The following is a 288,358-nucleotide window of genomic DNA, read 5'->3' on the forward strand; positions in this document are numbered from 1 at the left end:
GGCGTTAGAGGGGGCGTGGCGCTGAAATAAACTTGCCCTGCGTAGGAAACCCAAAAATATGTGTGGGAAGCTTATGTAGTTTCCGAGATCTCAGCGTTCATACAGACAGACGGACATGTCTATATCGAATCGGCTAGTGACCATGATCAAGAATATATATACTTTATGGGGTCGGAAACGCTCCCTTCTCCCTGTTACATACTTCTGTACAAATACAATATACCCTTTTACTCTACGAGTAACGGGTATAACTAAATCATAACATAGCAAACAAAAAATAATTTACAAAGGCTGGGGATTGTACCGAGAACCTATTCAGTGTGTTTGGTTTTGTGTTAAATTTCCCAAGACATTTACACCCTAGGCTATAATTTTGGATCATATGTATTTCAATTGCAACTAGTTAACTTCCAGTTGTCTTTTAACTAGACTTTAACATGTATTTGTTCTACCAATTAAATATTTTTATACCCGTTACTCGTAGAGTAAAAGGGTATATTGTATTTGTACAGAAGTATGTATATATTCTTGTATATATTCTTGATCACAGTCACTAGCCGAGTCGATCTAGCCATGTCCGTCTGTCCGTCTGTATGAACGCTGAGATCTCGGAAACTACAAAAGCTAGAAGGTTGAGGGCAAGTTTAATTCAGCGCCACGCCCCCTCTAACGACCACAATCGCCCACTAATGATTTTAAAATATGTCTGGCGCCCACACCTTTAAGCATTTCCGAGAAGTATTAATGCAATTTTGTTGTGTATATTTATATATATCGAAATGTAGAAGACTTTCAAGTCGGACCATTCATTAAAATGTTATATATCCATCTTCCTCGAACTCCTTTAGCTGAGTGACGGGTATTAGATAGCCGGGACACCAGCCCGACTATAGCGTTCTCTCTTGTTAAGGTTTATTTTGTCAGAAAGCTACCATTCGTTTTGTCGACTTACACAAATTATTTAAACTCGTTTAGTCTAAATCAGCGGTCGTATAGTATAAATGCAATTTTGTTGTGTATATTTATACCTATCGAAATGTAGAAGACATTTTTCAAATCGGACCATTCATTAAAAAGTTATACGCAATCAAAAATTATATATCTATCTCCCTCGCACTCCCTTTAGCTGAGTTACGATTATTAGTCGGGACACCAACCCGACACAGCGTTCGCACTCCCTTTAGCTGAGTGACGGGTATTAGATAGCCGGGACACCAGCCCGACTATAGCGTTCTCTCTTGTTAAGGTTTATTTTGTCAGAAAGCTACCATTCGTTTTGTCGACTTACACAAATTATTTAAACTCGTTTAGTCTAAATCAGCGGTCGGCATACACATACGTTGACATTTTGTATTATATTGTTACGTACGCCCTCTTCTTCAATTTATTTGACGGAGAAAGAAGCACTTAGAAAACAACAACGAATCTCAAGGCAAAGGGAGGGGACAATCGAGCAGTTGACTCACCTTAAACAAGCAAAGGAATGTGCAATTTGACGATCTTTTGTGTGGCATACGGTCAGAACAACGACCGCGATCGACCTATTGGTAACCCTACACCAGCAGCTGGCAAAGTGCATCAGTCGGGCATTGACACTACCGATAGGGGAAATCATAGGTGAGAAAACCTAAATAAGCCAATCTATCACGGGGACTAAGAAAAAGCTCTATACTGGTATAAAATACCGTAGCCGGATAGAGAAGGTAGACAGAATTTATTCTGATTGCACTATAGTGTAGGCGCTATATTCCCCAAAGCCTTGAAGACAGAAGCCAAAACCGAAACGATAAAAGGAAGTCCTTAAGCATTCCACAGGACCGCTATTTTTCCTGAAGGAAGTTTTTCCGTGCTGCCCACGATGAGGGAAGTCCTGTTAAATCCTAGCTCCGAGAAGGACGAGAGCCCAGGATCCAGTGCGTCGAGATCTCATTGCCCAGGACCAGCAACGGGGTAAGTTTGTCGGAACACAGTTCCTTTACCAAATACATATATAATATATATATATATCTGCGCACCATGATTAACCATCAGGCCCTAGCGATCACTCCTAGCAACGAACCGCATTTCTACATTAAAGTAAAGTATCCAAATTGAATTCGCCTATCACTATAAATTGTCTAGAACTTTTATACATTGAAACCTTCCGTCTGGATTTTTCCCCACTTTTACATTGTACTAAAGTAGAAAAAGCCATTGTTTGTGCCACGGTACCCAAGACTACCGTTTATTCTGAAAACTTCTCTAATGAATTTCTTGGTGAGGTTAGTACCTTTGTCATCCGTCTGATAAACTAATTAGAAAAATAATACAATAATTGAAAAACACATGAATAATGTATTCATCTAGCTATTTTTATACCCTTGTAGAGGGTATTATAATTGCAGTCAGATGTTTGCAACGCAGTGAAGGTGACGTTTCCGACCACATAAAGTATATATATTCTGGATCAGCACCAATAGCCGAGTCTAGCCATGTCCGTCTGTCCGTCTGTCTGTTTCTATGCGAACTAGTCTCTCAGTTTTAAAGCCATAGCGATGAAACTTTCCCGAAAGTCTTTCTATTGCAGGTAGTACATATGTCAAAGCGAGCCGGATAGGACCACTATATCTTAAGGCTCCCATAGGAATATTCAAACAAATATAAGAAAATTCATTGTAACTTTGTAGGAAGTAGGCGTTTTGATTCTTGGCTACTTATGTATAAACAAAATTAAAAAAATAGAAACGCTGAATCTTGAATCCCTGGAACTGCACCGAGTGAGCATTACTTTATCTACAAGGGTATATAAGCTTCGGCTGGCCGAAGGTAGCTTCCTTTCTTGTTAATTATATCTTTGTATAAGTTAACCTTTTATAATATAATAAACATTGACTTTTCAGCGGCGAGTATCAGCTTTGTGTTTGTATGAGTAATCACAAGAGCCCTCAGAGCGACGTTTGTAGTCGTGAATAGTCAGCAATTTGCTGACGTGTGCACCTTGTACGGGTGCAGTATGGGTAAAAATCCCAATTTTGGTGCATAAACCTATTTATTTTCATAATTTATTTTAATGAATGGACCATACTAATCGATTTTTGACATCTTCATTTGAAGAAAACCGCCTTCTAAAAATTTTTGGTGGCAAATCTGTAGTTTTGCCACTGCAACAAAGTTGCCTGATAGAGAGACCTAGCAATGTCGGAAAATTGAGAGAAAAACAAGAGAGAACGCTATAGTCGGGTTGTTGTCCCGACTATCTAATACCCGTCACTCAGCTAAAGGGAGTGCGAACGCTGTGTCGGGTTGGTGTCCCGACTAATAATCGTAACTCAGCTAAAGGGAGTGCGAGGGAGATAGATATATAATTTTTGATTGCGTATAACTTTTTAATGAATGGTCCGATTTGAAAAATGTCTTCTACATTTCGATAGGTATAAATATACACAACAAAATTGCATTTATACTTCTCGGAAATCTTTAAAGATGTGGGCGCAGGACCCATTTTAAAATCGTTAGTGGTCGATTGTGGGCGTTAGAGGGGGCGTGGCGCTCGGCTAAAATATACTTGCGCTGCGTAGGAAGCCAAAGAATATGTGTGGGAAATCTCAACCGTCTAGCTTTTGTAGTTTCTGAGATCTCAGCGTTCATACAGACGGACAGACGGACAGACGGACAGACAGACAGACAGACAGACAGACAGACAGACAGACAGACAGACAGACAGACAGACAGACAGACAGACAGACAGACAGACAGACAGACAGACAGACAGACAGACAGACAGACGGACAGACGGACATGGCTAGATCGACTCGGCTAGTGACCCTGATCAAGAATATATATACTTTATGGGGTCGGAAACGCTTCCTTCTAATTTAATTTAATTTATTTGTTTATTGTATCCTAGCGTTACAAGTTTTTGAAACTTATGAATTAGTACGCTAGTCACTCCGTGTTGATAATTATAGTAAATTTATAGCTGACAATATTTCTTAAAAATACTACATAGTTGTTTACAAAGGACTTAACTAAACTTATCTTTAATTGTTAGAGTTATTTATTTTTAGAAATTCTTTTAATTTAATTTTAAACTGATTAGCACTTCTTATTGATTTGAGAACATGAGGCAGTTCGTTCCACAGGCGCACAGCATTGATGTAGAACTGTCTCTGAGAACACAGTAATCTTGTTCTCGGATGTATTAAATTATTAGTTCGATTTGATTGGGCATGCACAAGTTTGTCAGCGAGGTAGGTTGGTTCATTTGTCATTATAATCTTATGAACGAAAATTAGAGTTCTAGAATCTATCCATTGCTCTAACTTCATATCGTAAATAGACTCTGCCAGGGTGGATATGTGTTCTGCTCTTCTTTTATTAAATACGTATCTGGCTATGGAGTTGAACCCTACTTTTAATTTTTGAAAGTCCCGAGTATCGCAATGGCCAAAGATTTCAACACAATAAAATAATGAGGGTAGTAGGTACATTTTTGCTATTAGGATCTTAAGGTTTACTGGCAGAAAGTGTTGGGATACTGACAGCTGCCTTAACATTCCATATATTTTTCCTGTTGCTTTAGTAATATGTGTACTCCATTGCAAGGTATTGTTGAAAGTTACACCCAAGTTAACAGCATTTTGTACATATTTAATGGGAATATTATTAATTACTATACGGGGCAAGTTATTAGTTTCAAGTGCTTTTTTATAAATTATCAGACATTTTGATTTACTAGGATTTAGTCCCAGACCATTTCTTTGCGCCCATTTATGTATTTTGTTTAATTCAGTATTACATATAGATATACAATGACACATCTCACATAAAGGTCGACTTACATATATTTGTACATCATCTGCGTACATATGAACATTACAGTTTGACAGATTATTAGGCAGGTCATTAATATACACACAAAACATTAAAGGACCGAGCACAGATCCTTGAGGGACACCGCGCTCAATAGTTTTAAACGCGGAAATGTCCGAACCTGACACTACTGCTTGTGCCCTCCCAGAGAGATACGACTTAAGTAGTGCGACTGCTGTGGTATTAAAGTTGAAAATATTACTGAGCTTGGTACAGAGAATCTGGTGGTTGACAGTGTCGAAAGCTTTGCTATGGTCTAAGAGCGTTAAGAAGGTTACATATCCTTTGTCAAGTTGCGTTCGGATATCCTCAACTATACCTGCTACTGCCGTGGTACAGCTTCTGTTCTTAGTGAACCCCGATTGTATCTTACTTAGCAGATTATTTTCATCAAAAAAGACTTGCATCTGGGATGCAATTAGTTTTTCAAAGACTTTGGCAAGGAAGGGTAAAATAGATATTGGTCTGTAATCATTGTTACTTTTAGCTATAGGTAAGATTTTAGCCATTTTCCATGTACATGGAAATGTTGACGTCATTATTGCAGTATTCATTACGTGAGTTATGTACTTAAGAACGCTAGGTAGTAAAATTCTAATAAATTTGGGACTAATATTGTCCAGACCTTCAGCATTAGATTTAATATTAAGAATACATTTTAATACATCACAGCTATTAACACACACAAAGTTAAAGCTATTATCACAGGATGGTTGCAGGTTCAGGTACTCATTGCACGAAGCTTCAGGTACATCTGATTGCACAAACTTTGAATTTAACTCGTCAAGATCACCATTAACAGTACTGTGTTGCTTTGACTTTCCCATGCCTAAGTTGCGCAGTTCAGCCCAAGTTTTTTTTGTGGAAGAAAAATTGGCGAATTTAATGCTGTAGTATTCTCTTTTAGCTGCTAAAATTCTGGATGACACCATTGCACGTAGTTTTTTAAAATTATTTTGCGTACTCGAAGTTTTATATCGCTTCCATCTTAAGTATGCTTTGTCCCGTAGCTGAATGACTTTTCTAATATCTGCGTTAAACCATGGCTGTTGCTTAGGTCGAGTGATTTTACGTTTCAGTGGAACATGCTTATCATAGAGATGTTTAATGTTAGTATTAAGAACGCATAATTGGTCCTCAACATTTGTAAGTAAATAAATAGAATTCCAATCACACGCTACAAAATCAGTTTCAAGTTCATGATAGTTGATATTCTTGAAGTCCCTATACTCAATATTAATGTCATTATATTCAAAGGTCAGATTATATGTCAGGACAATAAGGTCATGCTTGGAAAAAACTGGTACAGAGACCTGGTCATATATCACAGATTTACTTAAGTCATTAAGAAAGAATACGTCAAGTAATGTATCACAGCTGTTGGAAAAATGGGTAGGTATATTACTGTTTACTATATCTAATCCGAGTGCTTTAAAGCTATTTAGCAGATTAGCCTCTTTTAACATGTTGCTGTTCAGGTCTCCTGTGAGTATGACATCTGTATAAGACAAAGAGACGTCCGAAATTACATCTAACAGGTGGCTATAGTCTGTGCTACGGTTTGGTCTGTAGATGCATCCTATAAGAGCTTTTAAAGACTTATGTTTGTTAGATACTTCGACAAAAAGATATTCTATGAGGCTTTCCGTTGGATGTTTACAAATAATTTTGGCATTCAACCTATTTTGAACATAAATAATAACACCACCCCCGTGACTAGCACGATCAGAACGATACAACACATAGCCATCACAAGAAACAGACATATCACTAGTTTCAGCTGTTAACCAGGATTCTGACACACATATAATATCAACCTCAGAACTAGCAAAAATATACCTGAACTCATCCATTTTGTTTACCAGACTTTGTGCATTAAGATGTATAATTGTTAAGCCTTGGGCTTGTCTTTTTAATAGTCTAACCAAGCTGTGCGCAATGGAACTACTTATTTCGACTTCCATCAGTAGTCAATAGATAAATCAATAAAGTGCTATTATCAGTTTGGAAAATGTAAAAAACCCTACAATTTGATAAGTTAAAGAAGAATATAGTTATACAAATTATTATTATAATATAAAAATACTTAGTAACTAGATATATGGTTATGATACTTTGTGAAGACATCAAGATTACAGACATACAATTTACCAGAGACATATAATTGTTATTGTTGTTGTTGTTCACGAAATGACAGTTCAGTTGATGGAAAGGCATCCGTAAACTGCTGCATTCCTTCGAAGAAGTGAAATGTTTCATCTCCAGCATGTTTAACATGCACCAGGCCGCGTCTCGTAAATACTGCAGTCACCTTTTTCATCCTTTTAAGGTGCATAGCTTTTTTAAATATTGTATATTGCTCCTTGGATAGCTGTTCATTAATATAGAACGGCACCTGAGAGTCAAATCCCATCAGATTCAACTGAAGAGGCTGCTTCCTTTCGCGGCGATGCATTCCCAGGGTCCTGAGTAGCAATATTTTGTCCCGTAGATTTTCCATTTTTAGGATTATTACAGGATCCACATTACTGCGCTGTGTTTTACGAGCTCGGAAGATCTCTGTGATCCTAGGTGGTGGCGTTAGGCCTAAGGCATAGCAGAGGGTGTTGTAGAGCGTTCTAACATTCTCGCCTTCAGCATAAGGAACTCCATGAATGCGTAGGTCAAGAGCAGTTTTGGCCACGTCCTGCACAGCCTGCTTCTTGTCAACGTTTACGACCAGCTCACGCAGCCGAGCCATTTCGTGATCCATGCGCTCCAAGTTACTTTGCAGCTCATCTCGTTGTGAACGCAGGTCCTCCACATCCTTCTCCAGGGTGTCAATTCTACCAACCAACTGTTTAACATCACCCATGAAAGCATCAAGGCGTTCAGCAACACCGTCTACAATGCGTTTTTCGGCTTCGCGCATATTGGATACCATAGCTTCTGCCTGCTCCTGGAGTCGTTGGTTCAGTACAGCAAGCATTTTATCCATAGGGACATCCGAAGTGCGACTAAGATCAGTGCTTGTGTTTTCCCGCAAGCGTTTTGACTTGGGCTGCGACGCTGACATTTTTTAAAACTTAACGTTGATAGTTTAGATGCACAGTTTTAGATGCACTGTGCAAAGATTCAGAAGTGTGAATGGCAGTATCGATGGGTGTCCCAATCAGCTGACGTGTGTCACCACTGATGTTGTTTGTAGTTTCCACACGTTTCTCACTCAGAAAGGAATGAAGAAAACGATTTCGCGCTTGTTTACCTCCCCTTCTCACGCTTCTCCGAAATTGAGTGTTTTTGATTATTCCGGTGACAAAAACTAAGTTTTTCCAGAAATAACAGCCTGGGCGGTGTACTGGCTATGTGTAAAAGCGGGTAGACGATAGCCTGGCCAAGTTGTACAGGTCTGAGACTTTGTTGTCTTTGCAAGTGTGTCAAAATATTCAAAACAACGCGGAGCTCAAAAGAAACGCGTCCGTACTCTTTGTTCTTTCTTTTATATTCCTTTTTTACATACTTTTGCACGAATCTAGTATACCCTTTTACTCTACGAGTAACGGGTATAATTAGCTTACTTTGCTTGTTAATTGTGTGGTGTGAAAGAAGACTTTCATAAATCTGAAAATGGAAATTCCTTGCAAAGGTATTTGTTAATGTAAATTAGCTTAAATGTTTGCTTTTATGTGTCTTGTTGTCCAACTGTGAACTGTTTCATATGTGTATCTTTATAGATTTGAGCTAGCGATTTTGTTTGTGTTTGTGGAGTATAACTTCTTAATGGCACAGAGTTGCAAAGAAGTAAAAACGAGGAATTAACCACAAAAGTGTCCTTGTTGCCATACAATTAACCAATTTTGCTCATTTTGGCTCCTTTTTGGTAAACGTGCGTTTATCTAGCCACATATGCGTTCACCATGTATAGGACTAATTACTTTTGGTTCCCTATAAAGCCACATCATAATTGGAAAATACATTGTTCCTGTTGACTCCTTAGCAGAAAGTGCATCAGAACCTAGACACAAACTATGTTTGTAGCCAGGCGCAGTTTTCTGAATCGTCACTAATAAGGAAGTAAGAAAATTAATTTTAAAAAATCCAAAACAATTCACAAAAACTTGGTGAGTGGCTTATAAATTAAGGACATAAGGTATCTTTGTATCGCTGTTCACAAATTAAGATTTTTTAATTTTGCTGTGACTTTTAAACTTTGAATGCTCTCACCTTCTCTTGTCGCTACGTTAGATTACATTTTCAAAAAGGATCATACAGAAGAGACGTGTAACTATTTAATTCCGAAAAGAGTAACAGAATTGGTTGACCACTCTTGAAGATATATCCCAAAGAACGTAGAAAAATGAAGATTTTCTTAAATTAAAGATACCGGAAATACCAGAGCTGATGGAGTATAGGCGTAGTGGCAAATTATGCTTAGAAAAGCCGTATTCATCGAAATAAAATGGTGGCAAGCATGTTGGCATGTGTAATTTTTAACAATTAACAATTTTAGCAATGAAAAAAAAAAACAATTCAAAATTTTGTTTAGTTTCAAATAATGGACAAAAAAATTTCAATATAATATGTTTTAAACTTGAGTTTTTGCACCAAAAACGGGTTTTTTACCCATAGTGGGGTGGTAAATTCGATACTCTCCGCTAACAAACTTTGTTGGTCACTTACAACTAACTTCTTATGTATTCTCAAAAATAATATTACTCATAAATGGCACTAGCCAATATTTTATTCAATAATATTATAATGTTAAAACGAACTTAAAACCATGAAGTTTTCAACAAGGGGGTGCTGATGCGATAAGTGGAGTAGGTGAAGAAGGGTGCATGTCATAACGCCCGGTGTCTAAGAAGTGCCATAAGGCCCATGGGCCTTATTTATTTCGTAATACGAAATAAACTTTAAAGACGTTGCGCACCGCCTAAAACTAATTATTTTTTGTTTTTTCTTTCTTTTATGGATTAAGGATACAAAAAAGCTTTATATGAAGGGGTGAGAGCATGGCCTTAGAAATTTCATACAAAAGAAGTCCACCCTTATGCCCACGTAACAATATTTGTGTGAGTAATTTGCACTGCACTATGGGGCATTTGACCTGTTTTTTTGGCATTAATTAATAATTCGAAAACAAAGCAACTTTTTTGAGTTTGGTTTTTTGAAATATGTTTATTATAATTAAATACATTTTTTTGAGCAAAAATTAAACACTATAAGAGTCAAAATCTGCCAAGTGGGCCACCCCTGTTCCGAAGGTCCGATTTTCATCGAACTTTTTTACTTTTCCGGTTCACAACGAAAATATAAGAATTTCATTTGAACGGTTTTGCGAAATTTTGAGTTTTACAGGAGTTATAGGGGTCAAAACATGGCATTTTTGACACTTTTTCGAAAAAGTTACACTCAGTCATTAATTCATAACTTCGGAACGGTAAGAGATATCTTTATGATGTTTTCACTAATCGCTCAAGAATTATTATGGCTTTCCATAAAAAAATGTAAAAAAAAATTAAAATTTATTTTTCTTAAAAATAAATCAACATTTTTTTTAGTTTTTATTTTTTTCAGTGTTCTTCACCAGCTATAGAGTTTAAAAGAATTTGAAAATAAAGTTTGATTCATTACGAAAAAGATCCAAAAAAAAAAAAGAGTGGCCCGGCTAAAGGTTTTTCGCAATATCGATTTGAAGAAGGGCGCACAGCGGTTTTCCATACAAAAACGGCTTGCTCGTGAAAATTGGCTGGTCAACACATGCCGTTGCGCGCGTAGCGTCAGCCGACTGCAGCTGTCAATAAGGCACTTCTTGTCGTTTTGTATGAGAATCCGCTGTGCGCCCTTCTTCAAATCGATATTGCGAAAAACCTTTGGCCGGGCCACTCTTTTTTTTTTTTTGATCTTTTTCGTAATGAATCAAACTTCATTTTCAAATGGTTTTAAACTCTATAGCTGGTAAAGAACACTAAAAAAAATAAAAACTAAAAAAAATGTTGATTTATTTTTAAGAAAAATAAATTTTAATTTTTTTTTTACATTTTTTTATGGAAAGCCATTATAATTCTTGAGCGATTAGTGAAAACATCACAAAGATATCTCTTACCGTTCCGAAGTTATGAATTAATGACTGAGTGCAACTTTTTCGAAAAAGTGTCAAAAATGCCATGTTTTGACCCCTATAACTCCGGTAAAACTCAAAATTTCGCAAAACCGTTCAAATGAAGTTCTTATATTTTCGTTGTGAACCGGAAAAGTAAAAAAGTTCGATGAAAATCGGACCTTCGGAACAGGGGTGGCCCACTTCGCAGATTTTGACTCATAATAAATTTATTAAAAAAAAAATTTTTTGTTTCCCAAGCCTACAAAAAAAATTTTTTTTTTTTATGGTTTCTAATAATGAAGAAACATATTAAAACAAATGAAAAAACATTTTTTTGAAAACTTTCTTCTTTGAAGAGATATTGACTTTTTCCTGTAAAATCCGACATTTTTGTATGCCAAATACTGGATATGCCGTATAAAAAAATATTTTCCATGAAAATAAGACGCGGAATGTTTTTAAATCAAATGTAATGTTATGGGGAAGACTTTTGCATTAAATTTATTTAACATTTCATCTTACAAGACAAGAAGAAGACAAATAAAGTGTTAATTTGACCATTTTTGGCAGTGCCGTAAAAACTGAATTTCTCTTAAAGTCGCAAAAAGTGCACGTTAAGACTGGATGTCCCGAATCGAGAATTGACCCCCCTTTAAAATGATTCAACCCACACGCTCAACAAATTTCAACATTTCTTCTAATCTCTATTCAAAGTTAAACTTTCTTTTTCCAAACCTTTAAGAGAGACTACTTGGTATATGAAGCCATTGCTACAAATACACTCACGAAATAAGCATCACAGTAGTATTAACATAAAGTAAAGACAATTTTAATGAATATCCATTTCAAATTTTATGGTTCTACGTCTTGTCGTTGAAGAGATATTAATTTATATATGCCCTGCAAAATCAAGCAAAGTATGAACACGTTGTGCTCGCTTGCTGCGCCTGAGTTTAACAGCTGTTATTTTAACATTAGACTGTTAACTTAACATTTGCGGTATTCTTAATACGTTTTCAATAATGTTTCAAAAATTTGAATACTTGTAAAAAACACATTTATGCCAAAAAAAAACCGGTTAAATGCCCCATAGTGCACTGGGCAGCTCATCGATGTGTGTGTGCAGACCGCTGTTCTACAGTGTACGTAAGCGAGCAGCGGCTGGGCAGAACAAAACACTATGCTCACTTAATAGGATGCTGCCGACCGCTGGTCTAAATGCATCCAGACAAATTCCGGTTGCTTTATATTAGTTGTTTAACTAGACTAGTTCGCATTTTTCCTGCAGGGAGGGGAAGCTGTAGAACAAAGTTAGTAAGAAACTGAAGAATTGAGAATTTGACCACTTTTTTTTTGGCCAAAACCCATTTATCAAAAGTCGTTAGAAATTGGTTTTGTCAATCACGATGTATTAGGATAACATCAATGTCAAATGTTATTAACAGAAAAGTTTAACAGTGTGCATCACTGTTAACTTATCAGCTGTAAAAGCCTGTTAATGCTTCAACGAGACGGCAGCACTGGTAAATCGCTTATTTTGATTAAAATTTAAATTATCAAAAAGAGCATTGTTTAAAGTTTCTTTTTGTAGACTTGTATTTTTGGTTGAATTTGGGAGCGACTCAGCGGTACGCTCCCCAAGCTTTATTATTTTCAATCTGAATTCTAATTCTATTACATGTTTGCATAAAGCTAAGATCGGCCGGCTATGTCGGCAGAGACGCCGGCAGAGCTGCGGTCGACGCTTATGTATAATTGTTCTTATATATGAGAGAGAGAGAGAGGGAGATACTATGTTCACTCCCTGTAGTTCGCCGGGACTGGTCCCGAACTAGCGAAATCGCCATACACCGGGGGCTTGGGACTAACTCCCGTTCATACCACCCGCAATGTAAATTTCTATCCACTTTTACCACGGCATGTCCTAGGCGGTGGTCATATGGCGAAGTTCTGCATTACCTTTCGCCACAAAAGGGACCGATAGGTGGTCCCATATTATACCCCTTTTCGCCACAAAAGGGGCCACCTATCGGACCATCTATCGGACCACCTATCGGTCCCTTTTGTGGCGAAAAGGGGTATTAAATGGGACCACCTATCGGTCCCTTTTGTGGCGAAAAGGGGTATGAAATGGGGTTGGTGTTTTCAATACCAAAAAAGCTGAATGCTATGAAACTTCCCTAGAAAAAATACTTTTTGTTAAATTAATTTATTGTATTATAAGTAGACAATTTTTCTATTTTTTTAATTTATATTTATTGAACAAATTCCTCTGCTGACACGTTTTTGTTGAGTGCCTCATTGTTGTTATTATTTGATTTGGATTTATTTTTAAAAAATCGTTTCTTTTGCAATTGAATTGCCTTGGGAATCAATATTTCTGCATTACCAGATTCTGAAACAATATCTAAAAAAAAATAAGATTTTAGTGTTTTAAAATAAAATGAGAACAGAAACTAACTTCGGCAAGCCAAAGTTTTAATACCCTTGCAGCTTTCAGGAATAAAATTGTGACTAGAAAAGCATAAATATAAAATAAGAATAACCAACAGTTAAATGTAGACTTATTTCACGCTTTTGAAACTTGAACCGACAGACAGACGGACATGGTTAAATGGATTTACTTTATAGGTTTGAAAAGGTCTCCTTTACTGCGTAAAAAACTTCTGGACTAAATTATAATTCCCTCTGCATGGGTTTAAATATATATTTTAAGATTTTGTTATACAAGCCTGTTTACATCAAACCATGTTTTAAAAGTGAAAAGCAGAAAAAGACAGAAAGAAATAGGATTAAAGACAGATGGCATTCTAAGTAAATAGATTGAAATTGAATCAAGAAACTAAGTGTATTATAAAAAATACAGTTATAAAAATAACCTACCGTGAAGTGCACCATAGAAATGTGTAAAGGAGTTTACGGCTTTTTTTTCCAGAAAGGCCTTTAACATTAAATCCTACAACAAACTCATCCGTGAGAACCCTCCGCAAGTTTTTTAAACCCCCTTCTGGCAGCAACAACGATCTCATGGCTTTAATCTAAAAAGGAAGAAAATTTCACTAAAATATTTATATCAAAGAAAAAAGACTTACGTAGGAGTCCTTTGCACCACTATTTCTCCTTCTCCTCTTTAACAAATCGACGAATGTGCCTGTTGCTGTTCATGGCTAAATATCACACATTATTAGGTATTTCACTTGCACAACTCATGGTGTTACTCACCTGTTGACGACACTTCAGATCACAACAAAATATAACACTTTAAATGCACAATAAGACAAATTAAATACATGTTTACAAAATTTGGCGCAAACGTTGGGCTAGTGATGGTAGCGGGGTTGGGTAGTTATGGCAATCCGTTACGATTAATATTGCGACTACCGATATCGTATAATCGATGGCAATAAAAACATTCGCTAATATTATTTTTGTTTAGTTCTATGTATATAAAATTAGGTACTTATATATTTATTTTATATATCTAAGCACCAATAAAATCCGCTTGTTATGGAAGAAAAGAAAACGTTTTGCTACTGAACCACCGCTACTGTTAAAAATATTGCTGCAGCTAAATTGCTCATTATTAAATATAAATAATATAAAAAGAAATAAAATTCTATCATTTATTATTTTATTTTATCTCATTATCAAGTTTTTATTTTATTATTTTAACTTTTTTTAAATTTGTTTTTTATATAAACAAAATAAAGTTGTATTCGTTATTAAAATCATTATATACTTGTCAAAAATTTCATTTTACAATTTTTTTAACTCATATAGAAGTGTTCACATAGAAGTGTTCACTCTCCGATAACTCTTTTGCTCTTGTAAAAAATACACACGCCACCTATTGACCCTTAAGGGACCACTGGGTGGTCGATCCCTTTTCTACCCCGAAAGTGCCACCGGCCCCCTTGAGAACTACAGGGCTTGGCCGTCGGAGCGGTCGCACATATCAAATATGCTGACACTGCAGTTTCCACGCCGGGCACTCGGGAACTGCTAGGATTATAAATGTATTTGTGTTTTGTTATTGTGGCCAAATGCAAAATGCCAAATAAGGTGTCTGTACTTAAATCGATGCGTAACACTGAGTACAGAGTACATTCGATATGTGAACATACTACATCTCCCTCCTTTTGAAAAATAACGTAATTATATGGAGTTATTTTCTAGGTGTATATTTAATGAAAATATTTTTATTAAATTGTTTCTTTTTTTTTTTTTTATGTAGTTTAACTTATTAAAAATGGTTTTGAATCAGAAAGTATTGTTTTGAATCAAAATTAATATTTATATATAATTTATTCATTTTATTATTGTTTTTTTTTCAATTTAAATCTGTTTTTTTTTTTTTGTTTACGTGATATATATATAAGAGAATTAAAGTGATTATGAAATAAAAATTTTTAACCTATCCTTATGAACTGTTTGCTTCTTATTTTTGTTATTTGAAATTACTATATTTTCTCTTTCTTGTATACTTTCTACCTTATATGGTCCAGTGTATTTAAAGTCTAGCTTGTGCCCTGTTTAATTTTTTGCAAAACTTGGTCTCCGATTTTTAAATCAAAGTTCAAAATATTTCTGTCATAGTTGAGTTTTTGTTTGTGTTTATGGCATTCTAGCATTAATCTAGCTCTCTTAAATGCTTGTTCTAGTCTAAACTTAGATTCTTTAGCGTAATCATCTGTGTTATATAATGGTTTTATATTATCTATACTATTAAAGTGTTTGGCTAAATTAGATGTGTTACCAAAAACTAACTCGTATGGACAGTAGTCATGTGCCATAGAGGGTGTTGTGTTGAAACAGTATACGAAGTATTGAAACCATACATCCCAATCTGTTTTATCAACTGAGATGTATGAGCGGATGAACTCATTAAATGTTCTGTGCAGGGACCGTAACAGTTATAAGTTTTATTGATAAAACTCGCACTGAAAAACTTATTTCTGATTTTTATTTGTATTCCTCAAAAATAACAGTTATTGTTTGAGTTTTATTATAAAACTCATGATCATGATGAGTAAAAAAAAATAAAAATCATCAATAACGATCATGTTTGAGTTTTATTTTATAAAACTCAAAATAAAACTCAATTCGCTTTTGCGGCCATTGTATTGGGAATTTAAATATGGTTTAAATTGGTTCTTGTTCGTTTGGCCATGTCGTTTTAGCACATTTAATAAAAAAAAATTTATTTTTACATTAAACTATTTTAAAAATTGATTTAAGGTGAAAAATGGGCCTTTTTGTACGACTTTTTTGTGAAGGCAGGATAAATATTGGTTTTTATGGATCTGATAACTTTCGATCTTTTGCAAGATCTTTTAAGTTTTTCGTAATACAAAGTAAAGCCGGAAGAATTCACGAATTGTATTTGATCCGTTCTTTCATAAAATTATGACGGGAAAATATCATGGTCCTAATTGAGAATGCAGCAATATTTCAGTTATGTGACTGTTTTCACTATTCGCGATTCATTTGACCTAATGAATTCGTTTTTTTTTTTTACCTTAAGAATTCGCGGATTCTCTTAACTTGAAGAATTCGATATGATTCATATGATTCTGATATTGTTAAAGTCGAATAATCCGCTTTACTTGAAGAATTCGCGAATCATTTGACTGAAGAATTCAAATCTTTTCCCAAAACGCCATGGGACTTGCTAATGCTTTAATTTTTCTTTCACAATTATTTGATAAAAAAATGTATTATATGTAATATGAAATATTAAAAAAGTTTGTAAATATAAATTATTATTCTAAGTTGAGCTATCACGCTCTAGTACTCATTGCAAAATATTCCCAATCCGTTTTATTGGATTTGATTTAATATACGTATCAAAGTCAAATAATAGAAAAGGCGAGATGGGTCGAAAATCGGATGGAATTCCCCGAAGTTTTTTTTACCACTGATGCTGAGAAAAAGGTATCAACATGTAAAATATGTAACGCGACGTTTTCGGGTAATTATGTTAGCAATTTAAAACGCCATTTGGAAAGTCGTCATCCAAGTGAGTATGGCTTGGAAATATCTGAAGATAGCCACGGATGCCCGCAAAAGAAGATTAAGTTTTCTTCCTCGTTGAGCAAGGGCGAAGTTAAAGATGCGTGTGTGGAGCTAGTGACGACTGAAAAGTTGCCATTCTCGGTATTGGACTCAAACGGTTTTAGAGTCTTAACGGGGCACATATTTAAAGGACTGGATATGCCCGTTGTAAATTCTCGAAACATAATGACTTTGGTGGAGGACAAATATGAGAACCTCAAATTAAAAATTATTTCATCGCTCCAAAAAAAAATAATAAGTTTAAAGATGGATACAGCGACTAGGTGCGGCCGTGGAATATTGGGGTTAAATGTTCAATTTTACCATGACAGAAAACTGTGCATACGGACTCTGAGCCTTATTGAGCTAGATAAGTCTCATACCTCGCAAAATTTGTGCTCAGAAATAAACTTAGTATTGTCCGAATTTGGTATAGAAAGCAACCAATTATATTCCGTTACCACCGACAACGGTCGAAACATGATAAAAGCTGTTCATTTAATGAATGACGACTGTACAGATTATGATAACGACTGCGATTATGCTTCTGACTTGACGAACCAGGATGATGATGAGCTTCTGACAGACATTGATATCAAGTCTATTAAATCAATCAAATGCGCAGCGCACACCTTGCAGCTAGCCGTAAAGGATTTCTATCAAATGTTAGGTTCAATGGATGGTATTGACAAAGCTCGAAAGCTTGTCAAGCACCTTAGAACTCCTACGTTTAGGTAAGTTTTTGGCCTTTTTTTTTGCGAAATTAATATTATTCCCATTAAGATATTTGATAAAAACAAATTCCCTACCGCAACCTGAGCTTGATGTAGCCACTCGATGGAATTCGACGTATTCAATGCTAAAGAAACTTATAAAGTTCAAGAGCTTTTGTAAGGATGCTGTGAAGCCTGAAATAAATCTTCAAAACTTTGAATGGACTGAGATAGAATGCCTTGTAAGTTCGTTGGAGCCACTGTACAGTGCAACTTTGAAATTACAAAGTGCCCAGCTGTTTATGGGAGATTTTTATAAGGCCTGGCTAGAACTAAAACTGTTGGTGAAAGCATCGAAGTCATCCCATAGCGCCCAATTGCTACAATGTATTGAAAAACGGGAGCAATCGCTGATGGATAATTACGTCGTCGTGAGCAGCATTTACTTGGATCCAAGAATCAGAAGAGTTTTGATCAAAAGGCCATCTAGCATCATGCTAGCAAAAGTCGCTCTGAAGAAACTTATGGGTAAAATTTTATCAATAAATCGAAGCGTAAGTTAATTTACATGCATATTCTATTACAGTACTTTTACTAGTTTATTTTTTATTTAAAATAGGTCTCTGAAGCTATATTGACTGAACAGCCAACAACATCTTGTCATGCTGCAAACAATGTCCAGGACCCACCTGAATCTTGCATGCTCACTGAATATTTAAATTCAATCGAAAACGAAAATGGAACAGATGAATATGACGATATAGATACCAATTTAAAATCCGCGTTCCGTGAAATTGAGGAATGCAACCCTAGGCCAGTACCAATAGATGTACAAATTATGGAGTATTGGGAGCAGAAAAAATTCCAGTTACCAAATCTTTACCAGTTGGCTAAGGTGGTACACGCCGTGCCCGCCACGCAAGTGAGCGTGGAAAGAAGCTTTTCGGCCCTCAAAATGGTGTTAACTGATCTTCGCTGCAATTTATCGCCAATAGCTTTAAAAAAACTTTTATTTGTAAAACTAAACAATATATAAAATTTTTACAGGAATTTCTTTAAAGAAGTGCTATTATTAATAAATTTTTATGGATTATTGCGACCTGATTTTTTTTATTTCTATTTTTCTCTTAATGGGGGCTTCAGTATTGATAAAACCGGAACTATGGGGTACATGTCAATGATGTGCACTAATGCATTCTGTATATGTCACATATAAGCATTCCTATAGGATAAATTAACAACAGAAGACTGGTCCAAAAAAAATCATAAATAGTCATAAAAATAATCAAAGTATAGTTTGTAGTTTAGCTCAGGATCGAACTAATTAGAAACTAATATGGCGGCAAAATCATGTGGAAATATGTTTTATTCAAGTTTAAAGGTTTTTGGCTTGGTGGACTTTTTGGTGGAAGTGCCCATATGGTAAATGATTGGATTGGAATTTTATTCACTTTCAATAAAAATTTGCAATATTTCCCGCTTAGACCAACGTTTGTTTTGGCGGATTGAAATTTATTTGGTTTATTTTCTTCAGTCAAATGTTTCGCGAATTTTTAAGGTAAAAAAAAATGCGAATTCATTAGGTCAAATGAATCGCGAATAGTGAAAACAGTCACATAACTGAAATATTGCTGCATTCTCAATTAGGACCATGATATTTTCCCGTCATAATTTTATGAAAGAACGGATCAAATACAATTCGTGAATTCTTCCGGCTTTACTTTGTATTGCGAAAAACTTAAAAGATCTTGCAAAAGATCGAAAGTTATCAGATCCATAAAAACCAATATTTATCCTGCCTTCACAAAAAAGTCGTACAAAAAGGCCCATTTTTCACCTTAAATCAATTTTTAAAATAGTTTAATGTAAAAATAAAATTTTTTTTATTAAATGTACTAAAACGACATGGCCAAACGAACAAGAACCAATTTAAACCATATTTAAATTCCCAATACAATGGCCGCAAAAGCGAATTGAGTTTTATTTTGAGTTTTATAAAATAAAACTCAAAACATGATCGTTATTGATGATTTTTATTTTTTTTACTCATCATGATCATGAGTTTTATAATAAAACTCAAAAAATAATTATTACCATTGATTTTTAAAAATAAAACTCACAAAATAAAAATCATTGCAGATTTGCATAACTTGACCAATTTGGAACTCATTGGTGTTCTTGATTTTTTGGTAGCACTTTTCTAAGTGGATGATTTTTATAGCCAGGAAAATTTGAAATAACTGTTATTTTCGGTCCCTGGTTCTGTGGCTTCGCTCCACGGTTCCTACAGTCTGGTGATGATGTGCTGTTGAAGTTATGTTTTTGATATTTAAGTTTTTACATAGATCTTCAATTATCGAATTTTTGTATTCTGTTCCCTTATCCATGATGAACGTCTTCATTGGACCGTACTTCAGAATAAAATCTTCGAATATAGCTTTTGCTACTGTTTTTGCACTTTTGTTCTGGATTGGAATTGCTACAAGGTACTTAGTTAAATCGCAAATTAGCGTTACTATGTATTCATTTCCTTGTTCAGATTTAGGTAGTGGACCGATCGTATCCACAATTACCCTGTCGAAAGCCGTTTGTGGCGTTTCGGTGATAGTTAATGGGGTCTTCGTATGTTTTGTTGTCTTTGCTTTTTGGCATTTAGGACATTTTCTTATATATTTTGTTATATCTTTGGTCATGTTTTTCCAATAATAATGCCTTTTTATTTTTGCTAATGTTCTAGCTATGCCTATATGACCTCCTTGTATTGGATCATCATGGAATGTAAACAGTAATGCTTCTTTCTCTTTATCATTATTTGATAATTTGGTCACCGGCTTGAGTAGCGCTACTCTTAATGTTTGTAATTTTTTATTGCCCATAATTTTAAAAGATTCAATTGAAATGGTTTCAAAGATCTTTTCGCTCGGTGCCACTTTGAGTTGGCTGATATTAAGTATACCGGCTTCTTTTTCAAGCCTTTGAAAGAACTGACCTAAGTCGAGAATTTCATTGGTATACAAATCGCTAACATCAATTCTTGCTATAACCTTTTTTCCATTCTTTAGTAAGCAAAGTGAATCAGTTATTCGCAAGGTCACTACTTTTCGTACCTCGTCATTAACAATGACTTCGTATACGTTGGGCTGAAAAGCTTTATTTAGAATATGCCTAGGCAAATCTATTTTTTCTTTTTCTGTTCCTGCGCAGGAATTTTTCTGTTTACTTTGATTTCTGGTAGTGACTTTCAGAATTTTATTATTTGTCTGGATATTTTTCAAATCCGTTATTGTTATTCTTGATAGCGCGTCGGCTATATGGTTGTCTTTTCCCTTAAGATATTCCACAGTAAAATCATATTCTTCCAAGTCTAATCTCATTCGTGTTAATTTCGAACTTGGATTTGTCATTGAAAATAGATAGGTTAAAGGCCTATGGTCTGTTTTGACTGTGAAATGTTTTCCATAAATATATGGCCGAAAATGGTTTATTGCCCAGTGGATAGCTGCTAACTCTTGTTCTGTTGTATTTTTATTACTTTCTCCTTTCGTAAAAGATCTTGATGCATAGGCTACTGGTAGCTGAGTGTTATCGTAATCTTGAGTAAGAACAGCTCCACATGCTTGTTTGCTTGCATCTGTTGTTATGCAAAATTCTTTATTAAAATCGGGATATTGCAATAAAGTGGGTTTCATCAATTGGGTTTTTAGGTATTCAAATGCGTATTGACATTTATCTGTCCAGTCAAATTTAACATTCTTTTTACATAATCTAGTTATGTGACGTGAATAATCGGAACAATTTTTAATAAAACGTCTGTAGTAATTGCAAAATGCAACGAAGCTTCTAGCGCTGTCTGCGTCCGTTGGGACTGGGTATTTTTCTATTACTTCGTATTTTTTACTATCTGGTAAAATACCTTTGTCAGTACACTTGTGTCCAAGAAAGGTCACTTCGTGTCTGAAAAATGTGCACTTCTCTGGGTGCAGTTTAAGGTTGTTTTTTCTACATAGATCAAAGACGTTTGTAAGATTTTTAATCATGTGATTTTCTGAACAACCGATGACAATTAGGTCACCCATATACAAGAATGCCTGAGATGGCTCGATACCTGAAAATGCAATTGTCATCATTCTTTGGAAAGAATTTGGCGCTATTTTTAAACCATAAGGTAATCGTGTAAAACGATAGGAGCCATTGCTCGTGGAAAAGGACGTTATATTTCTAGATGTATTTTCGAGTTCTATTAGATGAAATCCTGACATTAGATCTAGACATGAAAAGTATTTAGCTCTACCTAATTGGTCAAGAATATCGTCTATTCTTGGTAGTGGAAATTTATCTGATAAAATTTTTTTTGTTAATTTGGCGGTAATCAATTACTAAACGCCACCTTTTTGTATTGCAATTTGGTAATGATTTTTTCGGGACTATTAATAATGGACTGTTGTATTCTGAAACTGATGATTCTACTATTTTATCTTTAATTAGTATTTCTACTTGTTTTTCTACTTCTTTTTTTTGACTGTGGGGGATTCTGTAATTCTTTATATATTCTTTATATGTTCATCATCTTTCATTCTTATTTTTTGTTTATAGAAATTGTTGGTTGATATCGGTTCGGTTTCTATCCCGAATATATCTGTGCATTTGGTGCATAATTCTTTAAGTATTTCTTTAAATTGAGGCGGGAAATTTTTGTTAAGTTTTTCTAAAATTTCTTCGTTATTTGTATTTTTATTAGATTTAATTATATCGTAATTATCCAATGGTTCGACTTTAAGTGTATTTAATTGAAGAATTGCTGTTTTATTTGTTGTATTTAGAATTCGGACAAAGGTGTTTTTAGAATCTGCAATGGAATTTCCAATGAATATTCCATTTTGGATCTCTTGGTTTGGTATAAGTATATACCTGCTGATAAAATGGTCGAATTATTTTCTAGTGTATGATTTATTGGAATATTAATCGGATTACGGAGATTATCTGGTCTCAGTATAAGCCAATAATTTTCTGGTTTTAAATCTATTTGACAATTGTATTTTTTCATAAAATCTATTCCTATAATTCCATCACATGGAATAGGAAAAATGGACGTTACTATATGGAAATTATGTGGTATAGCATAGTTGCCCGGTAAAAGTTCTATTGCTGCTAAACCTTTTGAATTTGTTGTTCCTTCGCCAACGCCTGATATTTGCGTAATATTTTTACATTGTTAAATGAGTCTAAGGATTCTTTGATTAAAGAGATGTCTTCACCTGTATCAACTAGTAATGTATATAATTTATTTGTGTTTTCATTTTTAAGTGAAATAAAAAGATTGAAGTTAAGATTGATAGTGTGAACCGTATTCTTTACTGGGTTTTTTATCTTAAGGGTCTTTATTGGTTTTCCGAAGTTGTTTGTACTTGTCGAACGTTATTGTTGTTATTTTGTCTGTTTGAGTTTGTATTGGTTATTACCGTTGATGTTGTTATTGGAGTTATATCCATTATTGTTTCCACCACGGTTGTTTCCTCTATAGTTACCACGACCTCTGTAGTTATTGTTGGTCTGGTTATTATAGTTTCGGTTATAACCGTTATTTTGGTTATAACCATTGTTTTGGTAAAGTCCATTATTTTGATAATTACCTCTGTTGTTACCCCTACCGCGATAATTATTTCTGAAGTTATTACCACGATAGTTGTTTCCTTTTTGTGTGTATAGGATCGAGTTGGCGTTGCCTGTCATCTCAGTACAACACTGTATGGATTCGTGACGGCTTTGTTCATTGTTGAAAAGTTGCCAGCTTCTAGGATAGTCTTAAGTCGGCCATGCTCACAATTTTTGATCATTGTGGTTATAGCTTCCTTTGTGCTGAACTTGTCGGCATGTTCAGCCCGTAGTCCTTCGTCAATGTATGAAGCTTCAAGGAGCTTTCGTAGGTTATCTATTTCATTTGTAAATTTTTCAGCAGTTTTGCCTTTTTGGCTTGTTTTAGCCATTTTTGCTTTGACAACGTCAGATGTTTCTCCGACAATAGTGTCTTGCAGTTTTTGGATTATTGCGTTTATCGTTAGTTCATTTTGAACCTTATATAGTGTAGATCCTACAATTTTTGATTTGACGACTTCTACTGCCAAATCTTTAAACGTTCCCTTTGTCAGGTCAACCAGCTTCAAAGCTGTTACAAATCTATGCAAGTGTAGTTTTTGTCCGTTAAATTCCGGAATGGCACTTGATATTTCCTTAATATATGCCCGTTGGGCTGCTGAATCTGCCATTATGTTTTCTTTTGTTTCTACTATATTTGTATCTGAATCTATATTTTCCGCTTCTTCTGTTTCTGACTCTACTGCTTTAATAAATGCAGGGATTGAGAGGTCGTGTAGATCTTTTTTATTTATTTCGATATCTTTGCTTATATCTGAATCTTCTTCTTCTGCTAGGGCTTTTTGTTGGTCTAATGTTAAAGGCGTATTTAAAATTGTCGGGATATATATTTATACCCTTGTAGAGGGTATTATAATTTCAGTCAGATGTTTGCAACGCAGTGAAGGAGACGTTTCCGACCACATAAAGTATATATATTCTTGATCAGCACCAATAGCCGAGTCCATCTAGCCATGTCCGTCTGTCCGTCTGTCCGTTTCTATGCGAACTAGTCTCTCAGTTTTAAAGCTATCGCGATGAAACTTTCCCGAAAGTCTTCTTTCTATTGCAGGTAGTACATATGTCGGACCGAGCCGGATCGGACCACTATATCTTAAGGCTCCCATAGGAATATTCAAACAAATATAAGAAAATTCATTGTAACTTTGTAGGAAGTAGGCGTTTTGATTCTTGACTACTTAAAAACAAAATTTAAATAAATAGAAACGCTGAATCTGGAATCCCTGGAACTGCACCGAGTAAGCATTCTTTAATCTACAAGGGAATATAAGCTTCGGCTGGCCGAAGGTAGCTTCCCTTCTTGTTTATTATATAAAAAGTAAAGGTGATGAAATTGAACTCTTTGCAGACGCACTTTAATGGAGCATAAGCAGACAATTCCCACTCTGGATGTCACCACTAGGTGGAACTCAACTTATTTAATGTTGGAAAAACTAATGGACTTGAAGAGCTTTATTGCTTCGGAAAGTACCATTTTTATAGACGCAGACTGGGAGTGGGTTGAACTCTATCTTAATGCGTTTAGAGATGCGTATGATACAACTCTCAGACTGCAACAGGAGCAACTAGCTTACAGCGATTTTTTTATAGCATGGATGGAGCTAAAGCTGAAGTGCCAAAACAGCCAAAACGTGATAGCTAAGGCTTTGTTAGCTCAACTCCAATTGCGAGAACCGAAATTGCTCGAAAACGAAGCGTTGCTTTCAGCAATTTACTTAGATCCTAGGTTTAATTTAATTTTAACCGATCACCAAAAAAAGTCAGCAAAACAAAACTTAAAAACAATAGCTAAGCGCTATTTTAATTTATATCAAGTAAGACAGTAGACAGTAGGACAAGTACAATGTAAAAAAGAATTGAAAACGTAGAAGTCTCGTGTTGTAGAAGTAAATATGTGTTTGTATATTTATGTTTTTAGCTAGTGATATCGTCCTCGTTAAATATGTCATTAGTTTATATTTATATTTACATATTATATAATTTCCCCATATCTATTAAGATTGATGCTAACTGTGAATCGGATGCAGCTTCCCTGGCTCCTTCCTCGTTGAGCAGCCTTGATGACTCTCAGGGGTCATCCCTTTTTTCCAGCCTTCTGGACGGAATTCAGTCAGTGAAAGAGGAGAGGGGAGAAGAAGTTTCCGATAAACTGTCAAACATCTATTTGGAAATTGAGAACTTAAATTCTGTTCATGACCAATTACCATTAACGACCAACATAATGGACTTTTACGGCGACCTCAAATTCAAGTCACCGCATTTGACAGAAGTTTCCAAAGTGGTGCTAGCCACACCTGCTTCCCAAGTATCGGTGGAAAGGTCGTTCTCGGCACTCAATTTCATACTTACCGAAAGACGCTCCTCGTTAAGTGCGGATAATATAAATTCTCTGTTAATTGTAAAACTAAATTTGTAATTTAAAATATAATATCAGTAATTTTAGTTGTAATAATTTATTTATAATAAAAACATTACTACATTTCAAAATATTAGTTTTTTTGGCGCATAGATATTTCTATTTTATTGATTCACAGGAGTATGCGTATAACGCAGAAAAAGCGCGCTATAATTTTTGTTCTACCTATCTCTCCTTCTTTCGCTCTCTCCCAAATGCTTTCCCTGTCACAAAATATCTGGGACAACAACACAAGCAATCCCAGCAACAAAAATAAAGACCTTTTGTAGGAGACCCTTTGTTGTTTTGCTCACCTACTGACTGTCAATATATGAGCGACGAACGATTTTGTTCGTATCGAGCGGTCAGTTGGCGACCGATCCGATTGTTCCGGTCAACCGAAAACCCGAGACCGAGACCGATACGAAAAAAGGGTTGTTGCTCAGTCCCTGAGCTAGACATTCTCAATTTTTGGGTCTCAACTGAGAAGCCCGATTAGAAAAATTCGGTTGACCGATTTTTACGTGCTCTGTTAAAAAGATTAAGGGAACTTAAAGACCAAGTAGGCGAGCTCGGATAAAAGAGCGATGAAAGAGACTTCAAGAAATATTAGGCAGGAGAGCCGTTGATTATCCGGGCAACCGGTGAGTTTCAGCAGCACGCACAAATCAGACAGCGAAGGAAGTACCGTTAGAGAGGTAATGACCGCTTAGAGAGCAATACGCGTTCGAAAGATTAGAGAAGCTCGATTCGGAGAGCAACGGAGAGTGTAAGCAGCAACAGAACACAAGCGGCAGAAACGCGGAGTTATGCAAAGCTTTGTTTTTGTTTTGGTTTGTGTTGATATTAATTCGTATTTAAATACGTTTTTAAATCACAGTCTATGTTTGAAATGTTATCAAAACGACGATAATATGGAACTATCTTGTTTCTTTATACATATTTTGATAAGCGGATAGATTTTATTAGTGAAATCGAAAAGAGTTTAGGAGCGAATGAAAAACACGACCGACATTTTATGAACACCTCACACCATTTACCACTGGTGAAGATTAGAAACATTTCAAGTGTCATTGAAATGCAGAATTTGTGTTGAAGATAGCATCCGGAGGCTTATATTTAATAATGGCGAAAATATCTGTGGTACTAGCCTCGGTAACGCTGAAATAAAGATTTTTAAAAGACATCATTTATTTTATCAGTCACATTTTTATTATTTTTTGGATTAAAATTAACTATTTTAATTTTTTTCACTTTTTCCACCAAAAATTAGATTGATGTGACCCTGCATCATACATTTGATAATACCAATATTCCGAAGAAAAAATAATAATTGGTCAAAATTTCGTTGTAAGTTAAGGTCATGCTTTGCCCGCAAATAACTATTTCGTTTAAATAATATATTTCAGGGACCGTATTTATTAAAGGTTACGTAAATTACACAGGCCGACAAAATTTAATTTAAGAAAATCACAATTTTTCTTCGTCTGTTGGGATATATCTTCAAGAGTGGTCAATCAATGTTGGTAACCTTTTCGGAAATATATAGTTACATGTCTCCTTTATGCGGTCATTTTAAAAACATAAGAGAAGGTGGGCGCATTCAAAATTTTAAAGTCACAGCTTAGTTTAAAAATATTCGTTTGTGAACACCGTTTAAAAATTAAATAAAAACTGTTTCTTCTACAATGCATTTTCGACCCAAAGATACCTTATGTCCTTAATTTTAAAAATACTCATCAAATTTTTGTGAATAGTTTTGGAATTTTTAAAATTGTTTTTCTTACTTCCTTCCCAGTGACGGTTAACAAACTTTGCCAAAACTTTAACAAAACGTTTGGGGTAAGCCAGGCCTAAGTAAAATTTAAGCTGTGACACTCGTGTACCATTTTTACCAAAAAAGTTTTTACCCACTTTTTTCAAAATTCCATAAAAAATTAATAACGGGCTTAATATATTTGATAAAATGCTAAAACATAGGTCATTAAACGTTTAACATATATTAAAAAAATCATATTAATTTGACAGTCAGTAAAAAGTTATTGTTTTTTTCGCGAAATAACCCATTTTGTGTAAGTTGGGACACTTTAAGGGCCGTTTTCTCATCTGTACTTTAATTTGCCTGCCGGGACATCGGAGCAATAAACAAAAAATGGTTTACTCGCCTTTTTTTTGCGCAGATAGCGACAAATTTTGTCGCGATACTTCATCCTCCGTTTCAAATTTGAGCGGGTGGATTTGAGCGCAAGTGCTACCAGACATTCGAGCGCTGTCAATCTGGTTCCACTCTTCATTCGAAAACAGCTAATTCAATTTACAGTTAAATATAAATAAATATTTCGAACATTACAGTGATGAAGAATTTGTTAAAAGGTTTCGCTTGTGTAAAAGCACGGCGCTATTTGTTTTGCAAAAAATTCTTTTGCGACTTGAATCTAAAGTAAAAAAAATTAGTTCATTTATTTGGCTTAACTAATTCAATATAATCAAAAACCATTAATACAGGGAAACGACAATGCAGCCATGGGTTAAGCTTCTAATAGCTCTTAGATTCTACGCAAGCGGCAGTTTTCTTATAACTGTTGGCGATTTTTGTGGTGTTTGAATCAGGGACCGTAAATAATCATTATTAATTTTTTATACCCTTGTAGAGGGTATTATAATTTCAGTCAGATGTTTGCAACGCAGTGAAGGAGACGTTTCCGACCACATAAAGTATATATATTCTTGATCAGCACCAATAGCCGAGTCTATCTAGCCATGTCCGTCTGTCCGTCTGTCCGTTTCTATGCGAACTAGTCTCTCAGTTTTAAAGCTATCGCGATGAAACTTTCCCGAAGGTCTTCTTTCTATTGCAGGTAGTACATATGTCGGAGCCAGCCGGATCGGACCTCTATATCTTAAGGCTCCCAAACAAATATAAGAAAATTCATTGTAACTTTGTAGGAAGTAGGCGTTTTGATTCTTGACTACTTAAAAACAAAATTGAAATAAATCGAAACGCTGAATCTGGAATCCCTGGAACTGCACCGAGTGAGTATTCTTTTATCTACAAGGGTATATAAGCTTCGGCTGGCAGAAGGTAGCTTCCTTTCTTGTTTTAAATCATACTTATCCTTGACAGCTATTAGGTTTGCCCGCTACCTTATCAATATTTTAGATAATTTTGATAAGTTTGTTTTGTTAATTATTTCCCTATTTTCATGCACTAGGGTTCTTGCCTGATTGTAAGAGTCTACAAGAATTTTTGCATGTTTATCTACTGTTTCTTTTTGTGTTTGCCTTTTTTGGCTTACACATTTGTAAGACTTTTCAAATGTTTCTTTTAATTCTCAGATATGGAGTATTAACTGCTCCCATTCCGTATTAATTATTAGTCGTTTCTGTTTTTTAATTTTGACTTGTGCATAATTTTTAGCACGTTAATATGTCCTAAGACTGGGTGTATGTCGATTTCGGAGAATACTTTACAGTTTCTCACGGTAGACAGTACTATGGCCTTTTGAATAATTGGAGAGAATTCAAGATCGTACTTATTCATGTATTCATACTCAAAATCTGCAATTAATAGAGGCTCTGCTCTGTTCCTAATTAAGGCTAATACCCTATTGTCAAAATTTGGCTCGTTAGGCAATATAACTCTAAGGAACTCTGTTGTATTCATTATATTAATTTTTCTTTTTTTGTTTTAATGATTTATATTTTTTTTTAAACGGGTTTTTTAATTCTCGAACATATACAATTATTGTTTAAAATTTAATTTTTTGTTTTAATTTAATTTCTTTTTTTTTTGTATTTTATTATTAATATTGTTTGGCGCTTGTTAAATTAGATTTTATCCAGATCATTAGCCTGGCTTCTGTTAATGGCTATCTTTGATACACATTTGTTGTGGAACTTATAGGCCTTATATAAAATATATGCGCTCATAAAGAAAACAATTATTGATAGTAAAATTCGTTAATTTAAAATCAATATTTTGTGATTCAATTTTATTTATTATGTTAGCAGTGGAATCCACTGACTTAACTTCTACTAATCCCATTTTGGTTATTTTTGCTGTCTCGTTTGTAAGATCTGTTTTGGATATTGAATTGCTTTTAAATGAGACTTTCATATATATTAAATTTTTCTGTATATTAGTATATCATTTTTTTAAACATGTATATTCACAATTAGGGTTTTCGAAAGGTCCTTTACAATCAGGAGGGCACTTAGGCTTCCTCGCTTCTTTCATGTCCTGCTTATTTTTATAAGCTTGTAATTCCCTATATGTGTTTTCTAATTCTTTTTTAATTTTTATGTTCTCTTCCCATGGTACTGGGGTTGATTTTGAAGCATAAAGTTGCCTATTTGATTCTTTAATCTTGAGATTTAGGAAATTTTTCTGTCCTCCTCTTTTTTTTTTTTTTTTTACTTATTTTTCTTGATTTAGGCATTTATGTATATATATTTTTTTTGTATTATGGAGGTATTTATTTATTTTACAGGTATCCCTACCTAGGTAAAAAAAATGAAGACCCGCAGCTAGAAACTGCCTAGTCTGTACAATATTATTAATATTATTTTTGCATCGCAGATGCTTAAATTTATATAAAAACAAAAAAGGAAGCTAGCTTCGGCCAGCCGAAGCTTATATACCCTTGCAAATAATTCCTATTAATTTACAAATTGCAAAAATGTTAATTTTCCTATTATTTCTCATTAATTTTGCGTTCGTTTCAATGGCAGCTATATGATATAGTAGTTCGATTTTGATAAAATTAAAATCGAAATTCGAAAATATAATATTTTAAATATTTGAAAAGAGTTTTATCCTAGAGTAGAAGAGAATACAATAAAAACCAACGAAGCAATAATTTATTTCCTATTATATTCCCATTAATTTTCCGATCGTTCCTATGGCAGCTATATGATATAGTCGTCCGATTTAAAAAAAATTTTATTCGAAATTCAGAATTAGATAAAAAATGACATTTCCAAAAGTAGAATGTTATAGGTTCAAAAACACCCAAAATATAATTTTTAAAAATTTTTTTTTCCCGATTGTTCCTATGAGAGCTATATGATATAGTTGTCCGATCCGGCTCGTTCCGACTTATATACTACCTGCAATAGAAAGAAGACTTTTGGGAAAGTTTTATCCCGATAGCTTGAAAACTGAGAGACTAGTTTGCGTAGAAACGGACGGACAGACGGACAGACGGACATGGCTAGATCGACTCGCCTAGTGATGCTGATCAAGAATATATATTCTTTATGGGGTCGGAACCGTCTCTTTCACTGCGTTGCAAACTTCTGACTGAAATCATAATACCCTCTGCAAGGGTATAAAAAGTAATGTTGGGCGCTCTTGGAAGCGCTGTCGGTTCACTTTTCCGTGGTCCGGCTTGGCGCGCCGAACGGGACCCGTGCTGGCTGCACAGGCTATTTCATCTATCGTTAGGATACACTTCCAGTCTTTGTGCATCCCTTTGCTCAATAGGAGCAAGTGTCGCCCACGAAGGTGAAGAAGGCGGATTGCCTTTCGCACTTATATATTTCCAGCGTTGGTGTAGAAGGATTTGCCATTCCTTCCACACTTGTTTACCTTTCGTTGTCCGGGGCCTCTGGGCTCAGGCGGTACCGGTGCAGGTCCTCGCACAGGCCAATTTTTTTTTGTGTTGATTAATAATTTTTTATTGCTTCATTAAGATTTTTTTTTTTTTTGTTTTCCCTTTCGGCTTTTTGGACTCAGGCGGCGCCGGTGCAGGCTTATTTTTCAGAGAATATATTTTTATTCATCAATTTGTTTTTTTTTTCGGGGGTTTTATGCATAGGTTAGGTTAGTTTTCACTGTGTAATCTTTGCTGGTTGTCGTGTCCGTGATCTTTGAATTTAATGGTTTTTTGTTTTGTTATACCATTGTTTTTTGTTTGGTTTTTTTTTTCACTTGTTTTATTTTATTATTTATAGTTGGATATATTCACTCACGATCACATTGTCACGGTCGCCATGTTTAAAATTTAATTTTTGTAGACTTGTACTCAGTGGTACGCTCCCCAAGCTTTATTAATTTCAATCTGAATTCTTAATTCTATTACATGTTTGCATAAAGCTAAGATCGGCCGGCTATGTCGTAATTGTCATAATTGTGCTTATATATGAGAGAGAGAGAGAGATACTATGTTCACTTGGCCGTCGGAGCGGTCGCACATATCAAATATGCTGACACTGCGGTCATATAACCGGGCACTCGGGAACTGCTAGGATTATAAATGTATTTGTGTTTTGTTATTGTGGCCAAATGCAAAATGCCAAATAAGGTGTCTGTACTTAAATCGATGCGTAACACTGAGTACAGTGTGCATTCGATATGTGAACATACTACAGCATAATGAAACAATGTACCGCCGTTTTTATACCCGTTACTCGTACAGTAAAAGGGTATATTGTATTCGTGCAGAAGTATGTAACAGGTAAAAGAAAGCGTTTCCGACCCCATAAAGTAAATATATTCTTGATCAGGATCACTAGCCGAGTCGATCTAGCCATGTCTGTTTGTGCACTGCTATCTTTATGCATATGACCCTCCGCATTTGCGAAAGAACAATACTGGTTACTAATAAACAAAGTAACAGCATTAACAAATTTTTCAATGAAAAATGTTTTAAAGAGAACAAAAGTAAAACGAAATGCAAATGCGGAGGGTCAAACGTGGTTTATGATTTTTTACTTTTTTCATGTCCATTCCAGTGTATAAAATATAGGGCTACTGTGATATTTTTAATAAAATACTGGGCTTTTTTCTTTTGCAAATGCGGAGGGTCAAACATGGTTTTTAAGATATAGCTTATTTTGCAATATTGCTTAGAATTCTTCCTAGATGGCGTTTCCCCCTTCGATTTATCACTTTTTTTCCCCATACAAATTGACTCAGTCAAGTGGGTATGATTGGGGATTAGAATCTAAGCACTTAGGCCGCACTGGGTCCCCGGTGATAGCATGTGATCTCAGAACAGGCCCATTTTCCATAGCTCATGGGTTAGTGGGTTTCTCGAACCAGTTGGTTCTTTTTAATATTGCTTGCTTATGCCTTGTATGGCCGCAAGGCTTGGAAGCGTGTATCTTCATAGTGTTAAAAACGTTTGAGGTTGTGCGCTGGGCAAAAACATATAAAAACACCTCCTGTTCTCCTCTTCTTCTATCTGTTTACAACTGCGACATTAGTCGTAGCTGCTGAGTCCTAGCCTGCGCTCGTGTGTCCCTGATAGACATTGGCCCGTGAGGGCATTAATTAGAGTAGAGAAGTCTAACCTGTTGCATTGTTTTTGGTTTTGTATTTTTCTGTTTTTAATTTCCCCAGGTGAGCCTGGAAGTGTCTGTCTGTCTGTCTTTTTGTTTGAGTTTAATAGAATTAAATGAATGAATGGCATGAATTTTGTGATTAAATCTGCCTGAATTTTATTTACTATGCAGTTAACATTGATTTGTTAAAAACTTTCCACTTTTTGTTCTCAAAATAAAGCACAAAAAAAATCAGGAAAATTCAAAAAATTCAATAAAATAATTCATTTGATTCATTCAAATGAATTCATTCGAAATGAATTACAACAACATTCAATTTATTTCACATAGAATTGAATTAAACAAATCAGAAATTTCATGGCATACTATTATAAAACATAAATTGAATGATTCATGCAGGGCTCTATTGAGCACCCTTTGAAAAGTGAGCAAATTAGAACATTTTTTTTGAAAGTCAAATTTTCAACTTTTTCCCTGGGGCTTAAAACAAAAATGTTTTGATGCAAAGTTGTTCCCGAATCAAAATTAATAACTAAAAAAAAAAAAAATTCAAAAGAAATTTCCTTGTATTTTTTATGATTTTTTGAAAATAGCTATTTTAGCCGATTTTTCTTTCTTTTCATACAAAATTTTACTGAGATGTCTCCATTTTTTTTCGACCCTTTCTAAGATATAGTTGTCCGATCTGGTCGGTTCTGACTTATATACTACCTGCAATAGAAAGAAGACTTTTGGGAAAGTTTCAAGCCGATAGCTTCAAAACTGACAGACTAGTTTGCATAGAAACGGACGGACAGACGGACATGGCTAGATCGACTCGTCTAGTGATGCTGATCAAGAATATATATACTTTATGGGGTCGGAAACGTCTCCTTAACTGCGTTGCAAACTTCTGACTGAAATCATAATACCCTCTGCAAGGGTATACAAATAAAAAAAAATTTTCACACAACTTCATCCCCACATTTTAGTGTGACCGTATATCCTTACGATTTTTAATTGGTTCCTAAATTCCAAATTGTTTATTTTTCCCACCTCTATAAATTAATTATTTGTCATGGCTTCTCAAGCAAAATCCGCTCTCAATAAATTTATAACTTCAGCTGACACTCTTAGCCATTTTGAGATTATCATAAATGTTCCAGTTGCATCCACACCGACCTTATCCGCCTGCAAAATCCGTAGGGAGCACGTCAGTTCCTTATGGCAAATGGTAAAGGAGGCATATTACACATGCTCCAAGTGAATTGTAGCTGCAGGTGACAGCGCCGCAGACACCAAATCTATTCTCAAAGCGAAGTATAACGAAACGTATACAATATACGAAAGATTTGCCGCTCAGATCCTCGATCTTGAAATCCAACTGGGCTCCTCCCAAATATCTCAAGCTCCAGTAACTCCGTCCCAGAGTTCCATATCTTATGGCTGTCGACTCCTATCGACACAGAGGTTTTCTCGGGCAATTATCTTCGCTGGCCGACTTTCCGGGACCTTTTTACGGCGATATATATAGACAATCCGCGTCTCACGCCCGTTGAAGAAATATTTCATTTAAATTCCAAAACTAGTGGCGAAGCTCATTCCATAGTTTCAAAATCCCCACTCACCAATGATGGCTTCCGCTCAGCTTGGACAAATCTAACTGAGCGTTTCGAAAATAAGCGATTGCAGGTGAACAGCCACCTTAAAACTCTTTTTAATGTGCAATCAATAGCAGAAGAGTCTGGAGCCGCCTTAAAAGAAATTCAAAGCACCATTCAAGGGTGCTTAACCTACTTAAAATTTTCCGGCATCAACATTGAGAATTGGGACCCTATCCTCGTTTACATGTGCTCTACGAAACTGCCAAAGCTGACGCTCTCATTATGGGAGGAATCCATCCAAAATAAAGCCGAAATTCCTACTTGGCTCAAGCTTGATTCCTTTTTAACCGAGCGCCATCGAACTCTACAGGCCGTCGATAGTATCCGGTCTGTTAATTCCCTCCAAGTTCATTCTAGAGACAGAAATCAAATGGCAGAATTACCAAGAATAAATTATTTTACCACGAGGGTACTTCCAATACCCAAAGGCTGCGACCTGTGCTTAAAGGAAAAACACCGCGTGGGTATACCCAAAAAAATGACGGTAAATGATCGTTTAGCCTACATCCAAGGTAAACAGTTATGCTCCAACTGCTTTGCAAGCAGCCATAAATTGCTGGATTGCAAAAGCGCTTGCAATTGTTTTACTTGCCAGAGTCGGCATCACACGCTGCTGCATCCAAGCAACACTTACCCAATTACTTCGGTTCCATCCAAACCTGCAGGACGAGTGCCCGCCTCAATCCCTCAGAGAATTCCTTTTCAGCGCACTTTTCCAAAGTCTTTCCAGACCCCTGTATAGAGAGTCCTTCCAATGCAAGTCCTTCCAGATATTGGGTTCCATATCCCGCCCTGGATGGCAGACGTTCCCGAGGTATTAAATCCTACCCATGCCGAGTCTGCCTCAAGATTCATCCTCTACGGAAATGCCACCCCTTTCTGACGCTAAGTGCCGAGAAACGCATCCAAGCAGTTCAATTCTATCAATACTGCAAATGCAATACTGCAATGTTTACGCCAAAAGGGCGTTAAATTTCGGGAGGCAGTGTCGAGCGGCAGTTTTCTCCAGATGTCCACATCTCGCTCGCTCGCACTGCCCTTCGCTCACCGCTCCGCTCTGGAGCTTCTAAGATAACCTAGGCTTAAGTAGTTCCTATTTACAAGTGTCCAAATAAACACACGCACGTCGCGTAATAACACGAAGTTTTTCCACCGTGCTTTAGATATAATTCTGCGCGGATCTCACCCGTTTTTTCCTGGGACTCATCATCTCCTACAATCAAGCCACCCCCGGCCCAACAGACACAATAATGCTATCGGTGGGCATGTTGATCTTGCTTGCCAAAAGTTGGTCTTATTTGCTTGTATTAAAAGTTGATGTATTGGAATATATTGATATTAACCAAATTTTGTATCTTGTCGCCATTTATGTGATGTATTAAACACGATGTTTTTATTCTGACTGTTTACATATTCTATAGTCCAGTTCCATGTTGTTCTTTCTCTTTCTCTCTAGACTTGTATAACGTATTCTTAAGTGCTGTGTAACATATTACTAGCGTTGCCAGATTGATCTTAAAATTAAAATTAGTCGTTATACAAATACCTAATACTTACTAAAGGATTTACCTATAATATCACAAAATTTCTTAAATTCTGTTTTAAATATTTGGGGTTTGAAGTTAAGGCAGGTGAAATAATAACTTTTTAACGAATCCGATTTGAACAATTTTTTTACCATTGATAAACACTATAAAACTACATATTTACTTTTCCGAAATCTTAAAAAGTTGTGGGCGCCAGACATCTTTTCAAATCGTTTAAGGCGATTATGGGCGGTAGGGGGGGCGTAGCCTTCGTCTAAAATAAACTTGCGCTGCTTAAGAAGCCCAAAAATATTTGTCGGTAATCCCAACTTCCCAGCTTTTGTAGTTTTCGAGATCTCAGACAGACAGACGGACATGGCTAGATCGACTCGGCTAGTGACCCTGATCTAGAAAATAAACACTTTATAGGGTCGGAAACGCTTCCATCTCTCTGTCACATACTTTTGCCCGAATACAATATACCCTTTTACTCTACGAGTAACGGGTATAAAAACAAATATACTATAACTAGCAGGGTCGGTAGCCTGCATACCTTTATATTTGATACTTATTTTAAATTTAAAAATTCCGTGTTTTTAGCTTATAAGCCGGAAAAAGATATTATCATAACTTGTTTTCTTAATTTCCGCAAAAACAACAGTATATTGTCGCCAAAAACGATTTTAAAATGTATCTAACGGCCACATATTTTAAGAAATTTTGAGCTGTTGGCGCCGGTGGGGATAAATGACCCCTCTCAATATTTTAGTTGTTTTCCTATTGAAAATACCCGTCGAATGAGGGGGATTGTAACTAACAAAATGGCGCGAGTATTAAAATAAAAAAAAAATTATTTTTTTTGTGGGGGCAATGGTTAAACAATTTTTTTTAAATCTTAATTTGTTTTTATTTTTAAGAAATTAAAAACTTTTTTTTTTAGAAATTTTATTTTGAAAGAAGAGGTTTTAGAGGAATTAATGCACAAGATATGAAGTCAATCGGATTCATATAACCGGAGATACAGATTTTCAATGAGAGGGTACTTTTTCAAATTTGAGATTTTTGGCAAACTTAAAAAAATTCTAACTAAAAAAACAATTTTTTATCGGTCAAATCCTGATACACGTGTTTACACGTGACCGCCGAAAACCAGAGAGCTAGTTCTTGCTCTCCCGCCCTGCTTCTCAACGCTCAAACGCCATGGAGTGAGCAATGCAAAACTCCAACCGAGCTTCAGCCACCTGCTGCAACAACAAGAGCAACTACTACGTCAACTACAACGGCCTCTGTCGCCAACATTGCAATAACGACTCCACTCTCTTCTTCTGCAGCGGGTAAAGCAACAACACTATTAAGTGCAAAAATCGGGTCAAACGGCAAAATCAAAGCTACGGTTGAAGAAATGACAAATCCGCAAGCGGGTTCGGCCATGCAGACAGGCATGGATCGCTACATAAATATTTCCAAGCGCAAGCTAACGCCCTCAAAAAATGCTGACGGCAATAAGCCCAAAGTAAACCGTACCAGCAAAGGCCCTAAAAATCTCGGGCCACTAAATGAAAATAGATTTTCCATTCTGGCGGAGCACGAAACAGAGTCTGAACAATTAGCCCCAAGGAAACTGAAGCCGCCACCTATCTTTATTCGGGAGAAGACCTCGAATGCCCTAGTCAACAATATAGTTGAGCTAGTCGGAAAAGATAGCTTTCATGTTATTCCGTTTATGAAAGGGAATATAAATTAAACTTAACTGCAAACCAGAACTGAAGACGATTTCCGAGCAGTGTCAAAGTACTTAAACGATGCCAAAAAGAATTACTAAACGTACCAGCTAAAAAGCTGCAAAGGCCTGCTTAAGGGAATAGAACCCGATGTGACCCCCTACGAAATTACAGAGGCTTTAAAAGAAAACGGTTTCTGTGCAAAAAATGTTATAAACATTATGAACAAAAACAAGAAGCCGCAACCACTATTCAAAGTCGAGCTGGAGCCAGACAGCAGAACTTTGAAAAAAAACACAGTGCACCCGATCTACAAGTTGCAGTACCTGCTGCATCTTAGGATCACAGTAGAAGAGCCGCACAAACGGAACGGGCCAGTGCAATGCACGAACTGCCAGGAATACGGACACACCAGGGGTTACTGCACCCTCAGGTCAGTATGTGTAGCTTGTGGAAACATCCACGACTCCGAGCCCTGCCCTGCCAACAAGGAAGACTCTCTCACTAAAAAGTGTGTAAACTGCCAAGGAAACCACACAGCAAACTACAGAGGCTGTCCAGTCTACAAGGAGATGAAAAGTCGGATGCAACGAACGACAACGGCACGCTACCAGAACACACAGAACAATTACATGAGATCACAAACGACACCGGAAGTTTTTTTTCGCAAAAGCAGCCAGGTCTTCATTTGGCCCTTCAATTACCACCAACGGCATTTCTTACGCCAGTGCTCTAAAATCAGGCACAGCTCACATAGAACCGAAAATGGATAACATCCCGCAGGCCATGGGACATCCCCAAAGTGACATGGAAACTATGATGATCACTCTGCAACATAATATGATGGAATTTATGTCCTTCATGAAAACCACCATGCAAACCCTTGTGCAAACCCTTGTGCAAACCCAAAACATTTTGTTAAAAATACTCGCAGCTCAGCAGTCCAAATAAACTATGCCTAGTCTTCAAATAACTTTGTGGAACGCCAACGGTGTTTTACGGCATAAACCTAAAATAAGTCAGTTTCTGAACGAAAACCACATCGACGTTCTGTTGCTGGCAGAAACGCAGCTCACCAGCAAATATAATTTTCAAATACGGGGATACACGTTCTACAGCACAGATCATCCAGATGGTAAAGCACATGGCGGAACCGGCATCTTAATAAGAGACCGCATCAAACACCACTTTCACCAAAGGTTTGCAAAATGTTATTTGCAAGCTACATCGATAAAATTACAGTTGGGCAACTGCAACCTTGCCATTGCCGCTGTTTACTGCCCCCCCCCGTTTTACAGTCTCCGAAGACCAATTCATGGACTTCTACAATTCACTTGGAGAGCGATTCATAGCAGCAGGAGATTACAACGCCAAGCACACACACTGGGGATCCCGCCTTGTGACCCCCAAAGGAAGGCAACTATATAATGCACTCATCAAGACATGCAACAAACTGGACTACGTTTCGCCAGGCAGCCCTACATACTGGCCTACAGATCCTAGAAAACTACCTGACTTAATTGATTTTGCTGTGACAACAAATTTTTCTCGCAATCTAATATCTGCAAAATCGCTTTTGGATCTATCATCGGACCACTCACCAGTGCTAATAACTCTTCTTGAAATCCCGGAATTAATCGAGCACCCTTGGAGGCTGACGTCGCATCGAACCAACTGGCTGAAGTTCAAAAAGTACGTAAGTTCCCACATTGATCTGACTCCACAGCTCAACATCAAGGAGGACATCGACTGCTATGCCGATGCACTGGAGTCTGTACTCGTCGCAGCAGCCAAAATCTCTACACCGCAAGGGAGGGATGGGCGCACACACCAACACAAAATTAACTTGGAAATCGAACAGCTTGTTTTGGAGAAAAGACGTTTGAGGCGTGCTTGGCAAACCAGCAGATCGCCATCCTCGAAACAAAGTCTTAAGGAAGCTGGTCGCAGACTTACCAGGGCCCTAAGGCACGAAGAAGTAGAAGCACAACGCCAGTACATTGAGAAACTTTCACCCACCAGCGCCAAGCATCCCTTGTGGAAGGCCCACCCAAATCTAAGTGCGCCGTCCGAAACAGTAATTCCCATAAGAGACTCGTCAGGCAGCTGGGCCAGAAGCGACAAAGACAGAGCTTGTAAATTTGCTCTACACCTTCGAAATGTCTTTCAGCCAAACCCTGCAACAAATTCATTCGCACTATCGTCGCCGCCAATTCGAATCGAAACTGAGACGGACCCAATTCAGTTTCAACCAAACAAAGTTGCAAAAGTCATCAGCGAGCAATTGAAACCAAAAAAGGCCCCAGGCGGTAATCTAATAACTGCGAAAATGCTAATTGAACTCCCAAACTGTGCAGTTGAGGTCATTTGTAAACTCTTTAACGGGATTACACGACTTGGCTACTTCCCAAAAAAATGGAAAAAATCTGTAATCATAATGATCCCAAAGCCAGAAAAGATCACACAATACCAGCTTCATACAGACCGATAAGTTTACTCTCGTGTCTGTCAAATCTGAAAGAGCGCAACGTTATTCCGGCACATCAATTTGGCTTTCGAGAAAGCCATGGAACAATAGAGCAAGTCAACACATTAACAACGGAAATACGGTCTGCATTCGAATATCGAGAATACTGCAGTGCGGTATTCCTTGATGTTGCACAGGCTTTCGATCGAGTCTGGCTTGATGGCCTTATGCACAAAATCAGAACTATTCTGCCGGAAAACACTCACATGATATTAGAATCGTACCTTTTCAACAGAGAATTCGCCGTGAGATGCAACACTACAACATCCGACGATTACACTATAGAGGCTGGAGTTCCCCAAGGTAGCGCCCTTGGTCCAACTCTATTTCTCCTTTACACCGCAGATATTCCCACGAACGTCCGGCTAACTACTTCCACATTCGCAGACGATACCGGGATCATAAGTCTGTCCAAATGCCCAATTCAGGCAACAGCACTACTAGCTGATCACCTCGTGGTAGTGGAGAGGTGGTTATCAGACTGGCGTATAAAAATAAATGCGCAAAAGTGTAAACACATAACGTTTACTCTTAACAGGCAAACGTGTCCCCCGCTAACTCTGAATAACACGCCACTTCCACAAGCTGACGATGTAACGTACCTCGGCGTTCACCTAGACAGGAGACTTACATGGAGGAAACATATCGAAGCTAAGAAAATTCATCTAAAACTAAAATCCATTGGCCTCCATTGGCTCTTAAATGCTCGCTCCCCCCTCTGCCTGGACTTCAAGGTCCTGCTCTACAATTAAACACTTAAGCCAGTCTGGACATACGGCTCCCAGTTGTGGGGAAACGCGAGCAGCAGCAACATCGAGATTATCCAGCGAGCACAATCAAAAATCTTGAGAACTATCACTGGGGCACCTGTTACGTGGGCATATTAGTGCCCCAGTCCTGAGAAGGACTTGGGCCGAGGGAAAGTCATCCGATGTTCAGGCACCAATTTTGCCGGCATAAGCTCGCCGGATGGGGTGGGTTCTTGGTAAGACTTTTTTCTCTCCAACATAACGAGAATAAATATTGAGATGCCTGAAAAATAGTAAGAGTCGTAAAGTCCGTCGGTCATCAGTCTACATTGCCCCACAAGCTTAGCTTTCGCTTGATCGTAACACGATCGGGCAATGTTTCGGCCACATTCCCTCCCCTTCACACGTTCGTGTGCCAAATGAATCGTCGCGGGCCGCGCAATACGATCCCCTATTGTCAAGGTTGTTCGTCAAAAGTTATGTCATTATTCTTCACCTACTCCACTTATCGCGTCAGCACCCCCTTTTTGAAAACTTAGCACTTCATGATTTTAAGTACGTTTTCACATTATAATTTTATTGAATGAAATATTGGCTAGTGCCATTTATGAGTAATATTATTATTAAGATTACATATGAATTTAATTCTAATTGACCAACAAAGTTTGTTAGCGGAGAGTATCGAATTTACCACCCGTACAAGGTGCACACGTCAGAAAATTGCTGACTATTCACGACTACAAACGCCGCTCTGAGGCTCTTGTTTTTGTTCATGCAAACACAAGGCTGATACTCGCCGCTGAAAAGTCAATTTTTTATTATATTATATAAATTACAACCAAAAGGGTATACTGATAGATGTAAACTTTTGTAATGCCTTGAGGAGGCCTAAAGTGGAATTTTTACTTTCAGATAGTCAAACAAAGGCACGAATATAGTGACATATCCATTGTTCCACATAACTTTATGCACATGTCCATACGCCCACACACTTACACACACATACACCATCCCCGAATTCACCCTTCAGATAACCTTAGTTCGCCACCAGCTAATATCTATTTGCAAATGCACCCAGGCTTTAGACTAAACATCCAGAACGAATTAAATTACGTTATCAGTTCGTTCCCACACTTTCGGACCCTCAATGGAAAATTACCATGAGAAAGAATCCCCAAAAGATTTAGACTAAACAATCGGATTGAGTCGCCGGTGCATTATCAATCAACAATCCAAAGGGCAATTTTAAAACTCACTCAATTAAAGCTAACTCCACTCATAGAAAGCTCTAAAGCTCAGAACCGAGGTATGATCATCAAAGAAGTTTAAGTTAAGAAGCGAGTTCAGTTTGAGACTTGTCTAAAGACAGTCGGTGTTCTTCCAAATAAAAAAATATTGTAACCAGTTTAAAATTAAAATGAAATAAAGTTTTTTTTTATATGAAACTTATGGTGCAAACATTTTATTGGCGCAGCCGGTAGGATCTTAAAGTCATTTTAAAAGTCATCGGTACTGATCAACTAAAGGATATTACTATACGACTAGTTTGTCCTGATCAGCGAAAAATCCGTGAATATACAAAACGACAAATATCGAGATCCGCCAAAGAATCTATGTGTAATTTTCGCACGCAGAAACTAAAATAAAAATCCAATTCGGTCAATACACGCTTGAAATCTAAAAAGTGTCAATATTGAAAACAAAATATAAAACATTAAACATGGCAAATCCACCAGTGCTACCGCAGTTGTCTGAGCTGCATCTGAATCAGCTTATCGGACAAATCAAAGAGCTACCTTATTTCGACGGCAACCCATCGGAATTAAGTCGCTATATTGCCAGAGTAGAGTACTTACTGCAACTTAACCCTACTCAAGATGTTCGCCAAAACCACATCATCTATGGAGCCATTGAGAGGACCATCGTCGATTCCGCGCAAGCAGTCATCGAAGAAGAAAAGTCAAATACATGGGGAACAGCAAAAGTGGCCCTAATTAAAGCTTTCAAAGATCACAGGCCATACGAGGACATCATACAGCACGTTCGTGACACCCCATACCAAGGAAGCATCAGTAAGTTCGTAAACGAACTTAAATCCAGATCATCAAACGTACACAATAAGTTAGAATTAGAATCAGATCCAACAGACAAGCTAATTTACACAAGTTCCTTGAAGAAAACAATTAGGGATTGTATCGAAAGAAAACTTCCTGATAGATTGTATACTTCCTTGTCCAAAAAAGATATAACAACAGTTGCCAATCTAAATGAAGCAGCAATGATTCTAGGTCACTGGGACGCAGACCCTTTTGATAATTATAAACCCAGGCGCAACGATAGTCGAAGGAATTCGGGAAATACACATCAAAATTATTATTATCAAAGGAACAATTCCCACTCCTATAGTTATCCAAGAAATAATAATAATAATTCAAATTCAACAACTTCTCAAAGTTCAACAAATAGAAATCAAATTCCCCCCCAAAATCAGGGAAATTATCAAGAGTGTAGGAGGAACTTAGATCAAGGTAGGGCCCAAAACCCCTTAAATTTCCAAGCATCAACTTCCAATAATTCTCCGAATACACCTGTTAAAAGACAAAGCGAGAGTGACAGTGCACAGAATAGAATGGACGTAAATTTTCAGCAAACTGCCTCGGATACAGAAAGTGTTGCCCATATGTCAGAGTAATGATTAAAGGAAAACTTCTTAGAGCTATGATAGATACAGGGTCATCTATCAATATAATGACGCAGAATTTTGGAAATAATGAGGAACAAGATGAAAAATTAAAAGTATTCACAATAAATGGGTCAATGGTCCTAAATAAAAGTATTACATTGGATCCATGTAAAATCTGTCCAGTTAAACAAAAATTTTATTTACATAAATTTTCTGAAAATTATGACATTTTAATAGGTAGAGATTATTTGAAAGAAAGTAAAGCAAAAATAAATTACGAAGAAGAAACAGTGAAGTTAGGAGATACATTACTTTATATAAAATATGGTGAGAACGATGTAGGAAAGGACAAGACCGCAGTAAAATGCCTTAGTCCACCATCGGTTAAAAATGAGATTGAAGAGGATAAGACCGCATTAGAATGCCTTAATCCGCCCTTATCAAAGGACCAATCATTTAATTTTGCCATTAATAATGAATTAAAAGAATGCAATGAATACAGATTAGAACATTTGAATGAGGAAGAAAAAGAAAATTTAAAGAAGGTTTTATTTGAATACAATGACATACAGTACAAGGAAGGTGAGAATTTGACTTTTACAAGTACTATTAAACATTGTGAGGAGTTGAGTAACTCCCCACAAAGGGCAGCAACAACAATAACGGATCGCCGGCCGCATACCAGTTACGGCGAATTAGCGTAGTAGCGGCGCGGCGAAGAGAGAGTGGAGACTTCAAGGTGAAGAGAGAGTGGAGACTTCAAGGTGAAGAGAGAGTTTGGAGAGTGAGAGTCGGGAGAACAAGGGTGCAGAGAGAGAGAGAAAGTGGAGACTTCTCCGGCAGAGCGAGAGCGCCGGGTGCAAAAGGGATTAACGGAACAGGCGCCGGACTTTGGACTCTGCCGTGGACTTCGGACTAGGAGGTCAAGTGCCACATCTCGGCAACCAGGCGGCACACAGGCGTGCCACATGCACCATTGAAAGCAGCGGGACGACGGCAACAGGCAGAATAACAGCTAAAGGCTGTGGGCGATGGGCAAAGGAGTCAATCAGGAACCTTGGACTTCGGACCTGCGTTGGAGAGTTGCCGCGGGCAGAGCGCAGAAGGAAATAACGGAACTACACCGGACTTTGGACTCTGCAGTGGACGATAGACAAAGGCCACATCTCCGCAACGGAGCAACACACAAGCGTGCCACATGCACCATTGAATGCAGCGGGACGGCAGCAACACGCAGAAATAAAAGCGGATGCCATGCGTGAAGGACAAGTGGGTCAAACGGGAACCACGGACTTTGGACCCAGAGTGGAGAGTTGCCGCGGACAGAGCGCAAAGGGGAAATAACGGTACCCGGAGGCTCTATATAAAGCCGCCGGGCGCTGGCAGCAGGATCAGTCGATCACGAAGAGTCAATCTATCAAGATCAGTCCAGATAATCCACGTGAACAAGTCAGCCAGTACAGTGAACAGTCAGTGAGCAGCGAAAGTCGAGTCGCCGGAAGCAACGCCGTGGGAACCTACAAGGATCGAGATCGCTACGTCGAGACGTTCGGGATTGGATCACCAGGAATCTCCGAATTGAGACACAGGTAGCTGAGGTCCAGAGGGCGTCACACGGCTAGGTCAAGGCGATCCGCTTTCATTCCTGTCTCAACGAAATCCTCGCAGCTAGCTTGGAGCGTCGAACAGGTCCTGAGTGGTGAAAGCCTGCGACAAGAAATCGTGAGCTTGGAAAGATCCTATCCTATCGGCCAGAAGGGAGATCGGTCAATCGTCTGTGGTCTCGAGTGGAGCACTCCAGAAGAGCCCTGCGGTTTGAGTTGTGTAGTCCCGGAGCGGCGTGTGTCGGAACCCCGAGTGAAACGAGCCAGAAGGGAGATCGGTCGAGCGTCTGTGGCCTCAAGTGGAGAACTCCATAACAGCCCTACGGTTGAGTCGTGTAGTCCCGGATCGGCGTACGACCAAGACCCCGAGTACCAGAAGCCACGCTACGTCAAGCCAAGCAGCCACACACCACGACAGACCAACCTACGCGGAAACGTCAAGGACGATAAGCCAAAGGGTGAAGCTAGGGCGGAACGTTCGTTTGCACTAGGCGTAGAAGCGAAGTAAAGGGCTCGGCAGCATCCTTGCGTAACTTGGACTGCCAGCGCGATCTGAGTGGAACTCTAGTGGGACCATCCGGGACAGAGCAAGGGACAGACGGTGGTGCATCGAGAGGAGACACTCCTGGAGATCGCGACCTCTGTTCACCATAGTCTGAGAACGGTGACGCTTCCCTAAACCCGCGCAGCTGAACTCTTGGCGAGTTTAAGACGCTACGCGTAGGGGTCGATTGTACACAGCCGAGACGAGCAACGCCAAGCATCTTCAGGGAGCCTCAGGGATCTTCAGGGAGCTGCAGAGATCGTCGAGGGAGCTACAGAACCGGAGCACTCCGTCAACGAGGAGAGCACCAAGTCATCGACGGCCACGAGTGTCCATATCAAGATCACTGTACTATCACCCCGCAATAAACCCACTAAGAACCCGTGAATTCTTTCTCACTGATCTACTGGGCGGTCACGTTTATATAAATTTGGTGGGACGAACACACAACTATACTGAGCTAGCCGCACGAATCTCGTAGCGAGCAGACTTAAATAATCAGTTCGTTACATCTGGCGCCCAAAACGTGATTGTCCCAGCAGTGAAAGCAACATAAAGCAGAATGGGAAAGAAGTGGATTTACCGCCTCAAGACAGAGGATTTTGCCTACGTCGCAGAAAGGCTAAACATCACTCTGGAAGGAAGAACAGACGACAAAAGAAAGGTATTGTCAGAATACTATTCTGAGACGGAGAACGACCCGGAACTTGTCGGGATCTGGGTCGAGCTGGAGGCAGCATACACCGAGAAAACAGCCCCAAGCATCACATTGACTCCCGCCGAAGGGGAATATCTATTGGCAAGCCTGAGCATCGACAACATGCAAAAGGAGGCACAAAAGAGGGAGCCAAGCCAGGAGAGGAAAAATACAGAGTTCGCACAGAAAACAGCAGCACCGGTACGGACTCCGACACCCAGCCAACCAGATTATGCAAAGGTTGCGAAACAAGTCCGCGAATGGTCGTTTAAGTTCGACGGAATTGAGAAACCGTTCGAGTTTCTGGAGCGAGTGGAGTGGTCCGTAAATACATACGGCCTGGATTTGGATATGATTAAAGCTCATCCAGAGCTTTAACACATACTTCCTGCCGAGAGACTTCTTCTCCACACTTTCGGACAAAGTCAAGCAGAGGAAGCAAGGCTACGGGGAGACGTTTAAGGACTACATGATCGACATACAGGCAATGATGAGGCCACTTAATTATTCGCCGACAGAGGCCCTCACCATCATCCGCCAGAACTGCACACCGAACCTAAAGATCGCCCTCAGAGCATACACAGTGGCAGACCTGGATACACTCATGGACCTAGCCGACGAGTTTGAAGAACTGGAGAAGGAACGGGAGACATTTGCCCAGGAGAACAAATTCGCCAGGGCAAAACCAGCAGCTCAGGCACAAACGATGTGCAGACGGTGCGAGGACACTGGCGACCAGGAACCCCGTGGGAACAGTCAATGGACACCGCCCCTACAAGACCACCGACAACAGGCAAACAACCCACCGTATGAACACCAGCGGCCGCCGATACAACACCAACAGAGGCAGCCAACAAACCCCTTGTGGAGGCCACCAATCACAACGCAGAGACCACGGGAGAGTACCCACATCACAGACCCCCAGGAGGCCTGCCGAAAGTGCGGCGGTCACGGGCACTGGGAACGCGGCTGTCGAAACCAGCGCCTGTTGTTCTGCTGGGTGTGCGGCAAAGTGGGTATCAGGAGCGTCGAATGCTGCCAAAGAGCGGGAAATGGTCAGCGATCTCAGCCGCAGAGAGGCGGGCGGGGATCGCAAAATGCTTCCTCTCCAAACTAACTGGCAAGCTGATCGAGGAGGACCAGCAGTTGTCCGCAGCAGTAACGATAGGTGGAGACACGTATAAAGCCACAATCGACACCGGGGCAACAGCGAGCTTCATAAGCGAGGAACTGGCGGACAATCTGGCTGCTCTCGGGCAGATCACAAGGACAAGACGGCAAGTTAGGTTGGCAGACGGGAGAAGCGGCGAAATCAGTGCACAGCTGGAGGTAGAAATCGCATTCGGAAACAAGCGATTGACCATGAGCCTGCTGATACTACCAGGGGTAGTGGATTCGTTGGTGTTAGGATGGAATTTCCTCACGCGAGTCGGAACCGTAATAAAGTGCGCCGGACACGAGATCACAATACCGGCCAGGAACCGACACAATGGGTGGCTCGAGGAAAAGCTATCGGTGGCAGTCGTTCAACACACAAGCGAGGATAACGACACAGCGAAATTCCTGGAGGAACAGCTAGCCGACTTCAACACCATGACGGGAACGTCGAACATGGCCGAGCATCTGATCACGATGAAAGATGACAAACCAATCAAGCAACGATACTACCCCAAGAATCCCAAAGTTCAAGGGGAGATCAATGCCAAGGTGGATGAGCTTCTCGAAATGGGGTATATAGAGCACTCAAAGAGCCCATACAGCTCCCCCATCGTAATGGTGAAGAAGAAGACGGGCAAATGGAGACTCTGTGTCGATTTCAGGCAGATCAACGCAAAGTCGATAAAGGATGCCTACCCAATGCCGCGCATAAATTATATCCTCGACCAACTGCGAGAAGCGAGATTCATCAGCAGTTTGGACTTGAAGGATGGGTACTGGCAAATCCCACTGGAGGAAAGCAGCAGGCAATACACGGCTTTCACGGTGCCCGGAAAAGGTTTGTTCCAGTGGAAGGTTATGCCTTTCGGTCTCCATTCAGCATCCGCGACTTTTCAACGAGTTTTGGACCAAGTAATTGGTCCGGAAATGTCACCCCACGCTTTCGCCTACCAGGACGACATAATAGTGATCGGACGCACGCTAGAAGAACACAAAGCGAACCTGAGAGAAGTGTTTCGGCGGCTGAAAGAAGCAAATCTGAGGCTAAACCCAGAAGTGCCAATTCTTCAAGAAGGAACTGTTGTATCTAGGCCATCGAGTGACCAGCGAAGGAATAGGCACGGATCCGGAAAAGGTAGCAGCCATCGCCGAACTAGAACCACCATCCACAGTAAGAGAACTCCGACAGTACCTGGGCGTAGCATCGTGGTACCGCCGATTCGTACCTGATTTCGCGAAAATAGTCAAACCACTCAACGATTTGCTACGCAAGGGCAACAAGTGGGTGTGGACACCGGAACATCAGAAGGCATTCGAAGAGGTCAAGGCAAGACTCGTTGCAGACCCCGTATTGGCGTGCCCGGACTTCGACAAACCGTTCACCCTGCAGACGGACGCGAGCGACTACGGCATCGGGGCAATACTGACCAAGGAAACGGAGAAAGGCGAAAAGGTAATCTCGTACTCAAGTCGAACGCTCAACGGCGCCGAGAAGAATTACTCGACGACCGAGAAGGAATGCTTGGCAATCGTCTGGGCGATCCGAAAGCTAAAACCATATCTGGAAGGTTACCACTTTAAAGTAGTAACCGACCATATGGCCCTGAAGTGGCTAAACAGCATTGAGAGCCCTTCAGGAAGGATCGCCAGATGGGCCCTGGAGCTACAGCAGTACGACTTCGAGATATCGTACCGGAAAGGACAGTTCAACGTGGTGGCGGATGCCCTGTCAAGACAGCCACTACCAGAAACGCTTCGAGGGATCAAGGAGACATCGGCGGCGGAAGCATCTGCAGCATGCAGCTGGACTCAAGGAATGCGCGAGAAGATTAAGACCCAACCGCAAAAGTACCCGGACTACGTGATGGAAGGTGACACACTATACAGAAACATACCACACCGAGCAGGCAGCGAGGATGTCGCAACGTGGAAGATGTGCGTCCCTAAAGCTCTAAGGGAAACGGTGCTAAAAGAGAACCACGACTCACCTTCAGCGGGCCACGTTGGAAGCCGAAGGACGATTGCACGGCTGGCAGCACGATATTACTGGCCAGGCATGCACAGAGATGCCCGAGCCCATGTGAGAAAATGCGAGATGTGCATGAGATTCAAGCCGAATCAAATGCAAGCGGCTGGCAAAATGCTAACGCAGGTGCCAGAGGAACCATGGGCAACGGTATGTGCGGACTTCGTCGGACCCCTGCCGCGTTCAAAGCACGGCAACCAAATGTTGCTAGTACTGATAGACCGATTCTCCAAGTGGACTGAGTTAGTACCACTGCGCAGCGCGACGGCCGAATCACTAAAGAAAGCTTTCAGAGAACGAATAATCGCAAGGTACGGGTCCCAAAGGTGGTCATTACGGACAACGGGGTACAATTTGCCAGCCGAATCTTCAAGGGTTTCCTAGCCGATATGGGTATCAAACAACAGTTCACAGCTCCATACACCCCGCAAGAGAACCCGACCGAGCGAGCGAATAGGACTGTGAAAACAATGATTGCGCAGTTCGCCGGGCAGGACCAGAGAAATTGGGACGAGAAATGGCCGGAACTCATGCTGGCAGTAAACACCAGCGTTTCGGAATCCACTGGCTACACCCCGGCGTTTCTTACTCAAGGCAGAGAGCCCAGACTACCGAGCGCCCTATACGATCGAGAAAACTTGGGAACCGGACGAGCTACCGAAACGCCGGACGAAAACGCCAATAAACTCAGGGAGATCTTTCAGATCGTACGGCGAAATCTGGAAAAAGCCTCCCAGGATCAAGCCAGGCATTATAATCTAAGGAGGAGGCAATGGACACCAGCAGTGGGCGACATCGTGTGGGCCAAAGAACACCACTTATCAAAAGCGGCCGAAGGATTTGCAGCAAAGTTGGGCCCTAGATACGACGGGCCATTCCAGGTCGTGGATTTTGTTTCGCCTGTAATATGTAAAATACGCCATGTAAACACTAAGAAAGAGCGGACCATACATGTAAGCGAGCTTAAACAACAAGAAACAAGCGAGCGAACGCAACAGGTAGAAACAACAAACGAACAACAACATTGAAACTTCTCCAAGGATACTACCAGACCTCCAAGGACACTACGAGAACTCCAAGGATACTACCAGACCTCCAAGGACACTACGAGAACTCCAAGGATACTACGAAATCCCTCCAAGGACACTACGAGAACTCCAAGGATACTACGAAATCCCTCCAAGGATACTACGAAATCCCTCCAAGGATACTACGAAATCCCTCCAAGGATACTACGAAATCCCTCCAAGGATACTACGAAATCCCTCCAAGGATACTACCAGAACTCCAAGGACACTATGAGAACTCCAAGGATACTACGAAATCACTCCGAGGATTCTACAAAATCTCTCCAAAGATACTACGAGGACTCCAAGGATTCTACGAAATCACTCCGAGGATTCTACAAAATCACTCCAAGGATGCTACAAGACTACAAGGATAATATGAAACTCAAAGGATAACTACAGGAAACTCGGCAGAAACAACAACCGAAGCATCCAAGAACTACTTTAGAACTGACCAAAGCAAGCGTGCGTTTGCATTTTCCCAAAGAAAGGGGGAAGACGGCACAAGAAACTGTACCGTAATGTCCGGACATGAATAAGGAAGGCGAAGGAAATAGCGGTATCTAACAAAAGGAAAGTCGCGAAACCGAGGCATCGTTAAAGAGAGCCCGGCTCCAGATAGTCAATCGAAAAAACACCAGCAACATGAGCACCCGCATCACCCGCAGCGAAGCCCGCAGGACCATGGAGAGCCAACAACCAGCCGAAGGATCCAGCCCGGGGCGAGGACGGTCGACATCCCGGCTCATCCGAGTCCCGCGGCGGATCCCGAAGAGAGGTGTTCCGGAGCCTGTCTTAAGCTCGGACAGCGACGTCCAGGTGGTAGATGACGAGCCGGGCAAACAAAGAAGATGGCGGATCCGGAGGGCGGTTGACCGCAGCAACGGCCAGATCCCGACAGGCAATGCCGAGGTGGAGTGGGCTAGCAAGGAGCCACCCCAGGACCAGCCGCCGGTCGGGGACCAGGCCGAGATGGCCAACGAAGAACCATCCGAGGCCCCAACAGCGCCGGACGAGCGAGGACCCACGCAGCCTCAGGATCGGCCGAAACCCAGCGACTATGCCGACATCATCATCGCGGCGACATGGGAGAACCGTCGACGGTGCGAGGAGTGGCGCAGGAGCGAGGAGCGGCGCAGGAGCGAGGAGCGGCGCAGGAGCGAGGAGCGGCGCAGGAGCGAGGAACAGCGGCGGAAACAGATGGAGGAGTCGCCAGAATGGCAGGCGCGACTGGAAGAGGCCGAGGAGGAGGAGCGGCAGCTATGGGAAAACCCGGGGTACCCGCCCACGCCGCGGTACATGCCCGAGCCCTGCGTCCAGCCGCCCGAAGTGGCAGTAGAATGGGCACCATCGCCGCCGCGGTGGATGTCCGAAGTGCCGCCGACGCCGCGGTACGAGGGGTCACCCAGGTGGAGGCCCGCACGGCCACCCACGCCGCGCTTCGAGCTGACGCAATAGCCCGAGATGCCGTCGACACAAGTCGAGGCGCCGAAGCCGCAACAGCCCGAGATGCCGCCGCCGCAAGTCGAGTCGCCAAAGCCGCAGCAGCCCGAGACGCTGCCGCCGCCACAACCCGAGCCGCCACGGTCGAATCCCGGGGAGCACCATGTCCGCACGGACATCCCGGCGGCGCACGTGAGCCACAGTGCGCGCGCGTTTGTGATCGACGGTGTGCGGTGGCGGCAGCAGACGATCACCTGGACATGGCCGGAGGGACCCGCGGAGGACGCGACTGCGGGGGAAGAACCACAGATCTGGGAGGAGGTGGAACCGCGGGTGAGCCCAAGGGATCCGAGGGTCCGAGGCAGACCCGAGGCAACGGCGACGCAGAACCCGGGATCGACGACGCCGGCACCCGCAACACCGGATTCCTGGAAGCCACCGACGCCGAGCACCGGGCCAGCGACACCCGCGCCACCGCACTCAGGAGCAGCCGCAGACAACGCGACGAGAAAGGACGAGCCGCTGGAGAGGGGCCCATGGGTGTGGCCGGAACCGCTGGCCGGTCAGCGGCCACCGTGGAAGCGGCAACATTCCGCGCCGGAGGTCGTCGGAGAGGCCGAAACTGATGCGGCAGACGTCGGCACCCGAGGGTCAGCGGTGGCGCGAGATCGAGAAGGACGAGTGGCCCGAAGGGATCGCAGACGTACAAGCGGTGAAGGAGGCCCGCATCCTGGGCGGAAGGCGCAGCGTGCGCGTAAGGTTGGACGGGCGCGGGTTCCGAGTGAGGATGGGGCTCGCGGGCCTGAGGGTGTTTGAAGAACAGCGGCCTTAAATAAATGATCCCAACGAAACACGAAACGGCGTAGATCGGGGGTGAAGCGGCTGAAAACAGGGGGGTGAAGAAAATGGGGCATACATGTCGACAACACATCTGAAAAAAAGGGAATGAAAATTTGCTGGTGGAACTTGAAAACAAACACCCCAATACTCACCTGTTGCCTCGTTTGAAATGCCAGTGTTGGGGCAATGTTGCCAGCACAAAACCCAGAGCCACTGGGGCACTAGCCAAGGGCAGATAGAGGGCGAAGGAGTGCTAGAAAGGAGATAGAAGGATGAGAGAGAAAGGAAACAAAAGAAGGTTAAAGAAACTTACCGAGAAAATGCCGAATCACCATGAACTAGGGACGGGGGCGCCTCGATAAGGCGGTCGATTAGCACTGGACGATAGTGCGATCGATGGGCACAAGCTAAATGGAAATATCATGGTGAATATCGCTGCGATCAGGTGGCAACGCTACACCTGCGATATCGATAGCGGATGATATCGATAGATCATGAATATCGGTTCCGAGCGGAACCAGATCGGAGATCGTCGCGGGAAATTCAAACTACGTGCCCGCTGGCATATCGATAGCCGATGGTTATCGATGCCCAGTGGGACCAGAGGGAGGATCGGCGCGGGAGTTTCAAAATTGCTGCAGAGATGCCGACTTGCGCCGTAGAAACTCTCGGAGTTGAAAGCGTCGAGGAAGCGTCGAGGGAGCAACGATGGAGCAACGATGGAGCAACGAGGGAGCGCCGAGGGAAGCAGCAGAAGCAGGGCAAGGACTCAATGGCTAGGATACACGAGGAAACGCCGGAGAGTAGGAACGAGGTTTCTTTAAAACTTCCCGAAGTAAGGGGGGAATGTGAGGAGTTGAATAACTCCCCACAAAGGGCAGCAACAACAATAACGGATCGCCGGCCGCATACCAGTTACGGCGAATTAGCGTAGTAGCGGCGCGGCGAAGAGAGAGTGGAGACTTCAAGGTGAAGAGAGAGTGGAGACTTCAAGGTGAAGAGAGAGTTTGGAGAGTGAGAGTCGGGAGAACAAGGGTGCAGAGAGAGAGAGAAAGTGGAGACTTCTCCGGCAGAGCGAGAGCGCCGGGTGCAAAAGGGATTAACGGAACAGGCGCCGGACTTTGGACTCTGCCGTGGACTTCGGACTAGGAGGTCAAGTGCCACATCTCGGCAACCAGGCGGCACACAGGCGTGCCACATGCACCATTGAAAGCAGCGGGACGACGGCAACAGGCAGAACAACAGCTAAAGGCTGTGGGCGATGGGCAAAGGAGTCAATCAGGAACCTTGGACTTCGGATCTGCGTTGGAGAGTTGCCGCGGGCAGAGCGCAGAAGGAAATAACGGAACTACACCGGACTTTGGACTCTGCAGTGGACGATGGACAAAGGCCACATCTCCGCAACGGAGCAACACACAAGCGTGCCACATGCACCATTGAATGCAGCGGGACGGCAGCAACACGCAGAAATAAAAGCGGAGGCCATGCGTGAAGGACAAGTGGGTCAAACGGGAACCACGGACTTTGGACCCAGAGTGGAGAGTTGCCGCGGACAGAGCGCAAAGGGGAAATAACGGTACCCGGAGGCCCTATATAAAGCCGCCGGGCGCTGGCAGCAGGATCAGTCGATCACGAAGAGTCAATCTATCAAGATCAGTCCAGATAATCCACGTGAACAAGTCAGCCAGTACAGTGAACAGTCAGTGAGCAGCGAAAGTCGAGTCGCCGGAAGCAACGCCGTGGGAACCTACAAGGATCGAGATCGCTACGTCGAGACGTTCGGGATTGGATCACCAGGAATCTCCGAATTGAGACACAGGTAGCTGAGGTCCGGAGGGCGTCACACGGCTAGGTCAAGGCGATCCGCTTTCATTCCTGTCTCAACGAAATCCTCGCAGCTAGCTTGGAGCGTCGAACAGGTCCTGAGTGGTGAAAGCCTGCGACAAGAAATCGTGAGCTTGGGAAGATCCTATCCTATCGGACAGAAGGGAGATCGGTCAATCGTCTGTGGTCTCGAGTGGAGCACTCCAGAAGAGCCCTGCGGTTTGAGTTGTGTAGTCCCGGAGCGGCGTGTGTCGGAACCCCGAGTGAAACGAGCCAGAAGGGAGATCGGTCGAGCGTCTGTGGCCTCAAGTGGAGAACTCCATAACAGCCCTACGGTTGAGTCGTGTAGTCCCGGATCGGCGTACGACCAAGACCCCGAGTACCAGAAGCCACGCTACGTCAAGCCAAGCAGCCACACACCACGACAGACCAACCTACGCGGAAACGTCAAGGACGATAAGCCAAAGGGTGAAGCTAGGGCGGAACGTTCGTTTGCACTAGGCGTAGAAGCGAAGTAAAGGGCTCGGCAGCATCCTTGCGTAACTTGGACTGCCAGCGCGATCTGAGTGGAACTCTAGTGGGACCATCCGGGACAGAGCAAGGGACAGACGGTGGTGCATCGAGAGGAGACACTCCTGGAGATCGCGACCTCTGTTCACCCTAGTCTGAGAACGGTGACGCTTCCCTAAACCCGCGCAGCTGAACTCTTGGCGAGTTTAAGACGCTACGCGTAGGGGTCGATTGTACACAGCCGAGACGAGCAACGCCAAGCATCTTCAGGGAGCCTCAGGGATCTTTAGGGAGCTGCAGAGATCGTCGAGGGAGCTACAGAACCGGAGCACTCCGTCAACGAGGAGAGCACCAAGTCATCAAGGCGACCAGGAATCATCGACGGCCACGAGTGTCCATATCAAGATCACTGTACTATCACCCCGCAATAAACCCACTAAGAACCCGTGAATTCTGTGCTTTCTCACTGATCTACTGGGCGGTCACGTTTATATAAATTTGGTGGGACGAACACACAACTATACTGAGCTAGCCGCACGAATCTTGTAGCGAGCAGACTTAAATAATCAGTTCGTTACAACATTCAATACAAACAAAACATGAAGACCCAGTATATAGGAAGCCATATAAATACCCTCAAACCTTTGATGAAGAAGTTAACAAACAAATAAATGAAATGATTGAACAGGGAATAATTCGTAAATCAAAATCTCCCTATTGTTCACCCATTTGGATAGTTCCAAAAAAGAGCGATGCATCAGGCAAAATGAAGTTTAGATTAGTAGTGGATTACAGAAATTTAAATGAGATCACTATCAATGATAAATTTCCGATACCCAGAATGGATGAAATATTAGACAAATTGGGAAGATGTCAATATTTCACTACCATTGATTTAGCTAAAGGATTCCATCAAATTCAAATGGAACCAGAAACAATAGCTAAAACAGCATTCTCAACAAAACACGGTCATTACGAATACACACGAATGCCATTTGGTCTTAAAAACGCCCCCGCCACTTTCCAAAGATGTATGAACAATTTATTAGAAGATTTAATCTATACAGATTGTTTGGTATATCTAGATGATATTATAATTTTTTCCACTTCATTGGAAGAACACATTTTATCATTGAAAAAGGTATTTCAAAAATTACGTGATGCAAATTTAAAATTACAACTAGACAAATGTGAATTCATGAAAAAGGAAACAGAATTTTTAGGTCACGTAGTAACTACTACAGGTATTAAACCAAATCCACAAAAGATAAGTGCCATTATAAATTTTCCAATACCAAAATCTCCAAGAGAAATTAAATCATTTCTAGGATTGTGTGGATTTTATCGAAAATTCATACCAGACTTTGCACATATCGTAAAGCCAATGACAGTGAAATTAAAGAAAGGCGCCACCATCAATACTAAAGACAAACCTTACATAGAAGCATTTGAAAAAATGAAAGTTTTAATTACTTCAGACCCAATTTTAATTTATCCTGACTTTAATAAACCAGTTTCTCTAACAACGGACGCAAGTAATATAGCTGTTATGCTAGCAGAACTCTTAACGAGCACGAAATAAATTACGCGACTATTGAAAAGGAACTTTTAGCAATCGTATGGGCTACCAAATATTTTAGATCATATTTATTCGGTAGGTCATTTGAAATATTAAGCGACCATAAACCCTTAGTTTGGCTAAATAATATAAAAGAACCAAATATGAAACTACAACGGTGGAAAATAAAATTAAACGAATTTGATTATCAGATTAAATATTTGCCAGGTAAAGAAAATTATGTTGCCGACGCTTTATCCAGGACCAAAATAGAAGAAAATATGTTTACAGATGATATTGAGGAAAATGTATTAGAAGAGACAGCCAGTAGTGTAAACGCAACAGTACACAGTGCGCAAGAAGATAGCCAGAATTATATTTCTATAACCGAGAGACCATTTAATTATTTTTCCCGACAAATTGAAGTAATTAAAGGAGATGAAGACAAAACAGAAGTAACGCATTATTTCCACAAATTAAAAATTCAAATTATTTATAAAGAAATGACGGAAACTTTAGCAAAAGAGATAATTAAAGAATACCTATGTACCAAGAAGAGCGCAATATATTTCCATAACGATTCAGATTTTCTTATATTCCAAAAAGCTTATGTGGAAATTATAAATGCAAGTCATTTGACGAAATTAGTAAGATGTACGGCAAGACTCGAAGACATACTAACATACGCAGACTTTAAAGAAAAAATATTGAAACGACACAAAGACCTCTTACATCCAGGAATCGAAAAAACTACTAAATGGTTTAGAGAAAAATATTACTTCCCTGATTATCAAAAATTAATCAGAATATAATAAATGAATGTGAAATTTGCAACATTGCTAAAACGGAACATAGAAATACCAAATTGACATTCGAACTTACACCAGAAATTCAAAATATAAGAGAGAAATTTGTCATGAATTTTTATATGGTGGGTAACCAACAATTTTTATCATGTATCGACGTTTATTCAAAATTTGCTACTTTAGTAGAAGTCACAAGTAGGGATTGGTTAGAAGCTAAAAGAGCTATCATGAAAGTATTTAACGAAATGGGAAAACCACAAGAAATCAAAGCAGATAAGGATTCAGCATTTATGTGTGTAGCTTTACACAATTGGTTAAACTCAGAAGGAGTACAAATTCAAGTAACAACAAGTAAAAACGGTATATCGGACGTAGAAAGATTTCATAAAATGGTAAATGAGAAGCTGAGAATCATAGGAAGTGAACCGGATATTGAAAACAGGTATACCAAATTTGAATTAATCCTGTATATTTATAATCATAAAACAAAACATAATGCTACAAATCAAATACCAGCCAACATATTTATGTATGCAGGAACCTTGAGAAAAATTGACGAAAAACACTTTGAGGAAACAAATAGGGGAAGAAAGATTATTCATTATAAATCGAAATTTAAAAAGAAAAAGAAAATTAATAAAAGTAAATACGATGATAATTCCAGGCAAGCAGAAGAAAATGAACAACAACTTAATGAAAACAATGACCTTCTCCATAATACTAACAACTTTAATTCAATTAACAATCGGGCAGAGCATTGAAATAAACCCCATTAAGGCTCAAAATGGATATCTTGTATTTAAAACAGGATCAATAGATATCCCGATTAATTATGAATATCATTATCTAAGTGTAAACATAACAAAAACTGAAAAAACTTTTGAAAGTCTTTGAAAGAAGCTGATGAATTTAATGACGTAATACAAATCCGATATCTAGTAGAAAAACTTAAAAGAGAAATCAACGGAATTACATTAGCAAAACGCAGTAAGAGAGGTTTATTCAATATTATAGGATCAGTATATAAATACCTATTCGGAACATTAGACCAAGATGATAAAGATGAGATGGAAGAAAAAATTAATAATTTAGTAGATACTAGTGTTCAGAACACAGATCTAAATATGGTTATCGATGTCATAAATAATGGAATTGAAGTAATTAATAAATTAAAGGCAGACGGAGAAAGGGAACAACAAGCCAGCGTTTTAATATTTAATTTACAACACTTTACAGAATACGTGGAAGATATCGAATTAGGGATGCAACTGACAAGATTAGGTTTATTCAATCCAAAATTATTAAAACATGATTATTTAAAAAATGTGAACCCTGAGAAATTGTTGAAAATCAAAACTTCCACTTGGCTTAAAACAGACACAAATGAAATTTTGATCATTTCCCATATTCCTTCAGAGGTAGTTAAATCGCCCGTTTTTGAAATTATTCCATATCCCGATGAAAACAATAATATTTTAACAGAAAATATATTCGACAAATATTTCTTATACGAAAATAAAGTATTTAACAAAGAAACAGGAAAAATTGTATTTGACGAATGTATAAATGGAATAATTAAACAAGAAAATACTGAATGCAAGTATACCAAAACATAAAAATTTCCAAATTAATTATGTTGAACCAAATATTTTATTGACATGGAATATTCCTAAAACATTATTAAATCAAAATTGCATTAATAAAGAAATTTCTATAGTTGGAAGTAACCTCGTTAAAATCCTTAATTGTTCAGTACAATTAGATGAATTCACCCTTTCAAATACAATGTTAGATTACACACAGAGCGTTTACGTAAATAACAATGTGACAAAATTAGAACCATTATCTTATATTCAAACGAAAGAAATAATAGAATCACACACAAAATATTATAATGTATTCCAAATAATCACTTTAACAACATTTGTAATCATTATTATAAGCATTTTATTGTACTTATTGTATAAATTTAAGAGCATACCAAGAAAACTTATTGTAAAATATGTAAAACCAAAGGTAGATACACAAAAGAGTACAGAAATTGTAAATGATCTACCAAGGCAAATTAACATAGAAGAAAATGTAATGTTATACCCAACACTATCCACCTGAGGACAGGCCAAATTCAAAGAATGGGGGAGTGACATATCCATAGTTCCACATAACTTTATGCACATGTCCATACGCCCACACACTTACACACACATACACCATCCCAGAATTCACCCTTCAGATAACCTTAGTTCGCCACCAGCTAATATCTAATTGCAAATGCACCCAGGCTTTAGACTAAACATCCAGAACGAATCAAATTACGTTATCAGTTCGTTCCCACACTTTCGGACCCTCAATGGAAAATTACCATGAGAAAGAATCCCCAAAAGATTTAGACTAAACAATTGGATTGAGTCGCCGGTGCATTATCAATCAACAATCCAAAGGGCAATTTTAAAACTCACTCAATTAAAGCTAACTCCACTCATAGAAAGCTCTAAAGCTCAGAACCGAGGTATGATCATCAAAGAAGTTTAAGTTAAGAAGCGAGTTCAGTTTGAGACTTGTCTAAAGACAGTCGGTGTTCTTCCAAATAAAAAAATATTGTAACCAGTTTAAAATTAAAATTAAATAAAGTTTTTTTTTATATTAAACTTATGGTGCAAACATTTTATTATATATATATATATATATATATGGTTGATAAAGGAACCGTGTTCCGACAAACTTACCCCTTTACTGGTCCTGGGCGATGAGATCTCGACGCGTTGGATCCTGGGCTTTTTGAAAAAATTAGAAACATATATATAGTGACATATCCATAGTTCCACATAACTTTATGCACATGTCCATACGCCCACACACTTACACACACATACACCATCCCAGAATTCACCCTTCAGATAACCTTAGTTCGCCACCAGCTAATATCTAATTGCAAATGCACCCAGGCTTTAGACTAAACATCCAGAACGAATCAAATTACGTTATCAGTTCGTTCCCACACTTTCGGACCCTCAATGGAAAATTACCATGAGAAAGAATCCCCAAAAGATTTAGACTAAACAATCGGATTGAGTCGCCGGTGCATTATCAATCAACAATCCAAAGGGCAATTTTAAAACTCACTCAATTAAAGCTAACTCCACTCATAGAAAGCTCTAAAGCTCAGAACCGAGGTATGATCATCAAAGAAGTTTAAGTTAAGAAGCGAGTTCAGTTTGAGACTTGTCTAAAGACAGTCGGTGTTCTTCCAAATAAAAAAATATTGTAACCAGTTTAAAATTAAATTAAATAAAGTTTTTTTTTTTTATATTAAACTTATGGTGCAAACATTTTATTGGCGCAGTCGGTAGGATCTTGAAGTCATTTTAAAAGTCATCGGTACTGATCAACTAAAGGATATTACTATACGACTAGTTTGTCCTGATCAGCGAAAAATCCGTGAATATACAAAACGACAAATATCGAGATCCGCTAAAGAATCTATGTGTAATTTTCGCACGCAGAAACTAAAATAAAAATCCAATTCGGTCAATACGCGCTTGAAATTTAAAAAGTGTCAATATTGAAAACAAAATATAAAAAATTAAACATGGCAAATCCACCAGTGCTACCGCAGTTGTCTGAGCTGCATCTGAATCAGCTTATCGGACAAATCAAAGAGCTACCTTATTTCGACGGCAACCCATCGGAATTAAGTCGCTATATTGCCAGAGTAGAGTACTTACTGCAACTTTACCCTACTCAAGATGTTCGCCAAAACCACATCATCTATGGAGCCATTGAGAGGACCATCGTCGATTCCGCGCAAGCAGTCATCGAGGAAGAAAAGTCAAACACATGGGGAACAGCAAAAGTGGCCCTAATTAAAGCTTTCAAGGATCACAGGCCATACGAGGACATCATACAGCACGTTCGTGACACCCCATACCAAGGAAGCATCAGTAAGTTCGTAAACGAACTAAAATCCAGATCATCAAACGTACACAATAAGTTAGAATTAGAATCAGATCCAACAGACAAGCTAATTTACACAAGTTCCTTGAAAAAAACAATTAGGGATTGTATCGAAAGAAAACTTCCTGATAGATTGTATACTTCCTTGTCCAAAAAAGATATAACAACAGTTGCCAATCTAAAAGAAGCAGCAATGATTCTAGGTCACTGGGACGCAGACCCTTTTGATAATTATAAACCCAGGCGCAACGATAGTCGAAGGAATTCGGGAAATACACATCAAAATTATTATTATCAAAGGAACAATTCCCACTCCTATAGTTATCCAAGAAATAATAATAATAATTCAAATTCAACAACTTCTCAAAGTTCAACAAATAGAAATCAAATTCCCCCCCAAAATCAGGGAAATTATCAAGAGTGTAGGAGGAACTTAGATCAAGGTAGGGCCCAAAACCCCTTAAATTTCCAAGCATCAACTTCCAATAATTCTCCGAATACACCTGTTAAAAGACAAAGAGAGAGTGACAGTGCACAGAATAGAATGGACGTAAATTTTCAGCAAACTGCCTCGGATACAGAAAGTGTTGCCCATATGTCAGAGTAATGATTAAAGGAAAACTTCTTAGAGCTATGATAGATACAGGGTCATCTATCAATATAATGACGCAGAATTTTGGAAATAATGAGGAACAAGATGAAAAATTAAAAGTATTCACAATAAATGGGTCAATGGAACTAAATAAAAGTATTACATTGGATCCATGTAAAATCTGTCCAGTTAAACAAAAATTTTATTTACATAAATTTTCTGAAAATTATGACATTTTAATAGGTAGAGATTATTTGAAAGAAAGTAAAGCAAAAATAAATTACGAAGAAGAAACAGTGAAGTTAGGAGATACATTACTTTATATAAAATATGGTGAGAATGATGTAGGAAAGGACAAGACCGCAGTAAAATGCCTTAGTCCACCATCGGTTAAAAAGGAGATTGAAGAGGATAAGACCGCATTAGAATGCCTTAATCCGCCCTTATCAAAGGACCAATCATTTAATTTTGCCATTAATAATGAATTAAAAGAATGCAATGAATACAGATTAGAACATTTGAATGAGGAAGAAAAAGAAAATTTAAAGAAGGTTTTATTTGAATACAATGACATACAGTACAAGGAAGGTGAGAATTTGACTTTTACAAGTACTATTAAACATTCAATACAAACAAAACATGAAGACCCAGTATATAGGAAGCCATATAAATACCCTCAAACCTTTGATGAAGAAGTTAACAAACAAATAAATGAAATGATTGAACAGGGAATAATTCGTAAATCAAAATCTCCCTATTGTTCACCCATTTGGATAGTTCCAAAAAAGAGCGATGCATCAGGCAAAATGAAGTTTAGATTAGTAGTGGATTACAGAAATTTAAATGAGATCACTATCAATGATAAATTTCCGATACCCAGAATGGATGAAATATTAGACAAATTGGGAATATTTCAATATTTCACTACCATTGATTTAGCTAAAGGATTCCATCAAATTCAAATGGAACCAGAATCAATAGCTAAAACAGCATTCTCAACAAAACACGGTCATTACGAATACACACGAATGCCATTTGGTCTTAAAAACGCCCCCGCCACTTTCCAAAGATGTATGAACAATTTATTAGAAGATTTAATCTATACAGATTGTTTGGTATATCTAGATGATATTATAATTTTTTCCACTTCATTGGAAGAACACATTTTATCATTGAAAAAGGTATTTCAAAAATTACGTGATGCAAATTTAAAATTACAACTAGACAAATGTGAATTCATGAAAAAGGAAACAGAATTTTTAGGTCACGTAGTAACTACTACAGGTATTAAACCAAATCCACAAAAGATAAGTGCCATTATAAATTTTCCAATACCAAAATCTCCAAAAGAAATTAAATCATTTCTAGGATTGTGTGGATTTTATCGAAAATTCATACCAGACTTTGCACATATCGTAAAGCCAATGACAGTGAAATTAAAGAAAGGCGCCACCATCAATACTAAAGACAAACCTTACATAGAAGCATTTGAAAAAATGAAAGTTTTAATTACTTCAGACCCAATTTTAATTTATCCTGACTTTAATAAACCATTTTCTCTAACAACAGACGCAAGTAATATTGCTATAGGAGCAGTACTGTCACAAAATCACAAACCAATCTGTTATGCTAGCAGAACTCTTAACGAGCACGAAATAAATTACGCGACTATTGAAAAGGAACTTTTAGCAATCGTATGGGCTACCAAATATTTTAGATCATATTTATTCGGTAGGTCATTTGAAATATTAAGCGACCATAAACCCTTAGTTTGGCTAAATAATATAAAAGAACCAAATATGAAACTACAACGGTGGAAAATAAAATTAAACGAATTTGATTATCAGATTAAATATTTGCCAGGTAAAGAAAATTATGTTGCCGACGCTTTATCCAGGACCAAAATAGAAGAAAATATGTTTACAGATGATATTGAGGAAAATGTATTAGAAGAGACAGCCAGTAGTGTAAACGCAACAGCACACAGTGCGCAAGAAGATAACCAGAATTATATTTCTATAACCGAGAGACCATTTAATTATTTTTCCCGACAAATTGAAGTAATTAAAGGAGATGAAGACAAAACAGAAGTAACGCATTATTTCCACAAATTAAAAATTCAAATTATTTATAAAGAAATGACGGAAACTTTAGCAAAAGAGATAATTAAAGAATACCTATGTACCAAGAAGAGCGCAATATATTTCCATAACGATTCAGATTTTCTTATATTCCAAAAAGCTTATGTGGAAATTATAAATGCAAGTCATTTGACGAAATTAGTAAGATGTACGGCAAGACTCGAAGACATACTGACATACGCAGACTTTAAAGAAAAAATATTGAAACGACACAAAGACCTCTTACATCCAGGAATCGAAAAAACTACTAAATGGTTTAGAGAAAAATATTACTTCCCTGATTATCAAAAATTAATTCAGAATATAATAAATGAATGTGAAATTTGCAACATTGCTAAAACGGAACATAGAAATACCAAATTGACATTCGAACTTACACCAGAAATTCAAAATATAAGAGAGAAATTTGTCATGGATTTTTATATGGTGGGTAACCAACAATTTTTATCATGTATCGACGTTTATTCAAAATTTGCTACTTTAGTAGAAGTCACAAGTAGGGATTGGTTAGAAGCTAAAAGAGCTATCATGAAAGTATTTAACGAAATGGGAAAACCACAAGAAATCAAAGCAGATAAGGATTCAGCATTTATGTGTGTAGCTTTACACAATTGGTTAAACTCAGAAGGAGTACAAATTCAAGTAACAACAAGTAAAAACGGTATATCGGACGTAGAAAGATTTCATAAAATGGTAAATGAGAAGCTGAGAATCATAGGAAGTGAACCGGATATTGAAAACAGGTATACCAAATTTGAATTAATTCTGTATATTTATAATCATAAAACAAAACATAATGCTACAAATCAAATACCAGCCAACATATTTATGTATGCAGGAACCCCTGATTACGATACACAAGAAAAGAAAATAAATAGAATTGAAAAGCTTAATGAAAAACGTCATGATTACGAAATAGACACAAAATATAGACAAGCACCTTTAGTAAAGTCCAAAACTACAAATCCATTTAAAAAGACAGGAACCTTGAGAAAAATTGACGAAAAACACTTTGAGGAAACAAATAGGGGAAGAAAGATTATTCATTATAAATCGAAATTTAAAAAGAAAAAGAAAATTAATAAAAGTAAATACGATGATAATTCCAGGCAAGCAGAAGAAAATGAACGGACCCAACAACAACAACTTAATGAAAACAATGACCTTCTCCATAATACTAACAACTTTAATTCAACTAACAATCGGGCAGAGCATTGAAATAAATCCCATTAAGTCCCAAAATGGATATCTTGTATTTAAAACAGGATCAATAGATATCCCGATTAATTATGAATACCATTACCTAAGTGTAAACATAACAAAAACTGAACAAACTTTTGAAAGTCTTTTGAAAGAAGCTGCTGAATTTAATGACGTAATACAAATCCGATATCTAGTAGAAAAACTTAAAAGAGAAATTAACGGAATTACATTAGCAAAACGCAGTAAGAGAGGTTTATTCAACATTGTAGGATCAGTATATAAATACCTATTCGGAACATTAGACCAAGATGATATTATAATGTATTCCAAATAATCACTTTAACAACTTTTGTAATCATTATTATAAGCATTTTATTGTACTTATTGTATAAATTTAAGAGCATACCAAGAAAACTTATTGTAAAATATGTAAAACCAAAGGAAGATACACAAAAGAGTACAGAAATTGTAAATGATCTACCAAGGCAAATTAACATAGAAGAAAATGTAATGTTATACCCAACACTATCCACCTGAGGACAGGCCAAATTCAAAGAATGGGGGAGTGACATATCCATAGTTCCACATAACTTTATGCACATGTCCATACGCCCACACACTTACACACACATACACCATCCCAGAATTCACCCTTCAGATAACCTTAGTTCGCCACCAGCTAATATCTAATTGCAAATGCACCCAGGCTTTAGACTAAACATCCAGAACGAATCAAATTACGTTATCAGTTCGTTCCCACACTTTCGGACCCTCAATGGAAAATTACCATGAGAAAGAATCCCCAAAAGATTTAGACTAAACAATCGGATTGACTCGCCGGTGCATTATCAATCAACAATCCAAAGGGCAATTTTAAAACTCACTCAATTAAAGCTAACTCCACTCATAGAAAGCTCTAAAGCTCAGAACCGAGGTATGATCATCAAAGAAGTTTAAGTTAAGAAGCGAGTTCAGTTTGAGACTTGTCTAAAGACAGTCGGTGTTCTTCCAAATAAAAAAATATTGTAACCAGTTTAAAATTAAATTAAATAAAGTTTTTTTTTTTTATATTAAACTTATGGTGCAAACATTTTATTATATATATACGTGCAAACACTATCGTTGAAACACACAACAAAAAAAAAGTCTCGTTCTTAAACACAATCACTTATTGTATATATATATATATATATAAATGTAGGTATGTATGTTTATGTAGATATGTCGGTATATCCCACGGCGGCACACGTCTCTTCCGATGAGTTGGGTTGCGGGCAGCGGCGTCTCCGATGTCTTGCTCACTTCACTTTGTATCGCTGTTGTTGCACTTGCATTCATAAATGCCTGAGTTCACAATTTGTTTTTTTTTTATTTTTGTTTCGGTGCACTATTGTTTGCAATTAATGCATTTATTGTTTTGGCTTCTTTGCACTGTTTATTGTTTTATTGTTTGCTTTAATTAGACTCGGCATATCGCCTGTTCGAGGGCGTGCTTCTGGTCCCGGCGACCGTGTACAGATCGCTTGTACATCTTGACTACCTTCAGGATGGCCACGAAAACAAATATACCGATGACGATTTTTAGATTATGGTTCACATCCTGAATGTCGTCCTTGTGATCGATTATTTTGACGGTGTTGATCACATTGGCCGTACTGTGGTCCGCTCTGGAATTGGTTCCACCCATGGTGAATTCTTTGCTGGTTGATGGATCGCAAATAGATGCTGGTCCTTAGAAGCTATGCTGTAGCAAGACTTCACTTATTGAAATCGTGGGCAGAAAGATTTCTCCCAGGATATGTCTGCGGGGATCAAAAACAAAACTCCCTTCAAATGATGGTTGTGGTTCATAAATGGCGAGCAGGACTTCCTTCGAGGACGCTGATTTATTCAGTCACTGACAGGACTTCCTTCGGGATATGTTTTGCTGGCTTTTATTGACTTCTTCCAAGGAGAGTTGTGGTGCATCGACGGGCACAGGAGTATCTTCAGGATTCCTGGTCTGGGCTGTCGTCATTGGCGACTTCTGGAATATAGTGTAGTGAACTCTGTCTACCTTCTCTATCCGGCTACGGTCTTTTATACCAGTATAGAGCTTTTTCTCGGCTCCCGTGATATTTGGGTTATTTAGGTGTTCCCACCTATGATTTCCCCTACATGCAGCGTCAACGCCCGACTGATGCACTTTGCCTGCTGCCGGTGTATGGTTACCAGTAGGTCGATCGCGGTCGTTGTTCTGACCGTATGCCATGCAAAAGATCGTCAAGTTGCACATTCCTTTGCTTGTTTTCGGTGAGTCAATCTGTCGATTGCCCCTCTCCCTTTGCCTTGAGATTAGTTGTGGTTTTTCTAAGTGCATTGTTCTCCATCAAATAAATTGAAGGAGAGGGCGTACGTAACAGGCTCGAAGTGATCGATACGGACACGCATGGAATGACTTCGCAAAAGGAATCTTCGTACGACCAGAGAATTGGTTTTTTTTTTTTCTCTGTATAAAACGCCCTTAAACGTGTGGCTTCGACCCACTCCTGCACCAAGAGTCTCATGTTCATCCGACTGCTCTAACCGGGCTATTATCAAACTATTAATTTGTATTTATTTGGTTGGTTTTTTTTTTATGGGGACTATTGTGCATAGAGGTTATCTGAAAAAACTTTCCGTCGCTGGACAGAAACATGCATACATACATATAAATTAAAGATACCGCAAATACCAGAGCTGATGGACTATAGGCGTAGTGGCAACTTATGCTTAGAAAAGCCTCATTTATCGAAATAAAATGGTGGCAGGCCTGGACACCGACCCATGTCACATTTTGTCGGCCTGTGTTATTATTTATTTTATCTATTATTTTTTCCGCAAGTGTAACTTTTAAAAAATATCATCAAACCCATTCAAACCTATTGTCCGAGTCCTGTCCAGACACTTGATACTTTACTCGTTTGCCATTCGCAGAAGAATGATTTCACCTCCACACCCAACAACACCTTTAACCGAAACAATCAGTCAAACAATAGCGGAGGGGGAAGTGGCCGACGGTCACCCTTTCGACGGGTTCGCACCGAGGATGTGCTGGTGGACTCCCGGGTCCAGGACATGTCCTTCGAGGCTAAGGTGAGTGCCGCAATGGATTTGAGTCGCGCATGTGGGTGTGTGTGTGTTTTGGGGGCGGGCTAGAGAACAGGCTAGGATGGGGGTGGGGTTTCCTGGGACGCCGAAAAGAGGCGGACACACAAATTAGCGAGATGCGCCGCGTAGAAAACTCAAATCAGTTGTGGCACTTTCCGGATCCATTTCGAACATGCATTTCAAATCTTTGCTAATTTGTGGTTCGCGCTCTTTGGCGTTTCTCTCTTTCAGGACAACGGCTTCAAGAAGCACAACAACGGACGCGGCGGCAGGGGAGGCTCTGGATTCTCTGGACGTCCGGATCGCAGCACTTGGGAGACCAACAAAAACGACGGCGAGGGCGGCGGTGATGGAGGCGGCTTCAAGAAGATTGGCGATCGCAAGAGCTTCGGAGGCTTTGACAACAACCAGCGAGGAGGCCGAGGCGGCGGTGGTCGTGGAGGTGGCGGCCGTGGAGGCGGTGGTGGCTTCGGCGGTCGTGGAGGTGGCGGCCGCGGAGGCGGTGGTGGCTTCGGCTCGAAGTGATCGATACGGACACGCATGGAATGACTTCGCAAAAGGAATCTTCGTACGACCAGAGAATTGGTTTTTTTTTTTTTTTTCTCTGTATAAAACGCCCTTAAACGTGTGGCTTCGACCCACTCCTGCACCAAGAGTCTCATGTTCATCCGACTGCTCTAACCGGGCTATTATCAAACTATTAATTTGTATTTATTTGGTTGGTTTTTTTTTTTATGGGGACTATTGTGCATAGAGGTTATCTGAAAAAACTTTCCGTCGCTGGACAGAAACATGCATACATATACATACATACCTGAAAAAAAAGCAAAAGTTACAACAAAAATTAATACCTGTAAAAAGAAAATATGCGCTGTAGTCAGCAAAGACAAGGAAAAGACAAAAATATATCGTATTGCCGTGTACGAGCATAAGGTGCTGTGGCCAAGCAAAATTTCCCACCTCTGCGATTGGATTACCATCGCAGTGTCGCTCGAGGTTTTGCCTACTATATTTCCCCCCCCCCCCCCCAGAGATCACAAATGCTTTTATTTATATTTTTATTATTTATTATTTCTCAATTTTTTTTTTTCCTTTTTTTTTTGTTTGTTATAATTTACAAAATTACCAGCAGGTCCCTTCTGGCCTGCAAAGCCCGCTCCGGACTGGTCCTCGCCAACTTCAGGATTGCCTTGTGCAACCAAACCAGCAGCTCCATCTCTTGGGTCTGTCGCTTAAGCAATGTTGACCGGGCTTGCTCAAGGTCCTGTTGTTGTCCCTGTAGTAATCCTTTGAGGCGCTCCTCATAGTTGAGCCGCTGACGGATCAAACTTTTACAGCGCCCAATTTTCTGCTTATTCCTTCGGGTCGGCTCCACCCATCAAGCGATATAGAGGTCTTTGGCATGGAATACGCCAACACTCTTCCCACCGACATTTCCCAGCTAGTATAACGCCTTGCCCTTACGCTGGAGTACAACACAGCGAATTCGATTCGGGCCAAGTTTGGCATTGTATCCCTCAGCTTTGTTACTCTGCCGGTAGTTTTTTTGATAGACAACTTGTCCAACGGAAAATTCCACCGGTTTGCTACGGGTGTTATAGGCCTTTTCTGCTCGTTCATGGGTCCTGTTTAGCCCCTGGCTCACTTTTTGTCGGATCAGATCCATTTTATCCGGTAGGCTTATCTCTGGATCTCCAGTCTGGATTCCACCCAGCTTCCTTAAGATTGGGTTTGCAGTGCCGTGTGTCACCATTTGTGTCCCAAACATGGCATAGTAGGGTTCCATGCCTATTGATTCGTGTCGGCCACTCCTAAGGGTACATTCTATTCGGCTTAACTGGGTATCCCAATTTCGCTGATCCGATGCAATCGTTGCTCGCAAAATTTGGAGCACCGATCGGTTTACCCTCACCGCTGCATTCGCTTGCGGGGAGTAGAGCCCTGTTCTCACGTGTCGAATACCGTAGCGAGTCATTAGCTCGGTAAACATTTGAGACACAAATTGTTTTCCATTGTCAGAGTGTATGTACTCGGGTACTCCGTATTGATGGAAAATTCGGGTTTCGAGGAATTTGACTACCTCTGACGCCACTGCATGTCTCATAGGCTGCAGCCAGACAAATTTGGAGAAATGGTCGAGGCATACAAAAATCACTGAGTTCCCAGTTTTGGTTCTTGGATACGGCCCCATAAAGTCGATAAACAACCTTTGACCGGCTCGTTCCGTGACCCTTTGTTCTCCCATGGGTGGTCGGGTATTTTTGTTGGTGGTCTTGCTGATCTTACAGACCTCGCACTCTTTCACTACCTTTTGCACATCTACCGCCATCCCTGGCCAGTAGTAAAACTGTCTTAACTTGGCTAAGGATTTGTGCAAACCCCCATGCCCTGCGGTCATGGCATGATGTGCTCTCCAGACTAAATCAGATCGCAGCTCGGCGGGTACCCAAAGCTTCCATGCTCGAGTTTCATCGACGGCATCGCCCGAGCTGAACCCTATCCGCTTGTATACAAAGCCGTCCGTTGTTTGTACGTCTGGGCCTTTTAACACACTTTGGTCCACTGCCTGCACTAATTTCACGTATTCCGGGGATTGGAAAGCCGTCGAGTCCAGGTTAATCTGTATGTCTTGTTCTTCCGCTTTTGCTTTCTGTAGCTCGTCCATATGCACTCGTGAGAGAGCATCTGGTACTACGTTAAGTGCTCCTTTCCGATGCTCGATGGTAAAGTCGAATGCTTGCAGCTTCAGACTCCATCGTGCTAATCTGCCGGATAGATCCTTTTGACCCATCAGCCATTTTAGACTAGCATGATCGGTGATCACTTTGAACGGCATTCCTTCTACGTAAGCGCGGAATTTGGTGATGCTGAGAAGGGCGGCATAGCCTTGTTCAGTTTGGCTGACATGTAGGCGATTGGATGTTCGCCGCCTGAGTCATCAGTCTGAAACAAAACTCCTCCTACTCCAGTCGTTGATGCATCGCACTGAATGGTGAAGGGTTTCTTAAAGTCAGGGGTGACAAGTACAGGTGCTGATGCCATGTTCGCTTTTAGCTCTTCAAATGCCTTAATTGCCTCTTCGGACAATTCAAATTTCTTAACGCGGTCTTTCTTCAAACAATCATGAAGAGGTGCCGCTGTTTGGGCATAGTTTTGAATAAACCTCCTGTACCAGCCAGTCATTCCCAAAAACCTCCGCATCTGTTTGGGAGAGCTTGGTTGAGGAAATTCCTGGATTGACTGGATTTTTGAATCGTCCGTTCGTATGCACCCCCCTCCTACTACATAGCCTAGATATCGAGCTTGGCTATAGCAAAACTTACTTTTGTCGACATTTATTGTCAGTTTTGCACGCTGCAAGCAGTCACTGACCTGTCTCAACATATCCAGGTGTTTTTCAAAAGTAGGTGAACAAACCAGTAGGTCGTCGAGGTACACGAATACATTCTCGCGAAGCGACGCCGGTATTACTTTATCCATTAGTCGGCACATTCTTTGCGCTGCATTGCACAGGCCGAAAGGCATGACTGTAAATTGATATAGTGGTCTGCCGGGTACTGTAAACGCGGTCTTCTCTCTACTTTTTGTTTCCAAGGGTATTTGCCAAAAAGCGTCTTTTAAATCGATTGCGGAAATATAGTATGTTTCCTGTAAACGACTTAACAGACCCTCGATGTGTGGCAATGGGTATGCATCTTTGATAGTCCGGGAATTGACTTTGCGAGCGTCGAGGCAAAGGCGATTTTTCTGGCCTTTCTGGACTAGAGTCACTGGTGAACTCCAGCTGCTGTTGCTCTCTTCGATCACACCTAGACCAAGCATGCGATCTAGCTCGGCATACACCAGCTTTTGCTTAGCTGGGGAAATCGGATAATGCCGCTGCTTGATCGGCAGGTCCTCGTCGGTTACTTCTATTACATGCTGCTCCAAGCTGGTCTTTCCTAAACCTTTATCCAGACATGATGGGTATGTCTCAATTACTCGCCTCAGCTTACTGTGTTGTTCTGGAGATAGCTGATGAGGCATGTAAGCGGTTTCAGCCTTAGGAGGGTCGTTCATATCCAAGTCTCCAGTCATTAAGTCGTATTCCGGTGGTGCTTCGATGGCTACAAACTCGGTTCCCCCCTTACCCAGAAATGTTAGGCCAAACGTATCCCAGAAGTTGATTCCGAAATAAAAACGTTGTGTCAGACCTGGTACTATCAGAAATTCCAGATCCTTAGTCTCGCCTTCCCGTTCCACGGGTAAGGTTATTGCTCCGACTACTCGAGTTTCGCCGCCACTAGCTGTGCGCACACATTCTTCGCTAAGCTTCCTTATGGGCCGCGTCCGGTTCCTTAAGAAGGCTTCCGCTCCTCTGCCAATGCAATTTGCACTAGCGCCTGTATCCAGTAGCGCTAGTATTTCTTCTCCGTCGACTTTAGTCTTGGCAAAGAAACGGTTATCGTTTCGTATGCTTACTACCGTGTCTACTACTTTTTGCTTAAGCTTGCGATATTCTGCTCTGGTGTCATATAGCTTGTGCATCTTTCGTATGTCCCGGGTGGTGTTGTCCGTATCTTCTGAGCCGTGGAAGATACACTGTCTCGCCAGATCATACTCCCTCTCTCGTTGTTCTAGGCTCTTGTGGGGAGAGATTTGTCTGGGCGTGGTTGTCTCTACGGGAAGGTGACTGCTTTGGTCCGCCCGGCTGTCCCGGTCTGGCCTGACGGACTCCGCGGAAAAGCCGCGGGACTGGTGTCTCCTACCTTCTCACACACTCTACAAGTGGCGTCATGGAATCTAGTAAGGCAGGGATCTTCTTTTGGATGCTTTCTATAAAAATCCGCAGATCTGCCGCATTTATAGCAGACCAATTCGTGGAGTGGTCCTTGGCATCCCTGTCCGTTTCCTAGTCCCGATCGGTTGTCTCTTCGCTTCCGGTTAAATTCTTCCACAGTCACCGCGTCTGGAAAATCCTGCGGCGTTTGGGAATCCTCGAGCTCACTAACCGGCCTGCTTCGCGCGGCCCTGCCGTTACTCCGTAACCAGCGGTCCACTCTAAGTCCTTCCTTCTTCAGATCCGCTAGAGACCTAATTGGGGATGTCAGCAACAAGCTTCCCATCTGGGCATTTAGATTATCCTTGATGAGCTCAACGAATTTGGATAGTCGCTAAAAGATTCGTTTTGTCCTTGTCGCCGTTCCATCAACTCCTTGATCTTCATGAGGTCACTCCCGGATGAAAAAAAAGCGCGTTTCATTTCCGTTGTTAGCGAATAGTAGTCAAAGTCTAAATCGTCCGCTCGATCCTCCATCAATTGCCAATACCATTTGCTGGCGGCTCCTACCAGTAGGCTATGGAATTCGCGGAAGACTTGGCTCGGCTCTATCCGATAAAGCACTTGTAGCCGTTCAACGCGGAACAAGAAACTTTCAACAGTCATACCGCGGCTGTTTCCGTCAAACTTCAAATTCCATTTGTCTAGCCGAACGCCTTTTGATGCCTGGTATCCGGGGCTCTGGTCGTATTCGGGGTGTCGTGGGTAACTTGTGTCCGGGCCGTAATTTCGGGATTGGTGGTGTTGGGAGTTGTCGGGGCGCCGGTGATCTCGAAGCCGATGTCTCTGGCTGTTGAGAGTGGCCTGGGATATCGGTTCGAGAGGCGGCGTCTCTTGGAAACACAAAAAGCTGTCAGATGGTTGTGCCGGAAACTGATTCGGTGGTGGTAATACCGGCTGCTCCACCCTCATGGATTGAGAGGAACGCAGTTCCACTACTTGCGCCTTTAATGCTTCTATCTGCGCTTGCATGGCGGCCTGTGTTTCATTGTTCTGTTTAATCACGGATCGCATTATCTGCTCTCTTCTCTCGGCAGCTTCTAAACTGCTTGTCGGGTTGAGCTCATATTGCGGGAGCATACTTGAGCGTCCCTTTAGCTGACCCAGGGGCAAATTTTCTCCCCCTACAGCTCCTTCGGTATCGTTGAGTTGATCCATGTTGTCTTCAATGGATCTACTTTCTTCTTGCTCTTCCCGCTCGCGGGCCATACTTATGTTGTCTCTGTCGAGAGAACTGTTCCTTCGCGGCGTGGCGTCGGCACTTGCACTCCTGGGTGCTAGATTTGCTCCTCTGGTTGTTGAACGGGTAATTCTTCCCGTTGTCGATTGGAAAAGCACTTTCTTCTTTGTCCCTTTCATTTGGGCCAAAGATTCGTTTTTCTTGTTTCACTTGTGAGTTCACTTGTGTCTTTCACACTTTACACTTGTCTATGTTCAACTAACTGTTCACACGCGCTATCAGCCTAGTACGGCTGACTAAGGGTTGCGAATAAAAATCAAAGATAAGGGGTGCGATGAGGGGTGCTGTTTTGCGTTTACTAAGTATCTCTTTGGTGAAGAATCCGTCCGATATTTAAGCCCCACAAAAAAACAAATATCCCTAACTAGAGGTATTAGCAGCTTCTACACAACTGGGTTTCACTGAACTAACAGCTCTTCTCCCCTTCTAGTCACCTTTAACGTTCACTATGGAAACTAGCTGTGCCTAGAAGAAAAGTCTGTCCGAAATCAGGTTATTTGACCGATCATTCTCGGGCTTTACAACCTGCTGCTATCTGACCGATCATTCTCGGGATCCACAGCAGTTTTCCTATTTCTCTGGACTCGAGCCTATCAAACGACCGGACCATCTAGCCCAGTACGTCGTGTAGCGTCGGCCAGAGAAACTAAAATACGTCCCCCGCCCAAATATGTCAAAGGATGCCGTAAAGACTCGAGCCTATCAAACGACCAAACTCTTGGCCTAGTACGTCGTGTAGCGTCGGCTTTACGTTTCCTGTCAGTTCCCCCACCCACCTTTTCTGTCCTGGATCGACAATCGCACAATAGATCCGCACCGCAATGGCTAAATGCGTTACCGTAACGTCTGCGCTCCTGCTCTTTCTGGACTCGAGCCTATCAAACGACCGGGCTTTGCCTAGTACGTCGTGTAGCGTCGGCCAGAAAGCACATCTAAATTGTATTTACGTTAATTTAAAAAAAAAGAAAGGTCAGTCGGCACATAGTTATATAGTATTATAAAAGGAAACCTCCTATTTACTTTAAAGAATTTTTCTTAGTAACTTTACCCATAATAAAACAAAGGATATCTATGATTTTAAAAAGGAAACCATGTATAAAGTCACCCCCTATTCTGAGACAAGTTCCTGACTGATCAAATCTGACTGTCGCAGAAGTTGTGGACTTTAACTTTACAATAAATAATAAAAATTGTAGCTAGGACATTGTAGGACATTGTTATTAAATTACTTAACTCCCTTGCTCTAGATATAGTCAAGTCATTTCTGGCATTTAAAAATGGAAGCTATGCCATCCCTAGGTTCGCCATTCCAAATACTAGATGTATCTAGGTGGTTGACCCTAATTCCTTAAAGAATATGAAATCCTTCCGTTGGGCGCCAATTCTGTTACGTGGGCATATTAGTGCCCCAGTCCTGAGAAGGACTTGGGCCGAGGGAAAGTCATCCGATGTTCAGGCACCAATTTTGCCGGCATAAGCTCGCCGGATGGGGTGGGTTCTTGGTAAGACTTTTTCCTCTCCAACATAACGAGAATAAATATTGAGATGCCTGAAAAATAGTAAGAGTCGTAAAGTCCGTCGGTCATCAGTCTACATTGCCCCACAAGCTTAGCTTTCGCTTGATCGTAACACGATCGGGCAATGTTTCGGCCATATTCCCTCCCCTTCACACGTTCGTGTGCCAAATGGATCGTCGCGGGCCGCGCAATACGATCCCCTATTGTCAAGGTTGTTCGTCAAAAGTTATGTCATTATTCTTCACCTACTCCACTTATCGCGTCAGCACCCCCTTTTTGAAAACTTAGCACTTCATGATTTTAAGTACTTTTTCACATTATAATTGTATTGAATGAAATATTGGCTAGTGCCATTTATGAGTAATATTATTATTAAGATTACATATGAATTTAATTCTAATTGACCAACAAAGTTTGTTAGCGGAGAGTATCGAATTTACCACCCGTACAAGGTGCACACGTCAGAAAATTGCTGACTATTCACGACTACAAACGCCGCTCTGAGGCTCTTGTTTTTGTTCATGCAAACACAAGGCTGATACTCGCCGCTGAAAAGTCAATTTTTTATTATATTATATAAATTACAACCAAAAGGGTATACTGATTGATGTAAACTATTGTAATGCCTTGAGGAGGCCTAAAGTGGAATTTTTACTTTCAGATAGTCAAACAAAGGCACGAATATATATATATATATGGTTGATAAAGGAACCGTGTTCCGACAAACTTACCCCTTTACTGGTCCTGGGCGATGAGATCTCGACGCGTTGGATCCTGGGCTTTTTGAAGAAATTAGAAACATATATACGTGCAAACACTATCGTTGAAACACACAACAAAAAAAAAGTCTCGTTCTTAAACACACACTTATTGTATATATATATATATATGTAGGTATGTATGTTTATGTAGATATGTCGGTATATCCCACGGCGGCACACGTCTTCTCCGATGAGTTGGGTTGCGGGCAGCGGCGTCTCCGATGTCTTGCTCACTTCACTTCGTATCGCTGTTGTTGCACTTGCATTCATAAATGCCTGAGTTCACAATTTGTTTTTTTTTATTTTTGTTTCGGTGCACTATTGTTTGCAATTAATGCATTTATTGTTTTGGCTTCTTTGAACTGTTTATTGTTTTATTGTTTGCTTTAATTAGACTCGGCATATCGCCTGTTCGAGGGCGTGCTTCTGGTCCCGGCGACCTTGTACAGATCGCTTGTACATCTTGACTACCTTCAGGATGGCCACGAAAACAAATATACCGATGACGATTTTTAGATTATGGTTCACATCCTGAATGTCGTCCTTGTGATCGATTATTTTGACGGTGTTGATCACATTGGCCGTACTGTGGTCCGCTCTGGAATTGGTTCCACCCATGGTGAATTCTTTGCTGGTTGATGGATCGCAAATAGATGCTGGTCCTTAGAAGCTATGCTGTAGCAAGACTTCACTTATTGAAATCGTGGGCAGAAAGATTTCTCCCAGGATATGTCTGCGGGCATCAAAAACAAAACTCCCTTCAAATGATGGTTGTGGTTCATAAATGGCGAGCAGGACTTCCTTCGAGGACGCTGATTTATTCAGTCACTGACAGGACTTCCTTCGGGATATGTTTTGCTGGCTTTTATTGACTTCTTCCAAGGAGAGTTGTGGTGCATCGACGGGCACAGGAGTATCTTCAGGATTCCTGGTCTGGGCTGTCGTCATTGGCGACTTCTGGAATATAGTGTAGTGTAAGCACTATATCAGAGATCAGAGTGAACTCTGTCTACCTTCTCTATCCGGCTACGGTCTTTTATACCAGTATAGAGCTTTTTCTCGGCTCCCGTGATATTTGGGTTATTTAGGTGTTCCCACCTATGATTTCCCCTACATGCAGCGTCAACGCCCGACTGATGCACTTTGCCTGCTGCCGGTGTATGGTTACCAGTAGGTCGATTGCGGTCGTTGTTCTGACCGTATGCCATGCAAAAGATCGTCAAGTTGCACATTCCTTTGCTTGTTTTCGGTGAGTCAATCTCTCGATTGCCCCTCTCCCTTTGCCTTGAGATTAGTTGTGGTTTTTCTAAGTGCATTATTCTCCATCAAATAAATTGAAGGAGAGGGCGTACGTAACACACCTTGGTATGTTCGGAACGACAACATTCACAGAGATCTTGGCATTCTGCCCGTAAAAGACGAAATATCAAAACAAAAAGCGACCTACCTCACCAAGCTAACTTCTCATCCAAACCAACTCGCCAGGGGGCTACTTAGGGTCTCATACCGGACCCGATTGCAACGAAATGACCTTCCAGCTCAGCAATAGTTATTAGAGCCCTTTAATCTCGCGTCAGTCATCATGACTGTTAGATAGTTTTTTTAATTTAAGATTTTATATACTTATTGTTTGTCTCAATTTAGAGAAGATCCAATAAATAAAATGCATACGTAAAAAAAAAAAAATAACAAAATGTTATTGTATGTGTGTGCCGACCGCTGGTTTAAAGTCCTGGAAATTTTATATGGTGTTAAACAGCTCGATATAAAAAACATTAGGTTTACCATTTTTGGGAAAATTCACTAGTTCAGCGGAAAAACAGCTATAAATGCCAAAATTTCGTAAGCCCATAACTTGCGAAATACTTAAGCTACATACTTGTGCTTTACCTTATAGAAAAGGTATTTTGAAGTACAACAAACGCCTTCCAAACACTTTGTATGTATGTGCCATAGTTAAAAGGTTATGCACAAAACAAAATTTGTTAAACTTTATTATACCCGTTACTCGTAGAGTTAGAGCTAAGATTTTCCACACATATTCTTGGGCCTCCTACTCAGCGCAAGTTTATTTCAGCCGAGCGCCACGCCCCCTCTAACGCCCACAATCGCCCACTAACGATTTTAAAAGGTGTCCTGCGCCCACATCTTTAAAGATTTACGAGAAGTATAAATGCAATTTTGTTGTGTATATTTATACCTATCGAAATGTAGAAGACATTTTTCAAATCGGACCATTCATTAAAAAGTTATACGCAATCCAAATATCTATATATATTTTTTTTTCCCTCGCACTCTCTTTAGCTGAGTTACGATTATAGTCGGAACACCAACCCGAGTACAGCGTACGCACTCCCTTTAGCTGAGTGCAGGTATTAAATAGTCGGGACACCAATCCGACTATAGCGTTCTCTCTTGTTTTTAGCTTTTTTTATGACGCTGAAATTGAAAGTGCTTATTAAGGGTGAAAAAAAGGCTGGAATAGTTTGCTATGGCGGGCCAATGAGAAAATTTTAGAAAGTGTATTTAATGACGAGTGTAATAATTTTTCGTCACAAATGTTGATATCAGAACATTTGTATGTTAAAGGTTCAATCGTCACTAGTTTTTTACCTCGTTAAGAAGTGTTTTATTTGATATTTTTCGATTTTTGGGGCATTTTGGTGTCTTTTTTTGTTATAATTTGTACCTCCTCGCGGCTCCTAATTATTTTAGTAATTTATGTGATTTTTTTTAGATTTTTTTGTTAATCCACTCTGGGTGAAATTTGCTACTGACCATTTTTTTGATAAAGGCAAATATTGATTTAGAAGACTAGCATGGTCGGTAGCCCGCAGCTTCGCCTGCGAAAATTAAAACTGAAAATGTAGCTTACCTTTATATTTGATACTAACAGGGTCGGTAGCCCGCAGCTTCGCCTGCGGAAATTAAAACTGAAAATTATGCATACCTTTATATTTGCTACTTATTTTAAATTTAAAAATTCGTTATTTTTAGCCTATAGGCAAGAAAAAATTTTATCATAACTTTTTTCTTATTTTCCGCAAAAACAACAGTATATTGTCCTATGCAGGCTACTTAAAATATATAAAAAAAACTTGCGAAAAATTTCTAATATTCTTATTGCTTGCGTAAGTTATCAGCAGCACAGAACAGAAACAAATTAATTTTTCGACACAAATCCTTACACGAATTTTCTTTACAACATTAGTACTTTGTCCAAAACATATTGTTTAAATATAGAATGTCATACTGGATTAAGCATGTAATTAAATTTCAAATCGATTAGCGTGTAAATCGAGAAAATAACATTGCTTAAACATACCTCGTTCTCTAAAAGATTTTTTTTGAAAATATGCTGTATTTCCTTGATTGATTCTATGACACCTATAAGATATCATTGACCAATTTAAAAAAAAGGTAAGCATTGAGTTAAAATAATAAATAATGACTAAATCCCGATTTATATGAACCAATATTGAAAAAGAACCGAGATATTCCCCTTTGTAATAAGCGTTTATATGGCAGCTATAAGATATAGTTAACCGATTTAAATAATTTTTTTTTTTCAAAAATCAAGTTAAATTAAAAAAAAATTTGGGAAACTTAGAATTCTGTAAGTAATTTTTTTGTATTTGTTTTCTTAGAAAAACAATTTTTTTTTCTTAAAAATTTCCTACAACAAAAAATTTTTTACTTCGATATTTTTTTATATACTTAATTGCCTATAACAATACCTCATCGAAAGATAATCGCTAGAGGGCTCCGCTGATTTAAGGCATACTTTTGGCTTTTTCGCCCCACTGTGCAACAGTATATTGTCATATGCAAACTACTTAAGAAATGTAAAAAAAATGAAAAAAAGTTCTGTCTGTCTGTCTGTCTGTCTGTCCGTATGAACGCTGAGATCTCGGAAACTATAAAAGCTAGAAGATTGACATTTTGCATGCAGATTCTAGGAGTTTCTACGCAGCGCAAGTTTGTTTCAAAAGGGTGCCACGCCCTCTCTAACGCCCACAATCGCTTATATACGATTTTAAAAATTTCAAAAAAAACGACCAGGGCTGGATGCATACAATAAATATCGAATATTCAAGAATTATCGAATTTTATTTGACTTATTTCGACAATTATCCAATAAGTTTTAAACTTAATTTATGTTTTTCTTGCAAAATTACAAAAAGAATATATTTCTCCCTGTTACATACTTTTGCACGAATACAATATACCCTTTTACTCTACGAGTAACGGGTATAAATACCGCAGGACTTTTTTGACAATAAATAGAATGTTTTTATACCCGTTACTCGTAGAGTAAAAGGGTATATTGTATTCGTTCAAAAGTATGTAACAGCTTGAAGGAAGCGTTTCCGACTTCCAAAAAGTATATATATTCTTGATCAGGCGCACTAGCCGAGTCGATCTAGCCATGTCCGTCTATCGGTCCGCCACGCCCCCTCTAACGCCCATAATCTTCCACTAACGATTTTAAAATGTGTCTGGCGTCCACACCTTTAAAGATTTCCGAGATGCAATTTTGTTGTGTATATTTATATCTATCGAAATGCAGAAGACATTTTTGAAATCGGACCATTCATTAAAAAGGTATGCGCAATCAAAACTTATTATATCCATCTCCCTCGCACTACATTTAGCTGATTGACTGGTATTAGATAGTCGGGACACCAACCCGACTATAGCTTTCTCTCTTGTTTCTATTATTTTTTTGATTATTCCTATGGGAACCTATAGATATCATGGTCCGATCTGGCTCGTTCCGACATATATACTACCTGCAATAAAGGGAAGACTTTTCGGAAAGTTTAATCGCAATAGCTTGAAAACTGAGAGACTAGTTCGCATAGAAACGGACAGACGGACATGGCTAGATGGACTTGGCTATTGATGCTGATCAGGAATATATATACTTTATGTTGTCAGAAACGTTTCCTTCACTGCGTTGCAAACTTTTGACTGAAATTATAATACCCTCTACAAGGGTAAAAAAATGTTTTACAATCAACAAAACATTTTTAACAAAGGGAAGAATTTAAAATTGATAAATATTTAACGGCTACTATGATATTTTTCTGAAAAGTAAATTGAAATACCAGTATTTTTCTCTTGCAATTGCGGAAGCTTAGAAATGCCCACAGATTGTTTTCCGCACAAACGATTTTTTACTTTTTTCGCATCCATTCCAGTCCATACAATTTAGGACTACTGTGATATTTTTCATCAAATACTAGGTTTTTTTCTTTTGCAAACGCGGAGGGTCAAACGTGGCTTTTAAGATATAGTTTCTTTTGCAATATTGTTTAGAATTATCCATAGAATACGCCCCCCTACAATTTGATGACCTCTGAATCTACCCACCCTAATATTTATAGATATATTAGATTGGTTAGATTTGTATGGGCCAAACAAAGTGATAAATCGTAGGAGGGGACGCAATCCAGGAAGAATTCTAAGCAATATTGCAAAATAAACTATATCTTAAAATCCACGTTTGACCCTCCGCATTTGCAAAAGAAAAAACCCCAGTATTTGATGAAAAATATCACAGTAGCCCTAAATTTTATCAAATAAAAACACCTCTTAACGAGGTAAAAAACTAGTGACGATCGCACCTTCAACGTACAAAAGATCTGATATCAACTTTTGTGACGAAAAATGATTTTAGATGCGACTAAATAAGTACGCTACCTAAAATTTACTCGTTCGGCCCGCTTTAGCAAATATTTAATATCTACACGAAAGTTTTCTGTTGTAGCGTGCCGAATGAATAAATTTTAGGTAGCGTACTTATTTAGTCGCATCTAAAATCATTTTTCGTCACAAAAGTTGATATCAGAACTTTTGTACGTTGAAGGTGCTATCGTCACTAGTTTTTTACCTCGTTAAGAGGTGTTTTTATTTGATATCAGAAGTTTTTGTTTGTTTACTTTTGCTCTCATAGGTGCTAATATAAACATTTAAATTTAAATTGGTCATAAATCATAATTTTTAAACTATTGTATTTTAACGAATTAATTTAAAAAGGCGTTGAAGTATTTCAAAATACCTTTTAAACGAGGTATAGCACATGTCTGTACCTTTAGTGGTGTAAAACTTACAAACAAACCAAATGTAGCTATTTTTAGCTTTTTCCCGCTAAAGGAGCGGCTTTTTCCAAAAGTCGTAGAACAAAAGATTCCTATATGGAACTCTTAAGTGCAAATTTACTGATTCCATGACCCTAAAATACAGTTCGGATACCCTCACACAAAATTCAATACTCAGGGAGCGTTAGTAGTTCGAGCTTGCAAAAGTTGCTATTTGCATATAAAAATAACTTTTAAACGTGACTTTTTACAGTAATGTGTTATATACCAAAGTTAAAGGAATCTCAAGGGCTATACAGTTTAAAGTTTTAAAAAAATTCGTTAGAGCCGTTTTTGAAAAAAATAAAAAAAAGCTAAAAAAAAGTTTTAAAAAATTGTCTTTTGTTTATATCTTTTTAACTATTACATTTACACAAATTGCATATAGAAGGCGTTTATAGCATTTAAAAATACCTTTCAAAGTTACGGTATATATTTATAGCTGTTTTCCCGCTAAACTAGCGAGTTTTTCCAAAAGTGGTAGAACAAAAATTTTTTATATCGATGTGATGAACGTCATATAAAATTTTTAAAACTTAAAAAACATGTTTTGGACTAACTGACAAACAGAATAAAATTTTCATTTTGGGAAGACGTAGAAAATCTTATTTTAGATTTTATCATATGACCCATCATTCGACGGGTATTTTCAATGGGAACACAACTAAAACATTGCGGGGGAGCATTTATCCCCACCGGCCCCAACAACTCCCAATTTCGAAATTTGCACGTGTTCACTTTCACCGCTCTCTCTCCCAAGCCAATTGATTTTCTTAAAGTCTTGGTATGCAATCCTTTAAGTTTTTGAAATACCTTTCGATTGATGTATTACTCATTACGATGGGACTATCACAGCAGATTTTCAATTTTGCGGCTATATAATAGTAGTCGCCTTCGCACACTCTCCTGGTGCGCTTCGTCACTACATGGACTGCCGTCCATAGTGATTAACTGGAATAGACCTGAAAAAAAGTAAAAAATTGTTGGGGCGGAAAACAATCTCTGGGCATTTCTTGCCAAGGCATAGTTTCTTTGGAAATGTTGCTTAGAATTGTCTATAGAATACGTTCCCCCCCCCTACGATTGGTTGACCTCCAAATCGACCCACCCTAATATACTTACTCTTTTGCCACACCGAAGATAAGAAACAAAATTAACGAAAGTGATAAGAAAAAAACACACTCGAAATGATAATGTGATAGGTAGATCTTTTATTGCTAAGTCAGGCAATTTGGCTTTGCTCTCGACTGTATTTATTTCCGCCTCCAATAAGTGTTTAACTCTCGCGTCATCGTAAATAAAACATAAATTTTTTATTTTGTACACGTGCTTAGAAGTTTCTATAATAATGTATACTTGTACACTGAAAAAACAATACCTCAAACTCGTTATTTTATTTTGAAATTAGCCTTTGATAAGGATGTTTTTGAAAGTAAAACAAGAAAGAACACAATTATCGGGCCGGTGTCCCGACTATATAATACCCCTCACTCAGCTAAAGGGAGTGCGAGGGAGATAAATATATAACATTTTTTTTATTGCGCATAACTTTTTAATGAATGGTCCGATTTGAAAAATGTCTTTTACATTTCGATAGATATAAATATACACAATAAAATTGCATTTCGACTTTTCGGAAATCTTTAAAGGTGTGGGCGCTAGACACATTTTAAAATCGTAGGGGGGCGATTATGGGAGTTAGAGGGGGCGTGGCGCTCGGCTGAAATAAACTTGCGCTGCGTAAGAAGCCCAGGAATATGGGTGGAAAATCTCAACCTTTTAGCTTTTGTAGTTTCCGAGATCTCAGCATCCATACGGACAGACAGACGGACAGGCGGAAATGGCTATATCGACTCGGCTAGTGACCCTGATCAAGTGATCCTGTTACATACTTTTGCACGAATACAATATACCCTTTTACTCTACGAGCAACGGGTATAAATATGTCTCATATTTCTATTAGTTTTTTCTATAAGTGTTTTTAGATCCAGATAAATCCTGAAAATTTGTTTTTCTAAATTAAATTTTTTTAGAAGATTTTTGTAAATTCTTATTCTTTGTCATTGTAACATTTTTATAATTTTTTTCTCAATATATTATCCTAAAATCGTAACTTTTGTAAAATAGTTTCAACCATAACTACTACGTTTACCAACAAAAAAATTATGGTTACGCACAAGAGAATGCGCGATAACCAAATGTGCAAGTTCGTATTAAAGAATTTATGTACAATAAGTACAAATTAGAACCTTAACAGCATACAAAATTTCAACCCAGTTTGAACAGATGAGATTTTCTGTTATTCATATGTACATATGTATATAAGCAACAGGTATTTTAACTTAAATTTTTTTCAGTCACAAAATAATAGTTATTTTTATACTTTTATATACAAGTTATAAAATAAAAGATTCGGGAAGGCTTTTACTTTTTGTTAAAAAAAAAACTGTTATTCTCAGACTTTTAAATTAAAGTCTGAATATAAAAGTTACTTCATGACAAATTTCGAAAAAGTTAAAAATTGTTAGGTCAATATGAAGACTAAAATAACAGGAACCAGGACCGTTTTCTCGTCCGCATGTTAAATTTCATTCTTGAAAATTTATTCAATGTTAAAAGCATACGGAGATAACGAGATATCGGGTCTAAGTGTATGATTTTTAAGGAAACTTTAAGCCCACTTCTAAAACATATGTTAAACATTTGGTTGAGTGTACATATTGCGGAGTTGATAACACCTAGAGTAAATATCAGGTCTGTTGACCCACTGCCAGGCGGTGTTCCAGCCGCGAAGCACCGCCTGTTATTGAATTGGCGTATCAACTATGTCAAAACTTATGAGAGAACAAACTTATAAGAAAACACCTATGACGTGGTCGAATGACTTCGGCCAACAGGTTTGATAGGCCACAACGAAAATAAAGACAAGAGCACGAAATTAATTACGGTTTCATTTAGCCACAAGCATGTGAATTTCCATAAAAACCCTTCATGCGGATGACTTTGCAAAAGTCAAAAAGACGACACTAGCTGAAACTTTCTGCTAGCAAAAAGCTTGCAGCTTACTGTGGGACAAAAATTTACTTATTATTGAAAATTATTATTTATTGTTAAAAATTAAGAATGGAACACAAAACAACTAAAATATAATAATAATAACACTATGTTACAAAATTAAATTAAATAAATATTTTTTTTATTTACCTCAATGGGTGCCATTAATTGTGTTTATTTCAAATTCCCAACTCGAACTGAGTTCTCCAAAAAATGCCCTAACGCAAGTATTCTGAAAAAAACTACCTCAAAGTTATGAAAATTTTGTTAATTTGCCAACTTTTAGTGGTACTAAAGGCAAACGGAATCTGGCTTTGTTTTGTTGTCAAAATTTTGTTAATTTGCCAACTTTTAGTGGTACTACAGACAAACGGAATCTGGCTTTGTTTTGTTGTCACTGGTTAAATTTCGAATTTTTTCGTGCGTTTTTTAAAGGTTTGTTGTCGTTTCACTTGTGTACATAAAAACCATGTCTTAAGTCTAACGAACTTCTAATCAAGATATAACCACTGTACTGCTTAACGCTTAATCAGTTTACTTTTATATTGACAGAGCAGTCATTTAAAAAGCTCGAAATTGTCGTAGAAATAATTCCCAAAAGACAAACACTATCACGACAAATATAAAATGCTAAGTTCTACAGCGCTGTTAAATTAGTTTGCTACGAAACGGCAAGCGGTAAAGTGTCGCTCAGCCAAAATTATTTTTTTTTGCAAAATGGTGGTCGTAAAAAACCAACAGAAGATCTCAGTGCCTGAGTATCTGAACGAACATTTTTTCACGGAGGCCCTAGAAGACGGTCTGAGGGAGTCGAAAGTGACTCTGAAAGAAATCAACTTTGAGTGGGGCAGCAACCCGGGAGACAATTACTGCTCGGCTATCTATCGGGTCGGACTCACGTTTTCAAAGTGGACCAATGGGAAGAAATCCGCATCAACAGAGCTACTTTCGCTGATTGTAAAGACCATTCCGATCACTGAAGCTACCCAGTTCCTGGAGGACGTAAATGTGTTTATCAAAGAGAGACAGACCTACACCGATGTCTTGCCTCGTTTGGACATCCTTACTCGTGGAGACACATTTGGAGCGAAGTGGGTGAAAGCTTATTAAGAAATTCCACAACTTTAAATTATCATATATTACCACAGATACTATCACTCAGTGAAGACTCCTGTCCAGACAATAGTGTTTAGCGACCTTAAAGTGGAGGGGTACAAGGTGGCTTCTCGGGAAGCAGGGCTCGACTGGAACCACGCCTCCCTTATTCTTCAGCAGCTGGGGAAGTTCCATGCAACTTCAATGGTGCTGGCCAAAAAGGTTGGGATGAAAACAGTGTAGTGGCCTAGAATACCAATCTTAGTAAGTTTTTTAATCACACAGGATCCGGCCATAGTAAAGCAGTACACCCGAGGGATGCTCAGCGAAGACATTTTGATGAAGAGCGACACCTTTGAGCAAATGTTTGGCGGCTTTCTCAAGGGCCTCATTAAAAGTTCAGCTGTTTGGCCCGGTTTTGAGAATATAAGCAAGAATCTTCAGCGTCTTATGGACAACTTTCGATCCGTCTGCGTGGCTGCAGCCAAGCCGAAGAAGGGGGATCGTTTCGTGGTGCTTAACCACGGAGACATGTGGACCAACAATTTTATGTACGCTTATGAAAATGCATCTCAGCCTGCGGTTCCCACCCGTGCCATTTTTGTGGACTTTCAACTGAGCTTTTATGGAAGTCCGGCATGCGACCTAAACTTCTTTCTAAACACCAGCATTAAGTTGGAGTTGCTGCGAGAGCGCCGTGAAGAGCTAATTAAGGTATATTACGCAGCATTTAAGGACGCTCTAGAGTACGCCCGTTTCGACGACATTCCCACCTATGAAGACCTTCAATACGAACTACGAAGCCGCGAGACCTACGGGCTTTTTGGCTTATTCGCCTTTCTACCTATGATAACAATGCCCAAGGAATTGGCTCAGGATAACAGCATAGAGAATATGCAGGATGAGACTTTCAAACAGCGCAAGATGGACGCCATTTTTTCGCAGAAGTTTTTAAATGACTACCAGAAGTGGGCCCTGCTGCGAGCAGATTCCCTTGGCGTCTTCGGCGACTATTAAAAAGAACCTAAGCACTGCGGGTTGGGGTCTTGTAACCTTTGTGATATAAATGGAGTTATCTCCAGAACAGGCAGCCTTAAAGGAGCAATTTTAGCTCGTGGACCAACAATGTATACCGACCTTATGATTGTTTATTGTTTTAAGTGCTTTTGTCATTACACATTTGTGGTTTAAAATTCCTTAAATATTACGTTTTCCCTATACGATTGTCACTTTTGTTCCGAATCGAATTTTTCCAACAAATTTAAAAATAGATTCCATTTTTCATCTCATTTTTCATTTCGACTTTAAAGGTTCTGCCATAGCACAGCCCGTGGAAATAAAATTTGTTTTTGATCATCTTACTAAAAACATTTTATATACAGATGCAGCGATGTAATATTATTTATAATTCATTTTACTTAAAAATCGCTATTGCGATCGACTCAGTCAAACACTAATGCAAAAAATCAAGTTAAGAATAACTGAAATAAGTAGAAAGCCATTAATGCACTTAGAATGGGTGCAAATAAAACGAATCATATATTATAATAGCAGCCACAATATTTGTAATTTGCAATTCGTTTTTTAAAATATTGTAACAACGTTCAATCACTTGTAATATTTGTAATTAGCAATTACACAGGAACGCAAAACTGAACTTTGTGAAATTTCCACGAACCATTTCTAGTTTTCCATGATAATTAATTGCTCCTGAGTAAAAGTCCATACAAACGTATGTCCCATCACCTACAGGTTCCGCGGTATAGCTATGAATACAAAAAACCGATGTTTGCCGTCATTTCAAATTATGTGGCCTATATAATTCGACTAACCTTTATTATTTTCGCTGAAATCTACTCTCCATACATCACGGCATTCCAAAAAAATAGTCCCCATTGTCAACCATTGCCCATGTCTTTGAAATTTGACGCCAAAGTTGGAAACCCCAAAATTTTCAAGATTTCTCTGATGAATTAAGAAATCTGATAACACAGGAACACAAAATTAAACTTTGTGAAATTTCCAGGAACCATTTCAAGTTTTCCATGATATGAGGGTGCTCCTGAGTAAAAGTCCCATACAAAATTATTTTCCATCACCTACAGGTTCCGCGTTACAGCTAAGAATACAAAAAACCGATGTTTACCGACATTTTGAATTACGTGGCTTATATAATTGGACTAGCCTTTATTATTTTTGGTAGGACCTACTCTCAATACATCACGGCATTCCTAAAAAATAGTTCCCATTGTGAACCATTGCCCATGTCTTTGGAATTCGACGCCAAAGCTAAAATTCCCAAAATTGTAGAGATTTTTCTGATGACAACATTTTGGAGTAGATAATTATGGTGTTCAATTGCGTTGCAAACTTTGTAAAGTGTAAAAGTGTAAATCAATTCCAACAACAATTTCTATACAAAATAATTTTCAAAAGTAGGCCTTTATTTTGTATAGAAATCAGGGAACGTAACTGTTATAAGTTTTATTTTAAAAATCACACTTTAACAGTTATTTTCTGATTTGTAAAGTAAAACTCAAAAAATAACTGTTATTTTTTGAGTTTTATAATAAAAGTTGACAAATAACAGTTATTCGTCGTGATCAAAAATAAAACTCAAACTTGATTTATGGCGATTTTGTGGGTAAACAAAATTTTAAAAAAATATAGGTACAAAATATGCGCGGTTGCCTTTTTTAACAAATTTTTAGTAAGTTATAAAAAGCACGGGTATCATGTTTTTTTTTAATTATTTTATTTTTTCAAAAATGTCAAGGGAATAACTGTTATTCATAAAAATCAAAAAATAACAGTTATTTTTTTAGTTTTATTATAAAAATCAAAAAATAAAAATCATTACGGATTTGTAAACTACAATGGCTAATAAAAATTGTGGTGTATTTAAAAAATTTTTAGGACCCTTCTAAGTGCGTGATTTTTTTGTATGAAAAATTTACAATAACAGTTATTTTCGTTCCCTGATAGAAATTGTTGTTGGAATTGATTTATACTTTTACACTTTACAAAGTTTGCAACGCAATTGAACACCCTAATTGAAATAGAAAAAACGGATTTATTAGTATAATAAATCCAATAAAAAATATCCTCATGAAATCGCATTAAACCGAAATTAAAGCATACAATGAACAATAGATACAATGAATAGTTAAAATTAGTTCCATTCAAGATTTAATTCTCAGAATTTTTTTACCATCAGAAAAATCTCTACAATTTTGGTATTTTCATCTTTGGCGTCGAATTTTAAAGACATGGGCAATGGTTCACAATGGGGACTATTTTTTAGGAATGCCGTAATGTATTGAGAGTAGGTCCTACCGAAAATAATAAAGGTTAGTCCAATTATATAAGCCACGTAATTTAAAATGTCGGTAAACATCGGTTTTTTTGTATTCTTAGCTGTACCGCGCACTCATAAAAAAAATCGAAGAATTTCCGTTAAATCGCCTTATTTTCAAGAAATGGTTTTTTTTAAAGGAACCTTTAAAACAAGAAACAATATTTCTTGAAACAAGAAATTAAATTTCTTAAAACAAGAAATGGTTTTTTAGAAATCCACCATTAAACAAGAAAGGAAGCTAGCTTTGGCCAGCCGAAGCTTATATACCCTTGCAGATCATTCCTATTAATTAACAAATCGCAAAAATGTTCAATTTTCTAATATTTCTCATTAATTTTCCGATCGTTCCTATGGCAGCTATATGATATAGTCGTCCGATTTTGATCAAATTAAAATTGAAATTCGGAAATATTTAAAAAGAGTCATATCCTAGAGAAGAAGATAATACAATAAAAACCAAAGAAGCTAGAATTTATTTCCTATTACTTTTCCATTAATTTTCCGATCGTCCCTATGGCAGCTATATGATATAGTCGTCCGATTTTGATTAAATTAAAATTGAAATTCGGAAATATTTAAAAAGAGTCATATCCTAGAGTAGAAGATAATACAATAAAAACCAAAGAAGCTAGAATTTATTTCCTATTACTTTTCCATTAATTTTCTGATCGTTCCTATGGCAGCTATATGATATAGAAGTTCGATTTATTAAATAATTAATTCGAAATTCAGAAATATTTAAAAAAAAAAATCCCCAATAGTAGAGGGTAATATTTCAAAAAACACCGAAGCTAGAATTTTTTAAAGTTTTTTTTTCCGATTCTTCCTATGGGAGCTATAAGATATAGTTGTCCGATCCGGTTCCGGCTCCGACATATATACTACCTGCAATAGAAAGAAGACTTTTGGGAAAGTTTCATCCCGATAGCTCAAAAACTGAGAGACTAGTTTGCGTAGAAACAGACAGACGGACCGACGGACAGACGGACAGACGGTCAGACGGACAGACGGACATGGCTAGATCGACTCGTCTTGTGATGCTGATCAAGAATATATATACTTTATGGGGTCGGAAACGTCTCCTTCACTGCGTTGCAAACTTCTGACTGAAATCATAATACCCTCTGCAAGGGTATAATGAAGAAAAAATATTTATTGAAACAAGAAAGGCGATACTTGTTTCTAAGGTGCTTTCTTTCTTGTTTCAAGAAAGGGTTTTTTAGAAAGGAACCTTTTAAACAAGAAAAATTCTTTCTTGTTCAAATTTCCTTTCAAGAAATTTTATTTCTTGATTTAAGAAATAATATTTCTTGAAAGGAAGTTTTATATTAAGGGCTAGTACTCAACCCAACAAAAAGTCGTCCAAAACAAAAACTTCATATGAAAAAAAATTGTTGGACGTTGTTATACCCTTGCAGAGGGTATTATGATTTCAGTCAGAAGTTTGCAACGCAGTGAAGGAGACGTTTCCGACCCCATAAAGTATATATATTCTTGATCAGCATCACTAGGCGAGTCGATCTAGCCATGTCCGTCTGTCCGTCTGTCTGTTTCTACGCAAACTAGTCTCTCAGTTTTTGAGCTATCGGGACAAAACTTTCGCAAAAGTCTTCTTTCTATTGGAGGTAGTATATATGTCGGAGCCGACCGGATCGGACAACTATATCTTATAGCTCCCATAGGAAGGATCGGAAGAAAAAAACTTTAAAAAATTCTAGCTTCGGTGTTTTTTGAAATATTACCTTCTACTTTTGGGGATGTTATTTTTTAAATATTTCTGAATTTTGAATTAATTATTTTAAAAATCGAACTACTATATCATATAGCTGCCATAGGAACGATCGGAAAATTAATGGAAAAGTAATAGGAAATAAATTCTAGCTTCTTTGGTTTTTATTGTATTATCTTCTACTCTAGGATATGACTCTTTTTAAATATTTCCGAATTTCAATTTTAATTTGATCAAAATCGGACGACTATATCATATAGCTGCCATAGGAACGATCGGAAAATTAATGAGAAATATTAGAAAATTGAACATTTTTGCGATTTGTTAATTAATAGGAATGATCTGCAAGGGTATATAAGCTTCGGCTGGCCGAAGCTAGCTTCCTTTCTTGTTTTTTGAAGTTTTTTGTTTTGGACGACTTTTTGTTGGGTTGAGTACTAAGCCTAACACTGAAACCCTAAAAATAAAATGTAACTTGGTTATTTCTTTTGCATATTATATTTATTTACATTTAAAACATTTTACACTTAACATTTAAAAATTTTTAAATAACACATTTTTGACTCAAGAAAACATTATTATTACCCAAGGTCTGCTGAACTTCATATGACCTAAGCTGATCCATTTTCTTCGCCTTTCCTCATCTAGAAAAAAAGAGTTATTGGGATATCAATGATTTGTTTTTAGATAAATAACTTTTTTGAAGTAATGTAATGTTAATAATAGCCAAAATACAAATACGTTGGTCAGACGACCGAGAGAGAGGAGCAAGACAGGTAGAAAATGAAGGCTTGAAAATCGAATTTCAGAGAGAGAGACGCACGGGAGAGACACGTACATACATACATATATATTTAAATACAGTCCTTTGCGCGAAGGGAGACCGAATGTAAGCAGGTCAGATCATGACAATTTTAAGAAGGAGAAGAGAGAAATGTCGTGACGCGTAGGTCAAGCAAGCGAGAGAGAGGAGCAGAATATGAAAGGGTTGAAAATCGGGTTTCAGATCGGGTGAGCCGCGTACATGCATAGATATTTACACGCATACATAAGTATGTCAAACAAATACAACATATTTTTCTTACCTTAGAAGGTTTTAAAACAAAATTACAGCTTTGCCAAACAAATTATTTGGCTGATGCAACTGCAGGTATTTTCACTCTAAAAAATAAATAAAATGCGAGTAATAAGATAAAGTTATTATAGAACTCTACACCCACAAATTTATGTAAAAATGTATGTATGTACGTAGCTCTTAACTAAAAAACAATTCAACTAAATTAATATAAGCTTGGTAAAGAGATTTGGAATTTATCCTTTAATTACACTAGTTTACAAAATAATATTCTTGGTGTGCTCCCCAGCAATTGATGGCAAATTCTGTTAGTGTTGGACCCCTAGATCACAAAAATAGCAATTATTTTTTTTTCGATGGTACAGTTTTTTTTAAAGATTTTTCAAAGTTCAAAATGTTAAAATCCGAATTTTTTTCGAATTTTTTCTTATATCTCGGCAGATATCCACTTGGTTGAGCCAGTTTTAGTTTTATTTTAAAGTCAATAGATCAGAGCTTAACTTTGCCATACAGATTAATATGATTGGATGAGTAATGGCAGCGCAGAAGCTTGACAAAGATGAAAAATGTGTTTTTTGGTCGTCTGTAAGTCGGCTGTATATATCGTAAAAACTCGAAATAAATCCGTTGAAAAATCATAATGGGTACAAACTTAAAGTGTACATCCTACCGAATAGAACAAGCTGGATATGGCCCAAATCCATGGAAAACTGGATTTATGGTGGATTTTTAAAGTTCGGATTTTTCCACTTTTTTCGGTTGACAGAGTCCAAATTTAAGATTTATCATAGGCGGCGACATGTAAACAAAAATAATTGGTGTTGGCAGCCGGGTCACTAAATAGCTAAATCAGATATTTAAAAGCTAGAAAATTATTAAAGTGAATTTAATTTTTGAAATTAAGGTTACTTTTTTCATAAGAATGAACTATCCAAATGGATAGTACTTAATTAAAAATACTCACAGTCATAACGCAAGCAATTTAATATTTTTAAAGGAATTTTCAGAAATTAAATTTATTTTATAATTTTCTAGCTTTTAAATTTAGCTATTTTTTGATCCGGCTGCCGTCACCACTCATTTTTGTTTACATGTCGCCGCCTATGATAAATCTTAAATTTGGACTCTGTCAACCGAAAAAAGTGGAAAAATCCGAACTTTAAAAATCCACCATAAATCCAGTTTTCCATGGATTTGGGCCATATCCAGCTTGTTCTATTCGGTAGGATGTACACTTTAAGTTTGTACCCATTATGATTTTTCAACGGATTTATTTAGAGTTTTTACGATATATACAGCCGACTTACAGACGACCAAAAAACACATTTTTCATCTTTGTCAAGCTTCTGCGCTGCCATTACTCATCCAATCATATTAATCTGTATGGCAAAGTTAAGCTCTGATCTATTGACTTTAAAATAAAACTAAAACTGGCTCAACCAAGTGGATATCTGCCGAGATATAAGAAGATATTCGAAAAAAGTCCGAAATTTAACATTTCAAACTTTAAAAAATCTTTAAAAAAAAACTGTGCCATCGAAAAAAAAATTAGTGCTATTTTCGTGATCTAGGGGTCTAAAACTAACAGAATCTGCCATCAATTGCTGGGGAGCATTTCGGCTGTAAACTAGTGTTACATACATACAATTGTACGCGCGCTATACAAAAAATTATATATTTACATACCTTTGAATATTTGGAAAAAGGCTTCACCTCTTATCCGCTTGAAAATCACGTTCATCACTTACGAATTTCACAACTGACCTGACGCTCGGGTGATCAGAGAAGTCGGTAGCCGGGTAGTAGTCGGGCCGAGTAGGCCCTTCGTCCCACTTCGTTTTTCTTGTCGTTATCATTCGGCAGCCGAAGGAAGTCAATGGCTACTTTTCTATATTCTTGGGTCATTTCATTCATATATTCAAAGGTGATTTTGTCCTCAAATACGTACAAAAATGTTTTGGCTGCGACGGCAAAACAAACATATGAGATTTTCATTTTTCTATTTTTAAGAAAAATTCTATCTTGAATTTTTTCCAAGGTTTTCTGTATACAAAGGCAAATTTTCTAATGACAAGAATTTTTTTTTCTATTTTCAAAGGTAGGCCGATTCAATGGCAAGATTTCCAAAATTTAGAAATTAAATTTTATGAGTGCGGAACCTGTAGGTGATGGGACCTAAGTTTGTATGGGACTTTTACTCAGGAGCACGCAATTATCATGGAAAACTAGAAATGGTTCGTGGAAATTTTTGGCTGTGTACCTGTGTAATTAAATCTTAAATGGAACTAATTTTAAATATTCCTTAAATCTATTGTTTATTGCACTATGGGTAAAAAACCCGTTTTTGGTGCAAAAACTCAAGTTTAAAAGATATTATATTGAATTTTTTTGTGCTTTATTTGACATTAAACAACATTTGAATTTTGTTTTTTTTTTTAAATTTGTCCCCGTTTTATTAGTTAAATTTTTTTTTTTTTTTTTAGTAATTGTTAAAAATTACACATGCCAACAGGCTTGCCATAATTTTATTTCGATAAATACGGCTTTTCTAAGCATAATTTGCCACTGCGCCTATACTCCATCAGCTCTGGTAATTCCGGTATCTTTAATTTAAGAAAATCTTCATTTTTCTACGTCCTTTGAGATATATCTTCAAGAGTGGTCAACCAATTTTGTTACTCTTTTTTCGGAATTAAATAGTTACACGTCTCTTCTGTATGATCCTTTTTGAAAATGTAAACTAACGTAACCACAAGAGAAGGTGGGAGCATTCAAAGTTTGAAAGTCACAGCAAAATTTAAAAATCTTAATTTGTGAACAGCGTTTATAAATTATATAAAAATATTTTCTTCTACAATGCATTTTTGACCAAAGATACCTTATGTCCTTAATTTATAAGCCACTCACCAAGTTTTTGTGAATTGTTTTGGATTTTTAAAAATTAATTTTCTTTCTTCCTTATTAGTGACGATTCAGAAATCTGCGCCTGGCTACAAACAAAGTCTAGGTTCTAATGCACTTTCTGCTAAGGAGTCAAGAGGAACAATGTATTTTTCAATTATGATGTGGCTTCATTGGGAACCAAAAGTAATTAGTCCTATGCATGGTGAACGCATATGTGGCTAGATAAACGCACGTTTACCAAAAAGGAGCCGAAATAAGCAAAAATGGTTAATTGTATGGCAACAAGGACACTTTTGTGGTCAATTCCTCGTTTTTACTTCTTTGCAACTCTGTGCCATTAAGATGTTATACTCCACAAACGCAAACCAAATCGCTAGGTCAAATCTATAAAGATACACATATAAAACAGTTCAATGTCTGTCTGTCTGTCTGTCTGTCTGTCTGTCTGTCTGTCTGTCTGTCTGTCTGTCTGTCTGTCTGTCTGTCTGTCTGTCTGTCTGTCTGTCTGTCTGTCTGTCTGTCTGTCTGTCTGTCTGTCTGTCTGTCTGTCTGTCTGTCTGTCTGTCTGTCTGTCTGTCTGTCTGTCTGTCTGTCTGTCTGTCTGTCTGTCTGTCTGTCTGTCTGTCTGTCTGTCTGTCTGTCTGTCTGTCTGTCTGTCTGTCTGTCTGTCTGTCTGTCTGTCTGTCTGTCTGTCTGTCTGTCTGTCTGTCTGTCTGTCTGTCTGTCTGTCTGTCTGTCTGTCTGTCTGTCTGTCTGTCTGTCTGTCTGTCTGTCTGTCTGTCTGTCTGTCTGTCTGTCTGTCTGTCTGTCTGTCTGTCTGTCTGTCTGTCTGTCTGTCTGTCTGTCTGTCTGTCTGTCTGTCTGTCTGTCTGTCTGTCTGTCTGTCTGTCTGTCTGTCTGTCTGTCTGTCTGTCTGTCTGTCTGTCTGTCTGTCTGTCTGTCTGTCTGTCTGTCTGTCTGTCTGTCTGTCTGTCTGTCTGTCTGTCTGTCTGTCTGTCTGTCTGTCTGTCTGTCTGTCTGTCTGTCTGTCTGTCTGTCTGTCTGTCTGTCTGTCTGTCTGTCTGTCTGTCTGTCTGTCTGTCTGTCTGTCTGTCTGTCTGTCTGTCTGTCTGTCTGTCTGTCTGTCTGTCTGTCTGTCTGTCTGTCTGTCTGTCTGTCTGTCTGTCTGTCTGTCTGTCTGTCTGTCTGTCTGTCTGTCTGTCTGTCTGTCTGTCTGTCTGTCTGTCTGTCTGTCTGTCTGTCTGTCTGTCTGTCTGTCTGTCTGTCTGTCTGTCTGTCTGTCTGTCTGTCTGTCTGTCTGTCTGTCTGTCTGTCTGTCTGTCTGTCTGTCTGTCTGTCTGTCTGTCTGTCTGTCTGTCTGTCTGTCTGTCTGTCTGTCTGTCTGTCTGTCTGTCTGTCTGTCTGTCTGTCTGTCTGTCTGTCTGTCTGTCTGTCTGTCTGTCTGTCTGTCTGTCTGTCTGTCTGTCTGTCTGTCTGTCTGTCTGTCTGTCTGTCTGTCTGTCTGTCTGTCTGTCTGTCTGTCTGTCTGTCTGTCTGTCTGTCTGTCTGTCTGTCTGTCTGTCTGTCTGTCTGTCTGTCTGTCTGTCTGTCTGTCTGTCTGTCTGTCTGTCTGTCTGTCTGTCTGTCTGTCTGTCTGTCTGTCTGTCTGTCTGTCTGTCTGTCTGTCTGTCTGTCTGTCTGTCTGTCTGTCTGTCTGTCTGTCTGTCTGTCTGTCTGTCTGTCTGTCTGTCTGTCTGTCTGTCTGTCTGTCTGTCTGTCTGTCTGTCTGTCTGTCTGTCTGTCTGTCTGTCTGTCTGTCTGTCTGTCTGTCTGTCTGTCTGTCTGTCTGTCTGTCTGTCTGTCTGTCTGTCTGTCTGTCTGTCTGTCTGTCTGTCTGTCCAAGTATGAGGTAGTAATCTACAGCTAAAATTCTTTCAGGTTTTGTAGCGTTTATTCTTGGGCCAAGAAAAAGTCTTGATTTTGTCGACCTGTGTTAACAAAGCAGGATTTTGTCAGAACGCTTAAATATATAAAGTTTTTGACAAGAGCGGTTGTTTTGAAAACAAATGCTAAGAAAATACGAAGGCGCATACTGTTATCAATACTACAATTTTGTATAGTTTCCTCATTCCCTATTGTAAAAACCTCAAAACACTAAATCTGCATCACGTTCAGAAACAGGTTTTTGTTTCATACTTTTCAATTTAACATATTTAAAATGAGTGAAAACTTTTCATTTATTTTTAAAACTACACCATGAGAAAATCCACAGGAGGGGATCCGCTCCTGTGAATTTACTTATGGTGTGGCGGTAATACAAATAATATATTTTTTTGGTCCTACTCATTAAGACATAGAATCAAGCAGCAGTTCAGTAAAAGTGTAACTTATTTTTTTCGTGACCCATTTCTTCAAGATATAGTGGCCCAAATGAAGCTATTTTTATGTATAGTAGTTCCCTGAGATCTACAGAAAGACATCTACCAAATTTTAACCACAAAGCTCGAAATCATAGTGCCTATAAGGCATAAAAACATATTCGACATATTTTGCATATTGTCGACATATTTTGCATATTATCGACATATCTTGCATATTCCTTTGCATAAAGAAATGCATATTTGCGATATGTCGTTTCCATTCGAATACAAATTTAATATAGTGCCTAAATCCAAAATTTGGCGGTATTTAATCATTATTAATGTTGGCATCATCGCCTTCACCTCCAAACTGTAACTGTTTCAAGTAACTATATTCGTAATACAACAAAATTAAATATCTGCGTCAAACCCGAAAAAGAGTCGTTCAAATCTGAATTTTTTTTCTGACAAAAAAGCAGAGAGTAAAAATTAAGAAATTTTAAAAGTGCTTTCCATTTTTTTTGCTACAGAAAAAATCGTACTATAAAAAAAATCCATCGACTGCTTTACGTCTCTTTAATAATTTGTAAAAAGAATTAATTTTTAAGTGCCGAACTGTAAGAATGATTTTTAAAAAGGGATTTTAGCAAATAAAAACAGGTTTATACACTTTCGACTAGCAAAAATAACCCTTAAAACCTTTTTTTTGAAAAAAGGATAGATTTCCGGATAGGGGATGTTTGAAATTTTTTCCGGATAAAGCCGTTAAAAAAAAGGACAGATCTGTCCGGAAAGAGGACAAAATGGCAGCACTGATATGTTCTGCAATTCATAAATAATAATTAATATTAACAAGTAATAATATAAAGTTCCATTTAGCTGTAAACTACCAAAACTGCACACATTTGGTTTTGTTTAAAATGTTGCCAAATTAATATTGGCTCGACAAAGGCGTTGTAAATTTTCATGTAAAACGTTACAGACTAATTTGGGTCAAATCTTAGAATAACTCAAAACTTTTTTTTCGATAAAGGGTTAAAATATAAGGTGCCGTTTTAAATTTTTTTGTATCATTTACCGTTTAATTTTAAATCATCTTTTTATAATTAAACTCCGATTTTAAAGTTATGCAGCACTTGAGACTCGTTCGAGATATTTTAATATTTTTAGTGGATCAACAACGCAAAATGAGCTGGACACGAGTTTAGCACACTTAAGCATATTCATACTGTTTCGTCGGCAACTTAAATATCGCCGCCGCGAATGCATCTTGTCCCATTCGCACTCACAATCCATCGCCCCGTACTCAACGCGCCCAAACCCGCGGTGGCGCCGATGAGCCCTTGCAAGATCGCGAAATTTTTCGAGATTCTACCGCTATTTGAAAGCCGCGGCACTGTCATCTCTTTCTCTCTTGCACGTCTTTGCTGCCGAAGCCACACAGTGAAGTTGCGCAGTTGTAAAAAGTTGGCGAACGGCGTGGACGTGCGAGCAGACGAGGAAAGCACAAATGTAAGATATTATGTAATGTAATGTAAGATATACATGAAATAAAGGTTTCAGTTATTTTTCTGATCGACTGTTTCTGAAGTGAACTACTCGAAGTCTGTGTTTTATGTGGAAGGGACGTCTCTCGCACCAGTCGCGAGCCAACACAAACCATTTTCACCCGTCTAATCATAATCATAATTTAAATGATCTAAATACATATCCCATTTTTGAGAAGGATAAGTGTCCAAATTGGTCCTAGTCAATTTTATTTACTTGTTTTACTTAAAATTAAAGAATTATAAGATAATGCGGTCCTAAAGGAAGGACCTGATACGGTGACTCCACCTTGCCCGTCATTTCAGCAGATCCGGATTTTCAAGTCCTTTCAAATGGTCTAGAAATCTCAGGAGCACGTATTTTTTTAGCCAATTAAAAGACAAACAAGAGAGAACGCTATAGTCGGGTTGGTGTCCCGACTATCTAATACCCGTCACTCAGCCAAAGGGAGTGCGAACGCTGTACTCGGGTTGGTGTCCCGACTAATAATCGTAACTCAGCTAAAGGGAGTGCGAGGGAGATAGATATATAAATTTTGATTGCGTATAACTTTTTATTAAATGGTCCGATTGGAAAAATGTCTTCTACATTTCGATAGGTATAAATATACACAACAAAATTGCATTTTTACTTTTCGGAAATCTTTAAAGATGTGGGCGCAGGACCCATTTTAAAATCGTAAGTGGGCGATTGTGGGCGTTAGAGGGGGCGTGGCGCTCGGCTAAAATAAACTTGCGCTGCGTAGGAAGCCAAAGAATATGTGTGGGAAATCTCAACCTTCTAGCTTTTGTAGTTTCTGAGATCTCAGCGTTCATACAGACAGACAAACGGACAGACGGACATGGCTAGATCGACTCGGCTAGTGACCGTGATCAAGAATATATATACTTTATGGGGTCGGAAACGCTTCCTTCTAGCTGTTACATACTTTTGCACGAATCTAATATACCCTTTTACTCTACGAGTAACGGGTATAAAAATGAGTTATATATTGTTAAGATCGGTCAACAAATTCCTACAAAGAAGTAAAAAGTCGAAAAAAATTATCAGATTTTTTTTTAAACTCGTGTCCAGCTCATTTGCCAGGTTGATCCTCTGAAATAATTGCCAAAGAACAATGGCAAAAGCGAACGGGACGATATTAACAGTGGATGTTGTTCTATTTATAGCTTAAACAAAAAAGGAAGCTATATACCCTTGCAGATTAGGCAAACACCTATAGTTTAAGACTCACTCCGTGCAGTTCCAGGGTTTCCAGATTCAGCGTGCCTATTTATTTTGTTTTAAAGTTGTCAATAATCAAAACGCCTACTTCCTACAAAGTTACAATGAATTTTCTTATATTTCTTTGAATATTCCTATAGGAGCTTTAAGATATAGTGGTCAGATCCGGCTCTCTCCGACATCACTATGGACGGCAGTCCATGTAGTGACGAAGCGCACCAGGAACGAACGCACCCCTCGCAATGTTTTAGTTGTATTCCTTCTGAAATACCCGTCGAATGAGGGGTCATTTGACAAAATCCGACGCTCCGTTCAAAAGTTATAGCCAAAATAAGATTTTCTTCGTCTTCCCAAAATGAAAATTTAATTCTGTTTGTCAGTTTGTCAGTTTCTCCAAAACATGTTTTTTAAGTTTTGAAAATTTGATATGACGTTCATCACATCGATATAAAAAACTTTTGTTCTACCACTTTTGGAAAAACTCGCTAGTTTAGCGGGAAAACAGCTATAAATAGCTAAAATTCGGAATACCGTAACTTCTATACTACTAAAGCTACAGACTTGTGCTGCATCTCGTTTGAAAGGTATTTTTAAATGCTATATGCAATTTGTGTCAATGTAATAGTTAAAAAGATATAAACAAGAGACAATTTTTTAAAACTTTTTTTAGCTTTTTTTTATTTTTTTCAAAAACGGCTCTAACGATTTTCTTTAAAACTTTACACTGTATAGCCCTTGAGATTGCTTAAATTTTGGTATATAATACATTACTGTAAAAAGTCACGTTTAAAAGTTATTTTTATACGAAAATAGCCACTTTTGTAAGCTCGAACTACTAACGCTCCCTGAGTATTGAATTTTGTGTGAGGGTATCCGAACTGTATTTTAGGGTCATGGAATCAGTAAATTTGCACTTAAGAGTTCCATATAGGAATCTTTTGTTCTACGACTTTTGGAAAAAGCCGCTACTTTAGCGGGAAAAAGCTAAAAATAGCTACATTTTGTTAGTTTGTAAGTTCTACACTACTAAAGGTACAGGCATGTGCTATACCTCGTTTAAAAGGTATTTTGAAATACTTCAACGCCTTTTTAACTGAATTTGTTTAAATACAATGGCTTACAAATTATGATTGACCAATTTTAATTTAAATGTATATATTAGCTCCTATGAGAGCAAATGTAAACAAACAACAACTTCTGATATCAAATAAAAACACCTTTTAACGAGGTAAAAAACTAGTGACGATCGCACCTTCAACATACAAAAGTTCTGATATCAACATTTGTGACGAAAAATTATTACACTCGTCATTAAATAGACTTTCTAATATTTTCTCATTCGGCACGCTGCAATAGAAAATGCCTGTGAAGGAAAAAAGGCTGGAATAGTTTGCTAGGGCGGGCCGAATGAGAAAATATTAGAAAGTCTATTTAATGACGAGTGTAATAATTTTTCGTCACAAATGTTGATATCAGAACTTTTGTATGTTGAAGGTGCGATCGTCACTAGTTTTTTACCTCGTTATGAGGTGTTTTTATTAGATATGTACTACCTACAATAGAAAGAAAACTTTCGGGAAAGTTTCATCGCGATAGCTTTAAAACTGAGAGACTAGTTCGCATAGAAACTGACAGACGGACAGACGGACATGGCTAGATATACTCGGCTATTGGTGCTAATCAAGAATATATATACTTTATGTGGTCGGAAACGTCTCCTTCACTGCGTTGCAAACATCTGACTGAAATTAGAATACCCTCTGCAAGGGTATAAAAAGCACCACTGTATGTCCCATAAACACTTCCAAGCCAATGTGAAAAAAGATTGATGACATATTTTAAGACTGTAATGGCTTTACATTTATTAAGCGCTTCACATATAGTTGGGGTATTTTAAATAGCACAAAGAATACAAACTCGATGAGACTAATAATTGAACATCCCAAGCAAAGCTGACAAATTCCTCCAAAAGAAACTGCAAAGGATAAATGACTTATTTACTTTGAATTGCTGAACGATTTCAAGCGAGCGATCTTACCAATTAAGTCCACCCATGTGTAAATTAGGTTAGTTTTGTAGATCAGCATGGATGGTTTTTTGAAGTATACGTTAAGCCACGTGCTATCAATAATGCTTGAATTTGGCTGTAGCCAGGGTTGCTGGACGCTCTTCCGCATATCAGTCACCAGAGTCAGGGACTTGCAGTTGTGAAGGCACTCGCAGAGCAATCCGGATTCTTCCCTATGCACATAAGGATGCTCCCCAGGCTGCTCGAAGTTTTGCAACAGGTGATTGTGGGACGCCAGGCAGGGGAGGTCCTTCAGCCGACAGGCGGCGTAGTCGGATGGTGGGTAGAAAAGGTCCAGAGTGCAGTTGCAGTATTGCCACAGATGCCGCTGTTGGCACTCAGCCTGACAGTTCTCTAGCATATACTTCTCGCCTTGAAGTGTCTGAAAATGCTCGCTGTTCTGCTCATAGTCCATTACGCAACGCCGCCACCTAGAGGGCAAGGTCAAAGTGCTGTCGTCGAAATAATGATACACTGCTGTAACGGCCACATTGGTGCGTGTATGGGGATGGGGCACCACCTCGATGGGGAACCCGAACCACACTGAGGATTCCACCACAGTCAGCTGAAAAACGTACGGGATTACATAAGTTTTAAGGATCTACATTACATTTACACATTTGAAAACAAGAAGAAAAGAAATCAAACACACCCGGAAAAAAATATTAACCTAAAACAAAACAAGAGAGAACGCTATAGTCGGGTTCATGTCCCGACTATCTAATACCCGTCACTTTTGAAACTTTGTGGGACATCTTAACATCTTTCAGAAAAATATTTTTAATAATTTTTAATTTTTAAATGAAGTATTTTGTAAGGGAATTTTAAATTAAAACAAGAGTGAACGCTATAGTCGGGTTGGTGTCCAGACTATCTAATACCCGTCACTCAGCTAAAGGGAGTGAGAACGCTGTACTTGGGTTGGTGTCCCGACTAATAATCGTAACTCAGCTAAAGGGAGTGCGAGGGAGATAGATATTTAAACAATTTTGGTTGATCTTCTACATTTTGAGAGGTATAAATATACACAACAAAATTGCATTTGTACTTCTCGGAATTTTTAAAGATGTGGGCGCAGGAGACATTTTAGTTAGAGAGGACGTGGCGCTCCCCTGAAATAAACCTGCACTGAGTTGGAAGCCCAAGAATATGTGTGGGAAATCTTAACCTTCTAGCTTTTGTAGTTTCCGAGATCTCAGCGTTCAGACAGACAGACAGATAGACAGACAGACAGACAGACAGACAGACTGTTTAAATTCGAGGCCTATTTCTCCAATGTCCGAAGACCCCCGTAGCTCTCAGCCCGGACATTTCCTAGTAGAGCTTGAAAATTATCGATGTCAGTATCGATATTATCGATACTTCTGATATTTTTCAAACATCGATATTTATCTATAACATCGATGTTTTTCTGACGTTTTATTAGAGAGAAACGAACAGATTTCACTCTTTAATTTTGGGGACCAAAATAACTTTAAATACAAAATCACTTAAAGTAGGGACAAATTACCATACAAGAACCGCGAGTTCTTGGTACTTTGTTCTTTTTTGGTCCTATAGATATTATGAAATACTTAAAAGTAGGCGAAAAGGGCATAGGTTATGGCAAAAAATGGTCAATAAAAGAACCGCGAGTTCTTGAGAAGAGGAGGAACTTTGGTTTTTTTAGTACCAAAAACAAAATCTTGGTTGCAGCTACCGACCTTCTGTCCGCTATTAAAAAATCTCAAGAAACCGCGAATTCATAGCCTTTGATAAGAATTGGTCGCTTTTCGAAGATCGTTTGAGCGATTTGGACTTAAGGATCAAAAAAAAAAACAACCGCAAATTCTTCAGAAGAGGAGGAATTTTTACTTCTTTATGGTATAGTATCAATTAAAGTAGGGGGAAATAACCATAGGTTGTGGCATAAAATCGAAAATGAAAGAACCGCGATTTCTTGGGGAAAGGAGGAACTCTCGTTCTTTTAATACCAACAACAAACAAAACGAAGACCGTTTGAGCAATTTTGGCAAAGGATCAAAAAAAAAAGCAACCGGGAATTCTTCAGAAGAGGAGGAATTTGTTCTTCTTTAGTACCAAAAAATGGGATGGAGCAAAGGTTTGTTCTATTATTTTACATAAGTATTTCCTCAGAAGATATTTAAAAAAAAATTCTTAAGAAGCCGTGAATGTCTTTGACTAAGAATTGGTGTCTTTCTAGACATGTGACGCAACTCAACTCAATGATCAAAAAAAAAACCACGAGTTCTTAAGAGGAGGATCCTTTAGTCTAAAATTGCATTTTAATAATGAAAACCGGAAATTAAAATTAAATAAATTAACCGCGATTTTTTCTAATAATAATATTAATAATAATGCAAGTGTATTACGCATGTATATAATAATAATACGTGGTATTAACAGAATTATAAAATTGTTTTTTAATTTGTCTTTGCTTTCCTTGAAAACATCGATATTATCGATACGATAATGATAAAGTATCGAAAATATCGATACTGTCATTTATCGATAATTTTCAAGCTCTATTTCCTAGTCGTTGGGCCACACGATGGCGGCGGCTAAAGGCCTTGCATCAGCAATTTTGTTGGAAAGAAGAGTACCTAAAGGAGCTCTGTTGAGGGTTTACCTGAGGCTGTAGAATTAATATCCGATCGAAAAACCGAATTTAAAAATGCGCGTCTCAGTTTTGTACGTCGTTTACATAGACACTTTATTTCGCAAGTGGTCGCCTCTTCTGTCGGCGCTGCCAATTCGGACTTTACAAAAATTCTTATTTTAAAAGGGCTAAATTATAGATGTATTTTTCAACACTGCTCGTCCGTTTATTTATTTATTTATATTCTGGTTCTGAGGCAATTACAAATGGCCTCCAACCAATTTTTTAGCTATAGCTTCTAGGCCTTAAGCTAGTGGGGATTATTTACATTGTCTTTACATCTAAATATTTGTGATATGAATTAATTTATATATTGTTTCTTGTCGTCTCGTATGCTGAACATTCTAAGAAGAAGTGCCGAACGTTGTTCCTTAGACCGCAGTGTACGCACTGGGCTGGGGGTTGTTTATTAAGAATATACTCGTGCGTATACCTGGTGTGTCCGAAGCGAAGTCTTAAAAATTTTATTAGATCTCTGCGGTATATGTCGGTTTTTGGTGCGATGCTGTAGTCTTTGATAGACGATTTTTTTGGGTTGACATATTTGTAGTGTTCTGATGTGTTTTGCCAGATTGATTTGATTTGTTTTTATACCCTTGCAGAGGGTATTATAATTTCAGTCAGATGTTTGCAACGCCGTGAAGGAGACGTTTCCGACCACATAAAGTATATATATTCTTGATCAGCACCAGTAGCCGAGTCTATCTAGCCATGTCCGTCTGTCCGTCTGTCTGTCTGTCCGTCTATCCGTTTCTATGCGAACTAGTCTCTCAGTTATAAAGCTATCGCGATGAAACTTTCCCGAAAGTCTTCTTTCTATTGCAGGTAGTATATATTTCGGAGCGAGCCGGATCGGACCACTATATCTTAAGGCTCACATAAGAATATTCAAACAAATATAAGAAAATTCTTTGTAACTTTGTAGGAAGTAGGCGTTTTGATTTTTGACAACTTAAAAACAAAATTTTAAAAATAGACACGCTGAATCTGGATTCCCTGGAACTGCACCGAGTGAGCATTAAACTATAGGTATTTACTTTATCTGCAAGGGTATATAAGCTTCGGCTGGCCGAATTTGTGGGCTTCTTTTGCTGCTAAGTCCGCTGTGTCGTTACCAGGAATGTTTGTGTGACCTGGAATCCACAGCAAGATGATTTTTGGTTGTTGTTGGTTAAGGATGTCTCGGATACGGGAAGTGTAGAAGGATTGGTTGTTGGTGTTGGCTATTGAATTTAAAGATGACAGCGAATCTGAACAGATGTATTATAATTTCAGTCAGATGTTTGCAACGCAGTGAAGGAGACGTTTCCGACCACATAAAGTATATATATTCTTGATCAGCACCAATAGCCGAGTCTATCTAACCATGTCAGTCTGTCCGTCTGTCAGTTTCTATGCGAACTAGTCTCTCAGTTTTAAAGCTATCGCGATGAAACTTTCCCGAAAGTCTTCTTTCTATTGCAGGTAGTACATATGTCGGAGCGAGCCGGATCGGACCACTATATCTTAAGGCTCCCATAGGAACATTCAAACAAATATAAGAAAATTCATTGTAACTTTGTAGGAAGTAGGCGTTTTGATTCTTGACTACTTAAAAACAAAATTTAAATAAATAGTAACGCTGAATCTGGAATCCCTTGAACTGCACCGAGTGAGCTTTTTTTTATCTGCAAGGGTATATAAGCTTCGGTTGGCCGAAGCTTCCTTTCTTGTTTTTTAATAGATTGAATTAATCTCTCCCAGGCTCCTCCCATATGAGGCGACAGTGGGGGATTAAACGACCATGTGCAATTTTTTTGTGCCAAGAACTGTGTCGTTTCGTCATTTGACCAATTGTCAATTATTATCTTAAAATCCTTACTTGCTCGTTTAAAATTGGTCCCATTGTCTGCGTATAGTTCTATTGGAAAGCCACTACGGCAACGAAACTGACGAAACACATGCAAACATGCATTACAAGACAAGTCCTCTGCTATTTCTAGATGAACTACACGAGTGGTCATTCAAGTAAAAAGTACACCATACCTTTTTAAATGACTTCTGTTTACCAATACCTCGATGGGACCGAAGTAATCTATTCCAACTTTTAGGAAAGCTCTTTCTGTTGGTTCAATTCTGCATTTAGGAAGCTGTCTAATTAGAGCTGTCTGTAGCTTAGCACGTCTATTCTTACAAAATTGACACTCACGAATTATTTTCTTCACAGTATTTTTACATCTAAATACACAGGCCGACAAAATGTGACATGGGTCGGTGTCCAGGCCTGTCACCATTTTATGTCGACAAATGAGGCTTTTCTAAGCATAAGTTTCCACTACGCCTTTTAAAAATCTTTATTTGTGAACAGCGTTTAAAAATTAAATAAAAATATTTTCTTCTACAATGCATTTTTGATCCAAAGACACCTTATGTCCCTAATTTTTAGGACACTCATCAGGTGTTTGTGTATTGTTTTGGAATTTTTAAAATTGTTTTTCTTACTTCCTTCACAGTGACAATTCACAAACAGTGCCCAAACCTGTTAAAATTTTAAATATCATAATTCTAAACGATCTAAGTAGTTTTGCTTTGAGTATAAGCACATGAGCGTAGCCTACTAATCTTTGGGGGCTGAAATGCTTGAAGTGTAATCCCCCTCCAGCTTTTAGCTTACGCCCATGTATAAATATTTTTAAAGCAAGGGTCACTTGTGCTCAAAAATAGTTATGAGTTACGTAAAATAGTGACAGGTTTGGGCACTGTTTGTGAATCGTCACTGTGAAGGAAGTAAGAAAAACAATTTTAAAAATTCCAAAACAATACACAAAAACCTGATGAGTGTCCTAAAAATTAGGGACATAAGGTGTTTTTGGATCAAAAATGCATTGTAGAAGAAAATATTTTTATTTGCTGTGACTTTCAAATTTTAAATGCGCCCACCTTCTCTTGTGGTTCAGTTAGATTGAATTTTCCAAAACGACCGTATAAAAGAGACATGTAACTATTTAATTCCGAAAAGATTACCAAAATTGGTTGACCACTCTTGAAGATATATCCCAAAAGACGAAGAAAATTTGTGATTTTCTTAAATTAAAGATACCGCAAATACCAGAGCTGATGGACTATAGGCGTAGTGGCAACTTATGCTTAGAAAAGCCTCATTTATCGAAATAAAATGGTGGCAGGCCTGGATACCGACCCATGTCACATTTTGTCGGCCTGTGTTATCCAATATTTCATTCTAAGATTGGAAATCACCGTTTCAGTACAAATATTACCATTTTGTGTATGGTAAAAAAAGATCAGCAGCACAGTGATTGGATGATCGTTACTAAGAAGTATCGGATTCTTTGCGTTCATGTTATAGTCCACGACATTCAAATTGTCCAATCTACCTTTTAATCTGAGTAGTCCGTCGGTTGTAAAATATATTGGCAAAGATTTTAAGGGACTTGAGTTCCCTATTGACTCTCCTCTTTATAGACTTTGAATTTCAGCTTGAAAGAAATTAGATTGCATTTTTCTGTGTATTACATTTTCGGCATCAACTAACTCAATAGCTGTAAGTTCGCCATAAAGGCGAAGATCTTTGCTGCTCCTGAGATTTTTCACAAATTGTAATAGCCAAGTGGTCGATCGTAAAAACCTTGTCCAACTGGAGAATCTGCTTACATCAGGTAAAACAAATGTACGTTTTGCTTCAGATATTACATTTACGTATTCGATTGTGTCGTCATCTTCAAAGGTTATTTGGATTGATGGCCACTTTTAAATATTGGTATACAAAAATTCTGAGCCTTTTATCCACGAATTGTTCTTTTCCAAATCTACCTTTGCGACCCTTGTGGCTTCATCAGCGGGATTAATTTTTGACGGAACATATCTCCAATCGCGATCGTTGGTTAGTTCTTGAATTTCACCTAACCGCTGGGATACGAAGGTTCTAAATCTCTTACTGCTAGACTTTAGCCAGTACAAAATAATTAGAGAGTCCGTCCACAAATACATTTTATTTATTTTAAAATTTAATGTTTCTAGTAGTGCTTTGCTCAGTCTTGCACCTAATAAAGCACCCTGTAGTTCCAATCTTGGGATCGACATTGGCTTAAGAGGAGCGACTCGTGACTTCGCTGTTATCAACATGCAATCGATTGTCTCATTTTTTTCAAATCGAATGTAAGCGCATGCTGCATATGCATATTTCGAAGCGTCAGTAAATAAGTGCAACTGAACGTAGCATTCTGTGATTGGCAAAGTTGTCATAAGTCTGGGAAATGCAAAGTTTCGGATTTTGCGAAAAGAATCGCAGAGTGTTTTCCAAATCACAAAATGTTCTTCAATGATTTGGACGTCCCAGTCAATACCGCTATCCCATATAGCTTGCAAAAGTATCTTGTTAGCTATGAGAATATCGACATTGTAATCTTTAGAACCTCTCGCTTGGTGGGTCGCCTGGACATATTGATTATTTCATGATGTAATTTTGTAAATTGACAATTATAGTTGAATGTGTCGGTTTCATAATTCCACATTAACCCTAGGACACGTTTTTCTGTAAGTGTTTTGATTTTATGAGAAGCCTGAGCTATATTTTGACCATTGACAGTATTTATTGGATTTATAACCTCAGCAGAATTTGATATCCAATTAAACATTTGGAAGCCACATTTTTTATGTACAAATGAAATGATCAGTTGAACAGCACTGTCAATGTCATCTGCTCCCCCTAAGTAATCGTCCATATAATGCTTGGTTATAATGTCTTGACAGGCCTTGGGATATTTCTGTTGGAAATCATTCGCGTTGTGATTTCTTACTTGTTGAGCTATACTCAGACTGCATTTGGCTCCGAAAAAGATAACTTGGATTTCATAAACGTCAGGAGGGCCCTGCCTTCTATCCCCTCTCCATAAAATTCTTTGTCTCGTTTGACTGTCTTTCAGGTTGTGTTAAGCCGTGCACGACCCAACCTAACCATGAGCTGCTAGCAACCGGACCATCAAAGGATTCGTACTTCAACTTGCGCGATTCAATAAGAGACCAGTTGTTGCTTAAGGTTTGCAGCGGCAAATTGAGATTAGAAACAGTCCTTACCCTTCTCATCGTGTGTGTCTTAGTATTAGAACCTTTGATGCGTACGCTGACTACCTTAGAGGTATTTTGCTCATATATTTCATTGTTAGTCCATTGCATTTTCAAAGGCTTTGTTGGACCGTCAAGACCTAAATCGTTAGCTAACTTTTCATCAACTAAGGAAATGGTGGACGCTTCATCAAGAAGTGCATATGTTTCAATCGTATTTTGTGGTCCCATAAGAGTGACATGTACCACTTTTAACAAAACGTTGTTTGTATTCCAGTTAACGTCGTTATCTTTATGTAGAAGACTATTATGACTGTAACTACAATTATTTCTGTTACATTGCCTTTTACGTTTGCAGTCTTTAAGTAAATGGTTTTTACCAAGGCACGAAATACACTGGTTATTTTGAGTTACATGCTCCCAGCGTTTGTTAACATTTAAATCTTTAAATTTAATGCAAGTATTCACGTAGTGATCAGTCAGTTTGCAAAAATTGCAAAAACCTTTCACCTGATCTTTGCCTGTGCCATCCCGAATACCCGAAACCGTTAAAGTGGTGTCTCTAGACTTGCTGATAATGTGGCCAAATCCTAGAGAGCAGCTTGTCTAAAATCTCATAAAAAATTAAAGGGTTTCTTAGCAAAGTGTGAACCAGATTGGTGACTATGTCATAGAATGCAAAAAGTTTGTCGTATTTGTCGTCTCTAGTAACTGGGAACTGTCTGATTTTGTCAAGAAGCAATCTTATTATGTGACATGGGTCTCCAAAGCGGTCTTTAAGAATTTCGATAATGGTGTCGACATTTTCTGGTAAAATTTAAAGTGCCTGAACACATTCTTTGGCACGTCCTCCTTAAACTTTTCTGAGTCTACTTAAGTTAATTAATTGTGGCGTCAGCTATTTTCGCTGCGTCGGCAGATTGACCACTGTTAAGCATACTGAATGTTTAGGTGTATAATTGCAGTATTGGCAGCAAGTGTCATGATATTTGATTCTTGGTCGACATTCGTAATTGCGATAATAATTATATTATGTAGGTCGATGAGTCTTAACATTCTCCCGGCCGTTGAACAGTTGTTCAACCATCGCTAATTTTGAACGCAAAACTGCGGGGGGTAGGTTCAGGTGATGGCTGCTCGTCGTTCTCTTCCTTGTTGCCGGTACGTTGTCATGGATTCCAGTTGACGAATCGCTTTCGGAGACTATATACAATGATTAATATTATTGATATTGCTAACGCAGCATACGCGGCTACTTGATGATATTGCACGGTGGTAAATTGATTTGACCATGCTGTGTCCTTTAGATTAGCCAGCCTTTGTTGTAGACGATCCAGTTCGTCTGATTCAGATGGTTGAGTTGCAGTCTCTCGAGCTGACTCTGATGTATCTTCCACAACGGGTGTTGTTATGTTGCCAAAACGAATATACGCTAAATGTGATTCGGTGATCATCGTGCTGAATGTGCTAATACTAATGTTGGCGTTTCGTGCGGTGCAGCCCGGGGACAGAGACAATAAGCCCGCTCCATCCAGGTCAATAGTGAATGGATTTCCCTTGCATACAGCTTGAAGTTCTATTTGGTAGTGGGTCGCAAACATCCATCTGTTTTGTTGATGCGTTCTTAACCAAATCAACTCTGCTTTCGACTTAATAATCTCACAGAGTGTTTCAGATTTGTTGTTGAATAGCTGAAACTCACACCGATTTTCATCGTTGAATGCGGCTTGATGGTTAAAGCAAATGTGTTCCTGGTTGTTGGATAATACTAGACATTGCTTGAACTCATCCTCAGTAAGACCCATGAATTGATCTCTGTGGTAATTTACAGCTATGATAGGTGACTTAATGTCGAATCGATTCTAGCCTCCTGATTTGCACTTCGGGATGGGAATGATACTGAAGACTTCCTGCTGTGCTGTCGCCACCAGAGGCACTGTTACTTTGAATGTAACATGATCTGTAGTTGTGGTTCCCTCAGCGCGCATGATTTTATAGAGTTCCATTACATTTTTCGATGAGACCGGCAACATTTGATCCGGAAGTAGATGATCCCGAATTTTGTCGAATTAGTCTCTTAGCTGCCTAGGAGTTACCAGCATGGGACTGATGGTTCGATGACGAACGTCGGTAAGAACGCTAGCGATTTCCGCTTGCATCCGCTGCATTCCAGTTGCCAGCAGAGTTAGCTGGGCAGTTAAGATTACAAATGCTTGCTGTAAGTGGTCGCCTCGATATCTGCCTCGTTCCTTGTTGAGGGTTGCTAATTGATGCTCCAAATTTCTGATGCGGTTATCAGTGGATGACTTGCTTTTCCTGAATACGTTTATTGTAGAATCCAAGATCGACGTTTGGTTTTAGAGTAGCATCATCAACACGTCTTCTCTAGATTTCACTTCATTTATGACCTTGGCCATGTCGTCTGCGTACCTGGCGTCCAGTACGCCAAATAGTGAGTTAGCCACGTTACCTACTATATTAAGTGGTGATCTTCGCTGTCGGGAATGGGTAGCTCGCCATCTACATGTTGAAAATGCTCAAATATAGAGTTGCATGCGTTTTCGTTATCCAGCTCAGAACACTTGTGCCTGAGCTCCTTAAGCCCAGTGGACAATATATTCATATCGCTCCAATATGGTTTCAAGTCATAATACGCAATGATGGTCCATTCCGAAATTGCCGTTCTTTACGTTCCGAGTCGTTCATAGAATATTCCGGGGTGGTTTGTGAAACACGTAATATTGACAGTCTGCGCCAGTGCTACCGGCAGGATCAACAGCAGCGCCAGTAGGACTGAGACTGTGCTGCCCACTACTTTTATCCGACGTACAGGTGGCTCATGAGGTTCCAGACGGGATTCAGCTTCGGACCTTTGGCGCTTGCCACCGCTCTCTTCTGGGAATAATGGCGACAACCGAGTGATGGGCCTCTTAAATATCCCAGATGCTGTTTTTACATCAACAACCCGAACGCGATTATCCGCACCATGATAAGTTTTAATTACTCGTCCCAGTGGCCAATTCATTACTGGTAAATTATCTTCTTTTACCACCACCATTAGTCCTTCCCTGACGTTTTGTGCTTCTGTCATCCACTTGTGCCGAGCCTGAAGCTCTTGTAAGTATTCGGCTGACCATTGGTTCCAGAATAAATGCTTCAGCCTGGAAACCAATTCCCAGCGCTTTACAAGTGAATTTGGCTTGCGATCGGCTTTAATGTCAGGTGGAGCCGTTAGTGGTTCGCCAATAAGGAAGTGTCCTGGAGTGAGGGAGGAGTGTAATTGGTCGTGAGTTTAAGATTTCTTCAACTTCGACTATTAGTGTGTTTAACTCTTCAAACGTCAATGATGCCGTAGAGCTGGTTGTAAATAACAGTTTTTTGGCGGATTTTACGGCTGCCTTCGAGAGGCCTCCGAATGATGGTGCTCGTGGCGGTATGAATTTAAAGTCAACTTGTCTTCTGCTACATTGACTTATAAACTGATGCTAAGAATGCGTTTGTGGTTAAATCCCTTACCAATTCAAGATCCACTACCTACAGCAAAAAACGGAGATGTAAAAATGGGCGTGCTTGTGTGACCCGTTCAGCTGGGAGATCTCCCATGATCTGTTGCATCAGCTTGGGCCTTGCTCTAGTGCATCTCACACAGTTGTGAATAATGCTTCTGGACATGATCTTTTCGTTGAGAATCCACTACTGTTGTCGCACGATTGCTCGTAGTGCTTGAGCCCCGCAATGCATGTTGTCCTCATGCGTCTCTCGTAGCAACATTTTTACAATAGGATCATTGTACGGCAATAGAATCTGATGCTTAGATTCGTAGGGAAGTGCAGAGTTTTCTAGCCTTCCTCCAACTCTTATAAGGTCATTATTGCCAAGTATGGGAGATAGTGAAACTAGTCGATTTTTCTTCTTCACCGTCCTATAGCGCTGCAGCTGGCTTAACTCTGCAGCGAACTCCACTTGTTGGATGGTACGTAGAATCACGATTCGGGCTTGATGCAATGATGATGACAGAACGTCAGCTCCATTGTTTGCAGATGAAACGTGACGCCATTGCGCTTGGCTTGTTATTGCCTGAATTTTGGCTATTCTATTGGTTACAAATGTGTAGATGCTGCAGCATTAATCCATGATAATACCACCATGGAATCACTTCAGTAGTATCCTGTCACGCTGCTATCGAACGATAGGTCCTTTCTGACCTTGTCGCTTAGTTCGGCTCCTAACACTGCAGCACATAGTTCCAATCGGGGTAGTGTCTGCTGAGCCTTTGGAGCTACTCGTGATTTCGAAGAGAGTAACCTAACTGAGACCTGGTTATTTTTGTATGTTGCCCGAACGTAGATTGCTGCTCCGTACGCACGTTCCGATGCATCAACAAAGGTGTGTAGCTCTTGGGTGACTGAAATTTTTCCATCATATATGTGACGAGGAATCGTTATCGTATCCAAGGTTGAAAGATCATCCCGGTATTTTTTCCATTCTGTTTGAAGATCCTCCGGTAACTCATCATCCCACTCAAGTTTGGTTTCCCAAAGTTGCTGCAAAAAGATTTTTGCTTTTACTACAACTGGTGCAAATAACCCTAAGGGGTCAAAAATTTGTGCCAACTCCGAGAAGACAACTCTTTTCGTAATCTTGGTCGAGTGGCTCTTTTGAGTCCTTTCGCATAGATGATCTTTCTTAGGCATCCAAATGAGACCCAGCGTTTTTACGCTGTAATGTTCAAACGATTCATCTAGTTTGACATCACTAACAATGTCTTCCTTGGGAATTCCTTGTAACAATTGTTCGTTGTTTGAGCACCATTTTCGGAGTTTAAATCCATTCGGAACTAGAATTTTATTTAGCTCATCGCGAATTGGTTTGCTTTCGGCAATTGAATTGGAGCCAGTGAGCATTTTGTTGCCAGAAACGGAGCGGATGTGGTTCCGTATGTTACAGTCTTCAAGCGATAGTACTTGAGATCTTCTGATGGATTGCTTCTCCAGACGATGAGCTGATAAAACTGATCATCCGGGCTTATCCAGACTTGACGGTACATTTTCTCTATGTCCGCTGTGAACACATACTTGTGAGTTCTGAAGCGTAGAAGTATCGCGAATAACTCACTTTGTACGGTTGGGCCGGCATGCAAGATATCATTGAGAGATTTTCCGCTCGATGTTTTGCATGATGCGTCAAATACTGCCCGTAATTTTGTGGTAGTGCTGTCCGGTTTGAGGACACAGTGATGAGGTATGAAGTAATGACTTTTGGGAATTTGTGCTGGACCTACACTTTTCATGTGTCCCAATTTTTCAAACTCATCCATGAAGTTGGAATACCCTTTCCAAACCTCTGCTGATGTTCTTCGCTCCAATGCGAGGAACCTTTTCGTAGCTATTTCTCTTGACTCCCCCAGGGCTGAAGATTGTTCAGAGAACGGGAGTTTTACAATGAATTTTCCATCTGCTGCTGTCCTTAAATTTCCCATGAAATGCTTTTCGCAGTATGCTTCTGTGGGAGACCGATGTTTTTCGGTTGTGTCCAAGTTTTCCAATGTCCAAAATTTTTCTATTAAATCGTTGGTTTCTTGTATGGAATTATTCGCGCAGACGGCGGACGAACTGTCAGTAGCATTCACCTTACCAGCTACGATTCAGCCAAACTTTGTGTTCTGCAGAATTGGACCTTTGGTTGTAAAGTTCTTCTGATTTGCGATAAGCAAAGAATAATAGTGCTCTGCACCAATGGGCAGGCTTATTTTCCTGGATTGTCAAAATTGGGGTCCGCCAAGGCCATTCCCTGGGATAACTTTGTAGCCGCTAGCGAAACTGGCTGGGCTGGCTGACCAGGTATTCCAGCTTCAATCCGTTGTGTGAAACCACTATGAAGTAATTTAACTAGTATGTTGACTCGTGCTTTACTAGTTTTCGGGAGTCCTCCAATGCCTTCAATTCGTAATTTGTGGAGCTTTAATGATAACATTGAAGCCATTCGCTCTGTAATCAGATTTATCTGTGGTCCAGAGTCCAGTAGTGCTCTAAAGTTTGCACACTGCCCATTGTTGGCCTGTACTGCAACCTTAGCCGTGGCGAGTAGATTATAATTCTTATTACTCGCCGCCCCTACAATTGGTGTACGAGGCTTTACTGTAGTGTCGAGATGAAGCAGAGTATTGTGATCCTTCTTGCACCTAAAACACTTTCGACTGCGGCAGTCCTTTGTTTTGTGATCAGTGCCGAAGCATTTGACGCACATTTTTTGTTTCAGTACCCAATTCAATTTTTCACATCTATATAGGGGATGGGCTTCCTTCTTACAGAATTCACATGCAGAGAACTTTCCAGTTGTTGACGACGCACACGTTGAGTTCTTTGGCTCTCTTTTCGACGATTTTCCTGTGTTTAGGACTCGTACTCTTTGATCCAAAAAATCGATCATTGTATGTAATGGTTGGATCTCAGTCGAGCTTCCAAGTGATTGCTCATACAACGCTCGGTTATTCATGTCGAGCTTGTCTGTCAGGAGCACGACTAAAATTGGATCCGATGTGGATATGTCGATGCCTAGGCCCTTTAGGGAGGCGAGAGACTCAATCGTTGTTATATATAATTCCTGCAATGACTTTGCGCTATCACAAGATGCCTGTTGATGCAACAATTTTGCAAGCTGTCTTGGCTTGTCATACGAATCAACAAGTATTTCCCATTCTTGTTCATAATTGTCTTCCTTGAGTTATATATGCCGAATCAACCTTTCTGCATCACCGGTAAGTGCGGTTTTTAGGTACCACATTTTTTTTTATGGTGGGCATGTTGGTTTCAAGAACGATGCATGAGAATAAATCGAAGAATTGTCTCCATTTTAACAGTTCTCCATCGAATTTCGGGATGCTTATTCTTGGCAGCTGCACATCAGTGCTGTTTGTGGCGGATGCAGTTGGCCACGCCATGAGCGCCTTTTGCACTTCCACTTGTAATATCCCGTAGGCTTCCTTGTAGTAGCCCTTTTCTATCGGGTTGTCAAATTCTTCATAAATTTTTAAATGGACCTCTTGTACTTGTGCCCACAAAGAACTTATGAAGTTAGTGGAGTTAGTCGCGTACTCTTTTAGCGCCATTCTTAGGGATTCAATAACCTCTCCTTGGCGTCGGCATAGTGAGGCTAGCCTTTTGTCGCTGACTTCTGTCATAGCTGGCTGCCAAGTTTTGATCGAACTTTCACCCTCCTTGCTGTTACTGGCTAGGAGTACGTCAAGACCTTCCTGAAAGATCGAAGATCGTTTGCGTACTTCTCGTACTTAGATCCTTTCTGTGAGTCTGGCAGATGAGTCTCATTTTCTTTAAAAATCTCCCAGGCTTCCTTAATTGCCAATAATCGGGATTCAAAATATTCAGGCTTTTGTTTTCGTGCAGGTCCATCTTTCTTGAAATTATTGATGCACCTAGCAATGTCATTGCCGAATTCTAGTTGTGCATTTAAAATCTTTTGAATTTCCGATGAAGGATTCTCTTCATCCACGCTGTTAACCATTTTGATCTTGTTCTATGTTTCTGACCCGGTGGGAGTATTTTATTCGCTTACGCTGGATACGCTCCGATTCGCAACCAGATTTGGTCAGAAACTGAACAGTTATGGTGGATAAAGGTGGTCGCCTTGTTGACCGGTCCTTTATTGATCCTGAAACGATAGGTTCGATCTTAGGTGCCCCTCTGTGGCCACGATGGCACTTACTGTGAGGATGGTGTTGGTTATTAAAGTGTCGCCTGTTGACAACTTTGAGAATGTGTCCGGGATTGGATTCACGAATCCTTTCCTGCTGGGATCACAAACGATTTACCAAATCGATGACGGAGATGATCGCCTTGTTGACCAGTATTCCAACTTCCTGAGTCGACTTTTCTCAGGCGTCCTTAATCTGTCGCCTTGTTGACGACTTGGGCAAAAGGACTCGTATGAAAGATATCTCCAACGTTGTGTTCTAGGGTGTGATCTCTTGGTGAGATCACGTAGGGGTCACCAAATGATAATACGTTATCCTTAGCGTGAGTAGCGTTACTTCGCCTGGTCACAGGATTTGTGTATCGGAGGGTTGGGTAGCATACAGCACATAAACTGTCTACTGATTAGGTGTCGCACCCAGCACTTGGAACTAGGTGGACGGCGGAGAATGGTGCGCAAGATGAGGATCTGAAGACACAGCGACAGCCTCAGTTGATTGCGATGGTAGATGAGTAACAGTCAGTGGTATTCTGAGATTGAGACTGATTTTATTGAACAAACTTAACGGTATTTATAGGTACAAAAGTGTTTACGTTAACAAAATATGTAGAAAGGGAAAATGAAATTACAGCTATTCTGCATAACTCGCAGTGGGTCAAAGTGCTATATGCAGTGCTACGTTATTGCTCTATTTCCGAATTGTGGCGTCAGCTATTTTCGCTGCGTCGGCAGATTGACCACTATTAAGCATACTGAATGTCTAGGTGTATAATTGCAGTATCGGCAGCAAGTGTCATGATATATGATTCTTGGTCGACATTCGTAATTGCGATAATAATTATATTATGTAGGTCGATGAGTCTTAACACGTATCTAGACCCAGTGTGACTTACATAAGAAGGTCCTGGCACGATCAGCCAAAAGGGAGATCGGTCAATCGTTTATGGTCTCATGTGGAGAACTCCAGAAGAGCCCTGCGGTTTGAGTCGTGTAATCCCGGAGCGGCGTGTGTCTGTACCCCGAGCGAACGACCCAGAAGGGAGATCGGTCGAGCGTTTGTGGCCTCAAGTGGGGAACTCCATAGGAGCCATACGGTTGTGTCGTGTAGGCCCGGATCGGCGTAAGACCACGACCACCCGAGTACCACAAGCCACGCCTACATCCAACCGCGCAGCCAGCATATCCAGGAGCAGAGCGAAGGACGTCGTCAGCGGCGAGCCAGCCAACGCATCGCGACAGATCTCGCTACAAGGAAACGTCACGAGCGATAAGCCAAAGGGTGAAGATAGGGCGGCACGTTCCTTTGCACTAGGCGTAGAAGCGAAGTGAAGCGCTCGGCAGCATCCCTGCGTAACTTGCATTGCTAGCGCGACCTGAGCAATACACTAGTGGGACCATCCGGGACAGAACAAGGGACAGGTGCACAGTGGGCGATTTGGTCTCGCTAGCGGCATTAAATTAATAACTTCTAAACGAAAATAGATGTCTTCAATCGGTTTTTTTTCACTGATCAGAAAAAAATCATAGAATTTTAAAAGTAAAAAATTTTTTTTTTTTAATTTAAAAAAACAACAATTTTTTAGAAATAAATTTTTTTTTTACTTTTACTTTTAATTTTTTTTATTTCAATTAATATATTTCATAAATAAACTTTATACAAAAAAGGCTAGAATGTTATTCGGAATCATCGGAATCTGAGAGAGGCGTATCCAGATGCGTTATTAGAAGCAAACTCTTAACATCATCGTCCATAATAATTGTTTTCGTAGACGTAGCTGCAGACCCATTTGACAATGAAGTTATCAAAGGGTCGGAAGAAACTAATAGGGCATTTATCACATCTTCCATGGTATTTTTCCTGCAATTTTTTCTTGTATTGCTCTCGCGTACGTTTCGGAAGTCCTTGTTCCTGGCTTCAAGAGCTTCCTCGGACATCATACCAATTGGAAGGCAAAAATGGCTTATAATGTCTGCTCCATGAATTAAAATTCTGTGAACAGACGATGGCATATAAAACCAGGGATATGAATTCACAAACAATTCAGCTGTTTCCAATGCGTAAGACCGGAATGCCTCCGAATTTATTTCGTAGCAACATGCCAGTGCTCGTAAGACTACGCTGAATCGATGTATTAAATTATAGCCTACTCCTGTTATACGAGCAGCCAAATTTGGTTGTTCGAAAAACCTCCTTGCAGTGTTTCCGTCGTTCGTACTGCCAGCAGTAGCAATTGGTATATCTACCAGCAAATGCATTTCTTCCCTCAGCTTCTGCTGAATACTTTTTTTATTTTCTTCAACAACAACCTTGTCAACACCTCGAGCTTGCCACTTTTGTATAGGAATTCTATATGCAATGTGCAAAACACACTCGAAAAACCTAATCCAGGCGTGAAGACTTGATAAGCCATATTCAAAGAGCTTTTCATTAATAGACAAGCTCTTCACCAAATTCAGATCGTTCATATTCCTTGGAGTTGCGTTACAGATTCCGCAAGTTTGCGAAGAAGATTCCGACATTACACTGAACGTTTTGCAATCAAGCATGGTCATATGAAATTGGGTATCAATTCTAAAGCCACTCACTAATGTTGGTAAAATATTTGATATTTGGCTTTTAATATTTTCACTTTCTCTGCGAATTAAGTCTGCCGATTCTTTCTCGCAAAGTATCTTAATGGGTCGACAATATCGAGTATAAGAAGGTCTATTGTTTTTCCATAAAACTATTGGTCCGTTCTGCACTGTTAATGGCACCATACAAATTGAAAATAAATATTGATCTATCATGTTTCCATCAAAATCATCAAATTTTTGCCTGTACGTTGAATGGCCGCTGCTGCCATCACAGCCCCATTTGTATTGTGAGGAGTTAAATAACTCCGCACAAATAAACACAAGAAATACATGGAGAACTACATGGAGACCGGCCGCACTTTGGACTTTAGTGTAGTGCAGAGGGCGAAAGGTCGAACGGTAAACCGTGCACTTTGGACCCTGAAGTGGAGAGTTGGAGAGAGAGTTGGGAGAGTATCAACCCAAAGAGAGAGAGAGCAAAGAGAGGCGTCAGAGCGAGACGGCATTAGCCTGAGGGAGAGACAAGAGAGCGCAGGCGTGCCGTGGGCAAGGAATTAACGGTACAGCGCCGCACTTTGGACCCTAGAGTGGTGCCGTGCGCAGAGGGCGAAAGGTCGACTGGTAAAACCGCGCACTTTGGACCCTGAATTGGAGAGATGAAAAGGAGAGGCCGAGGATTAACGGGACCCGGAGGCCTATATAAGCGGGCCCTGCGCTGGAGTCGGAACCAGTCATCGAGCATCAAATCGCGAGTGAACAACGTCTAGTAAAGTCAAAGTCAAGGAGAAACAGCCGAGAAAAACCAGCAAGGAGCAAGATCGCTACGTCAAGACGTTCGGGACCAAGCAAGTCTCCGAATTGCGACACAGGTAGCTGAGGTCTTTCAAGGCAACGCACGGCAAAGTCTGCAAAACATCAAGGTTGGCCGTAGTACCGACCATCACGACCATATCGGCTGTGATAACGATTAGTCCGGCTAAGTTGGCTGTAATACCGACTGGTCCGACTACATTGGCTGTGATACCGATTGGTCTGACTATATTGGCTGTGGTACCGATTAGTCCGGCTAAGTTGGCTGTAATACCGGTCAGTTGGCTGCATTGGCTGTAAATACCGATCAGGCTATCTGTGCCGGCTGTAATACCGACTAGTCCGGCTACATTGGCTGTAATACCGATTAGTCTAACTGCGTGCGGCTAAGTTGGCCGTAGTACCGACTGGTCCGACTACATTGGCTGTAACACCGATTAGTCCAGCTGCGTCGGCCGTAATACTGATCAGTTGAGTAGAACGTGGGCAGACTTGGCACGGGCATCCCCACCAGCAGAGTGTGGGCACGAGCAGCGGACTTCAAGGGAGCAACGCAGGACAACGCAGCAACGAGTCGCCCAGGACATCGACGAGGACCAGCATCCAGGGACCGTGCCGAGAACCAGGCATCAGGTACGATCGCACCAGCCAGGAGGGAAGGTTAGGGTGGAACGTTCGTCTTTCTCTGGGCGTTTGCTACAGGGACTGCTGGCGTAAACCGGCCGTAGTACCGGAGCGTCAAAGGAAACTGAGTAGGCGTCTGGCGGGACCGGCCGGGACAGGAGACTGCGGCTGGCAGGACGAAGGTCTTGCGAGCGTGGTGCCTGTTCACCCTAGTCTGGGAACGGTGACGCTTCCCTAAGCCCAACGACCCAACTCCACGCCCTCGTCGACGAGTGGCAGCGAGAGTACCCGGATCATCCCGGATCATCCCGGAGCATCCCGGAGCACCTTCAGCGAGGAACCACCGAGCGGAGTCGCAGGAGCATCGTCAGCACGAGTCACAACAATTATTGTAAACCAGAGCCGTAAATAAACGCCTCTTTGAACCGAGTTCTGAAATGTTTTACTGTTAACCGGGCGGTCACGTTTATATAAATTTGGTGGGACGAACACACAAATCTACTGAGCTAGCCGCACGATCTTCGTAGCGAGCAAATCACGAAAATCAGTTCGTTACAGTATGTAGCAGTTAATTGGGTGTTATTATTGTTTTCAATATGGGTTGGAAAACTTTCTGGGTGTGCTTCAATATTCCTAGCAATCGTATGGTCCACTAAGCTTTGTAATGCTACTTCAGCGAAATGATCTGTGACCATGATGACACTGGGATAGCATTTTTTTTTCGCACAACGCAGTTTATCGTAGCATGGATATATATCAGCGTTTTGTCCTTTGGCGGCTCTCTTTGACAAATTCCATGTGTACTTGGTATGTCCAACATCTACAAATAGGGCCAGTGCTTTTTCATCAGAAAATTTTGACGGTAGAGGCTGTGGGGTAGTCATCGTTTTTGTTATATTACCGCAAAACTCTTCGTCGGCGTCGTTTATCATTGAGACCAACTGTGAAGCACTGCGTTTTCCAGCTTTATACAAGCTGCAACTTGCAGCTACCAACAATGCATCTGATGGGACATCTTCAGTTAGGTCTGACAATTTGTTCACTTGCGTTTTTTTGCAACAATCCGAAAAAACTTTTTGTGGACGTCCAACATTTTTTGAAGATGAGATTGTCATTAATACCAGCGGCGTATCTAGCCATTCCTGGTTTTTGGTCTCGAAAAAATCCTTATTTCTTCAACATTCTTTCCACTTTACTATCAGCCTACTAGTAAAATTTCGCAACTTTTTGCCAATCTCGCACTGCTCCTCCAGAGTATATGTAATGTTTTTTACAACAGTATTAAATACAAAGTTTTCCATGGCAACAAACTTCTAGGTTGGGATTACTTCTGAGTGCCATACTAACTGCTACTTTGCTAACTTTGCTACTGACATTGTTCCTAAAAAGTACCATAGTTTAAAAGCTAGCAGGTAATAGCAGTTGATATTACACATTTTGGACGCCACTGATTCACACTTTCGGCTAATAAAAGAGTTAGACTGAATCCACTTGAATCCGGTAAGTTCGACTCCACGAAAGACAGGTGTACGCTTATCCGGGCTCGTTGTTAATACACTGAATTACCACTACGTTTTATGAGCTACACATTTATAGACCGGCCACAAACATAGATTTTATTTGTAGTACATACCTTGAAGATAATAAAAAGCCAAACCTTTGATAAATTCAATAAGAAATGTAAATTTCCGAGGAATTCGAAATTAATGCGCGCAAAAAGAAAAAATTTTGTAAAGCTTTTTGCAAAATCATATGGTGTGTTTGTCCGTTCACAGCTGATGATCAGCTGATCGTAGATTTTTTAAAAAGCTTCCATAAATCTAATCAATGTATCTGTTATCGACTTGTGAAAAAATACTAACGCTTTTTTAACTTTGAAAATTTGAATTAAATGCCGCTAGCGAGACCAAATCGCCCACTGTGAAGTGGTGGCATCGACAGGAGATCGCGGCCTCTGTTCACCCTAGTCTGAGAACGGTGACGCTTCCCTAAACCCGTGCAGCTGATCTCGTGGCGAGTCTAGGGCACTACGAGTAGTCGTCGATCCCGCGCATCAGTGACGAGCAACGCCAAGCGCCTTGAGGGTGCGTCAGTGTCTTCAGGGAGCCGCAAGGATCTTCAGGGAGCTTCGAGGTGAAAGCATCGAGGGAGCTACAAGAGGCTACGAAACCAGAGCGCCCGTCAACGAGGAGAGCTCCGAGTCATCAAGGCGACCAGGAGTCGGCGACGGCCACGAGTGGCGATATCAAGATCACTGTACTATCACGCCCGCAATAAACCCTCTAAGAACCCGTGAATTCTGTGCTTTCTCACTGAATTTGGTGGGACGAACACGCAACCTTACTGAGCTAGCCGCACGAATCTCGTAGCGAGCAGACCTAAAGAATCAGTTCGTTACAGTACATTCAAATATATCCAAGTCATCTTCATCATGGTTATCTGTAGTAGGATAACTATTTAGGAATCGACATTTGGTGGTGTTAAAAGATCAATAACTTCTAATGGGTAACTGCTGTGATTTTTTTTGTTTTGATGTACCCTTTTCTTGATGTGGATGCTAGAAACCATCGGATCTGATGAATCAAGTGCTCTATAAAAAACGTCAGTCATGGTGTTTAAGCGACTATTTTGTCTTGCATGCGAACGTCTATCATTTTTATAAATTTTGTTCCGAGCTTTGGATGCAGTTTCGCCTAGGGACGATGCCCCACGAGCTATTACTTTATGTACAGTAGCTGACATGGGATATTTTCCTGTATATGAAAATGCAGTTTTTGCGCAGAAACCTTTAAATTTTGAAGCATCTATTTCAAAGTTGTTCGAAATTGCTATTAAAATAACACAGAAATTTTTTTCTAAATCTCCTGGTCGAAGCCAAGAGCATTTGCAAATTGGTCGGTATGGAAAAATGCTCTCCTCGCTGTATTCCCGTCGTTGGTATTGCCGCTTCCATTTGCTTTGGGTTTATCGACATGGAGCCCAAGCTCCTCCCATAATTTGTGCTGAATTTCTTTTTTCCGGGCAGCCAGTTTTTCTTTGTCTTGAGGGCCACGTACTTACCACTTGTCAATACCAATTCTATATGACACTTTTAAAACAAATTCGAAAACACGAATCCACGCATGTAGAGGACTTACTCCATACTCGAGCACTTGGGAATTCTTCGGCGTAAATTTGTCAGAATGAAGATCAGAGACAGTCATGATTTCCAGGGGCTTCGCTCCACAGATTGGGCAAGACTGGGTCGAATTGGTTTCTGTCAAAATATTAAGAACTTTTCCATCAATTAGTGTCATTTTCAGTTCAAAATTGAAAGGGAAAACGCTGTTGTTGTCATCTGTAAAACCAAACGGCACTAAATTTTCAATTTCCGAGTCCAGTCGTTTTTCTCTGCTTTGATATGACTTTGTGTTTCTTTTATAAATTCAAATAAAAAACGAGCAAAAAAGGTTAGAGTCATCACATTGTTAATACATTTAAGGACAAAACTACGTTATTAGTTTTTATCGGAATCGATTTAGCGTCGCTTGTGAACGGTTGTGTTTACCATTGTGCTCTGAGTTTTTGTTTATTTCGTGATCTTTTTGCAAGTGTCTTGTGTTTGTTTATCAACAAAGTTTAGCCTAACAATCGTGTTAGTGTTTTTAAATAGATCCCCCATTTAAGGGGTACGTGGTTATAGTTTATTTTAACTTTTCCATTAGATTTGTTTAATATCGTTGCTTTGTTAGTGTAATTTGCACTTTCCTAATTTGCCGAAACTCTTGTATTCTCCCTCTTTCTCTCATCTCTCTCTCCCGCTCTCTATTATAACTGTAATTTCACTCTCTTTGAACCTCTCTAAACTTCTTATAGACTTTTGGGTGCTATTCTCATTGTCTCTCTCTCTCTCGCTCGCTTTTACATTGTAATTGTTCGTGCGTTATAGTTGTTGGTGCCCCACAAGCCACGCTCAGTCGATAGAAGCTTTTTTTCTCTGGCGCTCTCTGGCTTTCGATTTAATTCGTGATCCGCGCTCTATTACTTTTTGTGCTTTGTGTCTTTGCGGTTTTGGAATTTGATCCCATTGTCAAATTTACTTGAGGTATTTTTCATATTTAATTTTATTTTCTTTAATTTTCATATAATGGTTCTTATCTGTTCTTCTTAACCTAATGAAGATTTTATCTTCTGCTGGTTCTGCGAAACGATCATGCATGTCAAATGTGCAGGATTTAATGGCAGAATTAGAGACTTTTTTGAGCAGCGTACCGGTCTCATGTGGGCATGTGAGTCCTGCAGGAAATTGGTAAGTGAGATGACGAGCTATATATTAGTAATAAAAAATTACTAAGCGAGTTGCCCAAACGCAAAAAGGCAAGCTCAACGGCAGTAAATAAAGTTGTGGCATCTACCCCAAATCCGAGCCTGGTAACTGCAGCAATTTCTGTTGACTCAGCAACTGGGTCAATGGATACCGCTGGGTCCGGTGGTGTCCATGTTTCCGGGAGTCATGTTGTGAAAAAATCTTAAGAGCCGGCGGAGTTACCAAATTCGGGGCCGACCGTACCCATAGGTACAGTAGGTACCGTTTCTGGTTCGCAGCCGAGTGAGGTTCAGACTGCTGCTGGGGGGCGTTAGAAACTTTCAGTTGTTCCACATAGGAAGCAATTATTCGTTTCTAGGTTCACCCCAGATACAAATCTGAGGATGTTTTGGAATTTATACGGGAAAAATTCCCATCCGAGGACACTGCAGTTGACCAATTTCGATTTTCGTACGCCCGCAGGATATCGTCTTTTAAAATATTTGCTCCGCCTGATGTGTTTAAGGTACTACTTTCTGAAAGCTTTTGGCTTAATGATGATTTGGTAATCAAAGAATTTGTTCCCAATAAACCGAAAACAAAAAAAAGGCCCCCCACTGTGCCTAAGAAACGGCTTTCTACTGTGCGAAATAACACCCCTTCTACTGTGCCAAAAAACTAATAAGTTTATTTTTGGCTTATCAAAATGTAAGAGGACTAAATATGAAGCTACCAATGCTTTATGCTGACTCCTCTGCATTTACTGAAGATATTTTGGCTTTTACGGAAACTTGGCTGAAACCAGAGATATCTGACTCTGAAGTTCTGTCAAATATCTTTAACACCTACAGGACCGATCGCTCCTCGCGTAGGGGTGGTGTTCTGATTGCCGTTACCTCTACTTTAACATCGGAGAGACTTAACTTTCATATCCCTAACGATATTGAATTTGTTAGTGTCAAAGTTTCCCTGCAATCCTTATCTATTTTTGTAACCTGCTCTTATATTCCTCGTGGCTCTGATTTAATCATTTATGAACAGTGTTGGGACATACCTAGATACTTTTACCTAGGTACGTACCTAGGTACAATTTAGTGGTACCTTTTACCTTACCTAGGTATACAAATAATTGAGTACCTTTTACCTTACCTAGGTATTTATTTTTATATACCTTTGGAATTATTAAGGTACTTACATAGGTATTAAACATTGCTCTGATTTAAAATAGCCAAATCTGACTGCGACACTGTAGTATCGTTTCATTGTATCGTTTCGTTTCAGAATTGTAATAGTCGGAACGCAGCATTAATAATTCAGCCGTTCTATTGTTTGTTTTGTGAAGTTAAAACTAATCGCAGTTTTTTTTTATATAATTTTGTGCACGTATGTATGTTCCCATCACTACATCAATTTATTTATGAAACCAAAGTGTATTTGGCGCGCAAAAATGCCGTATGTACGTAAACAAACGGCATATACATGCATATGCACAATATATAGTCAATGTTTCTACATACGGAATTTTTGCGCGCCAAATATGTACATGAGGGTTTCATAAATACATTAATGAAGTGATACGTGCATAAAATTATTCATGCCGCGTGGTTTAAAAATATATGCACAAAATTAAAACATTTAAATTTAAATGAAATGAAAAGATATTGTTTGATTAAGACGACTAAAAACTGAAAACTAGTCTTATTTTAAGTTTAAATGATTACATTGAACAAAACAAAAAAATTATAAAAAATAAAAAATACCTTATAAATACCTTTTACCTTTACCTAGGTACTGGGAAATTTAAGTACCTTTACCTTACCTAGGTATTTATTTTTGACAATACCTTTTACCTTACCTAGGTAAAAAAACACAGTACCTTTCCCAACACTGTTTATGAACACTATCTGTCTGCTATAAAATATGTTCTATCCTTCCTCTCCAACAGAGACCTTTTGATTGTTTTGGGTGACTTTAATCTCCCTAATATTTCTTGGTCTCTTCCCTCTGCAGTGCTGCCAGGTCAGCCATTTAGTGGCTAGTTCTAGCCAATTTTTTTTTTAAATGCTATCTTAGTGGCTGATACTAGCCACTTTTTTTAGCTATTTTACCCATTTAACTATAAGACAAGCTGTTCAGTCGCAGCAATAGTTATAAGTCAGCGCTCTGAAGTATCATATATCGGGTCAAGCCGTCAGCAACATTATCTATGACCCACTTATTGGCACAAGCTTATTCTGCTGAATTGTAACTATCCGGGCTTGCATAATGCATAATAACCGACACTTTTGCTTTATACCTATTCTGTTAACCTATGCACTTTTTACCTATAAATACCGTTAAGTTTATACAATACATCCTCTCTCTCTCGTGTGCAGTCGCTTTATTGATCGCTCTATAAAATAAACGATATTCTACCGAAAACTACATCTATAAAATTCAAGAAAGTCGATAACCGCCAAATATACTCACAGCTCTATACGCGGACATTGCAACACAGTTCTAATAAACAAAGTTTACTCTGTAAATCAGAAAATAAATTCTTGTTGAAAAACAAGTGCGGTTGTGCGTGCACCTTCTGTGAGAGATAATCGGTGCGGCAGCATCTTCGGAGTGCAAGAGAGTTAAAGGTTGCCCCATCAGTCAAGCTACCGCCGATAAGGCAGTTATACGCTATTGTCGATAAGGCAGTTTGTCGGCAAAGCAGTGAGTGGTTGCTAGCTTAGCTAGCATACAACTTAAAAAGATACAATCTTAAAAGATACAATTCAAACACAACCGACAAATACACCTAAATTTATATTAAATCAAACAATAAACAAATAAAAATAAATATCATGGGCTCTACTGCTCCGCCCACTAAACGTACCCGCAACAACGCCGGAACAGCCAGCGTACGCAACTCCGATGTAAATTCGCCACAGCTGCTGGAGCTCCTAAAGACTCGTTTTGAGGAACAAACCGAAAAAATTGAGTCGGCCGTTCGGGAAGCGGAACAGCGAATGCTCAGCCGCCTTATGGATCGCTTGGACATTATCGCCGGGGAAGTAAAGCAAATGGATGCTCGAGTCCTGACGTTGGAGCGTGAGGTTGCCGATCTTCGCTCCATCAAGGACCGAATGGGTGAGCGTGTTGAGACGCTGAACAGGGAGGTGGCAAATCTACAAGCAGCAGGCGAGAGGTTGGGTGCACTGGAGTCCAGGCTGGCAACGCAATGCAGGGAGACTAGCTCGTGTGACCTGAGGGTTCATGGCGTTCCCTATGTCGAAGGTGAAGATCTCAAAGCGCTCTATCACAAGCTATGCTTTAATCTCCAGCTGACTCCACCACCAAAAGATTCCGAAATCTTCCGAGCAAGGAAATCACAACAAACTCATGTGGATCCAGTAATAATAATAAAAATGTTAAACCCACGCGAAAAGATCAGGCTGCTTGGTCAAATCGGAATGTACAGGCGCGAGCACAAGAAACAACTTAGCTTGCAGTTTCTGGGTTTCAATTCGGAAGCGATAATTTATGTTAATGAGCAATTGTTAAAAGAACATTATCTCATTTTCAAAGAAGCTGAGCGTATGAAAAAGCATAAAGTTCTTACGGCCGTCTTTACACGACGCGGACTTGTGCACGTGCGCTGCGCTCGAAGAGAGGGCGTCCTTTGCATCAAGAGTATGGAGGAACTTTCGTCGCTCACGTCCGTTAATCATTCGCCTGATCCACTTTCTACATCTCTCACTAACGCTTCGGCTGGAACCGAAGCTGATAGCTTTCGTTCTTAATCGTAAAAATTGTATCCTCCTAATTAAGATAGGTCTAAAAATAGTTTACTTTGATAAATTAAGAACTTATACTTTGAATATTGAGATTGCGCCCCTAATAACCATTGATAACAACAATGCAGGATGAGGAAGTTTGTTCCATAGCTAGTGCCATGTTAAAAACTATTAGTAACTATAAAAATGGTCTCAAAATCGTTCATTTAAATGCACAAAGTCTGTTAAAGAAGATTGATGAGTTTAGATTCCTTTTCACCCAGTCTAATGTCGATGTGATATGTGTGTCTGAAACGTGGTTTGTACCTGATCTGTGTGATTCGTCTATTGTCTGTGAAGGCTATAATGTTTATCGATCCGATCGTATTGGTCATGCAGGAGGCGTGGCTATATATGTGAATGTGAAGCTGAAATGTAAAGTGGTACTTAAACAGCCAAGTGACAGTATTATTGAATACATTTTATTAGAAATTCCCAATAAATCCCATGGAAGAACCCTTCTGGGTTGTATATATAGACCGAATCGGACAATTGACTACGGTTCATTACTAAATGTAATTTCAGATATTTCGCTGGAGTACACTGATATCATATTGGCAGGCGATTTCAACAGTAACCTATTCTCAGAAAGCCATCTCGTGGATAACTTTAAATCCCTTGGTCTGTACTCAGTTAACGAAACGATTCCCACGCACTATAGCAACCACTGTGATACATTACTTGACCTATTTCTTATCAATGACCCCAGCAAAATCATACATTATGACCAGGTTTCAGTACCAGCCTTCTCCAGACATGACCTAATATTTTTAACATATGACTTGAACTTTGACTACACAATTAATTCTTTTACGTATAGAGACTACAAAAATATAAACTGTGATGAATTAAAGACTGAATTTTTCCGTTGTGATTGGTCATGTATTTACAATCTTTGTCATGTAGACTGTCAATTAGATGTTTTAACCAACAATATCCAGTATTTGTTCAACAAGTTTGTGCCCCTAAGGACCAAGGTGATTAAGCCAATGCAAAATCCGTGGTTCAGCAGCGAAATTAAAAACCTAATCCGTCAGCGAGATGTAGCTTACCTCCGGTGGAAACGATACAAAACTGATGAATATCGCAAGCAATACAAAGAGGCTAGGGTAAAAGTAAACAAAAAGATAAAATCAGCAAAGAGAGAGCACTATAATATACAATTTAATAACTGTGTTAACTCAAAGAATAGATGGACCAAGCTAAAACAGTTAGGTATTGGAAAATGTAAACAGCAGACAGAGTCTGAGGTGGACGTTGAATTAATAAACAAAAAGTTTTTGGAAATAGATGTACCTGAAGCAACATGCAATCCGTACCTGAATACTCAACCCCTCTGTGATACTAGTTTTAGCTTTACATGTATAAATCAAAGTGATGTCCTAGATAGTATTCTGCATGTCAAGTCCAATGCTGTAGGCCTCGACAATATGTGTCCAAAATTTGTAAAGCTTTTGCTCCCCTTAATGTTGCCCCATGTTACATATATTTTTAACACCGCTATTACTACGTCTTCATTTCCGACAACATGGAAAAACGCCAAAATATTCCCAATTCCCAAGCTAAACAATGACTATAGGCCTATTTCAATATTACCTTTCCTATCAAAAGTCTTTGAAAATCTTATGTCCTCTCAGATTCAACTTTACTTAGCTAATAATTCCTTACTAAATGAAAAACAATCTGGATTCCGTAAGAAAAGGAGTTGTATTACTGCAATCACTAATATTGTTGAGGATATAAGAAAAAAACTGGATGGGAACTGCGTAACGTTTCTAACGCTCCTTGACCATAGTAAGGCTTTTGATTCTGTGAATCATAATATTCTCATTACCAAGCTTAGAAACATGTTTCATTTCTCGACTAATGCGACAAAGCTTATTAGGTCGTACTTAACGAATAGATATCAAGCGGTCGTCTCTCGGACGCAAGTTTCGTCCCTCCGAAACTTAACCAGGGGAGTGCCACAGGGATCTGTGCTAGGCCCTTTATTGTTTTCTATATATGTCAATGATCTTCCTAGTATCCTGTCTGAGTGTGAAGTACATTTATATGCTGACGATGTCCAAATATATGTTAGTAGACCCCTATCGGAAATACATGCCTGTGTCCGTATAAGTAATAAAATGTTGTCACTCATTGAAATATTGGCAAAGGAAAATGGCCTGGGTATAAATCCGAAGAAATCGAAGTGCTTGGTAATTGGTAAAAAGCCAATTTCAACACTTTCACTTCAAAAATTATATATAAACCATACGCCGATAAACTATGAAGTGAGTGCAGTTAATCTGGGGATAACATTTAACAATACTTTATCTTGGAGCAACCACATAATCAAAGCGACAGGACGTACATATGCTCTGTTAAGAAAACTTTCATTTACCAAATCGTTTCTATCTGAGGAAGTTCGATTATTAATCGCCAAAGTTATCCTCATGCCCACTCTCTTTTATGGCATCGAAATTTTTGGTCATTGTGATGCGCGGGATATGCGCATATTAACTATAGCTTTTAATTCAATTGTCCGTTTAACTTAAGACGTTTTGACCATGTATCACAAATGACATTTAAATTACTTGACCTTAATTTGACCTCCTGGATCGATCTTAGAACTTTAACATTCTTCCATAAAATAGTAACGAGTGGAGAACCAAATTATCTTTTTAATAAGCTTACCCCAGCAACATCCCTAAGAACCAAAAATTACATATGCCCTCGAGTACAAACACTGTGTTCGAGAAGGCAATTTTTCATAAATGGTATTCGGCTATGGAACAGTCTACCGCACCAATTCAAAACAATCAGGAGCGCAACTCAATTTTACAATAAAGTTAAAGATAATTTAAAATCGCAAGTTTAATTAAAAATTACAATAAAATACAATAAAAATATATAAAAAATATAAATATATAAAAAAATAATAATAATAATAAAAATATTTAAAAAAAAACTATAAAACTATATATAAAAAAAAAAAATAAAAAAAAATACTTGATGTTAGTAATTAAGCAATTAAGTAAGTAAGTTAGGCAAATTGTTTAAATATTTAAAAATAATAATAAGTTAAAAATATCAAATCAATGTGACTAGCGCCATTATTATAAGTGTACACTTGTAGCGCTGGGATACTAAATAAATAAATTAAATTAAATAAAAAAAAAAATAAATAAAAAAAATCAGTAACAATTTTGACTCCTACAATCAAGTTTTACTCATTTTGCGTTCAACAGAGGCTGTCTCTCTAGTCTTCAGATCCTCATATGCAATCCTTAGTCCAACTGGTTCAAGTTCTAGTTGCGACGACTTTAGGCAGACAGTTTATGTACTGTATGCCAGGCACCTAAGCCAAACAATAAACATTTTGGTGACCCCGACGTGATCTCACCAAGAGATCACACCATAGAACACAACGTTGGAGATATCTTCCATACAAGTCCTTTTGCCCAAGTCGTCAACAAGGCGACAGATTAAGGACACCTGAGTAAAGTCGACTCAGGAAGTTGGAAGACTGGTCAACAAGGCGACCAGCTCCGTCAACGATTTGATAAAATCGTTTTTTGTGATCCCGGTAAACGGATTTAGATCATCCAATCCCGGACACATTCTCGAAGTTGTCAACAGGCGACACTTTGAAACCAGAATCAAACATTCTCAGAATACGAGAACTCAGCACCACAGTTGCTGTCATCAAATTCACCCAAATCATTCATAAGTGTTAAAAGCTTCTTAGACCATTTCGGTTGCGAATAGGAGCGTATCCAGCTATACAAGCAAATAAAACACTCCCAACGGGTCAGAAGTTTTAACACAAGATAATAAAGATGAGTGAAATGGATGAGCAAGCCGTCAAAGAAGTACTAGACGTGCAAGAGGAGATCAGTCAAGAAATCTCTAAATTCATCATCAACTTCAAGAAAGATTCATCGGAGAGGAAATCAAGTCCGAACTATTATGAAAATAGACTAACCATTCTCGATGACGCTTGGAATCGATTCACAACGAATGATATCAAGATTCCTCAAAAGTATAGAACTACGTTATACATGAAGTTCTATAACGACTGTCGTGAGTCATACGACAAATATCGAGCTATCATACGGGACGGCATGGAACAATCAACAAGCCAAGCCGAGGTAATTCCAGACCCAACTGGTAACCCTGCAAGCATTCAGCATCCCACGATAGGGTTTCAGAAACTAATATCTGCATGTCGTCGACAAAAGGCAATATCAGATTCTATTAGGCGCGCTCTGATGGAGTATTCAGATACGGAAAGAGCGTAACAAGTGATTTGATAAAATCACTATGGGCGCAAACGCAAGAGATCCATTTCTCGGTACATGAAGAATACGATGATCCAAGCAAAGGAGGATATGACATGAAATCCTTCCTGAAACTTGAAAAGGAAATTCAAGATATCTTAGGAGCAAAATCAAACTCCTCTAGCAATGAAGATATGCATTTGCCCAGAGTCAGCATCCCCAAATTCGATGGGGATCTACCCAAATGGACTCAGTTTTTTGACTTATTTAAATGCATGGTCCATGATACTAACATGCCGACGGTACGGAAAATGTGGTACCTAAAAACCACCGTAACTGGAGAGGCTGAAAGATTGATAAGACATATCGATCTTAAGGAAGAAAATTACCTCAGCGCCTGGGGTATATTAGTCGATTCCTACAACAATCCCCGACATGTGGCAGACACGATTCTCAATCGTTTCCTGCATCAAAACACAGTTAGTGACGATCCAAGGTCATTAAAAGAGTTGTACATTACAACTATCGAGTCTCTAGCATCATTAAAGGGACTGGGCATCGATGTATCAAGTTGGGATACAATATTGATTGCCATCATCAAGCAAAAATTGGATCTTGCAAGCAGAGCCCTATACGAGCAGTCGTTAGATGGGTCCCGAGAGTTACAGGGTCTCGACACACTGCTCAGCTTTCTGGACCAGCGCATCCGAGTACTTGGAACAGGAAAAAAGGGACAACAATCAAGAAAGGAACAGAAGGGTCCTACATGCTCATCAGCCAGTACTGGAAAAGGACCATGCTGTCAATTTTGCAAAAGGAATCACTGGCTCTATAATGGCGATGACTTCCGCAGCAAAACAATACCCGAACGAGTTAATTGGGTACAAAAACAAAGACTGTGTGTCAACTGCTTCAGCAATGACCATAAGGCAAAGGATTGCCGTGGTCGCCCGTGTTTTAAGTGCGACAAGAAACATCATACTTTGTTGCATCTGGAAACCACATCAGGTGCATCATCCAATCAACATTCACCTACTGTAGGTGCAGCAAGCAACAAGAATTATAACTTGCTGGCCACAGTCAAAGTATCAGTGAAGGCTAGCAATGGTTGCTACCTTTAGAGCGCTGCTAGATTCAGGATCACAAATAAATCTGATTTCCGAACGAATGGCTTCAGTACTATCACTGAAACTTCATGGAACTTCTCTACGGATCGAGGGCATTGGAGGCAATCCAAAAACCAGTAGAGCAAGAGCAAACGTTCAAATAAAATCAATGCATAACGCCTTCACACAAGAAGTTGAAGCCTTTGTCCTACCACACATAATAGCTGATCAACCGGCGCATCAGTTAAATTCGGGAAGCCTACAATTCCCAAGCAACATAGCTCCAGCCGATCCAAATTTCGATAAGCCAGGAAAGATTGACATGCTTATCGGAGCAGAGCACTACTATTCATTGCTGCTGCCAAACCAGTCTATACTAAAGACAGGAGGACCAGTTCTTCAGAATACAAAACTTGGATGGATCATTGCCGGACGGATCTCCTCGGATCACGATTTAGCGGCGGCCGCCGCAGCTACAGACGAAGAAGTTGACACACTATTGGAACGATTCTGGACTCTAGAAAATCTTGAAACCGAGGAAAGGCATCGATCACCAATAGAGGCTCATTGCGAAATGCACTTCGTAGGAAACTTGGGAGTGGCAAAGGATGGCAAATTTGTTGTGAAACTCCCATTTTCTGAACAGTCTTCAGCCCTGGGGGCATCACAGAAAACAGCCACGAATAGATTTCTGGCTCTAGAAAGAAGAACGTCACCTGAAGTCTGGAAAGGCTACGTGGACTTTATGAATGAATACGAAGCACTCGGACACATGAAACAAGTGCATCAAACAGATATACCCGCTAATCACTACTTCATTCCACACCACTGTGTGCTAAAGCCGGAAAGCAGTACAACAAAGTTGAGGGTAGTATTCGACGCTTCATGCAAAACCACCAGCAACAAGTCTTTGAACGACATACTCTTTGCTGGACCCACGGTGCAAAGCGAGCTATTTGCAATTCTATTACGCTTCCGCACTCATAAATACGTGTTTACAGCGGACATAGAGAAAATGTATCGGCAGGTGTGGATACACCCTGACGATCAATATCATCAACTAATCGTCTGGAGAATGAATCCATCAGATGATCTTAAATATTATCGGCTCAAAACCGTAACATACGGTACAACGTCAGCCCCATTCCTAGCAACAAAATGCTTAGATTACTTGTCCGAGAAGGCAAAGAATCCATTCCCGCTTGGATCGTCTGCTCTAAAGCACGATTTCTACGTAGATGACTGTCTCACTGGAGCAAACAGCGTTGCGGAAGCAGTCCAAATTCAAAAGGAATTAAATAAAATACTGTTACCATCCGGTTTCAAGCTCCGAAAATGGTGCTCCAATAATGGGCAAATTCTAACAGACGTTCCCGAAGCAGACACCATCAAAACCGTCAAGCTAGACGAAACATTGAAACACTACAGTGTCAAGACGTTGGGTTTGGTATGGATGCCACAAAGGGATCAACTGTGTGGGCGATCCCAGAAAAGCGAGGCGTCAATCATCACCAAACGCGTGGTAAGTTCCGAGTCTGCACAAATTTTTGACCCACTTGGACTATTTGCCCCCGTGGTAGTAAAGGCAAAAATATTTATGCAAACGCTTTGGGCGCTGAACCTGAGTTGGGACGATGAGCTCCCTCAAGAACTTCAAAATGATTGGAAGAACTATCGATCGGATCTCCAAGCATTAAACAGTATGCAAATTCCTAGGCACATCTATAATGGAAAGGTTCCAGTCCATCAAGAAGTACACACATTTGTGGATGCATCAGAGCGTGCGTACGGAGCAGCAGTGTATATAAGAGCTACCTACAAAAACAATCAAATTTCGGTACGACTTCTTTGCTCCAAGTCACGAGTGGCTCCATCCGCGAAAGAAACTTTGCCTCGCCTTGAACTATGTGCTGCGCTGTTGGGCGCGGAACTAACACACAGAGTAAGAAAGGATTTGCGATTACCGATCGAGAAGGCGTCTGGATACTTCTGGACTGACTCAACTGTAGTTTTGTCCTGGATAAACGCATCGTCGGCCGCATACCACACGTTCGTCTCGAATCGGATAGCAAAAATCCAAGCTGTCTCAGATCCATCTCAGTGGCGACATGTGTCCTCGGCAAACAATCCAGCAGATGTGCTATCAAGAGGAATTGCAGCCAGCAAATTATCAGAACATACCCTCTGGCTGTATGGACCACTTTTTCTACACGGTTCAAGTGACAAATGGATCAAGAGGCCCATAATCGGTCTAAGTGATCTTGAACGGCGAACAAAACAAGTGAGTCTTCCAGCATGTCAGGGTCAGACAGGGGAAGAACTCTATAATTGCAAGCATAGCAATAGTTTTCGAAAGCTACAAAGAATTGTGGCATATATGATGCGTTTCTGTTACAAAAGAAACAGATCAAGTACAACCACCCTATGCATCGGTGAACTAACTCACGCTCGTACTATCATACTGCGCACCATTCAGAAAATTGACTTCGCATGTGAGTACAAGCAACTTGTTGCCCACAAGGCCGTGGACAAAAAGAGCGCTCTCGTCTCTCTATTCCCCATGATCGGCAAGGATAGCCTCATCAGAGTCGGAGGGAGATTAGAAGAATCTAAACTCCCGTATAACGCAAAGCATCAAATCTTGCTTCCTTACAATGATCCAATAGTAAGAATGCTGTTGCGAGAAATGCATGAAGAGAACATGCATTGCGGTGCTCAGGCGTTAAGAGCCATTGCCAGACAGCAATATTGGATTATCAATGATAAAACAATGGCGAGGAGCATTATACATTGTTGTGTCAAGTGTACAAAGGCACGGCCCAAACTAATGCAACAAATCATGGGCAATCTGCCAGTCGACCGAGTAACACAAGCTCGACCATTCTTTAATTCTGGTGTTGATTACTGCGGGCCAATTTGGATTCACCATAAACTCCGTGGAAAGAGACCAGACAAGGCGTATATTGCAGTTTTCTGCTGTTTCTCTACGAAGGCAGTACATCTAGAGTTGGTAAGCGACCTAACAACAGATGCATTCTTAGGTGCTCTTCGACGTTTCTTGAGTCGACGTGGAAGGTGTCAGACCATCCACTGCGATAATGCAACCAACTTCGTCGGCGCCAACAATAAACTAAAGGCCTTAGAGGAAGCGATCTTCACGGATAAGGCACAAGCCCAGATCATCCACCATTGCAATCAGAGACAGGTGGATTTTAAGTTCATACCGCCCCGAGCTCCATCGTTCGGCGGGCTGTGGGAGGCTGCAGTAAAATCTGCGAAACGGTTACTAGTATCAGTCACAGCCACCGCATCATTGACGTTTGAGGAGCTTAACACTGTAATAGTGGAAGTCGAAGCAATTCTTAATTCTCGACCTATTACACCCATGTCGTCTGATCCTACGGATGTGTCTGCATTAACCCCAGGCCATTTTCTGATTGGTGAGCCACTAACGGCCCCACCCGATGTAAATCTCTCCCCAACCAACAAAACGTTGGTAAAAAGATGGGAATTAGTGTCCAGACTTAAGCACGCATTCTGGAAGCAGTGGTCAATGGAATACCTTCAAGATTTTAACGCGCAACAAATGGAAGACCATGTCGCAGAACGTCAAAGAAGGGCTACTTGTATTAATAAAAGAAGATAACCTGCCGGTGATGAGTTGGCCGATGGGAAAAATAGTAAAGACATATCCTGGCAAAGATAATTACGTACGTGTAGTAGACGTAAAAATTGGTTCTCGCGTAGTTCAGCGACCAATCACACGGCTTGCCCCGCTTCTTAAAGAAGAAGTATCGACAAAGCGGTCTAATATGTCCATCGAAGGAGCAATAGTTTCAGAAGAGATCCCAAAAAGGAAGAAAGTAAAAATTCCAGTTCTACCAACGTTACTAGCAATGCTACTTATTCTTCCGCTCGCAGTGGGACAGTCAACAAGTGTAACTCAGTTCGCCAATCAGCCCGGAATATTCTATGAACGACTCGGCACTGCAAGAACGGCAGTTTCGGAATGGACCATCATTGCGTATTATGATTTGAAACCGTATTGGAGCGATATGAACATATTGTCCACTGGGATTAAGGAACTCAGACACAAGTGTTCTGAGCTCCATAACGAAAACGCATGCAACTCGATAGTTACGCATTTTCAACATGTATATGAAGAGCTACAAGAAGGAAGTTACTGATCAACCATTCCCGACAGCGAAGATCACCACTCGATGTAGTAGGTACCGTGGCTAACTCACTATTTGGTGTACTTGACGCCAGGTATGCAGACGACATGGCCAAGGTTATCATTGAGGTGAAATCCAAGGAAGATGTGTTGATGATACTGCTTAAGAATCAAACGTCGATCTTGGATTCTACTATAAACATAGTCAGGAAAAGCAAGTCATCCACTGATAACCGCATCAGAAATTTGGAGCAGCAACTTGCAACCATCAACAAGGAACGAGGCAGATATCAAGGCGACCACTTACAGCAAGCATTTGTGATCTTGACTGCCCAGCTAACGCTGTTGGCTACTGGAATGCAGCGGATGCAAGCGGAAATTGCCAGCGTTCTTACTGACGTTCGTCATCGAACCATCAGTCCTATGCTGGAAACTCCTAAGCAGCTAAGAGACCAATTAGACAAAATTCGGGATCATCTACTTCCGGATCAGATGTTGCCGGTCTCGTCGGAAAATGTAATGGAACTCTATAAAATCATGCGCGCCGAGGGAACTACAACTACAGATCATGTTATATTCAAAATGACAGTGCCTCTGGTATCAACAGCACAGCAGGAAGTCTTCAGCATCATCCCCATCCCAACGTGGCACTCAGGAGGCTGGAATCGTTTTGACATTAAGACACCTATCATCGCTGTAAATGCCCATAGAGATCAATTCATCGGTCTTACTGAGGATGAGTTCGAGCAATGTCCAGTAGTATCCAACAACGAACACATTTGCTTTAACCATCAAGCCTCATTCAACGCTGAAAATCGATGTGAATTTCAGCTATTCAACAACAAATCTGAAACACTCTGTGAGATTATTAAGTCGAAAGCAGACTTGATTTGGTTAAGAACGCATCAACGAAACAGATGGATGTTTGCGACCCACTACCAAATAGAACTTCAAGCTGTATGCAAGGGAATACCATTCACTATTGACCTGGATGGAGCGGGCTTATTGTCTCTGTCCCCGGGCTGCACCGCACGAAACGCCAACATTAGTATTAGCACATTCAGCACGATGATCACCGAATCACATTTAGCGTACATTCGTTTTGGCAATATAACAACGCCCGATGTGGAAGACACATCAGAGTCAGCTCGAGAGACTGCAACCCAACCATCTGAATCAGACGAACTGGATCGTCTACAACAAAGGCTGGCTAAGCTAAAGGATTCAGCGTGGTCAAATCAATTTACCACTGTGCAGCATCATCAAGTAGCCACGTATGCTGCGTTAGCAATATCAATAATATTGATCATTGCATATAGTCTCAGAAGGCGATTCGTCAACTGGAAGCCACGACAGCCAACCTGCACCAACCAAGAGAACGACGAGCAGCCATCACCTGAACCTACCCCACGGAGTTTTGCGTTCAGCATTAGCGATGGTTGAACACTTGTTCAACGGCCGGGAGAATGTTCAGTCGCAGCAATAGTTATAAGTCAGCGCTCTGAAGTATCATATATCGGGTCAAGCCGTCAGCAACATTATCAATGACCCACTTATTGGCATAAGCTTATTCTGCTGAATTGTAACTATCCGGGCTTGCATAATGCATAATAACCGACACTTTTGCTTTATACCTATTCTGTTAACCTATGCACTTTTTACCTATAAATACCGTTAAGTTTATACAATAAAATCAGTAACAATTTTGACTCCTACAATCAAGTTTTACTCATTTTGCATTCAACAGAGGCTGTCGCTCTAGTCTTCAGATCCTCATATGCAATCCTTAGTCCAACTGGTTCAAGTTCTAGTTGCGACGACTTTAGGCAGACAGTTTATGTACTGTATGCCAGGCACCTAAGCCAATCAATAAACACAAGCAATTTCTTACTTTTCTTTGGTATTATTTTTTTTTTATACCTTTTTGAAATTGATTGCACAAATTACGATTAATAACACTGTGCAGCATTTTTACTGTTTTTTAAATTTACCTCGACGGATGCTATATTTTTGGATTCGTTACGAATTCCCAAGTTAAACTGCGTTTTCCAAAAAGTTCCCTGACGTAAGGAGTCTAAGCAAAAGGACCTCAAAGTTCGAAAAATGGTGAAATTGGCCAACTTTGCGGAGCTCTCAGAGGCAAATGGATGCATGGTTTGATTCAATGTTAAAGTTTTTTAAAAGATACACCCTTTATCTTTCAAACCCCATACTTAAAATAATTTTAGGATTTTTTTATGGCAGAAATAAATTCCAGAAAACATAGTCAAAAAACTTAAAAACATACAACTGCGGTCAAAATAGAAGTAGAGTTGCCACCTTGTGTTTTTAAAAGTTTGATGTTGTAACTTTTTTTATCCAATTAGTCTAATAGTAAAATTATAATCAATACAATATTACCAGGAAGAGATCAATTGCAACAACAAACTTTTAAAAACACAAGGCGGCAACACTACTACTATTTTAACCGCAGTTGTATGTTTTTAAGTTTTTTGACTATGTTTTCTGGAATTTATTTCACCGCATCGTAGATCAGTGGACAGAGTTGAAGCTGCATTTTGAATTGGCAGCTGCTTCGGAAAAGTGTCACAAGGCACTTATTCTTCACGCGCTGTATAATAATGAAATAAATTATCTTTATTATACCCGTTACTCGTAGAGTAAAAGGGTATATTAGATTCGTGCAAAAGTATGTAACAGGTAGAAGGAAGCGTTTCCGACCCTATAAACTATATATATTCTTGATCGGGATCACTAGCCGAGTCGAACTAGCCATGTCCGTCTGTCCGTCTGTCTGTCCGTCTGTCTGTCTGTCTGTCTGTCTGTCTGTCTGTCTGTATGAACGCTGAGATCTCGGAAACTATAAAAGCTAGAAGATTGACATTTTGCATGCAGATTCTAGGAGTTCCTACGCAGCGCAAGTTTGTTTCAAAAGGGTGCCACGCCCCCTCTAACGCCCACAATCGCTTATATACGATTTTAAAAATTTCAATATTTTGGAAAACTAAAAATGCAGTTTTATTGTGTTTATCAATACCTATCGAAATGTAGAAGAAAGTTTTTAAATCGGACCATTCGTTAAAAAGTTACGGCGGATCTCTTTCGCACTTCCTTTAGCTGAGTAACGGGTATCTGATAGTCGGGGCACCCGACTATAGCGTTCTCTCTTGTTTTTTGTTCTTAAGGCCCATATTAAAGGACATGCATGGCCTGAACAAAAATTTTCAAAGTCGGAATGGAAACCCAACTCAATTACTTGCGGATGTAATAGTTGCCATTAATGCATTAAAATCCGAAATAATACCACCTGATTATAAAATCAATATTTTAAAAGATGATTTGGAAAACGCAGCAGTGCCTTTCTATTTTGGTTTTGCTTTCGAGAAGAAATTAAAAGAGAATCAATTCCAATCGTATAAAACTGAAATACGAACAAATTGCATGGAGTTCGTAAAAGAATTAATAATCCAACTTCGCGATAGGTAATATGGTAATTTGTATCCTGGTGCATATAATACCTATTTTTTTGCTTTAGATTGCCGGAAAATATTGAAGTAATGGAAAAGGTTCATTTATTTTCGGTTCAAAATATTCTAAAACCTTCCAAATATAATGACATAATAGATGTATTAGAATATTTTGAATGTCAAAACATTGATGAAATAAAAAATCAAATCGAGAAAATCAATTTTATAAAATGGGCGTTTGTGGAAGACACCAATAAATTTTGTGTGGAAGTTCAGAACTACAAAGACGCTGGAAACAACAACCCATTCCGTGGTTTGGCGGGAAATGTTGCCATAATTATGATTTGTCTGATGAGTACTTAACCCAAATTACTGGCAGTGAGAAGTACGCGGATTTAAGTGAGGCTGATGGGCTAGATAGCATTATAAGCATTCTTTAATTTAATATAAACATATACCCCTATGATAAGAATTCATGTTTCATTTCAATTGAAGTATTTTGTTTATTATTTCTTAGCATTATAAGCATTCTTTAATTTAATATAAACATATACCCCTATGATAAGAATTCATGTTTCATTTCAATTGAAGTATTTTTTTTATTATTTCTTAAAAAAATACATATATGTGCGAAAAATTAAAATATTTATCCATTTTTTTGGCCATTTTTATATAAATTTCAGCCATTTCTAGCAATTTTTCCCAAATCTAGCAATTTTGGCTTTGAAGATTCTGGCTGCCACCATGTCCCTGTCTGAATGTTTCGCATTGGAAACTTCCATTTACTCCTTTTATGGAGCTTGTGGAACATTTATTTATTTTTAGTTCAAATTTAAATATTAAACGGACGAGCAGTGTTGAAAAATACATTTGGGCACTTTCATATTGTCGCTCGGGACATTTGCACACTTTTAAAGTGTGAAAGTTTTAAAGTAAAATAATGGGCTTTCCTTTTCTCTCTTCCCATGCTCTATTTTGTGTAAAAATCTTGATTTTGTACCACTTTTAGTTCTTAAGATATCGTTAAAAAACTGCCGTATTCGCTCGGGACAAAAATTAAAGTGATTTTTGGAGAAGTTCATTTAACACTAGAATTTTGCGAATTCTAATGGAATATTTGAATGCGATTTTTTTTAGAATATTGTCCAAACATGTCGCTGTGAAATGGTTTTGCCTTTACTCAAAAATGGTTTGCCGTTTTTTTTTTTTATGCAGTTTCAACCACATTCGCTTGGGACATGTCGCTCGGGACATTTTTTCTTAGCGTTTTGTAAAGTGTATTTCTTTACCTCTATCCCTCAATTACTGTCTGTTTTGATTTTAACTTAATAGTACAACATTTAAATGAAGCATTTAGTACAGAAAAATGTTGCATATTAACATTCCTAATGGATAAATTAACAACTGAAGACGAGTCCAAAAAATAACAAACAAATAGCCAAAAACTGATTTTTGCGTATATTTGTGGGGTTTGTCATAAAAATAATCAAACTATACTCCAAATTTGTAGTTAAGCTTAGTATCCAACTAATTAAAAATAAATATCGGGGCAAAATCATGTGGAAATATGTTTTATTCAAGTTTCAAGGTTTTTGGCTTGGTGGACTTTTTGGTGGAAATGCCCATTTATAATTTAGCCGTTTTAAAATAAGATTTTTTGTAAAGACCAAATTGGCAGCGCCGACAGAAAAGGCGACCACTTGCAAAATAAAGTGTCTATGTGAACGACGTACAAAACTGAGACGCGCATTTTTAAATTTGGTCTTTCGATCGGATACCTGACGACACACTCTAAGAGTAACGAGTATAATTACTCTATGGGGTTTGAAAGATAAAAAGTGTCACTTTCAAACTATTTTAACAGCAAAACAAACCATGAATCCGTTTGCCATTTTCAGCATTTTTTGCTGCGTCGGGGAACTTTTTGGAAAACGCAGTTTAACTTGGAAATTCTTAAATAATTTAAATTTATCGTATCCATCGAGGTAAATTTTTAAAGTAACATATTGTAATTAGACACAAAAAACTGAATTTAAATAACAATTTTCGTTCATAAAAAAACATTCCAGAGATCGATATATTTTTTGTGGTAGAAGTGTATATAAAGTACTTAGACCAAATTACAAAGGGAATAAACTTATATGGAAAAAAGGCGGATCAAGGCCGTAACTACTTACCAAAAATCCTTTTGGTGCTGTATTCCTCGGAGCATGATCTCTTTCTCGAAGTAAGAGCTTAAGAAGCAGTCCAGTGTTAATACCAGTCTCCGTTCCCCGTCGCTGCTCCAGCTCGTTGAAGGCCAGGCAATACCCAAGGGGTAGTCGGCGGGGCCGAAAAAGCTTACAGCAATTTCGGGGCGCTGTTTGCCAGAGACACTCACCCAGAATTTCGTCGCATCTCCAGGCCATCTCAGTAACAATTTGAGTGAAGTTTAGATGATTGAGGTCATCTAGGTCCTCATCCTGTAGTGAATCGAACACGTTGAATTCGTGAAAACTTAGCCCATCGTAGGCAGTAAGTATGCTATCAAAAAGTATTTCTTGAGCAGCTGCAATTTTATATGTCCGTTTGATTTCCGGTAGACGAGACCAGTTTAGTCGGTTTTTGTTGCAGATAATGACCACTGGAAACGCGATGTGAAGAATAGACGCATGTGAATGGGATATAATTGTTTGGAACTGCTTGTTTTGATAACGCTCTCCCAACAAATAACTAACGTAAAGCAGAACAGTGCAAGCGCACATTAAAGCTAAAAGCCACATTATTCTGTTAAAATACTTTCTTTATTAAATGTTCACTAAATCATATGCTATTCTCACCGCATACGTCGTCGCATCGTCGGTAAAAAAAGCCAATATAACCCATGAATATGCGATCTGGTTATGTAGCCATTAACCAGAACAGTCCAAGCAGTTTCGTTGCATGATTTTAAATTATTTGCCACCCAAGCCTTTGGCCTCTTTCGCTGTGTCCCATCCGGCAAAACAATATTTTTTTTATTCATTGAGCGAAAGAACATTTTGCTATTAGTCCCATATAGTAGTGGCACGGCTTTTATAAGCTAGATTGAAAAGCTCCGAATCTTGTAGGGTATTGATCTGTGAGTCAGATAGACTAATCAAATCCGTCCACTGTGGTCGGCAATCTGGACAGGCATCCTTAAGGTAGTGCTAATAAAAAAAATAAAATGAAATATGTTTTAGTGCAAATCAAGTTAAATCGCATCCAAATAAGGAGTCGTCTGACTTAACCTTTTGTGTGATAGTTGGAAATAGTTTACTTCAGCCGAGCGCCACGCCCCCTCTAACGCCCACAATCGCTCACTAACGATTTTAAAATGTCTGGTGCCTACACCTTTAAAGATTTCCGAGAATTATAAATGACATTTTGTTGTGTATATTTATACCTATCAAAATGTAGCGGACATTTTTCAAATCGGACCATTCATTAAAAAGTTATGCGCAATCAAAACAATGTTATATATCCATCTCCCTCGCACTCCTTTTAACATTAACCCGATTATAGCGTTCTCTCTTGTTTAAGTTTGATTTCATCTTATATATTAAATGCATTAAATCTCGAATCAAGGTATTTATGGTTCGCATAGGCATAACCTTTTTCCATTTTAATTCGTTGTGTATAATTTTTAATCGTTGTTGGCAAATCAATTGCGATTGATTGGTTGCAATTGAATTTACTTCGATGCTAATTAGCCTTGGCTATCGGCTGCAAATCACGTTAAATCGCATGGGAATAATCAATCGATTAAACTGACCTTTGGGGACAGCTGGGTCACTTAGCCATTCGGCTAATAAGGGCCCAGCACGTCAACGGCGTTTTATGACATGTTAAGGCGTAAAACGGCACCTAATTACCATTGCATTTCAGCTCTCATTCATTTTAAGTGCTATAAAAACGTGGCACACTGTCCAACCGAACTCAGTTAGACCTGTGCAGACATGACGCTGGTTTACTTTCCCACGCCAAAGCAGCAGCCAAAACAACGCAGTCGCCCAGCCATTCTAGTGGCTCAGTCCGCTTGGCAGCTCGCTCTGCGTTTCGGCAAGCGCACTACCATTCATGGCCTAGACAGGCTCCTTAGCGCCAGAGCCAGTAGGTGGGAGCGCTTTGTCTGGCTGTGTACCTTTGTGAGTGCATTCCTGGGGGCGGTTTATGTGTGCCTCATACTCTCGGCCCGCTACAACGCTGCCCACTTCCAGACGGTGGTCGATAGTACTCGTTACCCTGTGTATAGAATTCCTTTTCCGGTCATCACGATCTGCAACCGCAACCGCCTCAACTGGCAGCGTCTGACCGAGGCAAAATCAATGTTCATGGCGAACGTCACTGACTCCGCTCAGCTCTCGCTTTTCGAGCGCATTGTAGGCAGCTACGACGATGCCTACTTTGGCCATTTCCAGTCCTTCGAACAGTTGCGAAACCAGCCGACGGAAATGATGAACTACATTAATTTCAGCCAGGTGGTGGACTTCATGACCTGGCGGTGTGACGAATTACTCGCAGACTGCCTGTGGCGGCACTACGCCTACAACTGCTGCGAAATATTCTTTAAACGGCGCAGCAAGAACGGACTGTGCTGGGCGTTCAACTCCCTGGAGACCGAGGAAGGCAGGCGGATGCAGCTGCTGGATCCCATGTGGCCGTGGCGTACAGGGTCGGCGGGCCCTATGAGCGCCCTCTCCGCTCGGGTCCTTATCCAAAGCTCTAAGCACTGGCCGGGCAGCAAGGATAAGAATGCAATGAAAGGTATCGATGTTATGGTAACCGAGCCCTTCGTGTGGCACAACAACCCGTTTTACATTCCCGCCAATACTGAGACAACACTGGAGATCGAGCCCATCATTTATTTCTATGACAATGACACCCGAGGAGTTCGATCCGACCAGCGTCAGTGCGTGTTTGATGTGAGTGGCTGAAAAATTCATCTTAATTTAATTATTTTCTCATTTGAAGTTATTTTCAAAGACAGATAAAACTATAAGAATTCACAATATTATGAAAAATATAGTCGAGTGGCTCGACTACGACTTAACCGATACTTAGCTAAATTAAAAGCCAGGGAGACAAAAAAGAAATTAGACTTTTTAACAATTAACCGAATTTTATTTTATTTAATTCCGGAGTTTTATTGGTAAAATTCTTAGTTAGATTCAATGATTTTACAAAATGTATTTTATCAGTTGCAGCGCCTCGAGCAGCGAAGGTGAACTCGATTAGAATATTTCGATTGTTCAAAACTGTGACCCTATGAATTGGAAAGGCATTCATAACAGACTGGATATTTTGCTTATAATACTCCTATACTCAGAAAAAAATCGCCCTAAATTTTAGAAAAATCGCCATACTCTTTAAGCCAAAGGCAGCCAGCCTTGATATTTAGAAAAAAAATTTCTAAAAAACAGAAAAAAATGTTCTTAAATTCAGGGAAAGTATTTCCAAAGTTGAATAAGAAGAAGAAAAAAAAATCGGGGAATTGAGGGCAACTCCCCTCTGACGGGGTTTGTTGTTGGTTCCCGTTCCGCAACTTATGTTTCTAAACACACGGATGACGTCACGATGTACGTACGTAAACAGACCTTTAGTTTCTTATTATATCTGCAGGTATGCCTACTTAAAATGTTGTTTTTACATTGTCAAAAATCAAAACGCCTACTTTCTACAAAGTTACAATAGTTTTTCTATTATTTTTTTGATTATTCCTATGGGAGCCATAAGATATAGTGGTCTGTTCCGGCTCGTTCCGACATATGTACTACACTCAAAAAAAAAACAGCCCGAAATCGCCATTAAATCAAGAAATTCGCCATGAATTTCAGTCAATGGCAATTTACCGTACTTTTTAGAAAGGAATTTTCTAAAATTTAGAAAAAAATTTCTGAAAAGCAGATATACTTTTCTAAAATCAAGAAAAATTGCCATAAAATTGAAAAAAATTTCCTTAAATCCAGAAAGTACTTTTCTTAAAAAATTAATTTTTTTCTTAAAATAAGAAAGGACTTTTTTTATTTTCAGAAAATTTTCTTTATTTTAATAAAATGTATACATATTTATTTTACTATTTTATTTCCTAAACAAGAAAGAGAAAACAAAAATAAAAAATATGAAAAGAAAATTATTAATATTTCCTAAACAAAAAAGGAAAACAAAACAAAAAGTATATAAATAAGATAATAAATATTTCCTAAAGAAAAAAGAGAAAAGAAAACAAAAAAAGATAAAAATGACATTATAAATATTTCCTAAACAAAAAAGAGAAAAGAAAACAAAAAAGATAAAATATTATTAATATTAATATTAAGTAGGTATTTAATATATTACCTATTATTAAAATTTACTTAGGGGAGAGTGGGGGAATTTCGTCAGCATTTTTTCAAAGCTATCTTTTGTCCATCTTGAGACACGTTATCATATTTCTATTTTTATTGTTGAATGCGGTTAGCACCAAGCTTTAAAATGTGACATTCCCCTATTTTTATACCCGTTACTCGTAGAGTAAAAGGGTATATTAGATTCGTGCAAAAGTATGTAACAGGTAGAAGGAAGCGTTTCCGACCCCATAAAGTATATATATTCTTGATCAGGGTCACTAGCCGAGTCGATCTAGCCATGTCCGTCTGTCCGTCTGTCTGTCCGTCTGTCTGTCTGTCTGTCTGTCTGTCTGTCTGTCTGTCTGTATGAACGCTGAGATCTCGGAAACTATTAAAGCTAGAAGATTGACATTTTGCATGCAGATTCTAGGAGTTCCTACGCAGCGCAAGTTTGTTTCAAAAGGGTGCCACGCCCCCTCTAACGCCCACAATCGCTTATATACGATTTTAAAAATTTCAATATTTTGGAAAAGTAAAAATGCAGTGTTATTGTGTTTATCAATGCCTATCGAAATGTAGAAGAAATTTTTTAAATCGGACCATTCGTTAAAAAGTTACGGCGGATCAAAGTTTTTCTCCATCTCCTTCGCACTCCCTTTAGCTGAGTAACGGGTATCTGATAGTCGGGGCACGCGACTATAGCGTTCTCTCTTGTTTTAATTAGCTTGGTGATTTATAAAAAAATAAAATGTAAAACCAATATACTCTCACCACACAGGGGGGTAAAATCACCACACAACTGGGGAAATTTCGTCACCTGAAAAATGTAGGGAGTTTAACGCCTGAAAATATGCTACACTGATCAAGCGTACCATTTTTGTTGACGTCCTATATTTGTTGCTGCTGCTGGTAGTCTGTTCGTTAGCCAGCTCGTCAAATATAAAAATATGTATTTAAAATAGGTGCGAATTTACCCTTAGCGTAGGGTGGCGAAATTTCCCCAGACCGTACTTTTTTAGAAATAATTATTTTTCTTGCGAAATTAGGCGCGAAGTTAAAAATCACTGACGCAGAAATGCACATTATAGCACTGTGTATTATATAAAAAATCGTGTATCTTATTCCTTTTGAATTGTGGCATACAGAAAAAATTTCGTCGAAAACTAAATGTAGCTTTTGAACTGTTAAAACACATTTAATATTATAGCTTAATTATCTTGGCCTTCTGTGCAAAACAAATGCATTGGTTGTGTCTGGCCGTCTTGAAGGACTAAAACAAAAAAATTATATATTTTTACGACTTATGGATTCCGAGATATTGCAGGTGACGAAATTACCCCTGTGACGAAATTCCCCCACTCTCCCCTACTTACTGCCAAATTATCAACAATACCTGAAATTAAAATTATTCCTGCAATCGAAAATAAAAATTAATATTAGAGAAGGATGGTATTTGCAGCCTGCAATAGTATGCCCTTTGCTTACCATAAATTTTCACACACTTACCAAATTTATATTTAAATTTATTTAAATTGCTTACCTATTAATTCCCTCTTAGAGGGATCGCACTTTAACTTTCTTTAATAGGCTCAACAAAAACTTATTACTTTGAATGCTCATCCAAAACTGAGCACAAGGGTTCAAAATGCAGCGCAACGCAAGCAACTCTCTCGCGAGAGACTGCATTTCCAAAACAACAACGCAATAAAAGTTACAGCTACGCACAAGAAAATTCTCGATCATACGCACAAACACACATAAACATATACATACATACGCCAAAAACTGTCGTCGCAACGCGCCGCCGACTAACCCCCTGTCTTCTTCTTTTTCGATTCGAAAAAAGAATGAGAAGCATAAAAGAAATACAAAAAGTTTTTCTTAAATCTATGTTGATTTTCTAATTCTACTTTTCTGTTTTCAAGAAAATTTTTTTTTTTAAATCAGAAAAATTTACCGTATTTTTTATGGCGACTTTCTAGATTCTAGGAAGGACTGAAGTACATTTTTTCTTAATTTAATGGAGAAATCGCCATTAATTTAAGAAAACTTTTGGAGAGCAAACTAGGAAAAAACACCATTGATTTAAGAAAAAAAATCATTTTTCTAAATTTTAGAAAGGTTTTTCATAAAATTCTGTTATTATGGTCTTTTTTTCTAGATTCAAAAAAACAATTTCTAAAATTCAGAAAATTTTCTAAAATTAAGAAAAAATTTCATTTTATGGCGATTTTCTAAAATTTAGGAAAAAAAATTTTTTGAGTGTACCTGCAATAGAAAGAAGACTTGGGAAAGTTTCATAGCGATAGCTTTAAAATTGAGGGACTAGTTCGCATAGAAACGGACAGACGGACAGACGGACATGGCTAGATGGACTCGGCTATTGATGCTGATCAAGAATATTTATACTTTATGTGGTCGGAAACGTCTCCTTCACTGCGTTGCAAACATTTGACTGAAATTATAATATATCTTAAATTATGATAAATCTTAAATTTGGACTCTGTCAACCGAAAAAAGTGGAAAAATCGGATCTTTAAAAATCCACCATAAATCCAGTTTTCCATGGATTTGGGCCATATCCGGCTTGTTTTATTCGGTAGGATGTAAACCTTAAGTTTGTAACCATTATAATTTTTCAACGGATTTATTTCGAGCTTTTACAATATATATAGCCGACTTACAGTCGACCAAAAAACACATTTTTCATCTTTGTCAAGATTCTGCGCAGCCATTACTTATCCAATCATATTGATCTGTACGGCAAAGTTAAGCTCTGATCTATTGACTTAAAAATAAAACTAAAACTGGCCCAATCGGCTGGATATCTGCCGAGATATAAGAAGAAATTCGAAAAAAGACCAAAATTTAACATTTCAAACTTTAAAATATCTTTAAAAAAACTGTGCCATCGAAAAAAAAAATAGTGCTATTTTCGTGATCTAGGGGTCCAAAACAAACAGAATTTGACATCAATTGCTGGGGAGCATTTCGGCCGTAAACTAGTGTAATTTACTGTCTATAAGAAGGGCAAGTGCTTGATCTGCTGAAAGGCGTTGCAGTGCTATTAGAAGATAATTTAGCTTTCTTAATTATAGTCCCCATGGACGGGGGAGCATTTGGTAATTCATTAATTAATTTAGCTGAATCCCGTTTTCCTTCCGCCCGAAAAAGCCAAAAGCAGCTCGCCTTGATTTTTAGAAAAAATATTTCTAAAAATCAGAAGAAAATTTCTTAAATCTAGGGTTAGTTTTTGCAAAATTGAATAAGAAGAAGAAAAAACAAGAAAGGAAGCTAGCTTCGGCAAACCGAAGCTTATATACCCTTGCAGATCATTCTATTAATTTACAAATCGCAAAAATGTTAAATTTCTTATTATTTCACATTAATTTTTCGAACGTTTCTAACACAGCTATATGATATAGTAGTTCGATCTTTTAAAAATTAAAATCGAAATTTGGAAATATTTCAAAATAGTCATATCCCAGAGTAGAAGGGAATGTAATAAAAACCAACAAAGATATAATTTTTTCCCATAAATATTCATTTAATTTTTCGACCGTTCCTATGGCAGCTATATGATATAGTGATCCGATTTAAAAAACAAAAAAACCGAAATTCAGAGACATATAAAAAAAAATATTCCCAAGAGTAGAAGGTAAAATTTCAAAAAACACCGGAGCTAGAATTTTTTTACGTTTTTTTTTCTGATCCCTCCTATGGGAGCTATAAGATATAGTTGTCCGATCCGGTTGGTTCCGACATATATACTATCTGCAATAGAAATACGACTTTTACGAAAGTTTCATCCCGATAGCTTTAAAACTGAGAGACTAGTTTGCGTAGAAACGGACGGACAGACGGACAGACGGACGGACAGACGGACAGACGGACATGGCTAGATCGACTCGTCTTGTGATGCTGATCAAGAATATATATACTTTATGGGGTCGGAAATGTCTCCTTCACTGCGTTGCAAACTTCTGACTGAAATCATAATACCCTCTGCAAGGGTATAAAAAATCGGGGAATCGGGAGTAATGCCGACTCCACCCCTCTGTCGGTATGGGGTGTTGTTGTTGGGGTTCCCCCGTTTCTCAACTTATTTTTCTCTCCTCTATTTTAACACTTGGATGACGTCACGATGTTTGTACACAAACACACTTTTAATCTTAAATTGTAACTGAAATAATAACTGAAATTATTATATTATTTATTAATGATAAACATAAAAATCAACAAACCTACTACCTTGAGAAAAACATTTTGGTCGCTCTCGGGAATCGAACCCCTTACCTCACAGTTTGTAGTCAAACACTCTACACTCAAAAAACTTTTTTTCCTAAATTTTAGAAAATCGCCATAAAATGAAATTTTTTCTTAATTTTAGAAAATTTTATGAACTTTAGAAATTGTTTTCTTGAATCTAGGAAAAAAGACCATAAAAACAGAATTTTATGAAAAACCTTTCTAAAATTTAGAAAAATGATTTTTTTTCTTAAATCAATGGTGTTTTTTCCTAGTTTGCTCTCCAAAAGTTTTCTTAAATTAATGGCGATTTCGCCAATTTTACCATTTAAAAAAAAAAAAAAATCTTGAAAACAGAAAAGTAGAATTAGAAAATCACCATAGATTTAAGAAAAACTTTTTGTATTTCTTTTATGCTTCTCATTCTTTCTTCGAAACGAAAAAGAAGAAGACAGGGGGTTAGTCGGCGGCGCGTTGCGACGACAGTTTTTGGCGTTTGTATGTATATGTTTATGTGTGTTTGTGCGTATGATCGATAATTTTCTTGTGCGTAGCTGTAACTTTTATTGCGTTGTTGTTTTGGAAATGCAGTCTCTCGCGAGAGAGTTGCTTGCGTTGCGCTATATTTTGAACCCTTGTGCTCAGTTTTGAATTTAAGAAAGTTAAAGTGCGATCCCTCTAAGAGGCAATTAATAGGTAAGCAATTTATATAAATTTAAATATAAATTTGGTAAGTGTGTGAAAATTTATGGTAAGCAAAGGGCATACTATTGCAGGCCGCAAATACCATCCTTCTCTAATATTAATTTTTATTTTCGATTGCAGGAATAATTTCAATTTCAGGTATTGTTGATAATTTGGCAGTAAGTAAGTAAACTTTAATAATAGGTAATATATTAAATACCTACTTAATGTTAATATTAACAAGAAAGGAAGCTACCTTCGGCCAGCCGAAGCTTATATACCCTTGTAGATAAAAGAATACTCACTCGGTGCAGTTCCAGGGATTCCAGATTCAGCGTTTCGATTTATTTCAATTTTGTTATACCCTTGTAGAGGGTATTATAATTTCAGTCAGATGTTTGCAACGCAGTGAAGGAGACGTTTCCGACCACATAAAGTATATATATTCTTGATCAGCACCAATAGCCGAGTCTATCTAGCCATGTCCGTCTGTCCGTCTGTCCGTCTGTCCGTTTCTATGCGAACTAGTCTCTCAGTTTTAAAGCTATCGCGATGAAACTTTCCCGAAGGTCTTCTTTCTATTGCAGGTAGTACATATGTCGGAGCCAGCCGGATCGGACCACTATATCTTAAGGCTCCCAAACAAATATAAGAAAATTCATTGTAACTTTGTAGGAAGTAGGCGTTTTGATCCTTGACTACTTAAAAACAATATTTTATCTTTTTTGTTTTCTTTTCTCTTTTTTGTTTAGGAAATATTTATAATGTCATTTTTATCTTTTTTTGTTTTCTTTTCTCTTTTTTCTTTAGGAAATATTTATTATCTTATTTTTATCTTTTTTGTTTTGTTTTTCTTTTTTGTTTAGGAAATATTAATAATTTTCTTTTCATCTGTTTTATTTTCGTTTTCTCTTTCTTGTTTAGGAAATAAAATGGTAAAATAAATATGTATACATTTTATTAAAATAAAGAAAATTTTCTGAAAATAAAAAAAATCCTTTCTTATTTTAAGAAAAAAATTATATTTTTAAGAAAAGTACTTTCTGGATTTAAGGAAATTTTCTCAATTTTTATGGCAATTTTTCTTGATTTTAGAAAAGTATTTCTGCTTTTCAGAAATTTTTTTCTAAATTTTAGAAAATTCCTTTCTAAAAAATACGGTAAATCGCCATCGACTGAAATTCATGGCGAATTTCTTGATTTAATGGCGATTTCGGGCTGTTTTTTTTTTGAGTGTACTAGCTGCGCCAGGGAAGCATCACGAGAGGCGCTGTACAAAGTACATTCTCATTCTGTTCTCTTAAGTTCTAGGTTTATATTCTTATTTATCCATTATGTGTGTGTCAGTTTACCTAAATCCTTATTTGTATTAAAGTATAGATATTAATGCGCCAAAAAAAAAAAGAAAATACGCAAAAAATGTGTGCCTTGAAGTGGGATCGAACACACGCTTCCGAATTATTTAGAAAAATATTTCTGAAAAATAGAAATATTTTCTGAATTTCAAGGCAATTTTCAAAGTATGTCGAATTTCTAAAATTTTGGGCGATTTTTTTTCAGAGTGTAGGCAACAATTCTTGGCTTTTCCTTTTTTGTGTTTTAGGACAACACTCAAAAAAGACTTTTTGTGACCTCCCTCTTGTACTTGAGGTGGAAGCAATGACATCAATGCGACAGTCTTCGCCATTTAATGTGACCTGAAGGCCACTTGCATTATGAGCAAAAAACCTGGCTTTATTTCTCCTAGATTTTTCAAATCGGGTTTGAAACTCAAAAGACAATGTAATTTCAATTTGGAGTGATCAATGTCATTGCCAAACACCATCACTGCGTGCTTTACAAGAGTGTCTCGCTGAGTGGTTTTTATGTTTTTCGACCAAACCTCGAAAAATGCAGCACGGCTTATTTCACTCATTTCTAAATAGAAGGTCTTTGGGCAAAATATGGGCAAGATTTTACTTTAGATGCATGCGAAGGATGTATGTATGTTCTGGTTGGATAGAATAGGATAGAATAATATAAGTTTTTTTCCACCAAAAAACAGAAACACTAAAAAATACACTTACTTATTGGCACTTTTTTCATGCATTTCTAAAGTCCAACTTTAAAAACCGTTATCTTCCAAAAAAAAATTGTTTAATTTGTTTTGTGCCTGTTTTCGTAATAGTTGAACATTTCTAAAACTGCCGCTTAAAGCTCATCGACCTCAAAAATAGTTCAACTTTTGCTAAAAGTCCCGCTAGATTGGCAAAATCTTACACTGTGCGTCTGTATGTCTGTTTCAATACCGTTTGCGAGCTCAGTTTAAAAGCAAGCGACTTAAAACTTTCACAGTCATCCTAAAACATGTGTACGCATATCAAGTTTGAAAACCGACCCGATCGGACGTCTATATCCTATAGCTCCCATAGGAACAATCGTATATAGCTTTAACATGAAGATATTTCGCTCAGTGTAAGAGCTATTGACAAGAATCTTTCCAAATCGTATTATTTTATGCATACCTTCATTAGGGTAGAAGCGCGTGCCGATCGGGCGTCTATATCCTATAGCTCCCATAGGAAAAATAGGGTGAAAAATTTTTAAATTTTATTTTGTTCAATTATAAAATATTTTCTTGTTTATTAATTCATGTTGCTATTCTAGTCAAGTTTACATTCGTAAAATCTGCAAGGGTATTAAAACTTCGGCTTGCCGAAGTTAGCTTCCGTGCTCGTTATACCCGTTACTCGTAGAGTAAAAGGGTATACTAGATTCGTGCAAAAGTATGTAACAGGTAGAAGGAAGCGTTTCCGACCCTATAAACTATATATATTCTTGATCAGGATCACTAGCCGAGTCGATCTAGACATGTCTGTATTAACGCTGAGATCTCGGAAACTCTAAAAGCTAGAAGATTGACATTTTGCATGCAGATTCTAGGAGTTCCTACGCGGCGCAAGTTTGTTTCAAAAGGGTGCCACGCCCCCTCTAACGCCCACAATCGCTGATATACGATTTTAAAAATTTTAATATTTCAGAAAAATTAAAAATGCAGTTTTATTGTGTTTATCAATACCTATCGAAATGTAGAAGAAATTTTTCAAATCGGACCATTCGTTAAAAAGTTATGCGTGATCAACGTTTTCTACCTCGCACTCCCTTTACCTGAGTAACGGGTATCTGATAGTCGGGGCATCCGACTATAACGTTCCCTCTTGTTTTTATACTAAAGAAGTTAAGTTAGGGTAACTATTGTTCATATTTAAACCACTATTTAAAATATTTTCAAGATACAAAAGAAAATATACACCTTGCGTAAGCGTAACTATTTTAATAGTAGTTTAACTATTTAACAAACACAGACGACTATTTTTATTGTTATAGTTTTATAGTTACTAAACTATCTTCATTGGTCGATTTTAACAACCATATTTTTTTGGTGGAGAGTGTAACTCAAAACAAATCAAACCGTAATCGATAGATTATCCATTAATCGGTTAGGTCCTGCCAACTGGTTTTTAACAAACCCGCAAGCAGTGTCGGTAGACCTGCCAACTTTGCCATGTGGCATGGTATGACGGTCACCCGGGTCAACGACCTGGAATATTTGAATTCGAAACAACTGAATTTGGACTCCATGGCTTAGGCAAAGAGAAGAGAAGAACAGAACAAAAAAGTTGAAAAGCGAGGAAGGGCGTTTTGACTGTTGCGCTGCAAAGTTTTTTTCAAGTTTTAGAGAAGTTAAGTGTAAACGAACTAACAAATTTTAAATCTCCTTGCAACGACGTCGTCGGTTAAATAAATTGACTTATTTTTGGTGCCAATATAAGGATCCGGAAAGTATCTGGGAAGCGGGAACGAGAAATCCCTTGAGGTAAGTGGTCGACGTCCAGGAGTGAGGCCGTGTTTATTGGCCTTTCCAGGCTCGACCAGACCCAGTGAATTCTTGAAGAAATTAGCCAGGTCACGACTGCTGACCTGGCTCAGATTTTTTGTTGGGAGTCCATATCCAGTCGGAAGTCCCACGAGGAGTGACCCTAACCTGGCACTCAAGTTTTTTTTGGCGAGACGGTTTTATAAGCCGTTCTCTTTGGACAATTTTCGTCGTTGAAGACCGACACACCTCCAGTAATTTTTTTTTGTAATTTTTAAGGATTTTTAATTATTTATTTGTGTATTTAGTTATTTATTCTATATTTCGGCCTTATTTATTTATTTATTCCATATTTTGGGCCTTTATTTCTTTATTTATATTATTATTCAAACATATTTATTTATTTATTTATTTCGCCAACGGATATACCTTAACTGGCTACTTATACAGTTCAACAAATTATATTACGTACTAACATTTACAAAATAATTAATTAACCTATGTTTAAAGATGGTTTTATTTGGGAAATAGTCTGACTGCATATCAGCTGGAAGTGCGTTAAACTCAGATAAAGCCCTATAGAGAGGCTCATTTTGGGAATAATTAGTCCGCCTCAGCTCAAAAAAAAGGGATAAAAATTCCGAAGTTGCCTAGAAGGAGCGTTAAAACCAACTTTCAAGAGTAGCTCAGGACAGTCGATACCACCATTCACCAAATCAAAGATAAAGCAAATGGCCAGGATATTTCTACGATGCGCAAGGGATGGTAGACGAACAAGCTTGCATTGCTGGTGATAAGAAGGAACAGGGTCTAACAATCTTAGCGGTAATAAAGCAAATTTCAGAAATTGTTTCTGTAGCCGCTCTATTCTATTTCCATGAATGCTAGTAAAGGGATTCCATATAGGAGCGGCATATTCTAACTTAGATTGGACAAATGCAAAGTAAAGCGCCAGTCTGGTGTAGGGATCAGTGAATAGCGAAGCATTCCTTTTCACAAATCCAAACATGGCATAGGCTCTGGGCAAGATGTAATCGAAGTGTGCTGAGAACTTAAATTTCGAGTCAAACATCACACCTAGATCCAAGGATTCCTGCCGCAGCTGTAAAGGTTGACCATTAATATTATAGTATGTGACGAAATTATATATAGATTTACTGTAAGTAACATAGAAGCACTTGTTTATGTTTAGAGGAAGCGCATTTCGGCTACACCAAGAGCTCAACGAATCTAAGTCCTGTTGAACCGATTGTGAGTCTGTCGCTGTTTTAATAGACTTAAAAATTTTTAAATCATCTGCGTACAGTAGACACTCTGAAGATAGACAGAACCTCACATCATTAATGAAAATAATGAAAAGCAAAGGTCCCATAGCACTCCCCTGAGGAAGGCCCGAGGTTGCCAAATAGGAATCAGAGAAATTTCCATTAATATTGACTCTGTAAAGACGATTATGTAAATATGATTTTATCCAATTTAGTAATGCCGAATGTATACCCAAGCGAGCTAGTTTTGCCAGTAGGGCACTGTGGCTAACTTTGTCAAAGGCTTTCGCAAAGTCAGTATATATAGCATCAACCTGAGATCGCTTATTAAATGCATGAACGCAATAGTTGCTGAAGACGGCAAGGTTAGTCGTGGTTGACCGACCTGCTACAAAACCATGCTGAGAAGTGCTTATATATGTTTTTGCAAGAAATGATAATTTATGGGCAACAATGCAATCGAAGAGTTTAGCGATATTACTGATCTGTGCTATAGGCCTGTAATTGGCAATGTTATTCTTCGGCCCTGATTTCAGGATTGGAGTCACGGATGCGACCTTCCATCTTTCCACAAAGTGTCCACTAGAAAGTGATTTATCAAAAATAATTTTTAGTGGTACGCATATCACCTCTATACAATGTTTAAGAAAGTAAGCCGGAATCCCATCACAGTCCGGAGTGTAAGAATCATCAACGTCTTCAACGGCCTTATGAATATTCTCTTCCAGCACGATTAAACTACCTAAATTCAATTGAGGAGTAATCCCATTTAAGGTTTGAGAATCGTTCCAGGCTCCTGTTGGCTCAAAATTATCTTTGAAATAAGAAGCAAAAAGATTTGCAGTTTCTATATTTGAATGCGAAGATAAATTCCCTAGGAACATGGCAGATGGTAGTGAAGAAGTTTTTTTCTTTGAATTTATAAATCGCCAAAAAGAGTTGGGATTACTTTTTAGTCCGATCTCAACATCCGCTATATATTGATTGTAAAGAAAGGGCATAGCAGACTTACCTAGGGAAAACGGCCCCCAGCGATTTTTAAAAATTTTGAATCAGCGATGGTAGATAATTAGAAGGAGAATATGGAAACCAATTTTCAAAGCTATTGGACATTTGGCTGAGGAGTAATCGTCTGCAATCCAAAAATGTATTTAAGCTTATATCTGACCAACGGAAACGCTTAACTGAAAATTAGTGATGAGAAATCAAAGGGATAAGAAATAGGTCCTCGCTAAAGAAGCTTGGAATTTTTAAGACTTTTTAAAAGTGCAGAAAACCACGATTAAAATTTTCAAAAAAAATTTTGACCACTTTCAAGTTTTGGCAACCTCGCCAATTTTTTACAGCTCCTGTGTCTTTTCACCATTGAATTAATAAAAAAAAATCATAATTTTATAGGTGGTGCAACAGTGTCAAAGAAAGGAAAAACTAGATTTCAAGTAGTTTTGTGGGACTTTTTCTACAACCCAGCCACCCCAGTTTTTTTTTTTAAGTATTTGAAGTGCACAGTACCAACTTGATTGCAAAGCACATTGCTTCCAATATTTATTCTTACACCTATTTTGGCACTATCATTACTCTTTTGCCGTATTTTGGTGTTAGAAAGAAAACACGAAATCAATTTTATCTTTCGAGCAGAAAGCACGATTGGCATAATTCAAAAGCAGAAATATCTGTCTTTTCATGGTCGATTACGAGATAAAAAAATAATGCTTTCAGACCATTGATGACCCAGACCCAAATAATACCATTCTATTTTTCGCAAAAGAGAACCCAATTTACTGTGTGAATTCTTTAGTTCGTTTTTGTATTACTTAATCTCAAAAATAGTAATTTTTAATATGTAATACACAAAATTGTATATGCTTTGGAAAAAAGTAATAGGTCAATGAAAAGAATTCATAGCGAATTCCTCAACGGAGATCCCACATTGAATCCAGTGAATTGGGATAGAATGGTATTTTTCAAACTTACCTATTGGCCGAAATCCTACTTTTGGACTTAAAAAATGGTCTGAACATCTATGGACATCTATGGTCTGAAAGCATTATTTTTTTATCTCGTAATCGGCCATGAAAAGACAGATATTTCTGCTTTTGAATTATGCCAATCGTGCTTTCTGCTCGAAAGATAAAATTGATTTCGTGTTTTCTTTCTAACACCAAAATACGGCAAAAGAGTAATGATAGTGCCAAAATAGGTGTGAGAATAAATATTGGAAGCCATGTGCTTTGCAATCAAGTTGGTACTGTGCACTTCAAAAACTGAAAAAAAAAAACTGGGGTGGCCGGGTTGTAGAAAACGTCCCACAAAACTACTTGAAATCTAGTTTTTCCTTTCTTTGACACTGTTGCACCACCTATAAAATTATGATTTTTTTTTATTAATTCAATGGTGAAAAGACACAGGAGCTGTAAAAAATTGGCGAGGTTGCCAAAACTTGAAAGTGGTCAAAATTTTTTTTGAAAATTTTAATCGTGATTTTCTGCACTTTTGAAAAAGTCTTAAAAATTCCAAGCTTCTTTAGCGAGGACCTATTTCTTATCCCTTTGATTTCTCATCACTAATTTTCAGTTAAGCGTTTCCGTTGGTCAGATATAAGCTTAAATACATTTTTGGATTGCAGACGATTACTCCTCAGCCAAATGTCCAATAGCTTTGAAAATTGGTTTTCATATTCTCCTTCTAATTATCTACCATCGCTGATTCAAAATTTTTAAAAATCGCTGGGGGCCGTTTTCCATAGGTAAGTCTGCTATGCCCTTTCTTTAGAAATTCAAACTCACGTTTGTGCTGCAAATGCCTATTCCAATCATAAGGATCGTGTGTAACCAAAAACCTTTTATAGAATTTATTTCTCAGATTTTTAAGCGTTTTTAAACGTTTTGTATACCAAGGCAATTTGAATGAACTTTGGACCCTTTCTCGAGCATTGTTCTTAATTATGTTTAAAATAATTACTAAAAAAGTGTCATAACACGACTCCAAACTAATATGCGATAAGACTGATTCCCAATTAATGACAGATATCTCATTTCTGATGGAACAGAGGCTGGTTTCATTGAAAATAAATCTAGGAGAATGTTCAGCTGAAGGCGGAAAACTATAAAAGTTTATACCTAGTAGCAATGGCCTATGATGGATGTCACAATTGGTTATAGGTGAATTGCATTGGACTAAGGAAAAGTTAATATCAGCGCTAAGAAATACTAGGTCTAAAATTTTATGTAAGTTATTGTATATATTATTGACTTGTATTAAGCCCATACTAAAAATATCATCGATGAAAAGAATCTCGTGTGGTTGATGTATGTTGCTTGGCAGTGAAGATTGATGGTCCGGATCCTGGGACCAAACGAGAGAAGACAAATTAAATCACCAATCACACAGATATGTTGATGGTCCAGCAGATTATTGTAGATGTTGGTAATGTTTTCCAGATGAGCCTTGTATAGTTTATAGGAAGCATTTGGTGGTATATATGACGCCACAATTTGCAGAGTTTCCGATTCTCCAATTATCGAAACAGCAACTTGATCCAGAAGGGTATCGTCAATGAGAAGTCCAATTGCCAAGCAGCGCAAATTGCAGCGAACAGCTACACCTACACCACCCCTCTAGCACAATGGGTTTTCGTGCTATCTCTGTCTTTGCGGAACACATGATACAATTTGGAGTCGAAGAATTCATTTGAGTAAAAGTTTATGTTAAGCCAAGTTTCAACTAAAACTATAACATCAAACTCGCATTGTGATGTGGCAAGGTATACTTGCTCCGCCTTTGTCCGCATTCCAGAGATGTTTTGAAAATAAACTTTTAACGGGGCTGTACTTACAGTAGCATGATCAACAACCTCTGGATTCGTATTTAATGCATTATAGTCCAATGCTATAGGAAGTATATGATCTTGCGATCCCAATGTTGTAGGCCCGCAGATCACCTTCAGTAATGTAGTGGTTTTGATACGTATTTTATCATGCATGCATTCCTGTAGATTGTTAGATGCTTTTAGCGAAGAGTAACTAGTTCTTAAGAGTGATGGTAATGGCGCTGTTAAGGGAGCATATCTATCCAAGTTGAGATGAGAAGGGCAATGTTGTTGTTGATGGAGCCATCGAGAAAAGCCACACCAAGCTGCCGATTAGAACTCCAGCTGACCTTGTTGTTGATTCGATTGTAAACAGCGCAAAGCTCCGAAGAGCGCGCTAGGAGCGGGAATATTGATGAAATGCGATAAGAGCGCCTCACTGGGGAGCGATTGACGAACTTCGCGGAAAACAGACAACAAGAACTCCAGCTGATGTTGTTGATTGCTCTCTAGAGAGTGCGCTTAGAGCGAGATGTGAAATAGAAAATGATGGGTGCTCCTCTCCAGAGAGCGTTTGACAAATGTCGTGCAAGGCAGAGGACGACAACTCCAGCTGATGTTGTTGTTGCTTTGGCGGTGATGAGTGCACAACTCCGGAGAGCGCGCTTAGAGCGAGAAGATTGGTGAAAGATGATGAGAGTTCCTCTCCAGAGAGCATTTGACGAATGTCACGCAAGGCAGAGGACGACAACTCCAGCTGATGTTGTTGTTGTTTTGGCGGTGATGAGTGCACAACTCCGGAGAGCGCGCTTAGAGCGAGAAGATTGGTGAAAGATGATGAGAGTTCCTCTCCAGAGGGCATTTGACGAATGTCGCGCAAGGCAGAGGACGACAACTCTAGCTGATGTTGTTGTTGTTTTGGCGGTGATGAGTGCACAACTCCGGAGAGCGCGCTTAGAGCGAGAAGATTGGTGAAAGATGATGAGAGTTCCTCTCCAGAGAGCATTTGACGAATGTCGCGCAAGGCAGAGGACGACAACTCCAGCTGATGTTGTTGTTGTTTTGGCGGTGATGAGTGCACAACTCCGCAGAGCGCTCTTAGACCGCGAATCTTGATGGAATGTGGTGCAAAAGCCTCTCCTGAGAACTTTTGATGAACGTCAGACAAAACAGAAAACGAAGAATCCAGCTGATGATGTTGTTGATTTGGCAATGCGCTCCAAGAGAGTGCACTGGGAGTGACGTATGAGGGATTAATGGTAGCAACTAGCGATACCGAAACCAGCGGGCGTTGACCTTGCGAATAAGTAGCATGAAGATGAGGAAGCGGATCATGACAATTTGCCGTAGTAAAATCGACACCAGGGGCGCCGATTATTGGGGGTTTTTTGAGTCCGATGTATGATGATTGTGCGAATCCAGGACGTTCCCATCAACAATAGGCCTATCCCTATGGACGAACCGACTGACTTTGATTGGATTCGGCCAGAATGCATTACTAAATACAGTCTGAAAGTGCTGCTCTGGTATTCCTAATTTAAAATTGACGAATTCCAATGTAGCGACATCTACTCCATTTTTGACTAAAGGCTTGCAGATTATGGTAGCGGTATCCACGCCTAGCTTATTTGCAACATATCCACTCACAGAATCAGATTTTACATGAGCTCTGAATCTAACAATATGAAGAAATTTATTAATCGGCACAACGTCGAGTTGTTCACAACTAGCAGCTTGACCAATTACACTATGCAGCATCAAAAATTAACCTCGATGAATGATATATTTTTGGATTCGTTACGAATTCCCAAGTTAAACTGCGTTTTCCAAAGAGTTCCCCGACGCAAGGATTCTTAGCAAAAGGACCTCAAAGTTCGAAAATGCTGAAATTGACCAACTTTGCGGAGCTCTCAGGGGCAAATGGATGCATGGCTTGGTTCGAAGTTAAAGTTTTTTAAAAGATACACCCTTTATCTTTCAAACCCCATACATAAAATAATTTTAGGATTTTTTTTAAGGCAGAAATAAATTCCAAAAACAACTGAAAAACATACAGCTGCGGTCAAAATAGTAGCAGTGTTGCCGCCTAGTGTTTTTAAAAGTTTCATGTTGTAATTTTTTCTTATCCAATTAGTCTAATAGTAAAATTATAATCAATACAATATTACCAGGAAAAGATCAATTACAACAACAAACTTTTAAGTACACAGGGCGGCAACACTACTACCATTTTGACCGCAGCTGTATACTTTTATGTTTTTTGACTATGTTTTCAAGAATTTGTTTCTGCCTTAAAAAAAATCTTAAAAATTTTTTAAGTATGGGGTTTAAAAGATAAAGGGTGTATCTTTTAAAAAACTTTAACATCGAATCAAACCATGCATCCATTTGCCTCTGAGAGCTCCGCAAAGTTGGCCAATTTCAGCATTTTTCGAACTTTGAGGTCCTTTTGCTAAGAATCCTTGCGTCGCGGAACTTTTTGGAAAACGCAGTTTAACTTGGGAATTCGTAACGAATCCAAAAATATAGCATCCATCGAGGTAAATTTAAAAAGCACTAAAAATGCTGCACAGTGTTATTTGTCTCTTATTCCTGTGATTCTTTGCGTGGGTCTTGGCGGCAGTAGAAACTAGTGCGGGGGGAACCAGGTCTGCATGGTTGGCTTGGCGATCACTTGAAGAAGCTGGAGCCAAAGGTTTCACCACTTTTTTTTGCCGATTGACATTGTTATTGTCAGTGCCAGACATGGGAAAAGCCTTCAGAAACTTTGAGTTTAAGTCCATGTATAGACTCTTCAAGTCATGAAGTTCTTCCATCACTTCATCGATTTTGGAGTGTGCATCATTACTCACAACACAGCCATCACACTGCCAGAGTAGATTTGGCATATTTGTTAATAATCTAATAGCATCCTCAGGGAGATCCAACACATGCAGTGTGAAAAGTACGGCGACAAAGCCAAGAGCAACGGACCGCCTCAAAACCGCGAAGCTGCGCTGCTGTGACTTCAGCATTGCACTCGGAGCACGAATAAGAATTCATAGCGAAAAGAAAACACGTCTGACTACAACGAATGCTGATCAGAGACGAGCATATCCAGATATATATACATATTATTTCAAATTTATTTCGAAAATTTCTTTAAGTGTGTGTTAGTGCAGTTTTGTGTGTTGTAATTTGTGTAATTAAATCTATCCATTGCTAGTGTCCCTCTCATCCCCCCCTTGAGAGCTCTTACGGGTAGGTTGGATCGAAGATATTTATGAACAATAAACAGGACCCATAATTTTGTTAAAAAAAAAAGGGAAAACGATTACAACATGCAGAATTAGGCTATACATATACAAAACGAAAAACGAAAACATACAAATTAATGTTTAATAAATTAAGATGAGTATAGAATAATGCATTTTTATGTGGGGGAAATGTGAACCGGGTAATGTTTAAGTGAATTGTGTGTGTAAGCTAGTTAGGGGCGGCTGCTAAAAGAAAAATATGATCCAAGCCAGCTGCAAGGTCGGGAGGGCATGCACGGTCTCCAGTACACCGGGAGACCAATCTATTAAAGCCAAATAAATATGTTGCGAGCGCTTTTGTTTTGTTTTGTTATACCCTTGCAAAGGGTATTATGATTTCAGTCAGAAGTTTGCAACGCAGTGAAGGAGACGTTTCCGACCCTATAAAGTATATATATTCTTGATCAGCATCACAAGACGAGTCGATCTAGCCATGTCCGTCTGTCCGTCTGTCCGTCTGTCCGTCCGTCTGTCCGTCCGTCTGTCCGTCCGTCTGTCCGTCTGTCTGTTTCTACGCAAACTAGTCTCTCAGTTTTTGAGCTATCGGGATAAAACTTTCCTAAAAGTCTTTTTTCTATTGCAGGTAGTATATAAGTCGGAACCAAGTCTTATAGCTCCCATAGGAAGGAAAAACGTAAACAAATTCTAGCTCCGGTGTTTTTTGAAATTTTACCTTCTACTCTTGGGAATATTTTTATTTATATATTTATGAATTTCGGTTTTTTTGTTTTTTAAATCGGATCACTATATAATATAGCTGCCATAGGAACGGTCGAAAAATTAAATGGAAATTAATGGGAAAAAAATTATATCTTTGTTGGTTTTTATTACATTCCCTTCTACTCTGGGATATGACTATTTTGAAATATTTCCGAATTTCGATTTTAATTTTTAAAAGATCGAACTACTATATCATATACCTGTGATAGAAACGATCGAAAAATTAATAGAATGATCTGCAAGGGTATATAAGCTTCGGCTTGCCGAAGCTAGCTTTCTTTCTTGTTTTTGAATTTGAATTTGAATGTAGACGTGCAGTTCACTGTGTTGTATAACGTTGATTTTCTGTTAGAGGGTCAGCGTTATATTTATTGTTATGTGTGCGGTGGGAAGGGTTCGGGGACTCACGGCCCAGTCTTGAGCTAGTCTGCGAAAAGCCCGAAAACCACACAGGTCCTTAAACAGGACTATAACATTGTCAATGTCTAACTTTTATGAAGAATTTATTCTCATCTAATTGGATATTGGGCATTGTGACGACAACAACTAAATACAACCCGCGTACAACTGATCACACTGACCCTATCAGGGACTTACGTTCCGACGATAATCGAAGATCCGTACTCGGTTGTAAATCGGCTCTGCGACAAGGATCACTGGAGTCTCGGTGTGGTTTCTTGGAAATCAGCCCAGATGCAGTCGTGATCACTGAGACGGGCCGGTTTTTGTAATTCAGACCCTCAGTTATTTCCCCCAGAAGAACAGATGTAGACGGCAGGTCGAAACTAACGATGCTCTACAATCCAAACCCCACTCGAAATCCAAGTACGTCGTTCCTCCTAAAGACCCAGAACACTACGAACCCGACGTATACACGATGAAGCACGCAGTACTCCGACGCAGTGCTGCCATCACTCAGCTTGAAAAACAGGACAAAAAACAGGGAAAAAAATGACAAAAAATTTAAGAAAAGGACAAAAAAAAAGGACAAAAGTAAATGTGCCTACATTTTTCTGTTTTTACCAATGGGTTATATATTTACTTAATATAAATGGATTTTAAATAAAATTAAATTATGTAATGATCTACTGCGCCCGACTCACAACCTTCTTTGTTTGATCATTTTACCATGGTAAATTTTTGTGCGTATACGTAATAATCTAAAATTATTATAATAATTAATGCATTTCAAGTAACTATATTCGTAATACAACAAAATTAAATATCTGCGTCAAACCCGAAAAAGAGTCGTTCAAATCTGAATTTTTTTTCTGACAAAAAAGCAGAGAGTCAAAATTAAGAAATTTTAAAAGTGCTTTCCATTTTTTTTGCTACAGAAAAAATCGTACTATAAAGAAAATCCATCGACTGCTTTACGTCTCTTTAATAATTTGTAAAAAGAATTAATTTTTAAGTGCCGAACTGTAAGAACGATGGTTAAAAAGGGATTTTAGCAAATAAAAACGGGTTTATACAGGTTTTTTTTTAAAAAAGGATAGATTTCCGGATAGGGGATGTTTGAAATTTTTTCCGGATAAAGCCGTTAAAAAAAAGGACAGATCTGTCCGGAAAGAGGACAAAATGGCAGCACTGCTCCGACGGGCCCTTCCGCAGCGCCGACGCGACGAAGCAAGCAGTCCGTGACTCAGTCGTACGCAGCGAAGGCGACCACTCGACACTCTGTGTCATTATTGGGGAAAGGGAGGTAAACCGATCTGTAGAGGAAATACAAATATCTGTCTTGAACCCTGACCACGGCGAGTTATACCGTGATCCGAAACAGGGTCGTTAAAGCTTTCAAGTCAGCATAAAGTGTGTTCTACACTAAACTAAAAACGGGCTGCACTCAATTACATTTAAAATCTCATTTTAATGACAAAAGGAATCCCAAGGGCTTTATAGTTTTAGAAATATCCCATCCCATTATCGCATCCTTATAAAGGACTTCCTCAAGGTAGCTCTCTTGGCCTTTTACTTTTTTTTTAAATTATAACATTTGTTGCTGCAACAATTTTTTTAACTTCCTTCTTTATGCGGATGATCTTAAGATTTTTAGAGCTGTCAGTATCGTAACTGATTCGATATTGCTTCAAACGGACCTAGATTCCGGACCAATTCCAGCGAAAAGAAAAACTTAATAAAGTTTTCCGATTTGTCTCAATCGGATATCTCTGCATTTTCTTGGGTCACGGGCAGTCACGCAATACAAATTTGGCGGGACGAACACACAATATCTCTGAGCTAGCCGCGGCGTTTACGTAGCTATCCAACAGTTGAAAACAGTTCGTTACAATGCATTTATTAATAGAAAAACTACTATAAAATAGTCAGTTGTGTATATTTTGTTGTTGTGGGAGTAATTTTTTAATTGGTAAAATTTACAATTCTGTGGTTGGGGACCGTTTTACTGTTATATCGGGGGTGTCACAGAAAACCATTTGTTACTCACATTCCAATACCTTGTCGTTGTATAGGGAAATAACTGTGTCGCGGTTCATATGTCAGGAATAAGACGAATAGATAGCTCGGCTTGCGGTGAATAAAGACACTAACTCGTAGTATTAATTGTATTTTAATGATGAACAACTCGATTATAAGATGCTAGCAGGGTGGGTAGCCCGGAGCTTCGCCTGCGAAAATTAAAATTGAAAACAAGAGAGAACGCTATAGTCGGGTTGGTGTCTCGACTATTTAATACCCGTCACTCAGATAAAGCGAACGCTGTACTCGGGTTGGTGTCCCGACTATAATCGTGGCTCAGCTAAAGGGAGTGCGAGGGAGATATTTTGATTGCGTATAACTTTATAATGAATGGTCCGATTTCGATAGGTATAAATATACACAACATAATTGCATTTATACTTCTCGGAAATCTTTAAAGATGTGGGCGCAGGACACATTTTAAAATCGTTAGTGGGCGATTGTGGGTGTTAGAGGGGGAGTGGCGCTCGGCTGAAATAAACTTGCGCTGCGTAGGAGGCCCAAGAATATGTGTGGAAAATCTCAACCTTCTAGCTTCTGTAGTTTCCGAGATCTCAGCTTTCATACGGACGGACAGACGGACATGTCTAGATCGACTCGGCTAGTGACCCTGATCAAGAGTATATATACTTTATAGGGTCGGAAACGCTTCCTTCTAGCTGTTACATACTTTTGCACAAATACAATATACCCTTTTACTCTACGAGTAACGGGTATAATAAGCATTCCTTTATATGTGGTTTTTATTTTACATTTAAAATTTAAAATTCATTTTTTTAGCCTATGAGCCGAGAAAAGATTTTATCATAACTTTTTTCCTTAATTTCCGTAAAAACAACAGTGTATTGTCCAAAGCAAATTACTTAAGAAATATATAAAAACGTGCATAAAAAAATCATAAAATTCTTATTGCTTGCGTAAGTTATCAGCTGCACAGAACAGAAAAAGAAATTAATTTTTTGATACAAATCCTTACATACATTTTTCATAACATTAGTACTTTGTCCAAAACGGATAAACTTCCGTTTAGCTACTACCCCCAATTTTTTTCTAACTTTCCTTATTGACGTGTTTTTGGGTCCCGATTTTTGTTTAAAAAATGTTTGTCTGCGGCGTTTTCCTCGCCCGTACCTTACTACTTTCTTTAAAAGCTTATCCAGCTTTCATTCAGGTCATCCGTTCCATATAAAAAGGCAAAATAGGTCCATCACTAGAGTAGAAGGTAAAATGCTGTTATCGACTAATCGAAAACTATCTGTCGCCATTTTTATGGCGGGATATTGCAGTATTTTAAAATGTTCACACCCAATTTAAAATACTTTTAGTTTTTCCTCGAAAACTTTTATGTTTACGAAGAAAATGATTAAAACACAAAAGAACCGTTTTATAAATATCTTCTGTTTTTGTCTAAAACATTTTTTGATTTTCCTTATATGTTCCGAAAAAACTGCAAAAAACCGAAAATTTTACGATTTTTACCATTATTTTTCAAGATCCCGTTATTTGCGCCAACTTTGACTATTTTTCCCGTAATCAGGACCCAAAAACACGTCAATATGAAAAGTTTGAAAAAAATTGGGGGTAGGAGCTAAACGGAAGTTTATCCAAATAAGTTAAATAAATAATGTTGTTAAGGGGTTACATACCTTTTTTGAGCGAAAAAATTGAGGGAACTTTGGATTTTTTTTTTGGTGTGTAGTAATTATTTTATGACAGTGAAGTTATTATTTATTGATAGTACATGTTTTTATCGAAACAACAAGCCTTTGTTCTTGAAAAAATATGAATAATTTACGAAGTTATGGCAATTCTTTCGGAACCCTTTTTTTTATAGCGGCTTGCGGTGACCACGATGGAAGTCCAGCAGGTCAACTGATATCAAAAAACCAAAAATTTTTAGTTAGTATAGTATTATTTCCAGTTCGTGAACGATTACTTTTAAGAATATTTCCTTTTTTCTGCATACAGTAACAATTTTTCCAAAAAGTTGATTTTTCAAGTTCTAAAAATTTTATTAAAAAATTCTGATCTGCGAAATTAAAATTGGCGCACACAACTGAATCGTTCACGAACTCGGCACAATCATTACGAATAATTTAAAAAAAAATTGAAGATCGATCAAATAGTTCTTGCGCAATCGTGGTCACAGCGAAGGCACTTTTGGAAAAACACGACTTTGAGATAATCGCATTCAAAGTTTTACGTTGACGTTGCAACTATTGAAGTCGAGCGCGTCAAAACGCTGTTTTCCTATCGAACTATTATTCGGATCTGTATGAAAATTTGGGAAGATGTTCTCTAGGGGATATACTTTAAGATTCAGAAAAAAAAAATTTCGTTTTTTTGAAAAAAAAAAAGGTATATAACCCCTTAAGTAAAACATTTTAAGTACAAAAGTACTAAAATTAAGTATTTTTCATTCTTAAATTTAGAATTTTTGTACTTAAAACAATCTTTTGTCGTACTTATTTCCAGAACGTTCGTTCTCAAATTCTTACTTTCGGTCTTGAATTAGTCGTACGTGATTTTAAATATTCGTTCTTCGATCAAGAAATTTCGTGCTTACGTAACTTTCGATATCGTTCGTACTTGATTTGACATCAAAAACCCGAATTTTTCCCTGAGTGTACAGGCAGTTTTCCATTGGTTTTTGTGGTTTTTCTTCCATTTATAAATTGTTATTGGCACACCGCTTCGGCACAAACACAGCCAAAGATCAAATTTTTTATTCTTTGGGCCGCGGCTAAAGCTAGGCTAAAGCCTAGTACTCAGTACGACGAAAACTGCTAGCTAAGCATAGGAGTAAGCGAGAGGCAAATAGGTAGCTAAAGCCCTTAGCCGGGGACTTTTTCCCACCTCGGTACTCAGTTGAGCTAAGGAAATAGTAAGAAAATACCACTAAAATACTAGGTTTAGCGGATGAATTCTGATGAACGCCTTTAGCCGCGGCCCAAAGAATAAAAAATTTGATCTTTGGCTGTGTTTGTGCAGAAGCGGTGTGCCAATAACATATTATAAATAGAATGAAAACCCCAAAAACCAATGGAAAACTGCCTGTAGGAGTTGTAGCAATACATATCCTCATTCCAACAGCAAATTTAAAGCTTGCGACCTAGGTCGGCTAATCATTTTGTAATATTTCAAAATTGGCGCCAGTTAATTTGCTTGCTGAGAGTAAGACCATTCTACATGCATTGCGGATGAACTCCGAAAACTTCGGTCACCCTAAAATATTAATATTTTTCGACTAGTAAAACTCTTACCCGAACTGAGTACTAGGCTTTTAGCCGAACTGAGTACTGGGCTTAAAGGCGTTCATCGGAATTCATCCGCTAAATCTAGTATTTTTTGGTATTTCCTTATTATTTCCTTAGCTCAACTGAGTACCGAGTCGGGAAAAAGTCCCCGGCTAAAGGCGTTAGCTACCTATTTGCCTCTCGCTTACTCCTATGCTTAGCTAGCAGTTTTCGTCGGACTGACTACTAGGCTTTACTTATAAAATATAATTCTAAAACCTTAATGGAATTTATATTCATCCATCGTTTATAGCTTAGGCAGTGCCGCGCCTATTCCATTCCCTATAAATTCGTATTTCGAATTATTTTGGCATTAATATTTTGATCCTCCAAATTTTGATGTTAATAATATTATTCGATGTTTTGAAATGTTAAAGAAAATCTATATTCCAGAAAATAAGAGAATGTTATAAAAATCAAAGAAAATATCATTTTTTTCCTATTAACTTCCATTTTATTATGGCAGCTATATTAAAAAAATAATATTCCAAAGAGTAGAAGACAACATTAAAAAAACCGACGTTACGTTACATTTTATGTTTTTTTCCCATCCTTCCTATGTGAGCTATAAAATATAGTTATCCGATCCGGACGGTTCCGACTTTTATACAACGTACATAGAAAGAAGACTTTTGAAAAAGTTTCATCGTGATAGCTTTAAAACGGAGAGACTACTTTTTAAAATACTCATGCTGGTACTCCTATTTCGTTCATATGTCAAAAACCAAACAAGCAAAAGCAGGCCACCTGACTTAAAAACTTTTTGGGTTGTTTCACTAAAAAATGCATATCTCCTAGAATTTGCACTCAATTTACAAATATTTGGCCTTAACTTGTTAACAGCAAAAGGGCCTTTAGATCTGAAAGCTCAAAATAATTTATACATTTTTATTTGTATTTTTTTTAATTAAATGAAAACTAGCTATAACAAAAAAGCGCCAAAAATGAAACTGTTTTAGAATTTTCACAGGTTGTACCTCCGTTATATGTGCATCTGTTGCTTTTTAAATATTGTAAGTTAAAAGTTTATTGGTCTAATCGAGATCTGTTATGTTTTATAAAAGAAGTGCCGAAATCTGAATTTTTGCAAATAACTTCAGAACGGTTCTTTGGAAATTTTTTTTAACTTGTTAACTTAATTAAGGTGCTAGAAAAGTGTTCCAAGGGTGAGATTTAAATAGAAGAGAGGTGGGGTTAAGGTGAGGTAATATTGAGGTTAATATGGTGTTAAGGTAAGGTTTGTTATGGTTCAAAGGATATGGATAGAATATTAGTACGTTTTGGATGGTAGAGATGCAAAACCATAAATGGTGGGTACATCGATGTTTTCATAATCGTTGGTTGAAAACCTCGATATATCGCTGAAACGAATAATTGAGATCCATGGTGAACAAAACGAAAATAAAGAAAATAAAATAAAGAAAAACTTCAGTCCATTTCTTACAAAACTACACTTCATCCACAACGAGGATTTTTCTTGACTTGATGATTTTTCCCGTTTGTGATCGAATAATTTGTACAATCGGTTGATCATGCGTCTTCGTGCTTGCCAGTGTGACCGTGCAGTTCGAGTTTATCGTGCATTTGTCAGCTGTCCTGCCACGGTTATGTTATTTAGTTAATAAGCACACGTCATGTATGTCGATCTAATATTATTTTTTAAGTAATAAAAGTTTATAAAAAATGGGTGACTTACGGCCGGTTTCTCGAATGCCGGCTAACATTTCTCGAACAGATAAAGTCCCTGCTAAGGCATTTTGGCTTTCTCGGGCACCAATGTGAGAGCTAACTTTGACAGGGACTCGGAGTCCCTGTTAGGCGTTTTCGGCTCGAAAGAATGACAGCTGATTTCCCAAAGCCAACTATGAAGAAGAAACGAAATCACAGCTGACTTTTCCTTTGAATTATACCCAAACAGCTGATGAAATAATCGGAGCACGCCATTTTTTGCGCTTCACAGCACAATTCTGTGCGTTAACAGCACTCTGTAATTGTTTCTCGTTCAGATAAATTAAAGTAGTCGAGAAAGCGGATTTGCTTTTACGAACAGTTTATCTGGTATTTAAGTTTTTCGAACAGATAGCTATCAGGGACTTTGACAGGGACTCGAGAAACCGGCCCTTAGTATGTAAACATAGAAGGAGTTGAAATCGCTTTCTTTAGATAATAAATAAATATTTAATATTTATTTTGTTTTCATTAAACATACAATACATTCAAAAACATTCTCCTTTAATTTAATATCGTGGTCACACGAAATTTATAATCAACTTAATCTTTTCACAATCAATTCTTGTACAACTGACTCGAAGCCGCAATCATCGGGAACGATTTAGCGCTTCTAGACCTGAAACAAAAAATCACATCATTGATCGTTACGAAGCGAGTCGAGTAGTTGAACAAGCCCGAAAGCCGAAGTATGATCCGATCCAGATTATTCGTTGCCAAGTAATAGTCTATTTACATTGGGGTGGAGTTATAGAGTTATGGGGTTATTGACAAAACCCTGTTTTTTTTACATAGGCTGTGTATAGGCAACTAGATGTGGGCAAAAGTGAGGTACTTTTAGGGTCTTTGGTATTTCTGAGTATTTTTTTGTATTTTTCGGTATATTTTGTATTTATTTCCTATCGGTGAAGGTCCCTCCCTAGTCAAATAAAAAACACAAACAACAAACACTAGATGTCATTACTCGATATTTGGAGTTAACCCAGTGGAAACACTTTTTTGGAGTAATCAGGTTATTGGCTCACTCGATAGGTTACCCCACATAGTGTGACTAGACTATTAGTTTACCGGATTAAACGAAAATTCGGTCGCGATGATCGATCGTACTCGATCATACTCGTTGCAGCTCTCCGGTGCTCATTTATCAAGTTTACTTACGGCTGCTTAGCGTCTCTTTCTCTTATTGATACATCGATGGTTGAAAACCTATATCGATGTATCGCCGTTTTTAAAAACATCGATAATATCGAAATATACATCGATGGTTTTGCATCTCTATTGGATGGGTTTTCTGTTTAGCTAACGTTTGCCGGGATTTTTCTCGGATATTAATTAGGCTAGGGGTCCTTACATCAGAGTCGGACGCACCACCGAGATGTAGACCTAGTGCATCAGAGAAGGTGACAGACCCCATGTGCTGCTAAGCATCCTCTTGGATGCATATAGCGCTATGGTGGCCTTTTTCATCCTTTCCACTTCATTGGGTCTGGCCTGGTTGCGCTAATTTTCGGGCGGTCCATTTCGGCACCTTGTATCTCTTAGTAAAAAAAATTAGGTCCGTCTAGTCTGCATTAATACTGAGTCCCACCTTTTCCGCCCGTGTTGGGTTCTCTCAACAGTTGTTACTAGCGAGTGTAGGGCCGATTCCACAGATGAGTCCATGAGTCTCTCTACATCATTCCTGATGTGTAGATCTAGCAGCTTTCCCAGTGTCTTAAGTATGAAAGAGGTAAGGGATGAAGACATGCAGAGTATATTTCATTTAGCCATGGGGTGATCCTTTCCCTGGTAGCCTGTAACATGGCTGGAAATATTCCATCTAGTCCTGGTGCCTTATAGCTCGCAAATTTTCGTAGTTGTTATTAGACCACTTGGGGGGCGTTCCTTACCAGTTGCTATGTCTTGGTGCGTGCTGGCGTCTAGAACAACCGTGCATCCTGGGAAGTGCGATCGCATAAGTGCTGTTTCTCCACGAGCTTCTCTGTTCCCTGCGTGTTTCCTTCTTGTAATCCCTATGGGCGGTTCTTTTACAAACAGAACGGATTTGGCCAAAAAAAAATATCACATTATTGATTTGCCTGAAACTTTTTGTACGTAAACTATTCAAAAAATTAGTAAGCACGTGTATTTTTGTAGAATTTTTTTAGTTTGCCAAAAAACGTGAATTTTGAAAAAGTACCCTCTCATTGAAAATCTGAATCTCCGGTTTTAGTAATCCGATTGACTTCGTGTCTTTTGCATTAATTCCTCTAAAACCTCTTCTCTTAAAATTTTTTTTTAAATGAGTTTTTAATTTTTTAAAAATAAAAACAAATTACTGACAAATTAAAAATTTTTTAACGGGTTCCCCACAAAAAATTTTTTTTTTTAATTTAACGTATGCGCCATATTGTTAGTTTAAAACGGTTTTTGTCAAAAAGATGGAGCCATGCTTAGTTTTTGAAATATCGAATTTGTTTTAACAAGGCCTCGGCTTTTTTTATGAAAAAACGTCGCAGCATGTAGGTCTACTCTCTCACTCTTATCGGATCCTTATGGAATTCATGTTCTCTCATCGTTTACTAGTCTTTTAACAATTTTTAATGATTAAAAGTTAACTTTTAAGTGTTTTGGCAATTTCTTAATGACGTATTTACTAATTTTCCGAATAGTACACGTAAAAAAAGTTTCAGGCAAATCAAAAATGTGACCCCAGAAAAGGTGTTCGGTTTGTAAAAGTAACGTCCCTATGTAGGATTTTGTATTCCTCGTTGATAATCTCATGGCCTGCCTTTTTGGTGATTTTGAAAAATTCTCGGATGTAATTTCTTTGGGGTGTCAGTTCCCGATTCCACCATGGTGGCTTGGTCTTCTTCCTTGTTCTTGAAGTCTTGCATGATGCGTGATACGCATCCAGTAATTCCGTGGACAGGGTCTCTAGGGACGTTTCTATGTCTTTCTCGGATTTTACTACTTAATGCCCAGGTCGCGACCCACATCCATTATCAACTTCCAAGTGCGTTCCTTAGCGCCGTAGACGCTATCTGGAAGGGTCTGCGACGAAAGCAATACATCATGTGGATATAGTGAGATCACCTCTAAGATTTACCTCTTCTCCGCGAGACTGATGTGATATGGGAGCAAGATCAGGCCGCTGATTGCGATGTCTACGGGGATGACTTCAGACTTGAGTTCTCCATTGCAGATCATGGATCGGATGACTCCCTTGCCGGCGCCAATTAGCACGCCCGTGGGCCCGTTCATATTGTCCACCCAACCGGGCAGGGGCTCAGCAACGGCTGGTATCACTGGGAGAACAAAGAACATGTGAGGTAAGCCCGCAAGGTCGACTTTGGGCGATGAAAAATAAAGGGAGAGAAACACGGGGACCGGGGCTATGTGTGTATATTCAACAACATAGAATCATATCAAAACCGCGAAATCGATGTTGGCTCATGGCAACGCAGATGCCCTATCACGCCTTCCCGTGGGCATGGATCCGGATTTCGACACAGAAGAAGAAGCCTGCCACATCGTAATGGAACTGTCACCATTGATCAATTCTGAGATCATTCGCAACCACATCGAAAAGGACAAACTTCTCATACAAGTTTTACGGTATGTTACTGTAGGATGGCCAAAAAAAACTTCAGCAGGGTGAGGAAGCATTATCACCATGTTTCAATCGAAACTTTGCCCTCCCGATCAACAAAAAATTGCTTTGCCTACACACAGATGCCAGTAACTCTTAAAGCGCATTTCGTGAAGCTGTTACACGAAGGACATGGGGACATTTTTCGAATGAAGCAGTTGGATAGACAACATGTTTGGTGGCCTACGATCGACGTAGACATTAAAAACCTTGCTCAGTCATGCAGCATCTGCAAGTGCAACAATCCTGCTCCTCCAAAAGAGTGCCAGAGTTGGCCTGCAGCAATAACAGCGTGGGAGCGAATTCATATCGACTTTGCCGGCCCAATATTCGATTCCATGTGGCTAATCTGTGTAGACGCTTAGTCGCAGTTCCCATTTGTAGTTTAAATGTCGTCCACTACATCCACTAACACGATCGATGGTCAGCGACAACGGTCCGCAGTTTACGTCTGACGCCTTTGAGGAATTCTGACAACATCATGGAATAAAACACATAACCACAGCACCGTTTCATCCAGCATCCAATGAATTAGCAGTAGTTCAGACGTTCAAATTCTCAGTCAAGAAAAACTTTAAAGACGGTATTCCAGTCCGAGTAGCATTTACTAAATACCTTACTTCTTACAGGGTCACTCCAAATTCCTACGGAAAATCTCCCGCCGAATTAATCCATGGTCGTCCAGTCCGTACCGCAGCCTGTCGAAGTCAAGCAATCGGTTACCAAGTACGTCTCAAATCAAATGGTCTACGCTCGTAATTATGCAAGGGGAGAAAAGTGGATTGAAGGCTTTATCGACCGTCCAGAGTAGTCGTGTTCGCCAAGAAGTCAATCGTTTTAGGCCCAAGGATTTGCGGAAGCCTAAAAATCCTATTAGTTCCTAATTAAAGAAGGAGATGTGTTGTATATTGTCAACCTCACATCTGTTTTGTATTCCTCCATTCTATACACCTTCTATATACTACTTTAAGAATCTGGCAACTCTGTAACCTGTAACCTCTGTAACATACAATAAAGCAGTCCGAAATAGAACTCAACGAGAACACAACAGATTGAATGCGTCTTCTAGTTATTTTTTGTAAAATAATAAACCGAAAAGTACGCAATATTTTCCGACTTTGGTTTGGATTATCTATAACATATGAAATTCCAAGAAATTTTACTTTTAGTTCGTTGAAAAGTATAATCTTTTAAGACCAAAACGCAAAAAACTGCATCCTTCTAACTGTCCTAGGAAAGAAATTACAGATTTTTGGTCAAAAATTAACTTTCTGGCCCAGTGTGCAAAGTTGCAAGAACTTTCCTATATAAATTAATATCTTTGGTGACTGGCCCGGCGGCGGTACCGCTCCTGGACGGGCCAGTGGTAGACGGGGCACCGGCGGGGTGCTTGTTGTAAGTAAGGGTTATAGCTGTCTGCTAGACAACTATGATCGCTGATGTGCTGGACGAAGAGTAACCACTGCGTGGCTGTCGTTCAGGTGGTTGGGAGCTGGCTGCTGGCAACTATAATCGCTGATGTACTGGATGGGGGCAGCCGCTGCGTAACTCTCTTCCGAGTGGTTGGGGGTTGGCTGCTGGGCAACTATGGCCACCGATGAGTCAACCGAAGATTATGGTGAGGGGATAACTGTCCCCCTATGCCCCTGGCCTTAAGCTCAGTGGACGAATGTAAATAAGTTTGACGGCGATGCCGAAGTAAAGTTAACGAGCAGCGTGCTCTTTATTTAAGACATGAAACAGTACTGTTCTTAAAAACTAAACTTAGAGCTAACAAAAGCTCACAGCGGCCACGCAAATATGCAGTGTCTGCCGCTGTGCACGAGCTTCCGGCCCATTGCTAGGTCAGCAATTTTGGCCGGAGCTTATTTTCGAAGTAACTGCGGTCAACGATCTTGATCGGTTTGACCACAGTTAACTGCTCCCCCTTCTAAGTTAAGGCCGCCCTCGGCCGTTTGTAATTCAGCGATAACCTGTCTAATTTGGTCTGCGGATTTTCTTGCCCTAATAAGTCGCTTAAAAGTGAGCCCGATGCAGATGAGTGCGCAGCATATTGCTCCTGCAATAATTGCTGCGAGACTTGTCTGGTTGTTGTCGATCTCTTCTCTGAACTCCTTGATGAACTCCAAGTTTCGTTCACTTAGGCGGTGAAGATACGGGAGGCTGAGGACATCTCTGCTAGCGGTGATGTTCAACAAGGGGAGACTTGCTGTCCCTGGAGCTCTCTTCCGGGTGTTATCGTGGTTGATGAAGAGTGTGTCATTTATCGTGGCTTGTTTGTCAAAGGTTATATGGTGTGTGCCATGAGTCCAGGTCTCTGTGCCGTTTTCAACTCGAACTTTGGCCGATCCGTCATTGATGATTATAATTCCCTCGTCCACATAGGTTATCGGGTGCAGATCACTCTCTTGAACTCGGCAATGTGCTACCCCACCGGCATGCAATTCCTTGGCGCATGAACTCTCTGAAGCCCGCCGGCAAAACGTGGCCCCCGGTGATACGGAGCAGTTTTTGATGGCGTAAATTTCCCCGCTGCATTCGGCAATGACGTTGTCTATTATCTGCAACATTGTCTCACCATGGGCGACTGGAAAAACTGTAATCTTTTTGCAGGCTAGTTTAATTTTCGGAAATTTTATGATAAAATGTAAAATGTTAGTGGACTGCAGAATTTTTACAGACGAGACGGACAAAATATCTCCTATAGGTGTGTTGGTGGGTTCCCCAAGCCAAACTGTTTTTAAGTCTTCGTGATCTAAAATGTTCGGACTAACAATATTATTTTTAGCAAGGGTTACGGCAAGCATCAAATTTTGTAGCTCCGTCATCAGCATTCGGTTTCTAGCAAGCAGTGTCTCTAGCAAGCTCGGTGTCTACTTGTGAGTTTTTGGCTGATTTCAAAATTGAATTGACGGTAGAGGTTAACTGATTAATTTGGTTTAAGATTTTAGTGTTAATTTGAATTTGTCTATTGCTTGACTCGACTAACTTCATTTCGGTAAATCTGATTTTCTCTAAGTCACCGGCATCCGGCATTGATCCCAAGAAATCCAAACTCCTAGCTACTCTGTGATGAACGCCCAACGACTCTAACAAGTCTTGGAGATGAGCGGTATCCACGCTTAGAAGCTTCTGCATGTGGGATAGTGGAAACATATCAATCATGTTGTTTGTCTCCTCTATTACACGCCCATACTCTGAGAGGTTCGCTGTATGTGTAACGTAAGCGAACTCCTTCCATACTAGGATTTCACCATCCACGATGGGAATGTATTTGGCCTGCGAGTAATCGGTAATGTGGGCCGACGTCGAGGACAGGAATATGCAAAGTATGGGTCCGAACCTGTGAAATTAAACTTTAGCTATTTCTATGCTTATAGAGGGTTTTTCCACCACCGAAAAAATGAACATAAAGTTAGGCAAAATATGCGCCAAGTGGCTTGAATCTTAAAGTTAGAAAAAATATGCGCCAAGTGGCTTGCGCCATCGTTGGTGATATTACTTGAGATTGTCCTTGTGGACCACCCTCCCCTTAATGAGGACCGTGGTCCCCAGGTCCGCTTCTACGGCTTTCTCCTCACACAGGGGTGTGAGTTTATTTCCTAGCCTTCTGTTGGATTTTACCAATACCTTTTCCCCAACCTCGAAGACCCTATTCTGCCGGGATGTGTTTTCCCGTTTTCTTAACGCGTCCTGGGCGCTTTTTATTTTTTCTTGGATTTCCATCTGTAAATCTTCCGAGTTCGTCTGTACAACATCAGCTGGTCTTTTGTTAATGACCGAGTGAATTGATTTGTTGTATTTTGCGGTGGCTAATAAAATCAACTCTATGGTATCAGTTATACCTTTGTCAATTTTAATGCATCTAGCGAGTTCTATCAGGGTGCTGTGAAAGCGTTCAACCTGTCCGTTAGATACACTGTGTAAGGGTGGTGCGTTTGCGATGCCAACCCCGAAGTGGTCGAGCATGGCCGAGATCGTATGCGAATTTAGTGAAGGCTCATTGTCGCAATAGATCGTTTTGGCCTTTGGAAAATAGTTCATTAGCTGTAGCACCGCTGGTTTTAGGTCCTCAATTGTTCTAGAGGGAATGGGTTGCACTACTGCGAACTTTGAAAATTTGTCAATGCACGTCAGGAAGTATTTCCTATCTGTTGAGAATATATCAATGTGTAATATTTCCCCTGCGTGGGATGGAATCGGTGACTCGCCGATTTCCTGTTTTTTGGGGTGCCTATCATACTTGGCCCTTGCGCAGGTCTTGCAATTTTGGACAACTTCGTTGGCCAATTTAGTCATTTTAGGAAAATAATATTCGGAGAGCACCTGTTTGACATTCTCCTGTGCCGATCTGTGTGCCCTATTGTGCTCGGCAGTAATGATTTCCCGTCGCTCCTCGACTGCAAAAATGTCTGTCACTCGGTTTTTGCAATACCAGAATTTGGTGGCTGGGAATTGCCGGACCAATTTATCCTGTACCATTGCTAGCGTATGCAGATCACAATGAATGGCATTTACGCCCCTGGGGACTATGGTGTCCGCGAGCTCTTCTAGCAGCGACTCCGTGCCTGTAAAGTTAATGTTGTGCCGTCTTTTGTTTCCAAAGAGCACGAAGGTGCGTTTAGACGGGAAGCGTGCTTCCTCCAGAGTTATCTGGTTCTGAAAGCAATTCAGTGGCTTCTCTGTTGCTTCGATGGTGTGTGTAAGCGACACTTCACTGTGGATAGTAGCCGCACACGAATGAGCTTCTTCCGCCTCCACAACGTTAAGTTGCTGTCTGGAGATGGCATCCGCGACGAGATTCTCTTTGCCGGGCTTATAAAACATTTTAGCGCCGGACTCGTCGATGCGAGCTTTCCATCGTTTGATTTTCGCGTTCGGATTGGATTCCGATACTGCGAATGTCAATGGCTGATGATCAGTGTAGATGTTTATATCTTTTACTGCATACAAATAGTGCCGCAGCTTGGCCAGTGCCCAAACTATGGCTAGGAGCTCCCTCTCGTTTGTGGCGTAATTAACCTCCCTGTCTTTTAACGTCCTTGAGATCATTGTTATTGGGCGTCCCTCCTGGGACAATACTGCGCCAATGCCATAGGCCGAGGCATCTGTCGTTAGATCAAATGCCTTTTTGTAGTCGGGGTATCTTAGCATCACGTCGTCGGATGCCAGAATGTTTCGTAGTTTCTGGAACGCTTGTTGTTGCGCCTCAGAGAACAGAACCGGAATGTTTCGTGACCTGTGTCTACTAACTGTTCCGTTTTCCCCTTTCAGGATGTCCGATATAGGTCTTGCTATTGCTGCGAAGTCCTTAATGAAACATCTATAGTAGCTGGCTAGGCCTAGAAATGACCGTACCTCAAAAACACTTTTAGGTTCCGGAAATTCTTTTATGGCCTTTACCTTCTCTGGGTCTGTTGTAGCACCGTTACAAGTGACTATAAACCCAAGGAAGTTCACGCTTTTCTTAAAAAAGCTGGATTTTTCTGCCGATACTCTCATGTTCGCATCGTACAGGCTCTTCAGAACCCAATCTACGTGCTTGACGTGAGAGCTTTCATCTTCCGAAAAGATGATTACGTCGTCAACGTAAACATAGCAGAACTTGCCGATTTGTTCCCGTAGGATGTCGTCAATAGTCTTCTGAAAAATGCTGCCTGCATTCTTGAGGCCGAACGGCAGTTTGCGGAACTCATATTTCCCGCCATTCACTGAGAAGGAAGTTTTTTCTCTATCGCGTTCTGCGAGTATTATTTGATGATAACCGGACTTGAGGTCCAGCGTTGAGAAATATTTAGCATTACCCAGGTTGCCTAATATCATGTTTATGTTTGGCATGGGATACTTGTCGGACACGGTTCTTTCGTTTAATTTGCGGAAGTCAATAACTGGTCGCATTTTCCGATTTCCGAGCTCATCGGTCCCTTTTTTATCCACCACCCATATCGGATTGTTGTAAGGGGAAACCGACTTTTGAATTATCCCGTTTCTGAGCAGATCCTCAATCTCTTTGTTGACGAAATCCGCTGCTCCCATGGGGTATGGGTATAATTTCGCGTATATGGGCTCCTCACTAACCGTTCTGATGGTAGCTACCACCGACGTGTTGTAAGGTAAAGGCCCTTTTCCTGGTCCTTAGCATTTCTAAAAACGCGTTTCTTGCCAATGGCGGTGCATCTGAGCAATTCACGTTAGTGAAGTTTGCATCAGCGCACGTATGGAAATTAATCTGCTCTACCTCGGTGCCCCATTTTAGGTGGCCGGAAGCTAAACAGAGTGATGCCCCTGCCTGTTTTAATAGGTCAAGGCCGATTATTCCATCGAATGTATTTAAGTCTGGTAGTATGAAAAAGGTAGCCTTAATGTTAAATATCGAGACAAAACATTTATTTGTGATAGTTGTACCCCCATGGATTGAATGAATGGTGAATGGGGAGTCTACTGGGCGAACGCCTTTCAATCCTTTGTGGGGCCGGATGAAATTTTTTGACGCGCCCGTGTCGATTAGGAATCTCATATAGGTCCCCGCTACTCTTCGTCTGATGACGGGTAGCAGGGATCTTCCCCTAAAAAATTTATTGCATCTGAGTCGTACTCTAAGATGGCGTCATCATCAATTTTGGCCGCTGCACTGGAGGCTGCGGTGGTGTATTCTTCGTCAGTTTCGCCCGCGCTCTGCGTGACGTGGTTGACCCTCTGCCTTTTTTGCGGGCCCGATCGATCGGATGCGGCCGGCTTTCTGTTTTGGTAAGCCGGTGCCTGAGAAGGCTTGAGTATTTTGGAAAACGAAGGGTCAATTTCCATGGGTTCGGCAGTATTTTCACGAGACGAGCCACTGCGTGGGGCAGAGTGAACTTGAGCTTTGTGCTGCTTCGTGAAATAGGGATTTTTGGCAGCACCTGTTTGGGTATTATTTTGAGGAGGGGTTTGTTGACGCTCTTTCGCCTTTGGATATTGTTTTTTATCCTTTTCCTCCTGGCTTCTTGCAAAAGAGGCCGCGAAAGAATATCTCTCGTGATTTGCCTCCACCTCCTGAGCCAAAGCAAGTGCTGTTGGCATGTCCTTGGGCTTCGCCGAGAAGAGGACATCTGTGAGGCTGCGTTTTAATCCCGAGATGAACACTCGAAGTGCATCATCCCGGAATTTTACGCACAGGACTTCGGCCGCCGAAGCGTCGTGCGACATGGTGGCCTTGTTTGTGAGGAGGGTCAGTTTCTTTTCAACCTCATCATAATACTGTAACAGTGAGAGATTTCCCTGCCTTAGAGTGCCCATTTCCTGTTCTATGACATGCATTGGGCGCTTATCGCTATAGGTAAAATCGAGACGACTTATAATCGCATCGAAGTTGAGTACTGTCCCGAACGACGATAATACCGCGTCGGCGGGTCCCCTAACCTTGCTTCTAATGATTATTACAGCTTGGTAATGGTGAGAGCTGCCATCGAATCGCCTAAAAATGTGATAGGCCGCTACGGCCGCCTGCCGCCAGGAGACATATGCCTCCTGTGCTCCCGAAAATTCGGGCAAGCATTTTACAGCATCTAGAGGTTCATTACATTGAACAGTGTCTACTATCTCTATGGCTTTATATGTTACTATCTGGGGGGTCTGGGCTGAAGCTGGCGGGACGTTGATTGCCGTTACTTGCCTGGCCAATTCCTCAATTTGTTGCATAAGCGCTTGCTCCCTTGCTTGGCTTTGAGCGGTCTGTTCTGCAAGGGCATTTGCAACGACAGCCTGTATAACATTTCGGAGCTGATCGGGGTCCATTTCTGTAGGGGGGTCTGAGTATCGGAGTTGAATTGTGGATCCGCCCTGCACTCTCAGACTCTGAGTCGCTGGAGTCTTGCCTTTTGTTCCTATACTCGAGAAACGGATTACTCATGTGCAGCTGGATTTAACCGCACAGAAATTCGCGCGCGTAAGCAAAGCTCTACACACACAAAGACGAAGACAAAAAGCTTGGGGATCGTATTTCCTTGCGATAAGTGGAGCGACAAAATTGAATGCCTGTGTTATATATTTTTTATATAGGTCACAAAATTTAATTTTAGAGGTCCGAATTTACAAAATTTTGTGGAAGACGTAAAAAATATTTTTGGCCGAAGGGCCCACTTACATTTTATGTTAGCTCCCACTAATGTAATTCTCCCGGTAGTTGAGCGCCAATTAATTTCTTTGGTGACCGGCCCGGCGGCGGTACCGCTCCTGGACGGGCCAGTGGTAGACGGGGCACCGGCGGGGTGCTTGTTGTAAGTAAGGGTTATAGCTGTCTGCTAGACAACTATGATCGCTGATGTGCTGGACGAAGAGTAACCACTGCGTGGCTGTCGTTCAGGTGGTTGGGAGCTGGCTGCTGGCAACTATAATCGCTGATGTACTGGATGGGGGCAGCCGCTGCGTAACTCTCTTCCGAGTGGTTGGGGGTTGGCTGCTGGGCAACTATGGCCACCGATGAGTCAACCGAAGATTATGGTGAGGGGATAACTGTCCCCCTATGCCCCTGGCCTTAAGCTCAGTGGACGAATGTAAATAAGTTTGACGGCGATGCCGAAGTAAAGTTAACGAGCAGCGTGCTCTTTATTTAAGACATGAAACAGTACTGTTCTTAAAAACTAAACTTAGAGCTAACAAAAGCTCACAGCGGCCACGCAAATATGCAGTGTCTGCCGCTGTGCACGAGCTTCCGGCCCATTGCTAGGTCAGCAATTTCGGCCGGAGCTTATTTTCGAAGTAACTGCGGTCAACGATCTTGATCGGGTTGACCACAGTTAACTTATATATTTGATTATTCCTATGGGAGCCTTAAGAGATTCCGGCTCGATCCGACCTATGTGCTACCTGCAATAGAAAGAAGACTTTTGGGAAGGTTTTATCGCGATGACTTTAACACTGAGACTCGGCTATTGATGCTTCACTGCGTTGCAAACTTATAATTTTATTAATTATTAAAATTATAATACACTCTGCAAGTGTATAAAAATGATATCTTTGGTGTTTGTACCCGTTACTCGCAGAGTAAAAGGGTATATTGTATTCGTGCAAAAGTATGTAACAGGGAGAAGGAAGCGTTTTCGACCCTATAAAGTATATATGTATATCTTGATCAAGGTCACTAGCCGAGTCGATATAGCCATGTCCGTCTGTTCCATCTGTATCAACGCTGAGATCTCGGAAACTACAAAAGCTAGAAGGTTACGATTTTCCACACATATTCTTGGGCCTCCAACGCAGCTCAAGTTTATTTCAGCCGAGCGCCACGCCCCCTCTAACGCCCACAATCGCCCACTAACGATTTTAAAATGTGTCCTGCGCCCACATCTTTAAAGATTTCCGAGAAGTATAAATGCAATTTTTGGTCTATTCTATTCGGACTATTCATTAAAAAGTTATACGCAATCAAAATTGTTTATATATCTATCTCCCTCGCACCCCGAGTTACGATTATTAGATAGTCGGGACACCAACCCGACTATAGCGTTCTCCCTTGTTTAGATAAATGTTTCCTCATTTTGCTTCCCAATCGTATTTAGTTTAAGCATTAAGATGTTTTATGATTGTAAAACTTATATTAAACTTATATTCAAACTGTTAAATTTGGATACCCGAAGGATGAGCAAAACAGCAAAGACTTTAAGTCTCTACAAGGCTACGTTTACATGATTGAAAATTGCCTATCCGAGTGTCATCAGGAGTACTTAGTGCGTTACTGTAATTGCACAATGGAGTTGCTGTTTCCACCGGGTGAGCTCATAATCCAACCATCGTTTCCAATTCATTTGACATTTGTTTCTTCTGGGAAGGTCAATATCGGTCATGCCGAGCGAAGGATTTGCTTTGCTTGGCAGAACACAATGGTTAGTAAGAACCAACCATCGACAACAAAGCTCCTTCTATAATCCAAAACTTTTACCCGCAGATTTGCTTGTCTACTCCCACCAGCCAGGCGAAAAGGATTTTGTCCGCAATAACTTCAAGGGAATGTCCTGCAAATGCTTTCGCAACTGCTACTCGCTTAACTACATTAGCGATGTTCGCCCAGCGTTTCTGCCGCCGGACGTTTATGCAAATGCCTCATATGTGGATTTGGATGTACATTACCGATTCGAAACTATTATGGTCTATCGTACCAGCCTCGTCTTTGGCTGGGTAGACTTAATGGGTTAGTAGAAATCATATTGATCTTTAGTGTGTAGAAGATTTTTTGTTAAATTCTTAGCCTTTTCTTAACAAACAAGAGAGAACGCTATAGTCGGGTGCCCCGACTATCAGATACCCGTTACTCAGCTAAAGGGAGTGCGAAAGAGATGGAGAAAAACTTTGATCCGCCGTAACTTTTTAACGAATGGTCCGATTTAAAAAATTTCTTCTACATTTCGATAGGTATTGATAAACACAATAAAACTGCATTTTTACTTTTCCAAAATATTGCAATTTTTAAAATCGTATATAAGCGATTGTGGGCGTTAGAGGGGGCGTGGCACCCTTTTGAAACAAACTTGCGCTGCGTAGGAACACCTAAAATCTGCATGCAAAATGTCAATCTTCTAGCTTTTATAGTTTCCGAGATCTCAGCGTTCATACAGACAGACAGACAGACAGACAGACAGACAGACAGACAGACAGACAGACGGACAGACAGACGGACAGACGGACATGGCCAGATCGACTCGGCTAGTGATACCGATCAAGAATATATATAGTTTATAGGGTCGGCAACGCTTCCTTCTACCTGTTACATACTTTTGCACGAATCTAATATACCCTTTTACTCTACGAGTAACGGGTATAAATATATGCAGACCTCTGTGTTCGTGAGTAAATTCAAATCATTCATAGATTACGAAAATTCACGTATTGCTGCATAATCTTTAAGCACGGAAAGAATTCTTCGCATATGAGTGTAGAATGTCCTTAAAATAAGAACGTTACTCGTAGAGTGAAAGGGTATATTGTATTCGTGAAAAAGTATGTAACAGGTAGAAGGAAGCGGTTCCGACTTTACAAGCTATATATATTCTTGATCAAGATCATTATCCGATCTAGCCTGTCCGTCAGTCTGTTTGTACACACAAAAAAAATTGCTTGGTAAAATTGACCAATGAAGATAGTTCAGTAACTATAAAAAATAGTATTTTAACAATAAAAATAGTTGATTTTTTTTTGAGTAAAAAATAAAAATCATTATTTAATAAATATTTTGTAAACGAAAAAAATATCGCTCAGAAATAATGATTATTTTGTGAGCGATATTATTTCGCTAAAAATATCACACAAAGTGTGATTGCAGCCGTCCTACGCGGAATTTTACAATTATTTAAATGTGCACTTGTAGGTAGAAACACAAAGCACATATCCAGCTAAGAAAAAAATTGATTTTCTTTGTATAAACCGCTTAAAAGCGGTTGTTTTTTGTATAAAAAAATTTTTTTCATCAAAGTGCCACGCCCCATCTACGGCTACAAACCGGGAAAGGCGCAAACAGTTTTGATGGAGTAGTATATAAGGTAGTATAAAAGTCGGTAGTATATAAGTCGTAAAAGTATTCTTTCTATTCCAGGTAGTAGAGCAGTGAAAACATCGATATTGGCTCTACTATCTACTATACTATCACGATACTATCGCTCCTAAGTAAACTCCAACATTAGGGTTATTCTTTTTATATGTAAATATTAAGGGTGTTCCTTTAAAAGTTACAAGTTTTTAAATAACGTTATAATTATAATTACTCAAAATAAAATATAGGTCTTATCTCGTATTTGTATTTTCGCTGTTTCAGTGAATAGGAGAAGGCTAAAGCGCAGGGATGCTTTCTCTGGACAAGAGGACATCACGTCACACGTGTCCTGAAGCAGTAATGCTTTATTGTATTTTTGTTTCAATATTGCATTATAAGTTATACAAATTTGTTAATTGCCATTCTGTTATGTTTTCATGTTATTTGTTCTTAATTGTACTCTGCGTTTTATAGCCATTGAAAAACGCCTTTTCATCAATTTTATTTCCATAAAATGTCAAAAAAGGCTTTTCGTTATGCAGACCGATAGTATCGTGATAGTTGAAAAACCTCGATATTGCCGTCGAAAGGCGCCTACTCGATAGTATCGATTGTTCCATCGATGTTTATACAGCAGCCCTAGCAGGTAGTATATAAGTTGGAACAGGCCGGATAGGACAACTATATCTTATAGATCCCATAAGAAAGATCGAAAAAAAAGTAAAAAAAAATCTTGCTTCGATATTTTTTGAAATATTACCTCCCACTCTTGGGTTTTTTAATATTTCTAAGTTTCGAATAAAATTATATGGCATTGCACTATGGCACTTTGTAAATCATCACTGTGAAGGAAGTAAGAAAAACAATTTTAAAAATTCCAAAACAACTCACAAAAACCTGATGAGTGTCCTAAAAATTAGGGACATAAGGTGTCCTTGGATCAAAAATGCATTGTATAAGACACTATTTTTATTTAATTTGTAAACGCTGTTCACAAATTAAGATTTTTAAACTTTGCTGTGACTTTAAAATTTGAATGCGCCCACCTCCTGGTGTCGTTGAGTTAGATTGAATTTTGTGTAGTGGCAACTTATGCTTATAAAAACCTCATTTATCGAAATAAAATGGTGGCAGGCATGGACACCGACCCATGTCACATTTTGTCGGCCTGGATTATTTAAAGAATTTTGTTTAAATGAGCATGGCTGCGTTTATTTTCAGATAAAAAAAATGTTCTATCAAGAATATGCACAACAAAGTTTTTTTTTCAATTGTTGAAAGAGAAGAGAACGCTATAGTCGGGTGCCCTGACTATCAGATACCCGTTTCTAAGCTAAAGGGACTACGAGGGAGTTGGTGATATACAACTTTGATCTGGCATAACTTTTAAACGAATGCACAGTGGTAGGGCTGGTATGGAGCCGCGGCCATAAATACTTCTAGATGTGCCATCGCTATGAAACTTTTACCAAAAATCTAGATAAATATTATAAATATATTTTACAAAAATTGGCCAGATCGTACCACTATATTTTATTATTATTTTTTTTTTATATCGCGGACAAAGAAGACAATTTCACAATAGACAATTAAAAATACATGCAGGTCAAAATACGAATAGTCAAGATACATAAAGTAAAACTAATTATTTGCTAAGTAGGATGTATTATTGCTTTAAGGATAGGCAGTGAGTCGCTAGTAGATATTAGGTGATATAGTCTATTATAGTCATTGCAGAGTACTCTAAAAGGTTCATGCATTGCATAATTAGAGATACAAAGATTTAAAACTAGAGGAATATAGTTTCTTGTGAATCTAATTGGCACATTAAAATGCAGGCGACCCAGTAACTCGGGACTCTCCACATCCCCATGAATAAGATTCCTAATAAACGTAATACCAAGCATAGTTCTTCGATTAACTAATGATGGCAAGTTAATTAGAAGTAGTCTACTAGAATAGGATGGCAGTATTAGGCTTGTATCCCAGTTAAGTCCCCGTAAGGCAAATATTAAAAAGTTTTTTTGCACAGACTCAATCCGGTCTATATGCACCCCATATTGGGGACTCCAAACTGGAGCGCAGTACTCAAGAATTGGTCCGACTAATGAAATAAACAAGGTCTTTGTGACATAAGGATCATCGAATTCCTTCGACCACCTTTTGATAAATGCAAGCACGCCCCTGGCTTTATTTACCATGGTAGTAATGTGATCCGAAAATTTAAGTTTGGGATAAATATAGACTCCAAGGTCGTCAGCATGCGTTATTCTATCTAACACACAACCGCTCAAAGTATAAGTTGAATAGTGAGGGCTGACACGAAAAAAGGTCATTAGTTTACACTTTGAACCATTTAAATTTAAATCATTATTCAAGCACCATGTTTAAAATGCATTGAGATCAGATTGTAAAGCTAAACTTTGTGCGGGATCATTAAATTGCAGGCACAACTTAACGTCATCTGCGTACATAAGTACACGTGAGTTCGTTAGGACTAGGGGAAGGTCATTTATAAATAATGTAAACAGGAGCGGACTAAGATGACTTCCTTGTGGTACATCGGACGTAACTCGGATTAGGGATGATAAAGAGTTTTTAAAAATGACCCTTTGAGTCCTGCCATTCAAATAACTTAAGATCCACCTAAGAAGATCATCAGGAAACCCCAAAAGGTCCAATTTCCGAACTAAAATCGGATTACTGAAATCAGTGTAAACCACATCAGTCTGAAAATTTGTTCTAAAACCATTTAACACAAATGAAGTAAACTCCAAAAGGTTGGTTGTCGTTGACCTACGTTTTATAAATCCGTGCTGACAAGAGGAAATAAGAGACCTACAACTGTGTTGCAAATGGGGAGTAATAATGTTCTCGAAGAGCTTCGGAATAGCTGATAGCTTTGAAATACCTCTGTAATTACATGCGTTTAATTTGCTCCCCTTTTTATGAAGCGGGATAACAAACGATTCCTTCCATCTATGCGGGAAATCTGACGTTTCTAAAGACAAAGTGAAAAGTTTATGCAATGGTCTACACAAAGTCTCAGCGCAATACTTGAGCACATATCCAGGGACTCCGTCAGGACCCGGTGAGTAGACTGGTTTGACCCTTTGCAAATCTAAAAGAAGTGAGCTTTCACTTATAACTGGACAAAAAATAAAGTTTGATTTAGGAATGTCATATGGGTAAGACTGATCTGACGGACTTGTTGTTGAATAGGTGGTTGAAAAACTATCAGTATACAATTTGGTCAACTTACTTTTTAAACCTCTGGTATTCTGATAGGAAAGCAGAAGGAAAGAATCTAGTTTTTTGAGACAGATACAGATGAAGATGTGGATGGCTCTTTAAAGGGATTTCCAACTTCCTTTGAACGAATTTTCTTTTTTCTAGCTTCGTACTCTTTAACAAAAATGCCTGCAGGCCAAAAATTGGGTGAGCACATCGTTGCAAAATGAGCACAGGGAACACCGATCTTAAATGATGATACTTCCCTAGCATATGGAAAATTAAATCGTTCAACCTTTAGATCATCAATCTGAACTTTGTTACGGATATAGGCCGTAATGTCCAGGGATGAAAGGTAAGGATTCAGCCGAGAAACAAAAATTTGTTTCCGCTGCAGTACACAGGTGACTGTTTTAGGTACCACGCATGTGACAGGTTTTGGTACTGCAGCATTTATGGCAGCACTACCAGTTCCAGCCGGTACTCCAGACGTTAAGTCAACATGCGGCGTTGGAGTCATTTCTTTATTTTTTTTAACAGATTTTTCGGATGTCTCATGCGGCAAAATCTCTCGATTTTTACATTCGGATACCGGATCTTTTTTAGCTTTCGACCTCAGTACCATTTGTGCGGCAGCTGAGATCGACTGCTGCGCTGCAGACCCGGATCGCCAGAGAGAGATGCACTAGCGTCTTCCGTGGGTTGTCTATCGACCGCGATCTTTTTACGCTTAGGAGAATCGGGCTCAGATAGCCTACGGCTAGTGAGCTGCGACTCAAGCGCCACAAGCAGATTCGTATTTCTACGGCTGTTACGAATTAATTCCGTTACAGTGCTTTTTGTGAGCCGTCTTATAGAGATTGCCTGGATTTCATACGCGATACATTCTTCACAATAGTAGCGCAAGCCACTTCTCATGTCGATTGCATCGCGAACCAGGCCCGAATAGCCAAGACATTTTGCATGAAAAATACTATCGCACGAATGGCACGGAATGCTCTGTTGTCCAGCCAAAATCAACGACTTGCATTTCTTCGAACAACAGACAGCCATTATCGCTATATTCCGAACCACGGTGCAAAGAGAAAAAAGCTACGAGAGTAAGAGAGAGCGGGAGTGAGTAAGCGGGGGAGCGTAAGTTTAAGCTGTGCCAACAACAACGCACTGTGGGGCGCCTAGAACAAAAAGTCTGCCAAAATGGTTTTTTTTTTTAAGATTTTCCAAAATGTTGCAATGCAACTTTAAAAACAATTGAATTCTCTATACAAATCAAAAAGAAAGAGTGATCTGTGATGAATGGTTCTCCCACTACAGATTTATAAAGTGGATTTTTCGATATATAATTTTAGCCAATAAGAAAAAAAGGTATTTTTACACATCTTTGAAATTTTTCTGAAAGCGCCCAAGGGCCTAAGTTGTATATGTAACGATTGAAATTTTAAGAGCAACCAATTCTTAAAATATTAAAAAAAAAATAAAAGCTTTAGATACATAATTACTATTTTTTTTTAATTTTTTAAAAGTGGTCCAATAAAATTGGGATTTTTTGGATATTCTTGGACGTAAAGTAGTGTTACACCCTAGATCCCCGTTTAATTCTTTTTTTAAAAAAAAGTTTAGATATTTAACTACATATTCTGAAAAAATTAGCCTGCCCTTTTGTGCCTCTTCTGAGAAAACCGCAGTTTAAGTTAGCAAGAAATGTTCATAATTTGAAATATCGTCAGCCCTGGTTCATCCGCGCGCCCTAACATCATGAAGATATTTTACTTATGTGAAGGTATTGATGAAGATAATGATAAATTAATAAACAAATTTGGGCTTAAAATTTTAAATTATGTTATTTTACTAAAAATACAGATATGAAATAAATACCGGTTTCTACCAGTTTTTTTTTTTTAAATGCTATATTTCCTTGATTGATTCTATGACATCTATAAGATATCATTGACCAATTAAAAAAAAAGGTAAGCATAGAGCTAAAATGATAAATAATGACTTAATCCCAATTTATATGAACCAATATTGAAATAGAACCGAGACATTCCCCTTTGTAATAAGCGTTTATATGGCAGCTATAAGAAATAGTTGACCGATTTGAATAATTTTTTTTTTCAAAAATCAAGTTAAATTAAAAAAAAATATTGGGAAACTTATAACCCTATAAGTAATTTATTTATATTTTTTTTCTTAAAAAAACAATTTTTTTTTCATAAAAATTATCTATAAAAAAAAAAAAATTCACTAAAAAAAATTTAATTGCTTTTAACAATGCCCCATCAAAAAATATTCGATATAGGGCTCCGCTGATTTAAGGCAAGCTTTTGGCTTTTTTGCCCCACTGTGCAACGTTTTATGCGGGAGTGCGGGAATGCAGCGTTTGGTAGAAAAGGAGAATGCAATAAGATAAAACAATAACAACAAACTTTGCACAGAGACTGGGAGACTCGCGAAGCGAACGGATGTTGTTAATGACATAAAAAGCTATTTAAATGTTAGAAAATTCGAATTAAACCCCGATGGTTTATGGACAAAAAGAACAAAAATTCGGAGCGCAAGACAAAAACACGACCGTTCACTGAAAGAGCGAAAGTTTCTCAGTGGTTGCGTTTACATGAGAGGACAATCATAAATTCAATTTTTGTAATAATAACAAGTTGGTTTGTTTACCGTACGATTTTTACAAACTAAGAACTGCAATATAAAAATGTGGGAGTGATTACTAAACTCACCCGCACCAAAAAAATTATAAAAAACAAAATAAACTAAATCGTATTATTGATTTAATATCTTTTTATACCCGTTACTCGTAGAGTAAAATGGTATATTGTATTCGTGCAAAAGTATGTAACAGGGAGAAGGAAGCTTTTCCGACCCTATAAAGTATATATATTCTTGATCAGGATCACTAGCCGAGTCGATCTAGCCATGTCCGTCTGTCCGTCTGTCTGTCTGTCTGTCCGTCTGTATGAACGCTGAGATCTCGGGAACTACAAAAGCTAAAAAGTTGGGATTTCCCACACATATTCTTTGGCTTCCTACGCAGCGCAAGCTTATTTCAGCCGAGGGCCACGCCCCCTCTAACGCCCACAATCGCCCACAAAGGATTTTAAAAGGCGTCTGGCGCCTACACCTTTAGAAAAGTAAAAATGCAGTGTTATGGTGTTCATCAAGACCTATCGAAATGTAGAAGAAATTTTTCAAATCGGACCATTCGTTAAAAAGTTATGCCCGATCAAAGTTTTCTATCTCCATCTCCCTCGCACTTCCTTTAGCTGAGTAACGGGTATCTGATAGTCGGGGCACCCGAAACAAGAAATTAAATTTCTTGAAACAAGAAATGGTTTTTTAGAAACCCACCATTAAAAGAAGAAAAAATATTTCTTGAAACAAGAAAGGCGATTCTTGTTTCTAAGGTGCTTTCTTTCTTGTTTCAAGAAATTAAAGGGTTTTTTAGAAAGGCACCTTTTTAACAAGAAAATTCTTTCTTGTTCAAATTCCCTTTCAAGAAATAATATTTCTTGAAAGGAAGTTTTATACTAACACTGAAACCCTAAAAATAAAATGTAACTTGGTTTTTTCTTTTGCATGTTATATTTATCAAATAAAAACACCTCTTAACAAGTTAAAAAAGTAGTGACGACCGCACCTTCAACATACAAAAGTTCTGATATCAACATTTGTGACGAAAAACACTATGCAGCATCAAAAATTAACCTCGATGAATGCTATATTTTTGGATTCGTGACGAATTCCCAAGTTAAACTGCGTTTTCCAAAGAGTTCCCCGACGCAAGGATTCTTAGCAAAAGGACCTCAAAGTTCGAAAAATGCTGAAATTGACCAACTTTGCGGAGCTCTCAGAGGCAAATGGATGCATGGCTTGGTTCGAAGTTAAAGTTTTTTAAAAGATACACCCTTTATCTTTCAAACCCCATACATAAAATAATTTTAGGATTTTTTTTAAGGCAGAAATAAATTCCAAAAAACAACTGAAAAACATACAGCTGCGGTCAAAATAGTAGCAGTGTTGCCGCCTTGTGTTTTTAAAAGTTTCATGTTGTAATTTTTTCTTATCCAATTAGTCTAATAGTAAAATTATAATCAATACAATATTACCAGGAAAAGATCAATTACAACAACAAACTTTTAAATACACAGGGCGGCTACACTACTACCATTTTGACCGCAGCTGTATACTTTTATGTTTTTTGACTATATTTTCTAGAATTTGTTTCTGCCTTAAAAAAAATCTTAAAAATTTTTTTAATTATGGGGTTTAAAAGATAAAGGGTGTATCTTTTAAAAAACTTTAACATCGAATCAAACCATGCATCCATTTGCCTCTGAGAGCTCCGCAAAGTTGGCCAATTTCAGCATTTTTCGAACTTTGAGGTCCTTTTGCTAAGAATCCTTGCGTCGGGGAACTTTTTGGAAAACGCAGTTTAACTTGGGAATTCGTAACGAATCCAAAAATATAGCATCCATCGAGGTAAATTTAAAAAGCACTAAAAATGCTGCACAGTGAAATTATTACACTCGTCATTAAATAGACTTTCTAATCTTTTCTCATTCGGCCCGCCCTAGCAAACTATTCCAGCCTCTTTCCCTTTACACGCATTTTCTATTGCAGCGTGACGAATGAGTAAAGATTAGAAAGTCTATTTAATGACGAGTGTAATAATTTTTCGTCACAAATGTTGATATAAGAACTTTTGTATGTTGAAGGTGCGGTCGTCACTACTTTTTTAACTTGTTAAGAGGTGTTTTTATTTGATATCAGAAGTTTTTGTTTGTTTACATTTGCTTTCATAGGAGCTAATATATACATTTAAATTTAAATTGGTCAATTATAATTTTTAAACTATTGTATTTTAACAAATTAAGTTAAAAAGGCGTTGAAGTATTTCAAAATACCTTTTAAACGAGGTATAGCACATGTCTGTAGCTTCAGTAGTGTAGAACTTACGAACTAACGAAATTTAGCTATTCCTAGCTTTTTTTTCCGCTAAAGCAGCGGGTTTTTCCAAAAGTCGTAAAACAAAAGTTTTCTATTTGGAACTCCTTTAAACAATTGAAATGATTCTATGAGCCTAAAATACAGTTTGGATACCCACGCACAAAATTAAACACTCAGGATGCGTTAGTTGTTCTGAGCTGGCAAAAGTGGCTATTTTCGTTTCTGAATAACTTTTAAACGCGATTTTTTACATAAACATGATATATACCAAAATTTAAGGAATCTCAAGGGCTATACAATTTAAAGTTGTAAGGAAAATCGTTAGAGCCGTTTTTGAGAAAATTAAAAGAAAGCTAAAAAAAAAGTTTAAACAAATTTTCTTTTGTTCATATCTTTTTAACTATTACATTTACACAAATTGTATATAGAAGGCATTTATAGCATTTAAAAATACCTTTTAAACGAGATGCAACTCAAGTCTGTTGCTTTAGTAGTATAGAAGTTACGGCTTTCCGAATTTTAGCTATTTATAGCTGTTTTCCCGCTAATCTAGCGGGTTTTTCCAAAAGTGGTAGAACAAAAGTTTTTTATATCGATGTGATGAACGTCATATCAAATTTTCAGAACTTAGAAAACATATTTTGGACAAGTGGTCAAACTGACAAACAGAATTAAATTTTCATTTTGGGAAGAAGAAGAAATAGCTAAAATTCGGAAAGTCGTAACTTCTATACTACTAAAGCTACAGACTTGTGTTGCATCTCGTTTGAAAGGTATTTTTAAATGCTATAAACGCCCTTTATGTGCAATTTGTGTAAATGTAATAGTTAAAAAGATATGAACAAAAGAAAATTTGTTTAAACTTTTTTTTTAGCTTTTTTTTTAATTTTCTCAAAAACGGCTCTAACGATTTTCCTTACAACTTTAAACTGTATAGCCCTTGAGATTCCTTAAATTTTGGTATATATCATGTTTATGTAAAAAATCGCGTTTAAAAGTTATTCAGAAACGGAAATAGCCACTTTTGCCAGCTCAGAACAACTAACGCTTCCTGAGTGTTTAATTTTGTGCGTGGGTATCCAAACTGTATTTTAGGCTCATAGAATCATTTCAATTGTTTTAAGGAGTTCCAAATAGGAAACTTTTGTTTTACGACTTTTGGAAAAACCCGCTGGTTTAGCGGAAAAAAAGCTAGAAATAGCTAAATTTCGTTAGTTTGTAAGTTCTACACTACTGAAGCTACAGACATGTGCTATACCTCGTTTAAAAGGTATTTTGAAATACTTAAACGCCTTTTTAACTTAATTTGTTTAAATACAATGGTTTACAAATTATGATTGACCAATTTAAATTTAAATGTATATACTAGCTCCTATGAGAGCAAATATAAACAAACAAAAACTTCTGATATCAAATAAAAACACCTCTTAACGAGGTAAAAAACTAGTGACGATCGCACCTTCAACATACAAAAGTTCTGATATCAACATTTGTGACGAAAAATTATTACACTCGTCATTAAATACACTTTCTAAGATTTTCTCATTCGGCACGCTGCAATAGAAAATGCCTATGAAGGTAAAAAGGCTAAAATAGTATGCTAGGGCGGACCGAATGAGAGAATATTAGAAAGTGTATCACTATGGACGGCAGACCATGTAGTGACGAAGCGCACCAGGAGAGTGTGCGAAGGCGACTACTATTATATAGCCGCAAAATTGAAAATCTGCTGTGATAGTCCGATCGTAATGAGTAATACACCAATCGAAAGGTATTGCAAAAACTTAAAGGATTGCATACCAAGACCTCAAGAAAATCAATTGGCTTGGGAGAGAGAGCGGTGAAAGTGAAAAAGTGAAAATTTCGAAATTTGGAGCTGTTGGGGCCGGTGGGGATAATTGCCCCCTCGCAATGCTTTAGTTGTATTCCTTTTGAAAATACCCGTCGAATGAGGGGTCATTTGTCAAAATCCGACTCTCCGTTCAAAAGTTATAGCCAAAATAAGATTTTCTTCTTCTTCCCAAAATGAAAATTTAATTCTGTTTGTCAGTTTGTCCAAAATATGTTTTTTAAGTTCTGAAAATTTGTTATGACGTTCATCACATCGATATAAAAAACTTTTGTTCTACCACTTTTGGAAAAACTCGCTAGTTTAGCGGGAAAACAGCTATAAATAGCTAAAATTCGGAAAGCCGTAACTTCTATACTACTAAAGCTACAGACTTGTGCTGCATCTCGTTTGGAAGGTATTTTTAAATGCTATAAACGCCTTCTATATGCAATTTGTGTAAATGTAATAGTTAAAAAAATATTGACAAAAGACAATTTTTTAAAACTTTCTTTTTAGCTTTTTGTTATTTTTCTCAAAAACGGCTCTAACGATTTTCTTTAAAACTTTAAACTGTATAGCCCTTAAATTCCTTAAATTTTGGTATACAACACATTACTGTAAAAAGTCACGTTTAAAAGGTTTTTTTATACGAAAATAGCCACTTTTGCCAGCTCGAACAACTAACGCTCCCTGAGTATTGAATTTTGTGTGAGGGTATCCGAACTGTATTTTAGGGTCATGGAATCAGTAAATTTGCACTTAAGAGTTCCATATAGGAATCTTTTGTTCTACGACTTTTGGAAAAAACCGCTACTTTAGCGGGAAAAAGCTAAAATTAGCTAAATTTCGTTAGTTTGTAAGTTCTACACTACTAAAGGTACAGACATGTGCTATACCTCGTTTAAAAGGTACTTTGAAATACTTCAACGCCTTTTTAACTTAATTTGTTAAAATACAATAGTTTAAAAATTATAATTGACCAATTTAAATTTAAATGTATATATTAGCTCCTATGAAAGCAAATGTAAACAAACAAAAACTTCTGATATCAAATAAAAACACCTCTTAACAAGTTAAAAAAGTAGTGACGACCGCACCTTCAACATACAAAAGTTCTTATATCAACATTTGTGACGAAAAATTATTACACTCGTCATTAAATAGACTTTCTAATCTTTACTCATTCGTCACGCTGCAATAGAAAATGCCTGTAAAGGGAAAGAGGCTGGAATAGTTTGCTAGGGCGGGCCGAATGAGAAAAGATTAGAAAGTGTATCACTATGGACGGCAGACCATGTAGTGACGAAGCGCACCAGGAGAGTGTGCGAAGGCGACTACTATTATATAGCCGCAAAATTGAAAATCTGCTGTGATAGTCCGATCGTAATGAGTAATACACCAATCGAAAGGTATTGCAAAAACTTAAAGGATTGCATACCAAGACCTCAAGAAAATCAATTGGCTTGGGAGAGAGAGCGGTGAAAGTGAAAAAGTGAAAATTTCGAAATTTGGAGCTGTTGGGGCCGGTGGGGATAATTGCCCCCTCGCAATGCTTTAGTTGTATTCCTTTTGAAAATACCCGTCGAATGAGGGGTCATTTGTCAAAATCCGACTCTCCGTTCAAAAGTTATAGCCAAAATAAGATTTTCTTCTTCTTCCCAAAATGAAAATTTAATTCTGTTTGTCAGTTTGTCCAAAATATGTTTTTTAAGTTCTGAAAATTTGTTATGACGTTCATCACATCGATATAAAAAACTTTTGTTCTACCACTTTTGGAAAAACTCGCTAGTTTAGCGGGAAAACAGCTATAAATAGCTAAAATTCGGAAAGCCGTAACTTCTATACTACTAAAGCTACAGACTTGTGCTGCATCTCGTTTGGAAGGTATTTTTAAATGCTATAAACGCCTTCTATATGCAATTTGTGTAAATGTAATAGTTAAAAAAATATTGACAAAAGACAATTTTTTAAAACTTTCTTTTTAGCTTTTTGTTATTTTTCTCAAAAACGGCTCTAACGATTTTCTTTAAAACTTTAAACTGTATAGCCCTTAAATTCCTTAAATTTTGGTATACAACACATTACTGTAAAAAGTCACGTTTAAAAGGTTTTTTTATACGAAAATAGCCACTTTTGCCAGCTCGAACAACTAACGCTCCCTGAGTATTGAATTTTGTGTGAGGGTATCCGAACTGTATTTTAGGGTCATGGAATCAGTAAATTTGCACTTAAGAGTTCCATATAGGAATCTTTTGTTCTACGACTTTTGGAAAAAACCGCTACTTTAGCGGGAAAAAGCTAAAATTAGCTAAATTTCGTTAGTTTGTAAGTTCTACACTACTAAAGGTACAGACATGTGCTATACCTCGTTTAAAAGGTACTTTGAAATACTTCAACGCCTTTTTAACTTAATTTGTTAAAATACAATAGTTTAAAAATTATAATTGACCAATTTAAATTTAAATGTATATATTAGCTCCTATGAAAGCAAATGTAAACAAACAAAAACTTCTGATATCAAATAAAAACACCTCTTAACAAGTTAAAAAAGTAGTGACGACCGCACCTTCAACATACAAAAGTTCTTATATCAACATTTGTGACGAAAAATTATTACACTCGTCATTAAATAGACTTTCTAATCTTTACTCATTCGTCACGCTGCAATAGAAAATGCCTGTAAAGGGAAAGAGGCTGGAATAGTTTGCTAGGGCGGGCCGAATGAGAAAAGATTAGAAAGTCTATTTAATGACGAGTGTAATAATTTTTCGTCACAAATGTTGATATCAGAACTTTTGTATGTTGAAGGTGCGGTCGTCACTACTTTTTTAACTCGTTAAGAGGTGTTTTTATTTGATTTAATGACGAGTGTAATAATTTTTCGTCACAAATGTTGATATCAGAACTTTTGTATGTTGAAGGTGCGATCGTCACTAGTTTTTTACCTCGTTAAGAGGTGTTTTTATTTGATATGCATATAAGCCTACATATTAGACTGGGTCGATTTCTATGGGTCAAAAAAAGCGATAAATCGTAGGGGGAACGCAATCTAGGAAGAATTCTAAGCAATATTGCAAGATAAACTAAATCTTAAAAATAAGACCCTCCGCATTTGCAAAAGAAAAAAACCCATTATTTGATGAAAAATATCACAGTAGCCCTAAATTTTATACACTGGAATAGACCTGAAAAAAATAAAAAATCATTTGGGCGTAAAACAATCTCTGGGCATTTCTAAGCCATATTGCCCAAGAAACTATATGTCATAAACCACGTTAGACCCTCTGCTTTTGTAAGAGAAACTACTGGTATTTCGTTTTACTTTTAAGAAAAATATCATGGTAGCCGTGAAATATTTGTCAATTTTAAATTTTTCCTTTTGTTAAAAATGTTTTGTCCTCTTTAAAGACTCTTTTTCAATACTGTTATTTTGTAATACAAAATTTGTATATTAGTAACGGCTACTCAAAAATAAAATGAAATACCAGTATTTCTCTTTTGCAAATGCGGAGGATCAAACGTGGTTTTAGGCATATATTTTCTTGGCTAATATGGCTTAGAATGGTAAATTGATTATGTTCCGCCCAAACGTTTTTTATCTTTTTTCGCGTCCATACAAATGTTTCAAAGCCGAGGCTACTGAGATATTTTTCATCAAACAAGAAAGGAAGCTAGTTTTAGCCAGCCGAAGCTTATATACCCTTGCAGATCATTCCTATTAACTTACAAATCGCAAAAATGTTAAATTATTATCGTATTATTTTGACATTATTTTTTCTATCCTTCCCTATGGCAGCTAAATAAGTCGTCCGATTTTTGTTAAATTTAATTTAAAATTCGGAAATATTAAAAAAAATCATATCCTACAGTAGTAGAAAATACAAGGAAAACCAACGGAGCTATAATTTGTTTCTACTTAATTTCCCATTAATTTTTCGATCGTTCCTATATGATATAGTCATCCGATTTTGATAAAATTAAAATTGAAATTCGGAAATATTTAAAAAGAGTCATGTCCTTGAGTAGAAGAGAATACAATAAATACCAAAAAAGCTAAAATTTATTTCTCATTACTTTCTCATTAATTTTCCGATCGTTCCTATGGCAGCTATATGATAAAGTCGTCCGGTTTTTTAAATATTTAATTTGAAATTCAGAAATATTTAAAAAAAATATATCCCCAAGAGTTCTACTCTAATGTTTCAAAAAACACCGAAGCTAGAATTTTTTAACGATTTTTTTCCGATCGTTCCTATGGGAGCTATAAGATATAGTTGTCCGATCCGGTCGGTTCCGACTTATATACTACCTGCAATAAAAAAACATTTTGGGAATGTTTTAAGCCGATAGCTTAAAAACTGAGAGACTAGTTTGCGTAGAAACCGACAGACAGACGGACGATGATGCTGATCAAGAAACTGCGTTGCAAACCCTCGGCGAGGGAGATATTTATATTATATTTGAATTTAAAGTATTTGTAAAAATCGAGTCAACAAGACTAACACAGCTTCAGCTCAAGACTCCGCTCGTGCGAAGCCAACTCTTTGGATTGACTAACATAACACGAAACCCTAACTAATCGGTAAGTTACACATAAATGAATCATATCGGTCAACAGCTACAACTAAATATTAGTTTTTAGCGGATAAAGCGCGCCCCATAAAATAATCTAGCTCATAGTGCTCCTCCGATTTGCAGGAGAATATGTGGTATATGGCGGACGCATGCAGAGGCAAAAGCAAACCAGCAGACAGACCACCAGGATCTGGTCGCTCAGGGAGGCGTGGAGGCGCAGGAATTGAAGGTCAAAGATCTTCAGGCCACTTGGGTGCACTGACCATAGTTCATCAACGTCCAAAATAACACTATGCAGCATCAAAAATTTACCTCGATGGATGCTATATTTTTGGATTCGTTGCGAATTCCCAAGTTAAACTGCGTTTTCCAAAAAGCAAAAGGACCTCAAAGTTCGAAAAATGCTGAAATTGGCCAACTTTCCGGACAAAACAAACTTTTAAAAACACAGGGCAAAAATATAGCATCCATCGAGGTTATGGATGTTTGGGGCCTGTGGGGGGGACATGTCGGACCTTAGTGGGCGCCTACGCCTTCAATGGAAAAAAAAACAAAAAAATTTATAAATAAAAATATTTTTTTTCAAGCGCATTCTTTCTAATTTTAGGTATTTTTAAGTTATAAAAAATTGGTGATGGTTTTGAAAAAGCTTACCATTAATTCAAGAAAGTAATTTTCGTAAATTAATGACGAGTTGCCGTTGGATGAAATTCATAGACGATTTTTATATTTAATTTATTTATTTATTTATTTATTGTCAGGTTAAATAGGGAATTATAAATTGCCTATAACCTTGGTGTTTAATAGTAGCTATAGCTGCTGTGGCCTTAAGCTACCGATTTTTATAATTCAATGGCAAATTTCTTGAAAAAAGCCGATTTATTATATGAATGTAGAGAGTAGAGTCGGGTGCCCCGACTATCAGATACCCGTTACTCAGCTAAAGGGAGTAAGAGGAAGATGGAGATAAAAACTTTGATCCGCCGTAACTTTTTAACGAATGGTCGGATTTAAAAAATTTCTTCTACATTTCGATAGGTATTGATAAACACAATAAAACTGCAATTTTACTTTTCCGAAACATCGAAATTTTTAAAATCGTATATAAGTAATTGTGGGCGTTAGAGGGGGCGTGGCGCCCTTTTGAAACAAACTTGCGCTGCGTAGGAACTTCTAGAATCTGCATGCAAAATGTCAATCTTCTAGCTTTTATAGTTTCCGAGATCTCAGCGTTTATACGGACAGACAGACAGACAGACGGACAGACGGACATGGCTATATCGACTCGGCTAGTGACCCTGATCAATAGGGTTGGAAATGATTCCTTCTAACTGTTACATACTTTTGAACGAATTCAATATACCCTTTTACTCTACGAGTAATGAGTATAAAAATGTTGTAAAATTTAAGAGAACTTATAAAAACGCCTATAAAAACCTAATTTCGTTTTATCACTCAATGAATAAATATTCGAAATTCTTTCAGTTAGCTTTGGTGGAATTGCCGGACTGTTTCTTGGCTGCTCCTTAATAAGTGGCATGGAGTTGGCCTACTTTTTGTGTATTGAGGTACCAGCCCTTGGACTAGATGGGTTGCGACGGCGGTTCCGGGCCCGAGGACAGATGGACAGAGACATGACCACGCCAACGCTAAACTTCCAGCAAAACACACCCAGCCAGCTAATGGAAAACTACATTATGCACATAAAGGCAAAGAATGTCCAGCGGAAGACAAACTTTCAAAATTGGCAACGCATAACGTTTTCCCAAAAGCATGTCACTAAGGAGTGAATTTTTTTAAATAAAATATAAAGAACATACTTAGTGCATAAACTTTTGTTAATAGTGAATTTAGACTGCGCGCATTATTGACATGCGACGAAATGTAGCATGTTCTGATTTTTTCTCAAAGAAATCCTGTGTATAATAGAAGAAAAAAGTTTTTTGAATGTTCGACGAAGGTTTGAAAATACACTAGTTAATATAAATACACTTATCCCTCTATTTTGATGTCAGTTTTACTTAAGCGGAAAGACACATATAGAAAAAATAATTTAATAATCGTTGAGTTGCCTGGCTGCGAATACGCTTTTAGCAGCGCCCAAATGAATACACGAGGTTTATGTTCAATGATTTACTTTATTTTCACTATTTGGTGCGCTTTTAAACGTCGTCTCCGAACATCAGCAGTAAACTGTCGATCTGCATGGCTGTACGTCGCGGCCTCGAATACACCAACGCTCCGCAAGTAACGGTTCTGTTATGCAGCTGATTTGGATGGAATACCCTTTAATCGGGCTTATTAGTTTTCGCCGGCAACATTCTCCCCCCGTAAACTGCTCTTTTTGTGAGCGTGTTTACCCTCATCAGTGCCAACGTCCAGCACTGCGATCTTGGCTACGGGACTTTGAAGCCTTCCCTTGGAAGTCCTTACGGTTACCTGCCTAACCTGGCCGTCCTTCGCCAAAGATGTTTCTTCAATGATGCCTTTAAGCCAACTGTTTCGTGGCAACGATAAGGACGACGTCGCCAATGGTTATGGGTGGTCGCTTTATAAACCATTTTCCTCTTCGAGCTAGATATGGGACGTATCCGCGGACCCAGGGACTCCAGAATTGGTCAGCAAATAGTTGGGTAGACTGCCACATATGCCGCACGCTGTTTGTCGATTCGAAAACTGGCTTGTGGCCACTCGCTGATCCTAGTAGGAGGTGATTCGGCGTTAAAGCATCGTCGTCTTTTGAATCGAGTGACACGTTGACGATGAATTCCACCTCGCAAAGGGCGCTTCGAAGTGTTTGGCCCAAAATAGTACCAGAACCTAGCATTACAACATTACAACAATATTTTCTTTCGCGGCAGAACGCTTTTTGTAAGTTTAAACAAGTTTAAACGCAAAAGAAAGAAAACCGCGAAAGATTTACTCTTGAAAACGATAGCGCTTAGTGTTGAAAACGGGAACGCCTATGCTTGAATCCGAGAATTATTCTTCTTGAAACCAAGAACACTTTTACTGAAATTGAGAATACTTATTTTAAAAGTAGTGCTCTCAAACCTAGAACACGTCTTCTTGATTTTAGTAAAACCGTTCTTGGCTCACTTTTGAGCACGGAAATACTGAAATCAAGAACGTTGAGAACGGTTTTTATTCTCGGTGTGGACTTATTCAAAGTTAAAAATAACTGTTTTAAATATTTTTGTTGTTGTTTTTACAAAAAATAACTAAACGTACAAGTTCAAACAGTGAACAATTTAATTACAAACATTTCTGTAAAAGCAGCATGATGATCGAAGCATTACTTTTTAGGTACACGATCCGCAGCAGAGGAAAACATGATTTCGAGAAAAACGCATTAAAAGTAATGAAATATATCTACTGCGCAAGGAAGGTGGGTGTCGACATCTTGGTATAAGTTTCAAAATAGGTCGAGTTTCTTCGTGACACATTCTTAAAGAGTTATTTTACCAATTTGAGAAATAAAAAACAGGAAAGGAAGTTAACTTCGGCCAGCCGAAGTTTATATAACCTTTTAGGTATGTCTACTTAAAATGTTGTTTTTACATTGTCAAAAATCAAAACGCCTACTTTCTACAAAGGTACAATAGTTTTTGTATTATTTTTTTGATTATTCCTATGGAAGCCATAAGATATAGTGGTCCGATCCGGCTAGTTCCGACATATGTACTACTTGCAATAGAAAGAAGACTTTTGGGAAAGTTTCATCGCGATAGCTTTAAAACTGAGGGACTAGTTCGCATAGAAACGGACAGACGGACAGACGGACATGGCTAGATGGACTCGGCTATTGATGCTGATCAAGAATATATATACTTTGAAGCCTTCCCTTGGAAGTCCTTACGGTTACCTGCCTAACCTGGCCGTCCTTCGCCAAAGTTGTTTCTTCAATGATGCCTTTGGGCCAACTGTTTCGTGGCAGGTTCTCGTCAACGATAAGGACGACGTCGCCCATGGTTATGGGTGGTCGCTTTATAAACCATTTTCCTCTTCGAGCTAGATATGGGACGTATCCGCGGACCCAGGGTCTCCAGAATTGGTCAGCAAATAGTTGGGTAGACTGCCACATATGCCGCACACTGTTTGTCGATTCGAAAACTGGCTTGTGGCCACTCGCTGATCCTAGTAGGAGGTGATTCGGCGTTAATGCATAGTCGTCTTTTGAATCGAGTGACACGTTGACGATGAATTCCACCTCGCAAAGGGCGCTTCGAAGTGTTTGGCCACTGAGATGGCTGAAGCAGCAGAAACTCCGGGCCGTTGAGCCAAGGGTTGGCGTTATCCGCGGGGTTAAGGTGCAGTGGTGGACTTGCCATATAGGCAATATAGGCAGCTGCCTAGGGCGGCAAATTTTCAGGGGCGGCAAATTTCTAACAGTCAAAAGCGGAAAGATACATTCATATAGGAAAAAAATTCAATTATTATACCCTTGCAGAGGGTATTATAATTTCAGTCAGATCAAATAAAAACACCTCTTAACGAGGTAAAAAACTAGTGACGATCGCACCTTCAACATACAAAAGTTCTGATATCAACATTTGTGACGAAAAATTATTACACTCGTCATTAAATACACTTTCTAATATTTTCTCATTCGGCACGCTGCAATAGAAAATGCCTGTAAAGGGAAAAAGGCTGGAATAGTTTTCTAGGGCGGGCCGAATGAGAAAATATTAGAAAGTCTATTTAATGACGAGTGTAATAATTTTTCGTCACAAATGTTGATATCAGAACTTTTGTATGTTGAAGGCGCGATCGTCACTAGTTTTTTACCTCGTTAAGAGGTGTTTTTATTTGATTACTTTTAATGCGTTTTTCTCGAAACCATGTTTTCCTCTGCTGCGGATCGTGTACCTAAAAAGTAATGCTTCGATCATCATGCTGCTTTTACAGAAATGTTTGTAATTAAATTGTTCACTGTTTGAACTTGTACGTTTAGTTATTTTTTGTAAAAACAACAACAAAAATATTTAAAACAGTTATTTTTAACTTTCAATAAGTCCACACCGAGAATAAAAACCGTTCTCAACGTTCTTGATTTCAGTATTTCCGTGCTCAAAAGTGAGCCAAGAACGGTTTTACTAAAATCAAGAAGACGTGTTTTAGGTTTGAGAGCACTATTTTTAAAATAAGTATTCTCAATTTCAGTAAAAGTGTTCTTGGTTTCAAGAAGAATAATTCTCGGATTCAAGCAAAGGCGTTCCCGTTTTCAACACTAAGCGCTATCGTTTTCAAGAGTAAATCTTTCGCGGGTTTTTTTCTTTTGCGTTTAAACTTGTTTGAACTTACAAAAAGCGTTCTGCCGCGAAAGAAAATATTGTTGTAATGTTGTAATGCTAGGTTCTGGTACTATTTTGGGCTCGGGGGTACGAGGTTCATATCACGCTCAGAACACAATTTTTAATTAGTAATATAACAACTATTTTTATAAATTATTAATCTGTTAACTCTTAAGCAAATGTTAAATGTGCATTTTAAAATCTTGTTATGAGCGCCGGTTATGGCGGGAAGCGAGCAAAAAGGGGGGCAGCAGAAGCCACAGTCTCTAAAGTTGCAAAAGAAGAAAGAAAGGCCAAATTTGCACAAGGCAATATAATGCACCCATTGGGCAATTCAATGGAAAAATATAGCGGTCAGTAAAGCAACGAAAGACTGATATGAGCTGACGCCAGCTAAATCCAAAGTGGGCCAGTTAGCTAGAGAAAGGGTAAATGGGTACCTAGATGGGAACACTTAGGTACGAAAATAATAACCCGGAAGCAAAAAGAAAAGCTCAGCTACTGTAGAAAAGAACTAAAACTCCACGGAGAAGGGAGTCACATTCTCGGATACGGCCGGCAATAATACCAATCGAGCGCAAAGAACAAAATAATCCGTTCGACGGAAAGTTCAAAACAGTGAACATGAATCCTTGTTTCGCGATCCCGTTTAAGAACCAAAGATAAAAAAAATGGGGTCCAAAGTTTCAAAAGCAGAAGGCAATACTGCCAACGTTATAAACATTCTTGAAGTGATAGACCACAAGGACGAAATCCTGAAAGTCTTTAATGTCTTGTGTCTAATTGCCGGGTTGTTAGTGCTCCTTATAGTCCTCCGAGGACTCCGAATGTACAAGAAAACAGTACAACGCCGTCGGGATCATGGACACGAACTAGAGAGGATCGTAGCCGCCGCCTCTAACTGGCCCAAAAGAAATCGGGATTAAGTGCAGAACAAGAAAATGAATTAAACCAAATTATTATCAACCACCGCAATGAAAAACTACAACAAAGGCCGCAACGCTAACAATAAAATAAATTAAAACAAATAATTATCAGTAACAGAACTTGGGTTTTCAACCCAAAACAAAATCAGCCACCACAACAAACGTGCATGTGTAATAAGAAGCTCAGTGAAAAGTTCCCGCAGTACAGTTCACCTGGATGACCGAGTGCCGCTTCTTTCATTCCCTCCTTATGCTTATGGTTTTTATTTGTCTGTTAAGAGTTTTATAATAGTTACACGAAAGGCGCGATGTTCCAAAATATATATTACCCATAAATATTTGTAAGTGCACTAATTCCATATATATATTAATTAATATTTATTTAATTTAATATTTATCCACAATGAGTAAGTTTCTATATTTGTTTTCCTCTAAATATATACAACCCTAGTCAAAAGTATTTTCACAAATTTGAATGTTAACTGTACTCATATTTTGAACTTATAATATAAACATTTTGGCACCTTTGGAAAGAGCACTTCAATTCCGTTTAAATGACACAAAAATTTTCTTAACCCATTAAGCACCTTTTGAAAAGTGGGCAAATTAGACAATTTTTTTTGAAAGTCAAATTTTCAACTTTTTCTCTGGGGCTTAAAACAAAAATGTTTTGATGCAAAGTTATTCCCCAATCAAAATTAATAATAACTGCAAAAAAAAAATTTCAAAATATTTTTCCTTGTACTTTTATGATTTCTTGAAAATAGCTATTTTTGCCGCTTTTTCTTCCTTTTCATACAAAATTTTACTGAGAGGTCTCCATTCAAAAAATCATAAAAAATACAAGAACAAATATTTTGAAAATTTTTTTTTGCAGTTATTAATAATTTTTATTGGGGAACAACTTTGCATCAAAACATTTTTGTTTTAAGCCCCAGGAAAAAAGTTGAAAATTTGACTTTCGCAAAATTTGCTCACTTTTCAAAGGGGTCTTAATGGGTTAAGAAAATGTTTGTGTCATTTAAACGGAATTGAAGTGCTTTTTCTATAGGTGCCAAAAGTTTATATTAAAAGTTCAAAATATAAGTACAGTTAACATTAACATTTGAGAAAATACTTTTGACCACCCCTGTATATATATGTACAACTGCACCATGGACACAAAACAGGCGATGTTAACTACTCTTACAAGAGAACCTCATTTCGCTATTAAAGTAAAATATTTGCTATCCGAAGTCAATCTACTTCGTAACAGAACTGGAGAATTTATACCTTGAGACCTTCTGTCTAGATTTCTCTCCATTAATTCATTGCAACAAACAAGAAAAAGCTATTATAGTAGCCGCGGTACCCAATGTACGAGTATATTCGGAACTCATTTCCAACAGTTTGCTAGCTGATGTCACCATTTTTATGATCAATAAAGATAATTAATCTGTTCTAAGTACACATAATAAAACAAAAACAAAAAAAAACACTTCATAATCACCATAATTTGATAGGAACACAACATTTATAATTTATACATATCTTTTATATAATATTTATATTGATACTTTTAGTATTAGTCTTCATAAACATTTCTATATTTAATTTACTCTCTTTTATATTTTTTTATCATCAACACACTTACACCTATAACATATTTTTTTCAACCATCATGCACACATACACAACAACTTTTTACAATAAATTTATAATGTGAATCGAACCTCATTATGTGTTGGTAGAAACCAAAAGGGGGGGAGCTGGTAAACATGAAAGAAGGGGTCAAGAACAGTGACACAACTTTTGACTGACGACCGCGACATTAGGGGATCGTATTGCGCGGCCCGCGACGATCCATTTGGCACACGAACGTGTGAAAGGGAGGGAATGTGGCCGAAACACAGCCCGATCGTGTTACGATCAAGCTACAGCTGAGCTGGGGCAGTGCAGACAGGATAAATGTATTCTCATTATGTTAGAGATTAAGTGGCTTCCAAAGAACCCACCCCAAATACGGCGAGCTTAGCCGGGAGCCAGCGTGCCTGCTCAGGACGCAACTTCCTCGGCCCAAGTCCTTCTCAAGATGGGGGACTAATATGCCGTCGTAACAGAATTGGTGCCCAACGAAGGACTTTTGTATATTCTTTAAGGAATTTTGGCAGGGTCCACCATTTAGATACCTATGGTGTTTGAGTAGGGGTACCTTAGTTCGGTATAACTTCCACCTTTAAATACCAAACTTTGATTTGACTATTGTTAAAGCAAGGGAGATAAGTAATTTAAACCAATGCTAGCTTCAGTTTTCTTGCAATAATACATTGAAAAAAAATTTAAAATGTAAAGTCCACAACTTCTGCGACAGTCAGATTTGATCCATCAGGACTTTGTCTTAGAAAAGGGAAATGACTTTATACTTTGGTTCATGGCAAGATTTACTAAGAATTTCGGAGAGAAATATGAGCATTCCTTTTTATAATATTATTAAAACACTACGTGCAAGGCCGACCTTTTTTTTTTGTAGGGACTTAAATTCAAGGGCTTCCTTTGGCCGACGCTATCCGCTTGACTAGGCTATGCCAGGTCTTTCGAGAGGTTCGAGTCGAAAGCCTCACATTTACCATACCAATCGTTTTCGCCTCAAAATTGGAAACACATCAATGGATTCCAACTCTCGGATCCTCACTACTAACGCTCAAAGCACATAGATCTCATCATCGGAGCCGACCTCATGGCGGGTCTACTCCTCTCGGGAACATGAATCGGAACTCCAGACGAACCCATTGCTCAAAATTCGCATCTAGGTTGGGAATTGGTGACAGTACCGATATGTGTTCACTGCCGACATCCAGCGCATGTACCGTTGCATCGACGTACATCCTGACGACACACAGTATCAGCGTATTTATTGGCGGACGGCGGATGGAAACATCAAGTAATATTGTCTATTAACTGTAAAGTTTGGTACCGCATCGGAACCATTTACCGCCATCAGAGTAATTCGTCAAATTGCAAAAGATGAACACGAAAATTACAGAAGAATACAGAAGAGGTATTACAACACGAAATTTACGTCGACGATATTCTTTCCGGTGATCACACTATCTTAGCAGCACAAACCAAGAGCTTACCAGAACCCAGAACACTCTAAAATCCAGAAATTTGGAATTAATAACTTGGTCTAGCGACGGCACAGTGCTCCTGGACCGCATTCCTCCATCAAACAGAGGCACACAAACTTCACAAAGCTGGGACAGCCCGGATACAGACAAAACCTAGGCATGCATTGGTTTCCTAACCAAGACTGTTTCACCTACAAACTGCAAGCGAGCCTTCCCACAGATTCAACGAAAAGTGAAATTCTTTCAAGCATCGCTTTTTGACCCTTTAGGACTAATCGCTTTTATTCTCATTTCAGCCAAATTAATTCTACACTCAAAAAATTATTTTTTCTTAAATATAGAAAAAAATTTTCTTTCTGTTCTTTAAAAAAATATTCTATAAAGAGGAAAAATTTTCTAATCTTCAGAAAAATTTTCTAATCTTCAAAAAAATTCTGAGATGAACTAGTTTTTTTAGAAAATATTTTCTGAAATACAGAAAAATCAATTTTTTTTCTAAACTATAAGGTTTATTTTTCTAATCTTCCTTTCTTTTTTTGAGGGTTAAAATCGACATTGATTTTAGAAAAAACAAGAAAGGAAGCTACCTTCGGCCAGCCGAAGCTTATATACCCTTGCAGATAAAGTAATACTCACTCGTTGCAGTTCCAGGGATTCCAGATTCATCGTTTCTATTTTTTAATTTTGTTTTTAAGTAGTCAAGAATTAAAACGCCTACTTCCTACAAAGTAACAATGAATTTTCTTAGATATGTTTGAATATTCCTATGGGAGCCTTAAGATATAGTGGTCCGATCCGGCTGGCTCCGACATATGTACTACCTGCAATAGAAAGAAGACTTTCGGGAAAGTTTCATCGCGATAGCTTTAAAACTGAGTGACTAGTTCGCATTGAAACGGACAGACGGACAAGAATATATATACTTTATGTGGTCGGAAACGTCTCCTTCACTGCGTTGTAAACATCTGACTGAAATTATAATATTCTCTACAAGGGTATAAAAAGACTGAACTTTTCTAAAACTAAAAAAAAATTGCCATTAAAATTATAAATATTTATACATAATAGAAATATTGTTTTTTTAAAAACAGAAAAAATGTTTGAAGATTTTTCTAACATTTAGAAAAAAATGTGTGATATTAAGAAATTTTTTTCTAGAAAATAAAAAATTTAACCGTATTTGATCGTTTTCCCTTTTTATACACTTTTTAGAAAAATTTGATTTAGCCTAAGAAAAAATCGCTATTAATTGAAGAAAATTTCCGGGATTGGTAGCCTAGGGGTCTAACGCGTGCGTGCATGCATATGTTATTCAAGCTTGCGGCTGCAAGAGTGAGTTCAAACCCACGTCGAGACGAAAAACTCATGGTGTCTTTTTGTTTTTTTTTAACACTAATAGTTACATATTAATAAAAAAAAATGTTTTGCATTTTTTTTAGCTCATGAATAATTATATTTTGATAAAAATAATGTTTAAGTTTTTCAAATTTGAAACATTCAATTACTGTTACTATTGAACCAAAATAAATCTGTAAATATTAATATTACTCAATAAATATTTAAGAGCAAAATTAAATGACACTAAAAGGAGTAAACAGAAGAGAGCCAGATCAATTTGAGTAAAAATAGGAGAACAAAATGTGAATAGACTTTGTACAGCGCCTCACGTGATGCTTCCGTGGCGCAGCTAGTAGAGTGCTTGACTGCAAACTGAGGCGAGAAAAAAATTTTCTAAACTTCAGAAAAATTTTCTAATTTTCAAAAAAATTCTGAGTTGAACGAGTTTTTTTAGAAAATATTTTCTGAAATACAGAAAAATCAATTTTTTTTCTAAATTATATGGTTTAGTTTTCTAATCTTCCTTTCTTTTTTTGAGGGTTAAAATCGCCATTGATTTTAGAAAAAAAAAGACTGAACTTTTCTAAAACTAAAAAAAAAATTGCCATTAAAATTATAAATATTTCTACATAATAGAAATATTGTTTTTCTAATAACAGAAAAAATGTTTGAAGATTTTTCTAACATTTAGAAAAAAATGTGTGATATTAAGAAATATTTTTCTAGAAAATAATAAATTTAACCGTATTTGATCGATTTCCCTTCTTATAAACTTTTTAGAAAAATTTGATTTAGCCTAAGAAAAAATTGCTATTAATTGAAGAAAATTTCCGGGATTGGTAGCCTAGGGGTCTAACGCGTGCGTGCATGCATATGTTATTCAAGCTTGCGGCTGCAAGAGTGAGTTCAAACCCACGTCGAGACGAAAAACTCATGGTGTCTTTTTGTTTTTTTTTAACACTAATAGTTACATATTAATAAAAAAAAATGTTTTGCATTTTTTTTAGCTCATGAATAATTATATTTTGATAAAAATAATGTTTAAGTTTTTCAAATTTGAAACATTCAATTACTGTTACTATTGAACCAAAATAAATCTGTAAATATTAATATTACTCAATAAATATTTAAGAGCAAAATTAAATGACACTAAAAGGAGTAAACAGAAGAGAGCCAGATCAATTTGAGTAAAAATAGGAGAACAAAATGTGAATAGACTTTGTACAGCGCCTCACGTGATGCTTCCGTGGCGCAGCTAGTAGAGTGCTTGACTGCAAACTGAGGCGAGAAAAAATTTTCTAAACTTCAGAAAAATTTTCTAATTTTCAAAAAAATTCTGAGTTGAACGAGTTTTTTTAGAAAATATTTTCTGAAATACAGAAAAATCAATTTTTTTTCTAAATTATATGGTTTAGTTTTCTAATCTTCCTTTCTTTTTTTGAGGGTTAAAATCGCCATTGATTTTAGAAAAAAAAAGACTGAACTTTTCTAAAACTAAAAAAAAAATTGCCATTAAAATTATAAATATTTCTACATAATAGCAATATTGTTTTTCTAATAACAGAAAAAATGTTTGAAGATTTTTCTAACATTTAGAAAAAAATGTGTGATATTAAGAAATATTTTTCTAGAAAATAATAAATTTAACCGTATTTGATCGATTTCCCTTCTTATAAACTTTTTAGAAAAATTTGATTTAGCCTAAGAAAAAATCGCTATTAATTGAAGAAAATTTCCGGGATTGGTAGCCTAGGGGTCTAACGCGTGCGTGCATGCATATGTTATTCAAGCTTGCGGCTGCAAGAGTGAGTTCAAACCCACGTCGAGACGAAAAACTCATGGTGTCTTTTTGTTTTTTTTTAACACTAATAGTTACATATTAATAAAAAAAAATGTTTTGCATTTTTTTTAGCTCATGAATAATTATATTTTGATAAAAATAATGTTTAAGTTTTTCAAATTTGAAACATTCAATTACTGTTACTATTGAACCAAAATAAATCTGTAAATATTAATATTACTCAATAAATATTTAAGAGCAAAATTAAATGACACTAAAAGGAGTAAACAGAAGAGAGCCAGATCAATTTGAGTAAAAATAGGAGAACAAAATGTGAATAGACTTTGTACAGCGCCTCACGTGATGCTTCCGTGGCGCAGCTAGTAGAGTGCTTGACTGCAAACTGAGGCGAGCGGTTAGCGGTTCGATTCCCGCGTGCGGCGACCAAGATGTTTTTCTCAAAATAGTAAGTTATTGGGTTTTTATATTTATAATTTGTAATTTGTATACTCATTTCAGTTATTATTACAGTTCCAATTTGAAACCACCCATGTGCTCAATTATAGGAAATTCAAACTAGAACAAAAAAAACAACACAAAGGCCGTGGCGTCACAGAAACAACCGGGTTAATTCCGAAGCCCGAAAAAACATTTTTGTATTTTCTGAATTTGAGAAATTTTTTTTTGTTTTTAAAAAATATTTGTCTATATTTAAAAAAATCGTATTTCTATTTTTTAGAAAACCTTTATTTCTAAATTCTAAAAAATATTTTTTTACTTTCTAGCAACAAATTTCTAAATTGCAGTCTATTTTTTTTTTGATTTTTAGAAAAAACGTCTTTGATTTTAAAAACCTACTTTCTTTAATATAGACAAAATCGCTAGTAAAGCAAATTCATAGGCGATTTTCTAAAACCAAGGGCGATTTCAGTCGATTTTTTTTTGGGTGCAGCAGACAGTGCTACGAGAGGCCTATCCCCATCAGAAATCCCCACCTTTGATCTCTGGTGGCACGGACCATCATGGTTAAGTCAACACCCCAGTGAGTGGCTGGACACATAAGTACCAAATATAAAATTTGATGAGCAGTCCCTAGGAGCAAAATCCATACGAGTTCATTCGCACCCGACCCAGGTAGACTTTAATATCATTGAGTGGTTTTCAACGTACACCAAACTCGTCCGAGTCATCGCATACATACTGCGCTTTTGTCACAACGCTCAATCGAAGAAAACCAGATCTTTTAATCAGATGTTGACGGTGGAACTGGATAATGCACTTCGCTGCGTTGTAAAAATCGTACAAGCCGAAACCTTTCAATCCAACATCCACGGGATCCTCACAAGAAATCATTTGCCTTCTAAAAGTATCTTAAGGAATCTTACTCCTTTTCTTGACGACGGCATTTTGCGCGTTCGCGGTCGTCTCAAACATTCCAGTCTTTCTTTCGATCGCAAGTTTCCAATCATCTTACCGCAGCGTCATATCTTTACAGAATTGGTAATTCAAAACTCACATCAGCTACCCTGAGTAAGATTACCGCTGCCATGCTAATCTTACTCTGGCCCACACAAAGTACAAGTTCTGGATCTCAAATGGAAGAATGGCCGTACGGACAATCTTTCGAAAATGCATTACGTGCTTCCGCGTGTCACCTCGCATCGGAAGTCAATTAATGGGTGACCTGCCGGTACACAGTGTCAACACACCGAACCTCCCATTCATTGCGACAGGCGTTGATTATACCGGAACAATCGGAATCAAAGCGGCACGGCTTCGTGGGACAAATACCTACACGAGATACATCGCGATTTTCGTCTGCCTGGCTACAAAGGCGGTTCACCTAGAAGCGGTTACCGGACTCTTATCGACTCTTACCACCGAAGACCAGTCCATGTTTAGCGACATGTATAATACATGTATAGCGACAGCGGAACAAATTTCGTTGGCGCCAATAAGTTATTAACCTAAAGAGGATCGTCGGCAATCACAAGCACTCATCCGGATTGAAGCTTGCCTCAAATTTCGCCCACTTTGCCGGCTGACAGCCGATCCAGACGACTTAGAAGCTCTTACACAGGCACATTTTCTCATCGGCGACACACTGCTCGCAACTGCAAATTGTCGCCCACAAAACGCATCGTTCTGTGAGCAATTTTTATCTCATCAAAATTTGCTCCGTCAGTTTTGGACACAATGGAGCCGAGATTGGTTGTCCCATCTTTAAACTCGTCCAAAATGGTGTCAGGAAAAGGATAATTTTGAAATCAACGAATTAGTACTTATCATTATAGAATCACCAGTCTACATCCTGCAGAGGAGTCCCTCGTTCGAGTCGTAACGCTAAAAACCAAATCAGGCAGTCAGAAGCGCTCCATCTCCAAATTGTGTCTCCTCCCAATCTCATGCTAACATGAACCAGCTGTTTCTCTCGTGGTAATCGATTGCATCCGTATGTCATTTTCTTTTTTTCTTTGTCTTAGCCAAATACATACAATACCGGCTTAGACTTCAAGAAGTCCAAGTCGTCGGCATTATGCCAACACACAAAATGGAGCGAAGAGGCTTCACTGTACATGCAACTATAGTTGGCTTGAAGTCTAAGCCGGCATGTTAGCCGGAAGTCTAAGCCTCGAGTTAGCTAAACACTTCTCGTTACAAAAAAAGGTCGTATTAAAAGCTAACTTTTGGACAAAGAACTAATGTTTTTTAAGGATATGTGTCGAAAAATGACTTCGTATGTTTCTGTTCTGTGCAGCTGATAACTGAGGCAAACAACTAGAATTTTAGGAATTTGTAGACCCTTGCAGAGGGTATTATAATTTTGTTCAGAAGTTTGTAACGCAGTGAAGGAAACGTTTCCGACCCCATAAAGTATATATATTCTTAATCAGGATCAATAGAGGAGTCGATATAGCCATGTCCGTCTGTCCGTCTGTTTCAATACCGTTTGCGAGCTCAGTTTAAAAGCTAGCGACTTAAAACTTTCACAGTCATCCTAAAACAAGTGTAAGTAATATGACACATTACTTAGGGGCACTTACCCAATTCATAAACAACTTTAAGCTCAAAACAAATTTCCAAATAACTCAGACTGACTCCGAGATAAACCCGTTTTCAGCTATTTCTTTCAACTACGCCTCCAAGTTATTCCCACCCAGATTAATTTCACACATCCCGCATCAAAGGGATTCTGTAAACACCCAAGCCGATATTATAAACATCGGAGCCCCAAAGCGGTCCCCGAAGTCCGCTAAGATAAACACCAATTTTCGGCAGAAATTCAGTTTCAAATTTAATTGCCAAATTTCATCATCCTATTTTTCCGACTCTCTTGAGTCATTCTCTTAATCAGTTTTTCTGAGAAAATTTCTTAAGCCGAGGTTTCATTATTGATTATTGAACTTGAGTCCGGGCAGTCCGTTTTTAAGAATCGAATCGAGAAGTTTAAAAAGTATAAAGCCGTGAGCAGTGAAATAAGTTCCCTATGAAACAATTGTAATAGTGAATAAGTGAAGTTAAAAAACAAGAGAGAACGCTATAGTCGGGTTGTTGTCCCGACTATCTAATACCCGTCACTCAGCTAAAGGGAGTGCGAACGCGGGTTGGTGTCCCGACTAATAATCGTAACTCAGCTAAAGGGAGTGCGAGGGAGATAGCTATATAATTTTTGATTGCGTATAACTTTTTAATGAATGGTCCGATTTGAAAAATGTCTTCTACATTTCGATAGGTATAAATATACACAACAAAAATGCATTTATACTTCTCGGAAATCATTAAAGATGTGGGCGCAGGACCCATTTTAAAATCGTTAGTAGGCGATTGTGGGCGTTAGAGGGGGCGTGGCGCTCGGCTAAAATAAACTTGCGCTGCGTAGGAAGCCAAAGAATATGTGTGCAAAATCTCAACCTTCTAGCTTTTGTAGTTTCTGAGATCTCAGCGTTCATACAGACGGACAGACGGACAGACAGGCAGACGGACAGACGGACATGGCTAGATCGACTCGGCTAGTGACCCTGATCAAGAATATATATACTTTATGGGGTCGGAAACGCTTCCTTCTAGCTGTTACATACTTTTGCACGAATCTAGTATACCCTTTTACTCTACGAGTACGGGTATAATAAAATAAATTTATTTAATAAACTCACTAAGGAGAAAGTTAATTTGTACGCAGATCAAGTTTAACAAGAAAGGAAGTTACCTTCGGCCAGCCGAAGCTTATATACCCTTGCAGATAAAGTAATACTCACTCGGTGCAGTTCCAGGGATTCCAGATTCAGCGTTTCTATTTTTGAATTTTGTTTTTAAGTAGTCAAGAATTAAAACGCCTACTTCCTACAAAGTAACAATGAATTTTCTTATATATGTTTGAATATTCCTATGGGAGCCTTAAGATATAGTGTTCCGATCCGGCTCGCTCCGACGTATGTACTACCTGCAATAGAAAGAAGACTTTCGGGAAAGTTTCATCGCGATAGCTTTAAAACTGAGAGACTAGTTCGCATAGAAACGGACAGACGGACAGAAGGACAGACGGACAGACGGACAGACGGACAGACGGACATGGCTAGACTCGGCTATTGGTGCTGATCAAGAATATATATACTTTATTTGGTCGGAAACATCTCCTTCACTGCGTTGCAAACATCTGACTGAAATTATAATACCCTCTACAAGGGTATAAAAATCGACCCGATGGGACGTCTATATTCTATTGCTCTCATAGGAACAATCGCATATAACTGGCAAAAACTGAAGATTTTTTGCACATAAATCTTTCCAAATCGTTTTTTTTTTGTTGTGCATACCTTGATCAGGGTAAAAGCGCGTGCCGGGCGGACGTCTATATCCAATAGTTCCCATAGGAATAAGAGGGTGAAATCGGATAGAATTTTATATTTCGCGCAGTGTATAAGCTATTGACAGGAATCTTTCCAAATCGGATTTTTATGTGCATACCTTGATCAAGGTAAAAACGCGTTCCGATCAGACGTCTATATTCTATAACCTCCATAGGAACAATAATGTGTGTTGAGGCGGGGGTGGCTTGATTGTAGAAGGTGATGATGAGTCCCAGGGAAATGGTTTAAATCCGCGCAGAAATGAGTTTCGAAAACACGGGTATAAACTTTCGGGGTTTTGCGCGACGTGCGGCTGTTTATTAGTACACATGTAAATAGGAACTAAGTACAATAATCTTAGCTTAGAGGCTCCTGAGCGGAGCGGAGACTTTGGGGAGAGTTGGAGAGGGAGAGCGAGTGCGAGCTCGCGAGATGTGGACATCTGGAGAAAACTGCCACTCGACACTGCCTACCGAAATTAAACGCCCTTTGCCGTGAACATTCTCCCCCCCCCCCCCCCCCCCTTCTTGCGAGGACCACCGTAGCAAAGCATCAGGAGAAGATTTCACAGGATAGCGGAGGCGATTGGCCCAGTGTAGGAGAGTGTGGTGGTCCTGTCCACACTTGTGGCATCTGTGGTCGCTACGACAAGATCCTTCCGAATGATGGAGGGCTAAACAATTTTTGCAGTATTGATAGAAGTGTACTGCTTGGATGCGTTTCTCGGCACTTAGCGTCAGAAAGCGGTGGTATTTCCGTAGAGGATGGATCTTGAGGCAGACTCGGCATGGGTAGGATTTAATACCTCGGGAACGTCTGCCATCCAGGGCGGGATATGGAATCCAATAGCTGGAAGGACTTGCATTGGAAGGACTCTCTATACATGGGTCCTCAAGGACTTTGGAAATGTGCGCTGAAAAGGACTCAATCCTCTGAGGAGTTGAGGCGGGCCTTGGTCCTCCAGGTTTGGATGGAACCGAAGTAATTGGGGAAGTGTTGCTTGGATGCAACAGCGTGTGATGCCGACTCTGGCAAGTAAAGCAACTGCGAGCGCTTTTGCAATCCTGCTATTTATGGTTGCTTGCAAAGCAGTTGGAGCATAATCGTTTACCTTGGATGTAGGCTGAACGATCATTTACCGTCATTTTTAGGAAGCGTGGACATATACGCACGGGGTGTTTCTCTTTTAAACACAGATCGCAGACTTTGGGTATTGGAACTACCCTTGCAGTGAAGGACTTTATTTTGGGAAGTTCTGCCAATCGAGCTGTGGCTTTGGACGGACCTTGGAGTAAACTAGCAGACCGGCCCGCCCTATTCCAGCCTTTTTCCCTTCACAGGCATTTTCTATTGCAGCGTGCCGAATGATAAAATATTAGAAAGTCTATTTAATGACGAGTGTAATAATTTCACTAGTTTACAAAATAATATTCTTGGTGTGCTCCCCAGCAATTGATGGCAAATTCTGTTAGTGCTGGACCCCTAGATCACAAAAATAGCACTTTTTTTTTTTTCGATGGCACAGTTTTTTTTTAAAGATTTTTTAAAGTTTGAAATGTTAAATTTCGGACTTTTTTCGAATTTCTTCTTATATCTCGGCAGATATCCACTCGGTTGGGCCAGTTTTAGTTTTATTTTAAAGTCAATAGATCAGAGCTTAACTTTGCCATACAGATCAATACGATTGGATGAGTAATGGCAGCGCAGAAGCTCGACAAAGATGAAAAATGTGTTTTTTGGTCGTCTGTAAGTCGGCTGTATATATCGTAAAAACTCGAAATAAATCCGTTGAAAAATCATAATGGGTACAAACTTAAAGTTTACATCCTACCGAATAAAACAAGCAGGATATGGCCCAAATCCATGGAAAACTGGAATTATGGTGGATTTTTAAAGTTCGGATTTTTTGACTTTTTTGGGTTGACAGAGTTCAAATTTAAGATTTATCATAGGCGGCGACATGTAAACAAAAATGAGTGGTGACGGCAGCCGGGTCAAAAATAGCTAAATCAGATATTTAAAAGCTAGAAAATTATTAAAGTGAATTTAATTTTTTAATTAAGGTTACTTTTTTCATAAGAATGAACTATCCAAATGGATAGTACTTAGTTAAAAATACTCACAGTCATAACGCAAGCAATTTTATATTTTTAAAGGAATTTTCAGAAATTAAATTTATTTTATAATTTTCTAGCTTTTAAATTTAGCTATTTTTTGACTCGGCTGCCGTCACCACTCATTTTTGTTTACATGTCGCCGCCTATGATAAATCTTAAATTTGGACTCTGTCAACCGAAAAAAGTCAAAAAATCCGAACTTTAAAAATCCACCATAATTCCAGTTTTCCATGGATTTGAGCCATATCCTGCTTGTTTTATTCGGTAGGATGTAAACTTTAAGTTTGTACCCATTATGATTTTTCAACGGATTTATTTCGAGTTTTTACGAAATATACAGCCGACTTACAGACGACCAAAAAACACATTTTTCCTCTTTGTCGAGCTTCTGCGCTGCCATTACTCATCCAATCATATTGATCTGTATGGCAAAGTTAAGCTCTGATCTATTGACTTTAAAATAAAACTAAAACTGGCCCAACCGAGTGGATATCTGCCGAGATATAAGAAGAAATTCGAAAAAAGTCAGAAATTTAACATTTCAAACTTTAAAAAATCTTTAAAAAAAAACTGTGCCATCGAAAAAAAATTTAGTGCTATTTTCGTGATCTAGGGGTCCAAATCTAACAGAATTTGCCATCAATTGCTGGGGAGCATTTCGGCTGTAAACTAGTGTTTTTCGTCACAAATGTTGATATCAGAACTTCTGTATGTTGAAGGTGCGTTCGTCACTAGTTTTTTACCTCGTTAAGAGGTGTTTTTATTTGATATAGTAGTCGCCTTCGCACACTCTCCTGGTGCGCTTCGTCACTACATGGACTGCCGTCCATAGTGATTCCGAAATATTAAAAAAACAAGAGAGAACGCTATAGTCGGGTGCCCCGACTATCAGATACCCGTTACTCAGCTAAAGGGAGTGCGAAAGAGATGGAGAAAAATTTTGATCCGCCGTAACTTTTTAACGAATGGTCCGATTTAAAAAATTTCTTCTACATTTCGATAGGTATTGATAAGCACAATAAAACTGCATTTTTACTTTTCCAAAATATTGAAATTTTTAAAATCGTATATAAGCGATTGTGGGCGTTAGAGGGGGCGTGGCACCCTTTTGAAACAAACTTGCGCTGCGTAGGAACTCCTAGAATCTGCATGCAAAATGTCAATCTTCTAGCTTTTATAGTTTCCGAGATCTCAGCGTTCATACAGACAGACAGACAGACAGACAGACAGACAGACAGACAGACAGACAGACAGACAGACAGACAGACAGACAGCCAGAGAGACAGACAGACAGACAGACAGACAGACAGACAGACAGACAGACAGACAGACAGACAGACAGACAGACAGACAGACAGACAGACAGACAGACAGACAGACAGACAGACAGACAGACAGACAGACAGACAGACAGACAGACAGACAGACAGACAGACAGACAGACAGACAGACAGACAGACAGACAGACAGACAGACAGACAGACAGACAGACAGACAGACAGACAGACAGACAGACAGACAGACAGACAGACAGACAGACAGACAGACAGACAGACAGACAGACAGACAGACAGACAGACAGACAGACAGACAGACAGACAGACAGACAGACAGACAGACAGACAGACAGACATACAGACAGACAGACAGACAGACAGACAGACAGACAGACAGACAGACAGACAGACAGACAGACAGACAGACAGACAGACAGACAGACAGACAGACAGACAGACAGACAGACAGACAGACAGACAGACAGACAGACAGACAGACAGACAGACAGACAGACAGACAGACAGACAGACAGACAGACAGACAGACAGACAGACAGACAGAGAGACAGTCAGACAGACAGACAGACAGACAGACAGACAGACAGACAGACAGACAGACAGACAGACAGACAGACAGACAGACAGACAGACAGACAGACAGACAGACAGACAGACAGACAGACAGACAGACAGACAGACAGACAGACAGACAGACAGACAGACAGACAGACAGACAGACAGACAGACAGACAGACAGACAGACAGACAGACAGACAGACAGACAGACAGACAGACAGACAGACAGACAGACAGACAGACAGACAGACAGACAGACAGACAGACAGACAGACAGACAGACAGACAGACAGACAGACAGACAGACAGACAGACAGACAGACAGACAGACAGACAGACAGACAGACAGACAGACAGACAGACAGACAGACAGACAGACAGACAGACAGACAGACAGACAGACAGACAGACAGACAGACAGACAGACAGACAGACAGACAGACAGACAGACAGACAGACAGACAGACAGACAGACAGACAGACAGACAGACAGACAGACAGACAGACAGACAGACAGACAGACAGACAGACAGACAGACAGACAGACAGACAGACAGACAGACAGACAGACAGACAGACAGACAGACAGACAGACAGACAGACAGACAGACAGACAGACAGACAGACAGACAGACAGACAGACAGACAGACAGACAGACAGACAGACAGACAGACAGACAGACAGACAGACAGACAGACAGACAGACAGACAGACAGACAGACAGACAGACAGACAGACAGACAGACAGACAGACAGACAGACAGACAGACAGACAGACAGACAGACAGACAGACAGACAGACAGACAGACAGACAGACAGACAGACAGACAGACAGACAGACAGACAGACAGACAGACAGACAGACAGACAGACAGACAGACAGACAGACAGACAGACAGACAGACAGACAGACAGACAGACAGACAGACAGACAGACAGACAGACAGACAGACAGACAGACAGACAGACAGACAGACAGACAGACAGACAGACAGACAGACAGACAGACAGACAGACAGACAGACAGACAGACAGACAGACAGACAGACAGACAGACAGACAGACAGACAGACAGACAGACAGACAGACAGACAGACAGACAGACAGACAGACAGACAGACAGACAGACAGACAGACAGACAGACAGACAGACAGACAGACAGACAGACAGACAGACAGACAGACAGACAGACAGACAGACAGACAGACAGACAGACAGACAGACAGACAGACAGACAGACAGACAGACAGACAGACAGACAGACAGACAGACAGACAGACAGACAGACAGACAGACAGACAGACAGACAGACAGACAGACAGACAGACAGACAGACAGACAGACAGACAGACAGACAGACAGACAGACAGACAGACAGACAGACAGACAGACAGACAGACAGACAGACAGACAGACAGACAGACAGACAGACAGACAGACAGACAGACAGACAGACAGACAGACAGACAGACAGACAGACAGACAGACAGACAGACAGACAGACAGACAGACAGACAGACAGACAGACAGACAGACAGACAGACAGACAGACAGACAGACAGACAGACGGACAGACGGACATGGCTAGATCGACTCGGCTACTGATCCCGATCAAGAATATATATAGTTTATAGGGTCGGAAACGCTTCCTTCTACCTGTTACATACTTTTGCACGAATCTAATATACCCTTTTACTCTACGAGTAACGTATAAGAGAATACTATAAAAAGCAACGGAGCTATAATTTGTTTCCAATTAATTTTCCATTAATTTTTCGATTGTTCCTATGGCAGCTATATGATATAGTCGTCCGATTTTGATAAAATTAAAATTGAAATTCGGAAATATTTAAAAAGAGTCATGTCCTAAAGTAGAAGAAAATACAATAAAAACCAAAAAAGCTAAAATTTATTTCCTATTACTTTCCCATTAATTTTCCAATTGTTCCTATGGCAGCTATATGATATAGTCGTCCGTTTTTTTAAATATTTTATTCATAATTCGGAAATATTAAAAAAAAAATATTTCCAAGAATAGAAGGTTTTATTTTAAAAAACACCGAAGCTAGAATTTTTTTAACGTTTTCTTCCTATGGGAGCTATAAGATATAGTTGTCCGATCCGGTCGGTTCCGACTTATATACTAGAGTCCTGCATGAGTGTACTTGGAAGTCAATTTTTAAAATCAGTTAACTTGGATCACTTTTTTCATTTTATTTTTTCATAAGGAAAAAAAAGTGATTTAATATAAAATAAATAGATATAAAATAATTTTGAATCACCTAAATAATTGGCTTAGTAATTTTATCACTCCCACTCACTTTTATTCTGTGCTTGTATCACTTGTTTTTTTTTACAAGTGATCAAGTGAAACAAGTGATCCAAGTTAACTCACTTGAACTCACTCGCTCTATTTTCAAAAAATTGACTTGTTTGTCAATTCAAGTGTACTCATGCAGGACTCTATTATATACTACCTGCAATAGAAAGAAGACTTTTGGGAAAGTTTCAAGCCGATAGCCTTAAAACTGAGAGACTAGTTTGCGTAGAAACGGACAGACAGACGGACGGACAGACGGCCAGACGGACATGGCTAAATCGACTCGTCTAGTGATACTGATCAAGAATATGGGGTCGGAAACGTCTCCTTCACTGCGTTGCAAACTTCTGACTGAAATCATAATACCCTCTGCAAGGGTATAAAAAATTAGTAAACAATTTGGAATTTAGGAACCAATTGAAAAGTCCGTAAGGATATACGGTCACACTAGATTGTGTGGATGAAGTTGTGTGGAGATTTTTTTTTATTTTTCGAAATAATAACAAAAATAAATATTAAAGTGTATGCACAAAAAATAACACAGGAACACAAAATTAAACTTTGTGAAATTTCCACGAACCATTTCAAGTTTTCCATGATATGTGGGTGCTCCTGAGTAAAAGTCCCATACAAAATTATTTTCCATCACCTACAGGTTCCGCGGTACAGCTAAGAATACAAAAAACCGATGTTTACCGACATTTTGAATTAGGTGGCTTATATAATTGGACTAACCTTAATTATTTTCGGTAAGACCTACTCTCAATACATCACGGCATTCCTAAAAAATAGTCCCCATTGTGAACCATTGCACATGTCTTTGGAATTCGACGCCAAAGTTGAAAATCCCAAAATTGTAGAGATTTTTCTGATGGAAAAACAATTCTGAGAATTAAATCTTCAATGGAACTAATTTTAACTATTCATTGTATTTATTGTTCATTGTACGCTTTAATTTCGGTTTAATGCGTTTTCATAAGGACATTTTAGTGGATTTCTTATACTAATAAAACCGATTTTTTGATTTCAATATCTACTCCTAAATGTTGTCACCCAATTATCATGGAAAACTAGAAATGGTTCGTGGAAATCTTTGGCTGCGTACCTGTGTAATTAATAATTTATGCAAGCGGAAAATATGGTCACACTGGTGCACGGATAGGGAAAAAATATTTAATTGCTTAATAAAATTTAAAATTCGGGTTTTAATAGGGTTTTTTATACCCTTGCAGAGGGTATTATGATTTCAGTCAGAAGTTTGCAACGCAGTGAAGGAGACGTTTCCGACCCTATAAAGTATATATACTCTTGATCAGCATGACTAGACGAGTCGATCTAGCCGTCCGTCCGCCCGTTTGTCCGTCCGTCTGTCCGTCCGTCTATCCGTCCGTCTGTCCTTCTGTCCGTCTGTCCGTCTGTTTCTACGCAAACTAGTCTCTCAGTTTTAAAGATATCGGGCTAAAACTTTCCCAAAAGTCTTATATCTATTGCAGGTAATATACAAGTCGGAACGACCCGGATCGGACAACTATATCATATAGCTCCCATAGGAATAATCGGGGAACAAAATTTTAAAAAAATTATATCTTGGGTGTTTTTGAACCTATAACCTCCTACTTTTGGAAATGCCATTTTTTATCTAATTCTGAATTTCGAATAAAATTTTTTCAAAATCGAGCTACTATATCATATAGCTGCCATAAAAACGATCGGAAAATTAGTGATTAATAGGAATTATCTGCAAGGGTATACAAGCTTCGGTTGTCCGAAGGTAGCTTCCTTTCTTGTTTTTTGTTAATTATTGTAAGCACTTGACCCACTGTGCGCTGCAGAATACTTGGAGAGTACGTAGCTGTGTGTTTGTATGTATGTGGGTAGCTAACAGCTGGATATTGGAAGTCACCGATTGCGGGAGTTCTGGAGACTTATTGCGATTAGGGAATAGCGTTGAAGTGCAAAATATGTTTACGGGATTTTATTGAAATTAGCTCAAAAATGTATGTAGATAAAGTGGACTGTATTTTGGAATATTGATGTAAAAATATATGCACGCAGTAGGAAACCACATTAAAATCAATAAAGCTTTATATTTCGGCGGATCACTTTAATTTGGAAATATTCACTGTGGCTGGATTATATATTTTTTACACACGGAAAATTTTGTTTATAGACCACGAATATATATTTAAAAAAACAAGAGAGAACGTTATAGTCGGGAGCCCCGACTGTCAGATACCCGTTACTCAGGTAAAGGGAGTGCGAGGGAGATGGAGATAGAAAACTTTTTAACGAATGGTCCGATTTAAAAAATTTCGATCGGTATTTATAAACACAATAAAACTGCATTTTTACTTTTCCGAAATATTTAAATTTTTAAAATCGTATATAAGCGATTGTGGGAGTTAGAGGGGGCGTGGCACCTTCCTGAAACAAACTTGCGCTGCGTAGAATCTTCATGCCAAATACCAATCCTCTAGCTTTTATAGTTTCCGAGATCTCAGCGTTCATACAGACGGACAGTCAGACAGAAAGACAGACATGGCTAGATCGACTCGGCTAGTGACCCTGATCAAGAATATATATACGAATATGAATCGTCACTGTGAAGGAAGTAAGAAAAACAATTTTAAAAATTCCAAAACAATTCACAAAAACCTGATGAGTGTCCTAAAAATTAAGGACATAAGGTGTCTTTGGATCAAAAATGCATCGTAGAAGAAAATATTTTTATTTAATTTTTAAACGCTGTTCACAAATGAAGATTTTTAAACTTTGCTGTGACTTTAAAATTTTGAATGCGCCCACCTCCTCTTGTGGTTGAGTTAGATTGAATTTTCCAAAACGACCGTATAAAAGAGACATGTAACTATTTATTTCCGAAAAGATTACCAAAATTGGTTGACCACTCTTGAAGATATATCCCAAAAGACGAAGAAAATTTGTGATTTTCTTAAATTAAAGATACCGCAAATACCAGAGCTGATGGACTATAGGCGTAGTGGCAACTTATGCTTAGAAAAGCCTAATTTATCGAAATAAAATGGTGGCAGGCCTAGACACCGACCCATGTCACATTTTGTCGGCCTGTGTAATCTTAGCTTAGAGGCTCCTGAGCGGAGCGGAGACTTTGGGGAGAGTTGGAGAGGAAGAGCGAAGGGCTGTGCGATGTGGATGTGGACAGATGTGGACATCTGGAAAAAACTGCCGCTCGACACTGCCTACCGAAATTAAACGCCCTTTTGGCGTGAACAGTGTGCAAAATTTTAGATTTTATTTTTCGAATTATGAAATATTTTGTTTATTAATTCGTTTTGCTGTTTGTAGTTATATTTTAATTCGTGAAATCTGCAAGGTTATTAAAACTTGGGTTTGCAGAAGTTAGCTTCCGTCCTCGTTTTTGAAAGTTTTTGTATATTTCGTAAGCATTTTTCGTAAGACAAAATACTGTTGTTTTTGCGGAAAAAAGTTATGATAAAATCTTTTCTCGGCTTATAGACTAAAAATTAGAAATTTTTTAAATTTTAAATACGTAGAAAATATAGTCATGTCCGTCTGTCCGTCCGAATGAACGCGGATTTCAGCGAGCGCCACGCCCAGTGTTACGCCCACAATGGCCTCCAAACGATTTTAAAATGTGTCTGGTGCCCACACCTTCAAAGATTTCCGAGAAGTATAAATGCAATTTTGTTGAGTATATTTATACCTATCGAAATGTAGAAGTTTTATATCTTTATCTCCCTCGCACTGCCTTTAGCTGAGTAACGGGTATCTGATAGTCGGGGCACCCGACTATAGCGTTCTCTCTTGCTTACAATTTTAATTTCCGCAGGCGAAGCTGCGGGCTTCCGGCCCACACTGGTGTGAGAGACCCCAATACTGACGATCAAATCAGCCGACAAAAAATTTTGTATTTTATCAATAAAAGTAAAAAACAAGAAAGGAACCTACCTTCGGCCAGCCGAAGCTTATATACCCTTGCAGATAAAGTAATGCTCACTCGGTGCAGTTCCAGGGATTCCAGATTCAGCGTTTCTATTTTTGAATTTTGTTTTTAAAGAGTCAAGAATTAAAACGCCACTTCCTACAAAGTAACAATGAATTTTCTTATATATCTTTGAATATTCCTATGGGAGCCTTAAGATATAGTGGTCCGATTCGGCTCGCTCCGACATATGTACTACCTGCAATAGAAAGAAGACTTTCGGGAAAGTTTCATCGCGATATCTTTAAAACTGAGAGACTAGTTCGCATGGCTAGATAGACTCGGCTATTGATGCTGATCAAGAATATATATACTTTATGTGGTCGGAAACGTCTCCTTCACTGCGTTGCAAACATCTGACTGAAATTATAATACCCTCTACAAGGGTATAAATATAACATTTGGACTTTCCGTAGAGTATTTTTTTAATACACCCAAAAAAAAATGACCTAAAATGTCAAAAAATGGCCTAGAACTTAGGTAAAATTGGCCTAAAACTGGAGCTAAGTCCTTGAATGGCCTAAAATTTAGGATTGTATAACCCAAAATGTTAGGCCATTAATGGCCTAAAATGGGGTAATTTTTGGCCTAGATTTTAGGTAATACGCTGCCTTAAAATATGAGAAAACCCCTATCCAAAATTTTAGGCTTTCTTTGGCCTAAAAATTTGTACTGAAAAATGTTTCATACTATAAAGTAAATACAGAGAAATTTATAGCTAACTCGAGGTCAATGTCGGCTTAGTCTTCAAGAAGTCGTCATTATTCCAACACACAAAAACGAGCAAAAACAAAAACAAACGCTTCACTGTTCAGCAGTGAAATCGCTGTTTTATTCAACGATCGAAGTGGGTTACCATGCAAGCCGCGCTATAACTGGTTGGGAATTATAGCGTCGCTAGAACGGTATCACAGTTCCGTGCAAATTTTTTTAGGTAAAATGCATTAATTTTAAGGCCTACGATGACCTAAAATATTAGGCTATACGAGACCTAAATAGTAGGGCAAATATACCAAAAATTAAAATTTTTAGGCAGTACATGACCTAAAAATGAACTTTTAGTCCATTTAAAATGTTTTAGGCTATGCATGACCTAAAATGTTGTCCATCATTTTTCTGGGTGTAATAATTTTTCTTCAGTACATTTTCCGAAAATTTGGGTATTTTTACCAAAAAATTGGTAATTCTACACATTACTTGTAGAGTCAAAGGTATATTGTATTTGCAAAAGTATGTAACAAGGAGAAGGAAGCGTTTCCGACCCCTTAAAGTATACATATTCTTGATCAGGATCACTAGCAAAGTCGATCTAGCCATTGTAACGAATAACGTTATTTTGGCCGATGGAAAAACTTCCCGATGCAACGCACGCTTTAGTCTATCGGCTGTGCTCGTCGGCTTGAGGGGTGGTTTAATGGTGTTGCACCAAAAATGCCTATGCGTTGTCAGCCTATCTTAAAATTAGCGTGCTGCGACAACTTCGTCTTACAGACGAGACGTAACTACAACCGGAGAAAACATAACTACGAACTGACACCTGACGTTCTAAGACAGGGGTGCTCAAAACTGCCTTATGGCAGTGCACCACCATTAAAGGAAAAACACACGCACGCGAGTAACAAGTCACACACAGTCATGAAAAAGACAACAACACTTTGCATTGTGAGTTGAGGAGAAAAAAAAATTCAATGGAATTTGTTGTTGGCTTGGCTCGCTCTTATCTATTAAGGACAGCGACACAAAGAGGACTCGGGGTGTGCAAGCATTGCGAGTGCACTGCCGTATGCTTAGTGCTATTACAAAAACAATTGTGCTCGTGTGCCATACACATTTTGCATACAACCACTGATCTTGTTGTAGTCGATAGACCACCCTACCTTGGCCGTTTCTTCCGTTGAAAGACCTCCTTCACGGCCCCTTTGCCACATCCTACCGGCGCTGCCCCACCCCGAGTTCAACTACTAATTTCCTTTAGCAATACATTATAATTTATTTAATAGAAAATTAATATGAACATTAAACATAGAAACATAAAAATAAATTGAAAAGTTTAAAAATGGGGACGTAATTAAAAAAATATCAATTAACATTTAAACATTAACTCAAAATATTCTAAATGGGTTGTAGCAAATCGCAAATCTTAATCATGAAATTTCGCTTGGGCGACTGCAGGCCGAGCTGCCAACCATATAAAACGAAAACAAAACAGAAACCATATGCGCATCCGCTAGAACGAAAACATCGTCAGCAGTGCGAGATAAAAACAAGAGAGAACGCTATAGTCGGGTTGTTGTCCCGACTATCTAATACCCGTCACTCAGCTAAAGGGAGTGCGAACGCTGTGTCGGGTTGGTGTCCCGACTAATAATCGTAACTCAGCTAAAGGGAGTGCGAGGGAGATAGATATTTATTTTTAATGAATGGTTCGATTTGAAAAATGTCTTCTACATTTCGATAGGTATAAATATACACAACAAAATTGCATTTATACTTCTCGGAAATCTTAAAGGATGTGGGCGCAGGACCCATTTTAAAATCGTTAGTGGGCGATTGTGGGCGTTAGAGGGGGCGTGGCGCTCGGCTAAAATAAACTTGCGCTGCGTAGAAAGCCAATGAATATGTGTGGGAAATCTCAACCTTCTAGCTTTTGTAGTTTCTGAGATCTCAGCGTTCATACAGACGGACAGACGGACAGACAGACAGACAGACAGACAGACAGACAGACAGACAGACAGACAGACAGACAGACGGACATGGCTAGATCGACTCGGCTAGTGACCCTGATCAAGAATATATATACTTTATGGGGTCGGAAACGCTTCCTTCTAGCTGTTACATACTTTTGCACGAATCTAGTATACCCTTTTACTCTACGAGTAACGGGTATAACTACCAGGCGCGCACTGCTAGCGAACGCTGATGTCGCTGCTCATGCGCCCGAGTGGCGGCGAGGCGAAAAGGGAGGGATGTTAGCGCGCTATGTTCTTCTCTTTTCTTTGCTTCGCTTTTAGTTGTCGCGATGCATTGCGCCTTTGCGCTTTGGCCTATTTTTTGATTCGCAAAAATTCGCTGTTTCGCGCTCGCGTATTCAGATTTAAATTTGTTTAAATAATATAAGTTTGACTCACTTTATTACCAGTGCCGCATCCTACATACGTTGAAAGCGCTTCCATACGAGGCTACCGCATCTGTGGAGTAAAAGATATTTAAAAGCAAATTTCGCCTGCCTCGCTAACAAGCCTCGCGCATATTATGTAATGTTTTTTTTCCCCTTTGCCTTATTTGTTTTACTCGCGCTACGTTCAACTTTTGTTCTGGTTTTGTTTAAAGACTTTTTGTTTATCGTTTTTGGTTTTGACTTTAAATAAAAGTAATAAAAAAAAGAAAAGTAACATAATCAACTAAAATATGACGTTATTGGGCGAGAATAAATTCCGATGGATTGGGAGCTCCGATTTAGGAGGAAAAAGTAATGGTCGGAAAAGATTTGTGCGTTACGCCAAAGAAAGCAGTGTCTGCAGGCAAATTCCGGAAGCTGCGCCCTTTCCTCTGCTTCTGGCCGATGTATGGCTCGTCTGGCTTCGACGACGCGGTTATGCAATTCTCTTTGGGTGGCGCCTAAAAGCGCCGTTGTCCAATAGTGGCGACTCGCGCCTCAGATGCCACGAGTTGAGACGCCCTGTGGTAGTACCGCCTCTCAAAATTTTCCAACAAAAAATAGTTTTTGGTTTTGAACTGCTAAAAAAAATTTTAAGTTAAAATAGAAAGCTTGTCAAAAAATTCTTTAAAATAAAAAATTAAAAGTGCAACCATTTGAATATAATTAATTAATATAAAAAATTTACCTGTCCAGTTTTTATAAAAAGATCGCGATCGCAAAGTTATTTGTTTTTTGGTTAGTTTTTAACAACCAAAGTTAATTCAAATGTTTTTCTTAATATTAATATTAATACATAAATAAATATATTTTAACAAGTACAAATTAACCCATAAACCATTAGCTAAGCCTTAGAATTTTAGGTACCTATCTGGTACACGCGCCCTTACAAACACGAAAACCAAGTATGCAGATATATGTACTTGTATAAGTCTATATTAACATATTTTAATGCCAAAAGGCCTGAACATTTTAATAAAGTCAATTTTTTCGAGTTTAACGGGTGGTATTTGTGCAATCGCGGTTTAAAAAAGTAGCAACATTTTATATTTTCATTTAAGATATCTTCGAGGGTCTGTGCTCAGTTGTAATAAAACCTATGCCAAAAAATTGCTTAGATGCCCTTCTACATAATTGCATTTAAGGTTCCATCATTATTTGAGTTAATAAAAGCCTAAGAGCCATTGAAGTAATTTGTTCACCTCTATTTACAACCAACTTGATGCGGTGAACAGGCTTAAAAAAATACAAGGAAAAATATGTGCCCTAAAATATTTTACATGCATCTAGAGGCGTCTTTTCCCGAATTTTTGAGATAGATCCCACTATTGTACATCGAAAAATGGAATTTATAGAATTTTTTCCGTAAGAATGGGATAAGTAACAAGTATTTTAGAGTCACTCTTACGTAACGAGTGTGTCGTGATTTTACACAGTAGGCTTTTTAAAGATAACAGTGGCGTCGCCTTAAAATTGTGGTGGGGATTTTTTTTAAGGCATATTAACTCCTTAAAAATATAATTTGTCTATGTTCGGCGCCTACTGCTAACCAAATTGAAAGGCACATTTTTACGAATGTGTCAGATATTTATGTAAAATGGGATTTAAAAATAGTTGTTACTTTTTAAGTTCTTACGGAAAAAATTCTATAAATTCCATCCTTCGACGTACAATGGTCTTATTTGTCTTAAAAATTCGGTAAAAGACGCCTCTAGATGCCTGTAAAATATTTTAGGGCACATATTTTTCCTTGTATTTTTTTAAGCGTGTTCACCGCATCAAGTTGGTTGGGAATAGAGGTGAACAAATTACTTCAATGGCTCATAGGCTGTGATTGACTCAAATTATGATGGAATCTTAAGTGCAATAATGTAGAAGAGCATCTAAGCAATTTTTTGGCATAGGTATTATTACAACTGAGCACAGACCCTCGAAGATATCTTAAATCAAAAAATTAAATGTTGCTATTTTTTTCAAACCGCGATTGCCCAAATACCACCCGTTAAACGCGAAAACTAAGTATGCAGATATGCTTATATACGTCTATATTAACATGTTTTAATGCCAATAGGCCTGCACCTTTTAATAAAGTCCATTTTGTTGACCTGTGTAATAAGAATTTTTATTAATTAAATACCTTATCCTATCTTATATTTGTTTTCTTAATAAATATGTTTTCTATTAATAAAAAATAAAAATTCTGAACATTTTTAGGGGGTTGACCATAATGTGGAGGTGGTGGGTGGGTGTTTTTACAACCGTACAATTTTTTCAAAAAATGGAAAAAAACCGAAATTCTTGTTGTGTAAATGGAGTATTGAGTATTACTATAAAAGAGTAGATGTTTCAGTAGATGATTTGCGTCATGTTCCCCCAGCCCAAACCATTAGAGGAGGTGTGCATTAAGAAAGGACTTTTTCAAATTCGACTCCTAAGAACTCCCAGGACTCTCGAAAAATGCGAAATTGCTTGATTAAAATATCAACCATTCCCACAGTTTTCAACCAAACAAGTTTATAATTATACCCGTTACTCGTAGAGTAAACAAGAAAGGAAGCTACCTTCGGCCAGCCGAAGCTTATATACCCTTGTAGATAAAAGAATACTCACTCGGTGCAGTTCCAGGGATTCCAGATTCAGCGTTTCGATTTATTTCAATTTTGTTTTTAAGTAGTCAAGAATCAAAACGCCTACTTCCTACAAAGTTACAATGAATTTTCTTATATTTGATTGGGAGCCTTAAGATATAGTGGTCCGATCCGGCTGGCTCCGACATATGTACTACCTGCAATAGAAAGAAGACCTTCGGGAAAGTTTCATCGCGATAGCTTTAAAACTGAGAGACTAGTTCGCATAGAAACGGACAGACGGACAGACGGACATGGCTAGATAGACTCGGCTATTGGTGCTGATCAAGAATATATATACTTTATGTGGTCGGAAACGTCTCCTTCACTGCGTTGCAAACATCTGACTGAAATTATAATACCCTCTACAAGGGTATAAAAGGTATATTGTTTTTGAGCAAAAGTATGTAACAGCTAGAAGGAAGCGTTTCCGACCCCATAAAGTATATATATTCTTGATCAGGGTCACTAGCCGAGTCGATCTAGCCGTCTGTATGAACGCTGGGATCTGAGAAACTACAAAAGCTAGAAGGTTGAGATTTCCCACACATATTCTTTGGCTTCCTACGCAGCGCAAGTTTATTTTAGCCGAACGCCACGCCCCCTCTAACGCCCACAATCGCCCACTAACGATTTTAAAATGGGTCCTGCGCCCACATCTTTAAAGATTTCCGAGAAGTATAAATGCAATTTTGTTGTGTATATTTATACCTATCGAAATGTAGAAGACGCTTTTCAAATCGGACCATTCATTAAAAAGTTATACGCAATCAAAATTTATATATCTATCTCCCTCCCACTCCCTTTAGCTGAGTTACGATTATTAGTCGGGACACCAACCCGAGTACAGCGTTCGCACTCCCTTTAGCTGAGTGACGGGTATTAGATAGTCGGGACACCAACCCGACTATAGCGTTCTCTCTTGTTGATGTTTGTACATTGCACACTGGGCCAGAAAGTTAATTTGTTGGCCAAAAATCTGTAATTTCTCTCCTAGGACAGTTAAAAGGATGCAGTTTTTAGCGTCTATTTCTTAAAAGATTGAACTTTCCAAATAAAATTTCTTGAAATTTTATAAGATATAGATAATCCAAACCAAAGTCGGAAAATTTTACGTACTTTTCGGTTTACTACTTTTAAAAAAATAACTAGAAGGCGCACTCAAACCATTTTGAGTAGCGATAAAGTATGAGATAAAAAGAACTAAAAAAAATTAACATCAATAAAAAATATTTTTTCGTTTAAGATTTATGAACCGTTAAAAACTGCAACTTTCGGAGGCTCCCACATCAACGTTTATCAAACAATCGATTTAAACAAAATTTATATATTTTTTTCTTGTTTCCCTTAGAATTTTTATAATTAAATTATTAAAAAAAAATTGTTTTAAAAATATGTTTTTTTAATTTGTTTAATGATAATTTAACATATTCTGAAGTCATCACAAATGCAAGCTACATTTATATTTGCATAGTCCAGATAATTCATATTTTAGTTCTCATTTGAAGGAAGTACAAGAAAGTACATGAAATGCTGCATACCTTTGGGCATACTTAAGTCCTATCTGAAATCCCATTAGCCCTCTACCGGGCATTTTTCCTCTGCGCTGTAATTTCCTGTTTAATAGTTTCCGGATCTAAACTTTATAGATTTTGAAAATACCATGATCGATTAGTGTACGTAAAAAATTGATTTTAGATGTTAGTCACACTAAAATCAAATTTTGGCGCGCAAAATGTTCATTTAAACCTGAAGAAAAAAAGTACGGCATACTATTGGGCTCTCTTAGCAAAGCTCATCAAAATGGCTTGACTTCGATTTAAGCCTTCAATTAAAACTTTAATTACCGACAACAAAGGCAAAACCGCATCGAGTCGGCGGTATACGCTTTTAGTAAATTGATCAACAACTTTTTTTTTGAAAGAATGAACTGATTTGGGGATGGCACTCAAAGGCACTTAAAAAGCAACGTACTCAATTGCTAAAAAATAAACCGTAAAAATCAACAAATACATTTATTTTAGGGAACAAGTAAGACATACAACCTATATTTATACCCTTGTAGAGGGTATTATAATTTCAGTCAGATGTTTGCAACGCAGTGAAGGAGACGTTTCCGACCAAATAAAGTATATATATTCTTGATCAGCATCAATAGCCGAGTCTATCTAGCCATGTCCGTCTGTCCGTTTCTATGCGAACTAGTCTCTCAGTTTTAAAGCTATTGCAGGTAGTACATATGTCGGAGCGAGCCGGATCGGACCACTATATCTTAAGGCTCCAATAGGAATATTCAAACATATATAAGAAAATTTATTACTTTGTAGAAAGTAGGCGTTTTAATTTTTGACTACTTAAAAACAAAATTCAAAAATAGAAACGCTGAATCTGGAATCCCTGGAACTGCACCGAGTGAGTATTACTTTATCTGCAAGGGTATATAAGCTTCGGCTGGCCGAAGGTAGCTTCCTTTCTTGTATATTTTTTATTAGTTGAAAGTGATCACATCTACAAGTTTCGTGAAGAGTCGAACAGCTACAAAAGCATCTTTGGCTTCAAGATTTTTTTTAATTTCCATCAATATTTAATAAATTTCCCACTTTGAAAATACGGTAAAAGAAATCTACTTGCCGGAATTCTTTAAAACTCTGGCATAAATTAGTTTAATGTATTATGAAAAGGAATTCAAACTTATATTGGTAATTTTCTTTACAAAACAAGAAAGGAAGCTACCTTCGGTTATCCGAAGCTTATATACCCTTGTAAATAAAGTAATGCTTACTTGGTGCAGTTCCAGGAATTCCAATTTTGTTTTTAAGTAGTCAAGAATCAAAACGCCTACTTCCTACAAAGTTACAATGAATTTTCTTATATTTGTTTGAATTTTCCTATGGGAGCCTTAAGATATAGTGGTCCGATCCGGCTCGCTCCGACATATGTACTACCTGCAATAGAAAGAAGACTTTCGGGAAAGTTTCATCGCGATAGCTTTAAAACTGAGAGACTAGTTCGCATGGCTAGATAGACTTGGCTACACTCAGAAAAAAACGCATCCTAAATTTGAGCGCGATTTGTACTTGATTTCGGATAGTATTTTTTGGGCTTGTTTTAAGAATGAGAATGTTGGGCGTTCTTGAATTAAGAATAAATCATTCTTAAAACCCAAATTATCCGCAAATGTGCTTGATTCCAGAACCAAATTCAATAAACAGGACGAAACAAGAACGATTTATCCTAAACCCAAGTATAATTTATTCTAAAAAAAATAATTTTTCTTGGTAAGCACAAACATTCTTAATGTGATTACTAAAAGTTCTTAATTTCAGAAAATTAGGTTTTAGTATTCTGTAAATAAGAATGAATTATTCTCATCAGTAGTATTAAAATTAAATAATAAAAAGCATTTTGAAAAGTACAATTTGTGCTTAAGCCAATGTTAAAATGTACTAATTAATTTAGTTAACGCGTACCAATATTGATTAAAGTAAAATAGAATTGGCGCTAGACTAAAAAAGACAATATTAGTTCACAAAAACTGTATAATGTAGGTACATATGTTTATAAAACACAAGTAGTTCAATATTATTAAAAATTAAGAATTAGATCCTCAAAACAAGCAAATTTTGTTAAATTGGAGAAAATGTTGAAATTAATAATTGTTATTCAATACTGTCAAAAACGTGCATCATATATGCTAAAATACGATTCGATTTGAAAAACATTTAAATTTATAGCTAAGAAATAAATTCTCAAAACAAGCCGATTTTATGTTTAATTCGGGGAGAAAAAAGCAAATTACGGATTTTGTGTTTTAAAACATTTACATAAAATCACAAGGAGATAAATCACTGTGCGCGTAAGTCCACGTAGTGACGAAGCGCACCAGGAGAGTTTGCGAAGGCGACTACTATTATATAGCCGCAGAATTCAAAATATTTAATGGTAACGAGTTATACACCAATCAATTGGTTTGGGAGAGAGGGCGTTGAAAGTGTGAAAATTTTGAAAATTGGAGCTTTTGGGGCCGGTAGGGATAAATGTCCGACTTGTATTTTTACTGACAATACGCGTTTATATTCTATTGCAGCGTGCCGAATGAGATTATTTTATAAAGTATACTTATTTAGTCGAATGTACAAGCATTTTTCGTCACAAAATGTGGTATCAGAACTTTTGTATGTTGATGGTGCGATCGTCACTCCATTTAACCTTGTTAAGAGGTGTTTTTGTTTTATATTTTTTAAAACTAAGAATTAAATTCTCAAAACAAGTACACGTTGTACTTAAATTAAGTATGCAAATAAAAGTACTTATGTAGGTTTTTTGGTCATCGCCGCGTAAGAGCGAGCGTGGCCGAGCTGTTAGAACGTCCGACTGTGGTGCGTGAGGTTGCGGGATCGAATCCTAGGAGAGGTATGTGATTTTAACAAAAATGTTTCGTAAGTATAAAACACATTTTTATCTACAAATCTTTATACATTTATCAGTAATTAAGTTTAAGATTACACAAAATAAGTATTGTTAACTAATAAAACAACACAATGATTTATACTATTAGATTAAGAATATTTCATACTTCATTTGAGCATAACTTATACCTCATTTACAAGTAAATCGGATTAAATTTGTACAAATAACAAGAAAGGAAGCTAGCTTCGGCAAGCCGAAGCTTATATACCCTTGCAGATCATTCTATTAATTTACAAATCACAAAAATGTTAAATTTCTTATTATTTCACATTAATTTTTCGATCGTTTCTATCACAGCTATATGATATAGTAGTTCGATTTTTTAAAAATTAAAATCGAAATTCGGAAATATTTAAAATAGGTAAAATTTCAAAAAACACCGGAGCTAGAATTTTTTTACGTTTTTTTTTTTGATCCTTCCTATGGGAGCTATAAGATATAGTTGTCCGATCCGGTTGGTTCCGACATATATACTACCTGCAATAGAAATACGACTTTTACGAAAGTTTCATCCCGATAGCTTTAAAACTGAGAGACTAGTTTGCGTAGAAACGGACGGACAGACGGACAGACGGACAGACGGACGGACAGACGGACAGACGGACATGGCTAGATCGACTCGTCTTGTGATGCTGATCAAGAATATATATACTTTATGGGGTCGGAAATGTCTCCTTCACTGCGTTGCAAACTTCTGACTGAAATCATAATACCCTCTGCAAGGGTATAATAATATTAATTTTCATTAAATTTTTATCATTTTAAAATGTTTTTTTTTATAAATTATACGTTGTTTAAGTAGAATTTATACTTAATTTAAGCATAATTAATTCTGGGTTCAAAAACATTTCATATTTAATTACGCCCGAAAATGTTCTCAAATTAAGAATGTCGGTTTAAGAATAAAACGTTCTTGAAATGAAAAACAAGCCCATTTCGTACCTGACGCACTTTCAAGACCATTTGGGCTTGAAACAAGCACAATGTGCTTGGTTTTTTTTCTGAGTGTATTGATGCTGATCAAGAATATATATACTTTATGTGGTCGGAGACGTCTCCTTCACTGCGTTGCAAACATCTGACTGAAATTATAATACCCTCTACAAGGGTATAAAAATAGTGTTTTTGGTCAAAAATCGGATTGGCTGGACCAGTGTGCATAGTACATATATATTATTTGCAAAGTCTACTACTCTATGATATTTCTGCGTTTTAATTTTTCAGTGTCGATGAGTTTTTAGAATTTATGTAATGTAGACAATTTTTCTACGTTTTTTTTATGTTCTGTCGGCATAATTTATTTCCATGGAATTTATATTTTTCTATGTTGTTCGATGTTGATGTTGTTTGATGTCAATGAATTGTCTACGTTTTCTGCAATGTCGATAAGTTTTCTTAAGTTTTTTCTATTTTTTTACTTTAGCTAAGCAACGAACCTTTTATAGCATATTGAAACATACATGGAATGTTAAAACAGTTAACAGTTAATGTTAATGTTAAAAACATCCTCCACAAAAATGTTAAAAGTTCCCGGCGAAATCACTATCTGACCGATAGATGGCGCAAAAAAGCATTAGTACGTTTTAGTATTTTTGCACATTGGAAATAACGGTTCTTGCCTTATGATCATAAGCTTATGTTAATGTTTATGTTTTTATTTGCTTGTGATCACGGAAATAATTAGGGTTTGTAAACAAATTCGCGTCTTTTATTTTTTGATTAGTTAGATTGACCGGTGCATTTCGACTGGGCTATTTATTCCTATTATTTGGATTTTCTGCTACTCCATATATAATTGTATGTTTTTTTTAACGTCTTATTACGTCCACAGAACATAGAAGTTACATATACCTCAGAAAAAGAAGTATATGTGCGTTGAAAAGAATTGAAGAAAAACAATTAAAAACAAAGATAGTGTTTTGGATTAAATTTATTTAATATCCTTTGAATGCATATTAATAAAAAAATAATAATATTGTTTTCGTAATTCTTATGAAATAAGTATATGTGCATATTAAATAAAAATTCAAAATTCTGTTCAACATTTTTTTTTTATCTTTTTTATAATTAATATGTTTTTCTTTTTTAAACAACAACTTGATTAATCCGGTTAAGCATTAATGTCTCCAAATTTTGTAGAGTTGTAGGATTAATTTGATCCCGTTCCTGGATTAATGCCTTTTTGAGGTCATTTGCGGTGTCAAACTGGCGTTTATTTGGATAATATTTCCCAAAGATCTTCTACTGGGCTTAGATCCGGATTGATTGCTGGCCATTGCAAAAAAGGTAGATTTCTAGCTGCCAAAAAGTCCTTTACTTTACGAGACGTGTGAATTAACGAGTTGTCTTGCTGAAATATCCACTCATCTCCGTAAATGACTCAAGCAAATTCTACGAGTACTGTATCTAGCAACTCTGTTTATATTTCCGCATTGGTTCTAGTTGGTATAAAACAAATAAATATTTTTTTTTATTTACAAAAAAAATTTATTAAATGTTAAATTGTTTTATTTTTATTATACAAATTTTTTTTAAAAATTAAAAAACAAATATTTAAAAATGTTTAATAAATTACATAATACAGAAAAATAATAAATAAAAAAATGTTAAAATTATTGTTTATTAAATAGACGGTTAAATAAATAATTGTAAGTTTTTAATTGATTAAAAAATTACTTTTTACTTTTTGTGATTCAAAAATTGTCAAAAGTCTTAAAACTTAACTTTTAGTCATTAACAATTGTTAAAGGACTAAAGGACATGAATTCCATAAGGATCCGATAAGAGTGAGAGAGTTAATCTACATGCTGCGACGTTTTTTCATAGAAAAAAGCTGAGGCCTTGCTAAAACAAATTCGATATTTTAAAAACTAAAAGTGGCTCCAACTTTTTACAAAAACCGATTGTAACTAACAATATGGCGCAAGTATAAAAATAAAAAAAAATAATTTTTTTTTTTGGGGCAATGGTTAAAAAATTTTTTTAAATCTTAATTTGGTTTTATTTTCAAGAAATTAAAAACTTTATTTTTAAAGAAATTTTATTTTGAAAGGAGAGGTTTTAGAGGAATTAATTCCAAAGACATGAAGTCAATTGGATTCATATAACCGGAGATACAGATTTTCAATGAGAGGGTATATTTTTGAAATTTGACAATTTTTAGAAATGCATGCAAAATTGCACTGGGAAGCGAGCAACAGTTGACAAAGTTTGGTCATATCGCGTTATTATTGCATCGCGTGATTAGTGGGATCAGCCAAAAGTTATTTTTCCCAGAAACTTTAGACAATTTGTATTCCACTTTCAAAAAGAAAATCATTTTTTTGGGACAACAAATTTTTTTTTTTTTTTTGAAAAAAAATGCCAAAAAGTAAGTGTATTTTTATATCCGTTACTCGTAGAGTAAAAAAAAATTGTATTCGTGCAAAAGGATGTAACAGCTAGAAGCAAGCGTTTCCGACCCCATAAAGTATGTATATTCTTGATCAGGGTCACTAGCCGAGTCAATCTAGCCATGTCCGTCTGTCTGTCTATCCGTCTGTATGAACGCTAAGATCTCGGAAACTACAAAAGCTAGAAGGTTGAGATTTCCCACACCCAAAAAAAAATCGACTTAAATCGCCCTTGGTTTTAGAAAATCGCCTATGAATTTGCTTTACTGGCGATTTTGTCTAATTAAAGAAAGTAGGTTTATAAAATCAAAGACGTTTTTTTCTAAAAATCAAAAAAAATAGACTGCAATTTAGAAATTTTTTGCTAGAAACTAAAAAAATATTTCTTAGAATTTAGAAATAATGGTTTTCAAAAAAATAGAAATACGTTTTTTTTTTAAATATAGTCAAATATGTTTTAAGTAACAAAAAAAAATTTCTTAAATTCAAAAAATACAAAAATCTATTTTTGGGCTTCGGAATTGTACCCGGTTGTTTCTGTGGACGCCACGGCCTTTGTGTTTCTTTTTTTTTCGTTCTTGGTTGTCACCATATTTGATTTTCCTTTAATTGAGCACATGGGTGGGTGGTTTCAAATTGGAACTGTAATAATAACTGAAATGAGTATACAAATTACAAGTTATAAATATAAAAACCCAATAACTTACTATTTTGAGAAAAACATCTTGGTCGCCGCGCGCGGGAATCGAACCGCTAACCGCTCGCCTCACAGTTTGCAGTCAAGCACTCTTCTAGCTGCGCCACGGAAGCATCACGTGAGGCTCTGTACAAAGTCTATTCACACTTTTTTCTCCTATTTTTACTCAAATTGATCTGGCTTTCTTTTGGTTGTTCCTTTTAGTTGATCATTTAATTTTGCTCTTAAATATTTATTGATTAATATTAATATTTATATATTTATTATGGTTTAATAGTAACAGTAATTGAATGTTTCAAGTTTGAAAAACTTAAACATAATTTTTATCAAAATATAATTATTCTTGAGCTAAAAAAAATGCAATACATTTTTATACCCGTTACTCGTAGAGTAAAAGGGTATATTGTATTCGTGCAAAAGTATGTAACAGCTAGAAGAAAGCGTTTCCGACCCCATAAAGTATTCTTGATCAGGGGCACTAGCCGAGTCGATCTAGCCATGTCCGTCTGTCCGTCCGTATGAACGCTGAGATCTCAGAAACTACAAAAGCTAGAAGGTTGAGATTTCCCACACATATTCTTTGGCTTCCTACGCAGCGCAAGTTTTTTTTAGCCGAGCGCCACGCCCCCTCTAACGCCCACAATCGCCCACTAACGATTTTAAAATGGGTCCTGCGCCCACATCCTTTAAAATTTCCGAGAAGTATAAATGCAATTTTGTTGTGTATATTTCTACCTATCGAAATGTAGAAGACATTTTTCAAATCGGACCCTTCATTAAAAAGTTATACGCAATCAAAAATTATATATCTATCTCCCTCGCACTCCTTTTAGCTTAGTTACGATTATTAGTCGGGACACCAACCCGACACAGCGTTCGCACTCCCTTTAGCCGAGTGACGGGTATTAGATAGTCGGGACAACAACCCGACTATAGCGTTCTCTCTTGTTTTTTATTAATATGTAACTATTAATGTTAAAAAAAAAACAAAAAGACACCATGAGTTTTTCGTCCCGATGTGCGTTTGAACTCACTCTTGCAGCCGCAAGCTTGAATAACATATGCATGCACGCACGCGTTAGACCCCCAGGCTACCAATCCCGGAAATTTTCTTCGATTAATAGCGATTTTATTTATAATTTTAATGGCAATTTTTTTTAGTTTTAGAAAAGTTCAGTCTTTTTTTTTCTAAAATCAATGGCGATTTTAACCCTCAAAAAAAGAAAGGAAGATTAGAAAAATAAACCTTATAATTTAGAAAAAAATTGATTTTTCTGTATTTCAGAAAAATTTTTTTAAAAAAACTCGTTCAAGTCCGCATTTTTTTGAAGATTAGAAAATTTTTCATCTTTATAGAATATTTTTTTAAAGCACAGAAAAATTTTTTTTTTGCTATATTTAAGAAAAAATAATTTTTTGAGTGCACACATGATCTTGGCCTTCCTACGCCCATAATCGCCCATTAACGATTTTCAAATGTGTCTGGCGCCCACACCTTTAAATTTCTATCGAAATGTAGAAGACATTTTTCAAATCGGACCATTTATTAAAAAGTTATGCGCAATCAAAATTGTATATATCCATCTCCCTCGCACTTCCTTTAGCTGAGTGACTGGTATTAGATAATCGGGACGTTCTCTCTTGTTTTATTTTGCTACGCCAGTGATAAGAGATAAGTTCATTGGTTGACTTCAGAAGATCTCCGGTTTCTATTATCCACAGGATCTTTGGAAATGATTCCACCTATTCCGCTTTGTGAACGGGAGGTTTCTATGGGCGAATTGTATTTTACACTAGACTCCTGTTTTACCTTTGGGTTGTATTAGTCTTATTTTTTCGAGCTCCACAAATTTTTTGGATCAACCATCACTTTGACAGCCAACGAAATTATTACCATTCGTTTCATGTAAACTCTCATGAATATGTACTCAGTGAGTACTACTCACACACACACAGAGAGAATTATGACGTTCTGAAATTGAGTATTTGTGTTCTCAATTTCAGGATGTACTGATTTTGAGTACAAATTTTTGGAAAAAATTTATATTGAGTAAAAGTTGTACTCATTTTAAGAAAAAATACTGAAATTGATCATAAAAATCTTAATTTTAGGAAAAAAGTTCTTCAATTTCCAAATTGAGTAGAAATATTTTAATAATGTGTATGACATTACTCACAAGAACCTTCTAAAAGGCTGGCCTAGGGAGTAAAAGACTCTTGCCATCAAATATTCGATAGCTAATGTCGTCCGGTTCGTGAGTTCAAATATTTTTTTTTGTTATTCTTCGTTTTTTCTATTTTAAATAATTTTATTGGATTGTAAACATTAAATGGAATTGGGCTATATATCCAATTAATTGCGAGCATTACAATTTAAATCTAATGCGCGGTGTGGACGTTGCTGAATGTGATGCTTGTTTGGCTCAGCCGGCTAGTGCGCGCGTGCATGAACACAAGGGTCGGGGGTTCGAGTGACGGAGAAGGCGACTTGGGTCGAACAAAAAGTAACTTGGTTTTATTTATAACAGTTTATTAATGACATAATTATAAAACAAATAACATATACTGTATAATAGCCCTTAAAATAATGTACAGTTTGTACTCATTTTGAGTAAAAATGTACTAAATAAATGGACAATGTACTTAATTTTGTACTCATTTTGAGTAAAAATGTACTAAATAAATGGACAATGTACTTAATTTGAGTAAAATAATTTTGTCAAATTTGTACTGATAGTTAGTATTTTGTACTCAGAATGAGTATTTCTGTACATGCTTAATTTTCAAGTACAAAAATACTCAATTTGAGTACAAATCACTTAAATAATTCTCTCTGTGCATATTCCAATCGAGTCGAATAAAATGATATTAACAGATCGAAGTTCTGTTACTGTATGATAATGGAATCGATTCAATATCAGATTTTGAAATTTGTATAAAAAATTCGATTCCGTGTCACATTCCATCTGAACTGTAAAGGAGCCTTAAACTGTAAAGAGGCCTTTAGACTCAAACTGTCTTACAAAAATCCGTTCACAATTATTTGCGAGCTCTGCGTGCAGCATTCCGCGCGCTCTCATTCGACACATTTTAAAATGCCTACTTATCTAGGCTTATTTTTTTTTCATACGAAAATTCATTTATCGTATAGTTTATTTCGGAAAAATTAAGGTATTGCCGTCACTAATAGTCTTAAAGTTAAAGAAAAAAAATCATGCATCATTCATAACTGTAAAGTGTCTCAGCAGTCTACAAAAATATATATGTATGTACATATGTCTCTGGGTTTTTTTCCTAGTGAGTTTTAACGGCTTATTGAATGCCGGCGGGCGGTGTCTTAACTGCTGCAATGTCGCGCTTTCCGCTTAACAAACGTACTATAGATGTGGTTCCATGTTCCATGCAGCTGGGGGCGATTGTGGCCCCATCCGCGAGCAAGGGTCGGTATTGGAAGGGGTCTTGTCGAAATTACGCTCATAAACGTGACTTGACATAATAATCTGGCTGGCGCGCTCTGGCTTCGTTCACTTGCTTTGTCTTTTGCACTTGCCTTCTGACTTTGGCCCTTCCACGTCCCATCTTTCCCTCGAATTTCTTTGCTTTCAAGGTGGCGTTAATTTTTGTTGCGTTCTCCTTTTAATTTTTTGCGGTCAGGTTTTATGCTTTGGGGTCAGCAGCCGCCTGGCGAATATGGCCAAAATTTCATTAGTTTTACAAACAAGCAAACAAACAAACCCAGAAACAAATATTTGTGCCTGAATTTTTTAACAGTTTGGGACCTGAGTTTTTTTTTGGTTTTTTTTTGTTTGTAGCCGCCTAGCGGGTTTATCTTGAAGGGGAGAAATGGAATTGCTAGCAGAACATCTGGGGTTATATTCAGGCGAAGGCACTTTTCTCTAGGGATATCAACTGATTAAAGAGAAAAGGAATTAAATAAATGGCATTGCCATTGCTGTGATTCCTTTTAAAATAAACATTTTATAAGCTTTATTGATATTTTTATACCCTTGCAGAAACAGTAAGTCAATAATTCAGTTAGTCTAAACAGGTCAACATGCTAGATCGACTTGGCTTATGATCTCGATTATGAATTAATATAAGCCACTTTGCTCTAAATTTCGGTATTGGAGAATCAGTCTTCCACTTGTTACTGTGCATTAAAAAAAATACACATTCTATAAGCTCTAAAACATTTTAGGACGGAAAAGTACGAACTCATTTATTGCAATTTCTAGCAGTCAACCGACAATTTCTGTTTGCGTAGGCCTCTCTCTCACTCCCTTTACCCAAAACTGTCTGTAAGGTCGACGGGCAAGTGCAATTAACTAACACATAACACTGGGCAGAACACTGTGACGAGTCGTAAGAGTTGGGATATTGGCGATTTGTATGTTTTGGTCAGTTGATTAATATGGCAGCTGTAATCCAGACTGCCTCTGAGTGTATATACGATTGACTACGCTTGTGTGCATTGAATGCAGGATATGAGCAAACATCAATGGCACGCCAGCCCGAAATGCTTGGTGAAAATTTCAATATCGTAGCGTGCTTGAGAGCAGCTCAAGTTCCAGCCGTTTTTATTGTCGCCCAAAAGGCCGTTACTCGTAGAACAATATTGTATTCGTTGGAAAGCAAGCAACAGGTAGAAGGAAGCGTTTTCGTCTTTTAAATGTATCTATATTCTTGATCAGGATCTTTAGCCAAGTCAATCTAGCCATGTCCGTCCGTCCGACTGTCTGTCTGTCTGTATCAAATCATTTTCTGATTCGACCAGCCATAGCACACTATTTCAGCCTTTGTCTTCTTCACTCTTTACAGGCTTTTTTATTGCCGTGCCGAAGAGGAACATTTTAGAAAATGTATTTAATGACGAGTGTAATAGCACTGGTCGACAAAAAAAAGCCCAAGAATAAAAGCTACCAAACCCGAAAGGATTTTAGCTGTAGATTACTACCTCATACTTGGAAACTTTCCATCACGTCGAAGTTTTGAGAAATCCGTGGTCAAAGTTCCAACTTTTCGATTTTAAGGCACTTTTTGCGACTTAATAGTAAGAAAACCCTTCGTAGCCCAGAGCCACAATTTAGCGGAAAAGGTACTTGGAACCTTTAACTTCAAGATTGTCCAATCACAAAGTTGGGCGACCTCTACTTCTTTAGCTACAATGGATTTTACAGAAGTACTTTTTGTCACTTTTTTTCATCTATAGTAGCCTGATATTTTTAATGTATTGTATGTGTATGGGTCTCAGTTAGAGCCCTGCATGAATGGATCCAATGAATTATTTTGAATTTTTTTTTGTTATATGAATGAATTAATTAGAATTTTTGAGTTGAATAGAATTGAATGAATTTGAATTTTGAGTTTAATAGAATTGAATGAATGAATGGCATGAATTCCGAAATATTTCAAACGACAATTTATTTTGATGAAGAAAGGGCCATCATTTTGTGATTAAATCTGCCTGAATTTTATTTACTATGCAGTTAACATTGATTTGTTAAAAATTTTCCACTTTTTGTTCTCAAAAGAAAACACAAATAAAATCTGGAAAATTCAAAAAATTCATAAAATAATTCATTCGATTCATTCAATTCGAAATATATTAGAACAACATTCAATTTAGTTCACATAGAATTATTTTGACAAATTTTAAAGTTAAATCTTCTCATATTTTGAACTTATAATAGAAACATTTTGGCACCTATAGAAAGAGCACTTCAATTCCGTTTAAATGACACAACAATGTTCTTAACCCATTAAGCACCCTTTGAAAAGTTAGAAAATTAGAAAATTTATTGTGAGGGTCAAACTTTCAACTTTTTTCCTGGGGCTTAAAACAAAAATGTTTTTATGCAAAGTTTTTCCCCAATAAAAATTAATAATAACTGCAAAAATAAAAATTTCAAAATATTTTTCCTTGTATTTTTTGTGTAATTTAAACGGAATTGAAGTGCTCTTTCTATAGGTACCAAAAGTTTATATTAAAATTTCAAAATGTGACTACAGTTAACATTCAAATCTGTCAAAATAATTATGCCGACTAGTGTATCAGCTGAAGTGTTGAAAATGCGTTGTCACTAGTATTTTACCTGTTCAAGAGGTGTTATTGTTTGATATTGATAACACAGGCCGACAAAATGTGACATGGGTCGGTGTCCAGGCCTGCCACCATTTTATTTCGATAAATGAGGCTTTTCTAAGCATAAGTTGCCACTACGCCTATAGTCCATCAGCTCTGGTATTTGCGGTATCTTTAATTTAAGAAAATCACAAATTTTCTTCGTCTTTTGGGATATATCTTCAAGAGTGGTTAACCAATTTTGGAAATCTTTTCGGAATTAAATAGTTACATGTCTGTTTTATACGGTCGTTTTGGAAAATTCAATTTAACTCAACCACAAGAGGAGGTGGGCGCATTCAAAATTTTAAAGTCACAGCAAAGTTTAAAAATCTTCATTTGTGAACAGCGTTTAAAAATTAAATAAAAATATTTTCTTCAACAATGCATTTTTGATCCAAAGACACCTTGTGTCCTTACTGTTTAGGACACTCATCAGGTTTTTGTGAATTGTTTTGGAATTTTTAAAATTGTTTTTCTTACTTCCTTCACAGTGACGATTCACAAACAGTGCCCAAACCTGTCACAATTTTAAATCACATATTTCTAAACGATCTAAGTAGTTTTGCTTTGAATATAAGCACATGTGCGTAGCCCACTAATCTTTGGGGGCTGAAATGCCTGAAGTGTTATCCCCCTCCAGCTTTAAACTTACGCCCATGTATAAATATTTTTAAAGCAAGGGTCACTTGTGCTCAAAAATAGTTATGAGTTACGTAAAATAAAACAGACATGTAACTATTTAATTCCGAAAAGATTTCCAAAATTGGTTAACCACTCTTAAAGATATATCCCAAAAGACGAAGAAAATTTGTGATTTTCTTAAATTAAAGATACCGCAAATACCAGAGCTGATGGACTATAGGCGTAGTGGCAACTTATGCTTAGAAAAGCCTCATTTATCGAAATAAAATGGTGGCAGGCCTGGACACCGACCCATGTCACATTTTGTCGGCCTGTGTAATGATTAAATTTAAATATTAAATTATAAAATATTATTTCTTTTAACTCACCATTGTTAAGGGTTGAGCCGCCGACTGTGCCAGCGTTTCCATCACTTCCAGTATCGGTGCTTAAAGACACAGTTGTGGCCAACAGACCCACATACAGAATAGAAGATATTGCTTTGATATGGTTTATCATTTTGCTGGTGGATAGATATTACTGTGTTTACCCGTTCCTTGGTTTTTTATTGGAATAAGGTGATTAACTATCCCACCCAAACATTTTGTAACATTACAGAATAGTTATTTAGTGGTTTTTATAAATTATGCATTGTAATCGTTGAATTTAGCTTTTTCTAGCTTTCTAAAACGCTGCGCGCACCTTTGTAATTGTTGTTATGGTATCTGCCTCTGAAATATATGAATGCCATCATTAATAACTAAATTGGTTACTGAGACTCTCAGTTCAACAAGGAAAATATCAGGCTACTATAGATAAAAAAAAAGTGACAAAAAGTACTTCTGTAAAATCCATTGTAGCTAAAGAAATAGAGGTCGCCCAGCTTTGTGATTGGACATTCTTAAAGTTAAAGGTTCAAGGAACCACTTCCGCCAAATTGTGGCTCTGGGCTACGAAAGGTTTTCTTACTATTAAGCCGCAAAAGTGCCTAAAAATCGAAAATTTGGAACTTTGACCACGGATTTCTAAAAACTTCGACGTGATGGAAAGTTTCCAAGTATGAGGTAGTAATCTACAGCTAAAATTCTTTCAGGTTTTGTAGCGTTTATTCTTGGGCCAAGAAAAAGTCTTGATTTTGTCGACCTGTGTAATTGTTCGTCACAAATGTTGATATTTTTTTTATTTGATATCAGAAGTTTTTGTTTGTTTACTTTTGCTCTCATAGGAGCTAATATATACATTTCAATTTAAATTGTTCAACCATACTTTTTAAACTATTGTATTTAAACAAATTAAGTTTAAGGGGTTATATACAGTTGTACCGCACAAAAAAATGAAATTTTACCGATTTTTTTTGACACCAAAAAAAAAAAACTTATTAAAAATGTTTTGCCGGCGTTGTTTAGTACATGATTCTGGGTACTTATTAAAATTTTTTCATAAAAAAATATTAAATAATAAAAATGTTATGGCCAAATTCCAAGATCGTCTTTTTTCGATGGTGACTTGCGGTGGACATCATATCCCAAGAACGGTTCATCCCCAATTCAAAAAAATTTCGTTAGTATATTGCATTGCCTAGTCCCTGAACGAAAAATTTGTAAAAATTTTGATAAAAAAAAAATGGCGACGGTTTTAAAAAAAAAATGTACTTTTTCAAGCTATACAATTTTGGATTTTATGCTCTAAAAAAAGAAGTTTTCAAAAAAATTTAAAATCCTTCGTTCAAGGACTAGCTATTGTTATAATAAATAAGTGGTCAAAGTTTTGTGTCCATCGGATTAATCGTTTTTCAGTAATCGTGTCCACCGCAAAGGTAATTTCGAAAAAACGAGATTCTGAGATAATCGCGTTTAAAGTTTCAAGTTTGTAAGGGCCGATGTGCAGGTAGTGCGCTATAAATAGCTACAACTTCGGTTCTAAAGCTCCGATCGTTTTGAATTTTTGTGAGAGTATTCTCAACAGTTTATACCTAAAGAATATGCAATCAAAAAATCGATTTTTTCATCTATCACAACTGTATATAACCCCTTAAATATTTCAAAATACCTTCTAAACGAGGTAAAGGTAGTGACTACTTTTGTTTTCAACTAACTTGATCCTGACTTTTTACAATAACGTGATATATACCAAAATTTAAGGAATCTCAAGGGCTATATAGTTTTTTTTGAGACAAATAAAAAAAGCTAACCTATTAACTATGTCATATACATAAATAGTGTTAGGTGGGCGTTTATTGTACTTCAAAATACCTTTAATATGAGGTAAAGCACACTGTAGCCTAAGTATTTCGCAAGTTATGGACTTACCAAGTTTAGCCATTTATAGCTGTTCCCCGTTAAACTAGCGAGTTTTTCCAAAAGTGGTAGAACTAATGTTTCTTATATCGAGCTGTTTAACACCATATACAATTTCGAGGACTTTAAACTAACGTTTTGGGACAGACTGACAAACTGACAAACAGTATTAAAATTTCATTTTGGGAAGAAGAAGAAAATCCTGTTTTCGATATTACTTTGTAAACATTGTGAGGGGGCATTTATTCCCACCGGCCCCAATTGCCCCAAATTTCGATATTTTCACTCTTTCACTTTCACCGCTCTCCCTCCCAAGCCAATTGATTTTCTCCAAGTCTTGGTATGCAATGTTCGTTTTTGCGATACCTTTCGATAGGTGTATCACTCATTATGATCGGACCATCACAGCAGATTTTCAATTCTTCGTGCATATATAGTAGTCGCCTTTGCAAACATTAAAAAAAAAATCAAAAAATTTCCTTAAAATCTAAAAGATTCTTTCTTGAATTTTTGTCAAAGGCGACCTCACATTTGTTTTAAGAAATGGTTTTAAAACAAGGAAAAATATTTCTTGAAACGAGAAATTAAATTTCTTAAAACAAGAAATGGTTTTTAAGAAAGCCACCATTAAAACAAGATTCTTGTTTCAAAGGTGGCTTTTTACTTATTTAAAGAAATTAAATTTCTTAAAACAAGAAATGGTTTTTCAGTAAGGTACCTTTTTAACAAGAAACAAGAGAGAACGGTGTCTCGACTATCTAATACCCATTGTTGAGAGCGAAACTGAATTGGTTTTACAGCAGCCCACACAACTAACTTGAAACACAGGCGGATAGCAATAAACTGTGAGTTTAAAATTAACTTTATTTAAATTTCAGCTTCCGAATCAATGTGTAATACGAAATTGCGTTGCGGAGTTTAAGCGTGCTTTGTCTTTCTTCTTTTCTTATTTCGCTTCTGCCCTTTCTAGCGATGGTTCTTGCGAGCGTGAAATGAGGTCCATATCGATACCATTTCATATTATATCGATACCTCGGGGTGTATATCGAGTGCTTATATATAACAAATTGAAAAATTAAACTTAAATTATGGCGGCAACATTCCCCCTCCTGTAATTGACCCTAGGGTGGTCAGTTACCATCTTCTAAGCCGACATCTAGAACCGCAATCTTGGTAGCTGGTTGATCGAGAACTCCATACTGCGTTTTAATAGTGGCTCGGCGAACTTGTCCGTCCTTTGCGGTAACAGTGTTTGTCACTCGTCCTTTAAGCCATAAATTCCTAGGCAAGTTTTCGTCGACGATCATTACTACGCTTCCAACTGATAAAGGGGGACACTTTTCGAACCACTTAGTGCGTCTAGTAAGCACCGGTAAACTCCCTCACCCAGCGTTGCCAAAAGCGATCTCCAAAGAGTTTTACCTTGTTCCAATGACGACTTAAATTCATGTTCTCTTCCTTGATCGGTTTGTACCCGTTTGATGAACTCATCAGCAGGTGGTTTGGAGTCAGCGCAGAGTCGTCCTCGGAGTCCTCGGCTGACGAAAGTTAACGGGCGTGAGTTAATGATGAACTGTGCTTCCATCAGAGCACACCGCAGGCTTTCGTCGTTAAATGAGTAATTCGGGCAGATGCTTTTTAGGACCGTTTTGGTAGTGCGGACTAATCTTTCCCAAGCGCCGCCCATATGGGGGGCTCCTGGAGGGTTAAAGAGCCATTTAATGCCGTCGAACTTGATTGCAATTTTGTCAAAGTCGATCTTGATCAGCTCCTCTCGCAATGTCTTTTCCGTGGCCTTGAAATTCTTGCCATTATCGAAGTAAATTTCTCTTGGTGTCCCACGAAGTGCCATGAAATTGGTGAAACACATCACGCAGGATGTTAAGTTAAGCAGGTAAACAGCGCAACCCATCTCTTCTCTTTGCGTCCTCCGACGTTGACTAGGATAGGGCCAAAATAATCAACGCCGGTGCACGTGAACGGTTTTTCATAGCTTGTCAAGCTAGCCTTTGGCAGGCTTTTATTATGGATTTTTGCAGTACTCTTAGGCGCAGAATATAAAAGTTGGATTTTATATCGTTTATCACGGTTTCGTGAGCGAGGTGATGATATTTTTCGTGATAGAACCGGACCAATAAAAATATTACTCGAGGGCAATATTATCGCGTCCATAGTATATCCGACTGCGTTCACTCGACCTTTAGTGCGCAGGATTCCGTTGTTGTCCAGATATGCGTTCAAGCCAGTCAATCTGCTTTTTGCGCTTATTGGTTTTGTGCACTTCAATGAATTGATTTCTTCCGCGAACTCGAGCCTCTGTGCTTCTTTGTATAGAAGGGTCTGTGCTTTTTTGACGTGAAACTTGGTCACTGCTGTCGGCATGTAGGTCCTTTGACACTTTGCCTGGACGCTGGATATATAGAAACATGTTCGCGACGGCTCTGTAAAGGCGCCGCCAATCGGAGAAATAATCCACGTCGAGTAAGACTTTATTCGCATTACGAGTTGTAAAGATGTGTCTGCGTAGTTCGGTCGTATCGATCTCCGTTGCCCGTGATGGAATTGTTGGCCACTTGCAGGGTTTGCTTTTCAAAAACTCGGGTCCGTAAAGCCATGTGTCCACACAAGGTTTTTTGATAACTTTAGTTGCGGCGTCTGCAACATTGAGTTTTGATGGGACCCATCGCCATTGATCCACTCGGGTGGTCTCCAGGATTTCGCCGATTCTGTGCATCACAAATTGTTGAAAGTTGCGAGGTTCCATCACCAGCCATTGTACAACAGTTCGTGAATCCGACCAGAACGTAATATCGTCGACTCGAAGATTACGTACGTTGACGATTTTGTTGGTTAAGCGTGAGCCCATCACGGCGGCTTGGAGCTCCATGCGCGGAATAGATAGTGGTTTTAGTGGCGCCACTTTGCTTTTCGCGGCCACAAGTATTACGTCCACCTTGTCTTTTTGTGATACTCGCAAGTAGCAAGCAGCGGAATAAGCATGCTCGCTAGCGTCCACGAACGTGTGCAGGTCGATTCGGGTCTCTTCAGACATCTTTGGGGAGTAGCATCTCGGAATGTTAATTGTTGCCACTTGAGGCAGTAACAGCTTCCATTGATTCCAGTCCTCCAACAATGATTCTGGCAGCTCTTGGTCCCAGCTGATATTTGCACGCCAGATTTTCTGCAGAAGGATTTTTAATCCGATCGTATGACATGACAGTAGGCCCAAGGGGTCGAAGATCGACATGAGAACCTGAAGGACTTCTCTTTTCGTTGGAACTGCAGGGTCGGTAAGGACATCTCGCTTAAGTCTTGTGAATCTGCAAACAAACTTAAAAACATCGTTATGTGGGTCCCAGTACATACCCAGAACCTTTTCTGTAGCGCCGAACTGCACTGGCTCCTGATTTTTGGCGTCTCCATCGTTCATAAGACACGGGAGAACTGTACTGGAATTTGACGCCCAGTTTCGGATTTCGAATCCGCCTCTGGCGTGGACCTCTCTTACTTGGCTGGATATTTCGATGGCTTTCTGTTCATCACTCATACTGTCGATGAAGTCGTCGACGTAGTGCGCACGCTGAATCGCATCCAAGGCTAAAGGGAATTGCTGCTGGTGGACTTCAGCATTTTTGTCGCGCACGTATGAATGCTATGAATGGCTATGAATGGTGCGCAACTAATACCAAAGGTCATGGCACGCATGACGTAAGTGTTTATATTGTTTCTGTTGGCGTCGTACCAAAGAAAGCGCTGGGAATGCATGTCCTCATGGCGAATGTTGATCCTGTGGAACATTTCGGCGATGTCGCTTACGGCGACTTCTCCGACTCTGAAGGCTAGAAGAACGTCGATGAGTGGGTTTAAACGCTATTGGGTCGCTCCAGTTGCCTTCGCGGATCCTGCGAGGAACGGCTATTTTCCAGTTGTTTGTTCCAATTAATAACATTGGCTGCGTGGAGTAGGTCTCTAATGGCAGGTCGTTTAGATAGCTGTACTTACTGCGCAACTCATCCATATCGACGGTTTGCTTTGGCAGTGCAATGTTTTGGACAGTCTGAACGTTGTTGAGCCAGTAACGTTTTTCTGAGCTAACGCCTGAGATTTGGATTGATGCTCGCACGGAAGTATTTTCGAACCGGGTTGTTTCTCCAGTCCACTGCAAACAAATCGGTGACGGTGAACCTTTTATACCGAGCTTGTCAAAAATTAATTTGTCTATTAGGGTAACAGATGATCCTTCGTCCAAAAAAGCGAAGATGTATATTTTTTGATCAGCATAATGTAATGTTACGGGTACGATTCGGAAGAACTGGTTTCCTTCTACATCGCCTTGGTGTGTGCTTACATGCCTTTGATTTCCCGTTTCGTTGGCTGTATTGGGAACATTTTCCGAGTGGAGTAGAGGGTGATGCTTTCTGGTACAACCGTTTACTCCGCAATCCTTTGGTCGACAATTGTTTCGATGAAGCTTCAAGCATCAAAACTACGGCGCTGGATTTAAATTGTTCGCATTGTGTTACCCAATGATTTGTGGATTCGCATGCAATGCACTTGGGATTAGGCGGTTGCTGAACTGCAGATCCCTCGCTCGAACTGGCTGCACAACTATTGTGGGTATTCACAGAACTAGTCTTGTGAGAAAACGGTGTCACGACAGTCGATGCCGCCTGCGCTATTTTGTAAAGCCAGTCGCTGAAGGCCTTAATGGGAGGGACTGATTCGTCGCGGGAGTGTATCGCCCAATTTAATTTACGGTTACTTGGAAGTTTATCTTAAAGCTCCTTGACTAACATTGGGTTGTTTAGGTGCGCTTCTAGGCTGCAGGCTTCAATCGTGGCGCAGATGTTGCGCACTGCAAGCGCGTACTCTATTATGGATTCCAATTTTTTTTTGGGTGGCGGTAGCTTCCTCACTTTGTCGATCATCCTCTCCAGAATGTGCTCAGGTCTGCCGAAGAACATTTTCAGCGTGCTCATTACTTCCGGAACTAGGCTAGGAAGTAGAAGCACTTTTGTAGACGAAGCATGTTTTCAACATTGGAGAATCCTGCTGCGGAAGTGCTGTGCTCGAATGTACTGATGAACATCGGCCACTCCTCAGGATCCCTGCTGAACGAAGGAAGCTCCTTGGGTATAGCTTGCCTTGCGGCGATTTGGAAAGTGGAGGGTGATGCGGGTCGATGTCGATCCGCCTAGTACGTTCATTTGCAGTAAAATTTTATACTTCTCCTCGATAAATCTCTGTTCGGAAGCTCTTTTTTCTTCTAACATGTCAAGCATTAGCTGGTTTTTGTTGACGTTAGAGTTGTTGTCGGGGGTAATCTGTACTTCGCCGGGACTATCCATATCGATGAGCGAGTTCACGTTCACTTGCTGGAGTTGTCGAACTGATTTGGGAGCGGTGATCGCAGTGTCCTTCCAAGTGGGATTCCGTCGCTGCCTCCAGCAAGGCACAAATCGCAATTCCAATCGCTATTCTCAACGTCTTCGCCGACACCTGCGCAGCGAAAGTGGTACCAACTGTCACAACTGTCACAACTGTCGCATTGGACCCAGCTTTGCTCAGTTCCTGTCCCTTTTTTCTTGCATATTCTACAAACTTCTTCGCTCATTTCTGTTCACATTTGTACGGTTATGTGAACTCGGCGTGTGGCAGAATTGTAGTTGTGTGCGTAATTTCTGCGGTTTCCCACCGGGAAAGTGAGAAGGTGGTTCTTTGTGTGCTGAAAATCCTGTTCCTTTTAGCAGAAAGTGTTGGAAATCCTGTTTCTTTCAGCAGGCGACGGTGTAGGGAAAATGTAAATTCCCTAGGAAAACCACATAGAAACCTCATTTCCCCCTTACTTTTTGTGTCACCCCCGTGTATTTTGAAACCAGAGACGGAAGAAATGTAAGGGGTGAATGAGGTTTTGTCCCTTCCGCTTGTATGGAGAAACCTCTTGAAAATATGTTATTTTCCAGAGGAATGTTCCCGCTGGGTTGTTGGCTCCGTTTACGTATTACGTTTTCTCTCACCTTTCGTTCAAGAAAGGGATGCGATCGCAATTTCACAATGTTATGGCTAATTGAAAATGCGTCGCTTCGTAATTGTACTGTTATAACGGCAACCACGCGTGCACGGAGTTTTTAAGAATTTCACAATGTTATGGCTTATTGGAAATTCGTCTCACAAGCCTTTAAGAATAAAGTTTTTCGGTATGTGGCAATGTTATGGCTAATTGCGCATTCTTTATGCAAAGTTTTTCTTCTTTACACAAAGTTTTTAAGAATGTTGAGAGCGAAACTGAATTGGTTTTACAGCAGCCCACACAACTAACTTGAAACACAGGCGGATAGCAATAAACTATGTGTTTAAAATTAACTTTATTTAAATTTCAGCTTCCGAATCAATGTGTAATACGAAATTGCGTTGCGGAGCACGCTTAAAAACTTTGTCTTCCTTCTTCTCTTATTTCGCTTCTGCCCTTTCTAGCGATGGTTCTTGCGAGCGTGAAATGAGGTCCATATCGATACCATTTCATATTATATCGATACCTCGGGGTGTATATCGAGTGCTTATATATAACAAATTGAAAAATTAAACTTAAATTATGGCGGCAACACCCGTCACTCAGCTAAAGGGAAGGCGAACGCTGTACTCGGGTTGGTGTCCCGACTAATAATCGTAACTCAGCTAAAGGGAGTGCGAGGGAGATAGATATAGATAGATAAACAAATTTGATTTTGCGTATAACTTCTTAATGAATGGTCCAATTTGAAAAATGTCTTCTACGTTTCGATAGGTATAAATATACACAACAAAATTGCATTTATACTTCTCGGAAATCGTTAAAGATGTGGGCGCAGGACCCATTTTAAATTAATTATCGAATTTTATTTGACTTATTTATGTTTTTCTTGCTAAATTACAAAAAGAATATTTGTTTAAAGCGCGTATTGTACATAATAAAAAAAAAATTAAAAATTTGAATTACCCGCCAGGCTACATATTGCAGCCCTGAACAGCGGTTTGCCGCGGCTGCGTTGGTTTATTTTCATTTCTAAGTTGTCAAGATTTTTAAAAGCGAACCAAAATGCCGTCTGCTTTAGAGTACTTGCGAAGGCATAAACTGCGAGAGGCTAGAACGCAGAGGAGATCCTTACAAACGGTTTTACATGGACTACCATGGAGATTTAACTCATTGGCCAGGTCCTTTTACAAGAATGCGGCCGCCCTGAGTAAATCCTTTGGCAATGTCGATATTATCGCGAATGAATCGGAAGAATATGGTGTCTTGCGCTGGTAACCTATGTTTAGCAAAGCTTATTAGTTTAAATTAATAATAAACAAAAATGTTGTACTTTTTTACATGTATGTCTTTTTCTTCTTCACAGCCAGCGTTTTACCTGGCAAAAATAGGACATTTTTTCACGACAGTGATGCCAACTTTTTGCAAAGGCCTGAAACCGTCAAAAATGACGTCTGTGACACCGAGATTTGCTATTCGGGAGAAATTCGGTTGGAATGGTTTTCTGTGACCCCCGAATATACCCTTTTACTCTACGAGTAACGGGTATAAAAATATTTCTTCAAACAAGAAAAGCCATTCTTGTTTTAATGGTGGACTCTTTCTTGGTAACCTTTATTTATTGATTTAAGAAATAATATTTCTTGAAAATAAGTTTTACATTAACCCTGAAACCCTGAAATCAAAATGTAACTTGGTTTTTTTTTCTTTTGCATATTATATTTAATTACATTTCAAACCAATAACAGTTAAAATTTAAACATTTTAAAATAACACATTTTTAACTTAAGAAAACATTTATTACACCAGTTTACAAAATAAAATCGACCTCACCCTAATCGAAGGCAACCTTAATTTTCCGGTAAAGTACATCTCCCTGATTAAGAAATGGGCACTTATAATTTTTTGTATGGTGTCAATTTTTTTTTAAGTGTAAAAAACGTTTTTGGCCCTTTTTTATTTTTTATCTCGAGTTCTGGTAAACCGACTGAGGTCATCGATGACTCATTTTACAGGTAATATACTGCTCTTTAACTTTCTTATACACAGCATTGAGTTTCTTTCAGCAGGCGACGGTGTAGGGAAAATGTAAATTCCCTAGGAAAACCACATAGAAACCTCATTTCCCCCTTACTTTTTGTGTCACCCCCGTGTATTTTGAAACCAGAGACGGAAGAAATGTAAGGGGTGAATGAGGTTTTGTCCCTTCCGCTTGTATGGAGAAACCTCTTGAAAATATGTTATTTTCCAGAGGAATGTTCCCGCTGGGTTGTTGGCTCCGTTTACGTATTACGTTTTCTCTCACCTTTCGTTCAAGAAAGGGATGCGATCGCAATTTCACAATGTTATGGCTAATTGAAAATGCGTCGCTTCGTAATTGTACTGTTATAACGGCAACCACGCGTGCACGGAGTTTTTAAGAATTTCACAATGTTATGGCTTATTGGAAATTCGTCTCACAAGCCTTTAAGAATAAAGTTTTTCGGTATGTGGCAATGTTATGGCTAATTGCGCATTCTTTATGCAAAGTTTTTCTTCTTTACACAAAGTTTTTAAGAATGTTGAGAGCGAAACTGAATTGGTTTTACAGCAGCCCACACAACTAACTTGAAACACAGGCGGATAGCAATAAACTATGTGTTTAAAATTAACTTTATTTAAATTTCAGCTTCCGAATCAATGTGTAATACGAAATTGCGTTGCGGAGCACGCTTAAAAACTTTGTCTTCCTTCTTCTCTTATTTCGCTTCTGCCCTTTCTAGCGATGGTTCTTGCGAGCGTGAAATGAGGTCCATATCGATACCATTTCATATTATATCGATACCTCGGGGTGTATATCGAGTGCTTATATATAACAAATTGAAAAATTAAACTTAAATTATGGCGGCAACACCCGTCACTCAGCTAAAGGGAAGGCGAACGCTGTACTCGGGTTGGTGTCCCGACTAATAATCGTAACTCAGCTAAAGGGAGTGCGAGGGAGATAGATATAGATAGATAAACAAATTTGATTTTGCGTATAACTTCTTAATGAATGGTCCAATTTGAAAAATGTCTTCTACGTTTCGATAGGTATAAATATACACAACAAAATTGCATTTATACTTCTTGGAAATCGTTAAAGATGTGGGCGCAGGACCCATTTTAAATTAATTATCGAATTTTATTTGACTTATTTATGTTTTTCTTGCTAAATTACAAAAAGAATATTTGTTTAAAGCGTGTATTGTACATAATAAAAAAAAAATTAAAAATTTGAATTACCCGCCAGGCTACATATTGCAGCCCTGAACAGCGGTTTGCCGCGGCTGCGTTGGTTTATTTTCATTTCTAAGTTGTCAAGATTTTTAAAAGCGAACCAAAATGCCGTCTGCTTTAGAGTACTTGCGAAGGCATAAACTGCGAGAGGCTAGAACGCAGAGGAGATCCTTACAAACGGTTTTACATGGACTACCATGGAGATTTAACTCATTGGCCAGGTCCTTTTACAAGAATGCGGCCGCCCTGAGTAAATCCTTTGGCAATGTCGATATTATCGCGAATGAATCGGAAGAATATGGTGTCTTGCGCTGGTAACCTATGTTTAGCAAAGCTTATTAGTTTAAATTAATAATAAACAAAAATGTTGTACTTTTTTACATGTATGTCTTTTTCTTCTTCACAGCCAGCGTTTTACCTGGCAAAAATAGGACATTTTTTCACGACAGTGATGCCAACTTTTTGCAAAGGCCTGAAACCGTCAAAAATGACGTCTGTGACACCGAGATTTGCTATTCGGGAGAAATTCGGTTGGAATGGTTTTCTGTGACCCCCGAATATACCCTTTTACTCTACGAGTAACGGGTATAAAAATATTTCTTCAAACAAGAAAAGCCATTCTTGTTTTAATGGTGGACTCTTTCTTGGTAACCTTTATTTATTGATTTAAGAAATAATATTTCTTGAAAATAAGTTTTACATTAACCCTGAAACCCTGAAATCAAAATGTAACTTGGTTTTTTTTTCTTTTGCATATTATATTTAATTACATTTCAAACCAATAACAGTTAAAATTTAAACATTTTAAAATAACACATTTTTAACTTAAGAAAACATTTATTACACCAGTTTACAAAATAAAATCGACCTCACCCTAATCGAAGGCAACCTTAATTTTCCGGTAAAGTACATCTCCCTGATTAAGAAATGGGCACTTATAATTTTTTGTATGGTGTCAATTTTTTTTAAGTGTAAAAAACGTTTTTGGCCCTTTTTTATTTTTTATCTCGAGTTCTGGTAAACCGACTGAGGTCATCGATGACTCATTTTACAGGTAATATACTGCTCTTTAACTTTCTTATACACAGCATTGAGTTTCAGTCATTAGTTTAGAAGCCACACCTTGTCAAAGTCTAAAAAAGCAGGTAAAATTCAAGTTTGGAAGGCATAAATCGGGTCATAAAAAATACACGCCTAAAAACCGAAATTAGTTTTATAGTTTATTCTTAAAGATTGATCTTTAACGAAGAAATTGAGCCATTGATCACGACAATCCGTCGGTAAATAGATTTTTGACAGATTTTTAATCGTATGTACCTAGGCTCAGCATTTTGGAGCAGAGGCCGTTAAACGAGATTTTAAATTTTTAGTGTTGGGCAACGTCAGAATTTTGTGCAAGTAGTTATGCATAACGTCAGTTTCTGTGCTATTAGTGCTGCGCAAGCTGAAAAGTATGCGATTTCATTATTTCTTTGTTTTGCGGTTACGGTTTCTTTATTTACAGAAAATAAATTATTTGTTTCAGGATAGATTAACTTTTATGGATGTTATAGTAGGGAAAGAACAAGTTTTTTTAATTTAACGCAGTATAAAACTAAACCTTAAAAATAGTTTTGGCTTCTTATTTGCTTCTTGTAGAAGCTATTGTCCGATTCTCGAATAAGAAACCATATGTAATCACCCATCATAGCGGTATCCCAAAAGCCATGGTATCGGCGCTCTATGTCCTTCATTTGCTGATGGAACCGCTCCCCATGCTCATCACTAACAGCACCCAAATTCTCCGGAAAGAAGTCCAAGTGGGAGTCAAGAAAATGAATCTTAAGAGACATATGCACTCCTGCCAAAAGAAACGTAGACATAATAAGCATTACTTTTAAGAGCTTATGATAGCTTACCCATAGCCTTATAGTTTTTAAGTAGGTTTTTTACAATAGTTTTGTAATTTTCCGCTTTGTTGTTTCCGAGAAAGTTTTCAACCACTAGCCTAAAGGATTTCCACGCTGCCGCTTCTTTGGAAGATAAAAGCGTTGTGAATTTATTGTCCTTTAATAGTGTCTTAATTTCAGGACCTGCAAAAACACCCTCTTTAATTTTAGCGTAGGACAGAGCTGGGAAAAGGCCAATTAAATAATTAAAGGCGGGGCTTTCTTTGTTAAGCGCTTTTATAAAGTTTTTGACTAGGCCCAATTTTATATGGAGCGGTGGGAGAATTATATTTTCCTTATTAACTAATGGTTTATATTTAATATTGTTTTCGCCAATCACAGCGCGTTTTCTAGCTTCCCACTTTTTTTGTATGTAGTGCTGTGAGTCTGCTCGGCTGTCCCAAAGACACAGGAAACAACAGTTTTTGGTATAGCCTCCTTGCAACCCACAGAGCATTCCAACAACCTTTAGGTCCGCACATATCTTCCACTGAAATTCGTTATATTTGATTAATTTCAGCAGAGCTTCCATGATCTCATATGACTCTTTCGTGTTTACTGCGTGGGCGATAGGTAGAGATGGTTTCTCATTACCGTTATGCAATAAGACAACCTTTAAGCTCTCCTTGCTGCCGTCAATAAACAACCTCCACTCCATTGGTATGTGGTTTACATTGAGCTCTTTAAACAAAGCGTCAATATCATTACAAAAACAAATACTGTCCTGTTTTGAAAAGTACTTGGAAAATTTTTCGTGGCGACTTCTGTAAATTGACGAATTAACATTCTGGCTTAAAAAGCCATGCTGCTTCATTCGAGAAGCCAGCAATTCAGACTTTTCTTTAGTTAGCTTAAGATCTCTAATTAAATCGTTCAGAGTCTCTTGTGTGAGCTTTTCCAATTCCGGCAACGTTTCGGAATCATTTGAAACGCATGTTTCCTCTGAACTTTCATCCGTAGCAACACAGGTCAAATTTTCAGAAAACTTAGAAGCGTTAGGAAAGGTAACTGACTGAACTTCCGCGTAATTCCAGGTGGCCGAACGCCCCACCCCACATAACTTGCTTAAGCAGAAGTAGCAATCAACTGAGTGATTCTGGGGCTCTCTCCAAATCATTGGCGTTTTGAACCAAAAAGCAGATCTACATATAAGAAAATTGTATTTTATTGGCGGCCGAATGTGCAAATTTATAATAGCGTACCTTCGGGTTTTAGACCATTTATATAAATTTACACGACACAAAACACACACAACATTTGGTGTCCACTTGGAATTGAATTTTGAGAAATTCCGAGAAAAACATTCTTTGTACCATTCTCGCATTTTATTATTAAAAACTGGAATTTCTGAACGTTTCTTCTTAACGTATTTACCGCATACAAAACAAAAATCATTAGGATCATTTAAACAATTAAACAGTCTTTTATAATCCATGTCAAGCTTTTTGCCAAATCATTAAATGTTTTCCTCGTAACTGCAATCGCATACTTTTCAGCTTGCGCAGCACTAATAGCACAGAAACTGACGTTATGCATAACTACTTGCACAAAATTCTGACGTTGCCCAACACTAAAAATTTAAAATCTCGTTTAACGGCCTCTGCTCCAAAATGCTGAGCCTAGGTACATACGATTAAAAATCTGTCAAAAATCTATTTACCGACGGATTGTCGTGATCAATGGCTCAATTTCTTCGTTAAAGATCAATCTTTAAGAATAAACTATAAAACTAATTTCGGTTTTTAGGCGTGTATTTTTTATGACCCGATTTATGCCTTCCAAACTTGAATTTTACCTGCTTTTTTAGACTTTGACAAGGTGTGGCTTCTAAACTAATGACTGAAACTCAATGCTGTGTATAAGAAAGTTAAAGAGCAGTATATTACCCGTAAAATGAGTCATCGATGACCTCAGTCGGTTTACCAGAACTCGAGATAAAAAATAAAAAAGGGCCAAAAACGTTTTTTACACTTAAAAAAAAATTGACACCATACAAAAAATTATAAGTGCCCATTTCTTAATCAGGGAGATGTACTTTACCGGAAAATTAAGGTTGCCTTCGATTAGGGTGAGGTCGATTTTATTTTGTAAACTGGTGTTATTTATCATATGAGATATTATTGGTGGTGTATTTAATTCACATAATTTAACTATTGTATAACCCAAGGTCTGTTGAACTTCATATGACATAAGGGATCACAAAACTCAGTATATAGTTGCAGGCATAAAAAACAATTTTCTTCGCCTTTCCTCATCTGGAAAAAAAGAGTTAATGGGATATCAAATATTTGTCTTTAGATAAACAACATTTTTTGAAATAATGTAATGTTAATAATAGCCAAAGACAAAAGAGAGACACGTACAAACATACATATATACATATGTATTAATGTAAGCAGGGCAGATCATGAAAATTTTAAGAAGAAGAGAGAAAGGTCGCGACGCGTCGGTCAAGAGAGCGAGAGACAGGAGCAGAATATGAAAGGGTTGAAAATCGGGTTTCAGATCGGGTGATCCGCGTATATGCATACATATTTACATGCCTATGGGCCGTTTTCTCGTCCGTTTGTTAAATTTAAAGCACGGTTAAACCCATGAAATTGTATAAAAAATTGGAACCTAACCTTCCTTTAAATTTAACAGGCGGACGAGAAATATAACATATTTTTCTTTTTGATATACTCTTACCTTAGTAGGTTTTAAAACAAAATTACACCTTCGCCAAACAAATTATTTGGATGGTGCAACTGTAGGTATTTTAGCGATTAATTTGTAATTTTTCAGTGTGAAAAATAAATATAATGCGAGAACTCTACACCTAGATATTTATGTACAAATGTATGTATGTAACGGGAGTTTTTTTTAGAGGTATAGAACTTTAAGTTGCAATAAAACAACGATGCATTATTCGATTGACATGAATTTCTTTTTATTCGAAAGATAATCTTGTGGCATTACATTTTATATATGATTTCTGGCATATAACCGCCACGGCTGGCTCGGATGTAGTCCAATCTGGACGCCCAATTTTCGATGACTTTTCCCAACATTTGCGGCCGTATACCGGCAATAACACGGCGAATGTTGTCTTCCAAATGGTCAAGCGTTTGTGGCTTATCCGCATAGACCAATGACCCAATAGCCCCACAGAAAGTAGTCTAGCGGTGTTAAATTACAAGATCTTGGAGGCCAATTTACAGCTCCAAAACGTGAAATTAAGCGGTCACCAAACGTGTCTTTCAATAAATCGAATAAAATAGCACTATTTGCAGGTTATTCAGGCATGAGTCTATTCATGATGAATTGCCAAACCAAACTGAGAATAAATCACTTGACAGCTGTTAAATCGGTCCCCATCTTGAACAGTGATGCCTTTACGTAGCTCTTAGCTCCCTCGTTGTTACTCTATTAACTTCCGCAAAATTCACACGGAAACTTTCCGCCAAGCATTTAACAGACGGACCTAAATCCGCCAGCATGAAATTAAATTCACTTCCGAGTGAAAACTGGAACAGGATGGTATAAATTAATTTTTATGAGTGCACTCTCCTGGTGCGCTTCGTCACTACGTGGACTGCCGTCCACAATGATGAAGCTACTAAAGCTAAATAGTTGGAATTTACCATATAGATTATTTTACGCAAGTTTTTTCCATCACACTCATTTAGCTGAATAACGGGTATTTGATGGTCGCGGCACTCGACTATAGCATTCTTCATTAATTTTGTTACAGTGTTTGGCATTTGCTCGTTTGCATACATATTTTGGTACTAATAACGCACCACAATTTTAATTAGTTTAAGTCGCGCCGAAAATGAAAGAAGCTGACAATACAGGCAAAAGTCACGCAGGCTGATGATGATGTCTCCGAATATCTTTAAAATTCCGTTTAAGGTAGGATGCGAGAGGAGGGGAAGCAGCAGGACTAACAAGGTCATCTATCTAAGAGCAAATATGTGCAGGAAAAAACAGCTAATGCCAATACCAATGCTCGGAAGCAAATGCCCATGCATGAGCATATATATCAGTGATGGCCGCTCTATGTTAGCAAACATACGAAACGGCAACGTTGTCAACGTTGATTATTGTCAAACAAAGGACGATAAAAAAACATAGACAGTTGTCGACAGCAACAAGATCTGTTTGGGGCTAGGAGTCTCAGCTAAATAAAGACTCAAGCTACTGTCGAACCAGTACCCTAGCCGACGGTATAAGCTGAAATTGCACCACTTTACAAAATAAAATCCTCAAAATTCTACACAAAGTCGACCTTGGATTTCCGGTAAAGTACTTCTAAAGTACTTAAAGACTTCATTACACTTCAGTAGGAATTTTTCAAATGGAATTTCTTATGTTTCATGCCCGTTAACATAGTTTGTTGTTATTATGTTAAACATATGAGGCTTTTCTTAGAATCTTGACCAAATTCTATTTACAGTGTAAACTCGAAATGAATCATAAAATGGAAAATCTATTCAATCTTAAATTTGAAAGTTTTATAAAGAGGCCTATAGGAGTAAACAATTTTTTGGCCTATTTTTATACCCTTGCAGAGGGTATTATGATTACAGTCAGAAGTTTGCAACGCAGTGAAGGAGACGTTTCCGACTCCATAAAGTATATATATTCTTGATCAGCATCACTAGACGAGTCCATCTAGCCATGTCCGTCTGTCCGTCTGTTCGTCTGTCCCTCTGTCCGTCTGTCTGTCCGTCTGTCTGTCTGTCTGTCTGTCCGTCTGTCTATTTCTACGGAAACTAGTCTCTCAGTTTTTGAGCTATCGGGATGAAACTTTCCCAAAAGTCTCCTATCTATTGCAGGATCGGACGAATATATCTTATAGCTCCCATAGGAAGGAAACGTTAAAAAAATTAGCTTCGGTGTTTTTTCAAATATTTCTTTCTACTCCTGGGAATATTATTTTTTTATATATTTCTAAATTTCGAATAAAATCTTTACAAAATCGGATCACTATATCATATAGCTGCCATAGGTACGGTCGAAAAATTGAATGGAAATTAATAGGAAAAAAATTATATCATTGTTGATTTTTATTTCACTCTTTTCTACTCTGGGATATGACTATTTTTAAATATTTCCGAATTTCGATTTTAATTTTAAAAAGATCGAACTACAATATCATTTACCTGCCATAGAAACGATCGAAAAACTAATGTGAAATAAAAGGAAATTTAACATTTTTGCGATTTGTAAATAAATAGAATGATCTGCAAGGGTATATAAGCTTCGGCTTGACGAAGCTAGCTTGCTTTCTTGTTTGCCATATATTATAATTTTGGTTCTTAGAAGTACAAATTGCATTGCATACAAGAGAGAACGCTATAGTCGGGTTGGTGTCCCGACTATCTAATACCCGTCACTCAGCTAAAGGGAGTGCGAACGCTGTGCTCGGGTTGGTGTCCCGACTAATAATCGTAACTCAGCTAAGGGGAGTGCGAGGGAGATAGATATATAAACAAATTTGATTTTGCGTATAACTTTTTAATGAATAATCCGATTTGAAAAATGTTTTCTACATTTCGATAGGTACATATATACACAACAAAATTGCATGTATACTTCTCGGAAATCTTTAAAGATGTGGGCGCAGGACACATTTTAAAATCGTTAGTTTGCGATTGTGGGCGTTAGAGGAGGCGTGGCGCTCGTCTGAAAAAAAACTTGCGCTGCGTAGGAAGCCAAAGAATATGTGTGGGAAATCTCAACCTTCTAGCTTTTGTAGTTTCTGAGATCTCAGCGTTCATACAGACGGACAGACGGACATGGCTAGATCGACTCGGCTAGTGACCCTGATCAAGAATATATATACTTTATGGGGTCGGAAACGCTTCCTTCTAGCTGTTACATACTTTTGCACGAATATAATATACCATTTTACTCTACGAGTAACGGGTATAATTAAAAAACTTCATGACTTCATGACATTAATTAAATCTCTTACCAAGTTAATTTAAGCACGTTATTAATTTTTTATGGAATTTTGAAAAAAGTGGACAAAAACTTTTTTTGTGAAAAATGGTACAGGGCTCTCACAGCATAAATGTAGCTAGAGCCTGGCTTATACACTCATAAAAAAAATCGAAGAATTTCCGTTAAATCTAGAACATTTTTTCTTGAATTTTTGCCAAAGGTGACCTCGCCTTTGTTTCAAGAAATGGGTTTTTTGAAAGACACCTTTAAAACAAGAAAAAATATTTCTTGAAACAAGAAATTAAATTTCTTAAAACAAGAAATGGTTTTTTAGAAACCCACCATTAAAAGAAGAAAAAATATTTCTCGAAACAAGAAAGGCGATTCTTGTTTCAAAGGTGCCATCTTTCTTCTCGTTCAAATTTCCTTTCAAGAAATTTAATTTCTTGATTTAGGAAAAAATATTTCTTGAAAGGAAGTTTTATACTAACACTGAAACCCTAAAATTGAAATGTAAAATGGTTTTTTCTTTTGCATATGGGCACTTCCAAAATGTCGCTCGGGACATTTGCACACCTTTAAAGTTGAAACAAAATTGTAACAAAATTGATTTTAATTTTAATTATGGGCATTTCCTTTCACTCTCCCCAAGCTCTATTTTTTGTACAAATCTTGATTTTGTACCACTTTTAGTTTTTAAGATATCGTTAAAAAACTGCCTTATTCGCTCGGGACAAAAATAGAAGTGAATTTCGGGGAAGTTCAGTCAACGCCAGAAATTAGCGAATTCTGATGGAATATTTGAATGCCAATTTTTTTAGAATGTTGTTCAAACATGTCGCTGTGAAATGGTTTTGGTTTTACTCAAAAATTGTTTTCCGTTGTTTTTTTATGCAGTTTCAAGCACATTCGCTCGGGACATGTCGCTCGGGACATTTTTTCCGACTGTTTTGTAAAGTGGATTTCTTTACCTCTATCCCTCAATTGCTTTATGTTTTGCTTTTAAATTAATAGTTTAACATGTAAATGAAGCATTCAGTACAGAAAAATGTCACATATTAGCATTCCTATAGGATAAATTAACAACAGAAGACAGGTCCAAAAAATAACAAAAAAATGGCCAAAAACTAAATTTTGTGTATATTTTTGGGGTTTGTAATAAAAATAATCAAACTATACTCCAAATTTTTAGTTTATCTCAGGATCCAACTTATTAGAAACTAATATGGCGGAAAAATCATGTGGAAATATGTTTTTTTCAAGTTTCAAGTTTTTTGTCTTGGTGGACTTTTTGCTGGAAGTGCCCATATTATATTTCATTACATTTAAAATATTTAACATTTAACATATAAACATTTTTAAATAACACATTTTTGACTTAGGCCTAGTACTCACTTCAATCAAAAAGCCAACGAAACGAAAATTTCTATACAAAAATGACAGGCGGAAAATTTCGTGTTCAAAATTTTGTATGGAGATTTTCATTTCGTAGGCTTTTCGATTGAAGTGAGTACAAGGCCTTAAGAAAACATTATTATTACCCAAGGTCTGTTGAACTTCATATGACCTGAGGTGATCCATTTTCTTCGCCTTTCCTCATCTAAAAAAAAGAGTTATTGGGATATCAATGATTTGTTTTTAGATAAACAACTTTTTTGAAATAATGTAATGTTAAAAAAAAAAAGAGAAAAGTCATAAAGAAAGGTCGTGTTTTTTCTGCGCTCGTCTAAGGTCTAGTTTTTTCGCGTTTGAATAAACTTCTACTGGACAAAAGCCTTCTCAAATCTTTATCCTACCATACTAGCCGGTCAATTTGTTCAAAAACCATCGGACAACATAATATTAAAGCCGCAATAATAAAAACAATTTTTGCCTAATCGCGACCGCACAAACACCAACTTAATTCAGCGTCCGCTTGCTCCAAACCACTCAACAGAGCAAAACAAAACACTCAAACAACAAGGAAGCGGACCACAAAACAAAATAAAATAAACGACACTGGAAACAATAGCAAAACTTTTCGCACTTTTGAGATGGTTCTGCCGGAAGGAAAACGCCTGAAGGAGACCTCTGGCGCAATCCACAAGCGAGGCCGACCTTCAGATGCTACCGTCGACACCACCTCCCCAATCTTAATCGCGGCGATGAACAGCCGATTCGAAGAACAGGCCATTCTGATCAAGGCCACCACGCGGGAAGCCGAGGATCGAATGCTCAAGGTGCTACAGGCAAAACTGTTGGATGTCACCACCGAGATGAAGCAGATGGCCGATCGACTTTCGCTACTGGAGCAGGAGGTCGCAGAACTACGGCCACTGAAACTCCAAGTTGGAGCCGTGGAAGGAAAACTCCAGGCGCAACGTGCTGAAACCGAGGCATGTGCAGTACGTATGCATGGGGTTCCTTTTGTTGAAGGGGAAAGGCTTGGATCGCTCTTCAACAAGCTGTGCTTCGCGGTGGGCCTTGTGCCAACCCCAAGAGTTCGCGATATTTTCAGGGCTCGAAAAATGCAAAGTTCGCTGGTCGATTCTCCAATCATTGTTAGATTGGAAACCACGAGGGAAAAGGTAGCCCTTCTACGCGCACTGGGCACCTACCGGCGATCAAATCAACAACAACTGAGCATTCACCTGCTTGGTTTTGACTCACCGGCAGCTCTCTATGTAAATGAGCAGCTTTCGAGAGAGAGCTTTATCATTTTTAAAGAAGCCATTCGCATGAAAAAGCATAAAACACTCTCTGCGGTGTTTACGCGTCGTGGGATCGTGGACGTGAAGTGCACTGGGAGAGACGATGTGCACATCATTCAGCAGATCGAAGAGCTTGCTGCGATTACTCCCGCTGAATCCCTCTCTGTCTCTCACTGTTCGCTTGACAAAGACAAGCACATTGAGAATCAGAACTTTCGGAACTAAGTTTTCCCATAGCCCTCTTCTCTCTTTACCTTTAGTTCTTAAGAGTAAACTATCCAGTCAAATGACCATATTAGCTTTAATTGATGCTTGTACCTTTCAAACCCATAGATGCGTGTTCCGTGTATCTTTAAAATCAAACAATGCAGGTCCTTCCATATAGCCATATAGCGAGCAGCCTGCTTAAAATTTTGAGTAATCAAAAGGAGGGTCTTAAGATTGTCCATATAAATGCTCAAAGCTTAGTAAACAAAATGGATGAGTTTAGAGAAATATTTGTTGGTTCCAATGTTGACGTTGTTTGTGTTTCTGAAACCTGGTTTGTTAACGGATTTAGTGATGTTCCTTTTATGTGCGAAGGTTATGAATTGTTCAGATCCGATAGGCTTAGTCATGCCGGTGGCGTAGCCATCTATGTTAGCACAAAATTCTCAACCAGGCTCATTCAAGCGAACCCTTTGAACAGCAGTTTTGAATATGCGTTTATTGAAATCACAGACAAAAAAATTAAGTCACAAATTCTCGTATGCTGTATCTACAGACCCCATCGCCTAATCCCCATCAATGACCTTCTGAAGACGGTCTTAGATTAATCCGTTGAATATCAAAACTTTGTTTTGGTAGGGGACCTTAATAGTAATATGATCAGTGAACAACATGTACATAATGAGTTTGCGTCTCTTGGTCTTAAACTGGTAAATCGTCACGAACCCACTCACTTCACAAGTACCTGCAGCTCTCTGTTAGATGTTTTCTTTGTTAGTGATTTGTCTAATGTTCTCTTATACGACCAACTTTGCGTCCCACCGTTTTCTAAGCACGATCTGATTTTCATGACATACCATTTTATTTCTGACAACCCAACATCCACTTTCAGCTACCGGGACTACAAGTCTATTAATTCTGACAACCTATGGGCAGCTTTTGACACCTTTGATTGGACCAAAATTTATAACTTGACATCCGCAGAAAACCAACTCTCATTTTTAAATTCTAATATTCAACAGCTATTTGACAACTGTGTCCCACTCAAAATGAAAACTCGAAAACCAGTCGAACAGCCTTGGTTCAACAGGGGAATAAAACGGCTAATCCAACAGCGGGACCGAGCCTATAGTCGATGGAAACGGTACAGAACAGAAGCGCTGAATAATACTTTTAAACAGTTAAGAAGTCGTGTTAGGAATGAGATATCCGACTCAAAAACAAAATTCTATAACTTTAAATTTGGAAATGCACAGAGCTCGACGCAGGTATGGAAGGATTTAAGAAATCTTGGAGTGGGCAAACCAACTCAGGTGACTAAATCCGACCTAGATGTTGATTTCCTTAATGAAAAATTTAGGCATAGTCAATCCCCGACTTCAACGCTAAACATGTACCTGAACTCGACAACTGTCTGTGATAATATCTTTAGTTTCATGTGTGTCAGTCCCAGTGAAGTTCTTGATTCTTTGTTAAAAGTGAAATCTAACGCTGAAGGGTTGGATAATTTAAGCCCTAAATTCATCAAACTACTGATCCCAAAAATAATTTTTCAAATCAGCCACATATACAATACAATTTTTACTACTTCCATCTTTCCTGACGCGTGGAAAATAGCTAAAATCATCCCGATCCCAAAAGCGAAAAACGAGTTCAGGCCTATTTCCATCTTGCCATTTTTAGCAAAAGCTTTTGAGCGACTAGTAGCCCAGCAAATCCAAACTTTCCAAACAACATATTGAGTAGCCGGCAGTCGGGATTCAAAAATAACAGGAGTTGTACAACGGCAATCATCAAGATCTCGGAAGATATCCGACAACAAATTGATAATAGTAAAGTAACTCTCCTTACCCTACTTGACTTCAGCAAAGCCTTCGACTCAATCAATCACTCAATTCTATGTACTAAACTTCGTACACTATATAACTTTTCTCCGAGTGCAATAAAACTTCTTGACACCTACCTGACCAACAGATTACAGGCTGTCGTTTCAGGATCCCGTAGATCAGATCTTGTATCAGTATCTCAGGGAGTCCCACAAGGGTCGGGCTTGGGGCCGTTGCTATTCTCAATATACATAAATGATCTTCCTAAATGTCTGTCCGATTGTGATGTCCATTTATACGCAGATGATGTCCAATTATATGTTAGTCGTCCCCTGAATCTAGTCAACGAATGCGTTTCAATAAGTAATAACGAAATCAAGAAAATAAACTGCTGGGCCGAAGCAAATGGGCTGAGATTGAATCCAACCAAGACAAAGTGTCTAATAATCTATAAGATTCATCGAATGCATCTTCCCAAAGTTCTCGTTAATAACGTAGAAATAGAGTATGTTGAGCAAGCCACAAATTTAGGAACCGAATTCAATACAACCTTAACTTGGACCAATCAAATCATTAAAGCTACTGGAAAAACGTTTGGCATGCTTAGACAGCTCTCCTTATCCCAGAAACTTATCCCTCAGAACATCAGGATGTTGGTCCCGGTTCTCTTTTACGGCATGGAAATCTTTTCATACTGTGATGCTTTAAGCATGCGAAGACTCAGAGTAGCGTTTAATTCGATTGCTCGATACATTTTTAACCTGAACCGTAGGGACCACATTACAAGACACGCTAACAACATCTTTGGACTAAGCTTTGAGTCATGGATTAAACTTAGAACCCTTCTATTTCTCCACAAAGTCGTTATATCCAACGAACCCCCTTACTTGATGGAGCACTTGCAATTGGCAACGTCTTCTCGGACTAATAATTTAATTTCCAAAAGGATAAAGCTATCAATAGCCGAAAAACATTTTTTCGTCCAGGCTATACGCTATTGGAATGACCTCCCTAATAATATTAAAAACCTAAGGAACGCAACGCAATTTAAAAAAGATCTTACCAATTTTTTGAAACGCACAACATCATCATAATACTACTTACTTACTTACTTACTTACTATTACACTCTATCTGTTTAATTTAAATTATTTAATGTTAAACGTAACTATTTTTCTTTGTTTATTTTGTATTCCTCTTTATTAATTTTGTATTACCTTTTAAGTTTTGTAAAATACCCTATTATTAATTTTTCCAAAGTAACCGATGTAATAATTTATAAGACCTAGTCTTGTCGCATCGGGATAAATCAAATAAATAAATTAAATTAAATTAATAATAGCCAAAATACAAACACGTTGGTCAGACGACCGAGAGAGAGGAGCAAGACAGGTAGAAAATGAAGGGTTGAAAACAGGGATCGCAAGTAAGAGTTACTTTTTTAAAATAATTGACAAATAAGTTTTATTTTTCAATTTTTATTATAAAAGTTGACAAATAACTCTTATGCTTCAATTTTTATTATAAAAGTTGACAAATAACTCTTATGCCTCAATTTTGTGGGGTACATTGGTTTAAAATTTAAATATATATAATCTACGCTTTAATACCTTTCTGTTGATATGCCATATGTCCCCAAAATATTTTTGATGATGTAACAAATATTCTTATTATAAAAAATATTTTGGGGACATATGGCATATCAATTGTCAATTTTTTTAAAAAAGTAACTCTTACTTGCGATCCCTGGTTGAAAATCGAATTTCAGAGAGAGAGAGAGGCACGGGAGAGACACGTACATACATACATATATATTTACATACAGTCCTTTCCAGCGGGAAAGTGAGAAGTTGGTTTTTGTGTTCTTGAAATCCTGTTCCTTTTTGCAGGCGGCGGTTCAGCAATTCAACAGTTTAGGGAATCCCCCTATTCCCTGTAGTTCGCCGGGACTGGTCCCGAACTAGCGAAATCGCCATACACCGGGGGCTTGGGACTAACTCCCGCTCATACCACCCGCAATGTAAATTTCTATCCACTTTTACCACGGCATGTCCTAGGCGGTGGTCATATGGCGAAGTTCTGCATTACCTTTCGCCACAAAAGGGACCGATAGGTGGTCCCATATTATACCCCTTTTCGCCACAAAAGGGGCCACCTATCGGACCATCTATCGGACCACCTATCGGTCCCTTTTGTGGCGAAAAGGGGTATTAAATGGGACCACCTATCGGTCCCTTTTGTGGCGAAAAGGGGTATGAAATGGGGTTGGTGTTTTCAATACCAAAAAAGCTGAATGCTATGAAACTTCCCAAGAAAAAATACTTTTTGTTAAATTAATTTATTGTATTATAAGTAGACAATTTTTCTATTTTTTTAATTTATATTTATTGAACAAATTCCTCTGCTGACACGTTTTTGTTGAGTTCCTCATTGTTGTTATTATTTGATTTGGATTTATTTTTAAAAAATCGTTTCTTTTGCAATTGAATTGCCTTGGGAATCAATATTTCTGCATTACCAGATTCTGAAACAATATCTAAAAAGAAATAAGATTTTAGTGTTTTAAAATAAAATGAGAACAGAAACTAACTTTGGCAAGCCAAAGTTTTAATACCCTTGCAGCTTTCAGGAATAAAATTGTGACTAGAAAAGCATAAATATAAAATAAGAATAACCAACAGTTAAATGTAGACTTATTTCACGCTTTTGAAACTTGAACCGACAGACAGACGGACATGGTTAAATGGATTTACTTTATAGGTTTGAAAAGGTCTCCTTTACTGCGTAACAAACTTCTGGACTAAATTATAATTCCCTCTGCATGGGTTTAAATATATATTTTTAGATTTTGTTATACAAGCCTATTTACATCAAACCATGTTTTAAAAGTGAAAAGCAGAAAAAGACAGAAAGAAATAGGATTAAAGACAGATGGCATTCTAAGTAAATAGATTGAAATTGAATCAAGAAACTAAGTGTATTATAAAAAATACAGTTATAAAAATAACGGCTTTTTTTTCCAGAAAAGCCTTTAACATTAAATCCCACAACAAACTCATCCGTGAGAACCCTCCGCAAGTTTTTTAAACCCCCTTCTGGCAGCAACAACGATCTCATGGCTTTAATCTAAAAAGGAAGAAAATTTCACTAAAATATTTATATCAAAGAAAAAAGACTTACGTGGGAGTCCTTTGCACTACTATTTCTCCTTCTCCTCTTTAACAAATCGACGAATGTGCCTGTTGCTGTTCATGGCTAAATATCACACATTATTAGGTATTTCACTTGCACAACACATGGTGTTACTCACCTGTTGACGACACCTCATATCACAACAAAATATAACACTTTAAATGTAGAATAAGACAAATTAAATACAATGTTTACAAAATTTGGCGCAAACGTTGGGTTTAGTGATGGTAGCGGGGTTGGGTAGTTATGGCAATCCGTTACGTTTAATATTGCGATTACTACCGATATCGTATAATCGATGGCAATAAAAACATTCGCTAATATTATTTTTGTTTAGTTCTATGTATATAAAATTAGGTACTTATATATTTATTTTACATATCTAAGCACCAATAAAGTCCGCTTGTTATGGAAGGAAAGAAAACGTTTTGCTACTGAACCACCGCTATTGTTAAAAATATTGCTGCAGCTAAATTGCTCATTATTAAATATAAATAATATAAAAAGAAATAAAATTCTATCATTTATTATTTTATTTTATCTCATTATTAAGTTTTTATTTTATTATTTTAACTTTTTTTAAATTTGTTTTTTATATAAACAAAATAAAGTTGTATTCGTTATTAAAATCATTATAAACTTGTCAAAAATTTCATTTTACAATTTTTTTAACTCATATAGAAGTGTTCACATAGAAGTGTTCACTCTCCGATAACTCTTTTGCTCTTGTAAAAAATACACACGCCACCTATTGACCCTTAAGGGACCACTGGGTGGTCGATCCCTTTTCTACCCCGAAAGTGCCACCGGCCCCCTTGAGAACTACAGGGTTGTTAAAACGAAAGATTTATTCGCGTGTGACCTTAACTTACAACGAAATTATGTCCAAATTTTATCTGCCTTTGGCATGTTGGATTTATCAAATATATGATGCAGGGTCACATAAATTTAAAATAGTTAATTTTAATCTAAAAAACAATAGGTGAGTGATAATATAAATTTTGTCTTTTAATAACACTAGTTTACAGCCGAAATGCTCCCCAGCAATTGATGGCAAATTCTGTTAGTGTTGGACCCCTAGATCACAAAAATAGCACTAATTTTTTTTTCGATGGCACAGTTTTTTTTTAAAGATTTTTTAAAGTTTGAAATGTTAAATTTCGGACTTTTTTCGAATTTCTTCTTATATCTCGGCAGATATCCACTTGGTTGAGCCAGTTTTAGTTTTATTTTAAAGTCAATAGATCAGAGCTTAACTTTGCCATACAGATCAATATGATTGGATGAGTAATGGCAGCGCAAAAGCTTGACAAAGATGAAAAATGTGTTTTTTGGTCGTCTGTAAGTCGGCTGTATATATCGTAAAAACTCGAAATAAATCCGTTGAAAAATCATAATGGGTACAAACTTAAAGTGTACATCCTACCGAATAGAACAAGCTGGATATGGCCCAAATCCATGGAAAACTGGATTTGTGGTGGATTTTTAAAGTTCGGATTTTTCCACTTTTTTCGGTTGACAGAGTCCAAATTTAAGATTTATCATAGGCGGCGACATGTAAACAAAAATAATTGGTGTTGGCAGCCGGGTCACTAAATAGCTAAATCAGATATTTAAAAGCTATAAAATTATTAAAGTGAATTTAATTTTTGAAATTAAGGTTATTTTTTCATAAGAATGAACTATCCAAATGGATAGTACTTAATTAAAAATACTCACAGTCATAACGCAAGCAATTTTATATTTTTAAAGGAATTTTCAGAAATTAAATTTTTTTATAATTTTCTAGCTTTTAAATTTAGCTATTTTTTGACCCGGCTGCCGTCACCACTCATTTTTGTTTACATGTCGCCGCCTATGATAAATCTTAAATTTGGACTCTGTCAACCGAAAAAAGTGGAAAAATCCGAACTTTAAAAATCCACCATAAATCCAGTTTTCCATGGATTTGGGCCATATCCAGCTTGTTCTATTCGGTAGGATGTACACTTTAAGTTTATACCCATTATGATTTTTCAACGGATTTATTTCGAGTTTTTACGATATATACAGCCGACTTACAGACGACCAAAAAACACATTTTTCATCTTTGTCAAGCTTCTGCGCTGCCATTACTCATCCAATCATATTGATCTGTATGGCAAAGTTAAGCTCTGATCTATTGACTTTAAAATAAAACTAAAACTGGCTCAACCAAGTGGATATCTGCCGAGATATAAGAAGAAATTCGAAAAAAGTCCGAAATTTAACATTTCAAACTTTAAAAAATCTTTAAAAAAAAACTGTGCCATCGAAAAAAAAATTAGTGCTATTTTTGTGATCTAGGGGTCCAACACTAGCAGAATTTGCCATCAATTGCTGGGGAGCACACCAAGAATATTATTTTGTAAACTAGTGTAATCTTTATTTCAGCGTTACAGAGGTAAGTACCAAAGATATTTTCGCTCTTAATAAATATTAGCCTCCAAATGCTATCTTCAACACAAATTCTGCATTTCAGTGTCACTTGAAATGTTGTTAGTCCTCACCAGTTGTAAGTGGTGTTCTGTGTTTTAAATGACTGTATGAATAGTACTTCGTTGTTTAACTTAATCAACACATTACATTTACTTCAGCCAGGCGGATTGAGACTTCTTGGGACCAGAAGTGTTGCGCCTGCGTTTGTCATATTTTATTTTTTCTTCTCATAGTTTTTGATATAGATACACGACATAAAACTGCTGATCAGAGGAAAAATGATCGGCCATGGCAAACCAGGCACAATTTCTGGAGAGATCCTTTACTTTTGTGCGGAGACGTAATAATAGTAATTACTCTTATTACACAGGCCTACAAAATGTGACATGGGTCGATGTCCAGGCCTGCCACCATTTTATTTCGATAAATTAGGCTTTTCTAAGCGTAAGTTGCCACTACGCCTATAGTCCATCAGCTCTGGTATTTGCGGTATCTTTAATTTAAGAAAATCACAAAATTTCTTCGGTTTTTGGGATATATCTTCAAGAGTGGTCAACAAATTTTGTTAATCTTTTCGGAGTTAAATAGTTACATGTCTCTTTTATACGGTCGTTTTTGAAAATTCAATCTAACTCAACCACAAGACGAGGCGGGCGCATTTAAAATTTTAAAGTCACAGCAAAGTTTAAAAATCTTCATTTGTGAACAGCGTTTAAAAATTAAATAAAAATATTTTCTTCTACAATGCATTTTTGTTCCAAAGACACCTTATGGGCTTAATTTTTAGGACACTCATCAGGTTTTTGTAAAATGTTTTGGAATTTTTAAAATTGTTTTTCTTACTTCCTTCACAGTGACGATTCACAAACAGTGCCCAAACCTGTCACAATTTTAAATAACATATTTCTAAACGATCTAAGTAGTTTTGCTTTGAATATAAGCACATGGGCGTAGCCTACTAATCTTTGGGGGCTGAAATGACTAAAGTGTAATCCCCCTCCAGCTTTTAACTTACGCCCATGTATTAATATTTTTAAAACAAGGGTCACTTGTGCTCAAAAATAGTTATAAGTTACTTAAAATAGTGACAGGTTTGGGCACTGTTTGTGAATCGTCACTGTGAAGGAAGTAAGAAAAACAATTTTAAAAATTCCAAAACAATTTACAAAAACCTGATGAGTGTCCTAAAAATTAAGCCCATAAGGTGTCTTTGGATCAAAAATGCATTGTAGAAGAAAATATTTTTATTTAATTTTTAAACGCTGTTCACAAATGAAGATTTTTAAACTTTGCTGTGACTTTAAAATTTTAAATGCGCCCGCCTCCTCTTGTGGTTGAGTTAGATTGAATTTTCAAAAACGACCGTATAAAAGAGACATGTAACTATTTAACTCCGAAAAGATTACCAAAATTTGTTGACCACTCTTGAAGATATATCCCAAAAACCGAAGAAATTTTGTGATTTTCTTAAATTAAAGATACCGCAAATACCAGAGCTGATGGACTATAGGCGTAGTGGCAACATATGCTTAGAAAAGCCTCATTTATCGAAATAAAATGGTGGCAGGCCTGGACACCGACCCATGTCACATTTTGTCGGCCTGTGTTATTATTCCTGGTCTTACATTCATATCTAATTATTTTTGATATTTTCAGAAGACAGACAAGACATGGATACCTAAGAACTGCATTCGACCAAGCAAAAACCGGGAATGCTTCAGGCATTAAAAATTTTTAATTCCAATGCTTCGATTGTAAATATTATTAATAAATACACAAACAAATATTACAAAAAAAAATTAATTTTATTGTGGAAAATCAGATACTGCAAAGCAGTTTAAAATCATAACTGCGACGGTCTGGAAAAACCAAAACTGAGAGGGTGCGGAAAAGCAGACATTGCAAGTGGAGGAAAACCATAACTGGGTACGTGTGGAAAATCTGTAATGCGGGAAGTCGAAAAACCAGTGGATTTTGGCCTGCATTCTACTGCCAGATATCCAGATAGAAACCTCATTTCCCCCTAACTTATTGTGTCACCCCCGTGTATTTTGAAACCAGAGATGGAAAAAATGTAAGGGGTGAATGAGGTTTTGTCCTTCCGCTTGTATGGAAACCTCATGAAAATATGTTATTTTCCAGAGGAATTTTCCTGGTGGGTACGCCAAAAACTGTCGTCGCAACGCGCCGCGGTCTAACCGCATGTCTTCTTCTTTTTCGTTTCGAAGAAAGAATGAGAAGCATAAAAGAAATAAAATAAGTTGTTCTTAAATTTATGGTGATTTTCTAATTCTTCTTTTCTGTTTTCAAGAAAATGTCTTCTTTGTAATTCAGAAAAATTCTTTAAATTTAAAAAAATTTTCCGTGTTTTTTTATGGCGACTTTCTAGATTCTAGGAAGGCCTGAAGTACATTTTTCTTAATTTAATGGCGAAATCGCCATTAATTTAAGAAAAATTTCGGAGAGCAAACTAGGGAAAAACACCATAGATTTAGAAAAAAAATAATTTTTCTAAATTTAAGAATTGTTTTTTATAAAATTCTGTTTCTATGGTCTTTTTTCCTAGATTCAAGAAAACAGTTTCTAAAATTCAGAAAATTTTCTAAAATTAAAAAAATTTTAATTTTATGGCAATTTTCTAAAATTTAGGAAAAAAAAATTTTTCAGTGCGAGATCTCAGCGTTTATCCGGACGGACAGACAGACAGACGGACATGGCTATATCGACTCGGCTAGTGATCCTGATCAAGAATATATATACTTTATGGGGTCGGAAACGCTTCCTTCTAGCTGTTACATACTTTTGCAGGAATACAACATACCCTTTTACTCTACGAGTAACGGGTATAAAAACGATAAAAACAACATTTTGAGATTTTAAAAATTTCTGTGAGTCGTTTGGAGAAAAAATTTTCAAAACAATTTCCTTTGTGCGCTTATCCTCTATAACACAATTTGGGACCCACACATATTCTTAGGCTTTTACGCAGCGCAAGTTTATTTCAGCCGAGCGCCACGCCCTCTCTAACTCCCACAATCGTCCACTAACAATTTTAAAATGTGTCTGGCGCCCACACCTTTAAACATTTCTGAGAAGTATAAACGCCATTTTGTTGTGTATATTTATACCTATCTAAATGTAGAAGACACTTTTCAAATCGGACCATTCATTAAAAGTTATACGCAATAAAAAAAATGTTATATTTCTATCTCCCTCGCACTCCCTTTAGCCGAATGACGGGTATTAGATAATCGGGACACCAACCCGACTATAGCGTTCTCTGCCTTGCTTTTTTTAATTTTGTCCGACTGATTTGTTGTATCACTTTTGCATTTAGGTTTGTTAACTAAAAGGAGCCCTTTCTTGTTTTAATGACAATCATATCGTGAAAACAGGATAAATTTTTATTTATTTAATTTAAATTTATTATAAATATTTTTTAATTACAATGCATTTTAAGTACAGAAAAAACTTTTTTTAATCATATAAAAGACTTAAGGAAAAATTCTTACCTCAACCTATGCTCGAACCCGCGACCGTTTACACCATAGAGAGACATCTTAACCACTCGGCCACGCGTGCTTCTTGCAATGCAATGGCTTAAGAAGCCTGAAGTGTTAACGGTCGTATTGTTGGTATACCAATTACAATTACTTTAATTAAATCTTGTTAACAACAGTTTTAACAATTCAGTGAATGGAAAATGGAAATAATAATAGACTCGTCCCTGCGTGAGGACGAACCGCGGTTTCCCCGGCGACTTTTGTACAAATGTTTAGTGTCCGGACGCCTCTAACAGCTGGGCCACCATACTAGAATACTAAAAAAATAACACAACGTTCCTAAAAAATAGGTATTTATTTTCTAGAATCAAAGGCGATTTCGCCATTAACTCAAGAAAAAAGTTAGGAAAATACAGCCATTAATCCGAGAAAAAATTCAACGACTCTTTTTCTTATTCATTTTTTGAAAATTTAATGGCGAATTTCCATAACCTTAAGAAAATTTTTCTATAATCAATTTTTTTTTTAACTTGCTCCTATATACCCCCTAGCTCCGAATTTAACGTGTATATA

At 38.2% G+C, this 288,358-nt stretch overlaps 9 protein-coding genes and 5 long non-coding RNA genes across 17 annotated transcripts; 8 read left to right on the forward strand and 6 right to left on the reverse strand.

Annotated features, from left to right (window-relative positions):
* Positions 1-13,123: 13,123 nt before the first annotated feature.
* Positions 13,124-14,312, reverse strand: LOC138911835 (uncharacterized). The gene is made up of 4 exons (XR_011417483.1): positions 14,156-14,312; positions 14,026-14,100; positions 13,817-13,971; positions 13,124-13,340 (listed from the first exon to the last, which is right to left on the reverse strand). It is a non-coding gene; the product is annotated as an uncharacterized lncRNA (long non-coding RNA).
* Positions 14,313-37,605: 23,293 nt separating this feature from the next.
* LOC123002917 (uncharacterized) lies at positions 37,606-37,947 on the forward strand. The gene has a single exon (XM_044393658.1). The coding sequence runs from the start codon at positions 37,606-37,608 to the stop codon at positions 37,945-37,947; it is 342 nt and encodes a 113-aa protein (XP_044249593.1).
* A 198-nt stretch (positions 37,948-38,145) lies between these two features.
* On the forward strand, positions 38,146-41,203 carry LOC138914863 (uncharacterized). The gene is made up of 4 exons (XM_070219561.1): positions 38,146-38,357; positions 39,578-40,001; positions 40,589-40,920; positions 40,990-41,203. The coding sequence occupies exons 1-4, from the start codon at positions 38,146-38,148 to the stop codon at positions 41,201-41,203; spliced, it is 1,182 nt and encodes a 393-aa protein (XP_070075662.1).
* An 11,240-nt stretch (positions 41,204-52,443) lies between these two features.
* LOC123002918 (uncharacterized) lies at positions 52,444-53,238 on the forward strand. The gene has a single exon (XM_044393660.2). The coding sequence runs from the start codon at positions 52,444-52,446 to the stop codon at positions 53,236-53,238; it is 795 nt and encodes a 264-aa protein (XP_044249595.2).
* A 15,367-nt stretch (positions 53,239-68,605) lies between these two features.
* On the forward strand, positions 68,606-69,504 carry LOC123002919 (rRNA 2'-O-methyltransferase fibrillarin-like). The gene is made up of 2 exons (XM_044393661.2): positions 68,606-68,964; positions 69,211-69,504. Exons 1-2 carry the CDS (start codon positions 68,947-68,949, stop codon positions 69,502-69,504), a joined length of 312 nt encoding a protein of 103 aa, XP_044249596.1. The 5' UTR covers positions 68,606-68,946.
* Positions 69,505-87,150: 17,646 nt separating this feature from the next.
* Positions 87,151-88,810, forward strand: LOC108054084 (uncharacterized). Its single transcript, XM_017136840.3, has 3 exons — positions 87,151-87,604; positions 87,662-87,830; positions 87,894-88,810. Exons 1-3 carry the CDS (start codon positions 87,231-87,233, stop codon positions 88,623-88,625), a joined length of 1,275 nt encoding a protein of 424 aa, XP_016992329.2. The 5' UTR covers positions 87,151-87,230; the 3' UTR covers positions 88,626-88,810.
* A 14,813-nt stretch (positions 88,811-103,623) lies between these two features.
* Positions 103,624-148,287, reverse strand: ppk14 (pickpocket 14). Its single transcript, XM_044393662.2, has 5 exons — positions 148,170-148,287; positions 147,214-147,564; positions 146,572-147,160; positions 103,824-104,418; positions 103,624-103,760 (listed from the first exon to the last, which is right to left on the reverse strand). Exons 2-5 carry the CDS (start codon positions 147,411-147,413, stop codon positions 103,624-103,626), a joined length of 1,521 nt encoding a protein of 506 aa, XP_044249597.1. The 5' UTR covers positions 147,414-147,564; positions 148,170-148,287.
* A 66-nt stretch (positions 148,288-148,353) lies between these two features.
* Positions 148,354-207,681, forward strand: ppk7 (pickpocket 7). Of its 4 annotated transcripts, XM_044393516.2 has the most exons (5): positions 148,354-149,319; positions 189,351-189,483; positions 189,543-189,596; positions 189,659-189,901; positions 207,318-207,681. In XM_044393516.2, exons 1-5 carry the CDS (start codon positions 148,354-148,356, stop codon positions 207,620-207,622), a joined length of 1,701 nt encoding a protein of 566 aa, XP_044249451.2. In that variant the 3' UTR covers positions 207,623-207,681. The 4 variants fall into 4 exon arrangements, with proteins under 4 accessions (XP_044249451.2, XP_070068481.1, XP_070068482.1 ...); XM_070212380.1 differs by lacking the exons at positions 189,351-189,483; positions 189,543-189,596; positions 189,659-189,901 and having other exon boundaries at positions 207,322-207,503; XM_070212381.1 differs by lacking the exons at positions 189,351-189,483; positions 189,543-189,596; positions 189,659-189,901 and having other exon boundaries at positions 207,318-207,493.
* Positions 160,594-161,534, forward strand: LOC138911832 (uncharacterized). Its single transcript, XR_011417477.1, has 3 exons — positions 160,594-160,762; positions 160,818-161,392; positions 161,449-161,534. It is a non-coding gene; the product is annotated as an uncharacterized lncRNA (long non-coding RNA).
* Positions 205,550-206,418, forward strand: LOC138912277 (uncharacterized). The gene is made up of 2 exons (XR_011417794.1): positions 205,550-205,839; positions 205,893-206,418. It is a non-coding gene; the product is annotated as an uncharacterized lncRNA (long non-coding RNA).
* A 50,462-nt stretch (positions 207,682-258,143) lies between the features above and the next one.
* Positions 258,144-258,654, reverse strand: LOC138914865 (uncharacterized). Its single transcript, XM_070219562.1, has 2 exons — positions 258,378-258,654; positions 258,144-258,322 (listed from the first exon to the last, which is right to left on the reverse strand). Exons 1-2 carry the CDS (start codon positions 258,652-258,654, stop codon positions 258,144-258,146), a joined length of 456 nt encoding a protein of 151 aa, XP_070075663.1.
* An 8,903-nt stretch (positions 258,655-267,557) lies between these two features.
* On the reverse strand, positions 267,558-268,699 carry LOC138912033 (uncharacterized). Its single transcript, XM_070211772.1, has 2 exons — positions 267,951-268,699; positions 267,558-267,892 (listed from the first exon to the last, which is right to left on the reverse strand). The coding sequence occupies exons 1-2, from the start codon at positions 268,636-268,638 to the stop codon at positions 267,654-267,656; spliced, it is 927 nt and encodes a 308-aa protein (XP_070067873.1). The 5' UTR covers positions 268,639-268,699; the 3' UTR covers positions 267,558-267,653.
* A 12,256-nt stretch (positions 268,700-280,955) lies between these two features.
* LOC138913781 (uncharacterized) lies at positions 280,956-281,494 on the reverse strand. Its single transcript, XR_011419631.1, has 2 exons — positions 281,224-281,494; positions 280,956-281,169 (listed from the first exon to the last, which is right to left on the reverse strand). It is a non-coding gene; the product is annotated as an uncharacterized lncRNA (long non-coding RNA).
* Positions 281,495-281,517: 23 nt separating this feature from the next.
* LOC138913782 (uncharacterized) lies at positions 281,518-282,052 on the reverse strand. The gene is made up of 3 exons (XR_011419632.1): positions 281,944-282,052; positions 281,814-281,888; positions 281,518-281,759 (listed from the first exon to the last, which is right to left on the reverse strand). It is a non-coding gene; the product is annotated as an uncharacterized lncRNA (long non-coding RNA).
* Positions 282,053-288,358: the final 6,306 nt, after the last annotated feature.

Source organism: Drosophila takahashii, chromosome 2L (genome assembly GCF_030179915.1).
Source record: "Drosophila takahashii strain IR98-3 E-12201 chromosome 2L, DtakHiC1v2, whole genome shotgun sequence".
Taxonomy (NCBI): Eukaryota; Metazoa; Arthropoda; class Insecta; order Diptera; family Drosophilidae; genus Drosophila; species Drosophila takahashii.

Coding starts and splice junctions, on each gene's coding strand:
- LOC138914865 (XM_070219562.1), bottom strand. CDS start 258,654: ATGTGTTTCACCAATTTCATGGCACTTCGTGGGACACCAAGAGAAATT. Junction 258,323..258,377: donor TAACGACGAAAGCCTGCGGT/GTGCTCTGATGG, acceptor AACTTTCGTCAG/CCGAGGACTCCGAGGACGAC.
- ppk14 (XM_044393662.2), bottom strand. CDS start 147,413: ATGTTCTTTCGCTCAATGAATAAAAAAAATATTGTTTTGCCGGATGGG. Junction 147,161..147,213: donor ACGATGCGACGACGTATGCG/GTGAGAATAGCA, acceptor GTATTTTAACAG/AATAATGTGGCTTTTAGCTT. Junction 103,761..103,823: donor CACATGGGTGGACTTAATTG/GTAAGATCGCTC, acceptor TATCCTTTGCAG/TTTCTTTTGGAGGAATTTGT.
- LOC123002918 (XM_044393660.2), top strand. CDS start 52,444: ATGCCGTCGACACAAGTCGAGGCGCCGAAGCCGCAACAGCCCGAGATG.
- ppk7 (XM_044393516.2), top strand. CDS start 148,354: ATGACGCTGGTTTACTTTCCCACGCCAAAGCAGCAGCCAAAACAACGC. Junction 149,320..189,350: donor AGCGTCAGTGCGTGTTTGAT/GTGAGTGGCTGA, acceptor GGATACCCGAAG/GATGAGCAAAACAGCAAAGA. Junction 189,902..207,317: donor TGGCTGGGTAGACTTAATGG/GTTAGTAGAAAT, acceptor AAATTCTTTCAG/TTAGCTTTGGTGGAATTGCC.
- LOC138912033 (XM_070211772.1), bottom strand. CDS start 268,638: ATGGAGTGGAGGTTGTTTATTGACGGCAGCAAGGAGAGCTTAAAGGTT. Junction 267,893..267,950: donor TAAAAACTATAAGGCTATGG/GTAAGCTATCAT, acceptor TTCTTTTGGCAG/GAGTGCATATGTCTCTTAAG.
- LOC123002917 (XM_044393658.1), top strand. CDS start 37,606: ATGACAAATCCGCAAGCGGGTTCGGCCATGCAGACAGGCATGGATCGC.
- LOC138914863 (XM_070219561.1), top strand. CDS start 38,146: ATGAACAAAAACAAGAAGCCGCAACCACTATTCAAAGTCGAGCTGGAG. Junction 38,358..39,577: donor AGGGGTTACTGCACCCTCAG/GTCAGTATGTGT, acceptor GCACCCTTGGAG/GCTGACGTCGCATCGAACCA. Junction 40,002..40,588: donor TAAGTGCGCCGTCCGAAACA/GTAATTCCCATA, acceptor GATGTTGCACAG/GCTTTCGATCGAGTCTGGCT.
- LOC108054084 (XM_017136840.3), top strand. CDS start 87,231: ATGGTGGTCGTAAAAAACCAACAGAAGATCTCAGTGCCTGAGTATCTG. Junction 87,605..87,661: donor GGAGACACATTTGGAGCGAA/GTGGGTGAAAGC, acceptor ATATTACCACAG/ATACTATCACTCAGTGAAGA. Junction 87,831..87,893: donor CAATGGTGCTGGCCAAAAAG/GTTGGGATGAAA, acceptor TTAATCACACAG/GATCCGGCCATAGTAAAGCA.